Raw genomic sequence first — 271,665 nt, forward strand, 5'->3', positions numbered from 1 at the left:
GGGACCCCGAAAACCAATCACCACCTTCAGGTTTTCTAATGGTGTAAATTGTGCATTTTACTTCCGCACTACCTGTCACAGTTTCAGAGGCCCTGAAATTCCAAGATAGCACAAAACCCCCCAAATGACCCCATTTTGCAAAGTAGACACTCCAAGCTATTTGCTGAGAGGCATGGTGAGTACATGGAATATTTTATATTTTGCCACAAGTTCCGGGAAAATTATTATTTTTTTTTTTTTTTTTTACACAAAGTTGTCACAAAATGATATATTGCTCACACATGCCCTTAAGTTGGTGGGAACCAACCACCAAACCAGATTCCGCCTTACTCTTGGGGGAAGGAACATTGGGCAAACCAAGGCTTGGACTTTCTTTCAAGCCAAAAGAATACTGTTCTGAAACAGTCTGGAGTGGAACTGTGCTTAACGAATCGCCTCGAAGGGGGACACCATTTTGCCTAGCAACCTCATGCACAGCCGTATGGAGGGAAACTTTTTCCCCCTTACGAACCGAGCTAGCTTCTTTAGAGCTAGAACCTTCTCTGATGAAAATCTTTGCCTGAGCGGTGTCTAAAACCAGACCTAGATATTCCAGGACCTGAACAGGCCTTAAGGCCAACTTTTCCCTGTTGATAATCCAACCCAGACTTTCTAAGAACTGGATTGTAAGAGAAACATCTTGTGTCAGACCTGGGTTTGAATGGTTCTTGAGCAGCAGGTCGTCCAGGTATCCTATTACTGAGATGCCTTGAGCCCTTAGAAAGGCCAATACTGGTGAACACTTGAGGAGCTGTAGCAAGGCCAAAGGGCAGAGCCATAAACTGGAAACTGGAAATGGCACTGCCCCACTGCAAAATGCAGAAACTTTTGATGGGACCTAAAGATTGGCAAATGAAGGTTTGCATCCCTGATATCTATGGAGGCCATAAAGATTCCTCTTCCTAGAGAGGCTACTAACCAGCGGATTGATTCCATGTGAAAAGACTGGTCAAATATTGATTTAGAGCCTTGAGATCCAGAATGGGTCTCACCACGCCATTTGGTTTTGGCACTGTAAAAAGGTTTGAATAAAACCCTGTGAATCTTTCACTGACTGGAACCTCCACAATTATACCCTGGATCCACAGGTGCTCTAGGGGCTGGAACAGGGACCTCCTTTTTTCTGGGCATGAATATTTGAGCCCAGAAACCGATAGGGAGGAAGTTCTCGAAGCTATCATGTAGCCCCGAGCCACAGTGGATAAGACTCATTTGTCTTGAACCACTTGTTCCCATGTATTTGAAAACTGTAAAAGTCTTCCCCCCCACCCGAGTGAGTGGGGGCAACCCTTCATAAGGCAGGCTTTAGGACCCAAGACTTCTTTTGACCTTGAGGCTTTGTGAAACCTGACGGCTGAGGCCGTCAAAACTGCTTCGATGATGCTACATTGGTAGGGACAGTGACACTACTCGGAACCTTAAAAGACCATTTTTTCTCCTTCCCTTAACAGGCAATAATGCACTACCCCCCAAGATTTTCTGGATATATTTATCCAGATCCTCCCCAAAAAGACGCTTCCCATGAAAGGGGAAAGCTGTCAACAATTTTTTACAAGGCATTTCTGCCGACCAATCTTTCAGCCACAGAACTCATATAAACGCATATGAACAGAGAGGAAGGCCACCCGGGATACTTGTTAGATAGAATCCTTAAGCACGTCAATTGAAAACAGCAAAGCACGAGAAATCTCTACTAAATCATCCGCAGATTCACTACGAATAGATAGATCCTTAGATAGCCTCTTAAAACAGTCCTTCCAAGGACTGACAGACCCCCTATAGCTACAATAGCTAGTTGAACAGCAGAACCAGCAACAGCAAAGGAAGCCTTAAATAAGGATTCCAGTTTCTTATCTGCTGAATCCTTAAACACTTGGGCATTATCAACTGGACAGGTTAAATTCTTATTCACAGAAGAGATAGCTGTGTCAACAGACGGCATAGCCCACTTGTTCTTGAAACCCTCCTCCATAGGATATAGCAAAGAAAATCTCTTTGGAGGAATTAACAACCTGTCAGGATAATCCCAATTCACATACACCAACTGCTGCAGCAGGGGGTGAAAAGGAAAGGGCTGAGGGTGTAAAGAACCTAGCGAGGAATAGGAGACCTCAGATAGAGCTCAGATACCTCCGAAGGAGGCAATTTGAACCCAACCTGCACCATTTCAGTGAGGGATTGAGAGGCTGTAAATGGTTCCTCAGACTCAGAATCCTCTGAAGAGGAAATATGATCAGCCTGTGACTCCATGTCACCAATGGCTACCTTCTCATCATCTTCATTTGCCCAATCTGGTTCTGGGGCCAGAAGCCCCCTTAGGACCTAGGGCTATAGACCCCACCTCTACGCAGGAGAAGGGGATCTAACCCTTTTCTTCCCACCTTGAGAAACAGAAGAAATCATCTCAGCTGTTTAACCCTCTAGGCTAGCCAGGGCAGATGCCAAGCCATCCTTAGTAACATAGGGAGAAACAGAAGCATCAGAGGTAGCAACAATACCCGATAGACGTAAAGGCTCGGATTGGCCAGTAGCTTCAGGTCTTTCTGGGGAAGAAAAAGCAGTGGGAACTGGACTAGGAGAATTTACTCCTGGTGCGGAGGTAGTTGACCCTTTCCTTACTGCGCCCCCACTTCTTTTTCTGGAAGACATTACTTTAAACATAAAGAAGACCCAGAATTAAAAGTTTTCACTAAGGTAAATCTTACTGCGATCCAGCAATAACAGTTATCACAGAGAAAAACAACCACCCTTTTCCTTCACCATGTACTCGAACACATGCCCAAACAGAAATGTTTAAACCTGCACTGCTTACACCTATCAGCCGACCATCCGGCCAGAGATCCTGGGCTTCCCTGCTTTAGCGGGGTTTAGATGAAAACAGCTTGGCGTTTCCTTGTGCTGGCCTGTGACGTCATTCACGTGCACCCTCTGCACATGGATTTAAGCTGACCGATCTGCAATGCAGAAAAAAAAACCTGCCGAACAACACCATCTTGTGGCAGAAAAACAGTACTGCGGCCAAGAAAATTTTCAGTGCTTTTATGCCTTTCTCTTGCAAACGGAAAGGAATGCTTACAAGTCTCGCTGCAGGATCCTGAATAGGACCCAGGCTTCACCCATCACGGCGGGCTCCATCTATGACTATCAAGGACCGGGTCCCCCTGTTATACGGGGTCCACTCCCTTGGACCTGTAGAGCACCCTACTGGAATCACCTTGGGCAAGAAAGAAATGTAACCAGGGTTATATTTCCCAGAGTCCAGCACCCAGAGGGTCACATTAGAGGCTGAACCTCGGGTCTTCGGCTGCTGAGGCTCAGGTACCATCCTTTTAGCTTTTAGCCGTTTGAATGGATCCAATTATATTGCCCCCCTTTTCTGGGACAACACAAAACTTGGAGAACTTTACCAGCCATGACCACCACCTTTAAGACATTGGCGAAAAAACAGATGTTCTTCCTCTATGGAAGGGTTTATATAGGAGGAACTTCTTGTCTATTGGATGCCAGTGTCCATTCATCTATAGGTGGCGTATAACCCAATTCGTTATTATTACCAGCTCTGTGTCCCGTGATGTACGATAAAGAAATGTAATTTTTTGAAATTTTCAGTTTTTTTTTGTTTAGATCACAAAAAATAAAAACCGCAGGGGTGATTAAATACCACCAAAATAAAGCTCTATTTGTGGGGGAAAAAAGACAAATTTAATTTGGGTACAGCATTGAATGACCGCACAATTGTCAGCTAAATGTATGCAGTGCCAAATTGCAAAAAATGGCCTGGTCATTAAGGGGGTAAATCCTTCCGGTCCAGAAGTGGTTAAGCGAGTTGAGTTTACAATTCACTGAACCTGTAATATTTACAGGTCAAAAATTCCCATGGTGGGATGTTTTGCATGCAAGCTGCGGTTTCACTTCAGCTGTGTTGAATTTAAAAAGTGCAAGCGTGTGCAAATCCAAAAAGAAATTCTATTGTCACTCTCCATGTGTGTGTATATGTGTATATATATATATATATATATATATATATATATATATATATACAAAAGGAGATAAATATAAAAAAAGGTTATACATTACTCAATAAAATTAAAGGAACACTTTTTAGCATCAAGTCAATAAAACTCCTGGGATACTGATCTGGTCAGTAAAGTAGCAGAGAGGGATGGGGGGGGGGGTCAATCAGTTTCAGATGCTTTGGTGTTAATGAAATTAACAGGTGCACTAGATGGGCAACACAGACTACCTCCAAAACAGGAATGATTTACAGGTTGAGACTACTGACATTTGTTTCCCTATTTCTTTCCTGTTTTTCACTAGTTTTGCATTTAGCTAGGGTCAGTGTCACTACTGGTAGCATGAGGCGATACCTGGACCCTATAGAAGTTGTACAGGCAGTCCAACTCCTCCACAATGGCACATCATCAACACATGCCATTACCAGAAGGTTAGCTGTGTCTTCCAGCACAGTCTCAAAAGCATGGAGGAGATTCCAGGAGACAGGCAGTTACTATAGGAGAGCTGGACAGGACCGCAGACAGTCCTTCACCCATTAGCAGGATCAGCTCCTTTGTGCGAGGAGGAACAGGATGAGCACTACCAGAGCCCTAGAAAATGACCTCAAGCAGGCCACTGGTGTGAATGTCTCTAGTCCAGGGCTTCCCAAACTTTTTTGGGCCGAGACCCACTTCTGAATACAGTTATTTTTCGTGACCCACTTCCTTGTAATTTAATTTTGTAAAGCGCTACAGAATTTGTTGGCACTATATAAATGCAAATAATAATAATAATGCATATTTTAAAGTGAGGGGGGTGTTAAATTAAAAATAGAAGCTGCCATGAACTCCTGACACCGCCAGGCCACCTGGTCCCCTTATGACCCCATGGCTGCCTTCTCTGCCCGCTATAGCTGAGAGAATCCCACCGGCAGTGTGGGTGGGGTCCTGAATCCATCGCGATTTGACTGCTCTGGCTCTCTGTAATTTGCGGGTCAGTGCGACCCACTCAAACGCAGGTTTGGGAACTCCTGCTCTAGTCAAACCATCAGAAACAGACTTCACAAAGGTGTCCTGACGTCCTCTAGGGGGGCCCTGTGCTCACTGCCCTGTGGAATTCGATTGGTATTTGCCATTGAACACCAGAATTGGCAGATCTGCCACTGGTTCCCTGTGCTTTTCACAGATGAGAGCAGTTTAACCCTGAGCAGATGTGAAAAGGTCTGGAGAATGTTATGCTGCCTGTAAAATCATTTACCATGTCCAGTTTGGTGGTGGGACAGTCATGGTCTGGGGTGGCATATTTATGGAGGGACACACAGACCTCTACAGGCTAGACAATGACACCCTACCATTAGGTATCAGGGTGAAATCCTTGGACCCATTGTCAGACCCTACGCTGGTGCAGCAGGTCCTTGGTTCCTCCTGAAGCATGACAACGCCCGGCCTCATGTGGCGAGAGGATTGATATCATTGAATGGCCCCCACACGCGCCTGACCTAAATAAAATAGAACACCTCTGGGACATTATGTTGCGGTCCATCCAACACCACCAGGTTGCGCCTCATTCTGTATAGGAGCTCAGTGATGCCCTGGTCCAGATCTGGGAGGAAACAACCCAGGACACCATCCATCGTCTTAGAAGGAGCATGCCCCGACGTTATCAGGCATGCATACAAACTACTGAGTACCATTTTGAGTTGCTGCAATGAAACTAGCTCTCTCACTGTGAACCATCTAGTTCATATCTCATTGTAGGTCCTTTGACTGGATGGGAACTAGATTTCCTACTGTGAGCTGGCTAGTTCCTGTCCTTTAACAGGACCTGACCGCTATGGAGAAAAAGGTCCTTTCACTGGATAGGAACTGGCTGTCTCACTGGGAACCATCTATTTCCTATCCCTATCAAGGACAATTCTTAGCTGGAGGGATAAAGGTCCTTGGAGTGGATGGGAACTAGATTTCTCACTGAGCTGGCTCGCTCCTATCCTTTAACGACCTGACCACTATGGAGAAAAAAAGTCCTTTTGCAGGATAGGAATTAGCTCTCTCACTGTGAGCTGGATAGTTTCTATCCCTATACAGGACCTGACCACTAGGGGCCTAAAAGGTCCTGTACCTGGATAGAAAATGGCTCTCACACTAAGCAAGCTAGTTCCTATCCAGTAAAAGGACCATGTCCTTTCTTAGGGTAGGAAATAGTTGCGACCGAGTACAACCCAGCCTTGCAATAACATCAGCTGCTGTTTTCTGACTATTGGACCGCAGTGAATCGTCCCCATTTGTTCATTGGACAAGCGGGCAAACTATCAGCCTATCATAGAAACAGCCCCCGCATTAGTCATGTTGCTAGAGGCTACAAGAGAATGACTGACTGCCAGCTCGTCCAATACGCAGATTTAGTTATGGCAATAGGATTTCCTTCCGCTCGGTGGGAGGACTCGTGGACTATAAGGCTGTCTGTTGCCAGAAGTGTTCCCAGGAAACAGCAGAGCAGACACCGGAGAAGAAAATAAGAGTCCTTACTGCAGTGGTGGTCATAGAATGCTCTGCACTGCAGTGCCCACCAGCTGGACAGAGCCCCATCCAGTCTTTGCCTCCTGGTGAGCATCATACCCCCTAAGCATAACTAATACATAAAGTTCCACACTAAAAACAAATACAACTAGGGATGCTCTGATGCCAAGCATTTGCGCAAGTATTGGTACTCGCCCAAATGGTCCCAATACTTTGCGATGCGATTTGCGTCAATACTAAATGAAATAAAGAGTAAAATCAGTTGTGTGTACCCCATGCTACCGACAAAGACTTCCCTGTAAGTGTGTGTGAGGGGGCTGCAGACAGTGAATTGTGTTCCCACATTCAAATTATATATATATATATATATATATGTATATATATATAGTACAGACCAAAAGTTTGGACACACCTTCTCATTCAGAGTTTTCTTTATTTTCATGACTATGAAATTTGTAGAGTCACACTTCAAGGAGGTAGTCGCCTGAATTGGTTTTCACTTCACTTCACAGGTGTGCCCTGTCAGGTTTAATAAGTATGATTTCTTGCCTTATAAATGGTGTTGGGATCATCAGTTGTGTTGTGCACTGAATAGTCCTACTGAATAGAGTGTTCGAATTTGTATTATGGCAAGAAAAAAGCAGCTAAGTACAGGAAAACAAGTGGCCATCATTACTTTAAGAAATGAAGGTCAGTCAGTCCGAAAAATTGGGAAGACTTTGAAAGTGTCCCCAAGTGCAGTCACAAAAACCATCAAGCGCTACAAAGAAACTGGCTCACATGCAGACCGCCCCAGGAAAGGAAGGCCAAGAGTCACCTCTGCTGTGGAGGATAAGTTCATCCGAGTCACCAGCCTCAGAAATCGCAGGTTAACAGCAGCTCAGATTAGAGACCAGGTCAATGGCACACGGAGTTCTAGCAGCAGACACATCTCTAGAACAACTGTTAATAGGAGACTGTGTGAATCAGGCCTTCATGGTAGAATATCTGCCAGGAAACCACTGCTAAAGAAAGGCAACAAGCAGAAGAGACTTGCTTGACCTAAAGAACACAAGGAATGGACATTAAACCAGTGGAAATCTGTGCTTTGGTCTGATGAGTCCAAATTTGAGATCTTTGGTTCCAACCACTGTGTCTTTGTGCGACGCAGAAAAGGTGAACGGATGGACTCTACATGCCTGGTTCCCACCGTGAAGCATGGAGGTGGTGGTGTGATGGTGTGGGGGTGCTTTGCTGGTGACACTGTTTATTCAAAATTGAAGGCATACTGAACCAACATGGCTACCACAGCCACATCTTGCAGCGGCATGCTATTCCATCCAGTTTGCGTTTAGTTGGACCATTTATTTTTCAACAGGACAATGACCCCAAACACACCTCCAGGCTGTGTAAGGGGTATTTGACCAAGAAGGAGAGTGATGGGGTGCTGCGCCAGATGACCTGGCCTCCACAGTCACTGGACCTGAACCCAATCGAGATGGTTTGGGGTGAGCTGGACCGCAGAGTGAAGGCAAAAGGGCCAACAAGTGCTAAGCATCTCTGGGAACTCCTTCAAGACTGTTGGAAGACCATTTCAGGTGACTACCTCTTGAAGTGCAACTCTACAATTTTCATAGTCATGAAAATAAAGAAAACTCTTTGAATGAGGTGTGTCCAAACTTTTGGTCTGTACTGTTTATATATATATATATATATATATATAAAGAACCCTGTTGCGCCTCCCTATATTTGTGAATGATAGACCTAAACTAACAAAATAGGTATCACATATAAAGCGCATACAGTGCCATTAAGAGCCCATTCACACTAGCACGACTTGTGAGGCGACTTGTGTCGCCCCAGGTCGCTTGACATAACAAAAGCAATGTTAATCAATCAGTGCCGTCTTAATTGGCATTACTGAAGTCGCTCCGACTTCAGAAAAGGGTCCTGTACTACTTTGAGGTGACCTGTGATCCGACTTGTCCCATATACTTCAATGGGAGTCGCCTTCTTATCTTAATTGAAGAGACTTGTTATCAGACTTTCCAGGAAGAAGAAAGCGATTAGCCAGGCATTCGCCTGTCTCTTCAAAATAGTGCACAAGTCTCTTTCAAGTCTCTAAACAAGTCTCTTCAAAGTCACGGGGCGACTTTCTGGTCGCGGTAGTGTGAACCGGCTCTTATTCATATCCTTCAATTATATGCGTAAAAAGCAAATAAAAATAATCAAGTCCTCTCCAATGGTGTAAAAACTCTCTACTTATGTACAATAAACAAACATATTGTGACTAGTTCATCCAGTGTCAATATCTTACAATGAGATCTTACATAAATGGTAGTATTAAGCCACAGTGCTCTAGTGATTCCCACCACCGTTTCTGCAATGTGCTCACCTCCCAAGTTGGACCTGCTAACAGCAAGGTCTAAAAACGCCTTCCCCCTCTGGCAGGGGGTCCCTTAACAATGCTGCTCCAATTTGGGATACTCACACGCTTCTTTCCTCCTCCTTTGGATGTTCACATATAGAGGGTGCATGTTCCTTTAAAATTACATGCATCCATCCCATTCTAAATGAATAGGCACAAATCACACTTGAAAGGAACTCAGGTGATTTGAACAGGAATCGTATGCAAATTCCTCCATCACTCCTGTGTGTATATAGAAAGGGATTAAAAGCTCCATCTAGTGGGCAGTTTAAAAAAAAATGTGAATTTACAGTAATTATCTGGCTACATGCAAAATAATCTACTACATAGGTGACCCAGTCTGCCAATGATAGCAAATTAGGGTCCCTGGAGGTGATGTAGAGGCAATCTGATTGCCCCCAAGCGGACTTTACTTTCCCCCCCATACCCAGGGGGTCCTGGAACTATTCCTCCAGCCCTGTGAGCACCGCCAGAGACCCAGATTTGCTATCATCGGCAGAAAGGGAGACCTACATAGATTATTTTGCATTTGCCCAGATGTGTACTTATTGTGAGTTCTAACTTTTAACCACTTAAGGACCGGAGGATTTGGCTGCTCAATGACCAGGCCCTATTTTGCGATCTGGCACTGCGTTACTTTAACGGACAATTGCACGGTCGTGCGACGCTGTACTCAAACAAAATTGACATTTTTTTTCCCCCACAAATAGAGCTTTCTTTTGGTGGTTATTTGATCACCTGTGCGATTTTTATTTTTTGAGCTATAAACAAAAAAAGAGCGACAATTTTGAAACAAATTACAATATTTTTCACATTCTTTTATATGAAATTCTCAAAAAAAATAAATAAAAAGGTCAAAATCAAAATTTAACATTTTAAGCCGGTTTGTTTTCTGCTACATATTTTTGGTAAAAGAAAAAAATCGCAATAAGCATTTTTGGATTGGTTTGCGCAAAAGTTATTGCGTTTACTAACTACGGGAAAGATTTATGTAATTTTTTTTTTTTTTAACTAGAAATGGCGGCGATCTTCGATTATTTTTGCGGGACTGGGACATTGCGGCGGACAGATTGGACCCCTGACATTGACACTTTTGGGAGTACCAGTGACATTACTACAGTAATCAGTGCTATAAATATGCACTGTTACTGTAAAAATGACACTGGCAGGGAAGGGGTTAACTTTATTAGTGATCAGTGTGTTAAATGTATCCCTAGGGGCGTGATTCTAACTGTGGGGGGGGGGCGTGGCTTGTGATGTAACCACAGAGACATACAATCCTACATAGCAGGATCGTATAGTCTCTGCACTTACATCAGGGAGAATGACAGACGGCTGTGTTTACATAAGCAGTCTGCCTTTCTCCCTTTCCTGCGGGAGATTGTGAAGGGCCGGCAGACATCGGAGCCGCCGGTCACATGCACGGGGATGCCTGTGAACGAGCGGGGGCGCGCGCAACGTAGTACTATGCCACTTTGCCCAGGAGCAGCTGACTGCTGAAGTAAATATACTTGCGCCGGTCGGCAGTGGTTAAGACAGCACTGAACTCCTGGACCAGTATACGTCTGTTTATTTTTTTCTTACACAAGCCAGTAGCTACTCTTTTTAGGCCCCATGTACACCTGAGTGATTTTCTGCTTGAAGATCTAAAACACCCAAGGCAAATCCCATTCACTGTCCCCTGTTCCAGAGTTCTGTGGCCTGTAGCAAAATGCCTGTTGCTCAAAAAAGTACATAAGCTTCTAATTTAGCAGACTTGAGACCGACTTGGCCCCATAGACTTCAATGGGAATGCCTGAAAACTCACAACATGAGCGTTTTACAAGCGGTTTGTAACACATTCTCTGCTCAAACAGCAGCTCCTCCCCCTAGTGCTTTTTATAAGCTAAACAAACACAACTGAAGCTTTAAACTGCTTGTAAAACACATATAAAACCGCCTCTCAGGTGTAAATGTAGCCTTAGGGACGGACCTCGTATAAAAGACAAGGTCATGTAAGGCTCTCTCCCACTCAAGGTTCAAGAAGGAGCAATAACAGGTCCAATTCAATACTAGGCATCTCAATTCTAGAAGCTCAGACAAACCGTTATATTCCCAAAGCGGCAGTAGGACACAGGCGCACCCTCCAGCCCAGCTTTCAGTAGCCTGTAAAACTATAGAGTCTGACAGCTGCGGTGGCTGGATGGAGCTAGGCAGTGCACCTATTGGTATTTACATTTAGGGCAGTATGCATACCGTATTCATAAATTATGTCCAGTGAATAGGCATTGCTGTGTCACACATTTCACATATCCTGCCTTCTAAACTACAGAGGTGCTGAGAGTAGGAGTTTCAGGAAGTGGACTCAGTAAAGAAATAACAGCTTGCAGGCAGCAAGGTACCATGGGACATGTAAAAGGAAAAAGTGCACTTGCTTTTCCTTGTCAGTTAATCCATACGGGGAACATGGGTGCTTGAAATAGGTTCCCATCCACCTTCACGCCCAAGCTTTGAAATCCTACATAAGTAGATGTAAACAATATCTTAGGCTTGGTTGTCACATGGGAGTAAGAAAATTTCCTGCTATTGATGGCAACAATTGGTACTATTCCTCCTACTGACCACACAGGATGTAACGTGCCCAAACGTTGGTGTCATTGGCAGGAATAGTGCCCAATCAGTGTCAGTGGAAGAAATGATGCTTCATCATTGGGATCAGTGCCCCAAGGCCTGGATAAAGAACTGCAAATGGCCGCAATTTGGAGACTACTGGCTTAAACTGAAAGTTTTAGGCTGCTAAAAGCCCTCCTTTGAAGACGCTTAAACACTTGCCGACCGCTCACTGAGCTGGTACTGCGGCAAAGTGGCTTGTTATCGTCCAGCGGCGTTGACCTACGTCGCTGGACTCCTCCCCTTCTAGGTGGCGCGCGCGCACCGCCAGAGGCTTGCTCCCGCTGTATTCAGACACAGCGGGAGTCGGGCCAGGGGAGGAGAGGCGGTGATCACCGCCGCTCTTCCCCGATCGTCGGGGATCGAGTGAGGAAATCTGCCCGCTTGTGTAAACAAAGCGGGCGGATCTCCTATGTGACAGACAGGGACAGATTACAGGATTCAGCATAGCTGAACCTGCGATCTGTGCCTGTGTCATACAATCCCCTCCCCCACACACGTCAGTAAGCACCAGGCATACATTTAACCCCTTGATCACCAATAAAGTTAACCCCTTCCCTGCCAGTGTCATTATTACAGTAACAGTACATATTTTTAGCACTGATTACTGTAGTAATGTCACTGGTACCCCCCAAAAGTGTCAAAAATGTCAGTTAGGGGTCCGATCTGTCTGCCGCAATGTCGCAGTCCTGCAAAAAAAAAAAAAAAAAAAAATCGCAGATCGCCGCCATTACTAGTTAAAAAAAAACAAAAAACAAAAATGACATAAATCTTTCCCGTAGTTAGTACCTGCAATAACTTTTTCGCAAACCAATCAAAATACGCTTAATGCGATATTTTTTACCAAAAATATGTAGCAGAAAACAAATTGGCCTAAAATGTTAAAAAATTTTGATTTTTACATTTTGGGGGGGGGGATTTCATATAAAAAAAATGTGAAAAATATTGTTACTTTTTCAAAATTATCGCTCTTTTTTGTTTATAGCGCAAAAAGTAAAAATCGCACAGGTGATCAAATACCACCAAAAAAAAGCTCTATGGGGAAAAAAAGGACAAATGTAATTTGGGTACACCACGCAATTGTCGGTTAAAGTAACGCAGTGCCGAATCGCAAAATATGGCCTGGTCAGGAATGGGGTAAAATCTTCCGGTCTTAAAGCAGTTAAAAATATGCTCATTGAGAATTTTTTTCTCAAAGACATGTAGCTAAATACATTTTGGCCTAAATATATGACAAAAATTGAATATTTTTTAACTGTCCAAGTAGAAAATGTCAATTTTTTCGCTCTTTTTTTTATTAAATATCGCAAAAAATGAAAAGCGCAGAGGTGATCAAATACCACCAAAAGAAAGCTCTGTTTGTGGGAAAAAAAGGATGCAAATTCCATTTGGGTACGGCGTTGCATGACCGCGCAATTGTCAGTTAAAGTCGCACAGTGCCAAGTTGCAAAAAGTGGCCTGGACGTAAAGCAGGAAAATCCTCCGGTGGTAAAGTGGTTAAGAACTCCATCTTTGAGTGGCTGAGTAAAAATGGACCTGCATTTAGGTCCTGAGAAACTGAAAAGAACACAGTGCTTGACTTGACAAACATGAAGGTAAATAGATGTAAATGGACTCCAGGGCTGTTTACATCTGCCTGCCCATCGACTTACATAGAGCTTCCGATTAGGTCCGCCTCAAAAACCAACAGTTGGCCTTGATTTGAATGCCTGTGTAAAAAGGACCCTTAGGCTGGCCATACATAGGTTCGAATTTCGAAAGAACTAAAGACAATTCAATTTGGATAGACTACGGAAGGGAATAAAACACTTGTCAGCTTTTTTTTTTTTTTTTCTTTTTTGCCATCTGTGTCCCATTGGTGATATTTCCCTTCACTTCCTGCCCCGTGTCAAAAACAGGAAGTGAGAGGAAATCACCATAAAGTGAGAGAATACCTGATTATCACCAGAAATGGCTTCCCCATCAAAAGATTTTCCTTCTATTACTGTACTGGGGATAACCCATAATTTGGGATTTTCTAACACTTTCAGGAAAAAATCTCTCTAATTGTGGCTCAGACAGCAATAAAAAAAACATGTCAGGCGCCCTCCACTGTCTAATATTAGAGGAAAAAAAAAAAAAAAAAAAAAAAATCGGGTTTTTGTCTTACCGTAGAAATCCATTTCTCTGATGTTCATTGACGGACACAGCTCTTCAACTTCTTGACCGTAGGTTTATACTGCCCCCTACAGAAGTAGGACACTAGGCAGAGAAAAAGCTTGAACACGCCTATGAGGCAGTCCCTGGGGGTATACTCCCACTTCCTCCTATAGGTATTCAGCTTTGTAACAAGCAGTGTCAGAAGGAAAAACCCAACTCCATAGAGGGGTGGGTGCTGTGTCCTTCAATGATCATCAGAGAAATAGATTTTACGGTAGGACAAAAATCCCATTTTCTCTTTCATTCATTGACTGACAGCTCTTCATCTTCTTGACCGTAGGGACGTCCCAAAGCAGTGTCAAATGTGAGGGGTGTGAACAGCAGAAAAAGTAAACTTCCCCAAGGCTAAACATAGCCAACCAGGTAACTTGGAGCTCAACTGTCAAACAACTGAAGCTCACCTGAAGAAAAAAACACCCTCAAAGGAGGACAAGTCCTCTAAACAGCAGCCTGCCAAACTTTGCGGCCAAAAGAAGCATCCGCAGATGCCAACACATCCACTGTATAAAACTTTGTGAATGTGTGTACAGATGACCAGGTAGCCACCTGAAAACCTGCATCACTGATGCGGATAGGCCCAGGAGGCACTAAGCGCCTGAGCAGAGTGCGCCTTGACAGGGAAAGAAGGAACCTGACCCTTAAAAAAAAATAAGCCTGAACCACATTCTGTCTGATCCATCTGGAAATAGTCGAAGCAGAAGCAACCAGCCCCTTGCGAGGTCCATCCGTGAGGACAAATAGTGAGTCTGATTTCCTAAAAGACTCCGTAGCTGCAAGATACACCCTTATTGCCCAAACCACATCCAGGGAGTTCAAGGCAACTTCCTTAGCATGCTTAGGCTTGGGACACAGGGAGGACAACGCAATGTCTTCATTCAGATGAAAGTCAGAGACGACCTTCGGAAGGAACGACGGACATGGACAAAGAACCACTTTATCCCTGTGAACCACCAGGTAAGGTTAACGACAAGACAACGGCGCCGGTTAAGATACCCTGCGTGCCAAAGTAATTGCCACAGCAGCAAAGGAGACCACACTGGAATGTACCAAGTGGCCCATGCCCTGGAGAAAAGTATGCACCAAGGAGTGTGTGACCAATAGGCGTTGAAGAAAAAAAATAAAACACACCAAGGCCGAGACCTGGCCCTCAGGAAGGCCAAGATTCGAGCCACCGAAAAGGAACGAGGGTGAACCCGGAGGGATTCACACCACACAATGTAAGTCCTCAATAGCTTTAAACGTCAAAACAGTAAGGCAGGATGGAAGATTAGCCCTTGGGACAGCAGATCTTCCCTGAGAGGGAGTCTCCAAAGAGCTTCGGCGACCAGCCTTATCAGATCGGCGTACCTAGCGGCTCCAGACTGGCAAGGCCAGTCTGAAGCAATTAGGATGACCGGAATCCTTTCTGCCTCAATCCTGTGTAGTAGTCTTGGCAGAAGCTAAAAAGGAGGAAAGCGTTAAACGATACTTACTCCAAGGAGCCACTAAAGTGTCTATAGCAACGACTAGAGGATCCCAAGACTGTGCCACAAACCTCTGAACCTTTGTACTGAGGCGAGAGGCCAACAGATCCACCTCTGGAGTACCCCACCAGAGACACAACTGATGAAACCCCTCCAGATGAAGAGACCATTCTCCCTGGTCTAACACCTGTCGACTGAGATAGTCCTTAGAATACAGGCTACTTCCCAAGCCACCAGGATACTTCTTTTGTCCACTTGGTGATTGACATAGGCCACAAACGTGGCATTGTCTGATTGAATCCGCACTGGACACCCCTGGAGACGACTTGTCCAATGATTCAGACAGTCCGATCGCTCCAAACTCCAGTACATTGATCAGTAGTCTGGACTCTTCCGGAGACCAGACCCCCTGAGCACAATCTGTGCTATGGACACTCCCCCACCCAAACAGATGCATGCAAGTCCGAAGAGACGACTGTCTGCTGGTCAGCAAAAGCCAAACTGCCTCCTGCAACTTTTGAAGTTTCTAGCGAGGAAGAAACACTCTGGCTGAGGACGAGTCCAGAGTCAGACCCAGGTAGACTAGGCTTGTGGATGGAACCAGGGCAGACTTCTGAATATTCAGAATCCAACCGAACTCCCACAGCATTTGCAGAGTAATCTCCAAGTTGTCCAACAAGGTGGATGAAGACTCTGCTCGTAAAAGCAGATCGTCCAGTTACCCCAGTTCTAGCAGTTAATGCTAGAACACAAATTGATAATGCTCCTCGCCCATGGCACGGCAGAGGAAATGCCAATGGGCAACACATATTAGGATTTGAAGGTAGGCATCCTTGATGTCGATGAAGGCAAGGAAATCCCCCTGATGTAGGGACGACACCATTGTGCACATGGACTCCATGCCGAACTTCTGCACCTGCACAAAGTGGTTTAGCGCCTTGAGGTCCAGTATTGGGTGCACCTTGCCCTCCTTCCGGGAACTGTAAACAGGTTTGAGTAAAAACCTTGAAAACGTTCCGACTTTGGAGCCAGAACAATTACCCTGAAGTACCCAATTACCCTGCACTGCCCCATAGAGGTCCTTTTGGCAATCTGGGGATAAGTGCAGGTTGGAAGGGAAGAACCTTTCTGGAGGATATGATCAAAACTAGATCTTGTAGCAGGAGTGAATGACTTTGTGGACCCACTTGCCCTGGATCAGGGAGGTCCATGGATCTGGAAAGCAGCGAAGATGTCTCTCCACCCCAGATACGATTGAGGGCACCCCTTCATGCGGAGGAATTTTTGTCCGCAGGTCTGGCAGCACCTTCTCTTGGTCTGCCCGACCAAGACTTTTTGGAACCCCCAGCGAAAGGCCCGAAAGGGCTTTGACCCTTGGTCTTGAGACCCTGAGGGACGAAAAAGTCGCTTGAGAGCTGAAAATGATGGGACCCGTCTGGGACAGGACTCTTTACCCCTGGAAGCCTAAGGAAGAAGAGTACTCTTTCCCTCTGTGAGACCCTTGATGATGTCATCCAAGGAAGCCACAAACAGGCAATCCCCCACGAATGGAAGATCAGACCAGGTTTTTTTTTTTTTTTAGAAGCCTGGTCCCCAGACCAGCATTTCAGCCAGATAATGCATTGCAGGACCACTGCTGGGACAGAGTCTAGAAAGCAGGTGAGCGACATCCAAAGAGGCGTCACAGATAAACTGTAGCCCTTGGACCAACTGATCCACCAGCTCCACCAAGGCAGGGGGGCGCTGCTTCTCCTCCAGGTCCCAGCATAAAAGCTTAGCCCACTCGGTCAGTTTGCGACACCAGGGCAATAGTAATTACCGGCCTAATCGCCAAACCAGCCACAGATGGTAGGCCAGAGCCTCCGCCCGGAATGAAGGTAGCTCAATTTGACCTGGAAACCGGTGAGTCCATACAGATGGAACCATCCACTTGTAATGCAGTTAATCCTCATAAGGATACCGCCAGCAAACACGCTTCTCAACCACTGCGTTTTGGACAACCCCACTGTTTTGGACAACCCCACTGTTTTGGGACTATGTTGTCAAGATAAGCGGAAAGAGGAACACCCTTGCCGCTTTGGAGGGTCTGTGGGTGCCAAAAAGAACCGGTGCCTCCGACGCGGCATCACCTGTAACCTCCATTTTTAAAGTTTCACGCACTGACACAAGCAGTGCATGCACCAATGCCTATTTAAGCGTGGCTAGAGGAGCAGAGGAACCATCCTCACTATCTGAGCACTCAGGGTGCATGGAAGTAGACCCAGTAGGGACGCTCTATACTAAGTTCACCCCGAAAAAAAATAGGGGAGGCCGCCGAATGCGATCCTGCAAAGGGGACACCAGCCAAGGGCCCACAATGGACCATCTATCGGACCCCGCTAAAAACAAGGGGGTCGCCCTCCAAAGACTACATAGGACATAGCCCCCCTAAAAGGGTGCCGCGGAAGCGCAGGCAGGGTACCCTAACTAAAACAGGGCAGGTGTTCCCACACAAGGCTCTCATTAAAAAATAAATAAATAAATAAATAAATGAGCGCCCCCACAGCATTACCCTTTCCAAGGGAGGTGCCAAGCTGAACACATGGCCAAGCAGGCCGCAAGCCGCAGCCTACATTTTTGTGGAGGCCCAGCCGCAATTGCATGGATCCTCAGCCCGGCAGGTGCCCAAAAGAGGAGAGGGTGCTTCAGCTACACACACACACACACTGAGGCCGCCCCTAGACTCAGCTGCATGGCCTAGTAGGCCGCAAATCGCGGCCTAAATTTTTTAAAGCGCCCAGCCACCAGCCCAAGCGGAGCTGGCCCACCAGCAGATGGGAAGGTGGGTGCCCAAACAAACGGCAGTGGCATCAGCGAACCTCACAGGGGCTGCCTCACAGTTTCCAACGAGTTGGCCACTCCCCTTGCCCAACAGCTGCCGCAAGAAACCCAGAGGACATCCCTGCCATAGACACCAACCCCCCGGGGGGCAAGGAACCCTGCTCAACCCCCCCAATGCGCCCCAGGAAAACCCAGTCAGCAGCAACTTTCACCAGCCCTCTTTAAGAGCATGTGGCAACAGCCAGCTCATAACCCGGGGAGGGGGGGGGGGGGGATTAAAATTTTTAGAGGGGCTTAGGGGAGGGGAGGATGGGAACCCGGAGGTCCGACCATCTCCAGGGGTAGTGGGGGGACTGCTACTTACCAAGAACAGGGTGGGCACCACTCCGGACAGGACAACGCTCCATCATAATGTGGGTGCTGTTGGCAAGAAGGAAATGCTGCGACTCAGGCTGAAGTCAGTTCATATGCATCCTCGTGAAACGTTTAACTCGCAGGCCAGCCCCCGTCCAGTGGGGCTATGTCGCAGTCTGCATGCGCTCTCTGGCCGGACCCTAAGAATCTATATTATCCATTTCATCGCTCAGTCCAGCACTTGATTGTAGCTCTCACAGCAACAAAATAATAAAAAGAGGAAAAAAATTCCATGTAAAAAGAAAAAATTCCATGTAAACACAAAAGATGGCCAGGACCAGAGATCCCAGCAAGGAACTAGGTCCTTACTCTTGACTAGGCAGGAAAAAAAAAAAAAAAAAACGGAATACCTATAGCAGGAAGTGGGAGAATACCCCCAGGGACTGCCCCATGGGCGTTTTCAATCTTTTTCTCTGCCTAGTGTCCTACTCCTGTAAGGGGCAGTATAACCCTATGGTCAAGATGATGAAGAGCTGTGTCCATCAATGAACGAAAGAAAAAGGTTTTGCTTTTAGTTCTACGTTAGGAGAGCATGTGTAAAATATTAAAATAGGTTTTAAAAACATCATGTATTCAAGCATTTTGCACAGGCTTGTGATTCTGGTGGAGGCACCAGAGAGGCTGCAAATGTAAAAGAATCAAGCAAGAAAGAATCAAAATGGATTAACAGCTAGTTCTCTTTTCCCCGTATTTAGGGTGTAACAGGTTACTGTGCATTTCTCCCCAAATTTCCCCACTGTGACAGCAAGCGGGAGACCCACTCTCCACACCCAGTCTCACAATTTAAAAACAGCATGGCTGCATTGGCAGAGCCCAGCACAGCCACGTCACTTGTTCACACAGATCTGTAAAAAATACGAAGAGATTAAATAATGTTTTTTTTTTTTTTACAAAGTCTATCATTTAAAAAAGTTATTTCTTACACACAATATAGGCATGCTTACAATTATACCCCTAAACACATTTTGCTACTCCTCCTAAGTATGGGGATACCACATGTGAGACTTTTTAAAAGTTTGTACAGATTATGTGTTGGACAATGTATCTTGTGTATCACAAAAAACAATTGTTTGTAACAAAACCAATGTATTGCAATGGTCGCCTCTGTACAAGTGGTCAACATAGTTTAGTTTAGCATCATCTATAGCAGTCCCCATTCCTACAAGCCAAGCAAGCCTAGACCACCGTTATGTAACTGTCCACAGGTATCCCATGTTCACTGGCCAGGAAGCTCAGGAGGGTGAAGAAAGGAACAAGAGTTGTTGTGGTTCCAGGAACACAGTTGTCTGCAGAGGATGGCTGGGGCTGAGGTCTCCCAGGAACATAGTCAGTAGGATGTGCAGGGTCAGTTGAGGCTGCAGGCAGATACATAGTCAGCACACAGGCAAAGGATTGGTCCAGACAGCAAGCAGAAACAGTCAATAAATAGACCAGGGTCAGTACAGGCAGCAGGCAGAGGCAACACTGGTATGGTGGTGATCAGGAAACACTGTTGCTGGCTGTACTGGCTCTGGTGACACTGTATTGATATGGTGGCAATCAGGAACACTGTGGCTGGCTACTCTGGTGACATTTAACTGGCGTGGCAGCGCACAGGATCACTGTTTATTGACTACACTGGTCTAGCGACACCAAGGACAGTAATCAGAGTGGCAGTAATCAGGGACACTGTTGCTTACACTGGTCGGATGAGATTAGAGTAGTGGTGATCAGGATCACTGTCCTGGCAGTGATCAGGGACGCTGTTGTTGGCTTAAACAGGTCTGGTGACACTGGCACTGGTGTGGCAGTGATCAGGAACACTATATCGGACATACACTGCTCTGGAGAGACTGGGACTTGTGTGACAGTGATTAAGAACAGTGTACCCGATTACTACCACGCCAAACCAGTGCAGCCATAAACATTTTCTAGCTATACTGGTTTGGCGACTCTGACTGGCTGCACTATTAGGGCTTGTTCACACTTGAGGTTAGAGGACGGTAAAACCTTGCTGTTAAGCCATGATTTTACTACCAACTCAATTGCTACCCTGTTTAGCTGCAGAGGCAGTGGCCAGGAGTGTGCACATGCCACGGCTGTGATACTTTGCTTCGCAGCCATGGCAGGCATTATACCCCACCTGTCACTTTCAATCACAACCCATTTAAGTAGAAAAGGGGTGCTTGTGCGGAGTCCAAGGGGTTAAAGCAGGTGGTGAGGAGATATGTCTCCTCAAAGGCTCTCTGAAGAGTGATTTTAAGACGACTAGCACTTCAGAGAGCACCACACATGTGAATGATGCTTTACTGAGGGGATGCTGTGACTGAAATAAAACCAGAATAAAACAAAAATCAGGAAGATCGAGAATAAAAGTCATTGTGTCAGATGAATGGACATTTTAAACTTGCTCATGTATGTATCTGATGTGAAAAAATGATTCCATAGTAGCTGAGTAACACCACTTCCCACACACACGAAGCAGAAGAAGCAATAGCATGTTTTTACAAACATGATTTTGTTAAAGGAAACATGAGAAAACACAGTCTGCTAATACTGACCTGGCCAACTGAAAATACTAAATAGTGGGCTCTCATGCTAATCCAACGGTTTCAACACGGAGTCACTGATCTGGAACAACTATATGGATCACAGGTTACGAACTCACTCTGCCTTTCTAATCTGCATTTTTGGTTGGGGTCAGTGACTCAAAGCAGCCAGAGAAAGTCAGTAAGAATTCAAGATCAGCAATGAAAGCCCCTGTATTTCTCTCATTACACGTGTGCCTTAAATGTGAAAAAAAACAGTTCACAAGGTTTTTTTTTTTTATCCTTAATTACTACACTAGAGGGACTATTTAACACATATGGACCCCACGGGGGAAAACAATTTGTGTGTTTTTTAAAAATCCATTGAAAATTCACAACAGGTAAAATATTGTGCTGTTTTATTGGTGTAAAAATCACACATTGCTAGTTCTGATTCTGCTGAGATACATCCGTGCAGTTTAACATCTAGGATCCCACAGCCAGAATAAGCTATTAAATACAATAATTGCTGTTAGTCAGCTTCCAATGCAAATTTACATATGAGATCAAAAGGTGTTTATCATACAATATAGAACAAAACTATTACAGTACATCAACCTGAAGCGCAGTATACACTCAGGGAGATTGCTGCTATTAGTAAAGCCTTTCTATAGGTCAGAGGAGTAAGGCCTTCAGGCAAGCTGGAAAATAAACCCAGAAATTTTAACACGCTGCTTTGGAAAAGTATAAACTGTCCTGATTAACATTGACAGTTAAGGGTAAAAAACACTTCTCCATATCCAATGGATGAAGAACTTTCTGAAGTTAATAAACAGCTCAGACGTGCAAATACTCAAGAACACATTTTAGTATTTTATCAATAAGCTTATGGCAGTGATTGTCAATCACCATTATACATATTACTTTTTCGTCGAAAGGCTACAGTGCTTTTGGGTACTTTCCTGAATTGCAGATTTCATATGCTAATAAATCAAAAACATGGTCATGTACAAAAGAGATGTGTATCATGATGATTGTTAAATTAAGCTACATAGTGCAAACAATGTTCTGTAGCCCACAGAGGTTATGTTTATTTTGGTTAGTCTAACTTGAAAGTAGACTTCTTAAAGCTAACATACGATTGATTGCTGTGGGCTACCTCACATGTGCTCTTTGCACTACCTCATTAAATAGGCCTTGGAGAATCCATACATGAAGTGTAGGCATGTCCATGCTTACAAAATATCAAGCTTGGGGGGAAAAGGGAGGGGGATTGGGAAGAGTTTATAGATAGTCTTGTGCAGGGTAATATGAATATGGGAGAACAGAGGCACATCATAGTGACGTTCAATCACGCGGAGCTAGAAATCCGGGTCTATTTTAGGGCAGGCCTTTTTTCATAGATAGCAGTTGCGGCATTAAAGGTGAGAAAATGGCCGTAGCTGTTCCAGTTGAACTTCCAACGATATCCTTTCTTCAAGAACATCCTGAAAAAAATAAAAAAGAATTATCTGATATCACAGCTATTGAGAAGATTTTTAGCACTAAAATGGATGGATGAATAGTGCTGTACAGCTATTTTGTCCAAAAATGTTGCGTTAGTAACCTGTCAAATAAGCACCACCACATCACCTTCATGTTTCTGAAAGTCTGAAAGAAACATGAACCACCATCCTACTTAAAGCCCCACTCCACAATTTATTTTTCTTCAGTGTCCCCCTTCCACTTCCTGTAACCTACTTTTTTTTTCACCCCTATACCTGGTCAAAGTATATATACCTAAGTACCCCGTCCAGGTCCCTCACTGCCATTGGTTCCAGGGCAGGGGACTGCTGATCCAGCACTGTGATGTGCCCAAGACCTCTGGCCCCTTGCAATGACTCTCGTCACCTGAGAGGTCCCCGCCAGCAAATCATAGGCAGTAATATGGACACCCAAAAATAACTCTTCCAGGAAGTAAACAGAATAGTAGAAGACTTCAGAGTGAGATGTCACATGGTTGTGGCTTCAGGCAAGTTAAAATAGGGATTCAACTTGTTTTTGTTTACTAATGAGATCAGCTAGAGGGGGTTGACGTGAAAGGTTTACTGGAGTGGGGTTTTGAACTTACAGAAGCTCTTAGAAACACATACTGTAGGTTCTAGGTCTAGGAATAAATTAGTCAAAATTACAATATTTATTAAAAATAAAGTCGGCCATAGACGGTTCGAATCTCAGCCGGGACCAGTCGAGATTTGAACCATATATGGAGCAGGTTGAATGTACCCAAGTTGATTGATCAGCTTGGTTGCAACCAGCCTGCAGGAGTTTACATGCAATTATTGCTAGCGGCTATTAAAGCCACTAGTAGTAATCATTGTGTTCTCCCGGCGGGGACAGTTTCCCCCACACCCCTTGCCGGGAGAACACAATGACTCAGTGTTGATGGGGGAATCAAGTGATTTTATTTTCTGCAACCCATGGTTACAGGAAAGAAAACCGCTCCATCTATGGTTGCCTTAAGAAAGTCAATTGAAAACAACACACCCTTTGAGCCATTTTATAATTGTAAATGTGGCTGTATGCGCAAACTGTGGTGATAAACAATGTCATGGTCCACTGTTGTGGGCTCATACTGCCATGCACACATTAAGAACAAGGTGCATCCTATAATTAAAGGGGAACCACACTACGTCTGAGCACCACAAATGCTAAATCAATATTTTAAGCAAACTCTCCCATTCATCCATGTCTCCATATTTTATTTTGAGAAATTACTCTGAAAAACGACCCCTAACATTTTTGGCCGTGGAAATTTTCAGTAAGGGTAGATAATTAATGTAGCATTTACTTCCGGGAATCCACCAGCCCTTAGGCATGCATGCAAAAGAATGTGCTTAGCTGTGAAAAACCCTCCTCCCCTCCTGAAGACTCCTGGGATGTATGAGAGGAAGTAACTGAAGAAACGTTAAAAAAAAAACAGTTTAAATATGATATACTGTCCTAACCATTTCCAAATGCTAACAGCATAAGCATTAAAGTCAATGTTGATTGAGAGAGTGAAGTTCCATTTTAACATTTGATCATTCTATCATATATAGATATGTTCATATATATATATATATATATATATATATATATATATATATATATATATATATATAATATAATATAATATAATATAATATAAGACACTACATGCAACAAAAGGTTAAATGTTACCTTTAACTGTTGTTGTAATTCGCTATTTAGCCGGGCAAGAACTGTGTTTGTTTCTTTATTGCGTCGAATAGAAGCCTGAATGGCTTTTTTGTCTTTACCAGCAGACCTGAAGCATAAAAGTAATTTTATTAATTAATTTCATGTTATTTGAGGGACACAGGATTTGGGTTATAATGCTACCTACAGGAGGATTTAGACACTGTCGAACAAAAAAAACAGTGACCAGTCTTTTATAACCACTCCAAATCCCAGCATACCTGTTTTGTGCGAGGTTCCCAAGAGAATGGATATATTTTATCTAGTGGCAAAGCTTTACCTTATTTCATAGCAATCTTTACTGCTTTCAAGATAAGACAGGATAAATGTTTACAGATACTTGCTATAATCTTGTTTTCACTGACAGGCCCTGCATTCCAACCTGCCATGGCAAAGCTTTTGGTTGAAATGTTCAAGAGTAACTAAATAAAAAACATTTTTTTCCATTTTGGATAGTGTTATGCAGGCCATACAGTAGCCAAAAAATCGTTTGAAAATCTGTAATTTGGACCATGCGTTCGTTTTTTGCCCAAATAATGGGCATAAATAGAAAATTGGTTTAAACTTTTCAGAGCCAAAAAAAAAAAAAAATCGAGGAAACAGGTTGGGAAATTCTGAACAATAAATTGAAAAATGAATGTGCTTCTCGCCCAAACTGTTTGCACTACGCATGTGTGACAAAACAAACGAAAAACTGATTCATTTACAGTGGATGTAAAAAGTCTACACGCCCCTATTAAAATGTCAGGTTTCTGTGATGTAAACAAATGAGACAAAGAGAAATAATTTCAAAATGTTTTCCACCTTTAATGTGACCTATAAACTGTACAACTCAGTTGAACAACAAAACTGAAATCTTTTAGGTGGAGGGAAGTAAAAATAAAAAAAATAAAATAATATGGTTGCATAAGTGTGCACACCCTTAAACTAATACTTTGTTAAAGCACCTTTTGATTTTATTACAGCCCCAGTACCCTTTTTGGGTATGAATCTATCAGCATGGCACATCTTGACTTGGAAATATTTGCTCCCTCTTCTTTGCAAAAACACTCCAAATCTTGTCAGATTGCATCTCCTGTGCACAGCCCTCTTCAGATCACCCTACAGATTTTCAATCGGATTCAGGTCTGGGCTCTGGCTGGGCCATTCCAAAACTTTAATCTTCTTCATGTGAAGCCATTTCTTTGTAGATTTGGTTGGGTCGTTGTTTTTTCTGAAAGAGGACATTCCTCTTCATGTTCTGCTTTCTAGCAGAAGTCTGAAGGTTTTGTGCCAATATTGATTGGTATTTGGAACTGTTCATAATTCCCTCTACTTTGACCAAGGCCCCTGTTCCAGCAGAAGAAAAACAGCCCCAAAGCATGCTACCACCACCGTGCTTTACTGTGGGTATGGTGTTCTTTTGGTGATGTGCAGTGTTGTTTTTGTGCCAAACATACCTTTTGTAATTATGGCCAAAAAGTTCAACTTTGGTTTCATCAGACCATAACACATTTTCCCCACATGCTTTTGGGAGACTTCAGATGTGTTTTTGCAAAATTTAGCCAGGCTTGGATGTTTTTCTTGGTAAGAAAATGCTTATGTCTAGCCACTCTACCCCATAGCCCAGACATATGAAGAATACGGGAGATTGTTGTACAACCAGTACTTGCCAGATATTCCTGCAGCTCCTTAAATGTTGATGTAGGCCTCTTGGCAGCTTCCCTGACCAGTTTTCTTCTCGCCTTTTCATCAATTTTGAAGGGACGTCCAATTCTTGGTAATGTCACTGTTTGTGCTGTATTTTCTCCACTTGATGATGAATGTCTTCATTGTGTTTCATGGTATATCTAATGCCTTAGAAATTCTTTTGTACACTTCTTCGGACTAATAACTTTTAACAATGAGATCCCTCTGATGCTTTGGAAGCTCTATGCAGGCCATGGCTTTTGCTGTAGGATGCGACTAAGAAAATGTCAGGAAAGACCTACTAGAACAGCTGAACTTCATTTGGGGTTAATCAGAGGCACTTTAAATGAGGGCAGGTGTTTACTAACTCCTATTTAACACGAGTCTGAATGTGACTGCTTAATTCTGAACACAGCTACATCCCCAGTTATAAGAGGGTGTGAGCACTTATGAACCCCCCCGCCCTAAAAAAAAGTTTGTTTTTCAATTGATCTTATTAGGTCACATTAAAGGTGGAAAAAGTTCTGAAATTATTTATCTTTGTCTCATTTTTTTTACATCACAGAAAACTGCAATTTTAACAGGGGTGTGTAGACTTTTTATATCCACTGTATGTCCATTGAAAACTTACATGATGGCAAAATCGTTTGCTCTCACGGCCGAATGTGTTCATTGTTCGAAAACAAGTTAAAACTATTTTTTGTATAGTGTATGGCCAGCATTTACATTATAGTTTTTTTTCTTTTTGGCATCTGTGTCCAATTGGGGAGATTTCCCTTCACTTTCTGTCCCACAGCCAAAACAAGAAGTGAGGGAATCCTGGTGTGCCACCAGAACTAGTGTGCTAATTGAAGATTTCCCCTTTTTTACTGCTCTGGTGTCAACCCAAAATTTGAGATTATTTCTTTTGACTTAATTTTTTATAATGGTAAACAGGACAAACAGAGAGGGTGAATCTCCCTAACGGGGTCACAGACCGCACTAAAACCTAATAAAACCTGACTAAAGGTCTTTTATTACCTCTCCACTTTATCCAAAACTAGAAAAAAAAAAAAAAAGGGACTTACCGTAAAATCCATTTCTCAGAGTTCATTGACGGGACACAGCGCTCCAGTATTCTGAACCATTGGGTTATATTGCCCCCTATAGGAGTAGGACACTAGGCAGAAAAAAAACCTGGCTATGCCTATGGGCGGTCCTAGGTGGTATACTCCACCTCACTGTTATAGGTCGTCAGTTTTGTAACAAGCAGTGTCAGAAGTAATACAACTCCATAGAGGGGTGGGTGCTGTGTTCGTCAGTGAACGAAAGAGAAAATGGGATTTTTGACTTACCGTAAAATCCATTTCTCTGAAGTTCATTGACGGACGCAGTCTGTTATTCATAAAAGTAGTACAGTAGGGTTATACTGCCCCCTACAGGAGTAGGACACTAGGCAGAAAAAAAAGTTCTGGCTACGCCTATGGGGGTATACACTCTCTCCATGCTATAGGATGTCAGTTTTAATCTGCCTAGTCAGTCCTGGCAAAAGTTGTTTTTTTCTAGATAGGTTTTTCTAGCTAGTTTTTTCACAGGATTTTTTTTCCTGGGAGATCTACAAGCAACTATGCCGGATCTGGGAGACAGGCTGGATATATAGATCCAGTGGTCACCCCAGCCGGCCAGCGAGCACACGCAGACCCCAGCTCTGCGCTAGTCCCACTGGACGGGGACTGGCCCTGCGAGTTAAACATTTCGCAAGGTCACATACGACCGGGCTTAGGCCCGAGTCACAGCGTTCCTATTGGCCGACAACCCCCCACTTCGGCGGAGAGAGCGGTTTTGTCAGGAGATGGCGTCCGCCTGTTCCAGGTATGGTAAGTAAATGTTCCCCCATCTCCCCCTGGTGGGTTTTTGCGGTGGACACGAGCCCCTCCTTGGGACGGTCGGACCCTCATCTTCCCGGGTTCCCCTCTGTCCTGTCACGCACCCCCCCTTTACCTGCCCCCCCCTCTTCCTCACCACTGGGGCTATGGGGCGATTGGAGCTACTCCTGGGGGCTGGGACCAGGCGCAGGGCCGGGGGGGGTTCACGTTTTCCTGTCGATCCCATGCATGATAGGAATTGTAGTCCCTGAACAACTGGAGGGCCATAGTTTGAAGACCCCTGCTCTAAACAGCAGCCTAAAGGAAGCATTGCAGATGCCAAACACATCCACTTAACAGAATTTAGCGAAAGTGTGCACCGTTACCCAGGTGGCCGCCTTGCAAACCTGCGCGACTGACGTCTGATGGCCCAAGAAGCACTAAGCGCCTGAGTAGAGTGTGCCATTACAGGGAAAGGAAGAACCTGACCACTGATCGAATAGGCCCAAGTCACCGTCTGTCTGATCCATCGGGAACCAAGTTCAGACTCCGGTGGAGTCAGATGTCGAACCCCTTAAACAAAGGTACGCCCCAGAGTGCCTAAGGGTCGCTGAAAGAAGACCACCGAAGCCTACACTTTGCCCTTGGCTAATTTCTGCTCAACACCCTGTTGAAGGAAGATCAAAATTTCAACAACTGAAAAAATTGGATTTTTGACTTATCATAAAATCCATTTCTCTGATGTTCACTGAACATCAGAGAAATGGATTTTACGGTAAGTCAAAAATCTAATTTTGCCTTTCGTTCATTGACAGACACAGCTCCTGATCTTCTTGACCATTGGGACGTCCAAAAAATTCCCAAGGCTATACCGTAGCCAACCAGGTAACATGGAGATCAACCATAAAGAACTGGAGCTCACACGAAAAGGCAATACACACTCAAAGAGGACCAGGTCCTCTAAACAGCACCCTGCAAAACCTTGCAGCCAAAAGAAGCATCCAAAGATGCCAACACATCCACCTTATAAAACTTTGTGAAAGTGTGCACAGATTTTGCAAACCTGCATCACTGATGCCTGATGACGGAAGGCCCAGGAAGCACTAAGCGCCCGAGTAGAATTCGCCTTAAGAGGGAAAGGAGGAACCTGACCCTTAATTGAATAGGCCTGAATCACTGCCTGTCTGAACCAATCTGGAAATGGTCGCCACAGAAGCAACCAACCCTTTTCGAGGTACATCCATAAGTACAAATAGTGAGTCTGAGTTCCTAAAAGACTCCGTAGCTGCCAGGTACACCCTGATTGCCCCGAACCACATCCAAGGAACGCAAGGCAAATTTCCATAGGATGTTTAGGCCTGGGACATAAGGAAGGCAACACAATGTCCTCATTCAAATGGAAATCAGAGATGACCTTTGGAAGAGGCGACCTTTGAAAGGAACAACGGACATGGGCAAAAAAACACCAGGTAAGGTGAACGACAAGACAATACCGCCAGCTCCGACACCCTGCGCCCAGAAGTAATAGCCACCAAAAAGGCCACTTTCTGGGACAACGTAAGCAGGGGAACCTACCGAAGACTTTCGAAAGGAGGTTTCTGAAAAACTGACAGTACCAAATTGAGGTCCCACAGCAACGGCAATGGAGACTTCACTAGAGAAGCCAAGTGTCAAACTCCCTGCAGAAAGGTACGCACCAAGGAATGTGTGGCCAATGGACGTTGAAGGAAAACGGGTCGGGCTAAAACCTGGCCCTTGATGGTACTCCAGGCCAGGCGCTGGTCAACTTCCCCGTTAGAGGAAAGCCAATATCCGAGCCACCGAAAATGAGCGAGGGTGAACCCCAGCAGGAATAGGGGCCCTGGCAGGAGTCGTTCCCCCCCCCCCCCAGGTACAGCCCCCTCCCAAAAGTTGATCGTCCATTCGCCGGTGGCGTGCTCCCCCCTCCACCCCCATCACCAGCTCGACACCCTTGACCGACCTAAAAGATATGGTCACCCCATGGGAGGGGGGTGTGGGCAGATTGGGGGTAACAAGTCCACAGAGGACCACGTGAAAAAAGAGGGGGGGGACACTGCAGGGCAACCCGGGGGTCCGACCGTCCTGGGGGAGGGGAACCCGGGGATCTGACCGTCCCGGGGGAGGGGAACCCGGGTATCCGACCGTCCTGGGGGAGGGGGGGTCAACCCGCTCTGACAGACCATGGCTCCATCGGAATGGGGGGCTGTTGGACAGAAGTAACACTGCAACTAAGGCGGAGGCCAGGTCGTATGCGCCCTCGCTTAACTCGCAGGCCAGCCTCCGTTTAGCGTGGAGCAGAGGCCTGCACGCGCACTCGTTCACTGTCCTGACTGGGAGGACCCGCTGGATCTAGATTATCCAGTTCATCGCCTAGTCTGGCAGTTGATTGTAGACTCTCAAAGGGACAACATAACAAAGGAAAAAAGTTCTACCTTAAAGGAAAAAAAATCTGCCAGGACCAGAGATCCCAGCAAGGGACTAGGTCCTTACTCCTGACTAGACAGTGCCTATAGCTGGAAGTGGGAGTATAACCCCTGGGACTGCCCCAAGGGCGTAGTCAAGCTTTTTCCTGCCTAGTGTCCTACTCCTGTAGGGGGCAGTATAACCCAATGTTCAAGAAGATAATGAGCTGTGTCCATCAATGAACAAAATAGAAGAGAAAATAACGAGGGTGAACACCAATCAACTCACACCACAAAATGTACGCTTTCCACGTATGATGATAGATCTTCCTAGAGGTAAACTTTCTAGCCTTTAGTGTTGGAATCACTGACCCAGGGAAACCTTTATCTTTCAGCACCAGGCTTTCAACAGCTAGGCCGTCAAAGTCAGTGACTGTAAAGCAGGATGGAAGATTGGCCCCTGGGACAAGAGATCCTCTCCCTAAGAGGCAGTCTTCAAGGGATGTTCACGACCAGCTGCTCCAGGTCGGTGTACCAAGTCCAACGAGGCCAGTCCGGGGCCACTAGAATGACTGGAATCCCTTCGGCTGTGGCAGAAGTTTGAGAGGAGGGAAGACTTAAATCAGACGATACTGGCCCCACGGGGCCACCAGAGCGTCTGTGGCATCCGCCAGAGGATCCCATGACCTTGCCACAAACCTTGGTACCTTTCTGTTAAGCCGGGACAACAGATACACCTCAGAGGTGCCCCACTGGAGACATATCTGATGAAACACATCAGAATTAAGGGACCACTCCCCTTGGTCCAATGCCTGCTGACTGAAATAGTCCGCCTGCCAGTTTTCCACTCCTGGAATGTGTACGACGGACACTTGCTCCACACATGGGACATCCAAAGGGAAAGAGAAAAACCAGGGAGTTAGCACCAGGGGACAAAGAATAACTCCTACAGACAAGATCACTGCCCAGAGGCTCCTCCTGTCATGGCCCCTGCACAATTAGCATGATGGACCAACGAAAAAATGGCTACCGGCTACACAAACATGGCCGCCCCGGCCATTAAAACACAGGCTACAACAAAATGTCCACTGCTCGCGGAACCACGAGGCTCCCAGGAGGGATCCCTGGAGTCCAGGCTGTAATCACAAGGAAAGGAGCGACCGGGCACAGGGCCCCCATAGCAAGCAGTGTCCCCCAGCTGATAGCCCAGGCGCCGGCAACATCCCCCACCAACCGCAGTACACCAGCCCCAGACACTATCCCAAACCACCACGATACCCCAGATGAGAGGGGGTTTCTGATCGTTCCAGGGAGGGGTCTGCATCCACCCCAAAACCATCTAGGGGGAGAGGGGGGGACAGCTACTCACCACACCAGGAACCAGGCAGGCACTGCTCCAAACAGAACCTCCTCACCATCTAAATAGGGAGAGGGTAAGGGGTGATGGGCTGTTGGCAACTCAGGCCAAGGATTCCGCAATGTCCTCACCCAAGCTGATTCTTCAATCGGCTTGGAGTGCAGGCACCGGCATCTGTAGTAAGGGAAACGCAAGAGAAGCCTTGTGGCTACACAACCTGTTTCCTACTGCGCAGCACGAATCAGGCTGCACCTTGTCAATATGTCCCAGAAAACTGCGGGGAAAGGGCAGAGCAGAACTTCCGGCACAGTTCATTTTCAGGGTCACACTCACATCAGGACCTCACTAAGGGCTCTTGCACACAGATGCCAAAAATGCCATGTTTTTAGGCAGACTTTTTTTTTTTTTTTACTGATCGGAAGTCCCTTGCTTTCAATGGGCCTGTATGCATAAACGTGTAAATATCAGTAAACTAGTACCACATTTTAACCGCTTGCTGACCGCCGCGCGACTATTTACTGCGGCGGTCAACCCCTTACAGGCGGCTTTTTGCGATTTTTTTTTACCAAACATATGTAGCATAAAACAATTTGGCCGAAAATGTTAAAAAAATTTAGATTTTTACATTTTTTTGGGGAATTTCATATAAAAAAATGTGAAAAATATTGTTATTTTTGCAAAATTGACACTTTTTTTGTTTATAGCGCATGATCAAAAAAATCGCACAGGTGATCAAATACCACCAAAAGAAAGCTCTGTTTGTGGGGAAAAAAAGGACGTCAAATTAGTTTAGGTACAGCGTCGCATGACCGCGCAATTGTCCGTTAAATTCACGCAGTGCCGAATCGCAAAATAGGCCAGTGGTCAGGAAGGGGGTAAAATCTTTCGGGGCTTAAGTGGTTAAACCATCAAAAAAAAAAAAAATCTGCGTTATTGGTTATTTTTCTCCCATTCCCACATAAAATCACACTGCCCTCTACAATATTAGATTATAATATTTGAATTCTTGGAGCTAGAATTGTTATGCATGTATACCTGCATAAACAAATACACCACATGGACCATACCCACATTTTCTGCCCAGGATGTTTCTGGCAGGAAGAGTCCGTGTTCATTCATCAGTACTGTGTGCAAGAGCCCTAAAAGGCAGACTTGCCACTGCTTTGATTTAGTACCGCTCAATCCTCTTCCTGACTATTTATTCTTGTCATAAAAAAAAAAAAATCAAATATGTACTCTAAACCTTAGTGCTTCCTACAACATCTCTATGCATACTAAACTTAATCACCCAGATTCAAAGTTCCTAATTTTACTCGGTTTTATTATACCCTATCATCCTAATTGTTATCATGATAATTGATAATTGTTACAGTTCACTCCAAAGCCCTTGTGTCGATGAATATAGTTATTTTTCTTTTGGCGCTTAAAGAGCTATGCAAGTTATCTTATACTTCATATACGTATATGTATTGGCCTATGGTTTGTTACCCTATTTTTTGGATACAATAAACTGAGATTGAACTAATTTGGTACCTCTCCAGCTTAACGTATAACAGTTCTGTCAGCTTTGTGTTAAAAAGTCCTGTATTGCTTCACAGTCAGTGACAGGCACACTCTCTGATATTTAGACTGTAATGTAGGTACTTTCTCTCCCATCTTTTGCTATCAGGGGATAATCTTTTACTCTGGCGAAACATGGCTGACAATCCACAGCCAGTGACCGGTACACTCCAGATGGATTACTTTTAATTGAACATATGTTCTTCATTGCTCTCTATATCTATCTCTCTATAATCATGACTCTACTAAAAAAAAGAGAGCTTGTGAAAGAGAAAAAATGTTTTAATAGATCGTAGGCGAGTAAGCCTATTGAACATCACTAACTGAACAGGTTGTATTTTACACTTAGCAAGGACCAGTATTTGGTGGTACCTGGGAATAGATGGCTGGGATGCCAGGACAGCTATTGTATTTTGCTTCTGACTGGAATCTTCAGCTTCAGATCGAAGCTCATCTTCTGATTTTAACCGTCTACGAACAGGCTTAGGAGGAGGAGCAAGTGGTGCTCCAACCTTGCCCTAAAGTGATAATTTGAAGAAAATATGGTAAAAAATTTACAAAGAAATTAAAAAAAAGAAAACGGAAATATATATCCTTAATACACACATACATACATACCGGATTTGAAGGAGCTGCAGTAACCTGTTTATCTTCAACCCGTCCATTGAGCTTGGCAGCCCGAATTCCATCAGCAGGTGGCTTTTCCACCTAAAAATATAAATTACAGTAAAGTCATGAGAAAATAAAATGTATATATTTTTTCTTTTTAATGTACCTGTGTAATTTTTTTCTTGGAGTACAGTACAGGACACCGGTGTTAAATAATGAATGGGTTTTATGCTGCCCCTTCAGGTGAATACACACTAGCAAAGCTGCTCAAAGTTTTACACATTCCTTCATATAGCATAAGCACTCCTACCATGTGATCCTCAGTTTTGAAACAAGAAATGAAGGACCAACAGAAAAGAGTAGAGGGTCCTGTGCCCTGTAGTACTCATGAAAAGGATTTTACAGGTACATAAAATGATGGGATTTTTGACGTACCCTAAAATCAATGTCTCTGTTCATTGACTGACACCGCTCCGGTCATTCTTGACCATTAGGTTATACTGCCCCTACATGAGTAAGACATTAGGCGGAAAAAAACTTCTGGCTACACCCATAGACAGTCCCAGGGGGTATACTCCCTCTCTCTGCTATAGTCACTCAGTTTTGTTACAAGCAGTGTCAGGAGAATTATAACTCCAGAGGGGTGGGGGCTGTGTCCGTCAAATATCAGAGAAATGGATTTTACGGTAAGTCAAAAAAATTGGAGTCAGACGGATGGGTAATAAGCCCCTCCCACTAGGAGTGACCAGGTAGAGCCAAAGGCTTTGACACGCCCGGGGGGGGGGGGGGTTCCTGGGTTATTATCCCTGGCCTCATTGTTGCATCTTGAGTTTAGTTGCAAGCAGTGAATAAAAACCAAAACCCAACTCTTCAGGGAAAAGAGGGGTGGGAGCTACGTCCGTCCCATTTTCTCTTTTGTCCACCGACGGACGTAGCTGCTGCTTTAAATCATAGATGGATGGGACGTCCAAAAGCAGTAACCACTGAGGGATGGGGAAAGGACAAACTTAAAGCGGTAGTATACTCAAAAAAAAAAGCAAGACAAAGGCATAATGAGCTAGTATGCATCGCATACTAGCTCATTATGAAATACCTTAAAACGAAGCCCAACACGGACCCCCGGACACCGCTGTGGGAGCTGACATGATCCCTTGGCGTCTCTTCCAGGTTCGGCGGCTCCGGCGCTGTGAGTGGCCGGAGCCGCGATGCGCGGGGTTTTAACTTTCCGGCAAGGAACTCTGAAGGTCCGCCGGACCTTCAGAGCGCATGCGCCGCTAGCGTCAGTGGCTGCATGCAGTGCAAATATCTCCTAAACCGTGCAGGTTTAGGAGATATTAATTGTACCTACAGGTAGGCCTTATTATAAGCTTACCTGTAGGTAAAAGTCACAAAAATCGGTATATTACCACTTTAAGAGAATGCAATTCCCACGGCTAACATAGCCAACTATATAACATGGAGCCCAACAAACAACTGGGGCTCAATTGTAGCAAAACCATAAAGGAGAAGGAAAAGTAGACTGCTCCTTAAATGGCAGCCTGCAAAACCTTGCGGCCAAAGGACGCATCAGAGGATGCTAACACATCCACTCTGTAAAACTTGGTGAACGTATCTACAGACGACTAAGTGGCCCCCTTGCAAACCTGCATCCACTGATGCCTGATTGCAGAAAGCCCAAGAGGCACTCAACGCCCACGTAGAGTGAACCGTGACAGGGAAAGGAGGAACCTTGCCCCTAAGAGAATACGCCTTCACCACCGTCTGTCTCATCCATCGAGAGATGGACGCAGCCTGACCCTTACAGGGTTCATCCGTATTTACAAACAGAGAGTCTGACTTACGAAAGGACTCAGTAGTCTCCAGATACACCCGTATCGCCCGAACCACATCCAACCAATACAGGGCAATTTCCTCAGGATGTGAAGGTTTCGGACAGTGTGACGGAAGCACTATGTCTTCGTTCAGATGGAAGTCTGAAACTACCTTCGGAAGAAACGACGGATTAGGCCGTAACACTACCTTATCCCTGTGTATTACCAGATAAGGAGAGCGGAAAAATAGCACTGCTAGTTCAAAAACCCTGCACGCAAAGGTGATAGCCACCAAAAAGGCAACTTTCTGCGACAAGGCGAGCAAGGAAATGTGTCTTATGTTCTCGAAAGGAGATTTCTGAAGAACCGATAGAACCAAATTAAGGTCCCAAGAAGGCCTGGGGGGAGCCAAATGGCAACCCCCTGAAGAAACGTACGAATCAAAGAGTGCTTAGCCAAAGGGTATTGGAAATACACAGCCAAGGTAGAGATCTGACACTTAAGAGTGCTCAACACCAAACTTTATTCAACCCCTTTCTGTAGAAAGGTCCTGCAGATAGCAAAGGATGTAGGATGCAGCTCCAGCGATTCGCACCAAGCAATGTACGCTTTCCACGTATGATGATAAATCTTCAGAGAAGTTGACTTCCTAGCCTTTAGTAAGGTAGGGATCACAGAATCAGACAGACCCCTGTCCTTTAACACCTTGCTCTGTAAAGCAGGATGGAAAATTGGACCCTGAGATAGAAGATCGTCCCGCACAGGAAGTGTCCATGGACCCGTGACCTTCAGCCGAATCATTCCGACGTACCAGGATCTCCCGACGACAATCGGGAGCCACCAGAATTACCGAAATCCCCTCCAACGTGACCCTGCGTAGCAGGCGAGATAAAAGTTTCAGCGGAGGAAACGCATAAATTAGCCCGTACTGGCTCCAGGGAGCCACCAGGGCATCTACTGCGTTTGCCAGAGGATCTCTGGACCGAGCTACAAACTTTGAAACTTTCCTGTTTTGTCTGGAGGCGAACAGGTCCACATCCGCGGTCCCCCACCGGAGACACAGCTGGTGGAACACCTGTGGATCCAGGGACCACTCTCCCTGATTCAGGGTTTGACGACTCAGGTAGTCCGTCTGCCAATTGTCTATGCTGGGAATGTACACGGCGGATAGGGCTGGGACATAGTCCTCTGCCCAGCGCAGGATCTCTGCTACCTCCAGAGCCTCCAGGGCATTTCCGGTGCCCCCTTGACAATTGACATATGCCATGGCCGTGACATTGTTGGACTGGACTCGGACAGAACACCCCTTGAGATTGTCCGTCTAGTGGAACAGGCTCAACTTGATTGCTCTCAGTTCCAGAACGTTGATCGGGAGCTTGGACTCTTCCAGGTCCCTTGAACATTCAGGGTGCCCAGCACTCCCCCCCCCCCCCAACTGGTCAGACAGGCATCTGTTGTCACCACCGTCCAGAATACTGGAAGGAAGGATTTCCCTTGGAGAAGATTCAGAGAGCTGAGCCACCAAGTCAGGGAGTCCTTGGATCTCCGACTCAAACGAATTAGACTGTCCAGGGATAAAGGGTCCTTGTCCCATTTGACAAGGATCTCCTGTTGCAAAAGTCTTGTGTGGGCCTGAGCATATGGTACGACCTCGAAGGAGGACACCATCAGGCTCAGCACCTGCATAGATGACCTGAGAGACACCAGGTCGCAGGCCAGCAGCGACAGAATCGCTTCCCTTAACTTCTGTAACTTCACAGGAGGTAGAAATACCTTTGCCGAAGCTGAATCTAGGATCATCCCTAGATACTCCAGTCTGGTTGTTGGAACCAGGGCAGATTTCTGAAGGTTGAGATTCCAACCGAACTGCTTTAGTGTGAATGGTCACCTTCAAATTCCATTCCAATGTCACAGACGAGTCTGCTCGGAGAAGAAGATCGTCCAGGTACCCCAAAATCGCTATTCCTCTCTGTCGTAGCAGAGCCAGAATAGGTGCTAACACCGTGGTGAAGACCCTGGGAGCAGAGGCGAGACCAAATGTTAACGCCACAATTTGAAAATGGTCCTTGCCCACCGCGAAGCGGAGGATTCGTTGAAGACCCTGGCAAATAGGGACATGGAGATAGGCATCCTTGATATCGATCGAGGCCAGCAGGTCCCCCTGATGCAAGAACGCCATCACTGACCGTAGGAACTCCATGCAAAATTTCTGGACGTGCACAAAGCGGTTCAGAGTTTTAAGGTCCAAGATTGGACACAATTTGCCCTCCTTCCGTGGAACGGTTAACAGGTTCGAATAGAACCCTCAAAAGCGTTCCTGATGAGGAACTGGTACAATCACCCCTTGTGACAGCATATCCCAAATCGTTTCCTGCAGCCCCGCAAGGCGGTCTGGGGACAACTGAAGATTGGAGGGAAAAAAGCTGTCTGGCGAACAGGAACGAAACTAACTTGTATCCGGATCAAATTACCTCGTGGACCCACCTGTCGTGCAACAGTGAGGTCCAAGGATCCGGGAAGAAACGGAGACGTCCCCCCACCCCTGAAGTTGGTGGGGCGCCCCTTCAGGCAGAAGGGGTCTTCTTGGAGGTACTTGGGGCAGAGGATTTTGGTTTACCAGCCCACTGTTTCCCGGATCCTTTTCCGCCCAAAGTCCGTTTGGTTTTCTGCAACACGGTCGCACGAAAAAGACGCTTCTGGGCCGTAAAGGAAGGACCTCGCTTACGCGAGTGAGACTTACCCTTAGTCAAGTGAGGAAGGAGAGTGCTCTTTCCCCCCAGTGAACATCTTGATCAAGTCATCCAAGGAGGAACCAAAAAGGCCATCACCCCGAAAGGGAAGGCCTCTCGATGGATGAGACAGACGGTGGTGAAGGCGTATTCTCTTAGGGGCAAGGTTCCTCCTTTCCCTGTCACGGTTCACTCTACGTGGGCGTTGAGTGCCTCTTGGGCTTTCTGCAATCAGGCATCAGTGGATGCAGGTTTGCAAGGGGGCCACTTAGTCGTCTGTAGATACGTTCACCAAGTTTTACAGAGTGGATGTGTTAGCATCCTCTGATGCGTCCTTTGGCCGCAAGGTTTTGCAGGCTGCCATTTAAGGAGCAGTCTACTTTTCCTTCTCCTTTATGGTTTTGCTACAATTGAGCCCCAGTTGTTTGTTGGGCTCCATGTTATATAGTTGGCTATGTTAGCCGTGGGAATTGCATTCTCTTAAAGTGGTAATATACCGATTTTTGTGACTTTTACCTACAGGTAAGCTTATAATAAGGCCTACCTGTAGGTACAATTAATATCTCCTAAACCTGCACGGTTTAGGAGATATTTGCACTGCATGCAGCCACTGACGCTAGCGGCGCATGCGCTCTGAAGGTCCGGCGGACCTTCAGAGTTCCTTGCCGGAAAGTTAAAACCCCGCGCATCGCGGCTCCGGCCACTCACAGCGCCGGAGCCGCCGAACCTGGAAGAGACGCCAAGGGATCATGTCAGCTCCCACAGCGGTTTCCCCTTGAGATTGTCCGTCTAGTGGAACAGGCTCAACTTGATTGCTCTCAGTTCCAGAACGTTGATCGGGAGCTTGGACTCTTCCAGGTCCCTTGAACATTCAGGGTGCCCAGCACTCCCCCCCCCCCCCAACTGGTCAGACAGGCATCTGTTGTCACCACCGTCCAGAATACTGGAAGGAAGGATTTCCCTTGGAGAAGATTCAGAGAGCTGAGCCACCAAGTCAGGGAGTCCTTGGATCTCCGACTCAAACGAATTAGACTGTCCAGGGATAAAGGGTCCTTGTCCCATTTGACAAGGATCTCCTGTTGCAAAAGTCTTGTGTGGGCCTGAGCATATGGTACGACCTCGAAGGAGGACACCATCAGGCTCAGCACCTGCATAGATGACCTGAGAGACACCAGGTCGCAGGCCAGCAGCGACAGAATCGCTTCCCTTAACTTCTGTAACTTCACAGGAGGTAGAAATACCTTTGCCGAAGCTGAATCTAGGATCATCCCTAGATACTCCAGTCTGGTTGTTGGAACCAGGGCAGATTTCTGAAGGTTGAGATTCCAACCGAACTGCTTTAGTGTGAATGGTCACCTTCAAATTCCATTCCAATGTCACAGACGAGTCTGCTCGGAGAAGAAGATCGTCCAGGTACCCCAAAATCGCTATTCCTCTCTGTCGTAGCAGAGCCAGAATAGGTGCTAACACCGTGGTGAAGACCCTGGGAGCAGAGGCGAGACCAAATGTTAACGCCACAATTTGAAAATGGTCCTTGCCCACCGCGAAGCGGAGGATTCGTTGAAGACCCTGGCAAATAGGGACATGGAGATAGGCATCCTTGATATCGATCGAGGCCAGCAGGTCCCCCTGATGCAAGAACGCCATCACTGACCGTAGGAACTCCATGCAAAATTTCTGGACGTGCACAAAGCGGTTCAGAGTTTTAAGGTCCAAGATTGGACACAATTTGCCCTCCTTCCGTGGAACGGTTAACAGGTTCGAATAGAACCCTCAAAAGCGTTCCTGATGAGGAACTGGTACAATCACCCCTTGTGACAGCATATCCCAAATCGTTTCCTGCAGCCCCGCAAGGCGGTCTGGGGACAACTGAAGATTGGAGGGAAAAAAGCTGTCTGGCGAACAGGAACGAAACTAACTTGTATCCGGATCAAATTACCTCGTGGACCCACCTGTCGTGCAACAGTGAGGTCCAAGGATCCGGGAAGAAACGGAGACGTCCCCCCACCCCTGAAGTTGGTGGGGCGCCCCTTCAGGCAGAAGGGGTCTTCTTGGAGGTACTTGGGGCAGAGGATTTTGGTTTACCAGCCCACTGTTTCCCGGATCCTTTTCCGCCCAAAGTCCGTTTGGTTTTCTGCAACACGGTCGCACGAAAAAGACGCTTCTGGGCCGTAAAGGAAGGACCTCGCTTACGCGAGTGAGACTTACCCTTAGTCAAGTGAGGAAGGAGAGTGCTCTTTCCCCCCAGTGAACATCTTGATCAAGTCATCCAAGGAGGAACCAAAAAGGCCATCACCCCGAAAGGGAAGGTCTGCCAAAAGCTTTTTAGACAATGGTTTGGTGGTGAATTGGCGCAAGAAGAGGTCTCAAAAAAAAAAAAAGTCTGGTCCTGGGGACCCGGGGGAGGGGGGGAAGGGAGAAGGGAAACACCAGGGGTGGGGGGACCCCCAAACAGTTCAGGGGGTAGCTGTCCACTGTAGCGGCTGCCGGCGGAAGAGACAGAAGAGATCTCTGGGGGGAGACAAGAGGGAAGACAGCGCAGCGCCTTCTAAGTGCAGCAAGACATTTATTGAAGTATGTGCAGCAGTATTACACTCACATTTAGTCGGTGAATAAGATGCAGTTAGTCAAGTAAGGTTGATCATCAGGAGCATCACTGGAGCGGGTCCTGGTGGTGGAGGCAGTGGATCCCGGTGAGAGCAGCAGGGGGTTCCTCCGTGTGTACAGGGATGGCCTCGGTGGTGTCCGTGGGCTCCTCGTCAACTGGTGGAACGCTGGCACTCGTGGGTCCTGGGATCCTGAAGTCACTCCTGGCGATGCGGGATGCTACGGCATGAAACCCTGCCCCCCGCAAGGCAGCGGTATGAGGTGCAACCATGAACCCCCCTCTGAGGCCTCCCCCCCACTGTCCACTACCCAGTATAGCACCTGAGACTTACATAGGGACCCCCCACTAACAGTGTCCCGGGGGTCCGGAGCCCAGGGTAGGGAGAGGTCAGGGTAGGAGGGGGAAGGAGACCCCTCATAGTGGAGGAGGGTGGTAGGAGGTATGGGTACCAGAGGGTCCTACTCACCAATGGAGGAGCCCACGTCCGTCCCAGGCCCGCTAACCAGACCGGGGGACTGTACTTACCGGACCATGCTGCTGAGGGTGGACTTCCATACTGACAGACTGCCTCTGCACCGCAGTGAGGGTGCTGTCGGCCAAGGGGCACGCTGCGGCACTGGCATGCCAGGTGTGTGCGTCCCGACGGGGTGTTTCACCCGCAGGCCAGTTCTCGTTCTATAGTCTATAGTCGCTATGGAGACCCAGCGCGGAGCTACGGTCTGCAAGCGCTCACTGGCACAAACTGGGAGACCGTAAGGCTCTCATATAAACCCAGCCGGCATTCCACAGGAACTGAAGTCAGCAGCAACAAAAAATAAAATAAAAAAGGTTCCCTTTAAGACGTTTAAAACAGAGCTAGGACAAAAAGGTCCCAGCAGGGAGCTGTTTGGCCACTCCTAAGACCAGGCAGCTAAAAGTGAAGATGCAACGGTGAGGCCAGGGGTAATAATCCAGGGACCCCACCCTCCTGGGCGTGTCAAAGCCTTTAGCTCTACCTCTTCACTCCTAGTGGGAGGGGCTTATTATCCATCCGTCTATGATTTAAAGCAGCAGCTACGTCCTGTGTATCTGTGGACGAAGAGAGAAAAGCACAAAGTTTTGGAAAGTAGGAAGAAACCTGATGTCGGTTGGAATCTGCTTTAAGAAATAAGACAGAGGGTGCACCAGCCTAGTGCATTATCCTCAAAGTAAAAATGGTTTTATTGTATAAAAAATATATATGCTCACAAACGCTTGACAAAGGCATATCGCATCAATAATGGCTGCAATGTCCAAAGTATCACACCCTAGATGTAAAGTCCACGATATTGGCTAGCACGTTTCGATGTCCTGCCTCCTCTTCAGAGCCTCTGAAGGACCTTGAAACGCGTTAGCCAATATTGTGGATAGTACATCTAGGATGTGATACTTTGGACATTGTAGCCATTATTGATGTGATATGCCTTTGTCAAGTGTTTGTGAGTATATATTTTTTAAATACAATAAAACCGTTTTTACTTTGAGGATAATGCATTAGGCAGGTGCGCCCTCGGTCTATTTCTTTATTCTATTATATCCAGACATCCCCAGTCTATAGCAAGGTGGCATTTATCCGAAATTATTTGGATGAAGAATCTATTTAGAGTAAAACCATTCCGCGGCCTATCTTTGAGCGCAGCAGAGTTGTGTGTTTTATATATGTTAGACTACACTTTGCCTGCCCCTAAGGAGTACCCATGCCTTCCGGGATAGGTTGCAGGTTTGCATAGCGTTAAGTCCCCAGTGGGTAAAAAACTGTCTGCGATACCTGGTGTTTGCCATCTCCAAAACATAACAACTGGTTCTCCTTGTGAACATGCACCGAATCTCCAGATGAGGCGGTTTGTCCATTGTGTGGAGAAAACCAATTTGCATTAAACAAATCCTAACATTTGCTACAGGTGAGGTAACCTTATGTGACAATTTTACATCAAAATAATTTTAATTAATCATAAAACAAATACATGAAAAAAATAATCTTATGTTGCTGATCTATACATGCAACACACTATGACATTCACCCCAGATACCCCGGAAATCATAATTTAGTGCTTAAACTTTCCTGTGGTCTTTCCTAGTAAAAGAAGCTTCACTTATTTTGGGGTATCAAATTACAGTAGTATATGTTAGGATTTTTTGATGCGAGTTGAAGGATGTGGTACCCATTTAATTAAATACAAAAGTAGTTTAGCTGCCCCATGCTTTAATAAGCTACAGTATGTGAGTAGAAAACCAGGAGTCTGTATAAGCTGCTGGTTTGGGCACCTGGATGACCAAAATGCAGTCGGCACATGCATGGTAGCTGCTAATATAGCAATCACGCATGTGCAATACAATTCAAGATGGCGGTTGTAGAATCGCAGAGATGGCACCCACACATATGCAATGAGGAGACAATGAGGTGCAAGATAGCGATGGTGCCTGGATTTTTTCCAGTCAGGCAGTTTGTAAAAAGATGGTTCAGTGCAGCAACAACAGAGCACATATCACTGCCCTGGTAGCTTACTCATCCCAGGCCTGCTGATAGGCAGCTGGGTAAGAGGAGGAGAATAAAGACCCTAAGTCTCCCATGGGCTGCACCAAAATGGTTTTTAAAAAGCCGGCATCCGCTTACCAACCCTTCAGAGTGGTCCCGGAGGACCCATAGGAAAACTTTACCCACTGTGGTCAGGCTTATTACCAATCCCCCAATAATTCCCTAATGTCAGAATATAGTGATCTGTGCTACAGACTACAGTGCTAATTGAGCGTAAATTTTCTAACCGACTGGCTGAGCATAACTCGATCGTTAGATCTTCTTTTGTTCAACCACAGTGCCCATACATGTATCAATTTCCAGCCATTTCAGGCAGGGACCAGCTGTATTTCAATTCATGTATGGCCAGCTTTAATGTGTGATATTTTCATAGCTTGGGAGACATTTCACTAATTTATAAAAGGGATTAAACTTTGCTATTATCAACACAAATCCCTGACACGAATTGTCAGGTTTTATGAAGTACAGTATGTAGAAGAGCAGATGTTGGTGGAGATGAAATAAAGATTCCACATCAATTCCAAATTTATAAAAGTGTAAAAAAATTTTGAATGAGAAATAGTGAATGTAGGTAAAACAACATACAACTATCTTAGTGAACTGACCAAATTGATAGTTATTAGGACAGAGATAAAGGTTAGGTTCACCTTTTGGAACATGTTTCACCTGTTTTATGTGTGGAACATGTAACATGTTTCAGCTTCAGCTGCCAGTTCCCCTGATCCCCCCCCCCCCCCCCCCAGTGTGACAGTGGGCAAAAATTTTTTTCCCGCATTCACTTTTTGAAAGGAGGGCGGCCGTGTGATGCTCTGCCTCTCACAAGGCTCGTCAGTTTGCCGATTACATAAGTTTCTTCCATTATGTAAACTTGCCTGCCACCTGATATTGAATGGTGTGATTGACATACTATCGCCTACTTGGACTGTGTGAATACTACCCCTTGGGGCTTACGAATATATACCCTTATGGACTTCGTCCATTTGATTACCCTCTTTGTGGTGGCGATTCCTCTCCTTTACTGAGACCTTGACACATTCCTCATACATACTACATCTGTGGCCACAGAGCGTTATCCTCTTCTTATATGAGCACAGTATTTCTCTGATGATCCCCAGCTTTCACTTGAGTGAAAAGGAAGAATAAAAAACACTGAAAAGTGGATCCTGAAGAAGCCATTAGGGCAAAACGCATTGATCCATATACTCTTCGCTCCTCTCTGCTGCACAGATGGTTTTTATATATACCCACATTTATGAAATACTATCTTTTATGGAGCTTTCACTCCGCTTTTCAACTTTGTATAAATAAACTTGTTGTAATTTTATGTGTTGTGTTATTCAGATTTTTTTGTGGCACTTCAATTTTCCAATTCCCCAGTCTACCCATGTGGAGAGACAAGGGGATTTCTTCTTTATGAGTAATGAACTATAAGTAACATCATCCACTATAGCTGATGGCTTGATGTTCTGCATGCATTGGGAGGGAACTGATGAGCACTCCCACAGTTCATTCACAAGCCGTGCAGCTTTCAAACACACAGCCCATATGAAGCTACGGGCAGAAAGCTGCAGGACTTGTCTGCAGAAGCCTGACATTGCACCCCTGGTCCACTAATCATGGGTAAAATGTTTACCAGGCTCCTGCAGGAAAAAAAAAAAAAAAAAAATAATAAATGCCCATTTTTCTGCAAAATCATATGCACTTAGGATTTTTTTCTAGAAAGGTGAACTTATCCTTTACAAGAGGTCAATTAGGCAGGCTTTGGAGGTTAATTATTTTTTCAGTTTCAGGCACTGCAGGAGTATACAAGTGGAATTGAAATTCAAGATCTTTAAAGGCTAAGTTCACCTTTTGCAGCATGTTAAATGTTAGACCCATATTTTGGGTGTAACATGCTCCAGCTCCTACCCCCAACAACCAATCCCCCAATCCTACAGCCGCTTCATTTGTTCACAGGAATCTGAAGAAACTACAACACAGATCGTAGTTCTTAATAAACTGTGGGGCCGCTGAGAGCTCTTGTAGTTCACTGACACTTCCTATTAAAAAGCCTGTATGGAGGTACGTAAAGAAAACTGGAGTATGTGATCGAGGATGTGCCAGACATTGCACCGATTGCCCACTGATCACAGATGCAATGCTTTTTAGCCTCCTGGTGGAAATATGTGCACATTTGTTTCTGAAAAATGATGTGCATGTATTATTTTTATTCTCCAAAGGTGAACGTAGCCTTCAAAGTAGACATTTTTTAAGGAACCAGGGGAAATGTTCTTTTACTGACAAACCCTGGAAAAACGTATTACCAACTGTCTTTTGTGCCTTTTGGCATTTCTCCAGGCTATTGTTTTTACATGCTATACAGAGGTATTTTACACAAACAATCCCAAGTCATAAATAAGCAGCAAAAGCATTGGTATTTTTACTCCCCCCCTCACTTGTACTATAACACTTAAATTGCAAACCTGGGCGGCTTCAGGATGTTTCTCTGAGTCCTCTGCTTGTTGCTCACAAGATGCAAATGCGTCAAACTGGCTAAAGTCTGCAAAATTTGGTTGCTCTGGAATTTGCTGAGGAGAAGTACTGGGAAGAGATATAATGCCCTCTGCTTCCATAGAGCGGTGCACATGTGTTCCTGAAGTCTACAAAAAACACAATCAAGACATTTTAATAGTAAATAATTGCTGCTACTGCCAACATCACACACACAATCGTGATCACCTGTCAGCATTGCAGTAATATTGTACCTGTGTGGGCAGAGGACGAGGCGGAACAGCAGGAGGGTGGGTAACTGCTGCAGTTTGTGGCTGTCCTATTAAAAAAAAGTGATCATTAACTTTGCTATACAGAGGTATATTACACTACAACAATGTTACACAGTATTCGCTTATCTTACAAAACCAATAATTAAATGTCATGTATTACAAAACAAAATGCTTTTTACATCTTAAAGTTAACAAAGTGCTGATACTAAATGCAGCAATACAGGATAATTCAATTGCTGAAAACAATTTACTAGGTTGTTTTCCCAGGTCTGACATGTTTCTGACATTATAGCAATGTTTACAGCATACTACCAAAACCACTTGCTTGTGTGTTTTGAAGTGCCATGGTATATTTGAGGATTCTATGTGTCTCCTGTACTAGTTAATCAAAACTACATATTAACTTTATTTTACAAGCTCTTTAAATATGTCATATCTAGATGTGACCTGAACACAGTTTACAAGTAGTAAAAGCAATTCATAAATGGAAACACAAAAATAGGTTTCTATTACAAGACACAGAACTCTTTCCTTAAAAATATCAATATCTAAAAAGACATTAGACGCAATTTTCAAACAGTAACATAAAAAATAGGCTTTTGTGACATGTGACTTGAACAGTAACAGATAACAAAATAAAGCATTAAGCTGTTATCTTACATGTAAATCATTTCACATGTGTTATTGCAGTGTGATAGAGCTGATAATCACCCCCCTCCCATACACACTAACCTCACTCATACTAATTCACAAAGTGTGAGAAAAGTACTGAAACTTTACTGCACATAAATCTAAAACTAAAATAAAAAAACAACAAAGCACCAAACACTAAAAATGGAACAAACAACAGAACCAACTGATAGCATTAGGACAGTAGGAGGGCAAATTTACCAAACAAGAGCAGACCGAATCTGGTTATTGAGCACAGCTACTCCAGTTTCCAGCTTCAGCTTGCTCAGTTAAGCTTTGAAAATTAAAGTTAGAAGCTGAATGGTGACAATGTACAGCGGCTACAGATTTTGGCTGCTCAAAGTGCTTTAATAGAAAAAAAAAAAAAACAAAAACAAAACATAAGCTGCCACCTTACTATAATTTTTTTTTTTAAATAGGAATTTTAGTCAAAAGGATGACTGTTAAGAGAATATAGTAAACAGTCTTCTCACCTGTAGTGCTTGTAAATGTTCTGTTCATGTCTAAGGATGAGGAGCGCGAATGTGAAGCATTAGGTCTTGGTGGAGGGGGTGGCGGTGCTGTATTCTCTGGAGATGTACTTGAATGGGACCTGTAATAAAAACATACTACTTTAAAATGATGAAAAGCTTGCTCAGTAATGCATTTGTAACTCACCGTTCAAATTAGCTCTTTACTTTCTACATTCTTGTTATGCCAACACATTCAAAATGTTAAATCTTCACGCAAGCGAGTCAGGAAACCAATCCACTGACCCCTTGTAAATAGTAAGACTGCAGAAATGAAAGTGGACTGACACATTTACAAACTGCAGCTGACTCCGTATCACATAAGTCATCTAGATAAACTACAAAGCAGGTAAACCAGCCTTTAAAAGAGCCAAGTTGCCAGGGAAACAAGTGTATAATAGGGCGTTGGTTAAAAAATCAGATAGGACACACGTCGGGAAATTATTTCAACATCTGAATCTACGGCAACACCTATGTTTACCAACTACAAATGGAAGATTTTTGTTAAACCTTCTTATATGATCATAAACAACTAGTGCAGTTTGATTGTATGTACATTTACAACAACCCCTAACATACTCTGACTACAGACAATAGTAGATCAAGAACCACGTCCCTCCGTTAAAAGGTTAAGAAAAGACACATGAACAAGGTCAACAAAGGATACAAACAAGTAAATGATAAAGTGTAAAAGGAAATTTTTGTACCATTTGACTGTAAGAAGTGTGGAAGTGTGTTCATGCCAAATATGGGAAAAGGGATTCTGTCAGGATAGAAATATGGGAGCCATTAGCAATTAATTGATTTCTAGAAGTGCATACCCTGAAATCATCCTCACCTTTCTCTCATTAATTAGTGAATTACCAACTGGACCAAACCTGGTATGAGGTCTTCAGACATTTATTATGTTGGTTCCGGGTACCAAGCAGTGATGGATAAAGCTGTCAGTTCCAGAGCTTGCACTTTAAAACAGCACAGCAACAACAGCTCCTATATTTCTATCCAGCATGATTTCTATTAAATCTCTGGCTACAACATTGCAAGCTGTAAACTCTTTAGAACATACCTCTGTCTGGTGACCACATTTCCAATCTCTTCAGGATCAGAGTTGAAGGAGTCTGAACTGCTATATCCATCAGCTGCAAAATTTAACACGTAATCAAACAGATCTTTAATTCATAGTAGGGAAGTACAACACAGTGCGTTTTTATTATTGTTTAAAAAAAAAAAAAAAAAAAAAAAATGATTTCTGAAAGTTACATTTTTTTTTCATAACTGAATGCTTAAGGGCTCTTTCACACGGGCGATCCGATCAGATCTGCCTGTCAGTTTTTTTTAGGCGGATCTGATCGGATCCTCCATGCAGCTCTATGGGGCAGCGGATGTCAGCGGAGACACCTCCGCTGACACCCGCTGACATCCGTATCCGATCCTGTCCGTGAAATCCGGACGGATGGAAACCCTATTTTTCCATCCTTTCAGGGATCGGATCGGATGAGAGCGGACAGACGGTCCGCTCTCATCCGATCCCCCATAGAGAGCAGCGGGAGCTGCGACACCTCCCTCTCCACACTGCAAGCAGAGACGGAGCTGTCATCCGCCGGCTCAGCGGATCGATCCCCGCTGAGCAGCACGGAGACCGTGTGAAAAAGCCCTATGTTTGAAAAAGTTTAAATATATTTGTTTTTGATGGCAGTTGTTACATACATTATTTAACAGTGCATGTATTCAAGAACTGTGCATAATCAAACAACATTTTTGTTGTAAATGGTCACGGTGAATATATATTTATTTTAAAATGTAAACAATCTAAATGCACATTATTAGATATAGCATCCACATGCAAATACAAAATACAACTGAAAAATACTGTATATACACAGATACATGTGCTTTTACTTACAAGCAGGATTCCCAGAAACAAATTTACCAGAGCTCTCTTCTGGGAGTTCTTGTGGATTTATGTGCAAAGGGCTTGTGGGATTGGTTGTATCTGAAAAAAAGTATATGTATATAAAATAATTTACACTGTAAGCTGCAATCATCAATCTATCATCTTAACACTGGACTTTGGTAAACGCAAAAAACAAAAAAAAACAAAAAAGGTACACTGCAAAATAAATATAGATTATTAAATGCTCTAGTTTTGCCTTAATTCCAGTCACTTTTATATGCAGTCATATGTCTACCTCTTCCCTATAAACATGTTGTAGGTCACATTGCAGTCAGTCAGCACATGACTATTATGCACAAGGCCAATCTCTTTTTTTTTTAAAGCAAAGGAAAGCTAAAAAGCATGTAGATGGGGCAGGGCGTTTAACTATATTTTGGGTAATTCAGTTTTAATACACATTCTGTATGAACCAACACCTGTATATACAGTATATGCAACAGGTATTAACAATAGTCAAAACTTTGTAATCTTTTTGGTTTTAAACTCCTTCACTACTGTCGGGATTATTGGGGGTGATTGATTCAAATGAAATAGGTAAAAAGAAAAATGATTTTAAAAGCCATGTATATTTCATATTATGCATACGAGATTCTGAACAGGATGGCTTCCATCTTGTTTTTAGGGTGAAATAAAGTTAATTTACAAAATGTCTCTTACAAGCTTACAAAGCAGAATAGAATTTAAAACAGAGGTCTTGGTATCTATGTAATCGTAAATAAGATCCCTTTTGACATCTCTATCAGATAAGACTCAGTCAGTCTGGCGCTATGTTAAGGGGGTGATATCTCAGTCTGTCTATAAGTATATAACAATAGACAATACCCCAGTATACTCGACATTTAAAGATGAAATATATATGTTTTTATAGATACATTATTATATGTGAGAAGATATTAGCCATAATTATGTCATTATATTGTGTAAGGCATATACATATATATTTTGGAATGTTATATTACCTTTTGGGTTTATATTCTTATAGTAGTAATCTTACTTAGACTTAAAGACTAGAGTGAATACCAATTACTTCATTTTAAGGTATGTGGTAGGAGTGTTTATATAAGCGTTGCTTTAGAATAGACTAAGTAATAAATTCTTCCAAACCTAGACTATGTCTGACAGCCCTATGGCATGGTCAAATAAGTAATAGCTTTTCACTAGCCGACAGGTCAGAGGTCATTAGATAACAAAATGCTTTAATTATTGTTAACATACAAAATCTAATGAACGGTACGATACTGCCCTCTATAGACGAAATACCAGATGCAGTCTTGAGATAATTTGAGATATTCCCATATAAAAATATTATATTGTGTTAAAAAATATAATTATTGAAATGGCATTACTTGCCAAGGTGAATGATGGAGATACAGATGGACATTTATGTATGTACTGGGAGTCTGGACAAAGTTTTATAAGTTGTTTTATGATTACTCTTACATATAGAGAAATCATCCTTTAATTTTATTATACCAAGTATTGGGTTAATTATCAAAAGAGGTGCGTCTCTGACCTCACCAGTTTAGGTATAGAATATCCCGACCAATTGGGATAATGTTTCATCCCTCTGGGTTTTACTTATGGTAATTTTTATAGCTCTTTGTTCTTACTGTATAAAAGAACAGCCCAGATGAGAAATGGGACACACATTAGACTTTACACTACTGACAACACACCTCACACTTACACCACACACGCTATTACATTACTCGATAGACTCATCCAGACATACTCTATTTGTCCATCATTCATCTGAAACTTGAAGAGAATCCACCATCTTAAGACTGGCATCCATCTTAGGACTCTGGTAACGCCCATTTGAAGCTAGCGGCCATCTTAAGTGTGGTAATTATGCCTTGCTATGTTATTTGATTTTATTCAACAATTGTTTATTTCCTTCCTTATATGTTTTATATTGCATATTTAAGGGTAATAAGATTACAATCCCAGCTGTATAAACCATGGTAGATTTTTCTCTAAAAAGCTGATTTTTGTTTTTATACATTTTTATTAATATCAGATTCAGTGCATTATTTACAATTTTAAGTCTTCCGTTTTGCATGGCTTATTCTCATTCCATCTGCAGTGGAATGACTTTGGGATATGTGATTATGCAGACCATTGTAGTCTGTTTATATAGAACATTAATTTATGGCTTGTGCTATACCTGGGAAGAAATGGTAATCTTGCTTTCGTTTTGCTTTCACTTGGTTTTACTTTCACTTTCATTATTGAGCTAAACATCACATTGCATTAATTGTTTGAAGTTAGTATATTTTATTTAGAGTTATTTGTTTTGTGTCATTTCTTGTTTGATCATATATTGTGATTTACATGTCTTGAGAATAAATATTTTTATATATATATATATATATTCCATACTGTAGACTGTACTCACTAAGATTGGTATATGCTTTTAAAAAGAAATTAATCAATTAAAAAGAATTCACGACATTGATTTATGGCATAAGAGGAGATTCTCCTTCCGCACAGATCTTTGCTCATTAACCATAAATAAATACACTGCTATATTCAGAGCAGTATAAATATTCTGACATAATCAAGTACGAGCGCGAGAATATTTATTATTAAATATTCTTACACTACTAAGCGCCATTTGCATCTGAACTAGCCACATAGCAGAACATCAATGCAAATAATGCAGAGAAAAATGCACCCTGTTTAAAAGAACTACTAAAAACTAATACTGCTCCAACTTTTATTAGTGCTATGACTACTTTCTGTACTACTGTATGAAAGCAAAAACAGAAAACACTCAGAACAATTAACAAAAGGAAAATACACATGGGCAGGGCAGAGTAATACACAGTAAAATACAAACATTTTCCAGCACACTATCCAGCTAATCAGCACAAAAAATGTTAAACTGGTTCAACATTTTAGTTAAATAAAAAGTATTTGTTGACTACATTTGCAAATACATGAGCTACTTACTGCATATGTCTCAACTTGGTAGTTCAGATATTTCACCATTAGGGACATAGGGAACATAAGAAGCCTTGATATGACAGTGTGGCTGCACATACATTTATAAATGCTTCTGTTATTACCAAATCCCTTTGCCTTTTTTGCAACATTTTATTTAAGAGATGTTAGCCCCATGCTCTCAGGATTATTTGACCATGCAACACTTAATAGCACATGGGCCCCTCCAATACACTTATAACAGTATGTGAATTATTGGGCGCTCTCCTTCCTGTGCTTCAAAAAATATATGATGCAGTTGTGAGGGTGGGCACAGCTTGGCTCCAATTCAAATAAAAGTGCCACAAATGCAGACACATTATTTTGGGTGTCCTAATTCCCATATTAACTAATCATTATGTATATAGACATGCTGTAGAATAATAGAAAGGTATTAACAGTGTAAAGCAATCGAGTGTTACAATGTTGCTCACTGGACTCCTTGGGCCACTATAAGGTTCGGGGACTGCGATGTGGTGCCTGGTCCTCCCCTCTCCCCGCCCCTACTAGGTATGCGGGGGGGGGGGTGGGGCGGATCCCGCCGCCCTGCATCGGCGCCATGCTATCGTGTCGTACGTGTGACGCCATCACTTGGCGCTGCTACGTCGTCACGCGAGTATCCATCAGCGCTCACATATTTAGGAGGGTATGGACGCCGCTATCTTGGAGGACCTACAGTCACCAATGACGCAGTTCTCTCTCCTCCCTGCGAGCAGCACATGGCATTAGAGATCGATCCTGTGTTTTCATCGGGTATATATCTATCTATATAGTTCACTCTAACCTTACCTTATTTTATTTTATTTCCCCATCTTATACACTCACTTTCACGTTTCCCTTCCCTGTGATATAATCTCACTTTAAGTATCATTATATCACTTTGGGGCTTCTTGGTCATTCTGTGTTTATCCTTGCACTCATTTCACTTAGTTTTTTCTTTGACATCACCTTTTTCACTGCATACTTTAGGTGTATCTTGTCTTCCTGGTCATAGGTCCTCTGGATCAATTCTACCCATCTATATTTCACTCTAGCACCAGCTTAATTCATTTCCAATAATTATCAACCCCTTTTACATGATATACTTTGTCTACAGAATTTTCTGGTGGTATTCTCCTGAGATCTTCAACAATCTGTTTAGTTCTTATGCCCTGGTGGTCATGGACTCGGGTTTCTTCAGTTCCCGACCAAGATGTTCCCCAGGGATCTCTGGTTTCTTCAACATGTAATGCTGACATTAGGCTTGACTGTGAGTACACTGTCGGAGACATCCCAGGCTAGGGATAACCATATCCCTTCCCTATGACTTTATAATTATTATTATTATTTTACATGCTGCTTTAAAAGGATTCTTTCTTTTCTACAGAAATGTGATGTACCTGCTCCTGAGGAAGTGGAACGTATTCCACGTAACGCGTAGAGCTTGTTTGTGGTGCATCCTATACTTTTATACCCTTGGATCCTTTATGTTCATGGATTACAGTGCTCCATTTCCGTTTACAACCAGTCAACCTCTATATATTTATGTACTTGGTCTGTCATTACACCACTTATCTATTGTCTTTTTTACAGTTATTCCATAATGTCATTCTATGTATTTTTGATCTTACAATTAAATTGCTGTTGTACTATTATGTTAGACCCGCCTCAAATTATTTTTATTGATTTGTATGTTTATGCATCATTATATCTGCACACCTCATCTAAAGTCCCAAATGTCCCCCCCTATACCCTGATCTACTTTCATGCAACAGCTGGCTTAATAATCTATTAAATATAATATTTTTTAATATATATATACTGTATTCTTTTCTGATCTATATGAGTGTACCCATATTATATATATATGCCAGTTGTTCTATAGTATTTGCATATATCTCCTTATTCCCCTCCCCCCTTTTTTCTTATTCATAGGGATGGAAGCACTCTTTCCTATATTGGACAGTCCTTCATTTAAAGTCCCAATACTTTTAATTGATTGTCCTTTCATCAATCAATTTTTTATAACAAGTGTAAAGCAATTGCGAAAGCTATTTTTTTTTTTTTTTTTAAGCAAAAGGCTCCGGATAAAAAAAAAAAAAAAAAAAAATGAAATGCTTCAAAATTAGTAAGTTTATAGCCATAAATCATTAAACACCGTACATAAATCAAGCCACACAATAGCATTTCAAAGGCAAAATTACAAACAGCCTGTGGACATTACTGCAACTAATGGTTCACTTGTATACAAAGTACACTTATTTAAATACAGTTTTATAAACATCAATAAAGCAAAGATCACTAACCACTTCCAGTTCTTTTTAGTTCCATTTCCTGCATATGAATTTTACTTGGAGTCATTCTAATTGGGACTGGGTGGACTATAGCTGTATCCTGTAAATAAAGGGAGAATCTTTAAAATATTTAAAAAATTCACAACAAATAAGAATTAGAAAATTAGGATCGTTTTAAGCAATTTTGTACCAATTTGGGTACAAGCAAAATTGTAATCAGGGCCAAAATGGACCCGTTTAAACTTTTCAACATATATTTTTGTTCTCCTTGGCATAGCAATCATTCTATTTTAGAACTCTAGCTAACACAAAAAAGTGAATGTTTATGGATATTAAAGCAGAACTTTACCCATAACAACCTGATAAAATTAATGTTTTTAGAAAGGAACATACAATCCACATTAATAATTATGCTACCAAAAGGAGTGTGCGCTGTAAAATGCTTCCAGTATGGTTTCTGTTTGTTCTTACTGGAGGTTGCCATTTTGCTGAAGCCCAGAGCCCTTGAGCAGCAGTAAATCTTTGGGCTATCAGCAGGTCAGCCTCTAATGGCTTGGAAAGCAACTGAGCATGGGCAGAGCAGGGTGAGTCAGTGTATTACTAGATTTGAAACCAGACACTTATTTTTAATGTTTTACATAGGTATACCTGCAAAAGGAGCCAACCTGAAATGATCTAGCAGGACTTAATTTTCTGACTAAAGTTCCACTTTAAGGATGAGAGAGAACTGTTCAACCTACTTCGCTCAAAGTATTAGGAATATCTGTTTTCTCCACATCTACAGTTGATACAACTCCTATTTATCAGTTATTTAGTTTATTAACTATTCAGTTTATCTGTTATTCCAGCAGCAGAAACTCCTATGATGTTGGGATAACCATGCCATAGTTCTAGGAAAAAAAAAAGCACATTTCCTCACAACTAATTTGCTTGTGCAATCACCATAAAATGACCATAAAATCCATTTCTCTGATGTTCATTGACGGACACTCCTGATATCCATAACTATTGGGTTATACTGCCCCCTACAGGATCTGGGTACACCCATGGGCAGTCCTACAGGGTATACTCCCTCTCTCTGCTATAGCCATTCCATTTTGTTACAGTGTCCGAAGAATTGTAACTCCACAGAGAGGTGTGGTGCTGTGTCCGTCAATGAACATCAGAGAAATGGATTTTACGGTAAGTCAAAAATCCCATTTTCTCTTTCACTTATTGACAGACACAGCTCCTGATATCCATAACCATTGGGACGTCCCAACAACAAAAAAAATTCCCAAGGTTAAACATTAGCCAACCAGGCAACAGGAACTCAACCAAACAACTGGAGCCCACCTGAAAAAACAACACACCTTCAAAGAGGATCAGGTCCTCTTAAACAGCAGCCTACAAAACCTTGCGGCCAAAAGAAGCATCCGCAGATGGCAACACATCCCTTCTAAAACTTTGTAAAAGTGTGCAGACGACCAGGTGGCCACCTTGCAAACCTGCGTCACTGACGCCTGATGACAGAAAGCCCAGGAGGCACTAAGTGCCCTAGTAGAGTGTGCCTTGAAAGGGAAAAGAGGAACCTGACCCCTGATGGAATAGGTCTGAACCACAGTCTGTCTGATCGATCTGGAAATGGTCGCAGAGGAAGCGGACAACTCTTTTCGAGGTCCATCCGTGAGCACAAAAAGAGAGTCTGACTTCCTGAAAGACTCCATAGCTGCCAGGTACACCCTAATTGCCCCTGGACACAGGGAAGGCAACACAATGTCTTCATTCAAATGAAAATCAGAGACAACCTTTGGAAGAACGACGGACAGGGGCGAAGAACAACATTATCCCTGTTAATCACCAGTTAAGGAGGACAGGATAACGCCGCCAGTTCCGACAGCCTGTGCACAGAGGTGATAGCCACTAAAAAGGCCACCTTCTAGGACTGCCTAAGCAGGGGAATCTCCCAGATATTTTCAAAGGGAGGCTTCCGTAGAGCTGAAAGCACCAAATAAGGACCCAGGGCAGCAATGGAGCCCGCACTGAAGGAACCAAATGTCGGACACCCTGAAGGAAGGTCAAGATCTGAGCCACCGAGGAGAGGGGAAGAACCCCAAGAGACTCACACCATGCAATGTATGTCTTCCATGTACAATGGTAGACTTCCTAGAGGTAGATTTCCTAGCTTTCAACAGTGAAGAAATCACCGACTCAGATAAACCCCTATCCTTTAGCACACCAACAGCCAAGACGTCAAAGCCAGCAGGATGGAGGATCAGTCCTTGGGACAGCAGATCCTCCCTGAGAGGAAGCTGCCAAGGAACGACGGCGACCAACCGCACCAAATTGGCGTACCAAGCCAAGTGAGGCCAGTCTGAAGCCACTAAGATGACCAAAATCCCTTCTAACTCGATACTGGGCAGAAGCTTGAGGGCAGAGAAGGCGTAAAATCAGATGATACTAACCCCACGGGCCACCAACGCATTTGTGGAGTCCGCCAGAAGATCCCTTGACCGAGCCACAAACCTCTGCACCTTTCTGTTGAGCCGAGACGCCAACAGATCCAACTCAGGTTGTGCCCCACCGGGGAGACAGCTGATGAAACCTCTCAGGATGAAGGGACCACTCCCCGTGGTCCAACGCCTGCCAACTGAGGTAATCCACCTGCCATTTTCCCACCCCGGAAATGCGTACGGCAGAGAGGGCTGGAACGAACCATTCTGCCCACCTTAGAATGCCGGCTACCTCTAGAGCAGCCAGGACACTTCTTGTGCCCCCTTGGTGATTGACGTAAGCCATGGCCGTGGCATTGTGCAATTGAATGCGCACTCAACAACCCCGAAGATGAGTCGTCTCATGATACAGACACAGTGATTGCTCGAAGTTCCAAGACATTGATCGGGAGTCTGGACTCTTCCAGCATCCAGATTCCCTGAGCAGAATGCTTGCCGAGGACGCCTCCCCAGTCAGAAAGGCGGACATCCGTGGTGACCACTGTCCAAATTCAAAAGGGGAGGAAGGATTTTCGCAGCCGAAACGCTAGAGAACAAAGCCACCATATCAGGGACTCCGTGCCCCCACTCAGCCGGATCTGATTGCCCAGTGATTGTGGAGTCTTTTCCCATTTGATCAGAATCTCCCTTTGCAGAAACCTCCTATGGAACTGTGCAAACGGAACCACCACGAAAGTAGACACCATCAGGCCCAGCAACCGCATACAAGTCCGGAGGTATGACCATTTGCTGGACAGCAGGAGTCAAATTGCAGCCTGCAATTTCTGGAGTTTGCCCAGAGTCCAGAGTCAGGCACATAGTCCAGCTTTGTGGACGGAAACCAGAGTAGACTTCTGAAAATTCAGAATTCAGCCGAACTTCGCAGAGTACGTATTGTCATCTCCAGTTTCTCCAACAGGCAGAGGGAGACTCTGCTCACTGAAGGAGATCATCCAAGTAGCCCAGTACCGCGATCCCCCATTGGCATAGCAAAGCTAGGACCGGGGATAACACTTTTGTGAAGACCCGAGGAGCAGATGCAAAACCAAAGGGTGAAGGAGAATGACAGGACCTCTCTCTAGTTGCTGGCAACCATTTTCTAATGCTTGACCTGTGTCACACCATTTTAAATGTAGCTTTGACTTATAATGACTTATTTCAGTTTAAGGTTACTTTAAGTCTTTAGTTAACACGAACAATGACCTAAGTAAATCATCCGATTGTTCTGACACTTCAAGATAAAGATACATCCCAATTTCCTTTGTACATCACACCTTCTGCTTCCTCTTTAAACTACTTTGAGTTGTAGGGTCTAGACAAGGCGTATTTTGCAATTTCTAACGAACATTCTGTATTAACCCATTGTTTAACTTTTGTGAGAACTCGACTCTTCCTGAGAGTATTCACTCCCCCTCCCAACTGTATTTCCTGTTCAATTCTGTGTATAATAGTTACCCCGCTTTGCTGAATAAACTTAAGAATGTTTTAGACTGATCACGGTTTGGACGTGTTTTCTTTAGCAGGATAAAACATTCTCCAGAGCTCTGCTTTATTTGCATAGAACAGACTAGACGTTGCTATTAAGTCAGGGACTTAACTTTTGAGGATACATTTAAGGTATCTAGGGTGAATATAAAGAGAAATCACCTTCAAAGGGTAAGGCCACAAACTGATAATGTTCCTCTCCCACAGCAAAGCGGAGAAAACGCTGGTGACTGGCACATATTGGAAAGTGAAGGTAGGCATCCTTGATGTCGGTAGAGGCAAGGAAATCCCCCTGACGCAGGGATGCCACCACCGTTCCAATAGACTCCATTCTGAACTTTTGTACCCGCACAAAGCAGTTTAGCGCCTTGAGGTCCAGGATTGGACGCACTTTGCCTTCCTTCCTGGGAACTGTGAACAGGTTTGAGTAAAAACCCTGAAAACATTCTAAGGTCAGAACCGGGACAATCACCCACTGAAGGACCAGGTCTTGTATTGCCCCAGACAGGCCCTGTAAGCGGTCTGGGGACAGTTGGAAGGAAAAAAATCTTGCCGGGGGAAAAGAGCAAAACTTGATCTTGTAGCCGGACCGAATGACTTTGTGCATCCATTTGTCTTGCACCCGGGATGTCCATGGGTCCGAAAACCAGTGAAGACGCCCCCCCCCCCGCCATATGGATGAGGGCACAGCTTCATGCAGAAGGAGTCTGGTCGAAGGATCTGGAGAAGTCTGATCTTGGCTAGCCAGACCAGGTTCGAAGAGGCCCTGAAAGGCTTCGAGCCCTTGTCAGTCCACCCTGAGGGACGAAAAAACTACTTAGGAGTTGAGAAGGCAGGCCAACGTCTACAAGAGGTTCCTTGCCCTTAGTAGCCTGCAGAAGAAAAATACTCTTCCCCCCTGTGATATCTTTAATGATGTCATCCAGGGTAGCTCCAAACAGGCGATCTCCTTGAAAAGGAAGGTGATTAGTCAAGGCCTTTTTTGAAGTATGATCCGCAGACCCGCACTTGAGCCAAAAGGACCACTGCCAAAACACTGCTAGGGGGGGTTTGCTAGCCCGTCGCCCGAAAGCTACCTCCGCTCAGGACACAAGGAACTCCGCCAGTGCATGGATGAATGCTTGGGACCCTGGGGGCCCCGCAGCCTCAGAAAGGGGATCAGGTGGGGAAACGTGCTCCAAAGACTCCATGAGTCACTAGGGGGATCCCACAAAAAGTGTAAAACATTGCTAAGGGACAACCCCCAGCGCTCTGGCAGCACCACTTGGTCACCAGGCACAAAAGGATCCTCAGCAGGTGAGGGAGAGGATCCTACCAGACTCACCACCCACAGAAACAGGCACCTGCAGCCACCAAGGGAATCTGCACTATACGTGCAGCAATCAGGAAGTAAAATGATCCAGGAGTCAGCAGGAGGGGCTCCAAGATCGCCCAATGGCAACCCACAACATAATGGCCGCCGGACTACACAAACATGGCCGTCGTGTATAGAAACACAGGCTACAAGAAAATTGCGGCACCACGAGGCTTATAGGGGCCCAGGAGAGAGACCAGTCCTCAAGAACAGATCAAGGCAGGGCAGGGGGCCCTAGCAGGAGCCCTCATCAGGTACAACTCCCCCCCCGCACAGTCAATTGTCCGGTCCCTGGCAGTGCACCCCCCCCGGTCCCCATCGCCACTTAGTGCCCTGCCCCATCCCAGGAAAGTGGTCAGACCACCCAAACAGCCCCAGCGTGGAGGGGGGAAGGATGAAAGACTTGGAAAGGGGGGTGCATGTGGAAAGGAGGGGAACCCGGGGGTCCGACTTTCCCAAGGAGGTGCCCACATCCACCCCAAAACCCTCCAGGGGTAGAGGGGGGACAGCTACTCACCATACCAGGAACCAGGCAGGCACTGCTCCAGACAGAACCCCTCTCTATCAAAATAGGGGGCTGTCTGCCAGGAGGAACACTGCGACTCAAGCCGAGACCTGGTCATATGCAACCTCGTGAGGCGTTTAACTCACAGGCCAGCCCCTGTTCAGTGGGGCTATGTAGCGGATGACCTAGCGCTGGGATGAGGTCTGTGCTCTCTCGCTGGCCAGACTGGGGTGACCACTGGATCTAGATTATACAGCCCGTGACCCAGTCCGGCAGTTGATAGTAGATCTCACAGGAAAAATCCAGGAGAAAAAAAAATCTATCTAAAAAAGAATAAATTGCCAGGACCAAAGATCCCAGCAAGGAACTAGGGCCTTACTCCTGACCAGGCACAAAAAGTAGCTATAACAAAGAGGGAGTATACCCCCTGGGACTACCCACAGGTGTACCCAGAATTATTTTCTGCCTAGTGTTCTACTCCTGTAGGGGGCAGTATAACCCAATGGTTATGGATATCAGGAGCTGTGTCCGTCAATGAACAAAAGAAAAAATACAATTTCATATTTGCTTGCTAGGAACACAATTCACGTTATATGCACCCAAATAAAGGATTCCTGTCTTTCTGCGAATACAGATTTTCTTTAGCTAATACAGACCAATCAGCCAAAACATTATGACCACCCACCTAATATTGAGCTGGTCCCCATTTTGCCACTCAAACTGCCCTGACCCGTAGAAGCATGGAATCCGAAGTAAACATCCACATAAATGGTGGGTCCTAAAGTTTCCCAGCATAACATTGCCAAAAACATCACACTGCCTCTGCCGGCTTGCCTTCCAATATTGCATCCTGTTGCCATCTCTTCCCCAGGTAAGTAACGCACACTCACCCAAACATCCAATTGATGTAAAAAGAAAACTTGATTCATCACACCAAGCCACCTTCTTCCATTGCTCTGTGGTCCAGTTCTGGTACACACATGCCCAGTGTAGGCACTTCTGGCTGTGGATATCGGTCAGAAAAGGCATCCTGACTGTTGAGCGGCTATATAGAACACACAGTGCATCTCAGTTTGTTGCGTATGGAACTAACACCTATCAGATTCAGCATTCACTTTCTTGGCAATCTGAGCTACAGTGGCTCTTCTATCGGATTGGACTACACAGGCCAGCCTTCGCTCCCAAAGTGCATCAATGAACCTTGGCCTCCCATGACTCCCATCTCAGATTTTCATTCCTTGGACCACTTTTTGTAGGTTGAGACTGGGAACATCTCACAAGAGCTGCATTTCTGGAGTGCCTTTAAACAGTCGATTAGCCATTACAATTTGGCCATTGTCAAAATTAATCAAATTCTTAAGCTTGCCCATTTTTCCTGATTTCAGTACATCAACTTCATGTACAACATGTTCACTTGTTGCCTAATATATACCCCACCCACTTTCAGATGTCACTGTAAAGGAGATAATCAATATTATTCACATTGCCTGTCGGTGGTTATAAAGTTATGGCTGATTGGGGAAAGAATAATTATATGACTCGATGGGGGTTGATTTACTAAAACTGGAAAGTGAAAAATTTGGTGCAGCTCTGCATAGAAACCAGTTCGCTTCCAGCTATTGTTGTTGAACGACCTGAAGCTAGAAGTGTTTTGGCTACCATGCACAGCTGCACTCTCCAGTTAATCAACCTCAAGGTGTTTTGTTTTTTTTAGAGCAGAACTGAAAAGACAGCCCATTATCAGTTGCTATGGTTTTAAACTATTTTAACAAAGACCTATTTTTTGTACAAATAAGCCCCACCACAAGCAGTGTGTAGAAGAGCAAATGCAGATGAAAGCTTGTGACCTCATCTGCTTGCCTTTTCACCTTGACCATTAGGGCTTATTTACATGTGTGTTGTTTTTAAGAACAAAGCAATGCTCGTTAACATGCCTATAGCATTTATGCCGTGTTTATGACATGTTTCGTTGCGTTTATGAAGCATTGAAAAGGATGCATCAAAAATGCTTCATAAATGCCCATGGAAGAGCTGCTTTTCCAGTGGGAAGTGCTTAAAGGGGGAAGTGATGTAGAGGAAATGATCTGCTTTAAGATGTGGTTAGGTTGTGGTGTATTGGCATACATTTTTGTGAATTCTCTGCAAGATTCCTATACTTTAATTTCTTTGACATTTGGCTTGGACCAGCTCAGCTTGCTGAAACAAAACCATTTGCCACTGGCAATAATGCTCAATGCTTTGCCCACAAAGCGAAGCAAATAGTGTTACCACACAGCTGTCCTAGCGCTCTATTTTTCAGTGTATTCTGGGATACAGGAACCTTGACGGCCTCAACCACAATACTCAGCTAACACTTTATAAATGTTTCACTAACACACCAATGCTATAGGTGCTGGTAAAGTGTGGTTATAGAGCATTACCATTTAAAAGAATGGAAGCGGCTGACAAGTGTCGATGCCTCATGAAAGCGATATGCTGCTTAATTTTTAACACGACATAACACAATGCTACGGCTTCTGTGTGAACAGCACTGTGTGGTGCCATTTTAACATTAATGGCAGGCATTGAAGGACGGTTATGAGGATTTAAAAATGCTGAATAAATGTTGCATAAAAATAGGGTATTGATGCATGGGTGGACAAGTCCTTAGAGAATGCTTTCCTTTAGATTTACCACAAGAATGCTTGTGGTAAATCTAAAGGAAAAAAATCTAAAGAAAATTGTATAGTGTGTATCCAGCTTTAGACACTTAGTACTGGCTTGTGATGCTTGTGTGTGAAAATCAGCACAAGCATCACAGGCAGGTAATTTCCAGGATCACTAAATTATGGACAAAGGGTCTGGAGTGGATTGGTGCAGTATAGCAAAGCCTGGTTGAAAAACAGAAACTGGACTACAGTTTTGCTTAATAAAGCCGTATTTATTCTTAAAATACGAATGCTGAACTCCAGTCAAATAGCTAAATACACATTTAAAACCTATACTGTATATAGGAAGTGTTTTTACCTTAAATCAAACTATTTGTATTTTTGTCCATCAATTCCTGAGCTATACAAACCGATCTAAGCAAAAGCCAGGTTGACCTGACTTTTCTCAGCTGCAGTTAAAGTAGAATTTCACCCTAAAACATGTAAATCTACTTGCATCCACAGTCTAAGACTGACCTATCTAGCCCTGTAAAGAAGAAAATCGCTATACATACCTTTTCTGAAGCCGACCTGGTCTGGTCCCATGCTGAGCCAGCAGCAGCAGATTCTCTGTGGAGGCGGTTGAAGAGGAGGCAGCTGACAACTGAAGCCCCATAATAGGTCAATGGTTGACTTCACTTCCCAATAATTTTACAGCCGTTGTCGGCTGTCTTCTGCACAGAGCTTCTGCTGCTGGAGACCAGACTGGATCGGCTTCAGAAAAGGTATGTATAGCGATTTCTTCTTTATAGGGCTAGATAGGTCAGTCTTAGACTGTGGATGCAAGTAGATATACAGGTTTTAGTTTTAGGGTGAAATTTTACTTTAACTGCAGCAGAGAAAAAAGTCAGGTCACCAACCTGGCTCTTTTGCTTAGATGAACTTCTACTTTAAATAACAAATGCTTGATCACCTCCCCTGTCCCCAGATTCAGACTGGACAATAAAGAAGCACAAGATGACTGTTGAGCTCATTTCACTCTCTTCTCAGCATGTGTGTACTGCAGTACATCTGACTGGTTCCTGTTACTTTCCCATCCTAACCCAGTCAGAGCTCTAATATACAGGGTATGACAGACCGCTTACATGAAAAAGAAAAACAGAAACCAGGGACTTGCTGTACTACTTTCATTTAGAAATACAATGATTTTGTTTTAATTAATACACAATAGCACTATTGTGTTTTCTTATATCTACTTTTAGCTCACCTTTAGGTTGCCTGCAAACAGCTAAAAACTTTTTAGTTATTATTAAGTCTTATATTAGGATTGCATGACACACTTACCTCACAGGATCCTTACATTCATTTTGATTACCCTATGAAAATATGCGATCCTACAGATCGGTCATTGAAAAATGAATGCTATACCTAAACTAAATGCAGTAAGATAATTTCCAGCACATACGGTTTCATTTTTTACATAACAAAAACTCTGGCATTTGGACTATGCTGCATTAACCTCTAGAAGGTATAAATTGCACTTTAAAATGAACAGATTACAAGGTCCAAAAACCATGGTGTGTGTGTGGGGGGCTCTCTTACAGTGATGTGACAATAGTTCTAATATATATATATTGATTGAAAAGCCGGTGTTATTGTAGCAACCAGCTTTTTAAGGACTAAAATAGTGAAATGAGCATGATTGCAATAACCTTCACCAGATGCAGGATTATACAACTAAGGATTTTCTGCCTTTGGAAGCAGTCATTAAATCATGCAGAAAAGAATTACAGAAAACAGTGTTAATACAATGATTAATTTCAAACAAGCAAGCTATGTGATTGACTTACAGGATCAGCTGGTGCAATGTTAGAATCAAATTGGGTCAGAGTTTGTGAGCTTGAAGAGCGTTCGCTAAATGTCTCCCACTGCTGAACAGACAGAGGAGACACAAGTCAGCATGATAAAAGAGAGGAAAAGATCCAAGCAGAAGTAATCCCACATTCAAGTTGCAATGCAAGTGGCACCAGTTTTTCATGGAGTAAAATGCTCATAATGGTGACTTTTAGTCAAATGAGTAATATTGAAAATCTATTTATTTTTATTTTTTTACGGACTCTTGAGATTTTCACCTATTCTAATTTTATTTTTTTCTCCAAAATAGTAAACACTAGTCATTGCAACCTGCTGCATAGAAATTAAATTGGCTGATACTTTATTAAATATCGAGATAGGTAAATAAGAGCAAAAAATTAGCATCCATATGTAAAGTCACATTTCTAAAGTCTATTTTTCATAATGCACAGCTCTACTGATGAGCATCTGAAAGACTCAGCACTCCCAGGCAAGCAAGCCAGGACAGAATGTCCATATCATGCAATAAGGATGCCTTAGGGCTCATTCCTATCAACATACATGGCTTTACCCGCGTTGCGTTGACGTGAGTTACCATGCAGTGTGTTTCTGAAAATAACAGATTTAAATGACAAACTGTAGGTCAATGCTCAAAAAAAAAAAAAAAAAAAAATCCACTGCAAATGGTGGGGAAAGATGATTAAATACAATGGATTTTCTGATCTCCATGTAATTTGCTTCCCATGCAAAATGTATGACAACGCGTCTGGTGGAAACGAGCCCTTAGCCTAGCTTTTCAATAAGTACATAGCGAAAAAAATTCACATGCTTGTCAATTATATAGTATTCATTCACAGATAAAACACATTAAGTTGCCCTTATTGTTGGTCTAACCAAGCTATGTATATGTAATGCTGCAGTCACAACCAGGGCAAAGTGTCAGCATCATCTACAAAACAGCACTGCAGAACAGGCAAGGGGCTCAGAGTAGAATACTTTTAAATTGTGCAATAAATATTCTAAGCAATCAAATAATTGTATTGATGAATGTACTGTAACTATTCATTGTAGTATAAAAAAAAAAGCTGCGATCAGGCATACAGTTTATATTTAGGAATGCTTATATATTATAAAAACACAAAATTACACATTACCAATCAAGGCTTTTAGAGCTGAATTTAATTTCTGAGCATTTTATCCAGTTATGTATAAAGTTAAGATACATGTGCAGTATGGTGTTTTGAACCATTTGTCATGCAGGCAATGATTAAACAACATGACTGTAGGACAAAAAATAAAGTTTATGGAAACTAAGTAAAAGCACAGAGAATGGATCAGTGCACTATACAGTATGTATGATATATCAAGTTCTGAGACGAGCAGAGAGATTTGCTGTCAAAAAATATTCTTTAGATAGGACAGGTCTACCATCTGAAGTTAAAGTGTACCTAAGCTCAAGAACAATTTGCACTCACCGTATAATCTTTTTCATGAAATCCACCGGAAGTCATTCACTTTTGGGTATCCTGTGGTCCACAGGAGGACTGGAAACTGGCAAGCAAAAAACTGTAGGATAGTTTAGGATAACCCCCTCCTACCAGACAGGTCTCAGTTTTGTTGCAAAGTAATCCTGACAGCATGATCATAATCACAGAATAGTGCGATCTGCATGCCTCAATGAATTCCAAGAAAAGGATTCTACGGCGAGCACAAAAACCCTATTTTCCTTATCACCTATTGAGGACCACAGAAGTCATTCATCTCTGGGTCATCCAAGAGCAGTCCAATCAAGGGGTGGGCAACACAGCAAACAAACACTAAGGCCTCATGCACACTGGGCGTTTTTACAGCCGCTTTTAGAAGCGTCAGGCGTTCTTCTTGCAGCTTAAAAATGCCCCCCCAAGTTATTCTATGGCTTCATGCACACATCGTAAGTGGCATATGTGTTTTTAAGCTGTAAAAAAACCCAGGGCCAGCGCATTTTGGAGCAGCAGCGTTAAGCTGTAGTAGTTGGATTTGAGGTTGGAAAATAGGAGGGGGCAGAGAAAAGCGGCTAAACGTGGCTAAAAATGTGCATTAATGCCAATACAAGACACTTCTAAACAGCTGCTTTTTCCTGGCATCAGAACTGGCTTTGCAGCTCGTTTTTTTAAATGCCCTGTGAGCATTAGGCCTAACAGTCCAAAGAAAAAAATAAATTAACTGAAGCTCAATAACCCCTGAAGAACTTGATGCTGGTATCAGGCTTGAGCATCTACCTGTTGGAACATTGAGAATGTACAAACAAAGAGGACCAAGTGGCAACTTTGAAAATCTGGGAAACTGTTCATTTAAGCTTGGATAATGGTCTGTCTGAGCCACCTAGAGATAGTGAAAGGAGAAGCTGGTGCATCCTTTTGGGACCATCCAGGATGATAAAAAGCGCATCAGTCTTCCTAAGAGGAGCACTTCTTCAGAGACAGACTCTTACTACCCAACCACATCAGAGAATGAAGGGAAATGTCCTTCTGGTAAACTGCAGCCAGACAGGCAAAAGTACAATGTCCTGGTTGGAGGTGAAAGGCAGAAATGGCCAAAGGCAAGAAAGAAGTCCTAGAAAGGTAATAGCTACCAGGAATACCGCCTTTTCGGTCAGAGTAGAGAGGAATATCTGTAATGAGTTCAAATAGCAGTATTTAAAATACAACCAGATTCAGATCCCTCAACGTCCCAGGGGAGAAAACAGGAGCCGTACATGGGAGACTTCCTGTACAAAGGTCTTAATTAGGTGATGAGAGGCCATCAGTCTCTGAAAGAAGATAGCAAGAGCAAAATCCTAACTTTTTTTGTGCTGAGAGAAAAATGCTAGTCCAGACCCATCTGTAGGAAGGAGAGGATTCGTCCCATGGGGTATCTCCTAAACCCCTGAGATTCACACAAAGTGAAGCATATCTACCACATCCCATGATGGACCTTGCAAGAGTAAACTTCCTAACTTTAAAGCTGAACTCCGGGCAATTATTTTTCTTGTTTAGTGGGGCTGTACCTGCACTGCACAGGTTAACTGTTCCTTTTATTCTTGAGGAGAGGGCAGCGGAAACCTATTTACTTGATCCTCCCTGCACAAGACAGGTCCAGCACCCCCGTGCTTCAGCAGTCTTGAAAATGGACTGTTCCTGACGTTTGCACACCCAGAGCACACTCCAAAGACAATACATCGCTGGGCCGTGGAGGGGAGTGGTTTTCCAGAGGATCGAAGGATCAGGCGAGTATAAACTTTGCGCTCACCCCTAGAAAAAAAAAAAACGAATGGTTGACCCATGCAGTGCAAGCACAGCCCAGAGTTGAGCTTTAAACACCGTGGGATTCACGGATTCAAAGATTCTAACAGCTCTATTGAGCCAGTCTGGGACTTTACCAATACAGGTACCAATACATAACGTTCAATTTATTATATATTCCATAAAAAGAAAATGGGATTTTTGACTTACCGTAAAATCCATTTCTTTGATGTTCACCGACGGACACAGCTTCAGATCTTCATAACCATTGGGTTACACTGTCCCCTACAGGAGTAGGACACTAGGCAGAAAAATAATCAGGCTACACCTATGGGCAGTCCCAGGGGGTATATTCCCTCTCCTTGCTATAGATACTCAGTTTTGTTAGTGTCAGAAGAATTACAACTCCACAGTGGGGTGGGTGTGGTATCCATCAATGAACATCAGAGAAATAGATTTTACGGTAAGTCAAAAATTGCATTCTACCTTTCGTTCATTGACGGACACAGCTCCTGATCTTCATATCCATTGGGACGTCCCAAAGCAGTGTTAAACATGAGGGGTGGGAACAGCATAAACAGGAGCTCAACCAAACAAACAACTGGAGCCCTCCTGTAAAAAAAAATACACCCTCAAAGACTATCAAGTCCTCTAAAACAGCAGGCTGCAAAACCTTGCGGCCAAAAGAAGCATCCACAGATGCCAACACATCTACTTTATAGAACTTTGTGAAAGTGTGCACTGATGACTAGGTGGCCGCTTGCAAACCTGCGTCACTGTGTCCAATGACGGAAGGCTCAGGAGGCACTAAGTGCTTGAGTAGAGTGCGCCTTGACAAAGAAAGGAGGAACTTGACCCTTGATGGAATAGGCCTGAACCACCGTCTGTCTGATCTATCTGGAAATAGTCGCAGAGGAAGCGGACAACACTTTCCGAGGCCCATCCGTGAGCACACATAGTGAGTCTGACTTCCTAAAAAAGAGTCCGTAGTTGCCAGGAACACCCCAATTGCCTGGACCACATCTAAGGCATGCAAGGCAATTTCCTTCGGGTGTTTCGGCCTAGGACACAGGGACGACAACACAATGTCTTATTGTCTTCACTCAAACGAAAATCAGAGACAACCTTTTGGAGGAACGACAGAAAAAGGCGAAGAACCACCAAGTAAGGTGAATGACAGGATAACGACGCCCAGTCCGACCCTCTGCGCGCAGAGGCAACAGCCACCAAAAATGCGACCTTCTGAGACACTGTAAGCAAGGGAATCTCAAGAAGGTTCTCAAAAGGAGGCTTCTGGAGGGCCAAAAGCACCAAATTGAGGTCCCAAGGTGGTAATGGGAACTGCACTGGAGGAACCAAATGTCAGACACCCTGAAGAAATGTACGCACCAGGGAGTGTGTGGCCAAAGGTCATTGGAAGAAGACCGCCAAAGCTGACATCTGGCCCTTGATGTTACTCAAAGCCATGGAATTCAACAGTCAAGCCGTCAAAGCCAGGAACTGTAAAGCAGGATGGAAGACTGGTCCTTGGGACAGCAGATTGTCCCTGAGAGAAAGCTGCACCAGATCGGCGTACCAAGCCCGGTAAGGTCGGTCCAGAGCCACTAAGATGACCGGAACCCCTTCTGCCTCGATCCTGCGAAGAAGTCTTGGCAGAAGCTTGAGAGGAGGGAAGGCGTAAATCAGACGATACTGACCCCACAGGGCCACCAGTGCATCTGTGGTGTCTTCCAGAGGATTCCTTGACTGAGCCACAAACCTCTGCACCTTTGTGTTGAGCTGAGATGCCAACAGGATGAAGGGACCACTCCCCTTGGTCCAGTGCCTGTCGACTGAGGTAAACCGCCAGCTAGTTTTCCACCCCCAGAATGTATGAAGCAGAGAGGGCTGGAACGAACAGTTCTGCCCACCTTAGAATGCTGGCTACCTCCCGAGCGGCCAGGACACTTTGTGCCCCCTTGGTGATCGACATATGCCGCGGGCCATGGCATTGTCTGATTGAATGCACACTAGACATTCCAGTCTGATCGCTCAGAGTTCCAAGACATTGATCGGGAGTCTGGACTCTTCCAGTGTCCAGATCCTGAGTAGAATTTTTGCCAAGGATGCCTCCCCAGCTGGACAGGCTGGCATCGGTGGTGACCACTGTTCAATACAGGGGAGGAAGGATTTGCCCAGCCGAAGTGCCGGAGAACGAAGCCACCGCATCAGGGACTCCTTCCTTTCCCGGCTCTGCCGGATCGGATTGTCCAGAAACTGCGGACAAACGGACCCTGTAAACAGTCCAGGGATAGGCGGAAATTGGAAGAAAAAAAAACATTGCCGGGGGTCAAGAGTAGCTGGACCGAACAACTTTGTGGACCTACTGGTCTTGTACCAGAGAAGTCCACGGGTCTGGAAATCAGCAAAGATTCTCCAGAGGAGGCCCTGAAAGGCTTTGGAGCCCTTGTCAGTCAACCCTGATGGATGAAAAAACTTCTTATGAGCCGAGGAGGGCCCGCGCCCACAACGAGGTCTCCTGCTTTTCCTGTGAGACATTTAATGTCATCCAGGGTAGTTCCAAACAGGCAATCCCCTTGAAAGGGGAAATCAGTCAAGGCCTTTTTAGAAGTCTGATCCGCAGACCAGCATTTAGGCCAAAAGACATGCCAAAGGATCACTGCTGAAACAGGCAGGGGGTAGCTGTTCTCTCTCTAGGTCAGGGCGTAAAGGGTTAGCTTACTTGGTCAGAGTTTGTGACACCAGGGCAATGGTGAATACCCGCCTCAGTGCTAAACCAGCCAGAGTGTGCATATTGCGGGCCACAGCCTCCGCCTTCCCGACAGCCGGATCTTTAAAGGCTGGGGACTCTTGAACCGGAATCATGGTTGCCTTGCTCAACCTGGAAAACGGAGGGTCCACCACCGGTGGAACAGTCCACTTCTTTATAAGGGACTCCTCATAGGGGTAACGCCTAGTAAATTGCTTAGGGACCCCAAGGGGACGCTTTGGTCATCTCCACTCTTTAGCAACTATTCTGTCAAAATAGACGGGGAAAGGAAACACATTTGCTGCTCTGGATGGCTTGTGAGTGCCAAAAGGGAACCTGCGCCTCCGTCGCAGCTGCGTCCATCTTCAAGGTCTCACGCACAGAGACAATCAGTGCGTCCACCAGCGCCTTTGCGCAACGGTTGCAGATGTGGAGGAACCATCCCCACTATCTGAGGATTCTGGGCACATGGTCGCAGACCCAGCAGGATGACCAACGTCCACGGCGGCCAAATCAGATTCAGGAGCTGATGGGACAGATGAGGCAAGGGAAGGCGGGGGGCGCTTTTTGCTAGACTGTTCCCCAAAAAGCACCCTCAACCCGGGACACAAAGGACTCCAGGACCGTTGCCAGTGTATCAATGCATAAGTAAACATATCTGGTGAACATAGAAGTTGAATATCTCCAGAATGCTTCCTTATTAGTAATGCAGGGAAAGAAAGGACAGATTTTTCTCGTGCTTTATGGAAAATCCATTAAGATGTGTAATGCAACGGAGTCACAATGAAGTGCAAATTGTGGAGGTATAAAAAAGGAAGGGTGGGTTTTCCATTGTGCTGGAGAAAGGTGTCTGTGCCCTGAGATAACTTTATATATCAGTTGGTCAGACAAGGTACAGTGCATTTGGAAAGTATTCACAGCGCTTCACTTTTTCCACATTTTATTATGTTACAGCCTTGTTCCAAAATTGATTAAATTCATTAATTTTCCTCAAAATTCTACAAACACCCCCATAATGACAACGTGAAAGAAGTTTGTTTGAAATCTTTGCAAATTTATTCAAAATAAAAAAAACATATGTACATAAGTATTAACCGCCTTTGCGCAATACTTTGTTGAAGCACCTTTGGCGCTAATTACAGCCTCAAGTCTTTTTGAGTATGATGCTACAAGCTTGGTACACCTATTTTTGAGAAGTTCCTCCCAATCTTCTTTGCATGACCTCTAAAGCTCCCACATGACGGATGGGAAGCGTTGGCGCACAGCCATTTTCAGATCTCTCCAGAGATGTTCAATCGGGTTCAAGTCTGGGCTCTGGCTGGGCCACTCAAGGACATTCACAGAGTGGTTTTCCTTTGTTATCTTGGCTGTGTGCCTAGGGTCGTTGTCCTGTTCGAAGATAAACCTTCGCCTCAGTCTGAGGTCCAGACGGCGCTCTAGAGAAGGTTATCATCAAGGATTTCTCTGTACATTGCAGCATTCATCTTCCCCTTGATCCCAACTAGTCTCCCAGTTCCTGCCACTCAAAAACTTCACAGGATTATGCTGCTATCACCATGCTTCACTGCAAGTATGGTATTGGTCAGGTGATGAGCACTGCCTGGTTTCCGCTAGACATGACGCTTGCCATTTAAGCCAAAGAGTTCAATCTGTTTCATTAGACCAGAGAATTTTGTTTCTCATGGTCAGAGCCCTTCAGGTGCCTTTTGGCAAATTTCAGAATGGCTTGCATGTGCCTTTTACTGAGAAGTTGCTTCTGCCTGGCCACTCTACCATACAGGCCTGATTGGTGGAGTGCTGTTCTTCTGGAAGGTTCTCCTCTCTCCACAGAGAAACACTAGAGCTCTGTCAGAGTGACCATTGGTCACCTCCCTGACTGCTCAGTTTGGCCAGGCAGCCTGCTCTAGGAAGAGTCCCGTTGGTTCCAAACTTCTTCTATTTACAGATGATGGAGGCCACTGTGCTCATTGGGACCTTCAATGTTGCAGAAACTTTTCTGCCCCCTTCCCCAGATCTGTGCCTCGATACAATCCTTTCTCAGAGAACTACAGACAATTTTTTGGACTTCATGGCTTGGTTTGTGCTCTAACATGCACAGTTAACTGTGGGACCTTTTAAAGACAGGTGTGTGCCTTTGCAAATCATGTCCAATCGACCGAATTTACTCCAATCAAGTTGTAGAAATATCTCAAAGATCAGTGGAAACAGGATGCAGATGAGCTCAATTGTGAGTTTCATGGCAAAGGCTGTAAATACTTCTGTACATGTGATTTTTTTTATTTTTGATTTGTAAAAAATTTGCAAAGATTACAAATTGTCATTATTTGTAGAATTGAAAAAAATAATAATGAATTGAATCTATTCTGGAATGGAGGCTGTAAAACATAACAAAACGTGGAAAATGTGAAGCACTGTGAATACTTTCCAAATGCATTCTATGCCTCAGAAGAAAAACATTGCTGATTATATTGTTGGTGTTGTAGTTAACTGATCATACCAACAACCTAGGTAGCGAAGATTATGCTTCTGTTCATACATTGCCACTCAGAAAAGACCCAAAACCGAGCGATCAAAGATTGTTGAGCGCTCAGTTCTCGGGTCCATTCTAAGTGGCAATGTATAAACAGAAGCATAATCTTAAGCCTCGTACACACGCACCGATTGTTGGCCGACCGTTCGGCCATCTTTTGTCCAGTGTTGTTGTGTTGGTTGAAATGTGCTCTAGACTGCACACTAATTTTGTTGGCCAACAACAACCAACTGCAGAAGTGATGTCATGTTCTGGTTTACTTTTCGTGTGTTTTTTCTTCTCTGAGCATGCCCAGTCTTGCTCATCACATTTTTGTCTGCCGAAATCTGTACTGACTGAAGAACAATTGGCCGTTCTGGTGACGGCCAACAAAAATTTTATAGGATGCGCACCAGATTTTGTTCGGCCGAAAAGTCACAGTCGGTTGTCGGAAGCATCATACTAACAAGCCGTCAATCGGCCGATCGGACGTTGGCTGAAAATTCACGGCCAACAATCGTTGCGTATGTACGAGGCTTTAGCTACCTAGGTTGTTAGTATGTCAGTCTTGGTGTAGAGCCAGCAGGGGGGACCGATGCTGAAGCCATCTAGATAAGCATGAATGTTTCTTTTTTGCAAACCAGCATTTAAGGAGGGGCACAGACAGATTCATATTGGGGGTTGACTACTGTACAAAATCCTCCCTAAAAAAGGTACAAGGTTAGTCTAGAAGGTACTTTTATTAAGGTTTTTCCAATCTCTGTGGAGAAAAAGTAAGTGCCGTGGAAAAGCTCTTGCAGTCTGACTGGAAAACAGGTAAAGCTTCTGTAACTATGAAACCTTGAGAGTTGGTAGCAGATAAGGGTCAGACGGCAGAAGGTGGCAAGATTAATTGAAGGGAGGCAACAGAAACAGACCAGGACAGGGCAAGTGCTGAGGGAATGCCAGCAGCTCTGGACTGGACTTACTTTCACCAGAACAGAGTCTGGAAGGCGGCTAAGCGAAACCCATTGCTCAATAGTCATTTTCAGGCTATCCTAGACTTAACATCCAGTCAAGGGTCTGGATGTGGCACTCCAAAGGAAAGGCTGAGAACAGCCATCTTGGATGGCTGCAAATGCAGAGATCAACTCTGTGAAGAGAAGTTTTGACCGAAGAGAAAGAGAAAGAAAAAGAAGGAAAAAAGATACTAGCAAAAACAGGCTGTTTTTTTCCACAGCAGAGCTGAAAAAGTCCACCCTGCTAGGACACTAGCAAAAAATGGTGGCATTGTGGTAGTAGGAAGAGTTATTGTGTGCTGGCCTACAGTTTTTTTTTTTTTTTTTCCAACCGACAAGGCCTTTGATGGAATTACTTTTTCAGGTTTTTTGCCTTTCTTTTCTAGTGATCCTGGAGGAGCAGCGTTGCTACTGTTAGGACAGGATGTACAGTGGTGATCGAAAGTTTGGGCCATTTTTTTTTCTGTTATTTTGAAAGTGTAAATGATGGAAATAAAATCTAACTTTTGTTGACATATTATAAGAATGTCTAATCTGTAATTTGATGCATTTTGGAGATTTTTCTATCTTTCCTTGGCTTCTTTATGCACATTAATACAAATTTTTACCTGGGGTGCCCAAACTTTCGATCACCACTGTATGTTAGGACTGGTCTTCCATAGCAAAGGTGTTCTGTAGTCAACAGAGAGCTGGAAACAATGTTAATCAAAAACAGGAGAGGCAGAGAGCGCATGAAGTTTTTAGCCCACAATCAGGCAGGATCAATAGATTATTATTTTTTTGTATTTATTGAACAGATGGCAATCTGTGTTGCTGTATGACCATGTGTTTCACCATGACTAGTCAATCACAAAATTCAAACTAAAATGGTGTTACTGTGTACTATAACAAATATTCCTCTTGCCTGCATCATTCCATTTCCTCTCTCCCTGACACAGGTAAAATAGTTTAAATGTAATATTTATAATTTTTTTTTTGTCCGACCCAGATTCCTGGTATGGTGGTCAGTAACTGGTAGATATCATACCGGAGGAGGACAGCAATGCATCTATGAGCCTAACAATCTGCATGCCAGGCAGACCCCCTAGATCTTATTGCCAAATAAAGGCCAAGCAAAAAAAAACATAAAAGCATTTTATGTTAACTCAAGGCTCTTTAAAAAAACCCACACAACAAACATGGGTCTCCCAATTAGAAGTATTTGTTGAAAGTGTGAGGTGCTTTTTGGAGGCTGTGTAATCAGGATAAGGAGGAGAAAATATTTTGCTTTGTTTTAAAAAAAAAAAAAAAAAAGTCAAGAAAAAAAAAAAAAAAAAAAAAAAAAGTGTTTCAGTTCAATGAAATGTTGCCCTTTTGTCAGCTTTAAGAAAATGCATGCAGAAAAAAAAATAAAAAAAACATCCTGAAAGTGGGGTGTAAATATTAAAACCAACTAGAGAGTAAAGCCCCGTACACACATACTGATCGTCGGCCGAACGATCGGCCGTCTTTTGTGCAGGGCTGTCGTGTCTGTTAAAAACTGCAAAAGACTGCACACGAATTTTGTCGGCCAACAACAGCCGACTGCAGAAGTGATGTCATGTGATGGTTAACTTTCCTTGTCTTTTTTCTTTTCTGAGCATGCCCAGTCTTGCTAATCTGCTGTCTGTCGGCCGAAATCTGTACTGACTGGCGAACAATCGGCCGTTCTGGTGACGGCCAACAAATATTTTAAAGTCTGCACGACAGATTGTGTTCGGCCGAAAATGCGCTGTCGGAAGCATCATACTAACAAGCCTACAATCGGCCGATCGGTCGGCGGCCGAATATTTACGGCCGACAATCGGTACGCGTGTACGGGGCTTTACTGTTAAAAAATGACAAATATCAAAAACTGCAAACTTTAGGAAAAAAAGTTGCAAAAAGTGGAGATTTATAATGATGTGATATGACTAATATAAGATAAACCTCTAACATATTGCATCTTACAGGTCCAAATCAGCACAGGGTTGGGTAAGAAAGCCAAGGAAACAAGTGTCCAATGAACATGTTTTCTGTAACCACCCAGCAATGGAGCTGGCACTGTATTAGCTGATCAATTCTTTGAGGGCTGGTTCCCACCAGATGCAGTCCAATGCATTTTTATTCTGCATCAAAAATGCATGGACAGTGTTGAACATGGATTCCAATGACCCTAGTTCACACCAGTGCAGTGTGTTTCAGTGCAGTCAGCAAAAGTAGAACATGCTGCATTTTTTTTTACCGCATGGAATACATCAAAAACGTACTGGAATGCACATCCTTAAAGGAGATGAAAAAATAGCACCAGAAAGCATCAAAAACGCACTGGAATGCATAAAAAAATACAAATGCAAGAACCCATCCAGAACACAGAAATTGTGGTGTGAACCGGCCCTTACGTTGGGGGGCAGCCTAACTTCAATTGCAAGTGGTAACCTCATTTCTACAACAGAGGGTAGGATAAAATGCTCCACTGCAGAAAAAAAAAAAAAAAAATCTTGGACCCGCAGATATAAAGAACACAAGTAGAATTTACCTCATTCAGATCTTAAGCCGTTTTCATGTTTCAAATCACATGCTTTTCTTAAAGTAATACAGGTAGAGTGTAATTTTAAAGTGGTTGTAAAGGCTAAAGGTTTTTTACCTTAACCACTTAAGGACCAGGCCTATTTCTGACACTTGTTGTTTACAAATAAGATGGAGATCGTTGCAATACTTTATGTCACACCGTATTTGCGCAACAGTCTTACAAACGCAATTTTTTGGAAAAAATTCACTTTTTTGAATTAAAGAAAACTGTAAAGTTAGCCCAATTTCTGTCTAGAATATGAAAGATAATATTATGTCGAGTAGATTGATACCCAACATGTCATGTTCAAAATTGCGCATGCTCACTGGAATGGCGCAAACATTGGTACTTAAAAATCTCCATAGGCGATGTTTTTAAAATTTCTACAGGTTACCAGTTTAGAGTTACAGAGGAGGTCTAGGGCTATAATTATTGCTCTTACTCTAACGATCGTATAGATACTTCACATGTGTGGTTTGAACACCGTTTACATATGTGGGTGCGTTTTGCGCATGCGTTTGCTTCTGCGTGCGAGCTCGAAGGGACGGGGCACTTTAATTTTTTTTTTCTTATTTTACCTTTTATTTAATTTTTACACTGTCCCTGTACATTTTGATCACTTTTATTCCTATTACAGGGAATGTAAACATCCCTTGTAATAGAAAAAGGCAGGACAGGTCCTCTTTAATGTAACATCTGGGGGTTATAAAGAACTCAGATCTGACATCTACCCTTAAAAAAAAAAAAAAAAAAAAAAAAAAGTGCCCTTTAAGGCCGTTGGGAGGAAAGGATGCATAACATTGCTCCAGTCCTACAGGGCCATAGAGTCGAGTTGATCTTGCCCTTACTCAACTTCCTGCCTGGGACATGGACGGAGTAGATTGTTTTCCCAGCTATCGATGGCTCTGGTAAGCAGGAAAAAAGGACCGGGGAGGGGGGGCACCTCTCCCGCGGCGAATCAACCGTTGGGACCACTTTTATGTGAAAGAGGATCATGGGCCCTGCCAGAAAATACTGGGGTTATGGCAGCTAGCGGTCCGGAAGTGGTTAAAGCAGATTTCCTTCTATTCTTTACCGACTGCTGCAGTGTCTCTAAGCGCTGTATAAACCGTATGTAGCTTTAGCTGCATACAGTACACAGTGCTGGGTTCTGGCTGGGAGACAGAAACTTCCCATCTCTTGGCCAAGTCAAAAGGGGCAGGCTGGTGACATCATTCACAGAATACGAAGCTGCCTATGAATGGCTAAGTGCTGCTCAGACTCTGCATTGTTTCGGGTCTGAGAAAGAAAGTTTCTGTCCACACAGCTGGAACCCAGCACTGCGCACTGTATGCAGCTGAAGCTACATGCAGTTTATACGTTGCTAAGATACACTGCAGCAGTTAGTGAAGGAAATAGTTAATTTGGACCAACCTGGTCCAGACAAACTATAGTAACAGGAAACATGAAAATCTGCTTTAACCACTTAAGCCCCGGAAGATTTTACCCCCTTCCTGACCAGGGCCCTATTTTGCAATTCGGCACTGCGTGACGTTAACGGACAATGGCACGGTCGTGCAACGCTGTACCCAAATGAAATTGACGTCCTTTTTTCCCCACAAACAGAGCTTTCTTTTGGTGGTATTTGATCACCTGTGCGATTTTTTGATCATGCGCTATAAACAAAAAAAAGAGCGTAAATTTTGCAAAAACAACAATATTTTTCACATTTTTTTTATATGAAATTCCCCCAAAAAAAATGTAAAAAAAAAAATTTGTTTTATGCTACATATTTTTGGTAAAAAAAAAAAAATAATTGCAAAAAGCGTATTTTGATTGGTTTGCGCAAAGGTTATTGCCTTTACTAAGGGAAAGATTTTTGTCATTTTTGTTGTTTTTTTTTTTAACGCGTAATGGCGGCGATCTGCGATTTTTTTGCGGCGGACAGATCGGACCCTTGACTGACTTTTTTCACACTTTTGGGGTTACCAGTGACATTACTACAGTAATCAGTGCTATACATATGCACTGTTACTGTAAAATGACACTGGCAGTGAAGGGGTTAACTTTTTTTGAGAGGGAGGGGTCAAGTGTGTCCCAAAGGGCGTGCTTCTAACTGATTGGCTGTGGCTTGAGGTGTAGGAACAGTGATCAACGGTCCTACATAGTAGAACCGTATGATCACTATTCTTACACAGGGGAGAATGACAGGCGGCTTGTTTACATCAGCCACCTGCCTTTCTCCCGCTCTAACGGACGATTGTGAGTGCCCGGCGGACATCGGGTCCGCCGGGCACACGTGGGGGGGGGGGTCCGTGACCGAGCATCCGGCGGCGTGCGCTAGCTCCCCAGAGCCTCACAGGCTAGTGATGTACCCATACGTCACTTTGCCTGTGAGGGGCTGACCGCCGCAGTATATGTACTTGCGGCAGTCGGCAAGTGGTCAAGTGGTTAAAGTGATTGTAAAGGTACATTTTAAAATAATTTTTTTTTTTTAACAACATACATGTCCAAAATTACTTGCTGTGCAATGGAATTGCACAGATCGGCTGTGAACCTCCTCTTTTCAGGTCCCCCCCCCCCCGGTGCTCCTGGCCCCTCCCTTCTGTTCAGTGCCCCCATGGGAAGCCGCTTCCCATGGAGGCACTCGTGCGTGCTTGAACCCGAGCTGCGTCCTTTGACACAGACAGTGGGACTAAGCCCCATCCCCTGCTCCCTCGTCACTGGCTTTGATTGACAGCACTGGGAGTCAAAGGCTCCCTGTGCCCCAGCAAAGCCAACGAGACCCAGAAATGAGGGGAGAGAAGAGCTTAAGACGTGCATGGCACTGAATCAAATGAGGGCTGAGGGGGGATTCTGACACCTAAACCTTAATGCAAGAAATTAATTAAGGTAAAAACAATTTTAGGCTTTACAACCCCTTGAATGTATTCTCTGCATTAAGACAAGACAATCTCTCATGTGCAGCTCCCCTCCCTGCCCTCGCATAAATACTTACCTGAGCCCGCTCTCGATCAAGCACTGCGCTTGCGCTCTCTCTCTCTACATCTTTAGGACACACAAGTTGAAGATCTACATTTTTTTTAATTTAGAATTTATGTATTTGAAGATTTTTAGCAAGCATGAAACAAATGCTACTCCAAATACCCTTAAAGGCTTTTTTTTTTAATGCTACCTTTAGGTTTCAGTGACGGAACAACCAATAGATAAAAACATTTAAAATAATTCTAGTCAACTGGAATAAAAGAGAATATATCACCGTATCTACACAGACTTTATGGAAATGGACTTCTGAAAGTAAACTCGGTTTAAACAGATGCAATCTAGGAATAACTAGGGATTTGTGACAGGAGAGAAAGAGCAATAAAGAGCTTACATTAACCTCTATGCACAGGTAGTTAGATGGGATATCAAGGGTCACTTTAGGCCAGTCTTCATTAGACTAAAGGAGATTACTTGGGGAGGATCCAAAATGTACCCTTTTAGCTAAACTAGAAACTACTAGTGGAGTCAAAACGTTAAGAACCGATTCACACATCTGCCGGTGGGGAACGCACGCAAAATCGTGCAGGTTCCGAACACACAGAAACGCGCTGCACTTTAGCAGATGTGTGGGGATGCCATTAATTCTTAAATGAACCCCCACGCATCAGAAACCGTGCCACAGCACCATGCATGAAATTTGGAAAAAAAAAAAAAAAAGGAGTTGGGGATCTTTCCCGCGTTTCTGCAGAAAGGCCAGTCCACTAAAATTAATGGGCTGCCTACATGCAGAACACAGCTTGCAGTGATGTGAACAGAGCCATACATTGTTTAGAAAAAACATTTGGGGAAGGGGAGGGGAGTCATATTAAAGCCTCTTACCTCACTACTTTGATTCATTTCAGGCCATGTCTGATTCAAAGATGGCATTGAGGGAGATTTACTAGGAGGTGGTTCTGCAGGAGAACTTGAAAATCCTACATCACTGGACTGATCTCCAGCTAAGGAAAAAAAAACACAGCACTTAATCCAATCTTTGATACAGTCATCATTGCCCTTTAAATACATCCTTTACTATGTTTAGAGAATGTATTCCATAAACCCTGGTCCTTGGGGTTTTTTTTAATCCTTTCACAGACACAAGTGAAAGAGCAAGCATAGGATGCAGCTGTGAGATCTGGAAATGTGTATAGCATGACTTGTGTTTCCTAAGATCAGTTTGAGAAAAACTGCATTAAATCGACAAGCACAAAAAAACAACCTATTAAAGGTTTACCTGCACTGGGAGAAATAAGGATGCAATTGTTTAACTTTTTAAAAAATTATTTTTTGTTAATTTAATGGCGGTACTCTGAATGACTAAAGATGAACAACAGGCAAAACATTTTATCGTTTTATTTTGGATAGAGTAATTTTGCTTTTAGTTGCACTTTAACCTACAACAAATATGGAATGTTTTACTTTAGTTAGGATCAGTGATATAGTATCAAAGCTGCTGGATTGGAAGCACAGCTAGGCAAGTATCTTTTGATGTGGATGTCAACAGTAGGAAACCCTATTCTGCTGTGCAAAGCCCAAGCACATTCTGAGTGTGTGCGTCCACAAGATACTACTCTTCACAAAGACTGCATTGCATATATGTATGTGTCCATACAGTACAAAATATGGACATTTACCCAATGTTGTCATTTGGAACTTCTTGACACATGTTAAAACTTAGCCCCCTTTAAATATAAAAATGTTGACGCTGCATGAGAAAAACTGTGGTGGCACTGTGCCTTATAACCACTGATGGCCAATGAGTGATTAGGTTGGTGGTTTTAAAGGTTCAGTTCCTCCCAATGCCGTGGGATTTTTTAAATGGGATTTATTGTGCCAGCAACCAATGATGAGGAAGTGTGTTTTTTTGTAAAATAGCACTGACCACCAAATGTTGTGGGATTGGGGGAGGTAAAGTGCCACTGACCACCAATGATGGAGGTGGGGGTGCGCAAAATGGTACCAGACATCCTACCACTATTAGGAGTGAGGATGTCCCTTCATTGTTAAGCATGCTTTGGAAAAGGTTTGCAGCTGAAGCCTGGTTAGATCAGGCAGATGCTCTGCCTTTGGAAGAGCTAGGGTTTCCTGTGGAGGGTGGTTGTGGGACATTCCCCTGTTGAAGTAAAACCTTCCCACCTCTTTAATGAATAGTTTAAGTGCTTCACTAAACAGACACCTTCCTTGGAAGGCCATACATGTGAGGCATTTTTGCAAGTTTTTAGCAATAAGACTGTGCATGTCAAGGGAGATTGGAGCCATAATGGAAATTTGTCTCATTACATGTTCTAATCTAGGGCATCCACATAAAAAAGTAAACTACAAGGCAAATGCTCTAAATGCTCTGAAAAAGAACCGTTCTAAAATACAGGGTCAGGCTGGTTGTTCATTGTCCTAGTCCAGTTAGCTGCAGTTTGAAATACTGAAATTGCAGCGAGAGCTGGTTGCACAGCTGGGCCTGCAAAAATAAATAAGACCTTTTGGAGGGTCTCAAATTTCCTACCTGCAGAATCTTTGAAAGGAAGAAGGAACATCTTTAATAGGTACAATGAGATGTTTAAGACAGACGGCAGGATCAATCATAGGAATAGCCAACCTAATTGAAAACTTCTTTCACTGGATAGTTCGGCAATGGTTTTGAGGGGAGAGAAAATCTTCAGAAGTGGCCCAATGTTCAAAAAACCGAACGTTCATGAACAGATGTAGGTTTTTGCAGGTCTCTGTGTTTAAAGAGGCAGGGTGAGAAAGAGTATAGTCAAGTTGTGCAACGCCAAGGCTTTTGGGGACAGAGGAAATGAGCTTTTCAACATTAACAAGCATGTTGCGTGATGCACCTTGCTCAATATAGGGACAATGTGAGGGAGGAAGAGAAATCTTCCAAAGCTTTCTTCAATAATGCATATCTTCTTCATTCCCTTTTATGAGTCTTCGCCCTTTAGGACCACCCTAACAGGTTCAGAGGTTGTGAAACAGAAGTAGAAAAAGAAGCAGAATTATTTCTGAGCCATGGACAAAGGTGGAAGTTTTAAGGCTGTAATCTGTCCGAGGAAATGCGACGGGTGTAAAAAATTCAGCTTTAATAAAATAGGCCTGCTTGCTTAAATGTAAACTAGAATTGGATGCAGACACCAGTGTTCGAACCATTTCTTGCTCCGGTGCAAGGACACATGGTCATTGAGGTTGAGTGTTGTGCGGGGTCTTTGGAAGAAATGTTTGCTCGCTGTTTTTGCGTTAGCTCCCTTTTGTCGGTTGCCCCCATAGCTACACATGAGGGTATTCTCCTGTGGGGTACTCATGGAGTAAAAATGTGGGAGATGGGTTAAGCATGTCTGTAAGGAGTACGCAGTAACTCAGGTGTAGACTGTCTTGAAATGAATCCATATGGCAAAAGGGCAGGAGGAAGTCTCAAAGGGATCTTCAGGGACAGAGTTCCATATCAACGGAAGGGTCCGAAGACACATGCCTACACAACCCATGGGGTACAAATAGGTTTGCCTGTGTCTTGCACTGTAGGATTATAGTAGGAATTTTAAAATGTTCGTAGAAGTATCTATACGCTAAACCTTTTTTGCTGTAGTTTAACCCTCCTCTTGTGTTAGGGTCAAAACTGACCCGTTTTCAGGTTTTGAATGTCTATAAGTATCACATAAATTTGTTTATTGCATCAAGATTTTTTTACTTTGTCAGGAACCTCTATTTAAACAATGTAATAGAAAAATAATCCTTTTCACTAAATTATAAAATACTGTGGTGAAAATTAAGACGTTCATGGTGTTAGGGTCAATTCTGACCCAGTTATAATATAGGATTTTAGGACCCTAATAAGTGCCAAAACTGAAATCATAAACACTCTCTCTGCTTAGTAAAAGTGACAGCCAATCCCCTCTCAACCCTGTGAGCTGTAGTTAGGGAGGGGCATATCCCTTTTCCTGCTTGTCTGCTTCTCTAAATAAAGTGAAGAAACATAGGACAAATTCATTTCAGAGTTGCTGACTTTATTTTACCATTTTTTCAATTTGACAATGAGAGGTATGCCATCAAAAGAAAGGTCTAGGGGTCACACCAAAAATATTAAAACCAATCTTTTCAAGGATAAAGAAGCCTAACAAGGTAACCAAGAGGTAAGAAACAAATTTGATGATAAATAATTATTCAGAGGGTATTTTATGGCTGATTTAAAACACGGGTCAAAACTGACCCTAACATCATGGATAGTAACTGAATTCTAACATAAGAGGAGGGTTAAAAACATACTGTTGAATGCACTGTAGACAGGCGGTAAGTAATCAAGGCAGAGTTTAAATTGGTCTGAACATCGCCAGCTCTCAAAACTCAAGAAAAAAAAAAAAAATCAAAAAGTTAAAAAGGCAAAGGTTTCTTTTTTCCCTGAAAACACATTTTTAAAAAAGTACAGTTATCCTGTACAAGTCACTAAACCCAGCAAACAAGATGCAATATACAACCGATGTATTCAAAGAACTTTGAGTTAATTTTTTTTAAAGTATTTGTGCAATAATGTAACTACAGATGTAACCGGCTGCATTATCATCTACTTAGCGGATTACAATTTATTCAATATTGACAATTATAGGTCAGGGAGAGGCTAACATTCTTTAAAGCGGTAGTAAACTCAGCCAACGCAAATGGAAAGAAACATAAGGGCAGTAGATTAAGTGATAATGCACATCGCTATATTATATAAAGAAAAATATTGTACTAAAAGTATTTTCTCCCTTACTGTCACTTCTGCCTCGCTCAGCCAAAGCCTGCACCATCTTGGGACCCCTCCTCCACTCCCTCTCTATGAGATAGGCCGCAATCTCACGCGTGCGCAATACCAATTTAGCCAAGCCTCGATTTCATTCTTCGTTTCTATGGGAACATAGCCCTGATTACTCAATTCGAGCTGTACCTACTTTACTTTACACCCCCTTGTGACGTAGCAAGTCACATGGTGTGTTTAGGGGTGTACACTCGCAGGATAGCAATGCAATGCCGCCAAGAGTGTAGAATGTGGTCACGGCATGGACTGATGGCACAGAAAATATGCCGTGAATCCGGCATTAATGCACATGTGCTGGTGACATCATTAGAATGAAGATCGCTCAATTTGTGTAGAATGGCACAGGATAGACAGATTGTAAAGAGAACACCTGGTACATTGTTTATTACCCATTTCAAGGGATGAAAGAAGAAAAATCCTGAGTTTACTCCCACTTTAAAGTGTATGCCCATACACTTAACGGCAGTGTTAATTTTGGAATCGAATTTTGATTTAGTTATAGTCTTGACTAAAATGACATTTTTGTTTTAGTCCCATTTTAGTCATCTACAATTGTTTGAGTCCTATTTTAGTCAACTAAAAACTCCAGTACATTTAAGTAAAAAAAAATAATTCAATCAAAATGTGTTTAGGTAAATTATAATGCATTATTTAAGCATTTCTAACTTTTTATATACTCCTGGAGTAAAAAAATCTAATATTTATGGTATTAAGGTTTGAACAAACTTACAGATACAGATTTAGCCCCGTCTGACGGTCTAAGGAGGCCTGTATAGCTGCACAGTGCTCTGGATGGTGGTCTGAGGAGCCCTGTAATGCTGCACAGTTCTCTGGATGTTGGTCTGAGGAGGCCTGTAAAAGCTGCACAGTGCTCTGGATGGTGGTCTGAGGAAGCCTGTAACGCATACAGTGCTCTGGGTGGTGGTCTGAGGAAGCCTGTAATGCACACAGTGCTCAGGACGGTGGCTGTAATGCTACACAGTGCTCTGGACGGTGGTCTGAGGAGGCCTGGAATGCTGAACAGTTCTCTGGATGTTGGTCTGAGGAGGCTTATAATGCACACAGTGCTCTGGCCGGTGGTCTGAGGAGGCCTGTAATGCTGTACAGTTCTCTGGATGGTGGTTTGAGGAGGCCTGTAATGCACACAGTGCTCTGGACATGGACAATCTGAAGAGGAGGCCTGTAATGCATTGCACACAGTGCTCTGGATGGTGGTCTGAGGAAGCCTGTAATGCACACAGTGCTCTGGACGGTGGCTGTAATGCTACACAATGCTCTGGACGGTGGTCTGAGGAGGCCTGGAATGCTGCACAGTGCTGTGGATGGTGGTCTGAGTAATTCAGTGCTCTGGAATGGTGGTCTGACTCTAAAAGGCCTATAATGCTGCATAGTGCTGGATGATGGTGGGAGGGATGGTCTGTAATACACAGTGCTCTGGATGCCAGTGGTTACTTGTCACAGTGGTCAGAGGAGGCTGTAATGCTGCATAGTGCTGGATCGTGATCCCAGGTCTGAGGGATGGCCTATAATGCACAGTGCCCTGGATGCCGGTGGTCAGAGGAGGCCTGCAGTGCACACACAGTTCTCTGGATGGATAGTAGTCTGATGGGAGGCCTCGGGCCTGTAATTGTAATGTACACACTCACAGTGCTCTAGTCTGCTCTGGATGGTCATCGTGACTGAATCGGGAGTAGGACTGAGACTCTCGTCCGGAGGCTGCATTGCTCTGGATGGTTGTCTGAGGACCGAAGGTGGCCTGTAATGCTGGATGCACGCTATGGACTCGACGCGCTTTTTTTTTTTAACCACTTACCCACCAGGCTTATTTTTGACACTTGGTGTTTACAAGCTAAAATCATTTTTTTTTTTTGCTAGAAAACTACTTCAAACCCCCAAACATTATATATTTTTTTTAGCAGAGACCCTAGAGAATAAAATCGAGATTATTGCAATATTTTTTTATCACACCGTATTGTGCAGCAGTCTTCCAATCGCAGTTTTTTTGGAAAAAATTACACTTTTTTTAATTAAAAAATAAGAAACCAGTAAAGTTAGCCCAATTTCTTTCCATTGTGTGAAAGATAATGTTACGTCGAGTAAATAGATACCAAACATGTCATGCTTCGAAATTGCGCACGCTCACAGAATGGCGACAAACTTTGGTACTTAAAAATCCCCATAGGCGACACTTTAAAAATTTCTACAGGTTGCCATCTTAGAGTTACAGAGGAGATCTAGGGCTCAAATTATTGCTCTCGCTCTAACGATCGCGGTGATACTTCACGTGTGGTTTGAACACCCTTTACATATGTGGACGGGGTTTCCGTATGCGTTCGCTTCTGCGCGCGAGCTGACGGGGACAGGGCGCTTTCATTTTTTTTTTTTTTTTTTACTATTTTATTTATTTTTACACCATTTAAAAAAAAAAAAATTTGATAATTTTTATTCCTATTACAAGGAATGTAAACATTCCTTGTAAAAGAAATAGGCACGACAGGACCTCTTTTTGTGAGATCTGGGGTCAAAAAGTCCTCAGATCTCACAAGTACACTAAAAGATGAAAAAAAAAAAAAAGGGACCTTTAAACCGGTTTGATATGCAATGACGTTTGCCGTCGCTCCGGTCCTCTAAGACCATAGCGTCGAGTGAGGGCAAGCTTGTCCTCACTCGACATCCTGTGTGCGGATCCGGGGCCGGCGGGACCGGTAAGCAGGAAAAAGTACCGGGACGCGGAGGGAGGGGGGCACCTCTTCCGCCGCCCCACCCGTATCGGAAAGCCGACCACCCTTAAAAAAATACCAGGGTTATGGCAGCTATCTGCTACCATAACACCGGTATTTAGGTTTAAACGGCCGATGTATATAGTCGTTGGGCGGTTGGTAAGTGGTTCATTAAAATTATTTATTTTTCATCATCTCCCTGCCATACTACAGCCACACAGCCAAAGGCCCCTTTCACATGGGCTGTCTGATCAGTTTTTCAGGCAGACCCAATCGGACCCTTCAGTCTCCTCTATAGAGCAGCGGATGTCCGCCGACAACTGTCGCCATCCGATCCTGTCCGCCAAAAACAGACGGATCGTGGTCCTATTTTCCATCTGTCTGGCAGAACGAATCAGATGGTGTCAGATGGAAATTGAGCATCCATCCGATCCATTTCCATTCGATTTCCCCATAGAGGAGAGCGGGACTTTGTCAGTGTTCGCTCTGCATAGCGAAGTGGACAAGACCTGTCATCCGCCTGCTCAGCTGGGATTAGCAGAGAAATCCCCGCTAAGCAAGCAGATTCCGCTTAGCTGAAGTCCCTGTATGAAAGGAGCCTAAGGTGGCATGAGTTACTATTGCCCCCACCTTGCTGCACTGTCCTTCCCTAGTGAGCTACTGTCCATCACACCGTCAAGCCAAGTATACAAGGGCCAAATGCTGGGCAACATCAGCCAGTTAGAAAAAAAAAAAAAACTGGCCCACATTTAGCCCGTGTGTATGGCAGTCGGTCCAACAGAAGCCGGCCATTCGGCATGCATGAAAAACAAAATGGCTCATAACTTTTTCAGCTGGCTCCTAGATTCCAAACAAATTTGTCAAGCCCTGCTGTAGGATATTTTGATAAATGGCAAGTGGTCCAGGCCCTGAGGCAGTGAAGCAAGCCCAAATCATGATGTTCCCTCCACCATACTTTACCGTTGGAATGATGTTTGAAGTTGGTAAGCTGCGCCATACATAGTGCTGATATCTTTCCCAAACAATTCAACTTTTGTTTCATCAGTCCACAAAACATTTTCCCAGTAGTGTTACGGTTTGCCAAGGTGCTCTTTGGCAAACTTCAGATGCACAACAATGTTTTTTTTTTTCTGGAGCGCAGTAGCTTCCCACGTGTTCTGCCAAGGACAACCTGTCTGTACAAAGACTTACGTATGGTAGACTCATGAATAGGGATATTTGCCAGATCCAATGATGTCTTTAGGCACTCGGCTGTTACTCATGGGTTCTGATTTACCTCATTGAGGATCCTGCATTGTGCTTTGGGAGGCCTTTTGGCTGGGTGCCAACTTCTGTGAAGGGTAGCCACAGTACTAAACTGTCTCAATTTATAGACAGTTTGTCCAACTGTCAATGGATGGATGCCTTAAAACTTTGAGATTGCTTTGTATCTCTTTCCTGCCTTATGTAGCTCAGCTACTCTTGATTGTATGTCTTTAGAAGGGAGCTCCTTTTTGCAAGCCATGGTTCATATATCAGCTGATGCTACTTATGAACAGAAATCTTAAAAAGTTTTAAAGTTTTATCAAAAGCTCTAAACCATGCCGCAAAACTCATTTCATTAACTGGACCTCTAGGTGTGCAAACTACTGACTCCAATTAGTTTTTGTTGAAGTAATTATTCTATGGTTTCACATATACCACCCCCCCCCCCCCCCCCCAGTACTATGAATTTTTAATGGCTGTGCCCAATAAAGACACAAAAAAGTAGCATTGTTTGTATGTTATCAGCTTAAGCACATTGTGTTGTCTATTGTTGTAACATAGATGAAGAGCAGATTACATTTTAAGGCAAAATGCTGCAAAAAAACATGTAATTCCAGGGGTTTCACATACTTTTTCTTGCCCCTTTAATACCCAATTTTATGTACATAATAAAAGATGAGGTTGCATTGAGTAAAAAGATACCAAGCATATCAAGACTCAAAAATATGCCCGTCCATGAAATAGTGACATTTTCATCAGTGACTCTTTAAATGCCTTTACAGGTTATCAACGTTAACAGCAAATTATGGCCCAAGAATTATTGCTCTCTCTCCAACATTTGGAGCAATTCCTCATGTGTGATACACTTGCTGTTTATGTACAGAAGCAGAACCTAAGCACATATTTGTATTTGAGTGTGTTTTAATTTTTTATTATTTAATTTTTTTTTTTGCACTTTATTTTTTTTCTTTTAACTTTATTGCTACTACATGGGGGTTAACAAGCCTCCTAATGAGATTGCAAAGACAGATGACAAGTTCTCTTTATGGGGACATCAGGGGTCTAATAGATTCCTGCAGCTAATCAAGCACAGTTCATGCTTGATCAGCTGCAACCTTGGCTTTAGTAGCTGAGGTAGGACAGCTCTGAAACTGAAGAGACAATTTTACTGTCACTTCTGGGTTCATTAGTCACAGAGGAGATCAGGGAATGGATGTAGCAACAACTTTTTATTCTACCTTTTCTTGCAGAGAATATATAGTTTGAGGGTTTTTAACAAACTTTGAAATGAAATATGTAAAAAAATAAATATATAAATATATATATATATATATATATATATATATATGCAAAAATTATCTGGCCACTTGTGTTTAAATTGGAGCACAGGGCCTGGCAGAAAAATGGTTATGCATTCTTGTGCATAATGTTATGAGCGCTTTACCCCAGTGCAGCCGAGATAAGATTTTTATACATGTTTCTGAAATACTAATAGTCATCTTCTGTTTATATTTACTCGGCTAAGTTAATAGTTTCAGTGGACTCCTTGAACACAAACCAAAAAAAACACAAAAAACACAGAAAGGAAATAGGATTTACCTGCAGAGTCCTCTAAATCTATAAGTTTAGGCATTAGGCTTTCAGGCAATTTTTCTGGCAAATCATATCCATTTTTTCTAGCCACTACAAGATGAAAAGCAGCACAGAATTCATCCAAAGTCAATGCTCCATCTTTATCAAAATCTGACAATTCCCTGTTAAAAAACAAAATATGTTGAAAATGATTTCCTAAATGCATTATCTATATAGATTCCTTTTTAAATTGGTTTAAAAAAATTTCTTCTCATACAGCTTAGGCATAAACAAATAAATAAAACACTTACCATATATGAGAAAGTTCTGGAATAGGCAGTTTAGATTTTGTAAAGAATTCTTTTGCAGCAGATCCTAAAATTGAAGATAGGCACAGTTTCTATCTATATACCACATGCATAACATTTCTTAAAACAAAACAAAAATAGAAAAAAAAAATGGAAAAAACTGCACGAAGAGTTTCTCTATCATCAGCAATAAAATAAAGACAATTTCTAATTCGTGTCATAATATATGCATATTTGCTTCCTGTGTCTTTTGGATTCCTTCCGAAAACCGCCATGGCTCGCGACTGTAGTATTGAAAGTGGACTGTAAGCTCTTTAGGTTCTGAGGCAATGCAAGTAGTTCACTGTTTTCTTTATAGCAGGAAACACACTACAAGCTGACTTCACAATCTATTATCTATTATGATCCTAGCAATGCTTTAGGCCCCCGTTCACACCTGAGCATATTGAAATGGCAGGCAAAATCATGTGATTCTGCCTGTGATTCCAGAATCACAGCAAAATGCGGGATGTGGTTGCGGTGCCATTATTTCTTAATGGCACCCCAAATGCGATGTGATTTTGCCGCGATTTTCGTGCTTGTCGCACAATTGTGGCAAAATGCACTGTATTTGGCTCCATCCATCTTCCCATCAACTCTGACCAGCTTCCCAGTCACTGCTGACGCAACCCCCACAACATGACGCTGCCACCATGTTTGACGATAGGGATGGTGTGTTCAGGGTGATGTGCAGTGTTCGTTTTCTGCCACACAGTTTTGCTTTTAAGCCTAAAAGTTACATTTTGGTCTCAACTGACCAGAGCCCCTTCTTCCACATGTTTGCTGTATCCCCATATGGCTTCTCGCAAACTGCAAACGGGACTTCTTAAGGCTGTCAACAATAGCTTTCTTCTTGCCACTCTTCCATAAAAGGCCAGATTTGTGGAGTGCATGACCAATAGTTGTCCCGTGGACAGATTCTCCCACCTGAGCTGTGGATCTCTGCAGCTCCTCCAGAGTTACCATGCCATGGGCCTCTTGACGACTAGAGTTAGCGATCGGACACCTGGTCTGCACTGCAAGAGGGGTCTTGTCCCTGTGTGCCCCCTTAGGGTTGCGCAGACTAAGATGGTAATGGTAAGTGGACAGGGAGAGTGGGGCGGTTGGTTGGAACAGCCTCAATTCTATTCACACCCTCACAAAAGATGGAAACAGATTATTTTTTTTCAATAAAATGATTTTATTATTTTTTATCATCTCTCTGCCATGCCACAGCCACACAGCCAAGGCCCCTTTCACATGGCTGTCTGATCAGGTCCGCCTGTCAGTTTTCCAGGCGGACCTGATCAGACCCTTCAGTCCCCTCTATGGAGCGGCTGATGTCCATCCAATCCTGTCCGCCAAAAACAGACGGATGGTGGTCCTATTTTCCATGTGTCCGGTGGATTGAATCAGATGGCATTGGAAGGGAATGAACAGGCAGTCCATTTCCATCGGACTGCCCCATAGGGGAGAGCAAGGACTGGGTCAGTGTTCGCTCTTCATAGCGAAGAGGACAGGACCTTTCATCCGCCTGCTCAGGTGGGATTAGCAGAGAAATCCCCGCTGAGCAAGCGGATTTCGCTTAGTGGAGGTGCCCGTATGAAAAGGGGCTAAGGGTGGCATGGGTTACTGGATCACCTATTGCCCCCACTTTGCTGCACTGTCCTTCCCTAGTGAGCCACTGCCCATCACACCAAGTCAAGTACACAGGGGCCAAAACACCAGGCAATAAAAAGTGGCCGCCATTTGGCTCGTGTGTATGGCAGCCGGTCTGACAGAAGCCGGCCATTCGGCATGCGAGAAAAAAAAAAAAAAACAATTTTTTAGCTGGCTCCTAGATTGCAAGCAAATTTGTCAAGCCCTGGTCTATCACAAAATCCCAATAAAATACATTTACCTTTTTGGTTGTAACATGACAAAATGTAGAAAACTTCAAAGGGTATGAATACTTTTCCAAGGAACTGTATATGGCAATGTCTCCGATTGGCAGACACGGAACGTGGAAACCCAACAAGAATTCACACTCTAAAGTTTGTGGCACTAGAAAGAGTTCATGCCAACACTAGAGGCGGAGATTGGGATTGTCTAATTTGCTAAGGGAAGCCAGGTTTAACCACTTCCATACCAGGCCTATTTCGGACACTTTGTGTTTACAAGTTAAAACCAGTATTTTTTCCTAGAAAACTACTTAGAACCCCCAAACATTATATATATTTTTTTAGCAAAGACTCTTGAGAATAAAATGGCGGTCATTGCAATATTTTTTGTCACGCGGTATTTGCGCAGCGGTCTTTAAAACGCCATTTTTTTGGGAAAAATTACATTTCACTGCATTTAAAAAATACTAAACAGTAAAGTTAGCCCATTTTTTTTGTATATTGTGAAAGATGATGTCATGCCGAGTAAATAGATACCCAACATGTTACGGTTTAAAATTGCGCCCCCCTGTGGGATGGCGACAAACTACGGTCAATAGAGATCTCAATAGGCGACATTTTAAATTTATTTAACGGTTACCAGTTTAGAGTTAGAGTGTAGCTCTTTTTTTAAAATTATTGCTCACGCTCTGGCAATCGCGGCGATACCTCACATGTGTAGTTTGAACAGCGATTTCATTCGCGGCTCGACTTCCGTATACGTTTTTTTTGTGCGCGAGCTAACGGTGATCGGGGCGGCTAAATTTTTTTTTTTTTTTTCCCCATTTATTTTATTTATTTTTTTAACTTTATTACAGTTTTAAAAAAAAAATAAAAAATCTGATCACTTTTATTGCTGTCACAAGCAATGTAAACATCCCTTGTGACAGCAATATGCAGTGACAGGTACACTTTATGGAGGGATCGAGGGTCTAAAAGACCCTCGACCCCTCCACTACACTTCCCTGTATGCAAAACGCCGAAAACGGCGTTTTTGCATACAGCCGTTTTTCAAATTTGGCGCCGTTTTGCAGCACACTAACCCGGAAGTGACGTCATGGACGCCGCCTCCGGGTTACGTCATCGGAGACCCGATCGATGCCGTTTCCGGCATTCATCGGGACTCCATCCAGCCGGCGGACGCGCCGGCTGGGTGCTCGGGGCTCCCGGTGGGACGGGAGCCCCGGTAAAAGCCGCGGAAGGCGGCGGGAGGGGGGTATACCCCCGCAAAGTTTACGACATCATATGACGTCGTCCTAGGGGGAAGTGGTTAAATGCTATAAGCTATAAACTTTCTCTTTAAAGGAAATTTTTTCCCCCTCTCTCTCATATGTATTATGTATATATTGTGATTGGATGTGATATGACAATGTGATATTGTCTTGTTAAGTGTTACCGTTGCCCATAATTTTGTAAGGAGGGTTCAAGATAGAAAGGCCATTGATAATTGAAATGAAGGGTATGCATTTCTTTTTTTTTTTTTTTGCCTCTCCTTTTGATGTTCTGGGCTGGATGTGGGATAGTTGCATTTTAAGCCTCAGAGGACAGATGGCATTGTTGCAGTTTGCTTTTGCCTCTGTGGCTGATTTCGGGATGCCCACTTTTATGTGGACTTACGGTGCTGGCCGTGGTGTCCCCAATGGAGATGCCCCTAGAGGAACTGGGCGTGCTGGCTCTCTCGTTCCTGGTGTGCAGTGAGGTCGGATTGATGCATGTGCATCAGCAGCCAAGATGGAAGCCCAACGTCATACAATCAGGGAACGTGGCGACGACACCGACAGACACCGCAATACATACAGGGAAAACAATCGGGGGAAGGACAGCGGAAACAGTAATGAGCATGTGCAGAGGCCTAATGCGCTAAAACTGGCCCTGATGTTTATATTAGGAGCCAGAAATTTGGCCCTCTATGCATTCTTTCCCAAGCTTACCCTGGAGGTCCTACCTGACCCCCATTGCAAAACATTGCCATCTGAGGACTGCATATTCAGGAATGCTGTGGATGCAGGTGCCATACTTTTTGGAGGTAAATTTGACAACTCTTACTATATTCCTTTAACTTTGGGGACCTTTCTGATCTGGGATTGGACATGTGGACTGGGGGTCTTAATAGGGAATAAAAAATTTAGGTTCCTTATGGGCTCCAATTCATATGCTACAGTTAATGCTTTACCTATCTACTGCTTTTGACCATAACTCAATAGGGGATCATTTGATCAATTTATTTTCAATGCGGGAAGCAATGGTGTGGTTGGAAAGCTTTTGGCCCGTTAATATAATATGATGAACATGGTAACCATTGGTTTACCTTTTGGGGAATAGCCCTTAATGGCATCATGATTCACGTAAACGGGACTGAATGGGAAAAATTCCTATATTATATACACACCCATTTGGGACACAGATGCTATTCTTTTTATGTCCCCCTTTTTTACCTCCAGTATGCCATCAAGATGTTCATCTTTTGAGATACCAGACCCCTAAATCATGTTTTATTGGCCTTTGATCTTTTCCTTTTCACGAGGATGCAATCAGAAGAAGTCGTATAACTTTTTTTTAAATGTACTTTTCCTTTGATTTTCCATATACAAAAAGGTTAATAAACATTACATATATCTTTTAATTACACTTTCAAATATAATCCTCTTAATTCCCCTTTCCCACTCCCCAGTCCACCGTTTCCCTAATTTTTTAATTCCTCTCTCTTTTCTCTACTTCTCCTCTTCCTCCCTCCCTTCTTCCCTCGTATCCTGTTTCACTATATATCTCCACATATTTCCTTGTTCTCTTAAATTCTCCCCATGTTTCCCATACAATGAAAAAAATTTCTGTCTGGTCTTCTCCACTGCTTCGCAGATATTCCATTTTATGAATATATTTTATTGTTTTAAAAAATTCCTTCATCGTAGGACATTCAGGGTGTAGCCACTTTTTTGGTATTGCCCCTTTTGCTGCATCTATTAGATAAGGCACTACTGTATTCTTATATAGTTTTATTGCACTTTTTGTATTATGGAATAGACAAATCCACGGATCATCTACTAGGTTTAGGTCTGTAATTTCCTTTATATATTGCCTTACATTCTGCCAGTAATCCAGCATCTTTGGGCACTCCCACCCCATATGCGCCACAGTACCCTCCAAATCTCAAGTTCGCCAACACATTGAAGATTTCTCTGGCTGATATTTTTGGGCTTTAACCGGCGTTCTATACCACCTAGCTAAACATTTATAGTTCATCTCAACTGTATTTATATCTACTGCTGTGGTATGAACTGCACTCAGAACGATATTTTTTTTTTTTTTTTTTGTTCCTCTAAACGTAATCCCAACTCTTTCCCATTAATTGATAAATGGTGGTATTCTCGGCTCTGTAACCTCTGAGTATTTGATAAATTTGTAATAAGTTTCAAATTTGTCTGGGAATTACACAGGTGTTCAATTGAAGAAAAGTATTTTTCTAATCTAATGGGCTGAGGTAATGTTGACACAAAGTGTCTTAACTGAGAATACCGCCCTTAATTCAATATCATTAATTCTTTCTTGTGCTACAATTCCTGATATGAACATATCTTCCCTTTGTTCACTATAGCCTAAAGCTGTGCGTTTTTATCTATTATCCACTCTGCGAATTGTGTCCCGTTCCCAGGGGGAATACAATTCGTCCTTGTGAGTGAAATTAAAAGAGAATTATATTCCCTTTTTTTGTTTATGTATTGAATCCCAAACTCTGAAGCACATTCTTAGTCAGTTTGTGCGTGTCTACATCTAATACTCTATATTGTTGTGGTACCCAATTATTATTACTTAACTGTGGGTTGTTGTGTTTTTTCTATTTTTACCCATTTTTACTACTTCTTATTTTTGTCCACACCACCATTTGTGATAATACCGCAGCATTATAGTATCTTTTTATATCCAGTGTAGCCAAACCCCCTTGTGATCTCCTATTACTTAGTTTTATTCTTAATTTTTTGTTGTGCCAAATATACTTTGTTATCAATGTATTTAGTGTTTTTAACCACTTTACCACTAGAGCATTTTGCTGTCTTACGTCTGGGCCACTTTTTGCGATTCGGCGCTGTGCGACTTTAACTGACAATTGCGCGGTCGTGCGACACTATACCCAAACGAAATTTACGTCCTTTTTTTCCCACAAACAGAGCTTTCTTTTGGTGGTATTTGATCACCTGTGCGATTTTTACTTTTTGCGCTATAAACAAAAAAAAGAGCATAAATTTTGAAAAAACAACAATATTTTTCACATTTTTTTATTATGAAATTCCCCCCAAAAAAATGTAAAAATCAAAATTTTTTAAAATTTTTGGCCAATTTGTTTTCTGCTACCTATGTTTGGTAAAAAAATTCACAATAAGCGTATTTTGATTGGTTTGCGCAAAAGTTATTGCGTTTACTAACAAAGAGAAAGATTTCTGTCATTTTTGGTGTTTTTTTTAACGCGCAATGGCGGCGATCTGCGATTTTTTTGGCGGGACTGCGACATTGCGGCGGACAGATCGGACCCTTGACTGACATTTTTGACACTTTTGGGGGTACCAGTGACATTACTGCAGTAATCAGTGCTATAAATATGCACTGTGACTGTAAAAATGACACTGGCAGGGAAGGGGTTAATTTTATTGGAGAGGGAGGGGTTAATGTATGCCTGGTGCTTACTGACGTGTGGGGGGGGGGGGGAGGTGACTGAGTGACACAAGGACAGATCACGGGTTCAGGTATGCTGAACCCTGCAATCTGACCCTGCCTGTCACTTGGGAGATCCGCCCGCTTGTGTTTACACAAGCAGGCGGATCTCCACACTAGATCCCCGACGATCGGGGAAGAGCGTCGGCGATCGCCGCTGCTCCTCCCCTGGCCCGACTCCCGCTGTGACTGAATACAGCGGGAGCGCGCCGCCGAGAAGGGGGAGTGTCTGACGACGTAGGTCTACGTCGTCAGACGATAACGAGCCACTTTGACGCAGTAGTACTACGGTACTCAGTGGTAAAGTGGTTAAATAAGCCTGCGGTAAGTGTATTGGTAGCATCTGAAACTTATAAAGAATTTTCAGCACTTTCGCCATTTTTACCACATTTATTCATCCTATCTAATAAAGCGTCTAGTTGTTACCTTTTTGGATTTCCATTTTAACTTCATTCAATAATAGGATATAGTTTTCTTGGTATAGGTTCCTTGAAGATGGTGTTAAATTTATTTCAAGGTATTTTAGATTCCCCCCCCCCCAAGAGAATGGGAATTCTTTTTATAAAGCCATCTCTTCTTTCTTGTTCATATTTATGTTTAAAACTTCAGATTTCACAGGGTTGATCTTTAAATTTGAAAGTTCTTCATAGCTTTTAATTTCTTTTATTAAATTTGGTAGTGTTAGCCTCGGATTAGAAACATAGAACAGAATGTCATCAGCATATGCCGCTACTTTGTGTTCTTCGTGTTCATCAGCCCCCCTATATCCCCGTTATTTCGTATAGCTGCCAGTAGTGGTTCCAATAACAACAGAAATAGGAGGGGAGAGAGCGGACACCCCTGTCTTGTCCCATTGTGCATTTTAAATGTGGAAAGCATCCCATTCACCTTAACTGATGCTGTGGAATGGCTATATGTTTTAATCCATTGGACCATCATTGGACCTATTTCCACAGCCTCTATTGTATTCATCATGAATCCCCAGTCTACAATGTCAAATGCCTTTTCAGCATTGATTGACAGGAGTAGCACTGGGGGTCCTACACTTCTCATCTTTTGCATTAGGAACAAGGTTCTAATCCAATTACCTAGGACAAATCCTGTTTGGTCTGCATGGAACCAATCAGGCATCCACTCCTTTAGTCTGGTAGCCAAAATGTTTGCATGGCGCAGACGGGGCAGGCGCAGACACCATGTCTCATTCACGAGTGTTGCACAGTTTCACCACCGCAGTTATGAACTCTGATCAGGTCTTCTCTGCTTTATTACAGGTAATTGTCTCCTGCTTCTGCTATCCATATGTACAACCCGCTCTGCCTATGATACAGCTCTCCTTATAATTTTATTGGTAATTTTCTCCTGCTTCTGCTATCCATATGTACATCCCGCTCTGCCTATGATACGGCTCTCCTTATAATTTTCTTGGCAATTGTCTCTTGCCTCTGCTATCCATATGTACAACCCGCTCTGCCTATGATACAGCTCTCCTTATAATTTTCTTGGTAATTGTCTCCTGCAATCCATATCTCAACTTTCATATGTAATGCTAGTGCTTTTTAAAAAAAAATGAGCAACACATCTGGTGACTGATTCAACTCTACTTAGCTTGAGTGATCAAGAGACTTAATTACCTTTTACAACTCTTGCCTGTGTCTGGATTTATCCATCTCTCCTCCCATATTCATGTGTCTCAAATCAGATCCTATATTGATCAATTGACAAATGCTTGCCTACTCAATCTCAGTATAAATTTAAAGCAGTCTATGGGGTAGGCGCAGACACCATGTCTCATCCCTGAGTGTCTCACAGTTTCACCACCGCAGGATAACTAAAGCTGCATGAAGATATAACAAGAACTCTTTGGAAAGACTGCAAGTAAACCAGCACTCGACATTTAATTTAATCTATTTGAAGTCAGATTCCCACTTTCTATCCACAAACATGCTCCTTCTACTCTTCTTTCTCACATCTGTGTCTTCTATCTTCAAAATATCCTTACACTACCCCTCTTCTCCACCCCACAGCATACACATTGCACCCTCACTCCTACCCTCTCCCTACCACTATACCTATCACCTCCTTCAGTTGCTGAGCCCACATGCTAACCTAAACACCAGGGCAATTAGACATGTGCGCTCATACACATCCCACTCCCATCTTGCCTTTCTCACCCTCCTTCTTCTAGCCTCAGGGGACATTTCCCCAAATCCTGGCCCTCCATTTTCTTACTGCAAACCACATATCCGACACCCCTCCTCCTCTGACAACAGCCACAATCTACTCCCGTTTAATTTCTGTCCCCCTGCTTCCTAAAAACAGCCCCTCAATCTCATGTGCCCTTTGGAATGCTCGCTCCATCTGTAACAAGCTCACATCTGTGCATGATCTTTTAATCTCTCATAGCTTTAACATCCTAGCCATAACTGAAACCTGGCTTCAAAATTTTGACTGCTTCTCCTGCTGTCCTCTCCTATGGTGGCCTCCACTGGACTCACTCCCCCAGGCCCAACGGACAAAGGAGGTTGAGTTGGATTCCTTTTATCCCCGCAAAGCACCTACAAAGTCCTTCCAAACCCTCCCTCTCTGTCCCTCTCTTCTTTTGAGATGCACTGTATTCGTCTGTTTTCTCCCATTTCTCTAAAGATTGCAGCAATTTATCGGCCCCCTGGACCAGCATCACGCTTTTTTGATGACTTTGCTGCCTGGCTACCCTATTTACTCTCCTCTGAAATACCCACTATCATTCTTGGTGACTTCAACATCCCTGTCAATGTTAACAGCCCAGCTACAACTCAACTTCTCAACGTCACCTCTTCTTTTGACCTAACCCAATGGACACACACTTCTACCCACTCCAATGGTAATACCCTTGACCTTATATTCTCCTATCTCTGCTTTGCCGACAACCTCACAAACACTCCCTTTCCTCTCTCTAATCACAACCTCATCAGTTTCACTGTATCCTTGCCTCAAAATCACCCATCCCCCAAAGCAGCAAACAATTACCTGTAGGAACCTTAGTCACTTTAAGCCCTCTCTCCTCTGTTCTGCTACTGACCACCTACATAATCTCTCCCCTGTCCTGTCCTGGCCACCTCTGTTTACAAAAGCTCACTCTCATCATCACTTGATGCACTTGCTCCTCTAACTACAGGCAGAATCAAGCCCCGACCATAGCAACCCTGGCAAACTGACAAGAGTAGAAATCTCAAGAGACACTGCCGTGCTTTTGAACGACGGTGGCGCAAAACCAAATGCCTGCAGGACTTCACCCTATATAAATCTTCCCTCCAAACATACAATTCATGCCTCCATGCTGCCAAACAAGCCTACTTTGTCTCTCTTATTACTACCCTGTCATTCAGTCCCCATCGGCTCTTCTCGACTTTTAACTCTGCTTCGTCCCCCACCCCCTCTACTGACTAACTCAATCACTGCCCAAGAGATTGCCAATCACTTCAAAGATAAGGTTGATGCAATACGCGAGGACACCGCCACTGTGCACACATCTTCCCCACTCAACATACCTTGCCTAACAGTACAGTCAACACTCTCCTCCTTTGAACTGGCTACTAATGAAGAGGTTAAAAACATTTTCTCAGATGCCGCCTAACCACCGGTTCCCTGGATCCTGTTCCCTCACAACTACTACAGACACCCTCTTATTCTATCCTATGCTCCCTTACTCACATCTTTAATCTCTCCCTCTCTAGTGGCACCTTCCCCTCCCCTCTAAAACATGCGCAGATCACTCCCATACTTAAAAAGCCCTCACTGGACCCCACCAACCTGAACAACTTAAGACCCATCTCACTGCTCCCATTCATGTCTAAACGTCTGGAACGCTTAGTCTACAACCGTCTCAGTTCCTACCTCAGTGAAAATAACCTTCTTGATCCCTTACAATCTGGCTTTCGCTCACAGCACTCCACAGAAACTGCCTTACTAAAACTCACCAATGATCTACTAACTGCCAAAACCAATGGCCACTACTCCATACTCTTACTACTTGACCTCTCTGTGGCCTTTGACACTGTTGACCACCCGCTCCTTAATAAACTCTGTTCCCTTGGCCTCCAAGATTCTGCTCTATCTTGGTTCTCCTCCTACCTATCGCAGCGCTCCTTCAGTGTTACCCACAACTCTACCTCCTCCTCCCCATTGCCCCTTTCTGTGGGGATTCCGCAAGGCTCTGTTCTTGGACCCCTCCTCTTCTCTATCTACACCGCCTCCCTTTTTTACTTGATAACCGCCCACGGTTTCCAATACCATCTCTATGCCGATGACACTCAAATCTATCTGTCTCCTCTCAAAAAAAAAAAAAAAATCCTAGACTCTGACCTGTCCTTTCAGCCCCAAATCCAATCATTGTCAAAAACTTGTAGACTTCACCTCCCAAACATCTCAAAAATTCGCCCCTTTTTAACAACTGAAACCACCAAGCTACTCATTCACTCCCTTGTTATTTCTTGCCTCGACTACTGCAACTCCCTTCTCTTAGGCCTACCACTTCATAGGCTATCCCCTCTTCAGTCCATCATGAATGCTGCTGCCAGGCTTATCCACCTTACCAAACGCTCAGTGTCTGCCTCCCCTCTCTGCCAATCCCTACACTGGCTCCCGATTGCTCAGCGAATTAAATTCAAAATACTAACCATAACATACAAAGCCATTCACAACTCTGCCCCGAGCTACATCACCAAATATCACCCAAACCATTCCTCTCCGCTTCTCTCAAGACCTCCTACTCTCAAGCTCCCTTGTCTCCTCCTCTCATGCTCGTCTCCAGGGCCTCTCCCATCCTCTGGAACGCTCTACCTCAACATGTACGGCTATCTCCTATTCTAGCTGCTTTCAGGCGATCCCTGAAAACTCATCTCTTCAGGGAAGCCTATCACACCTCCAACTAATCTTCCAACAGCTCATTCCCAACCTCTTGTACCACCTGCCCCACCCTATTAGATTGTAAGCTTTTCTGAGCAGGGCCCTCTTAATCTTCTTGTATTTTATTGTATTGTAACTGTATTGTCTCCCTCTAACATTGTAAAGCGCTGCGTAAACTGCTGGCGCTATAGAAATAATATTATTATTAATAATAATAATAATAATAATAATATAGCTTTGGGTCTACATTAACCAGTGCTACTGGTCTATAACTAGAGCACAAGGTGGTATCTTTCCCTTATTTAGGTATTACTGGGATATGGGCCTCCAATGATGCCTTCCTCATCTCCTTCCCATCCCCTAGTCCATTCATGCATGTACATAATTTTTGTTCTTTAAATCTTCTACAGTATCGAAGTGTAAACCCATCTGGCCCTGGACTCTTTCCTGAAGCTGTGTTTTTTAATGCTACTTCGATTTCTTCTTGTGTTAAGTCCCCTAATATTTGTAAGTTTTCAGCTGGTACTCTAGGAAGGTTTGCTTCTTTAATATATTCTTGTATTATCTGCGTTCTTTTAAATTCTGCTTTCGGTGACCCTTTTTGTCTCACAGAGTATAGGGACCTATAATAACTTTGAAATACATCTGCTATTTTCAATGTCAAGTGTACCATCTCCCCCTGATTATTTTTCATCTTTCCAAGAAAACCCACTGATTTTTTGTTGAATATTTTTGCTAAATATTTCCCAGGTTTGTTAACCCATTGTTTAATATTTTTGCTAAATATTTCCCAGGTTTGTTAATATTTTTGCTAAATATTTCCCAGGTTTGTTAGCCCATTGGTACCTATCTTTGGCCACTCTGTTCAATACCCTTCTTGTGTTCTGTTCCAATAAATCTTTCAGTTCTTTTTTTAATGTATTGGTGTGTTGTACTTCTAAGTCTACTGTCCTTTTATGTATTTGCTCTAACTCGTATTTTTCTATTATTAATGCTTTCATGCTACTTATCCTTTACCTTTTCTTTTGACCTCGGAAATTCCTTGGGTTTTATTAAGCTGAAAATATTGCTGTAACTCTTTTTATTCTACCTTCAACTTCCTTATCTTGTATCAGCTCCTCATTCAACCTCCAGGTGCTAATTCTATTCTGTTGATCTCCTATTTTCATCTTTATTGTTACAGGGGCGTGATCTGACAAGGATATTATTTCTACAGTTTTAACTACTGAGTCCAGCCAACTGTGGTCAACAATGATATAGTCCAGTCTAGAGTACCTCCCACGCACTGAGGAATAGAATGTATAATCCTTTACCCCTGGATGTTGTACTCTCCACACGTCTACTATCTGGGATTAATATTTTTTTTTTTTCCAGGTACTTAGATAGCGCCGTCAATTTACTCAGCACTTTACATATACATTGTACATTCACGTCAGTCCCTTCCCTCAAGGAGCTTACAATCTAAGGTCCCTAACTCACATTCATACATAAACATATAAGGGCCAATTTACCTACCAGCAGGTCTTTGGAGTGTGGAAGAAAACCGGAGTACCCGGAGGAAACCCACGCAGGTACAGGGAGCACCTGCAAACTCCAGGCAGGTAGTGTTGTGGTTGGGATTCGAACCAGCGACCATTTTGCTGCTAGGCAAAAGTGCTAACTACACCATTGTGCAGCCCCCTTATTATATATACCATAGTGATATAATTTTTTTCTTGACCAGCCTAAGTTGGCTATTTTCCTTTCCCAATGCATTTGACGTACTAGCTACCATTGGATCCATGCAGAAATTAAATTGATTGACTAGGCCTGAATCACTGTCTGATCCATCTGGAAATGGTCACAGAGGAATCGGACAAAACTTTCCTAGGTCCATCCGTGAGAACAAATAGTGAGTCTGACTTCCTAAAAAGACTGCATAGCTGCCAGGTACACCCGAATTGCCAGGACCATATCCAAGGCATGTAAAAGCAATTTCCTTCAGATGTTTTGGCCTAGGACACAGGGAAGGCAACACAATGTATTCATTCAGATGAAAATCAGAGACAACCTTTGGAAGGAACAATGGACAGAGACAAAGAACCACCTTATCTCTGTGTAAGGTGAGGTGAACGACAGGATAATGCCGCCATTTCTAACACCCTGTGCACATAGGTAATAGCCACCAAGGTGGCCACCTTCTGGGAAAGTGTAAGCAGGGGAATCTCCTGAAGATTCTCAAAATGAGGTTTCTGGGGACTGAGCACCAAATTGAAGTCCCAAGGCAGCAACAGAAACGCATTGGAGGGGCCAAGTGCCTAACTCCCTGAAGAAAAGAACGCACCAGGGAGTATGTGGTCAACGGGTGTTGCAAAAACATTGCCAAGGTTGGCACCTAACCCTTGATAGTACTCAAGGCTAGGTTCTGCTCAACCCCCCGTTGAAGGAAGGTCAAGATCCAAGCCACCCTAAGAATCACACCACGCAATGTATGACTTTCACGTACGATGGTAGATCTTCCTAGAAGTAGATTACCTAGCTTTTAACAGTGTTTGAGTCACTGACTCAGACAAACTATCCATCAACCCCTAGCATTCAACTACTAAGCCATCAAAGCCATTAACTGTAAAGCAGGATGGACGATTGGTCCTTGGGACAGCAGGTCCTCCCTGAGAGGAAGCTTCCAAGGAACGTCGGCGACCAGCCGCACCAGATCAGCGTACCAAGCCCAGGGAGGCCAGTCCGGGGTCACTTAGATGATGGGAATCCCTTCTGTGTAGAAGTCTTGGCAAAAGTTTGAGAGGAGGGTAAGCATAAGTCAGAAGATAGCGACCCCCCACAGGGCCACCAGCGCGTCTTTGGCGTCTGCCAGAGGATCCCGTTACTTAGCCATAAACCTCTGTACCTGTGTTGTGCCGAGACACCAACGGATCCACCTCAGAGATGCCCCACCGGAGACACAACTGATGAAACACCTCCAAATGAAGGGACCACTCCCCTTGGTCCAACACCTTCCGACTGAGGTAATCTGCCTACCAGTTTTCCACCCTGGGGATGTGTACGGGGGAGAGGGCTGGAACAAACCGTTTTGCCCACCTCCGAATGCCAGCTACCGCCAGAGCCGCCAGGACACTTGTGCCCCCCTGGTGATTGATACTGAATATGCACTGGACATCCCTGAAGACGATCCGTCCAATGGTCCAGGCACAGTCTGATTGCTCGGAATTCCAAAACATTGATCAGTAGTCTGGACTCTTCCAGCGTCCAGCTCCCTTGAGCAGAATTTTTGCTGAGGATGCATCCCCAGCTGGACAGGATGGCATTGGTGATGACCACTGTCCAAAATAAGGGGAAGAAGGATTTGCCCAGCCGAAATGCCGGAGAAGGAAGCCACCATATCAGGAACTCTTTCATTCCCCGGCTCAGCCGGATCCGATTGCCCAGAGACTGCAGAGTCTTGTCCCATTTGGCCAGAATCTCTCTTGCAGGGGCCTCGTATGGAACTATGCAAACGGAACCGCCTCGAAGGAAGGTCATCAGGCCCAATACCCGCATGCAAGTCTGGAAGGATGACCATCTGCTGGACAGCAGGAGATGAATTGAAGCCTGCGATTTCTAGAGTTTGTCTAGAGGAAGGAGCACTCTGGCTAACACCCCTTGAAGTAACAGGTCTGGAGTGTTGGAGTTGGAAGGAAAGAACCTTGCCGGGGGGACAAGAGCGAAACAATCTTCTAGCCGGACCGAATGACTTTGTGTACCCGCTTGTCTTGTACCAGGGAAATCCACAGGTCCGGGAACCAGCGAAGATGTCCCCCCACCCTACATATATGCTGAAGGAGCCATGTTGGCGGGTCTGGAGAAGCCTGCTCTCGGCTTGCCAGACCAGGTTTGTTTGGAATATCCAGTGGAGGCCCTGAAAGACTTTGAGCCCTTGTCAGTCGAGGCACGAAAAAACTTCTTCTGAGCCGAGAAGGAGGGCCCACGTATACGACAAAGGTCCTTGTCCTTAGTAGCCTGCGTACGGAAGGTATGCTTTCCCCCTGTGAGACCTTTATTGATGTAATCCAGGGTAGTTCCAAACAGGCAATCTCCTTGAAAGGGAAGATCAGTCAAGGCCTTTCTAGAAGTCCGATTCGCAGACCAGCATTTGAGCCAAAAGACACGCCGAAGAACCTGCGCCTTCATCTTCAAGGTCTCACGCACAGATACAATCAGTGCATCCACTAACAATTTTTTGTGCGCGGTTGCAGATGTGGAGGAATCATCCTCCCTATCTGAGGACTCCAGGCGCGTGGTCATAGACCCAGCAGGGCGGCCGAATCAGATTCAGGGTGGGGGGCGTTTTCTGCTAGCCCATCGCCTGAAGGCCACCCCCACCCAGGACTTCAGGACCGCCATCAGTGCATCGATGAATGGTTGGGACCCGGAGGACTGCGCAGTCTCAGAGAGGGGATCAGGTGGGGAGATGTGTTTCAAGGACTCCACGAGTCACCAGAGGGACCTCCCAAAAACCGTAAAACACTGCAAAGGAACAACCCCCACCGTGCTGGCAGCAGCACCTGGTCGCCAGGCACAAGCACCAAGTGATCCTCAGCAGAGAGGGAGAGGATCCCAACAGATTCACCACCCACAAAAACAGGCACCAGCAGCCACCAGGATAATCAGCTTTCCATGTGCGGCGATTAGGAAGTGAAAAGATCAAGGAGTCAGCAACACAGGATGAGAAGGAACTCCCACCACCAAAATCGCCGCCCACAGGGCTCCACTGTCATGGCTGCCGCTACTTTCAACGGCAAACCACCGCAAAATGGCCACTGGCCTACACAAATATGGCCGCCGTGCATTGAGCACATCGGCTACAAGAAAACGGCGGCTACGTGCAGCCCCGCAAGGCTCCCAGGGACCCAGGAGGGATCCCTAGGCCTCAAGGACAGGTCCAAGCAAAACGGGGGGGCCCTGGCAGGAGCCCTCACCAGGTACAGCACCCACCCCCCATAGCTGATCAGCTTGTCGCCAGTAGCGTGCCCCCCCCCCCCCCGGCACCCTGCTCCAACCCAGGAGGTGGACAGACAACCCCAGCTAAAGTTGGGGGGGGGGTAGGATGGGGGGGAAAGGTAAAGGGGGGTGCCTGACCAGAAGGAGGGGAACCCGGGGATCCGACTGTCCCACGTCCACCCCAAAACCCTCCAAAGGAAGAAGGTGGACAACTACTCACCATGCCAGGAACCAGGTGGTCACCGCTCCAGACAGAACGCCTCGCCATCGAAATAGGGGGCAGTCGGGCAGGAGGAACGCAGAGACTCGGGCCGAGACCAGATCGTATGAGCCCTGACGAGGCGTTTAACTCGCAGGCCAGCCTTCGTCCGGTGAGGCTATGTTGTGGCCAAACTAGCGTGGAGCTGAGGTCTGTGCGCGTTCGCTGGCCAGACTGGGGTGACCACTGGATCTAGATTATGCAGCCAGTCATCTAGTCCGGCAGTTCATTGTAGATCTTAGAGGGAAAAATCCAGGAAGAAAACCTGATGGAGTCTGCAAAAGACCTGAGACTGGGACGGAGATTTGTCTTCCAACAAATTTCAGTCTCTCGATGTGCAAAACTGATAGAGACATACCCCAAGCGACTTACAGCTGTAATCGCAGCAATAGGTGGCGCTACAAAGTATTAACTTAAGGGGGCTGAATAAATTTGCAAGCCCAATTTTTCAGTTTTTTATTTGTTAAAAAAGTTTGAAATATCCAATAAATTTCGTTCCACTTGTTGATTCTTCACAAAAAATTACAGATTTATATCTTTATGTTTGAAGCCTGAAATGTGGTAAAAGGTTGCAAAGTTCAAGGGGGCCTTATACTTTCGCAAGGCTCTGTATAACAAAGGAGAATTAAATGTTTTTAAGCTCAATACAGGTACTTTTGGGCATGAAACCTGCCATTTAGGATTACTCACTTACAAAATCTGTCTGTCTTCGGAATGGGTTAAATGCAATGCCAAATAAATAAAAAATTCTAAATTAATTACCATCATGATATAAAACACTGCCCACGGCTTCCTAATGAAACACAATTATTCTAATAAGATAAACACTGCAAAGCAGTAGGAAGTATGCGCTCCTTACCTGGGATAAATCCATTAAGGTCAGGCTGAATGTTTTTAAATTGATTTACATAGTACTGCCTTTGTTCATCTGTGATCTTCCAGGGATCATCATAACTACTGGATTGTCTACGAATTTCATTTGCAGTGGTGGCAGATGCCACAGTGCGCACAGTTGTCTGGTCCTAGAATTAGATATTAATGCTTTTGTCAGTCCAAAACTGCTAAATGCAGATTCTTAAAAAAGTAATTAAATCTTGTGAATGCAATGCCTTGGAAGAGAAACATACAAAGTATATCAACTGCCATTAATTCCGAACTAAGAATATTACAAAAGTTTAAAGTGATAAAAAAAAAAAAAGATTTATTTTTAACAAACATGTCATACATACCTGCTTTGTGCAATGGTTTTGCACAAAGCAGTCCCGATCCTCCTCTTCTTGGGAAGCCCCCCCTCGTGCCGAGTGCCCCCCATAGCAAGCAGCTTGCTATGGGGGCATCCAAGTAGGCTCACTCCCAAGCCGCTGCTCTGCATGTCCATTCACACACAGAGTGTCTCAGCCTCATCCCCGCTCTCCCCTCATTGGCTCACGGGCTGTGATTGACTGTAGCTGAAGCCAATGGCTCCCACGGCTGTCTCAGCCAATGAGTAAGAAGAGACCCGGGCGAGCCGCTGCTCTTTTGCACAATGCTGGATCGAGATGGGGTTTGGGTAAGTATTAGGGGAGGCTGAGGAGGGAGCTGCACGCAGAAGGCGTTTTCCATTCATGCATAAACGTAAAAAACCTTGAGCCTTTACAACCCTTCTAAACATCAATATATAGAACTACTCCTAAACATTTGCCTGCAGAGCCACCTGTCTACAGATCGACCATGTCAAAACAATCTTACAGGCACAGCACGACAAACATTTTACCAGGTAAAACATTTTTCCTAATGTGCATCAGGAGTTTCTGCCACATACAGTGCCTTGAAAAACTGAATTTTTGTAAAATCTTACCTGTAAAATTCCTCTCTCTGAGTCCTCCGACAGTCGCCGCCTCCTCCAAGTCATCACTGTTGGGTATTGACTTCCGCTCCGCAGGAGTAGCTAGGCATATAGACTTAGTCAAAAACAAAAGGCGTTTGCATATACACACCCATGGGGGCTGTCCCATCTGGTCAATACACCCCTGCAGTGACCACTCCCAACTTGGTAGCATAGCAGTAGGTAATAAGAACCCCAAAAGAGGGGTGGGGGCGGCGACTGTCGGAGGACTCAGAAAAAGGAATTTTACAGGTAAGATTTTACAAAAATTCAGTTCACTCTTACGTCCTCCGACAGTCGCCGCCTCCTCTAAGTCATCACTGTTGGGATGTCCCAAAGCAGTATAGACATGAGGGGTGGGAGACGCAACCGTAGAAAAGGCAACGCAGTACCCACATCAGAGAAAGGAATCTTACATGCACCGTAAGAGAACCTACTGGGCAACAGAAAAAAACAATGCTCAACAGGAGCAACAGCCCAGGAAAGCAAATACCAACAGCCAGGGACCCAGAAAAAACTCAAGGGTCCTTCATGGCACTGCCGCACTGAGAACCTTGCGGCCAAAGGAAGCATCAGCTGATGCCAGAACATCTACTTTGTAGAATTTGGAAAAAGTGTGCACCGACAACCAAGTCGCAGCCTTGCACACCTGGGCCACCGAGGCCCGATGCCAACAGGCCCAGGACGTACTCACAGATCTGGTAGAGTGCGCCTTAACAGGGAAGGGTGGAACCCGTTCCTTCAAAGCATAAGCCTGCTCAATGGTCCGTCTGATCCATTTGGCAATGGTTGCTGCAGACGCAGCCATGCCCTTCCGAGATCCCTCAGGAAGGACAAAGAGGGAATACGTCTTCCGAAAGGATTCCGTAGACGACAGGTAAACCCTGATCGCCCTTACAACATCCAAGGAATGCAAGGCAATCTCCTTAGGATGCTTAGGCTTCGTACAAAGTGAAGGCAGGACAATGTCCTCATTAAGGTGGAACTCCGAGATCACCTTAGGAAGAAAGGACGGGGGTGGTCGCAAAACCACCTTATCCTTGGGAATGATCAAGTAAGGAGAGCGGCAAGACAACACCGCCAGATCCGACACTCTGTAAGCCGAAGTGATCGCCACTAAAAATGCAACCTTCTTAGACAGCAGAGGCAACGATATCTCCCGGATGTTTTCAAAGGGAGCACGCTGCAACACGGACAGAACCAAGTTCAAGTCTCATGGAGGTAAAGGCTCCTTCCTGGGAGGAGTCAAATGTCACACACCTTGAATGAAGGTGCGAATCAAGGACTGAGACACCACAGGGCGTTGGAAAAGTATAGCCAGTGCAGATACCTGGCCCTTTATCGTGGCCAGCGCCAGGCGCTGGTCCACCCCAGACTGAAGGAAAGCCAACACTCTTGACACAGAGTACGAGCGAGGGGAGAACCCCCTGGACTCACACCAGGCGAAATAGGCTTTCCAGATACGGTAATAAATCTTACCAGAGGAGGTTTTCCTAGCCTTGATTAGAGTAGGGATAACCTCAGGGGTCTCAACAGTCAGGCCGTCAAAGCCGGCGGCTGTAAAGCAGGATGGAAAATCGGTCCCTGAGACAGTAGATCTTCTCGCATCGGCAGTCGCCACAGAGGCGCCACTGCCAGGTGAACGTCGGCGTACCAGGACCGGCGAGGCCAGTCCGGCGCCACCAGCATCATCAGGTGCGGTTCCGAGGTTAACCTGCGGAGGAACCTGGACAACAACTGAATCGGAGGAAAGGCATACATCAGACGATACTGATGCCAAGGGACCACTAACGCATCCGAGGCGTCCGCCAGTGGATCGCGCGTTCTTGCCACGAACCTTTCCACCTTTCGGTTTAGCCGAGATGCGAACAGATCCACGTCCGGGGATCCCCACTTCGCACACAGCATTTGGAAGACCTCTGGGTGCAGGGACCATTCCCCCTAGTCCAGGGTCTGGCGGCTCAGATAGTCGGCTTGCCAATTCTCCACACCCGGAATGTGAACTGCTGAAATCGCCGGGACATGAGTCTCGGCCCAAGACAGAATGTCGGTCACCTCCCGGGCCGCCCGCGCACTCCTGGTGCCTCCTTGGTGGTTGATGTAAGCCACCGCGTAGCATTATCCGTCTGTACCCGGACAGGACGACCCCGAAGATGGTCCGACCACTGGAAGAGAGAGTTTTATCGCTCGCAATTCCAGCACATTTATCGAGAGGGATGATTCCTACTCCGACCAAGTGCCCTGGGCAGACAGGTTGCCCAGGACCCCACCCTAGCCCGACAGGCTGGCATCCATGGTAATCACCGTCCACACCAACGGACGGAAGGACTTGCCCTCCGCCACCGACAGGGACTGGAGCCACCACAGAAGAGCCAATCTGGTCTGATGACTCAATGAGACACTCAGATCCAGAGACTGAGGCAGTCCGTCCCACCTGGCCAGGATCTCCGCCTGGAGAGCCCGCGTGTGAAACTGAGCAAAGGGTATCGCCTCGAAGGCAGACACCATTAACCCCAGGCCCCGCATACAGGTCCTGAGTGACGAGGACTGATTGTCCGAGGGACCTGAGCTCGTCCTGCAAGGTCCGGAGCTTTTCCTCCGGCAAGAACATCTTTGCCTGAGCAGAGTCCAGAATCATTCCCAGATAGGGAAGACGAACCGATGGAGACAACGTCGATTTCTAAACGTTGATGGTCCATCCGAACTCATGGAGCGTCTGTACCGTAGTGGACAGATCGCGCACTAGGTCCTGGCTGACACTCGATCTCAGAAGTAGATTGTCCAAGTAACCCAAGACCGCAGTGCCCTATGCCCTTAGCAGGCCCAGAACCGGCGCCAACACTTTGGTAAAAACCCTTGGAGCCATTGCGAGACCGAAAGGTAACGCCACAAACTGGTAGTGGTCCTCTGCGATAGCAAACCGAAGGTACCGCTAATGACCCTCGAAAATGGGGATGTGCAGGTACGCATCCTTGAGATCTATCGAGGCCAGGAATTCCCCTGGGCTCAGGGAGGCCACCACCGAGCGGAGAGACTCCATACGGAATTTCCGAACGCGCACAAAGCGGTTCAGCGCTTTCAGGTCCAAAATAGGGACGCACTTTGCCCTCCTTTCTGGGCACAGTGAACAGATTTGAATAAAACCCCCGAAACCTGTCCCGATGAGGCACCGGGACAATCACCCCCTGAGCAAGAAGATCCTGAACCGCTAGGTGCAGGTCCTGCAGACGCCCCGGAGGCAAATGAAGATTTGAGGGAAAGAATCTGTCCACCGGCCAGGGAAGGAATTCGATCTTGTACCCCGATCGAATGATTTCCTGAACCCACCTGTCCGATATCCGGAGCAGCCAAGGTTGGAGGAAACCGCGCAAACGTCCTCTCACCCCTGAAACGGGTGAGGGCGCCCCTTCAGGTAGAGGCGGACTGACCCGCCCAGCCGGCATTGCTAGACTTCTGCTTGCCCGCCCAGGGCTTCTTCTGGCCGCCCTGGGCCTTGAAGGGCTTGCCCTTGGATTGGTTCCGAAAGGCACGAAAGGATCCCTGATTGGATCTAGGCGCAGAACCCCGCTTGCCTCGAAAGGGCTTGTTCTTCGGGTACTGGGGCAGCATGGTGCTGTTGCCCCCCATGACGCCTTTCACCAGGGTATCCAAAGCCTTGCCAAAAAGACGAGAACCAGCATATGGAAAATCAGCAACTGTTTTCCGCGAGGACTGGTCAGCCGACCAGCTCTTCAGCCATATCAGTCGCTGGTTAAGTACCGAGACACTAGACAGGCGTGCTACTAAGGGGGCCTCATTTAAGATACATGATTCCTTGGTGGATTTGATCCACCATTTCCAGCCGGGCAGGCGGAACATTATCAGACACGAGGTTGCTCCTAAGCACCTTGGTCCAATCAGCCACCGCCTGAGCCACCAAAACGGACGCGAAAACGGGTTTGAGGAGCGAGCCCACCACCGTATAGGAATGGCGGGTTAGAGACTCCAACTGCCGGTCCGTGGGTTCCTGGAAAACTGGCGAATCCTCCGTAGGAATCAAGGTAGCCTTGTTTAACACGGCCACAGTGTGATCCACCTGTGGGGGCACACACCATCGTGATTCCGTAGCCGGTGCAAAGGGATAAAGCAATTTGAACCGACTAGGCACCAGGAATGGTCGTTTTAAAGTGCGCCACATCTCATTAACAGTGTAATGAAACTCAGCCGGGCAGTGAAAAACCTGCGCCGACTTGCGGGTCCTGTGCGTCCCAAATGAGGACACAACGCCCGGAGGACTGGGCTCATCCTCCAAATGTAGTGTTTCCTTAACAGAAACAATTAATTCATCCATGGTCGCCTGCTCCTCAGGGGACCCCGGGGAGGAGGTATCAACCCCCTCCACCTCTGCCTCCCCCTCAGACCCCAGCGGGTCCAAGGATGAGCGGGACCCTGAAAAGGGCTGGCTCGCAGCAGCCATATCACCATCTGAATCAGAGGAGAGAGACCATCTAGGCCTCTTTCTTGCAGCACATTCAGCCATCAGCATTTCCATATTTGACACCAAGGTCGCCACTACAGCGGCCAAATCAGGTCTCAGAGGGGCAACAGGAGAACTGGGGACCCCCACTAGAGCTGGGGGGAATTTCCTGTCCTGAGAATCCATTGCCCAATGTGACAAAAATAACAGTGCAAGAAGTTTGTACTGTCCCTTTAAGATCGCTGCGGAGTGCGTAGCCCACCGCTACAGTGACAAAGACCCCCAAACAGGATAAGAAAAAAACTGAGCCAGAAGCGGCAATACAGAAAGATATCGAGAGCGATAACCTGCAGAGCTTCCGCAGAGTGTTGCCACCGCTGTCCTGCATCAGAGGAAAAGGAAGTGCTGCTAAAGTAGGCTGAACTTATAAGCTGCATGACCCAGGGAAAATGGCTACGCCATAGGATTTGCATGGAAGGCTCTGCCAAAATGGCCGCCGAACATGTGGTCGGAACGATCGTTCTGCTACCGCAAAATGGCGGCGGATGGCGCCAAAACCAGCATGTAGTTTGCCCATAGAGAAGCCAAACATGCCTGCCCATATTTAAAATGGCGGACCGTGCAGATTCGCCCGCTGCAGTCGCCACACACTCAGTCTGCACCCCCACAAACACCGAAGTGACACAGGGAAGGGGACCCCCAAAAACACACAGCACCGCATGTCCAAGCGATCCCCGCAGAGCCCGCATCAGGGAGTCACACAGGCACGGGGAACACACAGCAACATAGACTGCCACCCCAGACAGAGGCCCCACACAGAAGTACTTACCTGTACCAGATGGCGTGGGGAGCCTCTCAGAAACGGAAAGCCGCTGTCCTCATCTGACAGGGAATGCCGTTAGCCAGGGACATTGCACTGCAGTATTGCAGATGCGTCCTGTGAGGTAGCCACCTCACGGCTACATCCCTGCTGCGAACAGGGATGGGTCGTTCATAATGCCAGGGCGAACCATAGCTGAACGCTCGATGGCGGGCTGGGGGCCCATCTGACCCTCTGCCCTGGAAACCCAGGGCGGCCAGTCCGAATCCCAGCACCGCATGAATCCATCTTCTTCCGAAGAGTCGATTAAAACTAAAGCTGACAAAATAAACAGCTAATAAAGTAAGAAAAACTGACATTTTCAAAGAAAATCAAATAAAAGATTAGATAGGCTGAGACTGTAGCCCCAGCACAGGGAAGCCTAACTACTCCTGACTCTAGGCAGATTAAAACTGAATTGGGAGTGGTCACTGCAGGGGGGTATTGACCAGATGGGACAGCCCCCATGGGTGTGTATATGCAAATGCCTTTTGTTTTTGACTAAGTCTATATGCCTAGCTACTCCTGCGGAGCGGAAGTCAATACCCAACAGTGATGACTTAGAGGAGGCGGCGACTGTCGGAGGACGTAAGAGAAAAGTATTCATACCCCTTGAAATTTTCCACATTTTGTCATGTTAAAAACAAAAAAGTAAATGTATTTTATTGGGATTTTATGTCATAGACCAACACAGATTGGAACATAATTGTGAAGTGGAAGGAAAATAAAACATTTTTTATAAATAAATAGGTGAAAAATGTGGCGTGCATTTATAATCAGCCCCCATTACTCTGATATCCCTAACTAAAATCTAGTGAAACCAATTGCCTTCAGAAGTCACCTAATTAGTAAATAGAGTCCACCTTTGTGTAATTTAATCTCAGCATAAATACAGCCGTTCTGTGAAGCCCTCAGAGGTTTGTTAGAGAACCTTAGTAAACAAACAGCATCATGAAGACCAAAAGGAAGACACCAGACAAGTCAGGGATAAAGTTGTGGAGAAGTTTAACTGCTTCAGCTTTGGAAAACCCCCTTAATGACCAGGCCATTGTTTGCGATACAGCACTGCGTTGTTTTAACTAACTGCCTGGTCGTGCGCTGCTGTACCCAAATAAAATTGAGGTCTTTTCCCCCCAACAAATATAGCTTTCTTTTGGTTGTATTTGATCATCTCTGAGGTTTTTATTTTTTGGGCTATAAAAAAAAAAAAAGACCGACAATTTTGAAAAAAAAATTCTAATTTTGTTTTATTGTCTGCTATAAAACATTCCCAATAAATTTATTTTTTAAAAATCAAACTTTTTCATCAATTTAGGCCAATGTGTATTTTGTTACGTATTTTTGGTCAAAAAAAATCCTAAAAGTGTATTTTGCAAATTGTGTCTTCTACAAACAATGGGATAGATGACATTTTTATTTTTTTGTTTTTACTAGCAATGGCGGCGATCAGCGATTTTTAGTGGGACTGCAACATTGCAGCAGGCAAATCTGACACTAAGTGACACTTTTAGGGGACCAATACAGTGATCAGTGCTAAAAAAAAAAATGTGGTGATCAAGGGGTTAAGTGTGCTCCTAGGGAATGCTTTCTAATTATGTGGAGGGGGGAAGTGCTACACCAAAAGAGAGATCTGTGTTTCAGCTTAGCTGAAACACAAGATCTCACTCTTCCTCTGTGACAGAACAGCCTTGTTTACATAGGCAGATGGCCGTTCTGCCATTCTCCTGCATGATGGCGGGTAGCTGGCGGCCATCGTGGCCACCGATTGTCTCCCGCTGTGTCTACTCACAGCGGGAGTGGCGCACGCGCCACCGAGAATCCCTGCACAAAATCAGGTACCTTAACGTGATTTTGCGCAGGCGGGCCGCCCTACCGCAATACATATACAGTGGGTGGTCTGGAAGTGGTTAAAGCAGGGTTAGATTAATAAAAAAAATAATAAATATCCCAAGCTTTGAACATCTCAGAGCACTGTTCAATCCATCATCCGAAAATGGAAAAAGAGTATGGCACAACTGCAAACCTACCAAGACATGGCTGTCCACCTAAACTGACAGGCTGGGAAAGTAGAGCAATAATCAGCTCAGGTGGGAGAATCTGTCCACAGGACAACTATTAGTCGTGCACTCCATAAATCTGGTCTTTATAGAAGAGTGGAAGAAAGCAGCCATTGTTGAAAGAAAGCCATAAGAAGCCCCTTTTTGCAGTTTACGAGAAGCCATGTCAGGGACACAGCAAACATGTGGAAGAAGGCGCTCTGGTTAGAGGAGACCAAGATTGAACTATTTGGCCTAAAAGCAAAATGCTATATGTGGCAGAAAACTATCACAGCACATCCCTCTAAACACACCATCCTCTATGTGAAATATGGTGTTGCCAGCATTGTGCTGTGCATATGCTTTTCTTCAGCAGGGACAGGGAAGCTGGTCAGAGTTGATGACAAAAATGGTTGGAGCCAAATACAGGGCAACCTAAGAAGAAAACCTGTTAGAATCCGCAAAAAACTTGAGACTGGGGAAGAGGCTCACCTTACAGTGGGGCAACAACCCTAAACATACTGCCAGAGCTACAATGGAATAGTTTAGATCAAAGCACATTCAAGTGTTAGAATGACCCAGTCAAAGTCCAGACCAAAATCCAATTGAGAATCTGTAGCAAGACTTGAACATTGCTGTTTACAGATGATGTTCATCCAATCTGACAGAGCTTGAGCTATTTTGCAAAAAAGAATGGGCAAAAATGTTACTCTCTATGTGTGCAAAGCTGGTAGAGACATGCCCAAAAAAAGTCTTGCAGCTCTAATTGCAGAGAAAGGTGGTTCTACAAAGTAATGACTCAGGGGGGCTGAATAAATGCGCGCCGCACTTTTCACATATTTGTAAAAAATGTTGAAAACCATTTATCATTTTCCTTCCACTTCACAATTATATGTCACTTTGTGTATCACATAAAATCACAATAAAATGCATTAACGTTTTTGGTTGTAACATGACAATGTGGAAAATTTCAAGGGGTATGAATACTTTTTCAAGACACTTTTTTTTTTTTTTTTTTTTAAGCCCGTAGCGTGTGCAACACACTCAAAAGACTACCCGGTGCATAAAAAAGTGCACACACACAAGGTGAGAACACAAAAAAGCACAGGGTGTGCGAAATCGTATGGTCTTCCCTCCGAAGAGGTAGGACCCGAAACCTCGATCCCCCGGGGCGCAAGACTCCTGACAGGGATTTAAGGTACTTGTGGTCAGTCGGCCGAAACCAAACTGACCCCGTTCTTCAGGGGGACTGCCGAAACAGCCCACCCCAAGTACTAAGTGGAGCTCCCACGAAGGGAGACCCCATGGGAGAGGGCAAACTAAGCCAAAAGGCCATATCCACCCCCTCCCAACACTCAAGGCTGGGCCCGAGGACCCACACACTCCAGTCGTGCAAATAAAGAAAAAAAGGTGAAAGTGCAGTGACAAACTCCAAAGAAAAGGACAAACAAAGAAGTGGGGGAAAGGGAAGTGGGGAAAGTGCAATGGTGCCATGTGAGGAACCAAGGCAGGCCTTCCAGCCGGAATAAAAAATTCCTCTGGTGCAAGCCAAAAGGCCTGTCCCAAGAGGCAGGTGTGAAAAAGGTGTGCATAGTGCAGTGACCAAGGTGCTAAAAAAAACTCACAGCGAGCTGCCCCTCACCAGTGAGAAATTAAGGCACCCCTGGGCTGCCACCCCAGGGGCACTTACACTACGGGCTTTTTCAATCTCAGCCCCCGGCCAGACCGAGTGTAGCCTATCCCCACCAGCAGACGTCAGAACCTGGACAGCTTAGAGAGAGCTCGCCTCCCCTGGGGACAGGCCCGTTAGCCAGCCAGAACAAAACCCAGGAGAGAAAACCCTCCCCTCGCCATCCTGTTCCTCAGCCCATTACATCCAGGAGCAGTTCCACCGGGCTCACCCTCCAGACCGGCTTTCCTGCTCCCTTCAACTGGTTAGGACAGTTCAACCCATTCAAATCAGAAGGCGGCGGGCCCCACATGCTTTCCCAGATGACCTACTCCCCATACCTCAATACTCTGAGCGCTCCGGGTTTCGGTCATACTGGTACTAGCTAAGGCCCATACCAACTGATAGAAACAGATACTACACTTGATCTTAGCCAAAAGGCTACACTATACAAGACACTGTATAGTAGGAGACAGTGTAATAATTTCCAACTTTCACAATAACAAATCTCCTCTACAGATCTGATGATATACTGTAAACACACAGGTACACTCGCTGTTAACGTGGTTTCCTAGAGTCTCTATGACAGCCACCCACCTGAAAGCGACAGAAATGGACAAATATAAAATTTAGACTCCTCCCCTAAGACCCCAGTGTGCAATATAAGTACACAGAAACGGAAGGAGGAGACATGGGAGGTAAATTTTGTGCGGTCATGGAGACATGTAGAAAAGGTGGTTACTGCGAGTATAACTGGAGTTAACCAAACCCCAGATAAGTCCCAAAAAGGAAAGAAAAAAAAATCCATCTAAATCTGCTGGTCTAACACTGCCCTCTCCCCAGATTGAAAACGTAGTCCAAAAGGTGTCTGCTGTCATACTTCCTTAAGAATGCAGACACCATAAGACAGGAAGTGTGTTACTGCCAAGATCACCAGATGAAACAAAGGGGGGAAAAAAGAAAAAAAACAAAACACTACCTCCAATGATTGGTAAGCAGCAATATAGTACATTTTTTTTTTGGGGGGGGGGCTTAATGCTTTCATTGTGATTGGTCCAGAGACGTTGTGTAATGCTCTGCCAAGCCCAGATAGTGGCTGGGGATGCTATAAATGTGTTTTATTCTGCCGGATACTATTATCAGCCATGAGCTTTAGCAGTTTAGACCTAACAGGTTCACTTTAGTCCATTCATGGTCTTGTATTCTTTTCACTGAACACGTGGTGTTCTGTGAATGGATAAGAGAAAAGCTGTGTAAACTAAAAGAATCTCTCTTCACCCGTTCACAAAATTAACTGAAAAGTTAAAAAGCATACAAAATGTTTTGTGAATGGTTAAAGTAGAGAGCGAACAACCCACCATCATCACTGTACAAGAATTGGAACTGTAAGTGAGTGACTGAAGCACATGTCTGACACTAGAAACCACCAGAATAAAACATTTTTAGCATTCCCAGCTGACATCCAAGCAAGGTTGGAAAAGCTCAAAGTTCCACTTTGAGCGTTTGCATTCAGCACCTAGATGAGATTTCAAGGAGGGTAAAAACTTAAGTAAAATAAAAAGCCTTCATCTACTGTTTTCAGAAATCCGATGACCCTTGGATGAAAAGCCAGCCTATAATCAAAGAGCGAGCTCAAGGCTGCAACTTGTACTCTTAAATGTTTTTGGTTTCAGAACTTCCGTTTAGGCTGGCTTGTAGAAAGTCCAGAACTTTAGAAACATCTGGAGGTTTAGGGATCAGTATTGTTTGCAAAAATTCTGAAAGTCCTCCAGGTACCACGTCAATTTAGTGTGTACATTATAGAGATGAAGAGAAGACAGAAACAAAGAAAAAAGGAGTGAGAAGGCAGAGGTAGGTAGAGAGAGGGAGGGGAGTAGAGTCTTTCCATTTGGTGAGATCTCAATCCAATTTATTTGTCTACTAAAAATTCTAAGAAAGAGAATATGGTTACCAATAAAAGGTATAGATATTTGGATTACAACCAAATCAGTTTTGCACTAAAAAGATCTGACATTCCTATTCAGAAGACATAATCTGTACATATTGAGGGGTGGACTTGAATGTTAGCCAACATGTCCATATTTTAGTGGAGGTTTGAGCATTGTGCATTTTAAAAGTAAGGTCTTCCATTGCCCAGGTTTAACCACTAATTTTAAGGGTAATTCCACTTTTGTGGAAAAAGAAATAGCAAAGAAAAAATATATCGTATACAATTGCCACACAAGTCATATTGTAATTGAATATTAAAAATGACCTTTCCTTTTCAATCTGAAGCTCACTAATTTTCTGAAAATGCCATGCAAATGGCTACATGGAGGTGTTCTGTACACAATATGTACAGAATGCCCCTCGGAAACATTTCCTGCTTGTGCGATTAGCACAACAATTTTCCCAGAAGTCTGCCCTAAAATACAAGTCAGATTTCAGGCATCCCCTGCGACAAAAATTTTATTTTTGGTGCGATACAGCCAATAGGAAATCACATCTAAAAAGGGATGCAGGCCCAGCAGCTTTCCTCATAAAGAGTCCTGCAGGTGCACAACTAATTGATTATTAGAAAACCACTACCATTAGACTCACTTTCCCACATGGATACAAACACACAGGTATTTCTTCAGAATAACAAAGGTAGGAATCTGTAAGAAAGTTTGTTAAAATCATTGTAATTTACATAGATCATCCAGAGGAGAAGGTTTTTTTTTTTTCTCAACAAAAGTGGAGTTACGCTTTAAAGACGGTTTGACCTGCAGGGAAATGGAAAAAAAAAAAAAAAGGGTCCACACTTCTTATGCCTATCCCATCTATGCAAAATCTGGTTCTGCAGAGGTGAAAGTGGGCCCAGTGAACAGCAGGGGTAAAAGCTGACATGAAGTCTAGTAAGAACATAGCTTGTATCAAGGATAAATGAGGGAAGACAAGGAAATGACCTTAAGTAATCTGTCAGGAGGTAGGAAACACATTTTTCTTTCTTTGAATAATTCCCAAAAAAATAAATTGAGCTGGCTTTTTTAATTATCCAACCTAATGTAGTAAAAAATGTACCTACATTTGCATTCGACTGGAATTTAGCTTTAAAGTAATATTACACAAACCACGGTTCAATGGCATTAATCATTATGACAATGTGTATAAAAATGAATAGCAGTGAACCACTGCAAAAAAATAAAAATAAAAAAATAAAAACACATGTAAATACCCTTTTACCTGTTTATTCTGCATAGGTCAAATCATGATCTCTTCTAAGGTCAGGGGAGAACGTTGTCTGGAAGTGTGGAGGAGAAACTTCATTTAACTCATCTGTATCCCTGACAGATCACCTGAAGTACCCAGGGAATTCAAAGTGCTTTACGGCCAAAACTCTACTAAAGGTGCAAGTCTTTGGCTAGGAGATGCTACCACTGCTTCAATGCCTGATTCACTTAATCCGATTTTTGGTTTTCTATTTTACCGTTAGCCTCACATTTGAAGTAGTATTTGGATTGGATAAGATTTGGTATATTATGCATCCTTTTTGGTGCGAGCCACACACTTGGACACACAAGCTGTATGTGTTTAGTTGATTTAACTTTTGTTAGTTTGGCACTATGTGCCACACCTTTTTTTCTTTTGCTGGCTAGTGCTCCCCTGCGTGACCAAAGAGTGTTCTTTTTGTACTCTCCATTTTAAAACTTTAACAAAGATTAAAAAAAAAAAAAAAAGATGCAAGTCTTCACCCAACTGGATTGTTAAAGTCATGTTTTTGGAGCAAAATAAGGGGTGTCTTGCTAGGGTTTACGATTAATCCTCTCTTTTTTTCCCCTGAAAAGCCCTTCTGGTCTGCTTTTTCTTTGTTTAGCACTGAATATGTCATTTCAATTTAGGGGCACCCCACCATGCTATAAACCAAATGGACCTTTTGGCAGCGTTGGATAAAAGTTTTAGTTTTTCCCTCTTCCTGGACCGCATCAGCCAGACGTCAAAGATGTAATCAACTGCCTTTAAAGAAAAAAAATGGGAGGAAAGTCGGAATGTCATCTTAAGGAGTATCTCAAATTAGAAGGTGCTAAAGTGGTTTCATCCAGATGTGTATGACCTTTGCTACTGCTGTAGTGGGTATGTTCAGTCTAAATGCCATTGTTGCAGACTACAGCTTTTTTCCAAGATGCCTTCCTGTCCATGGGATCTTTATTGATACCATATAATCAAAAGGCAAGTAGGACTTATTGGTTATCTTTGATATAATCGAATGCCAGTGTTGGGGGGCCTTCTCCAACAACTTTGTATTCTTCACAGAAAAATGGGTACGACATTTATGATTTAGTCATAAACCATTTCCTATCTAGTACTTTCTATTCCTTAGTGATTAGAAATTACCAATTAAGGACAAGCGTTCCTTTAATTTGGAAGAAAAACAGGAAACTTTATGTAGTAAAATCGCTAAACGTTTTTTTATTCATGGTAAAATCTATCATTTTAAGCAAATTGTTTTTTTTCTGCTAAAAAAGTGATATTTTCTCATCCTAAAAAAAAAAATCCAAAAACGTACACCAATTCACCTGAGGAGAAAGAATCAATTTCTTCATGTTGTTACGAGTCTGAAAGAGTTCAGAGCTGCTTCTGCTTTCACGGAGGATTGAATCTCCATGGTGGCATAGAAGGGGTTTCTTTGCTTACAATCTTTTGGGTGCAGTTTACACAGAATTTTCTCTAATAACAATCAAGAGTTTAATGATGCACCAGACTTTCTAGTGGCTTTCCAAGGAGGTAACCAAAAGGAAATATATTTAGGATAAAGCAGCATATTTGACCCTGATCAACACTGCCTAAATAGAGGTGGATTGCACTGCCACATAGTGCCCTGCTCAGATCCCTTTTCCAGCATAGGCCCCACGAGAAACATCTGTGTGGTCCAGAAACAATGTTGGAATGCACACTGTGTTCTGCATACTAGTGTAATATGCAAAAGATTTCTTTGCCACATTTATGCATAGCAGTGCCTGCCAAGGAATTGCCGGGAGTTGGGACCTGTGTACAATAGGGATAACAGAGTGCAAGTACCTGGGTATACAGCCCATGGCAAAATAGCATACCCAGCAGAGTGACCTCAAAATGGCCTGGGGGAGCTTGCACACGCAAGGCTTATCCCTGGTTACTGCAGGCAAAGACACAGCCAACCACCTGAACCAAGTAATGTGTACCCCTACCCGGCTCTCACAGAGGACACCCTATCTGGGGCTCACAGAGGACACCCTATCTGGGGCTCCAAGGTAAGAGAGTAAGGGAAGTCTGCAGTTTCGGCAGTTTTTTGGCACACAAGCCAATCTGACTTTGTGTCAATCTCTCCTGGCATGAGAGGGACAGGAAACTACTGGGTTCTTAGAGAAGGAGCAAAAATCTATATTTGTCTTTTCCTGTCCCCTTTAGGTAGGCGAGTACCTTTAATGTACTGTGCCGTCATGGAGCAAAGAGAAAAAATGAAAAATGTCAAATGCAAAAATAAAACAAGCACAATGATACAAGCACAATATGAAAACATAGCAGCAAACGTAACAATTGACAACATATTTGATATAGTTCTACTTTTATAGAAGTTTATCTTCGGGAACATGTTACATGTTCTACACACTTTTAAGGTGGAACATGTAACATGTTCCCACACCTGCAGCTCTCCCCCTCAAAACCCCCCCTTCCCTTTGACAGTGGGTCAGGGATCTTCTCCCCGCACCCACTGTCATAATTTGAAAAAAAGAGTGTGGCTGTGCAGGGCTCCGCCCACACTGCTGCATCATTTATTCAGATTTCTCTGAATGAATAGACTGCAAGTACTGACAGTATTTGCGGCTGACATCGTGTAGTTCTCAATGAACTATGAGGGTGCTGGTGAGAATCCTTGCAGTTCATGGATTCTTCTTGGACTGAAGTAACTGCCTGCCTGTATTGGAGGTGTGGTCAGACAACTACAATGAGAGTCTGCAGGAGCTCGACACTGCACCCATGCTCTGCGGATCACAGATGCAATGCTTTCCGGGTTCCTAAGAATAAAACAAATAAATAGCAAACTCACTTTTTTTTTTTCGCCTAAAATATGTGTTTATTTTTATTTTTAAGGTAAATAATTCCTTTAAGCTGTTATTAGCATCTCAATTGAGCAAAGTATAGTGTTCACTATGCCCATCAATTTCTGCTCTAGAAGGATCCTGGTGGGCTGGAACACTTACCACTCTGCTTGATGCCCTAGGAACTGTGGAAGTGAGTTGTTCATACTCCATTCCATTTTTTTAATTTTATTCTAGAAAGCTTGCAGCAGCCATTACATGGCTATTTACAGAGAATGCATTAAGGTGAAGTGAGACTTGAGACACAAACAACCTTTTCATACATTATGGGTTATAAGCTTGTACCTTCTGGTGATTGGACACTGACAAGTTCTTGAGGGTATCTCTACTGGGGCACCTCCCCTAGAATAATACCAACCCTATGAGCCCTTTGCTTTACTACCAAGCAATGCAGTATAACAAGGAGAGTTTAGGAAGGATGGCCTGTGTTCTGTACTGTACAACAAGATATGGAATTTCCAGGTAGATCAAAATTCCTCTCATCTTAATTGTACTGTACAAGAGACTTACTTCTACACAATGGGGCATTCCCTAGCAAAAAATACACCAGGGGGGAAACAACTAGCAAACATAACTGTGCCAAAAGGCCCAAAAACAACACAGGGGTCAAGGACCCAAGTTCAGAGTGCTAGAACCTTACCGTCAAAAGCATCTCCAGACGACTGGACCCCTACCTGGTAAAACGTTGAGAAAGTATGAACAGTATGAACTTTCTTGTGTTATGCTGCAAGGGAGGGCCTAACATGAGAAACACATCAAATAAAGGTTTAAAAAAAAAAAAAAAAAAAAAAAAAAAAAAAGGATTGCAAAACTAGAAGCCTTTGGGAAATGATTGTTCCTGCTGATACTTGCCCATTTACAGTGATGAGAGCTAGATTTTGGTCATGACGTTTGCCGAAAAGCTAGAATGCAAGGCAACCACTGGGGCTGAATTGACTAGGCTCACACTAGAAACTCAGAAATTCCTCTAACCTTTAAAGTGGTAGAAAAATGCCTTTTATGTTTTACCTACAGGTAGGCCTATAATAAGGCTTACCTGTAGGTACCAAAAATGTGCACTGTTCAGGAGAAATTTACTTGTGAAGCCACTGGTAATGTCACCAGCACATGCCCTTTGAAGAAACAGCATATCCGTACCATTACTTCAGAGCCCTGGGACGTAAACCTTGACTCCCATGTACATGCGCAGGAGTGATGTTATCGCAGCTCATCCATTCAAAGGACCGGAGCCTGTGAACCCAGAAGGAAGACTGAGTGAAGATGGACGCACTGACAGAGTGCTGCTGGAGGGCTTCGTTTTGAGGCAAATTTCACATAATGTTCTAGTATGTGGTGCATACTAGCACATTATACCATTGCCTTGCAGCTAAAGAGCTCTATATTCCCACAGAGCTGGCCCAAATGAACTATGTCCCCCCATTAACCTGTAAGGTCACTGGATGTGAGGTATAAATTGTATGTAGCTGCGGCTACATACAGCATACTGTACTGTGTTGTGGGTGCGAGCCAAGACTTCCAGTCTCATACCTGAAAAAAAGGAAGAGTATCACAGCAGCGCTCAGTGCAAGCAATGTATTCTAGAAACAAATATGAAGCTTCCTCCGATAGGCCGAGTCAGAGGTGAGCTGATGTCACAACCTCTGACTCAGCCTTTCAAAGGAAGCTTTGTGCTAGAATTCACTGCTTGCTCTAAGCGTTGACGTGGTAGACTCCTCTGTGTTCCGGGTATGACTCAGGAAGTCTCGGCTCTCAACCGGCACACAGTGTGGTATGCTGTATGTTGCTACATAAAAGTAGTTACCACATCATGCAGTACCTAGATGAAGGTGGCCATCGTCCCCAATGAAATAGAACATGGAAAAATCCCCCCAAGGGTATGGGACTATGTAGGTGACCAAACATCCAAACACAAGGTATCAAATATAAACAATACAGACATTCTAAAAACTGTGTACATAGACAGTCCAGTTTTGTTTGTACAGTCAGGTCCATAAATATTGGAACATCAACACAATTCTAATCTTTTTGGCTCTATACACCAGCACAACGGATTTGAAATAAAACAAAGAAGAAGTGCTTTAACTGCAGACTTTCAGCTTTAATTTGAGGGTATTTACATCCAAATCAGGTGAGTGGTGTAGGAATTACAACAGTTTTTTATGTGCCTCCAACTTTTTAAGGGATCAAAAGTAATGGGACAGATTAACAATCATAAATCAAGCTTTCACTTTTTAATACTCAATTACAGCCTGAAGTCTGGAATGCATAGACATCACCAGACGCTAGGTTTCATCCCTGGTGATGCTCTGCCAGGCCTCTACTGCAACTGTCTTCAGTTCCTGCTTGTTCTTGGGGCATTTTCCCTTCAGTTTTGTCTTCAGCAAGTGAAATGCATGCTCAATCGAATTCAGGTCAGGTGATTGACTTGGCCACTCCATAACATTCCACTTCTTTCCCTTAAAAAAACTCTTTGGTTGCTTTTGCAGTATCCTTCGGGTCATTGTCCATCTGCACTGTGAAGCGCTGTCCAACGAGTTCTGAAGCATTTGGCTGAATATGAGCAGATAATATTGCCCGAAACACTTCAGAATTCATCCTGCTGCTTTAGTCAGCAGTCACATCATCAATAAATACAAGAGAAGCAGTTCCATTGGCAGCCATACATGCCCACGCCATGACACTACCACCACCATGCTTCACTGATGAAGTATGAGGTGGTATGCTTTGGATCATGAGCAGTTCCTTTCCTTCTCCATACTCTTCTCTTCCCATCACTCTGGTACAAGTTAATCTTGGTCTCATCGGTCCATAGGATGTTGTTCCAGAACTGTGAAGGCTTTTTTAGATGTTGTCTGGCAAACTATAATCTGGCCTGTTTTTGAGGCTCACCAATGGTTTAAATCTTGTGGTGAACCCTCTGTATTCACTCTGGTAAAGTCTTCTCTGGATTGTTGACTTTGACACACATACACCTACCTCCTGGAGAGTGTTCTTGATCTGGCCAACTGTTGTGAATGGTGTTTTATTCACTAGGGAAATAATTCTTCGGTCATCCACCACAGTTGTTTTCCTTGGCTTTCTGGGTCTTTTGGTGTTGCTGAGTTCACCGGTGTGTTCTCTCTTTTTAAGGATGTTCCAAATAGTTGATTTGGCCACACCTAATGTTTTTGCTATCTCTCTGATGGGTTTGTTTTGTTTTTTTCAGCCTAATGATGGCTTGCTTCACTGATAGTGACAGCTCTTTGGATCTCATATTGAGAGTTGACAGCAACAGATTCCAAATGCAAATAGCACACTTGAAATGAACTCTGGACCTTTTATATGCTCCTTGTAAATGGGATAACAGGGGATTAACACACCTGGCCATGGAACAGCTGAGGAGCCAATTGTCCCATTACTTTTGGTCCCTTAAAACTTTGGAGGCACATATACAAACTGTTGTAATTCCTACACCTTTCACCTGCTTTGGATGCATATATCCTAAAATTAAAGCTGAAAGTCTGCAGTTAAAGCACATCTTGTTTGTTTCATTTCAAATCCATTATAGAGCCAAAAGATTAGAATTGTGTCAATGTCCCTATATTTATAGACGCTGACTGTATATATACACTATAGGACATTCAGTCTTTGCAATTGATTTTTTTCATCAACAACATTAATGCTTAAACATTGTGGATTTTCCTATCATTGGACCCGTGTCATTGCCTAATGTAGTTTATCTTATTGGATACATATTTAATTAAAATAGAGATTTACTATACTCAGTGGCGTAGCGTGGGTTGTCAGCACCCGGGGCAAGGCAAGTAATTTGCGCCCCCTAACCCGTGGGATTTTAGCACTCGAGTCTCTTCCACTAGATTAGTTAAAGAAACCCTTACCCCCTAAGCACATGTATTGTTTGTTATGAAAATACGGATGTAATTAAAGTAAAATGCATCTAAATACAAGTCTGAATGACCAGCGTGCCCCCTTTCAAAAGTAAAATGCATCTAAATACAAGTTTCAATGACCAGCGTACCCCCTTTCAATGCAGAGAGACCAGCATGCCCCCTTTCAATGCAGAGAGACCAGCATGCCCCCTTTCAATGCAGAATGACCAGCGTGCCCCCTTTCAATGCAGAATGACCAGCGTGCCCCCTTTCAATGCAGAGAGACCAGCTTGCCCCCATTCAATGCAGAGAGACCAGCGCGCCCCCTTTCAATGCAGAATGACCAGCGTGCCCCCTTTCAATGCAGAATGACCAGCGTGCCCCCTTTCAATGCAGAATGACCAGCGTGCCCCCATTCAATGCAGAGACCAGCGCGCCCCCATTCAATGCAGAATGACCAGCGTGCCCCCATTCAATGCAGAGAGAACTGCGTGCCCCCTTTCAATGCAGAATGACCAGCGTGCCCCCATTCAATGCAGAGAGACCAGCGTGCCCCCTTTCAATGCAGAATGACCAGAGTGCCCCCTTTCAATGCAGAGTGACCAGCGTGCCCCCTTTCAATGCAGAATGACCAGTGTGCCCCCTTTCAATGCAGAATGAACAGTGTGCCCCCTTTCAATGCAGAGAGACCAGCGTGCCCCTTTTCAATGCAGAGAGACCAGCGTGCCCCCTTTCAATGCAGAATGACCAGTGTGCCCCCTTTCAATGCAGAGTGAACAGCATGCTCCCTTTCAATGCAGACAGACCAGCGTGCCCCCTTCAATGCAAAGAGACTTCCCTGCAGTGGCGGCTTCTCCTCAGTTCCCCGCATTTCCTCGAGTCCTCCCGCCTCCTCCTTTCGGCCAATCAGGAACGGGTCCTGGACCCGCTTCCTGATTGGCCAGGAAGAGGATCCATGTGACAATAGCGAATTTTCATTCGCTATTGTCACACAATGGGTAGGCTCGGGCGCACTGCTCTGGCCCCGGGTCCACCCTTTTTTGAAGCCTATTAGAGCCTCTGGCTCTAATCAGGTGATTTAAAAAAAAAAAAAAAAACCACTCTGTGACATTGCCAGGCTGCTGACTCACTCACTGCTAAACTGACTGAGCAGTGAGGAGAGGCGGCATATGCAGGGCTTGGTTTGCAATGCCACCCCACCCTACACCAATGGACAGGTGAGGCACAGTCCAGCCCCTCCCCGCCATTTTCAGCCATAGGGCGGCCGCGCTGGACATCTCCCAGCCTAAAGATGGAGGCAGCCACAGACAGTGTGTGAACTGTGTATGTCATAGTCAGACAGAGTGACACTGCGGATGCGCCCCCCAGATTTTGCGCCCGGTGCGGCCCGCCCCCCCTACGCTACGCCACTGACTATACTTACCCTGTCCATATAGGCTATGTACTAATATTGTGCCCATAATAAATACATTTCTTTATACATTTCCTATTTTTCCTCCACGAATAGATCAGTTGATGTTTTGGAGACATAGGGAACATCTGGAAGATACTCACTTTGACTTCCTTGTTGTTCGCTTGATTTTCACCGAAGGTATATTTTCTTTCATAACTTTGACATTCCATTAACAATAAATCCACCACTGTATACATTTATCCAAAAATATTACAGGGACGCCTCTCCTGACCTTGGCAGGGATCCTTGAGGGACATGCCAGGTCACCATGCAACAGCATCCACTTCTCTAGCATCTGCTCTGAGTTCCTGACATGTCATGATCCTGGCATCTCTATAATACTCTGGTGTGCGATATTTGTTTTTAACCTATGGCTCCTTGGTCCATACAGGTGATATATGTGGTATGTAATGCTATATTTATTACCTAAACTATTCAAAGAAATGGAACTAAACATAGATACTAATATGACTATATAAAAATGAAGTTTAATTATAACAAATTCTCTTACTTCCTAACCTATATAGGGAGGTGCTTAGCTCCCAATCAACAGACCCCTGAAGAAGGGTATTTTTACCTGAAACACAATGGGTCCAGTTGGAACACATGCCCTGTCTTATCACCATTTGTATACAGGACCCATTATTGTGAGCCGTGCTATTCTACTTTTTAATTTTTGTACGATATTTTCAGATGGTTTGTCTATGTACACATTTTTAGAATGTCTGTATAATAAAATGTACTTTATTGATTATATTTGATACCTTGTGTTTGGATGTTTGGTTGCCTACATAGTCCCATACCCTAGGGGGATTTTTCCATGTTCTACATAAAGTTTGTATCACACATCCAGTGGCCTCACATGTTATAGTGAGGGACATAGTTTTGTTTGGGCCAGCTTGTAAAGTCTGTTGAAAGATGGAGCTCTACTTTAAGGCTAGAATCACATCTATGAATTAGTAAGCTGCAATATAATAAAATGTTTGCTTTTGGGTTTAATACCACTTTAAACTGCAGTAGCCAAGATACAAATGTAATGACACACTAAACTAGATAACCAGAACAAGAGGTCTCTGCCATAAAGCAGAACTAGACCCTTCTATTCTTTACAGCCAAAAGGAAGTGGCCATCTTAGCCTTTGTTTGATCAGCAGTTGCCGTGGTACTACACACGTGATCAGGTAAGACACCAGCCATTTGCTGGTTTGACAGTTTGGTTGGGAGCATAAGCAATAGTAACAGTTACCATTCATGGTATGCCTTGAATGTAACAGTTTTTCCCACAAGGTCACAAAAAAAAAAAATTGTTCTTTATGTGCCCTTAACACCACAACACAGGTATCACGTGTGGATTTTGTATGCAGTTTTCTGCGAGGGGAAAAAGACTGATAACACTGAAATAGCCCCCTAAAAGGGGCTGCCCGCCGGGACGCGGAGGCAGGGTACCCTGATGGTCCCGCAGCCCTAAAGGGGCAGGTGCCCCACACAATAATGGCGGCAAGGCTGTCGTTTACATATGAAGAGCTCCTACAGCGCCACACCTTCAAAGGAAGGCGCCAAGCTGACCAAATGGCCTAGTAGGCCAAGGTCTAAATTTTTGTGGAGGCCCAGCCGCAAGTGCACGGATCCTCAGCCCAGCAGATAACCAAAGAAAGAGCAGGGGCTTCAGCTATATGCACTGTGGCCGCCCCCCCAATGGAGGTGCCCGACTCAGCTGCATGGGCTAGTAGGTAGCAAAGTCGCTGCCTAAATTTTTGTGGGCACCCAGTTGCTTGGACATTAGCAGCAACTTTTCTGGCTCTGAGGAAGGGGGCTCGCCCCTGAAACGCGTCAGCCCAGCCACAGCAGCCCCATACGGCACACTGCATGCCGTTCAGTTTCGTGTGGGACCTTGGCTACCTTGGAGATTTTATGTACATTATGTTGGTGTGCTTATTCACACCTGCTTTGCGAGTATATAACATACTTTTTATATTTTAATAAATGGTTTTAGTGGTAATGCACTAGGTCGGTGCGCCCCTTTTCTTTTGTCTTTTTCTCACTTGGACACATGAGCCCCAGTGGAGCCGTCCACCCAGGGGAAGCGAAGGGAAAGGCGAATGCCCAAACGGGAGGCAGTGGTCTCAGCCACCCTCACAGGGGTCACCTCACAAAGTTTCCAATGAGTAGGCTGTAAAGCCGCAGCCTGAATTTTCGGCCGTATCCGCCGGCATGAGGAGCGTACCTGTGGATGTTAAACCATCCGCTCCCCCAGCCCAACAACCGCCAAAAAGGAGCCCAGAGGACATCCCTGCCCTAGTCACCAAACCCCAGGATGGCAGGGAACCCTGCTCAACCCCCCGTTGCGCACCAGGAAAACCTGGTCAGCAGAAACTCCAAGCAGCCCCCCTTAAGAGCATGTGGCAAAAGCCAGCTCATAACCTCACCCAGGGAGAGGGGCTGAAAGACCCACAGTGACCACTCAAATTTTAGAGGGGCGGCGGGGGGGGGGGGGGGAATCCGGGGGTCCCACTGTCCCAGGGAGGGGCCCATGTCCACCCCAAAACCCTCCAGGAGTAGAGGGGGGACAGCTACCTACCACACCAGCAACAGGGTGGGCACCACTCTGGACAGGACACTGCTCCATCATAATGTGGGTGCTGTCAAGCCAGGAGAAACAAGGCTGAAGCCAGTTCGTATTCACCCTCGCAAGATGTATAACTCGCAGACAAGCCCCCCCTGTCCAGTGACACTTGACTGTAGATCACAGGAACAAAATAAAAAAGGAGGAAAAATTTTCATTTAAAAATAAAAAAACTGCTAGGACCAGAGATCCCAGCAAGGAACTGGGTAGGTCCTTACTCTTGACCAGGTAGAAAAAAAACTGAGTGCCTATAGCGGAGAATGGGTGTGTATACCCCCTGGGACTGCTCATAGGTGTAGTCATACTTTTTCCTGCCTCCTGTCTTACTCCTGTAGGGGCAGTAAAACACAATGGTTAAGAAGAATCTGGAGCTGTGTCCGTCAAAGAACGAAGGAGAAAACTGGATTTTTGTCTTACCGTAAAATCCTTTTCTCTTTCGTTCATTTACGGACACAGCTCCATATCTTCTTGACCCTTGGGTTTATGCTGCCCCTAAAGGAGTAGGACACTAGGCGGGAAAAAGCTTGACTATACCTATAGGGCAGTCCCAGGGGGTATACTCCCCCTTCCTGCTATAGGCCCTCAGTTTTGTAACAAGCAGTGTCAGAAGAACATATAACCCAACTCAATAGAGGGGCGGGTGCTGTGTCCGTCAATGAACATCAGAGAAAAGGATTTTATGGTAAGGCAAAAATCCAGTTTTCACTTTCGTTTCGTTTCTTGACCCTTGGGACGCTCACTGCACCACTGACTCCTGAAGACGGAAGGCCCAAGAGGTACTAAGAGCCCTTGAAGAATGCGGCTCAACAAGGAAAGGAGGTTCCTGGCCCCTAATAGAATAAGCCTGCACCACTGTCTGCCCAATCCATCTGTAAATGGTCACAGCAAACACGGCCAGCCCCTTACAGGGTCCATCCTTAAGGACAAATAGGGAATTCAATTTTCGAAACGACTTAGTCGCCGCCAAGTACACCCTGATTGCCTTAAATTCTTTGGATGTTGTTCAAACAATCTCTTTAGGGTGCTTAGGCCACAAGGAAGGCAACACAATGCCATTATTTAACTAAAAACCAGAGACGACCTTAGGAAGGAACGATGCACCACTTTACCTTCGTGACCCACCAAGTAAGGTGAACAGCAAATCAAGCTGCCAGCTCCGACACCCTACGTGCGGAAGAGAAAGCCACCAAGAATGCTACCTTTGGGGAAATAGTAAAAAGAGGAATCTCACAAATATTTTCCAATGGAGGTTACTGAAGGACTGACAGCACCAAGTTGAGATCCCACAAGGGCAATAAAGACCGCACTGGGGGAGCCAAGTGATGAACCCCCTGAACAAAGGTGAAAATCACAGAAACCGTAGCCATTGGACGATTAAAGAAAACCGCCAAGGCCGAACCTGGCCCTTGATAGTACCCGAGGCCAGACGCTTCTCAACACCTCGTTGGAGGAAAGCCAAACTCCAAGTCATCGAAAAAGGAGCGGGGGGGAACCCAAAGAGATTCACAAACCTGCAAAGTACGCTCAAACACGATGGTAAATCTACCTAGGAAGTAGATTTACTAGCTAGCAGCGTGGGAATCAGCGACTCAAACAACCCTCTAGCCTTCAGCACCTGGCTTCCGACAGCCAAGCCGTTAAAGCCAGCGACTGTAAAGCAAGATGGATGAGCCCTGGAGGCAAAAGATCTCCTCTAAGAGGAAGTCTCCAAGGAGCATCGATGACCAACCGTATCAGATCTGCGTACCAAGACCGGCAAGTCTGGAGCCACTAGGATGGCCGTAATCCCTTCTGCCTTGAGCCTATGCAGGAGTCTTGGCAGAAGTTCTAGAAGAGGAAAGACAATACCGGCCCCAAAAGGAGCCACCAGTGCATTTGGGGAGTCGACCAGAGGATCCCGAGACCGTGCCACAAACCCAAGCACCTTCCTGTTGAGACGAGAGGCCAACAGGACCACCTCTGGTGTTCCCCACGGGAGACACAACTGATGAAACCCCTATGGAGGAAAATGTCCAGACCCTCTGAGCAAAATTCATGCCAAAAAAACGCCACCCCACTCAGACAGGTTGGCATCCGTGGTGACCACCGTCCAGTACAGGGGGAAGGAAGATTTATCCTGTATAAGCGCCAGAAAGCGAAACCACTGAAATCAGGGACCTTCTCATACTCTGGCTCAACAGGATCAGATTGTCTAGAGACTGTGGATTCCTTCCCCACATGGCAAGAATCTCTCTTTGCAGAGGTCTCATGTGAGCAGATTTTGGAACTCATCAAATGGGAGGAACATTCTGGCCGAGGCCAAGTCCAGACCAGATCCAGATAGTCCAACTAGGTGGATGGAACCAGAGCCAATACCTGGAAATTTAATTTCCAACCTAACTCCTGCAGAGTCGACACAGTAATCTCCCGGTTGTCCTTCAGAGCAGTTGGTGACACTGCTCGTAGAAAATAAACCAGGTACTCCAGTACCGCAATCCCCCACTGGCGCAACAATGCCAACACAGGGGCCAACACTTGTGAAATCCCAAAGGGTTGAGGGGAGACCCCTTGAGAATGCTCCTCGCCCACAACAAGCACAGGAAGCGCAGATGACCGACATATGTTGGAAGATGAAGGTAAGTGTCCTTGATATCGATAGAGGCCAGAAGATCCCCCTGATGAAGGGATGCCACTATCGTACGAATGGAGTCAATTTGAAACATCTGTGCCCCCAGAAAACGGTTCAGAGCTTGAGCTCCAAGACTGGACGTACCTCACTTTCCTTCCTGGGACCTGCAAACATGTTTCAATAAAACCCATGAAACAAACGTTAGAGACCGGAACAATCACCCCTAGTAGTAGCAACTCTTACACTGCCCCGAAGAGTCCTTGCAGGCGGTCTGGGAAAAAACCTCTGGAGAAGACCGAAAACTCGATCTTGTAGCTGGACCAAATCAGCTCGTGGACCCACTTATCTTGAATCAGGGAGATCCACGTGTCTGAAAAGAAGCAAACACGTGGGTGAGGGCGTCCCCTTCTGGCGGTAGAAGTGTTTGTCTGCAGGTCTGGAAGGACCCGCTCTCGGCATACCAGACCAGGTCTTCATGGAACCTCCAGAGAAGGCCTTTCCAGGGAGGCTCCGAACAGGTGATTCCCCACAAAGGGAAGATCACATAAGACCTTCTGGAAAGTCTGGTGCGCAGACCAGCATTTTAGCAATATCATGCACCGAAGGATCATTGCTGTCACAAGGGAGCTGTATCCAGAGAGGCATCACAGATGAACTGCAACCCCTGGACCAACTAGTCTGCCAGCTCCGCAAAGGCAGCAAAAAGCTGTTCCCCATCCGGATCCTGGTGCAAAAGCTTTGCCCACACGGGAAAGTCAGGGACACCAATGCTATGGTGAACACTGGTCTAAGGACCTAACCGGCCACAGTAAACAGTCTCGACTCTCCTGTCAAAAGGATCTTTTAAAACCGGAGACTCCTCCACCGTGATTAGATTTATTCAGCCTGGAGACCCAAGAGTCCACCACAGGTGGGACTGCCCACATACTTAACTATTCAAGAGACTCCTCAAGAGATACCGTCTATAGAAACACTTAGGCACCGCCATATTGCGTTTAGAACTCCACTAACTCGTGACAATTTTGTCACAGTAGGCGGGAAAAAGGGAATACCTTTGCCGCTTTAGAGGATCTGCGGGCCCCAAAGGGATCGGCGTGCCTCTGACGCAGCAGCAGCTGTATCCCCCATGTTTAAAATTTCCTGCACGGATACAATCAGTGCATCCACCAACGCCTTTTCATGTGCATAGGCAGTAAAAGAGGAATCATCCTCACTCAAAGTGCATGGACACAACCCCAGTAGGGTCGCTATATGCTAAGCTCACCCTGAAAACATAAGCAGAGGAGGCCGCTGACCTCAGTCCCACAAGGAGACGCCAGCCAAAGGTCCAAAAAAGGACCATCTATTAGACCCTGCAAAATATCAAAAAGGGTCATCTTCCATAGAGGACATAGCCCCCTTCAGGGATGGGTCGGCGCCCGCCATGACGCAGACGCGCGGGCAGAGTACCCTCGCCTACACAATGGCTGCTGCATTTCACTAAAAAGTAAGTGCCCCCCCCCCCCCCACGGCGCCACCCGGTTCAAGGGAGGCGCCAAGCTGACCATATGTCCCAACAGGTCACAGGCCCACCATGACTGTTTAGAGGGGCTGGGGGGGATGAAAGGGAAACCTGAGGGTCCGACTATCCCAGGGGAGGGGCCCACATCCACCCCGCAAGACCACCAAGGGAGAAACGGACATGACTTACCACACCAGGGAACAGGGTGGGCACCATGTCAGGCAGACCACCGCACCATCTTGGAAGTGGGAGTATACCCCCTGGGACTACCCTATAGGCGTAGTCAAGCTTTTATCCGCCTCGTGTCCTGCTCCTGTAGGGGGCAGCATAAACCCAAGGGTCAAGAAGATATGGAGCTGTGTCTGTCGATGAACGAAAGAGAAATCCCATTTTCTCTTTCGAGACACAGCTCCTGATTTTCTTGACCATTGGTGTCTCCCAAAGCTGTGTCAAACAAGAGGGGTGGGAACAGCAAAATAAATTCCTGAGGCTAAACCTTAGCCAACCAAGTAACAGGAGCTCAACCTAAACTGGAGCCCACCTGAAAAACATTACACTCCCAAAGAGGGAACAAGCCCCCTAAACAGCAGCCTGCAAAACCTTGTAGCCAAAAGAGGCTTCAGCAGATGCCAACACATCCACTGTATAACATTGTGAAAGTGTGCACCGACGACCAAGTAGCCGCCTTGCACACCTGCATTACTATGATAGTAATAAAATGGGAGCAGCGACAAAATTAAATACATACAGTGGGTACGGAAAGTATTCAGACCCCCTTAAATTTTTCACTCTTTGTTATATTGCAGCCATTTGCTAAAATTATTTAAGTTCATTCTTTTTCCTCATGAATGTACACATAGCACCCCATACTGACAGAAAAACACAGAATTGTTGACATTGTTGCAGATTTATTAAAAAAGAAAAACTGAAATATCACATGGTCCTAAGTATTCAGACCCTTTGCTCAGTATTTAGTAGAAGCCCCCTTTTGATCTAATACAGCCAGGAGTCTCTTTGGGAAAGATGCAACAAGTCTTTCACACCTGGATTTGGGGATCCTCTGCCATTCCTCCTTGCAGATCCTCTCCAGTTCTGTCAGGTTGGATGGTAAACGTTGGTGGACAGCCATTTTTAGGTCTCTCCAGAGATGCTCAATTGGGTTTAAGTCAGGGCTCTGGCTGGGCCATTCAAGAACAGTCACGGAGTTGTTGTGAAGCCACTCCTTCGTTATTTTAGCTGTGTGCTTAGGGTCATTGTCTTGTTGGAAGGTAAACCTTCGGCCCAGTCTGAGGTCCAGAGCACTCTGGAGAAGGTTTTTGTCCAGGATATCCCTGTACTTGGCCGCATTCATCTTTCGCTCGATTGCAACCAGTTGTCCTGTCCCTGCAGCTGAAAAACACCCCCACAGCATGATGCTGCCACCACCATGCTTCACTGTTGGGACTGTATTGGACAGGTGATGAGCAGTGCCTGGTTTTCTCCACATACCGCTTAGAATTAAGGCCAAAAAGTTCTATTTTGGTCTCATCAGACCAGAGAATCTTATTGCTCACCATCCTGGAGTCCTTCAGGTGTTTTTTTTAGCAAACTCCATGCGGGCTTTCATGTGTCTTACACTAAGGAGAGGATTCCGTCGGGCCACTCTGCCATAAAGCCCCAACTGGTGGAGGGCTGCAGTGATGGTTGACTTTCTACAACTTTCTCCCATCTCCTGACTGCATCTCTGGAGCTCAGCCACAGTGATCTTTGGGTTCTTCTTTACCTCTCTCACCAAGGCTCTTTTCCCCCGATAGCTCAGTTTGGCCGGACGGCCAGCTCTAGGAAGGGTTCTGGTCGTCCCAAACGTCTTCCATTTGAGGATTATGGAGGCCACTGTGCTCTTAGGAACCTTAAGTGCAGCAGAAATCTTTTTGTAACCTTGGCCAGATCTGTGCCTTGCCACAATTCTGTCTCTGAGCTCTTCAGGCAGTTCCTTTGACCTCATGATTCTCATTTTCTCTGACATGCATTGTGATCTGGAAGGTCTTATATAGACAGGTGTGTGGCTTTCCTAATCAAGTCCAATCAGTATAATCAAACACAGCTGGACTCAAATGAAGGTGTAGAACCATCTCAAGGATGATCAAAAGAAATGGAAAGCACCTGAGTTAAATATGTGAGTGTCACAGCAAAGGGTCTGAATACTTAGGACCATGTGATATTTCAGTTTTTCTTTTTTAATAAATCTGCAACAATGTCAACAATTCTGTGTTTTTCTGTCAGTATGGGGTGCTATGTGTACATTCATGAGGAAGAAGAATGAACCTAAATGATTTTAGCAAATGGCTGCAATATAACAAAGAGTGAAAAATTTAAGGGGGTCTGAATACTTTCCGTACCCACTGTATATAAAAAATATGCAAATATACAAAAAACAGTATAGACAAAAGTCCCAAAGTCTTAGATGGAGTTGACGGAGGAGAGGGAGGAAACCAGTCCAGATCATCTAATCACCAGTGTGTAGTGGGGAAAACGTATGATCATCCAAAAGTGATAGTCAAATCTGCTTACCAGAGAGTTTGACCCTCCTGTTACAGAGCGGTCAAAAAGCGCCAAAGCATTCCAGAAGCACTTGACATAAAAGAATCCCTCAGAGTTCCTCCGGTCTGTGATGACACCCAAACTCTCCACTCACAGGACAATGCAGAAGGACAACACCAACCTGAACCACTTTGAAAGCTCCAACCAGAAAGGTAATACATGGATGTAGATTCAAACAACATGTGAATAAAAACAGCGGTATAAATAGAGCGTGCTGCACATCAGAGTGCCCGGTCCGCCTTACGAGTATCGTCATACACTGGACATCAGTACTTGAGTTACTATCGCCTAAAGACAAAAGGCCCAAGAAGAACTGAGCGCCTGCGTAGAGTGCGCCTCCACAGGGAAAGGAGGAACCGGACCCTTAATAGAAAAGGCCTGAGTCACCGACCGATCCATCTAGAAATGGTCGCAGAAGAAGCGGGGAGTCATTTTCATGGCCCAAATAGGGAGTCTAACCTCTTAAAAAGAAACTCAGTAGCTGCCTGATAACCCTGAACAGCCCGAACCACATCAAAGGAATGCAACGCAATTTCAAATTAAGAGGTTTTGGCCTGGGACACAGGGAAGGCAACAAAATGTCCTCATTCAGATGGAAATCAGAGACCACCTTTGGAAGGAACGACGGACAGAGGCTAAGAACCACCTTATCCTTGTGGACCACCAAATAAGGGGAACGACAAGACGCCGCTGCCAAATCTGACCAAAAAGGCTAACTTCTGGGATAGCGTAAGCAGGGAAATTTTCCGAATATTTTCAAAGGGTGGCATCTGTAGACCTGAAAGCACCAAGTTAAGATACCAAGGCGGTAGTGGGGATCGCATTGGTGGAGTCTAATGTTGAACCCCCTAACTAAAAAGTACGCACCAGGGAGTGCGTGGCCAAGAGAGTCATTGAAAGAAGACTGCCAAGGTCGCCACTTGCCCCCTGATGGTACTCAAGGCCAATTTCTGCTCAACTCCCTATTGAAGGAAGGTCAAGACCCGAGCCACCGAAAAAGAGTGAGGGTGAACAGCAAGCGACTCAACCGCAAAATGTATGCTTTCCACGTACGATGGTAGATCTTCCTAGAAGTAGACTTCCCAGCCTTCAGTAGTGTGAGAATCACCAACCCAGACAAACTTCTATCCTTCAGCACCTGGCTTTCAACAGCCAAGCCTTCAAAGCCAGCGATTAAAGCAGGATGGAAGATTGGCCCTTGGGACAGCAGATCCTCCCTGAAAGGAAGTCTGCAAGGGGCGTCGGCGACTAGCCGCACCAGGTCGATGTACCAAGACCGGCGAGGAGAGGAGGGAAAGCCTAAATTAGACGATACTGGCCCCAGGGGGCCATCGGCGCATCTGTGGCATCAAACGGATCCCGCGACCATGCCACAAACCTGTGCACCTTCCTGTTGAGCCGAGACGCCAACAGATCCACCTCGGAGGTGCCCCACAGAGACACAGCTGTTGAAACACTCCCCTTGGTCCAACATCTGCCGACTGAGATAATCCGCCTGCCTGTTTTCCACCCCAGGAATGTGTACAGCGGAGAGGGCCGGAACACAATTTTCTGCCCATCGAAAAATGCTGGCTACCTCCAGAACTCCCAATACACCCTCTGTTCCACCCCGGAGATTGACATAAACCATGGCTGTGGTGTTGTCCGATGGGATTCACAACGAACTCCCCTGAAGGCGATCCGTCCAGTAATTCAGGCACAGCCTGATTGCTCTGAGTTCCAGGACATTGATCGCGAGTCTGAACTCTTTCAGTGTCCAAACGCCCAGAGCGGAGTGTAGACCCACCCGGACAGACTGGCATTCATGGTGACCACTGTCCAATACAGGGGGAGAAAAGATTTGCCCTGGCGAAGAACTTGAGAGCGAAGCCACCAGATCAGAGACCCTTTTGTTTTTCAGCTAAGCCAGATATGATTGTCCAGAGACTTCGGACACTTGCCCCATTTGGACAAGATCTCCCTTTGCAGGGACCTCGTACGGAACTGTGCAACTGGGACCGACTTGAAGGTAGAAAGCATCAGGCCCAGCACCCTCATGCAAGTCCAGAGGGACGACCACCTGCTGGACAGCAAGAGATGAATCACAGCATGCAACTTCTGAAGTTTGTCAAGAGGAAGGAAAGAGCAGAGTCCAGATTCAGACCCAGATAGTCCAGTTTTGTGGAAGGAACCAGAGCAGACTTCGGACAATTCAGAAGCCAGTCAAACTCCCTCATAGTCCATATAGTGATGTCCACGCTGCCCATCAGAGCAGTAGGAGACTCTGCTCGCAAGAGAAGGTCGTCCAGGTAGCACAGCACCGGAGCCAATACCTTTGTGAAGACCCGAGAAGCCGAAGCGAGACCAAAAGGTTAACGGCACATACTGATAATGTGACCGACACATATTGGAATGTGAAAGTAAGTGTCCTTGATGTCGACAGAGGCAAGGAAATTTCCCTAATGCAAGGATGCCACCACCGTGCGAATGGACTCCATTCTGAACTTCTGTACCTGCACAAAGCAGTTCAGGGCCTTGAGATCCAGAATTGGGCGCATATTGCCTTCTTTCTTTAGGACCATGAACAGGTTTGAATAAAACCCCCAAAAAACGTTCTGGAGTTATAAAACCGAAACAATTACCCCTTGAAGTAAAAGGTCAGGCACCGCCCCGAAGAGGGCTTGCAATCTGTCCAGGGACAGACGGACATTGGAAGGAAGGAAAATCCTTGGAGGGTAAGCAAGAAACTCGATCTTGTAGCCGGACCGTATTGCTTTGTGGACACATTTGACTTGCACCAAGGAGGTCCACGGGTCCGGAAACCAGCGAAGACATCTCCCCATCCCAGGCATGGGTAAGGGTGCACCTTCAAGCAGAAGGAGCATTGTCTGCGGGTGAGCAGAGAAAGACGGGCCACATCTGCCACGAGGTACCTTACCCTTACTAGCCTGCAGAAGAAAGGCGCTATTCCCCCCTGTGAGACACTTAATGTCATCCAGGGTAGCTCCAAACAGGCGATCTCCTTGAAAAGAAAGATCAGTTAAGGCTTTTTTTAGAGGTCTGGTCCACAGACCAACATTTGAGCCACAAAACACCCACTGCCAAAACAGTCTAGAATTTAGGGGAGCCGCATCCAAAGAGGCATCACAGATAAAAAACAGCAGCCCCTGCAAAGGCAGGGGGGAGCTACTCACCCTCTGATCAGGGCATAAATACTTAAGTCACTCGGTCAGAGTTTGTGACAACAGAGCAATGCTGAAAACCAGTCTGAGTGTCGAGCTGGCCACAGTGAACATACTGCGGGCCACAGCCTCCGCCCTTCTGGCAGCCGGATCCTTAAAAGCTGGCAATTATTCTACCAGAATCATAGTTGCCTTATTCAACCTGGAAACTGGGGGATCCAAATTGGTACCTCATTGCGAATCGCTTAGGACCACAAAAACGGACATTTTGGACTTTCCCACTCTTGTGACAAATCTGTCAAAACAGGAAGGAAACAAAAAACACCTTTGCTGCTCTAGACGGCTTGAAAAAAGGAAATAATGCCTCCGCCTGAGCTGCGTCCTCCATTTTTAAAGTCTCACGCACAAACACAATCAGTGTGTCCACCAGCGCCTTTTCGTGCGCGGCCACAGGAGTGGAGGAATCATCCTCCTGATCTGAAAACTCAGGGCGCAAGACTGCAGACCCCCCAGGGTGGACCCCATCCACGGCAGCCAGATCAGATTCAGAATTTGAGAAGACAGATGAAGCAGGGGAAGACGTGGGGCGCTTTTTACTACCCAAAAAGACACCTCCACCCGGGACACAAAGGACTCCAGGACTGTCGTTAAGGCATCAATGGATGGTTGGGACCCGGAGCGCCCCGCAGGCTCTGGAAGGGGGTCAGATGGGGAAATGTGCTCCAAGGACTACATGAGGAATAAGGGTACCCCGCAAAAGAGCAAAAAAAAAAAAAAAAACTGAAACACTAAGGGACACCCCCACCGCGCTGATAACACCACCGGGTCGCCAGCCACGGGGCACCCCCTGATCCTGCAGCAGAGAAAGGGAGAGGACCCCAACAGGCCATCACCGGCAGCACCAGGATCAAAGCACTCTACGTGTGGAGTCCAGGAAGAAAGAGGCCCAGAAGTCAACACCAGGGGATAAGGAGGGGGCTTCCACAGCTAAAATGGAGGCCCAGAAGACTCCACAGTATCAGCCGCTTATCAATTCAATGCCGGACTAATGCAAAATGGCCACCGCGGCTACACAAACATGGAAACCAGCCTATACAGAAAATAAGATACAAAAAAATGGCGACCCAGGAAGGATCCCTGGGCCCAGGCAAGACACAGAGCAAGAAGGGAAGGTCGTGGCAGGAGCCCCCCACCAGGTACAGCCCCCTCCCCACAGCCTATCACCTGTTGCCGGTGGCGCCCCCCCCCCACCCTGCCCCAGCACAAGGAGGTAGCCAGACAACCATACAACCCCAGTATAGGTGGATGGTGGGGGGGGGGGCAGAGAGAGGGGGATAGATGACCCACAGAACCATCAGACTCAAGAGGGGTCTAACGGAAAGGAGGGGAATCCGGGGGTCCGGCTGTTTCAGGGAGGGGCCCATGTCCACCCCAAAACCCTTCAGGAGGGGGATAGCGAATCACCATACCAGGAGGGCACAGCTCCAGACACAACCTCCTCGCCATCGAAATGGGGGGGGGGGGGGGCTGTCAGCTGTCGTGGAACGCTGCGACACAAGCAAAGTCAATCGTCACCTTAAAAATAAAACGTTTCCCTTGGTTCCACCCGCTTTTCCACGACTGGGGACTGTTCCCTTACTTTTGCAAAGGTTTTTTATTTTTATTTTAGTGCTGCGACCCAGCAGTTCCTCCTTTCTCGCCTAGGCAAGAATGACAAAGCATCCCTCGCTGCCTCCTGGGATGTCTACATTATACACCTCAGGAGGTAGTGTTCTCAAGAGGGGCATGTTCCCATTACAAGGTACACATGCCAAAACTATAATCGCACATGAAAAAAAAAAAAAAAAAAATGGCAGCACAGAAAAGAGGCTGAACTACAGTATCACAGCAATGACGTTCCTCTTTAAACCAGGCTGCTTTTTGTTAAAGTTGATCTCCAGGTTTTAATGAACCTTAACCACTAGACCTCCAGAAGATTTACCTCCCTTCACATCCCCGCTGACAAGGAGGAGCTATACATTGTTTACATATGCAAAACTCCATCCAGTTTATCTCCTCACTGATCAGCAGGTGACGGCAATCAATTGACTGACAACCGCTGATTGGCTTCTGCTGTGAATAGTCACAGTCTTCAGTGCAGAGTTACATATATGTATGTGTGACTCTGCACAGAACGGCCGCTCTGTAGCAGTAAAGCTACTATAGGTGCGGTTGGCAACTGGTTAAAGTGTTACTAAACCCACAACTGAAAAAATCAATCTGTATATGCAGTAAAGCATGCTTGTTATACTCATTGTGGAACCCAAGGGGTTATTCCTCCGCATTGTAAAAAAAAAAAAAAAAAAAAAAGTATCTTTGATCCTTTCTTCTCTGATCCTCTCCTTCCACAGTCCCCAATCCATCGCCTGATATAACAGAGCATTGGGGGCACTCTGCACATGCTCAGTTTGGTGTGTATCGCTAGAGAGTTTTTTTATTTTTCTTGGGAGGGTGCATGTGATCAGCATAGGGAAATCAGCACTGTCCAGAGGGTCAGGGATCCTGCAGCCTCAACAGGACAGTCAGAGTAGAATGAAAAAACTCCTCCTACAAGCTTTAACCAGACACTGATAGAAATGATAAAACGGCTATATACTGCTGATAAAGTTTAGCAGTTCATATTTACTAAAATAATCACATTTCCTTGTCCTGTGTACTGTGCGAGACCAGATATAGTGAATGCAGGGTCCTGGGTTTGGGAACACTTTAAAGCAGAACTAAACTACAGTGGGGAACAATCGGATTTTTGTAAGATCTTACCGTAAAATCCTTTTCTCTTAAGCTCATTGACAGACGTAGTCTTCTTGATTCTAAAGAGCTGGGTTATGTTGTCTCCGCAGGAGTAGGACTAGGCAGAAAGACAAAACGTTCTGGCTCCACCTTAGGGGCAGTCCCTGAGGGTATATCCTCCCTCTCTCTGCTACAGGGAATCAGTTCTGTTCTAAAGCAGTAACAGAGAATTTAACCCAACCCAACTCAATGATAGAGGGGCGGGTACTACGTCTGTCAATGAGCTTAAGAGAAAAGGATTTTACGGTAAGATCTTACAAAAATCCGATTTTCTCTATCGCTCATTGACAGACGTAGTCTTCTTGATTCTCAAGAGCTGGGACATCCAGAAGCAGTGCCACAAATGAGGGGTGGGATTGACAAAAATCAAAATCCAATCTAGAAGGCCCAACCGGAGCCAACCAGAAGTATCAAAGGACTCATCGAGTAAACAGATGAGACCTACCCCACAAATCCTCGAGGTAGACCAACAGTCTCCTCAAACAGTGGCCTGCAGGAACCTTGCGGCCAGAAGAGGCATCCGAAGATGCCATCACATAAACCTTATACAATCTTAAAGACCACAACATACAGGGGTATACAATGTACGGTTAAAAGCAAACACACACACATAGGTTGAACTGGATGGACTTGTGTCTTTTTTCAGCCTCACTAACTATGTAACTATGTAACTATGTAACTTGTAAAGGTATGAACCGACGACTAAACAGTCGCCTTGAAAACCTGAACCACTGACGCCTGATGGCGGAAGGTCCAGGAAACTCTAAGCGCCCGAGTAGAATGCGCCTTAACAGGGAACGGGGGATCCCGACCCTTAGATAAAATAAGCCTATACCACCGTCTGTCTGATCCATCTAAAGATGGTCGCAGCAGAACAGGCAACCCCTTCTTAGGGCCATCCGTGATCACAAACAGTGAATCCGTCTTACAAATTGAATCCGTAGTATTCAAATATATCCTGATCGCCCGAACTACATCCAAGGAATGCCATGCAAATTCTCGAGGATGATTGGGCTAAGGACATAGGAAGAACAATACACTGTCCTCATTCAATGAAACTTTGAAACCACCTTAGGAAGGAAGGATGGATTCGGATGAAGAACAACCTTATCCCTATGAACCACCAGATCTGGGGAACAACAGGATAATGCAGCCAGTTCTGACACCCTGCGTGCAGAAGTGATAGCCACCAAGAAGGCCACCTTCTGGGATAAAGTAAGCAAGGGAATCTCCCTGATATTTTCAAAGGGAGGTGTCTGAAGAACCGACAGCACCAAATTAAGATCCCAGGATGGTAACGGCGCGTGCACTGGCGGAGCCAGGTGTCGCACCCCCTGGATGAAATTCCGCACCAAGGAATGAGTAGCCAAAGGCTTCTGAAAGAAGATAGCAAATGCTGAAACCAGACCCTTGATAACACTCAAGGCCAGCTTCTGCTCAACTCCCTGTTGCAGAAAAGCCAATATTCGGGCTACCGAATAAAGATGTAGATGGAACCCAAGGGATTCACACCACACAATATAAGACTTCCATGTACGATGATCATCTTTCTGGAAGTCGCTTTCCTTGTTTTAACTAGAGTAGGAATAACTGAAGCGGACAATCCCTTGTCCTTCAGCACCTGGGTCTCAATAACCAGGCCGTTTAAAACCAGCGATAGTAAAGCAGAATGGAAGATCGGTCCCCGAGACAGTAGATCCTCCCTGAGAGGAAGTCTCCACGGGACGTCCGCCACCAATCTGACCAAGTCGGCGCATCAAGCTCGACGAGGCCAGTCCGGAGCTACCAGGATTACTGGAATTCCTTCCTCCTCTATCCTGCGAAGAAGTCTTGGCAGTAACCCAAGAGGAGGGAAGGCATACATTAGCTGGTATTGCCCCCACGGGGTGACCAGTGCGTCTGCGGTCTCTGCTAGAGGATCGCGGGAGCGAGCCACGAATCTCTGTACTTTTCTGTTGAATCGTGATGCCAACAGATCCACATCCGGGGTGCCCCAACGTAGGCACAACTGGTGGAAAACTTCTGGATGGAGGGACCATTCCCCCTGATCCGGAGTCTGACGGCTGAGATAATCTGCCTGCCAATTTTCCACCCCCGGAATGAACACCGCAGAGATAGCTGGAACAAATCATTCCGCCCAGCGAAGAATGCAAGCCACTTCCTTGGCCGCTCGGACACTCTTGGTGCCCCCCTGGTGATTGACATAAGCCACGGCCGTGGCGTTGTCCAACTGGATCCGAACCGGGCTGCCCTGGAGCTGCTCGGTCCAGTGAATCAGACAAAGTCTGATCGCTCTCAGTTCCAACACATTTATCGGTAACCTGGATTCTTCCGGGGACCAAAGTCCCTGAACGGATAACAGACCGAGAATTCCTCCCTATCCGGATAGGCTGGCATCCGTGGTCACTATCGTCCAATATATTGGCAGAAATGACTTGCCCTGGCTGAGTATCGGAGACTGAAGCCACCAGACCAGAGACTCTCTGGTCTGTTTGCTCAATCGGATCCGATAGTCCAGAGATTCCGGATTCCGATTCCATCTGAGAAGAATCTCTTGCTGAAGAATTCGGGTATGGGACTGGGCAAATGGGACTGCTTCGAAGGAAGCCACCATCAACCCCAGAACCCTCATGCAAGTCCGAAGGGAAGACCAGCTGTTGGATAGTAACAACTGGACTGCTGATTGAATCTTCCGGAGTTTCCCTACCGGAAGGAAAACTCTTGTCCTGAACGTGTCTAGAATTAGACCCAGATATTCGAGCCTCTGGGTGGGAACCAGAAATGACTTTTGCTGGTTCACCAGCTACCCGAATTCCTGTAAAGAAATTATAGTAATTTCTAGATTTTGTAGCAGGGTCTGAGGAGACTCTGCATGAAGCAGGAGATCGTCTAGGTAACCTAGAATCGATATGCCTCTTTGGCGCAGTAGTGCCAACATTGGGGCCAACACTTTCGTGAAGACCCGAGGAGCCGTGGCAAGACCGAAAGGTAACGCCACAAACTGATAGTGGTTCTCTTCTACGGAAAAGCGTAGAAACCGCTGATGTCCTGCGAAAATGGGAATGTGCAGATAGGCGTCCTTGATGTCTATGGACGCTAGGACATCCCCTGAATGCAGGAAGGCTGCTACTGTGCGAATGGATTCCATTTTGAATTATCTTATGTTGAGAAAGGAATTGAGTGCCCTTAAGTCCAGAATTGGACGCACTTTGCCCTCTTTCCTGAGTATTGAAAATAGGTTTAAATAAAACCCTTGAAAAAAACGTTCTGTCCAAGGAACGTGGACTACCACTCCTTGATGTAGTAAATCCGTGACTGCTCTCCGCAGATCTTCTAAACGATCCGGGGATAGTCGGATATTGGAAGGGAAGAATCGTGCCGGTGGGAGAGATCGAAACTCGATCTTGTACCCTGATCTTATGATTTCGCAAACCCACTTGTCCGGGATTCTGGAAAGCCATGGATCCGGGAACCGGCGAAGACGTCCCCCCACCCCAATTATGGGTGGGGGCGCACATACAGGCTTTGGTCGACTTATCTTCAGGTCTGGAGGGGGCGGGCTTTTGCTTGCCCGACCAACGTCCCCTGAAGCCTCCTGAAGGAGCTTTGGAGTACTTAATTTTTTCCACCCGCGGGGCGAAAAAACTTTTTGTGAGCAGAGAAAGAAGGCCCTCGTTTTTGACGAGTTCCTTTACCCTTAACATTTTGCGGTAAAAAGGTGCTCTTTCCACCCGTGAGATCCTTAATGATCTCATCTAAGTTGGCTCCAAAAAGACGCTCTCCTAAAAAACGGAATTTTTGTAAAATCTTACCTGTAAAATTCCTTTCTCTGAGTCCTCCGACAGTCGCCGCCCACTTCATATTCATCACCAATGGGGTTATGTCCTTTATTCCGTAGGAGTAGCTAGGCAATAGAATATGTTAATACAAAGATTTTTAACATATCCCACCCCCAGGGGGTGGTCCCCTCAGTACATAACCCTCCACTTCCTGTATCCAACTCAGTTTCAGTGGAATAGCAGTAGAGAGTACATCAAAACCCCAAAAGAGGGGCGGGGGCGGCGACTGTCGGAGGACTCAGAGAAAGGAATTTTACAGGTAAGATTTTACAAAAATTCCGTTTTCTCTTACGTCCTCCGACAGTCGCCGCCCACTTCATATTCATCACCAATGGGGAAGTCCCAAAGCAGTGTAAACATGAGGGGTGGGAAGAACACAGCCGCGCCCAAGGCAACGCCGTCTCCCCATCAGAGAAAGGAACCTTACCAAAGGAAGGAAACCAGTTGGGCATAAGAACAAAACACTCGCTCAACAGGAGCAAGAGAACCCAGGGAAAAAACAAAAATCCCAAAAAGCCAAAGAACCCGTAACAAGGGCTCTAGGGAACTGCCGCACTAAGAACCTTGCGGCCAAAGGAAGCATCAGCCGATGCCTGAACATCTACTCTGTAGAATATCGTGAAAGTGTGTACGGTCGACCAAGTCGCCGCCTCACACACCTGGGCCACAGAGGCCCCATGACGACAGGCCCAAGACGTACTCAGAGATCTGGTAGAGTGCGCCTTCACAGGTACAGGGGAAACTTTTCCCCTCAAAGCATAGGCCTGATCAATGGTCTGTCTGATCCATTTGGCGATTGTAGAAGCCGACGCCGCCATGCCCTTCCGAGGACCTCCCGGAAGGACAAACAAGGCATCCGACTTGCGAGAAGACTCAGTCGATGTGAAATAGACTCTAATCGCCCGGACAACATCCAAGGAGTGAAGCAACACCTCCGTCGGATGCTTCGGCTTCGCGCAAAGCGAAGGTTTGACAATGTCCACATTGAGATGAAAGCCCGAAACCCTTTTTGGAAGAAAAGAAGGGTTAGGTCGCAAGACCACCTTGTCCAAATGCACAACCAGACACGGAGACTTGTAGGACAAGGCTGCCAGCCCCGACACTCGTCGAGTCGAGGTGATAGCCACCAAAAAGGCGACCTACCTGGACAACAAAGACAGCGAGATCTCCCTGAACCTTTCAAAAAGGAGCACGCTGCAATACTGACAGAACTAGATTCAAGTCCCAAGGGGTAAGAGGTTCCCTCCTAGGAGGGATCAGATGACGTACCCCCCGCACAAAAGTGCTAACCAAAGAATCAGATGCCACAGGCCGCCGAAAAAGAACGGCCAAGCAGACACCTGACCCTTGATCGTGGCCAGCGCCAGACGCTGGTCAACACCCGTCTGAAGGAAGGGCAACACCCTAGACACCGAATAAAGTGTCAGGAGAGAAACCCCTGGATACGCACCAGGCAAAATACGCCTTCCAAGTACGGTAATAAACCTTCCGAGGAAGACTCCCTCGCATTTATTAAGGTGTAAATGAACTCAGGGGAAAGACCCCTGTTCTTCAGGACCTCGGTTTTAACCGCCATGCCGTCAAGGCCAGCGACTGTAAAGCAAGATGAAAGATCGGTCCTTGCGACAGAAGATCTTCTCGAAAAGGCAGACGCCACGGGCCGTCGATTGCCAGATTTACGAAGTCTGCGTCCCAGGACCGGCGAGGACAGTCCGGTGTCACAAGAATCACCGTGGTCGGTTCCGCGAAGGAACCTGGACAGCAATTGAATCGGTGGGAACGCATACATCAGATGGTACTGATGCCACGGGGCAACCAACGCGTCCGACGCGTCTGCCCGAGGATCGCACTCCTTGCCACGAACCGTGGTACTTTGTAGTTCAGACGAGACGCGAACAGGTCTACCTCCGGAAGACCCCACCTCGCGCACAACATCTGGAAGACAGCCGGGTGAAAGGACCATTCTCCCTGGTCCAGGGTTCGACGGCTCAGAAAAAACCGCCTGCCAAATTTTCACCCCCGGAATGTGACCTGCCGATATTGCCGGGACATGCGTCTCGGCCCAAGACCGAATCGCGGCCACTTCTCGAGCCGCCCGGGCACTCCTGGTGCCCCCTTGGTGATTGATGTAAGTCACCGCCGTGGCATTGACCGTCTGCACCCGAACCGGGTTCCAACGACGAAGACAGAGGAGTATCGCTCGCAGTTCCAGAACGTTGATCGGAAGGGAGGATTCCTCCGTCGACCAAACACCCTGGGCGGGCAGAACGCCCAGAACACCACCCCAGCCCGACAGGCTGGCGTCCGTGGCGATCATCGTCCACGAAAGGGGACGAAAAGACTTGCCCCCCGATACTGAGTGGGATAGAAGCCACCACAGAAGATCCCTTCTGGTCTGAGAACTCAATGACATCTGGAGATCCAGAGACTGCGGACGCCCGTCCCACCTGGACAATATCTCCGCTTGGAGATCCCGCGTGTGAAACTGGGCGAAGGGAAATCGCCTCGAAAGCCGAGACCATCAATCCCAGACACCGCATGCACGTCCGAAAGGACGAAGATGGAACGTCCCTGAGGGACCTGACTGCCTCCTAAAGAGCTGCGAGTTTTTCTTCCGGCAGGAAGACCTACGCCTGGACAGAGTCCAGAATCATACCCAGGTAAGAAAACCGAACCGATGGGCACAATGTCGACTTTGGAAAATTGATCGTCCAACCAAACTCCTGCAGAGTCTGTAACGTGAAGGACAGATCCTCCTCCAGACCCTGGCTGGTCGCAGACACCAGATATCCCAGGACCGAGATGCCCTGGGCTCTCAACAAAGCCAGAACAGGCGCCAGCACCTTGGTGAACACCCGCGGAGCCGAGGCGAGGCCAAAAGGCAATGCCACAAACTGGGCATGATCTTCCGCTATGGCGAATCGAAGGTACCTCTGGTGCCCCTCGAAAATCGGGATGTGAAGATACGCATCCTTCAAGTTGATGGAGGCCATGAACTCCCCTGGAATCAGGGCAGCCACCACCGACCGCAGAGATTCCATGCGAAACTTGCGCACCCGCACAAAGCGGTTCAGAGCTTTCAAGTCCAGAATCGGACGTACCTTGCTCTCCTTCCTGGGCACGGTGAACAGATTGGAATAGAACCCCCGAAATCTGTCCCGATGAGGCACCGGGACCACCACTCCCCGAGCCCTCAGGTTCTGCACCGCTAGATGCAGGTCCCGCAAACGCTCCGGGGATAGCAGAAGATTTGAGGGAAAAAATCTGCTCTCCGGCCGAGAGAGAAACTCGATCTTGTACCCAGATCGAACGATTTTCTGAACCCACCTGTCCCGAACCCGGGACAGCCATGGCTGAGCGAAAACCGAACAAGCGTCCCCCCACCCCTGAGTCGGGTGAGGGCGCCCCTTCAGGCCGTACTGTTGTGGGCCGCGGAACCGGTGTGTTAGCCTCGACCTTTGGACGGCTTGCCCCTATAGTGTGACCGAAAGACACGAAAAAAGACCCCTGAGGGGGCCGAAAGGAGACATGCTTCTTACCAGGAGCCGTCTTAGTCTTGTGGGATCGAGGCAAGAGCGTGCTCTTACCACCCGTGACCCCCTAAATTAGGGCCTCAAGGGATTCACCAAGAAGGCGAGAACCACCAAAAGGCAGAGTAGCTAAGGTCTTACGCGAAGATTGGCCACCGACCAACACTTCAACCAAACCAGGCGGCGAGACAACACCGCCAAACCATGTACACGTGCAGCCAACGGAACCATATCCAGGTCCGAATCACACAAATACATGACACCCTGGTGGATTTGATCCACCATATCCCAAGTCGCCTGGAGGGCAGAATCAGCCACCAGGACACGTCTAATCACCTGCGTCCAGCTCGCGACCACCTGGGCCGCCATAAGTGAAGCAATAAGGCTTTAAACATAGAACCCATAATAGAATAGGTATGACAGGCAAGGGACTCCATCCTCTTGTCCGTGGCATCCCGGAACACCGGGGTGTCTTCAGCAGGAATCGCAGTGGACTTGTTCAAAACTGCTATCGCGTGGTCCACCGGAGGGGGGACACACCAACGCTCATCAGTAGCGGTCGTAAAAGGATAGCGTAGCTTAAACCTACTCGGTACAGCAAAAGGTTTGCGTATATTACGCCAATGTTCATTCACAGCGCGTTAAAAACATCAGTGCAGGGAAACACCTGCGACATTTTGCGCCTTTTCTGCGTCCCATAAGCCACCAAGGCAGCAGGGGGACATTGTTCATCCTCTAAACGCAGTGTTTGCTTGATAGAAGCAACCAATACATCCATGAGTGCAAGCTCTTCAGACGAGCCAGGGGAAGAATTATCAACCCCCTCTACCTCAGCCTCCACCTCTGACCCTACAAGGTCCAGGGAGGAACGGGACCCCGATAGGGAGACCCCAGTCACAGCAGCCCCATCACCATCCCCCTCCGAACCAGAGGAAATTAAAACTCTGGGCCATGTGTGGATTGAGCAGCCACCAGCAGGTGCACTTGAGCAGCAAGATTAGCCACAAACGCAGCCAAAACCCCCCCCCTGGAGGGGGGGGGGGGGAGAGAGACAGCAGTCCCTTGTGAGCCCACCAAGGTGGCAGGAATTTTGCTTTCCTGAGAATCCATTGCCCCCAGAGCAGATCGGAAAAGAAAGGGTTAACAGCCCCCACAACAAGCGCGGCGAGCGCTGCCCACCGCACACACACACTTAGCCCAATATGAGACCCCCACAGGGAGAAAAGGCTAAACTTAGGTAATGACACAGAGATAAATAAAACCTGTAAGGTCCAATGCTGCTGCTGCTGCTCCGATCGGTGCGCCCAGGGATGTGATGCAATACAGGGCGCTTCTGTGTAAGCCTATGCAAGGCTACAAGAAAATGGCCGCCAGCAGTGTTACCATGCGGCCGGAGCGAGCGCTGACAAAATGGCGTCGTTTGGCGCCGAAAACTCCGCTCCCTCACACAGTGAAAAGCACAGTAAACATGGCGGACCGCCGCAGCGGTCTTAGAAATGTGCCCCAACACGATACATGCATGTTATACAGCACACAGTCTGACACACAGATCCAGTCTGACACAGAAGTGCAGCACAGCCCCCCTCCTTGCAGCCCACAGCATGCACCAGAGAGATAGGGAACATTTACAGTGTGACAGAGGCAGGGTAACACAGTCCCAGACTGACAGCCCTCAGACAGACAGGTCCCCACATAGATTTACACTTACCTCATAGGTGGCGTGGGGAACCCGCACAGGCGAACAAGCCGCTGTACATGAGACAGGGAGAGTCGCATCCAGGACGCAGCAACGGTGGGTTGAGAAACCGCACAGCGTCCAGTGAGGTAGCCACCTCACCATAGCATCCCTGCACCGAACAGGGATGGGTCGTTCAGAAACTTCAGGAGCGGTACCTGACTGAACGCTCGATGGCGGGCTGAGAAACCACTGACCCACAACCTGCGACCAGGGGGGTCAGCCCGAGACGCAACCCGCATGATCCTCTTCATCAGAAGAACTAAACTAATGCTGGTAAAAATAACAGCTAAGTAAAGAAAGAGAAAAAAACTCAAATAAAATCAAAAGAAAAGAAAAGGCTGAGACAAAAGTCCTAGCATAGAGACATGCAGCCACTCCTGACAAGCTAGACATTGAAACTGAGTTGGATACAGGAAGTGGAGGGTTATGTACTGAGGGGACCACCCCCTGGGGGTGGGATATGTTAAAAATCTTTGTATTAACATATTCTATTGCCTAGCTACTCCTACGGAATAAAGGACATAACCCCATTGGTGATGAATATGAAGTGGGCGGCGACTGTCGGAGGACGTAAGAGAAAGGGGATATTAGCCAATGCTTTTTTGGAACCTTGGTCGGCTAACCAACCTTTTAGCCACAGTGTACGCCTGAGAACTACTGCTGAGACTGATGCTCGCGCCAATAATGGAGTGGCGTCTAACGCCGCATCACACACAAACTGTAACCCCTGTATCATTTGTTCCAACAAATCTGATACCGCCTGAGGGACCTCTTCTAAGTCCCGGCGTAACCACTTGGTCCATTCAGTTACAGTCTGCGAAACCAGACCAATAGCAATTATTGGTCTGAAAGCTGATCCAATCAAGGTAAACATGGTGCGAGACATAGCTTCTATCTTGCGATCCACTGGATCTTTAAAAGACGGAGCGTCTTCTAGAGGAATAACCGTGGCTTTATTCAATCTAGCAATTGGTGAATCCACCACAGGTGGTTCTGTTCATTTCTTAATGAGGGTTTCCTCAAACGGATAACTGTTAATGCATTTAGAAATAGCAGAAGTGCGTTTTGGCAGACGCCATTCTTCTTCGATTGGATTGCCAAAACATTTGGGCAATGGAAAAACCTTCGCCACTTTGATGCGTTTTTTAGTCCCAAAAGGGATTTCAGTTTCAGCTATTTCCGACGGAATACCCTGTAATCTTGAGTGCGTTTACCAACGCTTCCTCTCGGGCTATGGCTGATGCCGAAACATCCTCCTCACTGTCTGAAGAGACAGTACACGAGACACCAATCCCAGATGAAGTACCTGCAACTGCAGAAATAGGCACAGAGTCTGAATCCGAGGTTTCAGATAATAAGGGGTTAGGCGGGGGTCGCTTTCTTGCGCCCTGTCCCTGACAAGCCACTTCCACCCGGGACACAAAAGTTTCCATAATAGCTGACAATGATTCAATCGTCAGTGGGGTGCTGGAGGATCCTGCAGACACCTCGAGGGGATCCGGAGGAGATACATGAGTGGCAGGGTCCATGTTAATTCAGGACACCTTTGCCAGAAAAAACAAAAAAAAAAAAACTTTTCTTTTTTTTTTAAATCAAAAAAACAAAAAAATACCTCTTTTTTTTTTATGTGTCTCCCCCTAGCGCAATAGCGCCCCTCAGAGTATCTGCTTCTCGATCCCCACAGAGAGAGAGAGGGACCCCCAAGGCTCACCAACCGATGCAGTGAAATTTCCAATCAACTGCAGTCAGCGTCTGTCTTTTACAGACTGGAAGGAGCTGTGTTGCTTTTTCCCGGGTAGAAGGACGTGGCTCCGCCCCCTGTGTACGCCTTCCGGCGTTCCCAGCTCTCCACGAGGTAGCTGGGCTCATGAAACATGGCCGCCCCCATACAAGAGACAATAGACTCCAAAAACATGGCGGCCGGCGTGACCTGAGGACATACATGCACCTGGTCTACGGCAAAAATGGCGAAATCGTTTTTCCCAGCACATCCACCTGCATCTCTGCTAAGTGGCGGTTTATTGATCTGCAGGAGATACACTACAATTAAGGTAGGATTATACCTCCTATGTCTGCTGTAATGCTACAGTCTGCTGGGTAGAGTGTTAGCTCTCAAACCAAGTCCACTTCCCACCAAACACATACTGTATTTACAAGGGGGACTTTTAGTGTCAGATATATACTGACCATGTATGGAGGGGCCCATAATTCATACTGCCTCATAACGAGGAAAAAAGGGAACGTTTACTCACCATACCGAACCGACAGGCACCCTCTCTTCACAATACCCTTTCCACCGGGGTGGGGGGTTGTGGACCACTCCGGACGCCTCGACTCTCTGGTTCCTGGCGTCCAAGCGAGACTTTTAACTCGCAAGGTCAGTCCCTCCAATGGGACTCCGTCGCGGCCGACCCAGCGCGGAGCTCTGGTCTGCACGCGCTCGTAGTCAGAAACCGGGGTGACCACTGGATCTCAACACCCAGCCCGTCGCCCGGCCCCGCATACTTACTTGAATGTGTCGCGGCCGACCAAGCGCAATGCAATGGTCTGCGCGCGCTCGTAGGCCGGCTGGGGTGACCACTAGTGTCGCCCAGTCCGGCGTATTTGCTTGAAGATCTCACAGGAAAAAAACACTGGAGAAAAACTGCCTAAAAAAATTTTTTTTTTTTTTTTAAAGAAAAAATCTTGCCAGGACCCAAAAGATCCCAGCAAGGAACTTAGGTCCTTACTCCTGACTAGACAGAAAAAAACCCAATTCCCTGTAGCAGAGAGAGGGAGGATATACCCTCAGGGACTGCCCCTAAGGTGGAGCCAGAACGTTTTGTCTTTCTGCCTAGTCCTACTCCTGCGGAGACAACATAACCCAGCTCTTGAGAATCAAGAAGACTACGTCTGTCAATGAGCGATAGAGAAACAAATATTTGATCCCTTGTAGATTTTGTAAGTTTGCCCACTTGCAAAGAAATAAAAAGGTCTACAATTTTTTTTTTTTTTTTAAAGGCGTATTTTAAATGATAGACACAGAATATCAACCAAAAATCCCCCAAAAAAAAAACAAACACAACACAAATGTTATAAACAGAGTTGCAAAATTAAGTATTTGATCCCCAAGCAAAATATGGCTTAGAAACCTTTGTAGGCAAGCACATAGGAAAGACGTTTCTTGTAGATGCTTGTCAGGTTTGCACACATCTCAGGAGGGATTTTGGTCCACTCATCTTTACACATCTTCTCTAAATCCTTAAGGGTGCTTGGTTGTCACTTGGCAACTCAAAGTTTCAGCTCCCTCCATACATTTTCTACAGAATTAGGGTCTGGAGACTGGCTTGGCCACTCCATGACCTTAATGTGCTTTATCGTGAGTTTTCCTTTGTTGCCGTGGTGGTATGTTTTGAGCATGGTCATGCTGGAAGGCCCATCCATGACCCATCTTAAGTGTTCTGGCTAAGGAAAGAAAGCTCTCACCCAAGATTTTACAATACATAGCCCAGTCCATTGGCCCCTCAATGCGGCAAAGTCAGCCTGTATCTTTAGCAGAGAAGCAGCCCCAAAGCAAAACATTTCCTCCTACATGTTTGACAGTAGGGGTTGTGTTCTTAGGGTCATAGTCAGAATTTTCCTTTCTCCAAACACGGCGAGTAGAGTTCATGCCAAAGAGCTCAATTTTGGTCTCTGACTACAGCACTTTCTACCAATCCTTCTCTGAATCATTCAGATGTTCATTGGCAAACATCAGACGAGCCTTTACATGTGCTTTCTTGAGGAGGGGGACCTTGTGGACGCTGTGGGATTTCAATCTATGGCAGCTTATTTTGTTACCAATGGTTTGTTTGGTGACTGTGGTCCCAACTGCCTTGATGTTGTTCCTGTGTAGTTCTGGGCTGATACCTCATTTTTCTCATAATCATCCTTACCCCATGAGGCGAAATCTTACACAGAGCTCTAGACAGAGCGATTGATAGTTATTATGGATTTCTTCCATTTGCGAATAATCGCTCCAACCGTTGTCCGCTTCTCGCCAAGCTTCTTGCTGATGGTCTTGTAGCCCATTCCAGCCTTGTGCAGGTCTACAATCTTGTCCCGGACTTCCTTTGACAGCTCTTTGGTCTTGCCCATGATGGTGAGGTTTGAATGGAAGAAAGATTCTGCGGACAGGTGTCTTATACACATATGAAAATTACAGATCCATGAATTCTTTGTAAGTGGGTAAACTTACAAAATCTGAAGGGGATCACATTATTTTCACCACTGTTTATCTGAGCACCACAAAATGAAAATGCTACCGTATATACTCGAGTATAAGCCGACCCGAGTATAAGCCGAGACCCCTACTTTTACCACAAAAAGATGGGAAAAATCATTGACTCGAGTATAAGCCTAGGGTGAGAATGCAGGGCGGCGGGCATGGTACAGGAGAATTCAGGGTGACTGGCATGGTGCAGGAGAATGCAGGGTACTGGCATGATACAGGAGAATGCAGGGTGACTGGCATGGTGCAGGAGAATGCAGGGCGGCGGGCATGGTGCAGGAGAATGCAGGGTACTGGCATGGTACAGGAGAATGCAGGGTGACTGGCATGGTGCAGGAGAATGCAGGGTGACTGGCATGGTGCAGGAGAATGCAGGGTGACTGGCATGGTGCAGGAGAATGCAGGGTGACTGGCATGGTGCAGGAGAATGCAGGGTGACTGGCATGGTGCAGGAGAATGCAGGGTGACTGGCATGGTGCAGGAGATTGCAGGGTACTGGCATGGTGCAGGATATTGCAGGGTACTGGCATGGTGCAGGAGAATGCAGGGCACTGGCATGGTGCAGGAGATGGCAGGGTACTGGCATGGTACAAGAGGATCTGGGGTTGTGGGCATACTACAGGAGATGCAGTGCTGTGGGCATGGTACATGTGGACCATGCCCGCAGCACTGCATCCCTTGTAGTGTGCCCGCAGCCCATGGCAGGTAGAAAAACTGTTTCACTTACCTGTTCCAGAGGCGCCTTCATTTTAAAAATGGCGCCGCCACGTCATTGCGCACGCGCCGCCGCCGCTCGTATACTTTCGGCTATTCCCGGCCTCTCCCGAGCGGCGCCGGGAATAGCCGAAATTACACGAGCGGCGGCGGCGCGTGCGCGGTGACATTTTTGCGACGGGCGGCGCCATTTTTAAACCTTAAACCCGTCGGAGCGGAGAGAAAATTTTTTTTTTTCCTTGACTCGAGTATAAGCCGAGGGGGACGATTTCAGCACAAAAAAATGTGCTGAAAAACTCGGCTTATACTCGAGTATATACGGTATTTATTTTTAATATGCAAAGCAAACTCACCCATCCACCCATATTTCCATGCTTTATTTTGTTGGAAAATCACTTTCAAAAACACCCCCCTAACATGTCTAGCTGCAGCCATTTTGAGTAAGGACAGATGTTTCATGTTGCATTTACTTCCTGGAATCCATCTGCCATTAGCTCAAGCATGTAGGCTGGAGGGTGTGCTTAGCTGAGAAAGCGCCTTCTCCCTCCTGAAGACACATGGGATGTATAACATAATTTTGGCCTAGGCCAGAAATCAGGAAGCAACTGAAGAAATGTAAAAATAAAAGTTAAAACAAGTAAATATAATATACATTAACGATTTACTAATGCGAATGGCATAAGTATTTAAAAAGTTGTCAGAGAGTTTAGTTCGGCGTTAATTCATCAAGCTGATCCAATATACTTCACTAATACATGCAGCAGCTGTGAGCACTATTAAAATATGAACTGTATGTAGTTTCAGCTACATACAGTTTATACTACCATATTCCGTTAGTGGGGCAGAGCGTTCCATCCCACTCCTGGAACAAAACAGCCTCGGGTGGAGTGCTGCTCAGTCATTCACAGGGAACTTTGTTTTCTATAAATGCCTACAAAGCTTCTTCTCATTGGCTGAGACAGAGGTGGACAGACGTGGTCATGGTCTACACTACAGCCAATCAGAGGAAGCTTTGTAGTTATTCATAGAATACAAAGCTCCCTGTGAATAACTGAGCAGTGCACAGCCTGAATTGATGTTGTTCCGGAAACAGGATAGGAAACAGTGCTGTATAATGTATGTAGCGGATGCTATACATAGTTTATACAGTGCTCACAGCTGCTGCGTCTGTTAGTGAAACAAATGGTTCATTGGGACCAGCTTGGTCCAAATGAACCATTTAAAGTTCACTGAAACCTAGAGTTGTAATTTAAGCTAAATCTTTGCAGCAGTTTTACACTGTATTTGCAACCTCTGTATTCCTGGGCAGCCAACTGTGAGAAGATTTAGAATGTTTTGGGATAGATTTCTAACTTAAGACAAAGGTTCACTCTAAACAAAAAAGTTTGGAAATGGTCCATTTTTATTTTGTTGCAGTGCTTCCTTAGAGCCCATTTACACCAGATGATGTGGGATACATGTTTCACTCCACTCCAACTGCATAGACAGTCCAAAATCCAGGTTATATCTTAGGAGTATAGTTCACACTATTGCAGTGCAATGAAAAAAGTACAGCAATCTGCATTTTCCTGCACTGCAATTGCACAGAGAGAAATGCACACAAAGGCATGTCAATGCACTGCAATGCACATAAAAGGCCAAAGAATAAAGAAGGTGGACATGACCTCAAAGAAAATGGAGCTTATGAAAAATACATGTGAATGGGGCCTTATAGCAGGAAATTAAGGAATTTATAAATCATATTGCAACACTGTAGTAAATCGCTCTAGCAATGCCTTTCTTTGTAGTAGAATTGATAACTGCCCCACTGTTGGGGGAGACACTGCATTTAATTTGGTCACATCATAAAACTAAAAAAGGTAAAGAGCGTTTACTAGAACCCTCCTTCGACGAATAAGCTTTTAGCTACTGTGCACATCTTGTCTGACTGCATGTTTTTCTGTCATGATATTCATAAACAGCAATTAACAACGAGAACTGCAGCAAAATCAAACTAGGCACGTTGTAACAACTTCCAGTTTCAGTATTACACTCTGAAGCCACTTGGTTCAGGTCTTGAGCCTCAAAAAAGAGGTCATCAGCATTTTCTTCTGAAGATGCAGGCAGTCAGGGTAGGGTGGATCTATCTTAGTCTGTTCCTTCTATCAGCAGAACACTGGTAATGGTGATTAATTTCTAGTAGTTATTTTGGTCATCGCCTCCCTTCAGATAACACTAGCATACTTTCACATATCAATCACTGTGTGATAAAAAAAAAAAAAAACACCCCAATTTATGCTGTCCGCCTAAAAGTCCTGATCTTATGCCAACAACACAAAAGTTTGAATTAATTTGTGATGCCATATAGTAATCTTCTCTGCTCCTAGCAGATGGTCTCCAAATTTCTATATCTAATATAATACAAGTATATTGAAGGGCAAACATGTATTAGCTAAATCAGGTTTTGGTAAACACTGCAAAATTGTGCTTACTTAAAATTCACTATAGTTTCCCTTAACATGAGACAACCAAAAAGTGATTAAAAGGAAAACAAACACTGAATATTTTCATCTGAAATGCATAAAACAAGCTAAAAAAAATGAGCAGAATGAAAAAACGAAAAATCCGTGAGAAAAAAAGCCATTCCAATGAAGCAAATTAATAAAAATGAATGTGCAACTAAATAAAATGCCACACCTGGACAGATGCGGGATGCATGGATAAAAGAGTACTGCTTGGTGGAGTATCTGCAAAACTGACCCAATTTTCCTGATGTGGAAGAGGTGAGTGTGCTGGCCATGCTCCTTCTCCAGACGAACCAACTGCAACAGAGATCATACATTAAAGTTAAATTTAGAATATTAGTCAACCTAACGGAAGCAGAGTCGAATAGTGTTTATTTATTTTTTTTTAGATCTATTTATTTTTCAAAGACAGTACATATTAAACCAAATAGGAGGGCACCATTGAAACCCTCTAAAGGGCTGTATCTCTGAGTTTATGACAGAAATAAATCTTCAGACCAAAAAGGAGGGTGACAGCATTTAGATAAGTGGTATGGCTCCTTACAGCTGTCGCAGTGGTAAGAGAATTAGGCAATTCTAAAACAAATACTGTACAGAAATATGGCACTAGAACTGTGCAACCAATAGAATAAACATACTGATATAGGACTTAAGAACTCATGACTGAAGCTGTGGAGGGTTCTGTCGGCCGTTTGGCCCATATCTGTCAGGGCAACCTCGGTTAGTAGAAGTGTCTTCATGGAATGGCAAGCTATTATCGACCAGTTGCTTCCAAAATGAATGTGTGGGAGGGGTGGGTTTTTTCAGATGTAGAGCGATGGCTTTTCTGGCGTAAAATATTGTTAAGTTCACTAGCGTCCGCTCCGCCACTGTGGGCAGAAGGTCCTCCACCAGTCCAAGCAGACATTGATGGCTGCAGGGTGGGTAGAGATGGAGTTTAACAAGGCCACTGCCTCCTCCCAGAATCTGACGAGCAGACAGGTCCAGAATATGTGCGAGAAGTCCCCCAGGGATTGCTCCACACCGCCAACACTCAAGGGCACAAGTGGAATTCATCTTGTGGAACCTTTACGGGATGAAGTAGGCTTGATGAACTAATTTGAATTGGATTAAGTGATCCCTCGATTAAACCAAAGATCTGAAGGGAAAATCCCACACATTATCCCAATCATTGTTCTCTAGATCTTGTTTATCCTACAACAATCTAGCTCTGAGGCCCTCCAACACCAGCAGAGAAACCAAAATGAAATGGGAGTATAAACGAGAGGTGGGTTTCTCAGAACAGTCAGACTGGAGTACTGTTTCCAGAATAAATTGTTTAGTCAGTGGATTCGGCTAGTGTAGTGTTTTAGTATCACTATACTGTATTTAGACACTCTACTAGTTTAAAGCTTTACCATCTTGCACTAGAGTACTGAGAATTGCTGAGAACCTTTATGGGTCTGAAAAGAAACTTTACATCAGAAGGTCTCTGGCTCAGAACTTTAAAAAAAGGCATAATTTGCTCTCAATGTACACCCCAGCCCCTTACTTAAAGCTGTTTCCTGGAAAATTAAAAAGCCAACACTAAGCTTGTTCCATCCAAGCTCATAACTTACATTTTTGTCCTGGTTTGGGAACAGAGCTTTTGGTTATGCAAGCATACATGCTGAACTTCGTTCTAAATGTTTGGTCTCCTAAAAGCTAAAGCCGGTGTTCCGTGAGAATTACCTACCCGTGAGAAAAACCTACCCCTCGTCACTTCCGGTACTCCGCACTGTATGTAATGCAGCGGGTACATTAAAACAGCTGTGCTGAAATACGAGTGATCTCCGCTCCTGTCCCGGTCACTTCCCTGCTCTCGGATAGTAAATATAAAAGCGGCGGCGGCTGTATGAAAACATAAATCACTGAGCAGAAAGCCGCTTTTATATTTACTTGCCGAGAGCAGGGAAGTGACCAGGACAGGAGCGGGGATGACTCGTATGTCAGCACAGCTGTTTTAGGTAAGCGCCGCGTCGGTAGGTTTTTTTCATGGTACACCGTGATCGTTTTATACTAGTGCGCATGCGCAATAGTAAGCTCCTCTGTTCTGCCATTAGATATCCGGGGCTCTGAGCATGCGCACTGCTGCGCTGCTCAGATGCTTCTGGCCGGAAGTGACGAGGGGTAGGTAATTCTCACAGGGTAGGTAATTCTCACGTTACACCGGCCATAGATGGAACGAATCTCTGCTAGTTCAGTAGAGACTGGCCGAGAGCTGATCTATGAGCAGGATAAATGTACCCAAGTCAATCCATCTATTGACTTGGCTACAATCAGCATATCGGATTTTTAGCATGCGATTATTGCCAGTGGCTGTAGCCGTTGGCAGTAATCATTTTGTCTTTCCGTCAGGGAGTGGTTGCAGGAAAGAAAATTGCACAATCTATGGCCTGCCTAAGTGTGCTATAGATTGGGTGCATTGCTAAGCATTCTCTTAAGATACCTGTTCACTGCACTCGGTTATGAGTCTTATTGAGCTGGATTTTAGCACATAAATCTGAAGCTCAAAATTAAACTCTGAAAGAAAGATGTTAAAACTAGGGGAACTTGCCACAAAAACTCAAGCTCTGCAAGTGGAAAAATTATATTATCGCTTATTTGTGCACATGTTCATTGTTCTTCTGGCTCCTGTAATATACTGGGGATAGTAAATGTAGCAGTAACAAAAATTAGAACTTTGCAAATCAACATCTTATGGTGTACCAAACAACACTATCACACAGTGTTAGAACTCACTTTGGATATGCAATAAAACAGTCAAGCAATTATTTACAAACGGAGACCGGGACTCCATTAAATAAAGAAACTGGACTGATAAAAGTTTCATCTTTCTATGTAATAGCTCATCAAACATTTACAGAATATTAAAACTGTTTTCAAAGGCATACATAGTGCATTTCGCATGCGAGGTATTGTGCTTTAGCTAAGACACTAAGAAAAACTAGTAAATAGTGTCTGATATGAAACCTGGGAGTTTAAAATCCCACCTGCTTGTGCTTCATTGTAGGGGGGCCAAAATGGACCAGCTACCGTCACAGGCCGATCACCGTTTCCTCCACTGGCATGTCGGACGTGCTTTCTCCAAGAGTGTGGAGACGAAGGTGGTGACTGCTGGGGAGATACTACAGGTGATGTTGATTCCTTGAAAAACAGGAAAAAAAAAGAAGGTTAAATCTATGCTCCTGCATATGAACTAAAATATTACCATGCCATTATTGACTAAAATGTATATTTCCTTGCACAATAAAGCCAGGAAGGTTTTTTTCTAAAGTCATCTATTTGGGAATATGCATAGACAAAATCCACATCAATTAGGAAAACTGTAACTGGAGGCAAAAATTAACCAGAGCACTGTGAGTTAAGCCTGGTACACACTATTCGGTTTTTTCCATTCAACCCAGCGTATTGAACGGATAAAAAAAAAAAAAAAAAACCGACAGCTCCGGTCGGAGTTCTTATAGCGATCTCCCCTGCTGAGTTATTGCGGGCGGGCGTCAGTCAGCTGCTGGTTTTCCAGCATGCATGTCTGATAGAAGCTGACTTCTGTCAGACAGACCGACATACACAAAGGCCAAATGTAGGCCGTTTTTTTTTTTTGAACTGGCAAATGTCTCGACATTCGGCCCGTGTGTACCCAGCTTTTAGGTAAAGAGGCAGGTCAGCAAAAATAACGGAATTTTTGTAAAATCTTACCGTAAAATTCCTTTCTCTGAGTCCTCCGACAGTCGCCGCCCCCTCCAATTCTTCACCAATGGGTATTGACCTTTGCTCCGTAGGAGTAGCTAGGCAACAAGAATTGTTAATACAAAAGCTTTTAGCATAGACACACCCCTAGGGGCTGTCCCCTCAGTCAATACCTCCCTGCACCAGCACCCCCAACTCAGTTTAGGTAGCATAGCAGTAAGAGTACAGAAAAACCCCCAAAAGAGGGGCAGGGGGCGGCGACTGTCGGAGGACTCAGAGAAAGGAATTTTACGGTAAGATTTTACAAAAATTCCGTTTTCTCTTACGTCCTCCGACAGTCGCCGCCCCCTCCAATTCTTCACCAATGGGACGTCCCAAAGCAGTGTAGAAATGAGGGGTGGGAGACGCAACCGTAGAAAAAGGCAACGCAGTACCCACAGCAGAGAAAGGAACCTTACCACAGTAAGAGAACCAACTGGGCAACAAGAAAAAACGTGCTCAACAGGAGAAACAACCCAGGAAAACAAGTAACCCAGGGGTAAAACACCCCAATAACCAAAGGCCCCCAAAAAACAAGGGTCCCTAAGAAACTGCCGCACTGAGAACTTTACGGCCAAAGGAGGCATCAGCCGATGCCTGAACATCCACCTTATAGAATTTTGAGAAGGTGTGAACGGACGACCAAGTCGCCCCCTTACACACCTGGGCCACAGAAGCCTGATGACGGTAAGCCCAAGACGTACTCAAAGATCTGGTAGAGTGCGCCTTCACAGGGAAAGGAGGAACCTTCCCCTTCAAGGCATAGGCTTGCTCAATGATCTGTCTGATCCATTTGGCGATGGTCGCAGCCGACGCCGCCATGCCCTTCCGAGGCCCCTCAGGAAGGACAAAGAGGGAATCCGACTTGCGAAAGGATTTCGTGGACGACAGGTAAACCCTGATCGCCCGGACAACATCCAAGGAATGTAAGGCAACCTCCTTCGGATGCTTAGGCTTCGCGCAGAGCGAAGGCAAGACAATGTCTTCATTAAGATGAAAATCCGAGATCCTTTTCGGAAGAAAAGATGGGTTAGGTCGCAGGACCACCTTATCCTTGTGAATCACCAGGTAGGGAGAGCTGCAGGACAAAGCCGCCAGCTCCGACACCCTGCGAGCCGAAGTGATCGCCACCAAAAAGGCAACCTTCTTGGACAACAGAGACAACGAGATCTCCCTGATCTTTTCAAAAGGAGCATGCTGTAACACTGACAGAACCAAGTTCAAGTCCCACGGGGGCAAAGGGTCCCTCCTAGGAGGGGCCAAATGTCGCACCCCCTGAACAAAGGTGCTAACCAATGAATTAGCCACTACAGGGCGTTGAAAGAGAACGGCCAGCGCAGAAATCTGACCCTTAATCGTGGCCAACGCCAAACGCTGGTCCACTCCAGTTTGGAAAAAAGCCAACACTCTTGACACCGAGTATGAGCGAGGGGAATACCCCCTGGACTCACACCAGGCAAAATACGCTTTCCAAGTACGGTAGTAAATTTTACCCGAAGAGGCTTTTCTAGCCTTGATCAAAGTGGGAATGACCTCAGGGGAGAGACCCCTATCCTTCAGGACCTGGCTTTCAACAGCCAGGCCGTTAAAGCCAGCGACTGTAAAGCAGGATGGAATATCGGCCCTTGAGACAGGAGGTCTTCTCGAAGCGGCAGACGCCACGGAGCGTCGACTGCCAGATTTACGAGGTCTGCGTACCAAGACCGGCGAGGCCAGTCCGGTGCCACCAGAATCACTGTGTGCGGTTCCGAGGCCAACCTGCGAAGGAGCCTGGACAGCAGCTGAATCGGCGGAAAGGCATACATCAGACGATACTAATTCCAGGGCGCCACTAACGCGTCTGAGGCGTCTGCCCGAGGGTCGCGCGTCCTTGCCACGAATCTTTCCACCTTGTTGTTCAGACGAGACGCGAACAGGTCCACATCTGGGGAACCCCACTTCTCGCACAACATCTGGAAGACATCCGGGTGAAGGGACCATTCTCCCTGGTCCAGGGACTGGCGACTCAGATAGTCCGCCTGCCAATTCTCCACCCCCGGAATGTGAACTGCCGTTATCGCCGGGACGTGCGTCTCGGCCCAAGACAGAATGTCGGCCACTTCTCGAGCCGCTCGAGCACTCCTGGTGCCCCCTTGATGGTTGACGTAGGCCACCGAGGTGGCATTGTCCGTCTGAACCCGAATTGGACGGCCGCGAAGCCGGTCCGTCCATCGTAGAAGGCAAAGCTTTATCGCCCTCAATTGCAGAATGTTGATCGGAAGGGAGGACTCCTCCTCCGACCAAGTCCCCTGGGCGGACAAAATGCCCAGAACACCACCCCAGCCCGACAGGCTGGCATCCGTGGTGATCACCGACCATAATAACGGACGAAAAGACTTGCCCCCCGACACCGCCGGGGACTGGAGCCACCACAGAAGATCCCTGAGCAAGGAATGACAGGACAAGAAGGCAAAAACCTGGAGAGAGCACAACAGACTGCTGCCACCGATCGCTGTTCCCAGGGAAAGAGGAAGTGATGCAATGCTGGCTGACTGAAATAGCCTATTGAAGGCTTCGGTAAAATGGCCGCTCGGCTGGGGAAGAAGGCTACAGGAAGATGGCGCCAACATGTGCTCAGACGAGCACCGCCCGCCAAAACACGGCGCTGTACAGGGACAGGGCCGGTCACAGCATGCAGGCAAAGAAAATGGCGGATCGCCGCAGCGATCGCCGCACACACACATGTCTGCACACAAAACTGCATCCAGAGCATAATGCACAGCAGAGCAGGATGGCCCCCCCCTCGCAGCCCACAGGCAGTGCAGCCACACAGGGATCTGACAGGGAGCCCGCAATTACACAGACATGGGGGGTACTACACAGCCACAGACTGACACCCACACAGAAGGTCCCCACACAGCAGGTGCTTACCGTACCAGATGGCGTGGGGAGCCGTCTCCAGCGACAAACCGCTATCAAGGCAGACAGGGAGTGCCACAGCCAGGACGTTGGTGAACTGCAGCCATAGACCGCAGTATGGCGTCCAGTGAGGTAGCCACCTCACAGGCAGCATCCCTGCAGCGAACAGGGATGGGTCGTTCAATGTGCCAGGGCAAACCTAAGCTGAACGCTCGATGGCAGGCTGGGGATCCATCTGGCTCTCAGCCCTGGGATCCAGAGCGGCCAGTCCGAGACCCAGCTCCGCATGACGATTCTTCATCCGAAGATCCCTAAAACTAAAGCTGACAAAATAACAGCTAGTAAAGAAAAGAAAAAAATACTTGAAATAAAATCAAAAAAGGGTAGAAGGCTGAGACTGAGCCCCAGCACAGGAAAGCCAGCTACTCCTAAGCTAGGCAAAAAGAAACTGAGTTGGGGATGCTGGTGCAGGGAGGTATTGACTGAGGGGACAGCCCCTAGGGGTGTGTCTATGCTATAAGCTTTTGTATTAACAATTCTTGTTGCCTAGCTACTCCTACGGAGCAAAGGTCAATACCCATTGGTGAAGAATTGGAGGGGGCGGCGACTGTCGGAGGACTTAAGAGAAAGCTTGTCTTTTGTCACTGCTTTATCCTCCTGAAAACATCTGACTGAGCTACCTTCAATGATTCATTGGTGGGAACCAGACCATTGTCCCTTGTTCAATGATTCATTGTGCATTTAAATACTAGCTACAGATCCTTGTAAGTTTCCACATGAAAGCGAGCCTTAAATGGATGTAAACCATACAGGGATTTTTGGTTTACCTGTAAAATCCTTTCTTTCTTGTAGTACATCATGATAAACAGGGTATCTTCATCTTTGTTACAATGGGGATGTCCCAAAGCACTAATTATGAAAAGAGGGCAACATGGCAACAAGCTGACAGGCTCCAAACAGTTTAAAAAAAAAAGAACCGGTTAGAACCCCACAGCAACAGCATGCAAAACTCGTCGAACAAGGTTGCATTCTTAGAGGCTCTAACATCCACATGTTAAAACATCATAAGTGTGAACTGAAGACCAGATAGCAAACTTTACAAAATTGTGATACTAAAGCCAGATGAGCGGTTACCGAAAAAGTTGGAACGCTTCCTCTTAAACCATAAGCCGATGGATTTGTCTAGAGAAGGTAGATTTGGAAGCGGTGTAGCCATTTCTTGTGTCTTCAGGAAACTGCAGCAGTCGACTTCAAGTAACACCTGATAGCACGAACCACATCCAAGGTGTGTAGAGCCTTGTCCCAGAGTCTGAGGCTTAGCGCAGGACGGAAACACAAAGTCCTGGTTGAGATGGAATGAAGAAACCACCTTGGATAAAAAGGACAGATGAGGCTGTAAAATCACCTTGTCATGACGATGCACCAGGAACAGTTCCTTACAGGAGAGGGTGACCAATTTCAAAACTCTCAGAGCTGAAGTAATAGCAACCAGAAAAATAACTGAGCTTGAACTCTGAAATATTAATTTAGTCCTAAGAGAAATTTCTGTAATGCAGAGTACAAGTACAGAGTACCCAGCTGAGGTTCCATGGAATCCACACCAAAGAATGTGAAGCAATCGATCTCTGAAAAAGGACGACTAAGGCTAAAATTTGATCTTTGATCATACTCAAGGCCAGTCCCAAGTTAACTCCAGTTGGGAGAAATGCCAAGATGCAGTCAACTACATACGAGGATCAAAACGGACACACAAAAAAAATTAGGACTTCAAAGTCTGATTGTAAATCTTCGTAACTCTTAGTCTTTAGCATAGAAATAATGACGAAATCAGAGACTCCCCTGTCCCTTAGAATCCTGGTTTCAATAGCCATGCCATTAGGTTAGGGAGAACTGTTCCCAGTGTGTCACCACAGCATCCATCACAAATGCTTAGCGAATTCCTGGACCTGGAAACAAACCTGTCCAGCTTCGCACTGAACCTGGACCTTAGGAGATACACGTCCATGATTCCCCACCATCGGCAGAGCTCATTTAACACATCTTGGTGAAGAGCCCCCTCCTGTAGGAGACGGTCGACAGCTAACAAAATCCATCTGCAATTTTCCATGCCTGGAATGTGGACAATAAGAGAGCATGAAGTTCGGCCCACGACAAGAGGAGATAACATTTCTGGGCTGCACAACTTGTACTGCCTCCTTAATTTCTATACACCACCACTGTGGCATTGTGAAACTGAGCACTCAGAGGGAGACCCTTGAGCTGCACTGACCAATGTAGCAGGGCAAGGGGAAAGGAGTTTAATTTAAGGATGTTGTTGGACAACACCTCTCTCTTTTGTGGTGACCTAGTTTCTTGGATCAGAAGATTGTAAAGAAAACTCCACCCAAGGCTGCCAGGCTGGCATCCAACAACAGGATCCCCGAAGACAGAAAAGGAAACAAAATCTTTCCATCTCCAGCCACAGGCTGGGGAGTAATGGCATCAGGGAATCCAACAACTGCATCCTCCTGTCCCATACCACAAAGACATTCCATGGAGGGGCCAGGATTGAAACTAGGCAAAAGGGTATTGCCCCAAAAGGAGGCTACCTCTCCTCCCAGAAATTCTAATGCAAAGGCGAATCGAGGGATTTGTCACTGTCTTGAGCAAGTCCACTTGAGTCCTCAGCATTCCTCAGGGCACACTAACAGGCCAGGTTTGGAAGAAAACTGAAATACATCACAGGTGATATCATTTGCTGCTCAGTGATTGCAGCATTCTAGTCTGCATCTCCCCAAGGTAATACTTTAATATCTGGCCTGTTAGTGTGCCCTGAGGACCGGAGTTGAGAAACACTGGTCTAGAGGGAGGATTGATCTTACTGGGATGTTATCCAGGGTCATGCCCAGATAACTGAACCTCTGATCTGGGATTCAGAAGCCATCCAAACTTCTTCAGAATGTGCACCTTGTGAGACTCATTGGTCTCCAGAAGTGAAGTAGATTTAACAGGGATACTCTGGGTATGCAAGGGCAACAAAATGATAGTGGTGGTCCTCCTCCACAAAATGCAGAAACCTTTGGTGAGGAGGAAAGATAGAACAGTGTAGGTAAGCATCTTTCATAACTAATAGTATCAGAAAATCTCTGTGTTGGAGACAGGCCAACAGTGACCCTACTGATTTCGGAACTTCAGCACCTGTAGAAATATCGAGTTTCTTGAGGTTCAAATGGGCAAAACATCTGGAACTGGAATGATCACTCCTTGAGATAGGAAATGATCCAGGGCTTGCAACAGCACAAACCTTATTTGTTGATTTAAAAATACATTTGAAAGGGTAAAGTGTGAATGGGGAAAATTCCAGCTTGTAGCTGAGAGCCACTATGTTGCAGACCCACTTCTCCACAATCTCCCCCTACCACACCTCTGTATGTCTGCAAACATCCCCCCACTCGTGCGAGTGCCACTTCATTGTGAAGAAAACGTGTCACCTGGCTTAGAGTTCTTTGGAGTCTATGGTTTCTTGGGTTTGGGCTTAGAACCCAAGGCCTAAGACTGGCAAAACAAATGCTTCTTGGAAGTAGGAGTTGCGGTTTTTTTAAATCAAGGCTTTGCCTTCTTTTAAAACAGTAACCGAGTACTCTTAGTCACCTTCTGGATGTATTCATCCAAAGCAGGACCAAACGTATAGCCCCTTGAAAAAGTAAACGCTCCATATGCTTTTTGCAACCCTAGTCCTGCTGGCCAACACTTCGTAAGATCCTGGGCATGTGTACAGATAAGACCCCTAGCCGTTGTTACTGTAGGGAGTTCTTTAAAGGTAAAGATTGAAAGTTAAGATTGTGTGGAAAATCTTCCAGGTTTCTGCTCCTTTTTTTCTGCGCCATAACCCCCAAGATCCTTTTCTCTGATGATGCGAAGAGCCCAGACCTTAAGGCTTTGACACAACAGCAGTAAATGCTGGTTTCAAAGCTTCCCCCCCAACATCGCAAATGAGGCTTTAACCACTTGCCGACCGTCAGCTGAAGTCCTGGACCAAGTGAAGATATCTGAATGATGCCTGCCGCTACACTCTTTGTGCCCCCTTGATTATTGACAAATGCCACATCCGTAGCATTGTCCGATTGTATCCGCACAGAGCGCCCCTGCAGACAATCCGTCCATTGAGACAAAGTCTGATCGCCCGAATTTTCAGGATGTTGATCGGCAACCTGGACTCCTCCCAAGTCCAGACACCTTGGGCCAAACACACTCCCAAGACACCTCCCCATCTGGACAGACTGGCATCCGTGGTGATTCAAGTCCAATACAGGGTAAGAAAAGATTTTCCCGGACATAGGGCCGGGGAACAGAGCCACCATAGGGGAGACTCACTCGAACCCCGACTCAACAGAATCAGATTGTCCAATGACCATCAGTCCCAGTACTTGCATGCAAATACTGAGAGACTGTCGATGGTTGGACAACATCCTCCTGTAGCTTTAGTAGTTTTGTCTGAGGAAGAGATACCCGGGATGACACTGAATCCAGCGTCAAATAGTCCAGCTTTACGGACGAAGACAGTGCCGATTTCTGAAAACACAGTGTCCACCCAAACTCCTGCAGGGTTTGCATTGTAACTTCCAAGTCAGCTTCTAGAGCTGAAGAAGACTCTGTACAGATAAGACCCCAAGCCGTTGTTGCTGTAGGGAGTTCTTTAAGGTCCACCGGCAGTAGAACCGTCAGTTTCTTCAGAAGAGACTCCTAAAAAGGGATATCTTCTAGCAAAACGCTTTGTTATACCAACTATGCGTTTGGGGGAACCCCAATATGACTAGTAACAATCTCGTCAATATAGGCAGGAAAGGGAAAAACCTTATTCACCCTGGAAGATTTGCGGGTACCAAATTGCACCAGCATCACCGACTCCGCAGTAGCTGAGTCCTCCAACTTTAAAGTTTCCCGCACTAATACAATCAGGGCCTCCACCAGCACTTTTTAATGCGTGGCTGCAGAGGACGACTCCTCCTCACTATTAGAGCACTCAGCATGCATTGTCCGAGGCAGCCAAATCCACCTCAGAATCTGAGGAAGAAGAGACTGCAGGGCTCCAGTCATGGCTGGCAGGGCAGACTGAGACCCAGAGGGTCCCGCAGCTTACAGGAGTGGGGATCAGGTGCTGAAACAAGCTCCCCAGGCTCCATGACCATAATGGGGTTAAGCGGAACCGCTGCTCAGCAAAGAAAAAAAAAAACGGGAGGCTCCTCCCCCCTGTGCACCGCTGTGGCACTACAAGAAGCAGTGCAACCACAGCGCTGTATACTCGCCACCTGAGCTGGAAAGCGCAAAAAACAATCTGCCACACTGCTGGAAAGAGGCAGAGTAAAACGCTGACATGACACTAGAGGCCCCCACAGCTTCAGCACTGTCTCAGACTACATGAAAATGGCCGTCAATGAAAGTCTATGGGGGAAACCAAAAACATGGCCACCGAACTGGGAATCACAAAGACCACGGAAAAACGGCGGTACCACGCGGTGCAGCACAGGACCCTGGACCCCAGGGAAAAAATTGACGGACCCCAGGGAAAAAAATTGACGGACCCCAGGGAAAAAAATTGACAGACCCCAGGAGAGGACCCCCCCGCAGCACCCAGGAATGGACACCCCTAACCTCAACCAACAGCAGCATCACCCACTGCTCCTCCAGCCCAGCACCATGTGGCCACCCTACCCAATTTCACCCATGCCCCCAAACAGGGGCGGGGGGGGGGGGGCAGGGGACAGGTGAAGGCATCCAAATTTAAAGGAGGGGGAAGCACAAGAGGGAGGAAGGACACAGGGGGGCATACTATCCCCAGGGGGGGCCTGCGACCACCCCAACAATTCTGCAGGAGAGGAGGGGGGGACACTACTCACCATACCATGGTCACCAGGTGGGCGCCACTCCCAGCAGTCCACTGCACAATCTTGGAATGGGGGTGCTGCGGCCTTAGGTACGCTGCAACTCTGGTCGTGACTGCTGTTGTGATCAGTGCTATGCGACTTTGCGAGGTGTTTCACTCGCCAGTCAGCCCCCGTCCAGTGGGACTATGTCACGGCCAACTTAGCGTGGAGCTTGTACTTGGGTCGCGCTCGCAAGCCAGACTGGGAAGACAGTAAGGAACTAGAATATCCAGTGCCTCACCCAGTCCAACTGTTGTAGTTCACACATGAACCAAAAATAATAAAGACAAAGTAAAAAAATTCAATTAAAATAGGAAAAAATGCCAGGACCCCAGTTCCCAGCAGAGAGCCAGGTCTTTACTCCTGAACTAGGCAGGCAGAAAAAACGAAGTCATACAGCAGGAAGTGATGCCCCAGGGACGTACCCAAAAAGGTTTCCTGCCTAGTTCTACTCCTAGAGAGCAATAGCATAAGCCCAATGGTCTGAAGACTTGATGCTGTGTCTGTCATTGAACGAAATAGAAAAAACTGAATTTTTGTAAAATCTTACTGTAAAATTCCTTTCTCTGAGTCCTCCGACAGTCGCCGCCTCCTCCAAGTCATCACTATTGGGTATTGACTTCCGCTCCGCAGGAGTAGCTAGGCATAAGACTTAGTCAAAAGAACAAAAGCATTTAGCATAGACACACCCATGGGGGCTGTCCCACTGGTCAATACCCCCCTGCAGTGATCCATTCCAACTCAGTTTGGTAGAATAGCAGTAGGTTTACAAGAAAAATAAAAAACAAAAGCGGGGCGGCGACTGTCGGAGGACTCAGAGAAAGGCATTTTACGGTAAGATTTTACAAAAATTCAGTTTTCTCTTACGTCCTCCGACAGTCGCCGCCTCCTCGAAGTCATCACTATTGGGAAGTCCCAAAGCAGTGTAGACATGCGGGGTGGGAGACGCAACCACAGAAAAGGCAACGCAATACCCATATCAGAGAAAGGAACCTTACACGCACAGTAAGAGAACCTTCTGGGCAATAGAAAAAGCTCAACAGGAGCAACACCCCAGGAAAACAAATACCCAGGGGATAAACACCCCAACAGCCAGGGACCCACAAAAAAAACAAGGGTACCCTATGGCACTGCCGCACTGAGAACTTTTTGCGGCCAAAGGAGGCATCGGCTGATGCCAGAACATCCACCTTATAGAATTTGGAAAAGGTGTGCACCGACGACCAAGTCGCAGCCTTGCACACCTGGGCCACAGAGGCCTGATGCCGGTAGGCCCAGGACGTACTCAATGATCTGGTAGAGTGCGCCTTAACAGGGAAGGGAGCAAAGCATAGGCCTGTCCAATGGTCTGTCTGATCCATTTGCCAATGGTCGCTGCAGACGCGGCCATGCCCTTCCGAGGTCCCTCAGGAAGGACAAAGAGGGAATCCGATTTCCGAAATGACTCAGTGGACGACAGGTATACCCTGATCGCCCTGACAACATCCAAGGAATGCAATGCAACCTCCTTAGGATGCTTAGGCTTCGCACAGAGCGAAGGCAAAACAATGTCCTCATTAAGGTGAAAATCAGAGACCACCTTTGGAAGGAAGGACTGGTTGGGTCACAAGACCACCTTATCCCTATAAACCATCAGGTAAGGGGAGCGGCAAGACAAGGCCGCCAACTCCGACACTCTGCGTGCAGAAGTGATCGCTACCAGAAAAGCAACCTTTCGACAGAGGCAAAGAAATCTCCCGGATGTTTTCAAAGGGAGAACGTTGCAAAACGGACAGAACTAAGTTCAAGTCCCAAGGGGGTAGGGGCGCCCTCTGAGGAGGGGCCAAGTGACACCATGAATAAAGGTGCGAATCAAAGAGTTAGACGCCAATGGGCGCTGGAAAAGGACGGCCAGTGCAGACAACTGGCCCTTAACCGTGGACAACGCCAGGCGCTGGTCCACACCAGTTTGTAGGAAGGCTAACACCCTTGCCACCGAGTAGGAACGAGGAAGGAAGCCTCTGGATTCACACCAGGCAAAATAAGCCTTCCAGGTACGGTAATAGATCTTACCGGACGAGGCTTTCCTAGCCTTGAGCAAAGTAGGAATGACCTCAGAAGAGAGACCCCTGTCTCTCAGGACCTGGCTTTCAACAGCCATGCCGTTAAAGCCAGCGACTGTAAAGCAGGATGGAAGATCGGTCCCTGAGACAGTAGATCGTCTCGTAACGGTAGCCGCCACGGAGGCTCGACGGCCAGTTGAATGATGTCCGCGTACCAGGACCAGCGTGGCCAGTCCGGAGCCACCAGAATCACCAACTTCGGTTCCGAGACCAACCTGCGCAGGAACCTGGACAACAACTGAATCGGGGGAAAGGCAAACATCAGACGATACCGGTGCCAAGGCACCACCAGCGCATCCGAGGCGTCTGCCAGAGGATCGCGCGTTCTTGCCACAAAACTTCTTACCTTGTTGTTTAGCCGGGACACGAACAGATCCACATCCGGGGATCCCCATTTCGCACACAGCATTTGAAAAACCTCAAGGTGCAGGGACCATTCCCACTGGTCCAGGTTCTGGCAGCTCAGATAATCCGCCTGCCAGTTCTCCACACCCGGAATGTGAATTGCCAAAATCGCTGGGACGTGAGTCTCGGCCCAAGACAGAATGCTGGTCACTTCCTGAGCTGCCCGAGCACTCCTGGTGCCCCCTTGGTGATTGATGTCATCGCAGTGGCATTGTCCGTCTGCACCCGTACAGGGCGGCCCTGAAGACGATCCAACCAATGGAGCAGGCACAGCCTGATCGCTCTCAATTCCAAGATGTTTATTGGCAGGGATGATTCCGCCACCGACCAAGTGCCCTGGGCAGACAGGTTGCCCAGGACGCCACCCCAGCCCAACAGGCTGGCATCCGTGGTAATCACCGTCCACAGCAACGGCCGGAAGGATTTCCCCTACGCTACGGCCAGGGACTGAAGCCACCACAGAAGATCCACTCTGGTTTGGTGACTCAGAGACACCCTCAGTTTTAAAGGACTGAGGGAGTCTGTCCCACCTGGCCAGTATCTCCGCTTGGAGAGACCGCGTGTGAAACTGTGCAAACGGTATCGCCTCGAAGGCTGACACCATCAATCCCAGGGACCGCATACAGGTCTTGAGCGACGAGGACTCGTCCCTGAGGGACCTGACCTCGCTCTGCAGGGTCCGGAAGCTTGTCCTCCGGCAGAAACACCTTCGCTTGGGCGGAGTCGACAAAGTCGACTTCTGAACGTTGATGGTCCATCCGAACTCCTGGAGCGTCTGAACCGTAGTGGACAGATGGCGCAGCAGGCTCTGACTGGCACTCGATCTTAACAGGAGACCGTCCAGATAACCCAAGACCGCAATGCCCTGTGCCCGTAATAGGCCCAGAACAGGAGCCAGCACTTTGGTAAACACCCTTGGAGCCGAAGCGAGACCGAAAGGTATCGCCACAAACTGATAAGTGTTCCTCCGCGATAGCGAATCGGAGGTACCTCTGATGACCTTCAAATATGGGGATGTGTAAATGCGCATCCTTTAGGTCGATAGAAGCCAGGAAATCTCCCGGACTCAGGGAGGCCACCACTGAGCGGAGCGATTCCATGCGGAATTTTTGAACACGCACAAAGCGGTTCAGAGCTTTTAAGTCCAGAATTGGACGCACCTTGCCCTCATTTCTGGGCACAGTGAACAGATTCGAGTAAAACCCCCGAAATCTGTCCCGATGTGGCACCAGGACGATTACCCCCTGGGCGAGTAGATCCTGAACCGCCCGATGAAGATCTTGCAGCCGATCTGGGGTCAAATGAAGATTTGAGGGAAATAATCTGTCCCCTGGTCGCGAAAGGAATTCGATCTTGTAACCTGATCGAATGATTTACTGAACCCACTTGTCCGGAATCCGGAGCAGCCAAGGTTGGAGGAAACCGTGCAGACGTCCCCCCACCCCTGAAACAGGTGAGGGCGCCCCTTCAGGCAGTGGCGGACTGTGCCGCCGCACCAGCCTGGGCGGCTTTTGGCTTGCCCGCCCAGGGCTTTCTCTGGCCACCTTGGCCCTTGAAAGGTTTCCCCTTGTCCTGTGCCTTGAAGGCACGAAAGGACCCCTGATTTGGTTTAAAGGAAGGGCCAAGCTTACCGCAGAAAAACTTACCCCTAGGATTCTGGGGCAACAGAGTGCTCTTGCCCCCAGTGACACCTTTAAACCAATTCATCCAGGGATTCTAGAAAAAGACGAGACCCAGCATAAGGGATGTCAGACACCGTCTTCCTGGAAGTCTGGTCAGCCAACCAGCTTTTTAACCAAATCAAGCGGCGATTAAGTACTGCGACACTAGATAAGTGTGCAGCTAATGGGGCCTCATTCAAGGCCGCATCGCACAAATACATGACCCCTTGATAAATCTGGTCCACCATCCCCAAGCTAGTAGGGGGGGCAGAATCAGCCAAGAGGGTGCGTCTGAGCACCTTGGTCCAATCCGTCACGGCTTGAGCCACCATGACAGAGGCGAAAATAGGTTTCAGCATTTAACCCGCCACCATGTAGGAATGTCGGGCAAGAGATTCCAGCCTCCTATCCATAGGATCCTTAAACATCGGAGAGTCCTCGGTGGGTACCAGAGTGGCCCTGTTCAATCTGGCCACAGTGTGATCCACTTTGGGAGCCACAGACCAGCGCGAATCCGTAGGAGACGCAAAGGGGTAGAGGAGTTGAAACTTCTTTGGCACCACAAAAGTGTGCTTGAAGTTGCGACATTGTTCATTCACACAGTTTGGTGGAACTCAGCGGGGCAAGGAAATACCTATGCCACCTTACAGGATCTTACGGGTACCAAAAGAGGACCGTTTTCCCAGAGGATTGGGCTCATCCTCTAAATGTAGTGTTTCTTTAACGGCAATGATCAGCACATCCATAGCTGCGCGGTCCTCGGCCGTCCCAGGGGGGGGGGGGGGGGGGAATCATCCCCCTCCGCATCCTCCGCCTCCCCCTCAGACTGAGAAGAGCGAGAGCCTTCAAGGGGCACACTATCTATGGCAACCATGTCAGATTCAGAATCAGAAGAGAGAGAGAGCCTAGGCCTTTTTCTAGTATCCCGTTCAGTCATCAAAAGATCCACTTTGGACGCTAAAGTCGCAAGTGCGGCAGTCAAAGCAGGCAGAGCAGAAGATTCAGAGGAACCTGAATCATCCACCAAAGCTGGGGGAAATTTGCTGTCCTGGGACTCTATAATAAAAAACTTTTTTTTTTCCAAGGTACTGGCCCTTAAGCGCACCGCGATCCCCCGCAGTACACCGCTATGAAGGATTCTGAAAACAGACCCCCAAACAGGAATAAGCTGACAGCCAGAGGTATTCCCACAAAAAAACAGCAAAGACAGACCCCACAAGTGTTACCACACGCCTGCCGATCTCCTCTGTACATAAAGAGGAAGTGATGTCACCGCAGGAGGCTGAACTAGGACTTCAGACTAAGGAAACATGGTTGCCCATAGAAAGCAATGGGAGGCTCCGGGAAAATGGCCGCTGACATGTGCTCAGGAGAACACATTGCCACACACAAGATGGCGCCGTAAGGCGCCAAAATACACTACATACATCGCTGCAGAAGCACCCACAGTGAAGCTAGCAAGCTGCTCACAGCTAAAAATGGTGGACCGGCGGTTTTTAACCCCGCAGCAGTCGCCGCACGTGTCTGCACCTCCACACACACCATAAAGTGTCACATAGGAGAGGGACCCCCACAAACAACCCCACATAGTGAACTAGCTGAGTAAAGCCCCGTACACACGTACCGATCGTCGGCCAAAGGATCGGCCGTCTTTTGTCCCCGGGCTGTCGTGTCTGTTGAAAAGTGCAAAAGACTGCACAAGAATTTTGTCCGCCGACTACAGCCGACTGCAGAAGTGATGTCATGTGATGGTTCACTTTCCCTGTGTTTTTTCTTTTCTGAGCATGCCCAGTCTGGCAAATCTGCTGTCTGTCGGCCGAAATCTGTACTGACTGGCGAACAATCGGCCGTTCTGGTGTCGGCCTACAAAAATTTTAATGCTTGCATGACAGATTCTTTTCGGCCGAATGTGCGCTGTCGGCTGTCGGAGGCATCATACTAACAAGCCTACAATCGGCAGATCGGTCGTCGGCCGAAGCTTTTCGGCCGACGATCGGTACGTGTGTACGGGCCTTTAGAGTCCCCGCAGGGACCAGGAGAAAGGGAGCCCCAAAAATGCACAGACATTAGGGGATACCACAGACACACAGGACTGCCAGCCCCAGACAGAGGCCCCACACAGAATGTACTTACCGTATCCGATGGCGTGGGTGCCTCACATCGACGGGAAACCTCCCACCCCAGATGACGGGGTGCCGTTAGCCAAAAACGCAGGACGCTAGCAATGCAAGGAACCTTGGGAGAGACGTCCAGGCTTTCATCCCTGAGGACAGGGATGGGTCTTTTGCGAGGCCAGGGCGTACGCATAGCCTGCTAAACGCTCGATGGCGGGCTGGGATTCCATAAGGCCCTCTGTCCTGAGATACAAGGACGACCAGTGTGACTCCCAGCTCCGCGACGCCGTCATCCTCTTGAAGAAGTGACTAACTAGACACTGATAAATAAACAGCTAGTAATGCAAAGAAAAAAGCGCATTTGCAGAAATAAAATCATAAGAAATAGAAGAAGGCTGAGACTGTAGTCCCAGCACAGGGAGAGCCTAACTAGGCAGAAGACAAACTGAGTTGGGATGGCTAATAGCAGGGGTGTATTGGACCAGTGGGACAGCCCCCATAGGTGTGTCTATGTAAATTACTTTGTTTTTAACAAGTCTTATGCTTAACTCGCTCCTATTGATAAGAGGTCAATACCCATTGGTGAAGACTGTATGAGTGGGCGGCGACTGTCAGAGGACGTAAGAGAAATAAACATTTGAAAAACTGTTTCCATACATTTATGACTGGTATTATTAAAAACTGGAGCAATGTTAATAGTTATAGGCAGTGTTTTGTTAAGGCAGGATATCACCGGATCCACAGTGGGAACAGTCCACTTTAAACATGAAAAACCTCATCAAATGGCTATTGGTCTGAAAAGATTTAGGAGATGTAATTAACTTGTCAGACAGGTCTCAGTCGCAGCACAGAACAGGTGCAAGGAGTGTACTAGGAACATTTTGAACTTGGGCCCTTTCAGAGAGCTTAAGCTGGACAAAGGACTAGTGGAAGCTACAGGCTGCTCCATTTTTATTGTAACTCATACAGCCATACAACATCGATAAGAGCCGATATGGTATCTCTTAGCCTGGGAGCAGGCTTTGTGTACTGGTGCGAAGTCATGTTGAAACAGGAAGGGACAACCCCAAAACGTTCCCACAAAGTTGGGAGAATGAAATTGTCCAAAATGTGTTGGTATGCTGACACCCTAAGAGTTCACTTCACTGGAACTAAGGGGCCAAGCCCAACCCCCTGAAAAACAACCCCACACCATAATCCTTCCTTCACCAAATGATTTGGACCAGTGCACAATGCAAGGTCCAAAAAAAACATGGATGAGCGAGTTTGGGGTGGAGAAACTTGACTGGCCTGCCCTGGCCTAAACCCAATAGAACACCTTTGGGATGAATTAAAGTAGAGACCATGAGCCAGGCCCTCTCTCCATCATCAGTGCCTGAGACCTCACAAATGCGGTTCTGGAAGAATGGTCAAACATTCCCATAGCCACACTCCTGAACCTTGTAGACAGCCTTCCAGGAAGAGTTGAAGTGGTTATAGCTTCAAAGGGAGGACCAACTCAATGTTGAACCCTACGGACTAAGACTGGGATGCTATTAAAGTTCATACTTGAACATAGCTTAACAAGCCAAGAGAATAGCAATTTCCTTTTTGATCTCTTAGAATACCACTTGAATGTCTAATACATCACTAAACATCACATTACCTGCTGTTCTGCTGGACCGCGTGCCTGAATCACATCATGACTAATGGAGCCTTTTTTGACTTGTGTTCTTCCAGGGGGAGGTGGGATGACCCCTGAGTAAGAAGAGTTGTCTCCATCTAAACTGTGGGCAACTGGATGTCTTGAATCTTGCTCATTTTTGGACACCAGAAATCTTGGCAGGGGTAGATCTTTTACTACAGAAGACAGAGTTGTTCGAAAAAAAAAAAAACATTTGAACAAAGCACTTAGAATTACACATTCCAAATTAGTGTACAATTTAAAGCATACATTTACCTTTGAGAACATGTAACATGCTTCCAATGCTACAACCGCTGCCCGATTCCCCCCTCCTCCCTGTGACATCGGTACGGGGAGAAGTTCCCTGTACCAGCTGTCACATTTTGAAATTAGCGGAGTCATGCAGGGGCTCCGCCATAAGACCATGTCATTTATTCACACAACTGTGTGTGTGAATGAACTTAAAGTCCTGACATTTGTGGCTGTCGGCTTGTAGTTCTCAATGAGTTCATCGATTATTCCTGTCAGATTGTATCTGGTTGCCCATACAGGATGTCAAGCACACAGATACACTGACAGATCTGCAGGAGACCTGCATGGCACCAGCAATCCTTTACAGGCTCCAAAAAAATAAATAGCACTTTTTTTTTACCAGTAAAAAGATGCACATTTATTTTTTTCAAAAAAGTGACCTTTTAACAATTAGGCAAAAAACAAATGTGTTTGTTAGCACAGGGGTGAAAATGATATCTTAATACAGTAAGTAAAAGCCAAAAGAAATACATTTTAAATACATTAGACGCAGTTCATCATATGTTCTGTAAAATTTTAAAAAACACAAAAAAAAAACCAATGAAACCTTAAACCATCAGTCACTGCTAAAATTGTGAAGGCAAACAAACAGTACACAACAGGGATAAAAGCTTGCTATCTTTTAAACCATAATACGCGCTCAAAGCCGAGCTTTTCCACAGAGTAGGTGCTCAGGGTTTGGGAATATCTACTGTCTACTGTAGGGTGTGAATAGATCAAGTGTTTAGGAGAAACTCCTGCGGGCCTTTTCAGTTAGTTACACTTTCCATAACTTTTAAAACAATACATACATTTTATATTAAATCAGGTAGCTGAACATAGGATGTCTAAATATCCATGTCTACTTACCAGTGTTTAAACTCTCAACTCGCAGAGGTAAACCAGACTGTGCTACTGCCACAAGTTTCAATGCAATGTAAAACTGACTTCTTCCAAAATAACCAAGCCTTGTTGCTCCGCACAGTTCCATTATCTGAAAAACATACAAGATTTAATTCAAGTCTTGAACCAAGATGTTCATTCGATTTTATTCAGTAACAGAGCCAACCCCGGTATGGAAGTAGTGATATAGACAAGTGGACACAAAAGTAGTTAAGTCTACACTACAACATTTTTAAAGCAAAGCAATAGATATGCTTAAATGCCACGTACCACACCAGCACGTGTTCCTTTCCTTTTTGCTTAGCAGGAAACAAAAAAAAAAAAGGAATTTTTGTAAAATCTTACCTGTAAAATTCCTTTCTCTGAGTCCTCCGACAGTCGCCGCCTCTTCATATTCGTCACTAATGGGGTTATTGATCTTTTCTCCGTAGGAGTAGCTAGGCAACAGAATATATTAATATCAAAGCTTTTAGCATATCCCACCCCCAGGGGGTGGTCCCCTCAGTCAATACCTCCTTGCTTCCTGCTTACCAACTCAGTTTCAGTAGAATAGCAGTAGAGTACATAAACAAACCCCCAAAAGAGGGGCGGGGGCGGCGACTGTCGGAGGACTCAGAGAAAGGAATTTTACAGGTAAGATTTTACAAAAATTCAGTTTTCTCTTACGTCCTCCGACAGTCGCCGCCTCTTCATATTCGTCACTAATGGGGACGTCCCAAAGCAGTGTAGACATGAGGGGTGGGAAAAAACAGCAGCCGCGCCTAAAGCAACGCAATACCCACATCAGAGAAAGGAACCTTACCAAAGTAAGAGAACCAACTGGGCAACAGGAAAACGTGCTCAACAGGAGCAACAACCCAGGAAAAAACAAGTAACTCAGGGGTAAAAACACCCCAACAGCCAAGGTCCCAAATAAGGGACCCTAAGGCACCGCCGCACTAAGGACTTTACGGCCAAAAGAAGCATCTGCCGATGCCTGAACATCCACTTTGTAAAATTTGGAGAAGGTGTGAACGGACGACCAAGTCGCCGCCTTACACACCTGGACCACAGAAGCCTGATGATGACAGGCCCAAGACGTACTCCGAGATCTGGTAGAGTGCGCCTTCACAGGGACGGGAGGAACCTTCCCCCTCAAAGCATAGGCCTGCTCAATGGTCTGTCTGATCCATTTGGCGATGGTAGAAGCCGACGCCGCCATGCCCTTCCGAGGTCCCTCAGGAAGGACAAAGAGAATCCGACTTGCGAAAGGATTTAGTTGATGACAGGTAAACCCTGATCGCCCTAACAACATCCAAGGAATGTAAAGCCACCTCCTTCGGATGCTTAGGCTTCGCGCAAAGCGAAGGCAAGACAATGTCCTCATTGAGGTGAAAGTCAGAAATTCTCTTCGGAAGAAAAGACGGGTTAGGTCGCAAGACCACCTTATCCAAGTGAAGCACCAAATAAGGAGACTGGCAGGACAAGGCCGCCAGCTCCGACACCCTGCGAGCCAAAGTAATCGCCACTAAGAAGGCAACCTTCTTGGACAACAAAGACAACGAGATCTCCCTGATATTTTCAAAAGGAGCATGTTGCAACACGGACAGAACAAGGTTCAAATCCCATGGAGGCAAAGGCTCCCTCCTAGGAGGGACCAAATGACGCACCCCTTGAACAAAGGTGCGACCAGAGAGTTAGACGCCACAGGACAGAAATCTGACCCTTAAGCGTGGCCAAAGCCAAACGCTGGTCCACGCCCGTTTGAAGGAAAGCCAACACTCTCGACACCAAGTATGAGCGAGGGGAATACCCCCTGGACTCACACCAGGCAAAATACGCCTTCCAAGTACGGTAGTAAATCTTCCCTGAAGAGGCCTTCCTGGCCTTGATCAAAGTGGGAATGACCTCAGGGGAGAGACCCCTATCCTTCAAGACCTGGCTTTCAACAGCCAGGCCGTTAAAGCCAGCGACTGTAAAGCAGGATGGAATATAGGTCCTTGAGACAAAAGGTCTGCTCGAAGAGGCAGACGCCACGGAGCGTCGACCGCCAGATTCACGAGGTCTGCGTACCAAGACCGGCGAGGCCAGTCCGGTGCCACCAGAATCACCGTTTTCGGGTCCGAGGCCAACCTGCGAAGGAACCTGGACAGCAGCTGAATCGGTGGAAAGGCATACATCAGACGATACTGATGCCAGGGCGTCACTAACGCGTCCGAGGCGTCTGCCCGAGGATCGCGCGTCCTTGCCACGAACCTTACCACCTTGTGATTTAGACGAGACGCGAACAGGTCCACATCTGGGGACCCCCACTTCACGCACAACATCTGGAAGACATCCGGGTGAAGGGACCATTCCCCCTGGTCCAGGGTCTGGCGGCTCAGATAATCCGCCTGCCAGTTTTCCACCCCCGGAATGTGAACTGCAGAGATCGCCGGGACGTGCGTCTCGGCCCAAGACAGAATGTCGGCTACTTCCCGAGCCGCCCGGGCACTCCTGGTGCCCCCTTGGTGGTTGATGTAGGCCACCGCTGTGGCATTGTCCGTCTGCACCCGAACTGGACGGCCCTGAAGCCTGTCCGTCCAACGCAGAAGACAGAGATTTATCGCTCGCAATTCCAGAATGTTGATCGGAAGGGAAGCTTCCTCCTCCGAACACCACCCCAGCCTGACAGGCTGGCATCCGTGGTGATCACCGTCCACGACAAGGGACGAAAGGACTTGCCCCGCGACACCGCCGGGGACTGGAGCCACCACAAAAGACCCCTTCGGGTGTGGCGGCTCAACGAAATCCGCATATCCAGAGATTGCGGACGCCCGTCCCACACGGCCAGGACCTCCGCCTGAAGCTCTCGTGTGTGAAACTGGGCGAAGGGAATCGCCTCGAAGGCCGAAACCATCAATCCCAGACACCTCATACACGTCCGGAGGGACGAGCACTGATCGTCCCTGAGGGACCTGACTTCACACTGAAGTGTCCGAAGCTTGTCTTCCGGCAGGAAGACCTTCGCCTGAACAGAGTCCAGAATCATCACCAGGTAGGGAAGACGAACCGACGGACACAACGTCGATTTTGGAAAATTTATCGTCCAGCCGAATTCCTGCAGAGTCTGCATCGTGATGGACAGGTCGTTCACCAGACCCCGATTGGTCGCGGACCGAATCAGGATATCGTCCAGATACCCCAGGACAGAAATGCCCTGGGCCCTCAGTAAAGCCAGAACCGGCGCAAGCACCTTGGTGAAAACCCGAGTAGCAGAAGAGAGACCGAAGGGCAACGCCACGAATTGATAATGATCCTCCGCAATGGCAAATCGAAGGAACCTCTGGTGACCCTCGAAAATGGGGATGTGTAGGTACGCATCCTTCAAGGCGATGGAGGCCATGAATTCCCCCGGAACCAGGGCAGCCACCACCGAGCGCAGGGATTCCATGCGAAACTTGCGAACCCGCACAAAGCGGTTCAGAGCTTTCAAGTCCAGAATCGGACGTACTTTGCCCTCCTTTCTGGGCACAGTGAACAGATTGGAATAGAACCCCCGAAATCTGTCCCGATGAGGCACCGGAACCACCACTCCCTGGACCCGCAGGTCCCGCACCGCCAGGTGCAGATCCTGAAAGCGCTCGAGTCAGCTGAAGGTTTGAGGGGAAAAATCTGCCTGCCGGCCGAGAGAGAAGCTCGATCTTGTATCCAGATCGAACGATTTACTGAACCCACCTGTCCCGAACGCGGTCCAACCAGGGTTGAAGAAAACCGAGCAAACGTCCCCCCACCCCAGAAACGGGTGAGGGCGCCCCTTCAGGCCGCTGTGTTACGGGCAGCGGATCCGGACTGGCCGGACTTCTGCTTACCCACCCACGGCTTCTTCTGGGAGCCTTGGCCTTTGAAGGGCTTGCCCTTATAGTGCGACCGAAAGGCACGAAAGGACCCCTGAGAGGGCCTAAACGAAGCATTCTTCTTACCACAAACAAACTTATTCTTGTGAGATTGGGGCAAGAGAGTGCTCTTACCCCCAGAAATACCCTTTATCAGAGTATCCAAAGATTCGCCAAAAAGGCGGGATCCCGCGTAGAGGCAAATTTGCCAGAGTCTTGCGAGAAGATTGGTCAACCGACCAACATTTCAACCAAATCAGGCGAGGGTTCAACACCGCCACACTAGAAAGGCGCGCCGCCAAAGTGACTAAATCCAAGTCCGCATCACACCCTGATGAATCTGATCCACCATAGCCAAAGTTGTCGGCGGGGCAGAATCAGCCACCAGAGTGCGCCTGAGCACCTGCGTCCAATCCGCAATAGCCTGGGCTGCCATAATGGAAGCAAAAATAGGCTTCAGCATAGAACCAGCAGCCGTATAGGCATGACGGGCCAGAGATTCCAATCTCCTGTCCGTAGGGTCCCGGAACACCGGGGTATCCTCAGCAGGGATCGCAGTTGATTTATTCAAAATCGCCACCGCGTGATCCACCTGAGGCGGTACACACAAACGCTCATCAGTAGCCGGTGTAAAGGGATAACGCAGCTTGAACCTACTCGGCACAGCAAAAGGCTTTTTTAAATTGCGCCTTTGCTCATCAACCGCGTGCTGAAATTCCGTAGAGCAAGGAAAAACCTGCGATGTTTTGCGTTTCCTCTGCGTCCCATAAGAGGACAACAAAGCAGGAGGACATGGTTCATCCTGCAAATGCAGCGTTTGCTTGATAGAAGCAACCAACTCATCCATGAGTGCAAGCTCTTCAGACGAGCCAGGGGGAGAATTATCAACCCCTTCCACCTTAGCCTCCTCGTCAGACCCCACAAGGTCCAGGGATGAGTGAGACCCTGAGAAGGGCACTCCAGCCATAGCAGCCCCATCTCCCTCTGAATCAGAGGAAATAGACACCCTGGGCCGTTTTGTGGATCGATCAGCCACCAGCATCTGCACCTGAGCAGCCAAGTTTGCCACAATAGTGGCCAGATCAGCCCCCTCGGGGGAAGCAGCAGCCCCTTGGCCCCCCACCAGGGTGGGAGGAAACTTGCAATCCTGAGAATCCATGCCCCAGCAAAAAAATTAATAAAGGGTACAGCCCCTTTAAGATCGCGGCGAGCGCTGCCCCCCGCACCCACTGAACACACTGACCCCCACAGGTATAAGAAACTGGGCAAGGAATACAGGAAAAAAGGAGATATAAAACCTGGAGAGCTCACACAGGCTGCTGCACCGATCGCTGTCCCAGAGGAAAAGGAAGTGATGCAAGACTGACCGCCCCTATGAAGCCTCTGTAAGGCTACATAAACATGGCCGCTGGCTGAGGACAAAACCCTGGGCAAAGAGAACATGGCGCTGACATGTGGGATCGATCGCCGCTCAAAATGGGGGCGTTTGGCGCCAAAAACGTGTGCAGTACCTCACAGGACCTGCCACCATAATTTTTGCCCCAGAAAAAAATGGCGGATCGCCGCACAGCATGTCTAAAATCTTACTGCTTCACATGACACCCAGCAGAGCGGGAGAGCCCCCCCCTCACAGCCCACACACAGGCAGAAAGTGCACACAGGAGCTGACAGGGAGCACAGCAGCCACACAGACATGCAGGGTCACACAGTCCCAGACTGACACCCAAAAAAGACAGGTCCCCACATAGAGATACACTTACCAGTCCGGATGGCGTGGGGAGCCCGCTCCAGCGACCAAACCGCAGTACTGAGGACAGGGAGTGTCGCAAGCATGACGCAGTGGAGTTGCGGTGCGAATCCGCAATGGCGTCCAGTGAGGTAGCCACCTCACCGATAGCATCCCTGCAGCGAACAGGGATGGGTCGTTCAATGTGCCAGGGCAAAACCTAAGCTGAACGCTCGATGGCAGGCTGGGAAGCCCCTGGCCCTGAGCCCTGGGATCCAGGGTGGCCAGACTGAGACCCAGCTCTGCACGATCATCTTCATCAGAAGAACTAATGCTGGAAATAAACAGCTAAGTAAAAGAAAGAGAAAAAACTTCAAATAAAACCAAAAAAGAGAAAAGTGGCTGACACTAAGAGCCCCAGCACAGGAACAGCCTGCGTACTCCTGAGCTAGGCATGTGAAACTGAGTTGGTAAGCAGGAAGCAAGGAGGTATTGACTGAGGGGACCACCCCCTGGGGGTGGGATATGCTAAAAGCTTTGATATTAATATATTCTGTTGCCACCTACTCCTACGGAGCAAAGGTCAATAACCCCATTAGTGAAGAATATGAAGAGGCGGCGACTGTCGGAGGACGTAAGAGAAAACAAAATCATGGTATTTTGTAGCAAGGAAGAGCATGTGAACATTGGGGCTTGGCATAGTATTACACGTGAGTAGGAGAATCCTCAGAGATGCACTCCCAGTAGAGCCATTTAAGATTTTATACATAGACGTCTTTCTGACATACACATATAATGGAATAATGGAATGGTCTCATTAAACAAAATTGTAATTGTTTTGAGGCCACGTTTTGCAGATATACAGCTAAACCCACTTGTATTCTTTTTACAATGGAAATCAAACATTGTTTGTAAAATTCTTCTTCACAGTAGAAAAATGTGTTGCCCCCAACTGTGTTGAACTTGTAAATGGCTTTGCTTTTTACCCTTCTTTCCTGGTTAATCCCAACTAACCACACAATCTGGAGACTTTGCTTGTCATTTTATGATTTTAAGCCCAATCTTGTTCTCATTTTATAAAGTATGACCACTGTTAAGCTGTTGTCCACGGAGATGCCGTTCATGTAAGCGGTTGTCCATTGAAGCTTGTCTCCTGACTCTGTCATATAGGCTAGAGCTCATCATTGTGGTGAGGCTTCTTTTCTGTCCACTCTAGAGTGGACTAAAAATGACCTGGAGCTTGCAGTGGGGAAAAACAAGGTCACGCTTCTTGGATATGCTGTTTTACAGATACGAATTACAAAGGCTTTAAAAGGTAAACCTATTTGGTTTGTTTTTTGCCCTGAATTTGCTACAGCTTTTTACAAAACAAAATTATTGTATTAAAGTTGTATTGTATTCCAAGAAATGAAATGGATGCAACTGCCTCCAATTGGTTGGTCATAAGACATGTCGTCCGTACACCCATCTCCCCCACCCCTCCTCGTCTTCTGTACTGAAAGCAATAATGTAGTCCTTGGCAGCATTTTTGTCAAACTTACTGCTAAGTGGAAGAATTGGTCTTTGGGCCTGTTCACACTTCTCTCACATTAAACTGCAGCGGTTTAATGTGCAGCAGCTGCCCCTTCTGGCTGCAGTGAGCTGACAGTAGGAAGCAGTGTGATGTGCATTTAAGCGCATCTCAAATTCACTTTTTTGTGTCAACTTTATTTGAAGAATATTTGAAGGTAAAATGTCTCAGTGAGATGTAAATAATGCTATTTATTGAATTAGAAACTACACTCAAGAGCTTTGTGCAATGTACCACACCTTGGCTGCTGCAAGATTCAAAAGTGCATTTCTGGACTGGTTGGCTTACGGAGGTCACATGATTCAGTTCCGTGCAATTCACACAATGGTAAAGAAGCTACATGGAAAATAGGTTGAGAACGATTCCAATGGGGGAGAAATCGCTCTTCTAACTTAAGCAAAAGATTTTTGAATGTTCGGGTGTACTCGAAATAATGATCTGTAATAAAATTACTACACCGGAATTTATGCGTATGACAAAAGTAGTTTATTTGCTCTGTAATGCCTTAAAACACAGGGTTTCACGCACTGGAGTTCTGTAGCGTAAAAACTGCAATGCTATGCCTGCTTTCAGGGAGCTGCAGTGCTACAGCTGTTGATAGCGTAAAAGGCTGTACACGACCAGCTTCTTGTGAACATCTATGTCTTCTGCATCGTGTACATTTGCATGTGCATATAGTGCATTTCAATAAGTGTGAAAATACTATAAAAGCAAGCTCAGCTAAATCAGGGCTTGACAAATCCCAGGCACCAGGTCACTATGGCGAAAATAAATTGCGTCCAGGGCTTTTGTCAGCCTAATCACTGTTTGCACTATTAAAACCCTCCTTTCAGCCTCCTCATTTCTGACGTCACCTGTGCACTTATCTGTCTTGTGTAACATCATCTGTACACTTGAAACATCTGTACACAGCCCTCTGGAAGCAGTGTACAAGTATATTCTCTCTTTTGTCTAAGAAAGAGGAGACTCATTGGTCAGTGCTGTCACATGACCATGCTAAACAATGGCCGGAAGCCCTTGTAAAGATAAAGAAATGCCTTTAGCTCTGCTGCTTACACCAGCACAAAACTGAGGCATGATGGTTTTGGACAGGGTTATTCTGGTCTAGCCAATGGCTTTCTTCTTGCCAGTGTAGTATAACTTGACAGTCTTAGAATTACAGCCCATTCAGACTGGCGCGACACGACTTTGTGGGGCGACCTGTGAAGTCGCGGTGCACAGCGTGCACCACGACTTCAGGCGCGACTTGCACGGACTTCATATAATTGAAGTCAATGCAAGTCGCCTCCAGGTCGCCCCAAAGTAGTACAGGACCCTTTTTCTAAGTCGGAGCGACTGGTGTCGCTCCTATTAGAACGGGTCCTGTACTACTCAATGGCGAGCTACCGACCGCGACTTGTCGCCTGACAAGTCGCGCTAGTCTGAATGGACTCTTAGTTTGTCCTTCAATGGATGAGAAAAGTTTTGACTATACATAAACTTTAAACAGTGGAATTTTTGAGTTTGTTTCCAGGTCTGCACAATGACATGGTACAAGATGAAAACTGCTTTTTTTTTGTTTTTTTATTTCACTTAATAGAGAAGACAACAACAGGTCTCCATGATTATATTTGAGAAAAAAAAAAAAAGAAAACAAGAAAAACAGTGGGTAACTTTGTCCACCAGACTCCATTTTTAACTCAAAAATGACTTTTGGGTGCTGACCTCCCATTTTCCTGACAGAGGACACCCAATCAGATAGTTATTCATGGACACCACTTCCCCATGATATCCTCCTGTGAAAGTGGTTTATTAACCCAACATGAGCCCACATCTGCTAGGCCTCTTTGCAGAATTCTCATATTGCACTATAACCCCCTGACCCCAACCACTCTAGCCACACAACCTGAAGGGGAGGGATGGATAATTGGTGGGAAGCATACAACAAAGAATCCCTCATCATAGGTGAGCAAGCCAGGAAGGTCTCATTGTCAGCTATATAAAAGAACAGAATAAATAGAATATAATACATTATCATGTTTGTAGTCTTTAGAATGTGGTTACACATTTATTGTACCTGCCAGGATTAACAACAAATAATTTATGCTGTTAGTCATGATAGCTACTATGCTATAAACAGTGCTACTAGAAGCAACCAGGCAAGTTTCTCCACTTGATATGCCTTAGCGTCACTCCACCTAAAACAACATACTTAACTGATGTACTCATATAATCCTTGCCCATTATTAATGCCAAAAGTGTTTTGGCCAGGGATATTTTAATTCTAAGTGACATCAAAATGTGAAAATTGCTCAGACATCACCTGAGAAAACACATAAATCAATATATAACTCATAAAGTTAGGTGGGGGGGGGGGGGGGATACAAACATGAAGATTTTTGTACTGTGCCTTTTAGAGTCATTTTATAGAACATACATTTTTTTACATGCTTGCTGTACCATAATTTCAGTTCAATTTTTTTTCTTCTTGTTACTGTAGAACAGTTGTACAAATTTGAAGGTTTATATATTTCAGTGCCTTTAGTCATAATCCATTATGATCGGATGAGTTAAAATCTTAGCAACTTAAAAGGAGAAGTAGAGCTAAAGCTCGTTTGGCTGTACTTCTCCAATGGATCACAGGAGCGCAGTTCGTTTTGCACTCCTGCGACACGTTTTCAGCAGAGAGCGAACTGAGGTCCGCTCTGTTTGAAGTCACAGAAGTCGGTCCAGGTTCCATGTCATGACCACGGAGTCGGGATCCTGCAGATCCCTGGGCAGACAACCGCCTCGGCCTCAGTGAGCCGCTGAGAGGCTGAGCTGGCCGTTCCATCCCCTCCACAGCCCAGTGCTCCAGTGAGCGGTGAGGGGGCAGAGGGGGTTAACGGAGCTGTGAAAACTGAGAGATTGTGGTGTTTGACCGCTTGGTTCTCAGTGTAGAGGCATCAGGGGGCAGATGTAGCCTCGGACCAATGCTGCATCCACCTAGGCAAGTTTGATTCTGGAAAAAAAACAGAAACCTATACTTCTATTTTAAAATGTTACTAAACCCGCAACAGTAAAATCAGTCTGTATATGCAGTAAAGCATGCTTGTTATACTCACTGTGGAACCTTAAAGGTTAATCCTTTGCATTGTGTAAAACGGCTTTTTGATCCTGTATGCACAGATCCTCCTCTTCTTTCACTGACTCCAGAACATGTCTGGATAAGACAGAGCCTTGAAGTCAGGCTGCGCATGCTCAATTTGGTGTGTATTGCTAGAGAGTTTTTTTTTTTTCTTCTTGGGAGAGTGCATGTGATCAGCACAGGGCCAATCAGCACTGTCCAGACAGAGGGTCAGGGGTCCTGCATCCATATAGGACAGCTCAGTGCAGTATTAAAACTCCTCCAACAAGCTTTAACTAGTGCTCAACTGACCCGACTGCTATATATTGCTGATGGAAAAAAAAAAAAAAAAAAAAAAAAAACATATTCCAGGCCTCCCAAGTCGGTTTGTATTTTTCTCGATACTGATTAGCTGTCGAAATCAAGTCTTCCATCTTATTTATCTCTTCTACTTTAATTATCCATTCTTTTTTCCATTTCCTCGGAATACAGGCCCTCGCGGCATTTAATAAATGGCTCACTATCGAGTTCTTATATTTACTAGTTGAGGCATCTGTTAATTGTAGAAGGAACATAGGATCATCTACCATCTCTATTTTCAGCTTCTGGTATTCTTAACTACTGGGTTATACTGCACCCTACAGGAGTAGGACACGAGGCAGAAAGAAAAATTCTGGCCACACCCATGGGCAGTCCCAGGGGGTATACTCCCTCTCTATGCTATATCCACTCACTCAGTTTTGTTACAAGCAATGTCAGGAGAATTATAACTCCACAGAGGGGTGGGTGCTGTGTCCTTCAATGAACATCAGAGAAATGGATTTTACGGTAAGTCAAAAATCCCATTTTCTCTTTTGTTCATTGATGGACACAGCTTCTGGTATTCTTAATCATTGGGACGTCCCAAAGCAGTGTTAACCACTTGCCGACCGCCCGCCGCAGATATACTGTGGCAGTCTGGCTTAGCTGCGCAAATTGTTGTACCTGTACGGCAATCCGCGGGTGCGATCCTGGGGGCGTGTGCCCCCATTAGGCAAGCAGAAAAGCTGATTCACAGGGCCGGCGGCCGCGATTGCCACCGGGCACCCGCAATCACTCCCCGTGGAGAGAGTGGTCTGCTGCTGTTCTCTCAGGAATCATCACAGAGCGCCTGTGATCCTCCTATTTAGGATCACAGGTCTCGTTGATTCCATAAGCCCTTCCCCCTCACATTTAGAGAACACCCCCTAGACATACACTTAACCCTTTGATCGCCCCTGAGTTAACCTCTTCCCTGCCAGTGTTATTATAGTAACAGTGCATATTTTTAGCACTGATTACTGTAGTAATGTCCGTAGCAATGTCGCAGTCTCACTAAAAATCACTGATTGCCGCCATTACTATTAAAACAAATTAATAAACAAACAAAACAAACAATGAACTAAATAGTTCCCCTAGTTTGTAGACACGATAACTTTTGCGCAAAATACGTTTATTGGGATTTTTGTTTACCAAAAATATATAGTAAAATACAAATTGGCCTAAAAATTATGAAAAAATTTGATTTTCACGTTTTCTTTTTTGGGGGGGGGGGGATATTATATAGCAGAATGTAAAAAATATATTTTTTCTTTTTTCAGAATTGCGCTCTTCTTTTGTTTATAGCGTAAAAAATAAAAGTTGCACAGGTGATCAAATACCATCAAGAGAAAACTATTTGTGGGAAAAAAAAGGACATCAATTTTGAGTACAGCGTCGCACGACCGTGCAATTGTCCGCTAAAGTAACGCAGTACCGAACCTCAAAAAATGGCCTGGTCATTAAGGGGGGGTAAAACCTTCCGGTCCAGAAGTGGTTAAACATAAGGGGTGGGAAACAGCAAAAATATCCCAGGGCTAAACATTAGCCAACCAGGCAAGAGGGGCTCAAACAACTGGAGCTCATCTGAAAAAAAAAAAAACACATACACCCTCAAAGAAGATCCGGTCCTCTTAAACAACAGCCTGCAAAACCTTGTGGCCAAGGGAAGCACCTGCAGATGCCAAACACATCCAGTTTATAAAACTTTGTAAAAATGTGCACCGACGACCAGGTGGCCACCCTGCAAACCTGCATCACTGATGCAAGAAGGCAAAGGGAGGCACTAAGCACCCTAGTGGAGTGGGCATGGACAGGGAAAGAAGGAACCTGACCGCTGATGGAATAGGCCTGAACCACCGTCTCTCTGAGCCATCTAAAAATGGACCACATCTAAGGCATGCAAGGCAATTTCCTTCAGATATTTAGGCCTAGGACACAGGGAAGGCAAGACAATGTCTAGATTTAAATGAAAATCAGAGATTACCTTAGGAAGGAATGACGGACAGGAGCGAAGCCCCACCTTATGTCTGTGAATCACCAGGTAAGGTGAACGACAGAGGAACGCCGCCAGGTCCAACACCCTGCGCGCAGAGGTGATAGCCACCAAAAAGGCCACTGTCTGGGACAGCATATTATGCAGGGGAAACTCCCGAAGGTTCTCTAAAAGGACACTTCCGGAGAACCGAAAGTACCAAATTGAGGTCCCAAGGCGACAAAGGAGACAACACCAGAGGGACCAAGTGCCGAACACCCTGAAGAGAGGTACGCACCAGAGATGTAGCCAAGTGTCATTGGAAGAAAAAACCGCCAAGGCCGAAACAGGGCCCTTGATAGTACTCAAGGCTAACTTCTGTTCAACCCACCATTGAAGGACGGTCAAGATCCGAGCCACTGAAAAAGAGCGAGGAGGAACCTCAAGGGACTCACACCTTGCAATGTACCTCTTCCATGTACAATGGTAGAGCTTCCAAGAAGTAGATTTCCTAGCTTTTAACAGCATAGAAATCACTGATTAAGACAATCCCCTATATCCTTCAGCACCTGGCTTTCAACAGCCAAACCGTTAAAGCCAGCGACTGTAAATCAGGCTGGAAGATTGGCCCTTGGAACAGCAGATCCTCCCTGAGAGGAAGCCTCCAAGGAAACGTCGACAACCAGCCGCACGAGGTCGGTGTACCAGGCCCGCGAGGTAATGACTGGAATCCCTTCTGCCTCAAGCCTGTAGAAGTCTTGGCAGAAGCTTGAGAGGAGGGAACACGAAAAATCAGACGATACTGACCCCGTGTCTGAGCCCAGAACTTATGTACCTTACAGTTGAGCCGAGGCGCCAACAAATCCACCTCGGGATGCCCCACTGGAGACATAATGGAGGAAATACTTCGGATGAAGGGACCATTCACCTTAATCTAACACCTGCCGACTGAGGTAATCCTCCTGCCAATGTTCCACTCCAGGAAAGTGAACGGCAGGGAGAATGCCGGTTAATCACCAGAGCCGCCAGTATACTTCTTGTGGAACCTTGGAGATTGACATTACCAACAGCTGTGGCATTGAATGATAGAATGCGCATGGACAGCCTTGTAGACAATCCATCCAATGTTACAGGAACAGCCTGATCGCACGTAACTCAGGATATAAAGCGGTAGTCTGGATTCTTCCAGGGTCCAGAGCCCCTGAGCAGAACTTCTGCCCAGGATGCCTCCCCACCCAGACAGTGAGTGATGAGAGTTTCCCGTTGAAAGGACCCCGCATGGAACTGCGCAAACCAGACCACCTCTAAGGTTTACACCATCAGGCCCAGTACACGCATAGAAGTCCAGAATGAGGACCATCTTCTGGTCAGCAGGAGACGAACTGCAACCTGCAGTGTCTTAGGTTTGTCCAGAGGAAGAAATACTCTGGCTAAAGCCAAGTCCATAGTCAGCCTCAGATAGTCTAGTTTCGTAGAAGGAACCAAGGCTCCAAGGCTGACTTCCAAAGATTCAGAATCCAGCTGAACTCGTTCAGAGTTCGTATGGCGATATCCAGGTTTTCTGCCAGCTCAGCAGAAGACTCTGCTCGCAGCAGATCTTATAAATAGCCCCCCTGCTGGCGTAATAATGCCAGTACTGGGGCCAACACTGTAGTGAAGACTTGGGGAGCAGAGGTAAGACCAAATGGTAATGCCCCAAACTGATAATGTTCCTCTCCCACTGCAAAGCGGGGGAAGCGTTGGTGACCGATACATATTGGTGAAGGTAGGCATTTTTCATGTCTATGGAGGCAAGAAAATCCCCCTGATGCAAGGAAGCCATTACTGTGCGAATGGACTCCATTCTGAACTTCTGCACCCACACAAAGCGGTTCAGCGCCTTGAGGTCCAGGATTGGACGCACCTTGCTCTCCTTCCTGGGAACTGTAAACAGGTTGAGTGAAAACCCCTGAAACTTTCCGCAAATCGAAACCAGGACAATCGCCCCTTGAATCAAAGATCTTGCACCTCCCCAAAGAGAGCCTGTAAGCGGATTGGGGACATTCGCATGTTGGAAGGAAAAAACCTTTCCGGAGGGCGAGCACGAAACTGTTGTACCAGATGACTTCGTTGACCCACTTGTCACGTACTTGGGAAGTCCACAAGTCTGGGAACAAGCGTAGATGTCCCTCCACCCTAGATAGGGGTGAGGGCGCACCTTTATGCAGAAGGAGCCTTGCCTGCGGGTCTGGAGAAGTCCGCCCTCGACTTGCCAGACCAAGTTTGCTTGGATCCATAAGGAAAAGGAGGGCCATGTCTGCGACGAGGGTCCTTGCCCTTAGTAGCCTGTGGAAGAAAGGTACTCTTCCCCCCTTTGAGACCCTTAATGATGTCATCCAGGGTAGCTCCAAACAGTTGATCTCCTTAAAAAAGGAAGAACAGCCAGGGCTTTTTTTTTTTTTTAATAAGTCTGATTCGCAGACCAGCATGTTAGCGCCAAGGATCACTGCCAAAACAGAGACGAGCCACTAGGGGAGCTGCATCCAAAAATGCAGCACAGACAAACTGCAGCCCCTGGACCAGCTGGACCGTCAGCTCAGCAAAGGCAGGTGGGAGCTGTTCTCCCTCCAGGTCACGGTGCAAAAGCTTAACCAACTCAGAGTTTGCAAAACCAGGGCAATGGCGAACAAGGGCCTCAATGCTGAGCCAGCCAAGGTGAACATATAGTGGGCCACAGCCTCCGCCTTTCTTGTCAGCCGGATCCTAAAAGGTCGGAGACTCTTCAACTAGAATCATGGTTGCTTTGTTTAACCTGGAAACCGGAGGGTCCACCACCGGTGGAACAGACCACTTCCTAATAAGGGACTCTTCATAGGCAAACCGCTTTGGGACCACATAGGGACGCTTCGTCATTCTCACTCTTTCACGACAATTCTGTCAAAATAGGCAGGAAAAGGGAAACCTCTTTTGCCGCTCTGGGTGGTTTGTGAGTGCCAAGAGAACCTGGGTCCTGCACCCTGTAGCAGCTGTGTCCCTCCTTTTACACACTGGACAAACCTGAAGACGATGCGTCCAATGATCCAGACACAGTCTGATCACTCAGACTTCCAGTGTCCAGATCCCCTGAGCAGAATGCTCTCCAAGGACGCTTCCCAAGCCGGACAGGCTGGCATCCGTGGTGACCACTGTCCAAGGGTAGTAAGGAATTTCCCAGCCGAAGCGCAGGAGAACGAAGCCACCAAATCATGGACTCCTTTGTGCTCGGACTCAGCCGGATCTGATTTGCAGAGACCTCGTATGGAACTGTGCAAATGGAACCACTTCGAAGGTAGACACCATGAGGCCCAGCACCTCTTGTTGGGACAGCAGGAGGCAAATTGTATCCTGCAGTTTCTGGAGTTTGTCCAGAGGAAGGAGCACTCTGGCTAAGGCCGAGTCCAGAGTCAGGCCCAGATAGTCTAACTTTGTGGACAGAACCAGAGCAGACTTCAGAAAATTCAGAATCCAGCCGAACTCCAGCAGAGTTAGTATTGTGATCGCCAGGTTCTCCACCAGAGCAGAGGGAGACTCCGCTCACAGAAGGAGATCGTCCAAGTAGCCCAGTACCGCAATCCCCCCTTGGCGTAGCAAAGCTAGCACCGGGGCTAACACTTTCTGTGAAGAGCCGAGGAGCAGATGTGAAACCAAAAGGTTAAAGCCACAAACTCATAATGCTCCTCTCCCACAGCAAAGCGGAGAAAACGCTGGTGACTGGGCACATAGTGGAATGTGAAAGTAGGCATCCTTGATATGGATAGAGGCGAGGAAATCCCCGTGATGCAGGGATGTCACCACCGTGTGAACTTCTGTACCCACACAAAGCAGTTTAGAGCCTTAAGGATCAGGATTGGACGTACTTTGCCTTCCTCCCTGAGAACTGGGAACAGGTTTGGGTAAAAACCCTGAAAACGTTCCAAGTTTGGAGTCGGACAATCACCCCTTGAAGGAACAGGTCTTGTACTCCCCAAACAGGCCCTGTAAGCGGTCTGGGGACAGGCGCAAGATGGAAGGAAAAAAACTTTGCCGGGGGGGGGGTGGAGAGCGAAACGCAATCTTGTAGCCGGACCAAATGACTCAGTAGAACCACTTGTCTTGCACCCGGGAAGTCTACGGGTCCGGAAACCAGTGAAGTTGTCCCCCCCCACCCCCGATACAGTTGAAGGCGCACCTTCATGCAGAAGGAGCCTTGTCCCCGGGTCTGGAGAAGCCTGATCTTGGCTTGCTAGACCAGGTTTGTTTGTATCCTCCAGAAGTGGCCCAGAAAGGCTATGAGCCCTTGCCAGTCGACCCTGAGGGGCGAAAAAAAAAAAAAAAAAAAAAAAAAAAAAAAACTTATGAGCTGAGAAAGAAGGCCCACGTCTACGACGAGGTTCCTTGCCCTTAGTAGCCTGTGTAAGAAAAGTACTCTTCCCCCCGTGAGACCTTTAATGATCTCATCCAGGGTAGCTCCAAAGAGCCGATCAGTCAAGGCTTTTTTTGAAGTCCGATTCACAGATGAGCACTTGAACCAAAAAACACGCTGAATGACCACTGCCAAAACAGAGGCGAGACATCAGTGGATCGGCATCCAAAGAGGCATCACAGATAAACTGCAGCCCCTGGACCAGCTGGTCCGCCAGCTCGGGCCAAGGCAGGGGGGAGCCATTCTCCCTCCAGGTCACGGTGTAGGAGCTTAGCCCACTCGGTCAGAGTTTGCGACACTAGAGCAATGGTGAATACTGGCCTCATTGCTGAATCAGCCAGGAAAGTACATAATGTGGGCCACAGGCTCCGCCTTTCTGGTCAGCCGGATCCTTAAATGCCGGGGACTCTTCAACCGCTTCATGGTTGCCTTGTTTAATCTGGAAACCGGAGGGCCCACCACCTGGGGCGCAGTCAACTTCTTAAGAAGGGACTCCTCATAGGGGTAACGCCCGCATCCCTCATGTACCGTAGAGAATGGTTTCCCCTGGTGTTGGGACTTTGAAGGCTTTTGGTGTTAGATCATGACAAGTAGAAAATTATATTTGGATAAAGCAAAATATTTATTAATCCCAAAAAAATGTAAAAAAAAAAATTGTTACATATACAAATAGAAATACAAAAAAAAAAAAAAAACACAAGATACATAGCAATGTGAATACAACACGATTGCAATAGACTGTGGATGCACCAATTGTAGATGCTGCAGTGAAAAAGTTGAAACTTCCTCTACCCAACGCTTTTCGGAGAGAAAACAACTCTCCTTCGTCATGGGTATGGAAGGTATTACTTCAAGTTAATCACATGGCATTGCACATAAATTTTGCACGTATCTTCATAAAAACAAAGTCTGGTATTTCTGCCTATCCACCCAATTCATGACACGCTATATAGAGAATCGTTTGGAAAGCAGACAGTGGCATAAAATGATTTAAAAAGAGGTTCCTTCGATTTCTCAGATTTTCAGTGGGAAAACCCCACATGTAGGAAACCGGTGAAACATTGATGATTATGTACCACATTTAGTACAATTGTTGGGATTCCTTGGAAACCAGTTGGTGTCAAAGTAGTATATGATGCAGTGTCATTTGTTAGGAGTCCAGGCTCCTTTCTCTTCGAAACGTGTTGGGTAAAGGAAGTTTAAATTTTTTCACTGCATCCTCTACAGTTGGTTCATCCACAGTCCATTGCAATCGTGTTGTAGCCACATTGCTATGCATCTTGCGTCTTTTTTGTATTTAGTTTTATCCAAATATAATTTTTTACTTGTCACACTCTAACACCACATGCCTTAAGAGTCCCAACACCATGGGGAAACCATTCTCTACAGATACAATCAGTGCTTTCACCAGCACCTTTTTGTGAGCGGCTGCAGACGTGGGAGGAATATCAGAGGATTCCAGAAGCGTGGTTGCAGACCCAGCAGGGTGACCCACATCCTCGGCAGCCGAATCAGATTCAGGATCTGATGAGACCGATGAGGCAGGGAAAGGCGGGGGTGCTTTTTGCTAGCCCGTCACCCGCAAGCCACCTCCACCCGGGACAAAAGGGACTCCAGGACCGCCGTCAGTGCATGGATGGATGGTTAGGACCTGAAGGGACCCACAGTCTCAGAGAGGGGGTCAGGTGGGGAGATGTGCTCCAAAGACTCCATGAGTCACCAGGGGGACCCCACAAAAAGTGTAAAACACTGCTAAGGGACAACCCGCACCGCGCTGGCAGCACCACCCGGTTGCCAGGCACAAAGCACCAAGCGATCCTCAGCAGAGTGGGAGAGGACCCCACCAGACTCACCACCCACAGAAAACAGGCACCCTCAGTCACCAGGAGAATCTGCACTACACATGCAGCGATGCAGGAGTCAGCACCAGAGGATGAGGAGGGGCTCCCACCGCTGAAATCCCTGCCCACAGGGCTCCACCGTCATGGCCAGCGCTAATTCCAATAGCAAACCACAAGAAAATGGCTGCCGGGCTACACAAATATGGCCGCCATGTATGGAAACACAGGCACCACTAGGTTTACAGGGACCCAGGATGGAGACGAGGCCTCAAGGACAGATCCAGGCAGAATGGGGGTCCTGGTAGGAGCCGACCACCAGGAACAAACCCCCCCCCCCGCACAATTGTCCGATCAACAGTGGAGCACCCCCCCCATCGCCAGTGAGCTCCCTGCCCTCATCCCAGGAAAGTGGCCAGACCACCCAAATAGCCCCAGTATTTAGCCCAAATAGCCCCAGGTGGGCAGGATCAGGGACTTGGCGAGGGGGGGTGCCTGCGGGAAGGAGGGGAACCCAGGGGGGTCTGACCATCCCAAGGAGGGGCCCACATCCACCCCAAAACCAAAGGCCTGGCACAGGGGATGGTACAGGCATGGCACAGGGGATGGTACAGGCATGGCACAGGGGATGGTACAGGCATGGCACAGGGGATGGTACAGGCATGGCACAGGGGATGCAGTGCTGCGGGCATGGTACAGGAGAATGTCCAGTACCATGCCCGCAGCACTGCATGAAGAAATGCAGGGGCTGAGGAGAGTTCTCACTTTCCTGTCGGTGAGGCGCCTTCGATTTAACAATTGGCGCCGCCTGGCGCCAACACGTCACTGTGCATGAGCCGCCAATGCTCGGGAAAGCTCGTACACGTTTGGCTATTCCCATGTTGGCGCCATTTTGAAAAAGTAAGTGAGCCAGTGACTCGAGAATAAGCCGAGGGGGGCTTTTTTAGCATGAAAAAACATGCTGAAAAACTCAGCTTATTTGGTATAATAAAATTATACACATTATATTATATATATATATATATATATATATATATATATATATATATATATATATACATACATACATACATATATACATACATACATACATACATACATACATACACACACACATAGTGGGGTTAGAAAGTTTGGGCACCCGTTTTACAGAAAACAGAAAAATGGCGTCTGCAAAAGTTTGGGCACCCTGCAGAATTTATAGCATGCACTGCCCCCTTTGCAAGGCTGAGACCTGCCAGTGTCATGGATTCTTCTCAATCATCATCTGGGAAGACCAGGTGATGTCAATCTCAAAGGTTTTAAATGCCCAGACTCATCTGACCTTGCCCCAACAATCAGCACCATGGGATCTTCTAAGCAGTGGTCTAGAAAAGTGAAACTGAAAATAGTTGACGCTCACAAAGCTGGAGAAGGCTATAAGAAGATAGCAAAGCATTTTCAGATGTCAATATCCTCTGTTCGGAATGTAATTAAGAAATGGCAGTCATCAGTAACAGTGGAAGTTAAAGCAAGATCTGGAAGACCAAGAAAAATATCAGACAGAACAACTCGCAGGATTGTGAGAAAAACAATTCAAAACCCACGTTTGACTGCACGATCCCTCCAGAAAGATCTGGCAGACACTGGAGTTGTGGTACACTATTCCACTATAAAGAGATACTTGTACAAATATGGTCTTCATGGAAGAGTCATCAGAAGAAAACCTCTTCTACATCCTCACCACAAAAATTAGCGTTTGAACTTTGCAAATGAACATATAGACAAATTATCAAAAAAATTATCAGCGCAAAAATGTGATGAATAATCTCTATGTGCTAAAACCTTAAATATATGTGCAATAAACCAACAGAGTGCACAGGTAAATCACATCCGGCTGCAAACACTAAGACCCCGTTCACACTGGGGCGACCTGGTCGCCTGACAGGTCGCCTGCCATAGAGTAGCTGTGGACCCGTTCTAATAGGAGCGACACAAGTCGCTCAGACTTAGAAAAAGGGTCCGGAGCTTCTTTGGGGCAACCTGGAGCGACCTGCATTGACTTCAATGATATGAAGTCTGTGCCAGCCACTCCGAGGTCGCGGTGCGAGCTGCGCACCGTGACCTGCGAGGTCGGCCCGGCAAGTAGCGTCGCCCCAGTGTGAACGGGGTCTAAAAGTGCTTACACCTTCACAATCAAACACCAATAAAAAACAGTGTTGCGCCAGAAAAAAAACTGTGATATAAGTGAAATTCATAAATCACAAACAACAACTGTGAAGAGGATAAAAGTAAATAGACTTTTAAAATGTAAATGACTAAACAAAATCATATATAGTGCAATATATGTGAATAAATGTCCATCAAATAAATCCCAGAATCCAAACAGGTGACACCTCAGTGAATGTGTATTCCTTCACCATACAAAGTGGCCTCTCACCTTGTTTCTAGACCTGAGTAATGCAGGTCAATCCAAGCATTTTTCCCTCAAACGGGAGATGTCAGTCTATAAACAGGGAGGCTGATCCTGGATTCCACTTCCGATCATAGATGGTCATACATGAAGATTAAAAAAGAAGAAATCTAGTGCTCTCTGCTTATTTAAACAGTAATTTAATGAATGAATAGCTGCACTTACATACATGGCACTCAGCAGTGCCTGCTTAAAACACAGTTCGTGGCAGATCAGGGAAAGATGTAACGTCGGGGATTTATTTGATGGACATTTATTCACATATTGTGCACTATATATGATTTTGTTTAGTCATTTACATTTTGAAAGTCTATTTACTTTTATCCCCTTTACAGTTGTCATTTGTGATTTATGAATTTCACTTATATCACAGTTTTTTTTCTGGCGCAACACTGTTTGTTTTTTTATTTTTATGAACATATAGACAAGCCTGATGCATTTTGGAAACAAGTTCTGTGGACCGATGAGGTTAAAATTTAACTTCTTGGCCGGAATGAGCAAAGGTACGTTTGGAGAAGAAGGGGCACAGAATTTAATGAAAAGAACCTCTGTCCAACTGTTAAGCATGGGGGTGGATCAATCATGCTTTGGGGTTGTATTGCAGCCAGTGGCACGGGGAACATCTCACGAGTAGAAGGAAAAATGGATTCAATAAAATTTCAGCAAATCTTGGATGGTGACTTGATGCCATCTGTGAAAAAGCTTAAGTTAAAGAGAGGATAGGATGGCTTCTACAAATGGATAATGATCCTAAACACACCTCGAAATCCACAGGGGGATTACATCAAGAGGCGTAAACTGAAGGTTTTGCCATGGCCTTCACAATCTCCTGACCTCAACATAATTGAAAATCTATGGATAGACCTTAAAAGAGCAGTGCGTGACAGACAGCCCAGAAATCTCAAAGAGCTGGAAGACTTTTGTAAGGAAGAATAGGCAAAGATACCTCAAACAAGAATTGAAAGACTCTTGGCTGGCTACAAAAAGCGTTTACAAGCTGTGATACTTGCCAAAGGGGGCAGTACAAGATATTAACTCTGCAGGGTGCCCAAACTTTTGCAGACGCCATTTTTTGGTTTTCTGTTATTTTGAAAGTGTCAATGACGGAAATAAAATCTTAACTTTTGTTGACATATTATACTAATGTCTAATCTGAAATTTGATGCCTTTTGCAGATTTTTCCATCTTTCCTTGGCTTCTTTATGCATATTAATACAAATTTTTTACCTGGGGTGCCCAAACTTTCGATCCCCACTGTAATAAATATAAATATATATACATACATACAGTATCTTACAAAAGTGAGATCAACCCTCGCATTTTTGTAAATATTTTATTATATCTTTTCATGTGACAACAAAGTAAAGTAGTGAATGTATAGCTTATATAAACAATGTAAATTTGTTGTCCCCTCAAAATAAGTCAACACACAGCCATTAATGTCCAAACTGCTGGCAACAAAAGTGAGTACACCCCTAAGAGAACATGTCCAAATTGGGCCAAAGTGTCAATATTTTCTGTGGCCACCATTATTTTCTAGCACTGCCTTAATCCTCTTGGGCACGGAGTTCACCAGAGCTTCACAGGTTGCCACTTGAGTCCTCTTCCACTCCTCCATGACAACATCACGGAGCTGGTGGATGTTAGAAACCTTGTGTTCCTCCACCTTCCATTTGAGGATGCCCCACAGATGCTCAACCACGTTTAGGTCTGGAGACATGCTTGGCCAGTCTATCACCCTTACCCTCAGCTTCTTTATCAAGGCGGTGGTCCTCAGAGGGGTGTTTGGGGTCGTTATGATGTTTGATACTGCCCTGCGGCCTAGTCCCTGATGGGAGGGGGATCATGCTCTGTTGCAGTATGTCACAGTACGTGTTCGCATTCATGGTTCCCTCAATGAACTGTAGCTCCCCAGTGCCAGCAGCAATCATGCAGCCCCAGACCACGACACTCCCACCACCATGCTTGACTGCAGGCAAGATACACTTGTCTTTGTACTCATCACCTGGTTAACGCCACACACGCTTGACACCATCTGAACCACATAAGTTAACTTGGTCTCCTCAGACCACAGGACATGGTTCCAGTAATCCATGTCCTTAGTCTGCTTGTCTTCAGCAAACTGTTTGTGGGCTCTCTTGTGCATCATATTTAGAAGAGGCTTTCTTCTGGGATGACAGCCATGCAGACTAATTTGATGTAGTGTGCGACGTGTGGTCTGAGCACTGACAGACTGACCTCCCACCCCTTCAACCTCTGCAGCAATGCTGGCAGCACTCACACGTCAATTTCCCAAAGACAACTTCTGGATATAACACTGTGCACTCAAATTCTTTGGTCGACCATGACAAGGCCTGTTCTGAGTGGAACCTGTCCGGTTAAACCGCTGTATGGTCTTGGACACCATGCTGCAGCTCAGTTTCAAGGCATTGGCAATCTTCTTAAAGCCTAGGCCATCTTTATATAGAGCAACAGGTATTTTTTTCAGATCCTCAGAGTTCTTTGCCATGAGGTGCCATGTTAAACTTCCAGTGACCAGTATGAAAGAGTGAGGGCGATAACACTAAATTTAACACACCTGCTCCACATTCACACCTGGGTCCTTGTAACACTAACAAGTCACATGACACCAGGGAGGGAAAAAGGCTAATTGGGCCCAATTTGGACATTTCACTTAGGGTTGTACTCACTTTTGTTGCCAGCGGTTTAGACATGAATGGCTGTGTGTTGACTTATTTTGAGGGGACAACAAATTTACACTGTTATAAAAGCTGCACACTTACTATTTTACATTGTAGCAAAGTGTCATTTCCTCAGAGTTGTTACATAAAAAGATATAATAAAATATAAAAAAAAAAAAATGTGAGGGGTGTACTCACTTTTGTGAGATGCTGTATACATACACACACACACACACACACTATATATATATATATATATATATATATATATATATATATATATATATATATATATATATATATATATATATATATATATATATATATATATATATATATTTATTTATTGGGGATGCACCGAAATTTTGGCCACCTAAATTATCGGCCGAAAATGAGCCTATCCCATTTTGGCCGTTAATGGGTTAACATCACCGAAATTAATATGGCCGCCGTGAGAAAGGAGGAGGGCGCAGCGCAGGGCAGGTTTTAAAAGTCCCGCCTCTGGCCGGCCACCCGCCTCTCAATGACGTCCCTACTACCATCTGTGCATGAATGAAGGGACATACCAGGCGGGAGGGCGGGGCGAGCGGCCGCTAATAGATATAACTATGTGATCCTTCCCTGTCAGCTCAGTGGTACTGTGTGTGAATGAGAACTGACCTGACACCGGGCGGGGGGAGCGGCCGCTAATAGATACAACTATGTGAGCCTTCACTGCACTTCCCTGTCAGGTATGTATCTCCTCTGACAGGGAAGTGAAGGCTCACATAGTTGTATCTATTAGCGGCCGCTCCCCCCGCCTGGTGTCAGGTCAGTTCTCATTCACACACAGTACCAATGAGCTGACAGGGAAGGATCACATAGTAATATCTATTAGCGGCTGCTCGCCCCGCCCTCCCGACCGGAGTGTCACTTCATTCATATACATCGTGCCGCTGACAGGGAATTGAAGAGAAGTGAAGCTCACATAGTGACAGCTATTAGCAGCCGCTCGCCCGCCGTGTCACTTCATTCATGGACAGATCGTAGTAGTAGTGACATCACCGGGAGGCGGGCAGCCGGCCAGAGGCGGGACTTTTGAATAATGGACACCGGAGGAGCTGAGTTAGTAGGAGAGGGACGCTGAGGCTGATGCGGGGGGAGGGGTGATAGCTAAGGCAGCTTACCATTGGTATTAGTATTAATTATGCAGCATGAGGGGGTTAATGTATTGTCACTGCTGCATTAGTAACCGACGAGTGGCAGTTAATTAACCCCTTTGTGCTGCATTAGTGCAACCAGTATCAGTGTTAATTAACACTGATACTGGTTGCACTAATGCAGCACAAAAGGGTTAATTAACTGCCACTGGTCGGTCACTAATATATGAGTGACCAGCAGTGACAATACATTAACCCCCTCATGCTGCATAATACAAATACCATTGGTATTTAAATTAACCTATTGCCAACCCATCACAGTACATATACTGTGACAGGGTGGCAGCGACAGGTGTATGTCGCTGCCTGTTTTTGGTGTATGCCCCTGTTCCATCTATTTTAAAATTATTTGGGGGAAAAAGTCATTTTCGGTTTTCGGCCAAGGGCATCCTGCATTTTCGGTTTTGGCCCAAATTTTTCATTTCGGTGCATCCCTAATTATATATATATATATATACTTTTTTTTTTTTTTATATTTAGTTGTATATTCCTTGCTTTTACCATACGTTACCACCAAACCATCTGGTCCGCTAAATCAACATAAGCGGCGGGGACCTGCTCACCCCCCCCCCCCCCCCCCCCCCGGCGCAAAAGCCTGGCCCATTCAGTTAGGGTCTGAGACACCAGGGCTGAGGCAAAGACTGGCCGCAATGCCGAACCAGCCACAGTAAACATGCTGCGTGCCACAGCCTCTGCTTTCTTGTAAGCCAGATCCTTGAAGGATGGGGATTCCTCTACTGGGATCATGGTTGCTTTATTCAACCTGGAAACTGGAAGAAGATCCACCACTGGTGGACTAGTCCACTTTTTTAAAAGTGACTCCTCAAAAAGGTAACGTACTGCAAAACGTTTGGGGACCACAAAAGGTAATTTTGGTTGTTCCCATTCCTTACAGGAAAACCTGTCAAAATAAGGCACATAAGGAAACACCTGTGGGAGTACGATGCGACTTGTGCATACCAAATTACACAGCCACGTTCGTGGCTACATCAGCCGCATCCTCCATCTTTAAAGCCTCACGCAATGCAGTGATAACTGTATCTACCAGTGGTTTTTCCATTCGCTGCTGCGACCATGGAGGAATCATCCTATCTGATGGATCTGGGGGTGTGATATTAAGTCCCCCTGGACGGGCCGCGTCCACGGCAACTTCAGGCTCCGAATCAGATGAGAGAGCCTGAGCAGGTGAAGGCGGGGGACACTTCCTCCTGGGCCTTTGCCCACATGCCACTTCCACCCAGGACACCAAGGACTGCAGGACCGCCATTAGTGCAACCATGCTGGGGTTCCGAGGGACCTGCCACCTCGATGAGGGGGTCAGTGGGGGAGATGTGACCCTGAGGCTTTATAAGGAAGGAAGACCCTGCAGCACAAAAAACGATCTTTTGGCACCACTAAAAGATCCCCTCAAGGCTCAGAGAGAGAGATAAATAACAGGGACCCCCAAAGACTCAACCTACCAAACGGACGAGCGCCGAGAATTCGAACCCAGCATCATCATGGACGCTATCCCTGTTCATATGTCCTGGGCATAGGAAGAGGAAACTAAGGAGGAAGAGCTTCGGCATCCCCACGAGGCTTCAGTTGTCTCAAGTCTCTCCCAGACTAAGAGAAAATGGCCCCCCTGACATCATCCGGCTACACAAACATGGCCGCCAACCGAAGACCAGCCAGACTAAGGGAAAATGGCCATCAGCTACAAACACTGAAGCATGTTGCCAGGATCTTTCCTGCACCCTCTGCAAGGGGACCCCCCCCTGAAAGTAGGACACACAGACTGCTATGCACTCTGCACCAGGACCCCCCTGCAAACAGCAGGGCATGCACCTAGGGGGGTCTCCTACACTGTGACCCCTCCAGACTATCAGGGCGGGACACACACACTATCCCAGGACCCTTACAGAGTGGGGATAGCGGGGGGGGGGGGGGTTGACCCCAGGAGTCTTTGCTGCATGTTTTCCCCTGGGACCCCCACCAGACTCTAGGTCCAGACAGGGGGGAAGCCCAGCTCAGTGAGAAATTTAAAGGATGGGAGGAGGGAACCTGCAGGCAAGTCCAGCCATCCCTGGAGGTTACCCGCGTCCACCCCAAAGAAAACCACCAAAAGGGGAGAGGGGGGACTGTACTTACACCTCCATGGTGCAGGTAAAGCTCCAGATAAAACCATGGCCATAAAGTTAGAGGGGCTTTTAAACTAGGTGATGGGGGGGGGGGGGGAGGGTACAGATTTAGAATTAGCCAGTGGGGAGCAAGATTCAGAGGGCACAATTGGGGACATTAGTGGTAGGGTGTTCAGAGCTCCTAAACCCATGGTGGATATGGGGGAAAAAAAAAAATATCACAAGAGCAGCCTAAAAACATAGAACGAGGATATATGCAACCGGTCAAAATTACGAGGTTTGTATACCAATGCCAGAAGCCTGGCCAACAAGATGGGAGAGCTCGAGCTACTGATGTTTGAGGAGGACTTAGATTATGTGGGGATAACAGAGACTTGGTTCGACAGCTCTCATGATTGGATGGCGACCATTCAGGGGAATTCCCTTCATCACAGGGATAGAGAAAGTAAAAAAAGGGGGAGGGGTATGTCTGTACATTAAGAACAGTGTACAGGTAAATATGAGGGATGATAATAATGGAGCTATGGACTAGGCAGAATCCCTATGGGTTTAACTTAAAAGGGAAGGCACTATGGGGAAGGTAATATTGGGCGTAGGCTATAGGCCCCCCAACCTGAGGGAGGAGGGGGAGGCGGACCTTCTTTTACAGATAGGATTGGCAGCAAGGATGGGTAATGTCTTTATAATGGGGGATGTTAATTATCCAGATATAGACTGGGCAGAAGGAACCGCGCACTCAGCCAAGGCTCGGCAGTTCCTAAATGTTTTGCAGGACAATTTTATGGGTCAGATGGTGAACGCACCGACAAGAAACAATGCGGTACTTGACCTACTGATTACCAACAATACTGACCTGATCACGGATATAGAAATATGGGGCAACTTAGGAAACAGTGACCATAGGTCAATTAGTTTCAGTATTAATTATAGTAATAGGAAACAAAAGGGCAATATAAGGACACTGAATTTCAAAAGAGCCAATTTCCCAAAACTGCGCTCTCTGCTAGAAAATATCAAATGGGATAGAACTCTGGGAACAAAGAACACGGGAGGAAAAATGGGAGTGCTTCAAGAGCATACTAAACAAAGGGATTGGCCAGTGCATTCCAAAGGTAAATACATTTAAAAGAGCAAAACTAAACCCTGGGTGGCTAAACTCCCAACATAAAAATGGATATTAATACTAAAGAAAAGGCCTTCAAAAAATACAAGGCTGAGGGGTCATTGGCAGCATTCAAGCAATAATAAGAAATGTAAAGACGAAATCAATGCGGCTAAAATAGAACACGAGAGACCTATAGCAGAAGAGAGTAAAAAGAACCCCAAGAAATTCTTTAAGTATATAAACAGTAAGAAAGCGAGGCCAGAACACATTGGGTCCATAAAAGACGACAAAGGAAATATGGCCACAGAGCACAGAGAAAAGGCGGAAGTGTTAAATAATTTCTTCTCTTCAGTCTTCACAAAAGAATCGGGGGGGGGGGGGGGGCTACACTAACTCAGCTTGTAAGGCTAAACTAAATAATACACCTCAGGAAGTACCGCCATGGCTAACAGAAGATAGACTTATGCCCCATAGACACGTGCAGATTATCTGAAGACTTTTGTCTTCAGATTTACCTTCTATGTAGTGCAAGGGCCTGCCGGATTGCATACAAATTGAAAGTGTTTAGGTTTGACCTCATATTATATGGTTTTGGTAAGTCTGCAGACAAAAGTCTTCAGATAATCTGCACGTGTGTATGGGGCATTAGAACTAAACTAGAGAAACTTAACATAAATAAATCACCGGGACCGGATGGCTTGCTACCGAGGGTTCTTAAAGAGCTCAGCCAGGTGATTGCCAGACCATTATTCTTGATCTTTAAGGATAGTCTACAGACGGGTATGGTGCCAGCTGGGAAAAAAAGCAAACGTGGTAACAATCTCGCAGAGGGGTGTGTGTGATTCCTGCGCTGTCCGGAGTGATCAGAGACTCCCCGATGCTGCACCACTGATACTACACAGTTGGACAGATATTGTTATAGCGCACCACCACCCCCATAACAAAAACGTGGTAACAATATTTAAAAAAAGGGCAGAGATATATCCCGGGTAACTTTAGGCCGATCAGCCTAACCTCAGTAGTCTGCAAGATTTTGGAGGGGATGCTAAGGGACTAGATACAAGACTTTAGTAACGAAAACGGTATTAGTAGTGATCAACATGCTTTCATGAAAAATCGTTCTTGCCAAACCAATCTATTAACCTTCTACGATGAAGTGAGCTGCCATCTAGATAAAGGTAAGCCTGTGGATGTGGTGTATCTGGACTTTGCAAAGGCCTTTGACACCGTTCCCCACAAACGCTTACTGTACAAACTAAGAAAGGTAGGTATGGACCATAGGGCGAGTACCTGGATAGAGAACTGGCTCCAGGGGAGAGTACAGAGGGTGTTGATTAATGGGGAGTACTTATATTGGGCGGGTGTGGAAAGTGGGGTCCCCCAAGGTTCTGTCCTGGGGCCAATCCGGTTTAACCTATTCGTAAATTATCTAGAGGAGGGGATATAGAGTACAATCTGCATATTTGCGGATGATACTAAATTAAGCATGCCAATATCTTCTATGCAAGATGTGGAAAACTTACAAGTGGATCTGAACAAAATAATGGGGTGGGCAACTACATGGAAGATGAGGTTTAATGTTGAAAAATGTAAAGTATTGCACCTGGGCGTCAGAAAAACGAAAGCAAGCTACTTACTGGGGGGGGGGAAACCTCTGGGTGAATCTAAGATGGAAAAGGACCTGGGGGTACTGGTAGACAACAGGCTTGGCAGTGGCATGCAATGCCAAGCCGCTCCAAGCAAAGTTAACAGAATACTGGCATGTATAAAAAAGGGGATTTACTCCAGAAATAAAGAGATTATTCTCCCACTCTACAAGACTCTGGTCCGGCCACATCTGGAGTATGCTGTCCAGTTCTGGACACCGGTCCTCAGGAAGGATGTGCTGGAACTGGAGAGAGTCCAGAGAAGGGCAACAAAAATAATTAGGGGAATGGAGGGCAATGGCTATGAGGAAAGACTACAAACACTGAACTTATTCTCTCTGGAGAAGAGACGATTGAGGGCGGATATGATATCAATGTACAAAATACTGTACTAGCGACCATAGCATAAAGAACAAACTTTTCAGAGTAAGGGAATACAATAAGACACGTGGCCACTCACTAAAACTTGAGGAAAAAGGGTTTAACCTTAAAATACGTAGGGGGTTCTTTTCTGTCAGAGTAGTAAGGATGTGGAATTCTCTTCCACAAGCAGTCGTATCAGCAGGGAGCATCGATAGTTTCAAAAAACTATTAGATGGGCACCTTAAAGACCACAACATACAGGGGTATGCAATGTACGGTTAACAGCAAATACACACACATCATAGGTTGAACTGGATGGACTGATGTCTTTTTTCGACCTCACAAACTATGTACTCGCCACTGAAGTAGGGAAGCTGTCGGCCAAGGGACCGCTGTGACTCTGACCCTAGCCTGGTCGTATGCGACCCTGCGAGACATTTAACTCGTGGGCCAGCCTCTGCCTGCCAGGCTATGTCGCGGCCGACCTAGCGCGTAGCTGTGGTCTGCACTGGCTCGCTGGATGGACTGGGGGAGACCACCGGATCTAGATTATCCAGCCCGTCGCCCAGCCCAACAGTTGATTGTAGCTCTCCCAAGAGAAAAAAAACAAAACATGATGTAAGGAAGGAGAAAATTGCTGATTACCTAGAGCAGAGAGGGGGGATTATATATCAGCTGAGGATGGCCCATGGGCGTAGCCAGGTGTTTTTTGTTCTGCCTAGTCCTACTCCTGGAGGAGGCAATATAACCCACTAGTTATGATTTATGGATTGCTGTGTCCGTCGATGAACGAAAGAGAAACAGGCTCACTGGCCAGATCACCAGATGAAAATATAACCAAAGAAAGCCTAACAAGAAAACGAATGCAGCCATCTCAACTAGGAAATGTTAAACTGCAATATAATAAATGTTTTCTTTTGGTTTTAATACCGCTTTAAAATGTACTGAGGTTCTTATAAAACAAAAGCTGGCCATAATAATGTTCTAGTTTCAGCTGGGTACTGATAAACCAGCTAAAAGTCACTGCACAAGCTGCCCTCTCCCATCCGACATACTGTGACTGAAAAATCGAAGGAGCTGGCTGGGAAACATGTTAAGTCAACTGTGACTGCATTCTATCAGATGCAAGTGCTGCCAGACTGATTTTCTCCATTTTTCTACGTTATATTAGTAGAGGCAGTTGAATAGGGTAGGCTGGTTTTTAATATTTTTCGGTTAGGGTAGTGGTGTTTATTATATATTTAATAATACCTATGCTGGAAAATAAAAAAGTAATCTCACATCCCCATCTCTAACAGTTTGAAAAAAAAAAAAAAAAAAAAAAAAAAAAAAAAAACACCCCAGGGTCTAATTCATGAAATTCAAAGAGACCCAGCACTATATCAAATAATAAATAAAATCAATTATGTGACCCACACATGCTCTTACTCAGCTAAATGAGTCTGGATGAAGAAACACATCAAGTGGAAGTAATATACACAGGAGACACCTGGAAGTACCGGGATCTGTATTCAAAAAGGGGCTGCGTGTTTTTGTTTTTTTAACCACTTGCCAACCTTCTAATGCACTTTTACTACGACAAGTCGGCTCCCCTGCATGAAATAACTTACCTGTTCGTCATTTCATGGAGGGGCTTTAGGGGGGCACGACCGTGTGCTATAGGGGGAGCCAATGTCCTCCGGCCACCCCCAAGAGATACAGAACGGCAGTCTACCTATGTAAACAAGGCAGATCGCCGTTCTGACAGGGAGGAAGAACGAGATCTTGGGTTTCTGCTAAGCAGGAACAACAATATTGATCTTCCACCAGTCAGATCAACACCCCCCACCCCACACTGTTATACATTCTGTACACTCACTAATTTACATTGTATCAAAGTGTGGTCACATGAAAAGATAGAAAATATTTACAAAAATGTGAGGGGTGTACTCACTTTTGTGTATATGTAATACACACGCGCACACATGCACATCTATCTATGTTCTGTCTGTTCTTAGAGTAGATTTGATCTTTTGTTCCCTCACCATAAAGCTACCAATTCTGGATGGACCCTCTGCACATTGCAACACCCTTTCCACTATGCAATGAAAACTATGCAATAAAAACAGGGATATTTAGTTCACATATAGTCCATCCAGAATTTGTAGTGTTAATATTAGGGATCGACTGATATCGGCTTTTCGTTGCCAATACCGATATTTTGGCCATCACATATCGGTATCGGCTGATATTTTGTACATTAAGTTTTGCAAAATAAACACAAATTTTGACACAAATCTGTTACTGAACATATGTTTATTAACTTTTAACATTAACTACATCCCATCCGCGCTACAGCCTATATACGGCTGCAGCGCGGACTCAAATTTTCGGGAGGCCGTTTTTAAACGGCCTCCCAGAAGCAGGCTCCCCGCGCGCTCCCACGAGCGCGCGGGGAGAATCTGTGTCGGCCGTGTCCCTTGGACACGGCCGATCACAGATTGTGGTGAATGGCCAATCACAGCGGCCATTCACCACGTGATCGGACCATCCAATGAGAGATGATCTCATATGTAAACATATGAGATCATCTCTCATCGCCGGCGCTCCTTCCTCACACGGAGCCTGCAGTGTGAGGAAGGAGGGGGAGCCTCACAGCGCTGGGGACACAGAGACATGTAATCAGGGCACTGATCACCAGTGCCCTGATTACTGCAAGGTAAAAAAACATACACACATTGCCCCCAACAGTGCCCACAGTGCCCGCCATCAGTGTCCCCCATCAGTGCCCACAATCAGTGCCCATAGTGCTGCCAGTCAGTGCCCATCAGTGCCTGCTCATCTAGGCACTGATGAGCACTGACTGGCAGCACTATGGGCACTGAGTGTGGGCACTGATGGTGCTGCCCACCAGTGCCGCCCAGTGCTCATCAGTGCCACCCGTCAGTGTCCATCAGTGCCATCCGCCAGTGCCCATCAGTCCTGCCTCTCAGTGCCCATCAGTGATGCCCGTCAGTGGCGCCTCTCAGTACCCAGCAGTGCCGCCTCTCAGTGCCCAGCGTGCCACCTCTCAGTGCCCAGCAGTGCCGCCTATCAGTGCCGCCTATCAGTGCCGCCTATCAGTGCTCATCAGTGCGGCATATTAGTACCTCCTCATCAGTGCCCATAAGTGCCACCTCATCAGTGCCACCTCATCAGTGCCCATCAGTGCCGCCTCATCAGCGCACATCAGTGAAGGAGAAAAATTTATTTTCAAAATTTACTCGCAGAAAATAAGAAAAACTTTTTTTTTTTTTTCAAAATTTTTTGTCTTTATTCTTTTTTTTGGTAAAAAATAAAAAACCCAGAGATGATTAAATACCACCAAAAGAAAGCTCTATTTGTGTGAAAAAAATGATAAAAATTTCATATGGGTACAGTGTAGCATGACCACGCAATTGTCATTCAAAGTGTGACAGCGCTGAAAGCTGAAAATTGGCCTGGATGGGAAGGGTGTTTAAGTGCACAGAAGGCAAGTGGTTAAAGGGCTTGTTCTTCACACCTTAACTGCATGAAAACTGATAGGAAAACTGCACTTGCAGGGACATCAGTTTCACATCATCTGATTGAGAACGATGCATAAACTGCTGCAGTAGTGCACTCACTCACTGCAATAATTTTATATCACTACTGAAGCAGGCAGTCAGTGGCAGCAAAACCGCTAGAAATAAGCTAGACAGATAGACAGTGGATTGTGTACAATAGTGCACTCACTGCAATGATTTTAATCACTACTGCAGTGAGTGCAAAACTGCTAGAACAAAATCTAGACAGTGGATTGGAGTGGACACTAGTACTACTACCCTTTTCAATACTCCCAGTTAAGTAGAACAATATTATACCGCAGAAAGCAGAACATTTCAGCATGTTCACCTGTCAAACGGGATCTGTTTTTTTTCATATAATGCTGCCACTTCATTAACATGCTCACTTGGTACAGGAGGAGAGGAGGACAGATGAGCAGAGAGAGAGAGAGAGAGAGAGAGAGAGAGGTATCTTCTAGCATGGGAAGCAAGTCTTTTGTAGCGTGCCTCATTTTTCTTTCCACCACTGAAGAAAATGAGCTCTTAGATGGGCCTAAAGAGTTGACGTTTTTATTTTATTTTTGCAGTAACTGATGCCATGCTTATATTGTTTGTGCATGTGTTGCACACTGCTGCTTTTCCTGGAGATGGTTGAGACGAGAAATAGTCCCAGACAACACTTTTACTTTTTCTGTCTTCGTCCATCTCCATTGCAATTTGAAAGAGAAAGGTTAAAAAAATGGCTGGCTGCTGGCACCCTACCCTGCTGTGGGTGGCTTACTGGCATCCCTGTTGTGGGTCAGTGGCTGACGCCTGGCAGTGTGGTTGGCTGGCTGGCATCCTGTTGTGGGTCGGTGGCTGACACCTGGCAGTGTGGGTGGCTGGCTGGCACCCTGTTGTGGGTCGGTGGCTGACAGCTGGCAGTGTGGGTGGCTGGCTGGCACCCTGTTGTGGGTCAGTGGCTGACAGCTGGCAGTGTGGGTGGCTTGCTAGCACCCTGCTGTGGGTGGCTGGCTTGCTGTAACCCTGTGGTGGGTGGCTGCCTTGGTGTCACCTTGTGGTGGGTAAATGGCTTGCTGGAACAATGTGGTGGGTGGCTGGCTTGGTGTCACCTTGCCGATAATCGGTCGATCCCAGTAAATATGTGATCACAACTCATTAGCACCCGATAGTTTAAATACATGTACAAGCTATTGGGATTTGAGCACAGGCATATCTTTTCTCCGTTGTAACGCAAGTCAGTGACCAGACCTGAACCTAGTAGCTCTCCCCCATCTTGTGTGTTTATGTCACACATTGGCATGATGTCTACCACAGCATTTGCATTGGCAAAGCAGTGTAGGACTGGCCATAAAAGCTGGTTATTTGCGTTTACCACTGCATTAAGGCTGCATTCACATGTCAGCGTTTGGATCGCGGGCAGAACCGCCGCAGTTCCGCCCGCGATCCGGAGATTATTGCAAATCGCGGGACGCCTAGCGTTGCCCGTTGATTTGCAATAGCCCCCCAAACGCCGAGCGATGTTGCCGCGATTTCCACCAGCCGAATCGCGGCAACATCGCGCAAACAAAATCGCGGGACGCAATACGCTCCAAAGAAGCTCTTGTACTTCTTTGGAGCGTATTGCGTCCCGCGATTTTGTTTGCGCGATGTTGCCGCGATTCGGCAGGCGGAAATCGCGGCAACATCGCTCGGCGTTTGGGGGGCTATTGCAAATCAACGGGCAAAGCTAGGCGTCCCGCGATTTGCAATATATCCCTGGATCGCGGGCGGAACCGCGGCAGTTCTGCCCACGATCCATACGCTCACATGTGAACGGAGCCTAAGATATTCAAGAATAAATTGTTTTGTTAAACTTACATAATAACTAAATTATACACCACACAGTTTTATTTTTTTTTATTTTACCCAAAACAATCAGCCAACGAATCGAAATCATAGGTGTAATGAAAAAAAAATAAATAAACAAAAATCCAGAAAAAAAAACATGATACAAATGTTATAAATTGAGTTGCAGCTCAGTGAGTAAAATAAGTATTTAATCCCTTACCAACCAACAATAATTCTGGCTCTCACAGACTGGCTACAGTATGTGCTCATGTGGTACACAGATTAGTCCTGTCAATGTAGCAAGGTGCTGCTAACGACAACTCGTTAGGTGTATAAAAAACACCTGTCAATAGAATCTCTTTCTTGACTGCAATACACATTAAATATCGCCGGGCACGGGGGGGTTTACAAGCAGGTACCTTTTTCATAGGTACCCGCTCCCACTTTGTTCGCCTAGGCGATCTGAGCAGAATTTCTTCTCTCTCTGAAGTCTTCAGGGACACATCATAGGTCCCAGAAGAATGTGGGCTCATTCACAAAGCGCAGCGCGGCTCGGGACCCCACACTTTGTAGAAATTCCAGCACTGTCAGTGGACTACCTACATCCAAGGAGCTCCCTGCACACCAGCTGTTAAAAAAAGCTTCCAGGTCCTAAGGTAAATGGCCCGCATTTAATTTTTCCTGCTACTAAGCAGTCTCGCCACAAAGTGATCTGAAAACCTCTTGCTTTTCAGCAACTCTTCCCCAGAAGCCAGATTGCGAGATTCCAATGCTCCACCTGAGGACAGGAAACTGGGCCCTGGAAAAGAAGGTCCTCCCGAACTGGTAGAATCCAGGGGGGGGTTCCACTGCCAGACTTTTCAGGACCAAAATTCAGTCTTTTGTGCCAATGTGGTGCTATGAGGATCAGGGTAGTGTCCTCCTGGAACTGCCTCAGAACATCTGGTATTAATACAGGCGGGGGGAGTCATAGCATCTGGAGAAATACCAACTCAGAGTACTCCCACTCTCAGCGCCTTGTTCCCCCCTGTTCAGGGAGAAGTAGAGCCACGTTTTCGTGTTTTGCTGAGAGGCAAACAGATCAACACACGGCACCCCCCCATCTCTGGGTGATCAACCTGAAGACATCCCAATTAGGGATCCTTATTTTCAGGGTAGGTCTCATCTGTAATGTGCCATCTTCTCACCCTCCCTGTCAGGAATCCCGTGTGAACCTAGTTTAGTGTTTCTAAAATCCTAGAATCCACTTTATTAGTGTTTTATACAATGTGCAGTGTGTGTTTCTGTAATAGAATAGTGTGAAATACCTTCACTAGCTGATGATCTGCTCTGCTGTCCTTTTCCTCTCATAGCCATCAGAGGGGTGATCTCAGCCCTTCCCCTCTGCAGTGTTCAGAGTGGGTCAAAGAAGCATAGATTATTAGATTAGAATTGTGTGAAATACCTTTGTTACAGCACTGCTCGGCACTCAGCTGATTTCCCGCTGCTGTCCTTCTCTTCTCTCCCGCTGACAGCTGGGGGTCACGGAAGCGCTGAGCGGCGCTGTAACAAAAGGTATTTCACACAATTCTAATCTAATACTCAGCGCTTCTGTGACCCGTTCTGAACACTGCAGAGGGGAGGAGCTGAGATTCCCCCTCTGACAGCTATGAGAGGAAAAGGACAGCAGAGCGGGAGATCAGCTCAGCGGCGCTGTACCAAAAGTATTTCACACTATTCTATTACAGAAACACACACTGGACATTATATAAAAACACTAAAAGTGGATTCTAGGATTTTAGAAACCCCAAACTAGGGCTCATTTTCGGGATAGGGCTTATATTGCAGCCTTCCCCGAAAATAACAGTAGGCTTTATTTTCAGTGTAGGGCTTATTTTCGGGGAAACACGGTAGATTTAACATGCCCTCTACCGTCCTTATGGCCCACCTGAGAAACTTCTGACACCCTTCCGATATGGGAATATGCAGGTAGGCGTCTTTCAGATCTATTGAGGCCATGAAGCAATCTGGAGGAAGGATAGCCTTTATCAAGGAGACTGAATACATCATGAATCTTTTGTAAGCAATCGAGATGTTTAAGGGCTTTAGGTTCAGGATAAGTCTGTACTTGCCTGACGGCACGACAAAAACGTGGTAATAGAACCCTCCGCCTAACTCCTTTGGTGGTACCTTCACCATGATCCTCTGTACCTCCAGCTCTTTCAGGGAGGAAAGTAGGGCAGACGCCCTTTCCGTGCATCTTGGTAATTTGGTGATGAACATCCTGCGCGGAGGGGGGCATGAAAATTCCAAATGATAACCCCTTCTTATGATCTCCAGAATGAACTGACTGGAGGTGACTGCTTCCCACTATGGGAGGAAGGTCCCCAAGTCTTCCTCCCACCGTGGTCAACTCCTCATTGGGTTTTCTTGGGCTGTTCAGGAGGGCGAAAAATCGGCCCCTGCCTCTTTGGCCCCAAAATTTCTTTTGCCCCTCAGACCTCCTCAGGGCAGAGAATTTTCTCAGAGGGTAAGACTTTTTCTTGAAAGGTTCCAACCGTCCACGCTTGACAGAAAAATATTTTCTCTTGTCCACTGTCCGATCCAGGACAGTTTCCAAGCCTGGTCCGAACAGGTGGTCCTCTGTAAAGGGAATTCCACACAGTTTAGCCTTGTACCCGCTATCGCCCTGCCAAGTCTTAAGTCAAAGAGCCCTCCTTGCTGAATTGACTAGGGCTGAAGATCTGGTGGACATGCGTACAGATTAAGCTGATGCGTCCGCAATTTTAACCCACCCCCTGTAGAAGCATAGGGAAAGATGACAAAAGAGTCTCCTTCAAGGTGCCAGCCTCAATGTGTGCTTTAATCTGGGTAAGCCAGTACTCCATATTGGGGCCCTGTCTGCCTTGAAACCCGAGAGAAGGCCGCGTCCCATTTCGGTGATTTGTGCCAACTAAACTAACGCGTCCTCCTCAGAAAAGGAAAATCTCCTTTTCAGCGCTCCGGAAAAGAAAGGCTCTCCCTCAGGATCTTGCCATTCCTTTTTAACTGCTTCCACCAGGACTTCATGTACCTGGAAGACCCTTCTTTTTTGCTCGCCTAGGCCCTGGTACATTTGATTGTGAAGAGATAACGTTTTCTTCACCTCCTAGATCCCTAAGGTGGTATGGATTGCTTCCCAAAGATCCTCTACCTCTTCCAGGGTTAATTTGTACATAGAAGCTTTAGTGGGCTCACCATCCACCCCTTCTCCTTCTGACTACCCCTGGGAGACGGAAGGTGTACTTTCAATGCTTCACCCTGTTTTTCAGTACCCCGCGGTGTTCCTCCACTCGTAGAGGGTACCACCGGTGGGGGTGGAGCAATCTCCTGCTGTGCTGGCTGAGGGGGGTTCTGGGGCTGAGGAATTTGTAGATTTGAAATTAAATTCTTAAAATGATTGAAAATGAAAGCTCTTTGACAGATGCAGTTCTATCAGTACACTGTTCTGCTGAATGTTCCCTAACTAGGCTCTCTACACACTCTTTACAAAGCACCTTGGTCCAGGATTCCCCCATAGTAGCTTTGCATGATGGGCATCTTCTCTTGGAGCTATGTGGCGATTTGGACTTGTATGAGGCCTTACTCTAACACACAAGAAAAAGCACACAGCTCAGCACCCATACTGGCCCCCCAGCACACATAAGCACAGCATTGTGCTTAAGTGACATCACCCATCATGTGGTGCAGCCAGAGCGACATGCTGGCCCAAAAGATGCGGGAGGACCGGCCGTACCTCCGCAGCGCTCTCCCCTAGCGTGAAGAGCAGACCCCCATTGAGAAGCTGGGGTGACGTTTTAGGCAGCCGAAAAAGGTACCCAGACCTTTAGCTGCCATTAGAGAGACCCTAGCCTCTCCCTTACAGAAAACACAGCCTCAGCCCCCTGTCCATTCAGCCGTTTGCTCCTGCCGATGTCTCCCCACCGGAGGAAACACCAGAACTGAAGGGCACCAGCTATCAGGGGGCTTAAATCTGTATGGATAGGGCGGTGTTTCCTAAGAAGGGAGGAGCCAAGGTCTCTCAAAATGTGGTTGTCCTGATGGACGACAGAAGGAAAAAAAAAAAAAACAACATGAAACTTTACAAATCACTTTAATTCCAATTAAAGTTTGTGCCCCAGATTCACAAAAATGTATCTTCAAAATGACACGTATACATTTCTAGATATTGTGTGCATTCTCTTGGCACAAATTGTTGGTCCACATATGCGCTTGTGACTCTTAACACCTGTAAAAAGATACAATATTTATCTTAACCCCTTGGCAACCAGCGTACGCAAATATGCGCCCCGGACTTTTTTTTTTTTCTCCATGGGGCCGCGTATTTGGACACCTCCCTTTTTGCTGGGAGCGCGGCGCACTTTGTGCTCCCAGCACAGAGATCGGGGTACAAAGTAGTTGTGATGTTAGGTATGCTTTTACGTACAAGACAAAGTTGCAAAATTGTGCTTAGGCATTAATATTGGCTTTATCCTTAGGGCTTTATCCTTAGGGGTTAAACATTAGAATCCTGCAAGTACAGCAGCTGATTGGTAATTGTAAAACCACTCTTGTACAGATTTATTCAGCCCATGGACAAAAACATCTATTTCTTCAGGATAACAAAAAAGGTAGGAATCTGCAAAAAAGTTTTTTTTTTTTAAATACCTGTAATGTACATACACTGTTAGTCCCCACACCATAATCCCCCCTCCCAAAAATTATTTGGACCTGTGCATAAAGCAAGGTTTATAAAGACGTGAATGAGCAAGTTTGGGTGGAGGATAATGGACAATAGTTGTCAACTATTTTTATAACCGATTAGTTGGCTTGCATACAGAATGCAGTATTTGTTTTCATATCAGGAAATACAGTGCAGCACACATACAGCTCAGTACACCTTCCATACATGTCAGAACAAACAGTGCAGCACACATACAGCTCAGTACACCGTCCATACATGTCAGAACAAACAGTGTAGCACACATACAGCTCAGTACACTGTCCATACATGTCAGTAAGTGCCTGAAAACTTGTTTAATGTGTGAGGAGCAATGCCTCATGGGACATGAAGCCCTGGGCAGGAAGTGACCGGTTCTAAAGGCAGAGGTTTTTTTTTTACTCTGAAGGCAGGAGGAGCCAGATGAGTCAGTGAGGGACCCCAGAAAAGGAGAGTCAGGGCTGCTCTGTGTAAAACCATTACACAGAGCAGGTAAGTATAACATGTTTGTGGTTTAAAAAAAAAATAAAAAAATCACTTTAAAGATCACTTTAAAAAAATCACTGGGCAGCGAAGATCAGCATCTGAACCCAGAGAAGGTGGAGGCTGACAGACTGGAGGTAATATAAGGCAATACAATTACATTTAAAGTAAACTTTTACCAGTATTGTGCATTATATTTAAAATGATCATATTTGAAAAAAGAAAAAATTCCAGCTTTTAGTACTACTTAAATATAAGTAGTATAAGTCATATAGCTTCATGTCTGATTCCTAGTTAAAAATCCTACTTCTGGGTGGGTATAATATATATATATTTTTTTTTTTTTTTTTTTTTTCTTCACTGTGTCACAGTGTAAATGAACCCCTTATAGTAGCCTTTATCTGCTCTTTGTGCACTATAAACAGCTAATTTTATTTTTTTTTACCCCATTATGACAGGTGATTAAAAAAATAAATAAATAAATAAAAACCACACAACATGCTGCTGCTACTAAATGTTTTAGACCTGGTTCACACCTATGCCTTTTTTTTTTTTGGTGATTTTTTCAGAAAGGCACTACAGTTCAATATCTCTGTCTCCTATTAGGCAGGTTCACATCTATGCTTTTTTTAAGCCGCTGCAAATTTGGAAAGGGTCAAGGACTTTTTTTCAATGCAAAACTGTGCTTTTTTTGGTTCACTAGACTTCGATTAAGAAGCTGCCTAAGGAGAAGGTGACAGCTAATCAGGTGTATAAAAATGACAAAACTATAAAATGTATAAATACATTCCAATGGTGATGGAATAAATATGAAGTGTATAAAATATATGGCTGTGACCATACAAATAATGAAATCAACTTACACCATAAATGAATATGTGAAAAATCACTAATAAAGTGACAATAATAAAGTGACTCTGTGCAAAGTGATGTGCAAATAAATGAAGGTTGAATGAAATGGCAGTGATTTATAAAGAACAATCATTTGCACCACAAAAGTAATAGGTAAATGCGTGGAAAATCACTCAAAGTGACAATAATAAAAGTGATTCTGTGCAAAGTGATGATCAGATAAATGAAAAAGGAGATAAATTTGGCAGTGATATACCATGTATCTTAAAAAGTGCTGAAATTAAGTGGCAATATATAAAACAATCAGGTAAAAAGATGCAATAAAAAGTCTGTGCCTAAAGTGGAGTTCCACCCTGGATTTTTATTTTTTTTTTAATACCCCCGGGACAGTCAGGGCAAGTACATTCCACAATGGCTAGCCTCTGATCTGTCCCGGGTTGCACTTACCTGTTAGGACAAATACTTACCTTGAAAACGTCTTGTCCAGCGCTGCCATCTCAGATGTGGGCAGCTTGAAGCCAGTGAGATCCCCTTCGGCGTCTTCTTGGGTCCCACGATGCTCTGCGCTGGCCCCGACGTCACTTCCGGGTCGTGCGCGTCATCCCTCTACAGCTTCTGGGCATGCCCAGAAGCTGTTTAGAAGGGGATTCAGCTCCCAGGAATCTTTGCAGAGCCAGGAAGTGACGACGGGCCGCGGCCGAGGAAGGAGGAAGTAAGGTAAGTATTTTTTCTTCGCTATGAGGTAAGTAAAAAAAAAAAAAAATATGCGATTATCCATTTCTTTTTCAGGTGACCCGGAGCGAGAAGATAGAGGTAAGTATTAAATTAGGGTGGAACTCCACTTTAAACATAGCTGTGCAATCAAATGGAAAATCCGCCTAGGTGTTCATCCCAGGTAGCGCTGAGTGGGATGGTGAGATAAAGAAGTGCCCGTGCTCCTTCTTACTCTAATATGCACTCACCAGAACAAATTACCCCTGCAGGGGTATCTCACCTTAATAAAGATCCGTCTTGGGTCCTCCTATGGGTGGCATACCCCAATACTTCAGTAGGATATCCTATAGTCAGGCTAGATCGCACGCACCAAGGGTCCTCAGGATGTAGAATGCTCCCCAAGTAAACACAAACAGGGAGGGACCATATAGTGAGAAATCAGTGGTAAAAGATTTTATTGATAAATAAATAGCGGTACCCACATAGCATAACAAGACAACAGGCACGATAAACAAAGTTGCCGGAACGCAATGCATTCCAAAGACTGGAACCGGAAGTGACATAATGGCGCTCTACGCGTTTCATCATCAGAAGCGTGCCACTACGTCCATTCCGCGGCTAGATATACGCTCTGGTAACCAGGCAATGGGGCATCAACACTAAAACCCGGAAGAGGCAGCAAAAGGGCCACTGAACGTAACCAAGCAACGGAGATCACTCATCTAGCGAACCAGGAAGCCCATGCCATATACAACTGTAATAAAACCCGGGAACAAATCACAAGGCTAAGTCAAAAATCATGCATGTCCCAATATAAAACAATGATAGACGATAATAGAGCCCATAGAAAAAATTGTGCGAGGTATTGAGACCCCCGTGCGTTGGCTACCATGCGGTAAAGACAGCAATTCATACAACGGTTCACAGTAAAAAATTATATTCTATAAAAAACTATATAGTAATATTATGACAAAATATTTTAATAAGATACATAATGATAGTGAATTAAATCTATATAAAAAAAAGGGAGAGAAATAAATATGTAAAATATATATGAAAAATATTAGGTATAGGCAAGCAATAAAATGGGAGGAGATATCTAAAAGCATATACACCCATTAATGTGCATGGAACCCAGATACACAAAATAAACTGTGCACTCAAAAGCACAAATAAACATATATAGAATATAATGTATGAAAAATAGGTATGGGACCAGAAGGTGCCAATGGAAAGAACTAAAAAAATATATCAGGCAAACAGGATAGGGATATGAAGGGATGCTAAAAAAAGTGGAAAAAAAAGGGTAATGATGCATATATCCCAAGGAAGCATAATATAAATGATATATTAGATAATGGTCTGGATAATGTAAAAATATAAGAAAACAATAAAAAGACAAACTAAATGGCCTAGCCTGGATAGAAAAGTATCATAAAAAATAGGGAGATAATTCTAATAGGACAAATGGGTTTAAGAATATAGAACCAGCAGGTGTTGCGGGGAAAATTAATATAGTGTATAGGCAGCATAAATACAGATGGTATATTAGATGATAGACTGGATAAGAAAATATAAATGTATAAAAAAGGCTAAACAGCCTATATAGAATAGAATACTGTAGTATAAATTGATATGTAAAAAAGGGGAATAATAATAATTGGACAAGTAGGTCAAAAATACTATACTAAAAAGGTACTATGGGGACAATTAGACCACAAGTAGATATCTGGGTCCATGCCGGTTACAGTATGTGGGGAGGACCACGAGACCCTTGTTTTTTTGAGAAAATCCGGGAACATATTAACAACAAAAAAGGGTTCCCCAAACATAGTCTCTGCAGACATTTTCTGGAAGTCCATAATAAAGACCCTAAGGGACTGATTTTCTATGGAATCGATACCATTAAAAGCCACTGGAGAGTGGACAATAAGAAGATTAAAGTATCCCGAGACAAAACAAGGTGGATTTATAAGCTGGGAATCGTTGCCTGGTTACCAGAGCGTATATCTAGCTGCGGCATGGACGTAGTGGCATGCTTCTGATGACGTCCGGTTCCGGTATTTGGAACGCATTGCGTTTCGGCAACTTTGTTTACCATGCCTGTTGTCTCGTTAGGTTATGCAATATGCGAGTACTGCTATCAATAAAATCCTTTACCACGGATTTACACTATATATTCCCTCCCTGTTTGTGTTTACTTGGGGCGCATTCTACGTCCTGAGGACCCTTGGTGCGTACGATCTAGCCAGACTAGATGATATCATATCCAAGTATAGGGGTGTACCACCCACAGGAGGACCCAAGACGGATCTTTATTAAGGTGAGATACCCCTGCAGGGGTCATTTGTTCTTGTGAGTGCATTATTATAGTAAGAAGGAGCACGGGCACTTCTTTGTCTCACCATCCCACCCAGCGCTGCCTGGGATCAACACCTTGACGGATTTTCCATTCGATTGCACAGCTATGTTTAAGCAAGGATTTTTTATTGCATCTTTTTACCGGATTGTTTTATATATTGCCACTTCTTTCAGCACTTTAAGATATTTGATATATCACTGCCAATTTATCTCCTTTTAATTTATCGGATCATCACTTTGCACAGAATCACTTTATTATTATCATCAATTCATGAGTGATGTTCCACGCATTTATCTATTACTTTTGTGGTGCAAATTATTGTTCTTTATATATCACTGCCATTTCATTCAACCTTCATTTATTTGCACATCACTATTATTGTCACTTCATGAGTGATTTTTCACATATTTATTAATTTATAGTGTAAGTTATTGATTTCATTATCTGTTATTTGTATGGTCACAGCCATATGTTTTATACATGAATAAAACCAAATTAAAAATTTTTTCACAGAATAACATATCACTACTGTGTAGCGCGGGTTTAAATTTGTTTTTTCATTCATATGTTTTATACACTTCATATTTATTCCATCACCATTGGAATTAATTTATTCATTTATAGTTTTGTCATTTTTATACACCTGATTAGTTGTCACCTTCTCCTTAGGCAGCGCCAATATCCCTCCCCCCCCTCCCCCCTTTATCTGTTTATGTGTATAGCCTTTGGGGATATTTGAGGGAGGTCACAGCCATCATTCATTCATCCAATCTTTTCTCTTTTTTTTTCAATTAAGAAGCTGCAGAAAAGCATGTACAAACCCAATTCCAAAAAAGTTGGGACACTGTACAAATTGTGAATAAAAACAGAATGCAATGATGTGGAAGTTTCAAATTTCCATATTTTATTCAGAATACACCATAGATTACATATCAAATGTTTAAACTGAGAAAATGTATCATTTTAAAAAGGGAAAAATACATTAATTTTACATTTTATGGCATCAACACATCTCAAAAAAGTTGGGACAAGGCCATGTTTACCACTGTGTGGCATCCCATCTTTTTATAACAGTCTGCAAACGTCTGGGGACTGAGGAGACAAGTTGCTCAAGTTTAGGAATAGGAATGTTGTCCCATTCTTGTCTAATACAGGTTTTTAGTTGCTCAACTGTCTTAGGTCTTCTTTGTTGAATCTTCCTCTTTATGATGCGCCAAATTTTTCTTATGGGTGAAAGATCTGGACTGCAGGCTAACCATTTCAGTACCCGGATCCTTCCTCTACGCAGCCATGATGTTTTAATTGATGCAGTATTTGGTCTGGCATTGTCATGTTGGAAAATGCAAGGTTTTCCCTGAAAGAGACAATGTCTGGGTGGGAGCATATGGTGTTCTAGAACTTGGATATACCTTTCAGCATTGATGGTGCCTTTCCAGATGTGTAAGCTGCCCATGCCACACGCACTCATGCAACCCCATACCATCAGAGATGCAGGCTTCTGAACTGAGCGCTGATGAGAACTTGGGTTGTCCTTGTCCTCTTTAGTCCAGATGACATGGCGTCCCAGTTTTCCAAATAGAACTTCAAATTTTGATTCGTCTGACCACAGAACAGTTTTCCACTTTGCCACAGTCCATTTTAAATGAGCCTTGGCCCAGAGAACACCTGCGCTTCCGGATCATGTTTAGATTTGGCTTCTTTTTTGGCCTATCAAGTTTTAGATGGCAACGGCGAATGGCACGGTGGATTGTGTTCAGCGACAATGTTTTCTGGAAGTATTCCCGAGCCCATGTTGCGATTTCCATTACAGTAGCATTTCTGTATGTGATGCCGTGCCGTCTAAGGGCCCGAAGATCACGGGAATCCAGTATGGTTTTCCGGCCTTGACCCTTACGCACAGAGATTGTTCCAGATTCTCTGAATCTTTGGATAATATTATGCACTGTAGATGATGATAACTTCAAACTCTTTGCAATTTTTCTCTGAGAAACTCCTTTCTGATATTGCTCCACTATTTTTCGCCGCAGCATTGGTGGAATTGGTGATCCTCTGCCCATCTTAACTTCTGAGAGATGCTGCCACTCTGAAAGGCTCTTTTTATACCCAATAATGTTGCCAATTGACCGAATAAGTTGCAAATTGGTCCTCCAGCGGTTCCTTATATGTACATTTAACTTTTCCGGCCTCTTATTGCTACCTGTCCCAACTTTTTTGGAATGTGTAGCTCTCATGAAATCCAAAATGAGCCAATATTTGGCATGACATTTCAAAATGTCTCACTTTCAACATTTGACATGTTATCTATATTATATTGTGAATAAAATATAAGTTTGAGATTTGTAAATTAGTCCATTCCTTTTTTACTCACAATTTCTACAGTGTCCCAACTTTTTTGGATTTGGGTTTGTAGTTTGCATTTTTTAATCTGCCCAACAACATATTAGCCAAAAAAAAAAAATGCGATGCATACTAGCCCATTATGCCTTTGTCTTGCAGGTTTTTTTTTTCCCCTAGGGTTTTCAACCGCTTTAAATGTCATTACACGGCCTGAATTTCTTTTTTACTTGAGGTAAGAAGCTAACATTTGTTTCTGAAAAACAGAAAATTGCTACTCAAAGAAATTCTGTCAGTTCAGATGTAAGCATTGATGGTAAATTGGAAAGAATATTGTTACACAAAGAAACAAAACTATTTTAATCACCACAAGTTTATTTGAGGGTTTTAAAGCTACTCAAAGATGCACGACCATTTTCTGTCAGGTTGGGCAAGAATGTTTTTATTCTCTGGGTGGCTTCAGAAACAGCTGCCTGCTGATCATATTAGAAAACATTTAAATTGCACTCAAACACTACTAGATTGTTTTTCACGTGTGTGGGAAATGAGTAGTTTCAAATGTATTTTGTAAATCAATAGTCCCGTGTTCCCCAACATACAGCTGATGACAGGAGTGTGTGCTCAGTTTATAAACAAACAGTTTAAGAGAACTGGTGTGGATATTTATGCCAGTTTTACAGAACAGTTCAATAGTCAGATACTCCAACTGCCATGCACTGGTCATGTCTAGCCTATATAGACACACACAAAAAAAAAAAAAAAAAAAAAAAGTGAAATCAACACATCTGCATCCCAAAACAAAACTACTGAAGTTTATTTTTGTTTAAAGCCCAACACCAGCCAAAATGTTTTTATTTGTTTTGAATAGGATGGATGAAGATTAAAATCAGTCACTGCTTTGACCCCTTCAGGAAAAAGTCCCCTCACTTCCAGCCCTAATGACAGAAGGCAGAGGGACAAGATGTAAGGGGAAATCTCACAAACAGCAGCCCCTAAACTTTCCTCAATGTTATCTTATGTGTACACGGTACACTCAGTCATTTATAGTAGTTTAGCGGCAGTTAAAGTTACAGGCATTTTTTTTTAACCGCTTAAGCCCCGGAAGATTTTATCCCCTCCCTGACCAGGGCCTATTTTGCGATTCCGCACAGCGTGACTTTAACGGACAATTGCGCGGTTGTGCGGTGCTGTACCCAAATGAAATTGACTTCCTTTTTTCCCAGAGCTTTCTTTTGGTGGTATTTGATCACCTGTGCGATTTTTACCTTTTGCGCTATAAACAAAAAAAAGAGCGTAAATTTTGAAAAAATAACAATATTTTTCACATTTTTTTATATGAAATTCCCAAAAAAAAAAAAATGTAAAAATCTAAATTTTTAAACATTTTTGGCCAATTTGTTTTCTGCTACATATGTTTTTTTTTTTTTTTTTTTTAACCAAAATCGCAATAAGCGTATTTTGATTGGTTTGCGCAAAAGTTATTGCTTTTACTAAGGGAAAGATTTGTCATTTTTGGTGTTTTTTTTTTTAATGAGTAATGGCGGCGATCTGCGATTTTTTTTGCGGGACTGCGACATTGGGGGGGACAGATCGGACCCTTGACTGACATTTTTGGGGGTACCGGTGACATTACTACAGTAATCAGTGCTATACATATGCACTGTTACTGTAAAAATGACACTGGCAGGGAAGGGGTTAACTATTGGTGATGCAGGGGTTAAAGCGGAGTTCCACCCTAGTTATACATTCTTTTACAAAAATACCCCCGGGACAGTCAGGGCTAGCACATTCCACAATGGCTAGCCTCTGATCTGTCCCGGGTTGCACTTACCTTTCAGGAGAAATACTTACCTTGAAATTGTCTTCTCCAGCGCTGCCATCTCAGGTGTGGGCAGCTTGAAGCCAGCGCGATCCTCTTCCGCGATTATCCATTTGTTTTTCAGGTGACCGGGAGCGAGAAGATGGAGGTAAGTATAAATTTCGGGGGGGAACTCCGCTTTAAGTGTGTCCCTAGGGGCGTGATTCTTACTGTAAAGTGGTGTGGCTAGTGATATAACCAGAGAGACATACGATCCTACATAGCAGGATCGTGTGATCTCTGCAGTTACATCAGGGAGAATGACAGGCGGCTTTGTTTACATCAGCTGCCTGCCTTTCTCCCTCTCCACGGGGAGATCGGGTCCGCCAGTCATACGCGCAGACTTGTTAGGGAACAAGCGGCGGCGCGAGGCTCACAGGCTAGGGACGTAGTCCTACGTCACTTTGCCTGTACGGGGCTGACCGCCGCAGTAAATAGTCGTGCGGTGGTCGGCAAGCGGTTAAAGTAGAAAAATCGCATTAAGGACTGTAGTTTACCGGCATTTCAAATGCCAAATGCTTGTAACCACAGTAAACTGTTTATGCGCATTTGTTTTTATAAGTGTTTTTAAAAGGGGAAAACATTGATACTTTTTGAACATATAAAAATGTTGAAAAAACAAATTTCACCACATGCTGTTGCCTGCATCAATAGATGACGCCAGTAAGGATGAACTCTGGTCCTCTCACAATTTTCCACATCTTCGGAGCCTCAGGAACATTTCCTGACACATGCTCATGATGGGATTTATAGTGAAAACAAAAAATAAGACAGCTGTATACAAGCACAATGCTCCCGCTGTTACTGCTCTCTCTTCTCTTACAGAATGGCTGAAATAGTTAATTATGTACTTGTTTTTTATCTATTGTTGGCATGGAGGGTTTCCTGAGGTTATCTTTAAAAAAATGCTGCTAACCTCAAATGCTTACAACTGCTGCTAAACTTGCATAAACTCAGTATGTAAAACAGATGTTTTTTACCATTACTTTCCAACTGTCAAGTTTCCAGCGTTCAGAAAAGGTTTTTAACTGACCCGTGTACATGAGCCCTTATAACGTGGGGCAAAATATTAAAGTGATTGCATTATTTTTATTAACAAGCATACTTATCTGCTGGCTTGAACCTCCTCTTCTGGGGTTCCCTGCCAATGCCGTCAGCTCATCCACTTCTTGGTGCACCCAGACAGCAAGCTGCCTCATATGGGGGGCACACCTGTGGGCTCACTCCTGAGCTGGGCTGTGTGTATCCATTGCCACATGCAATGCGACTCTGCCCTACCCCCCTCTCCCTCTTCACAGCTTTGATTGACAGCAGCAGAAGTCTATGGCGCCACTGTCTCTAAGCCTGTTGGGGTGGGGGGTGAACCAACACTGATGCATACAGGCACACTGCTGGACTGATACAGGACTCAGTGTTTAGGGGGAGGGAGGAGCAACTAGTGGAAGATTTTTTTTTTTACCCTAATGCAGGTAGACACCATTCCCCTCAAGTCTAGCCCTGGTGGATGCCATTCCCCTCACGCCTAACCTTGGTGGCCGCCCGCCTCCCCCCCTTTCGGTCCCGGTGGCCGCCCGTCCCCCCCCACACCTGGTCCCGGTGGCCGCCCGTCCCCCCCCACACCTGGTCCCGGTGGCCGCCCGTCCCCCCCACAACTGGTCCCGGTGGCCGCCCGTCCCCCCCACGACTGGTCCCGGTGGCCGCCCGTCCCCCCCACGACTGGTCCCGGTGGCCGCCCGTCCCCCCCACAACTGGTCCCGGTGGCCGCCCGTCCCCCCCACAACTGGTCCCGGTGGCCGCCCGTCCCCCCCACAACTGGTCCCGGTTGCCGCCCGTCCCCCCCACAACTGGTCCCGGTTGCCGCCCGTCCCCCCCACAACTGGTCCCGGTTGCCGCCCGTCCCCCCCCACAACTGGTCCCGGTTGCCGCCCGTCCCCCCCACAACTGGTCCCGGTGGCCGCCCGTTCCCCCCACAACTGGTCCCGGTGGCCGCCCGTCCCCCCCACAACTGGTCCCGGTGGCCGCCCGTCCCCCCCACAACTGGTCCCGGTGGCCGCCCGTCCCCCCCACAACTGGTCCCGGTGGCCGCCCGTCCCCCCCACAACTGGTCCCGGTGGCCGCCCGTCCCCCCCACAACTGGTCCCGGTGGCCGCCCGTCCCCCCCACAACTGGTCCCGGTGGCCGCCCGTCCCCCCCACAACTGGTCCCGGTGGCCGCCCGTCCCCTCACACCTGGTCCCGGTGGCCGCCCGTCCCCCCCACAACTGGTGCCGGTGGCCGCCAGTCCCCTCACACCTGGTCCCGGTGGCCGCCAGTCCCCTCACACCTGGTCCCGGTGGCCGCCCGTCCCCCCCACGACTGGTCCCGGTGGCCGCCCGTCCCCCCCACAACTGGTCCCGGTGGCCGCCCGTCCCCCCCACAACTGGTCCCGGTGGCCGCCCGTCCCCCCCACAACTGGTCCCGGTGGCCGCCCGTCCCCCCCACAACTGGTCCCGGTTGCCGCCCGTCCCCCCCACAACTGGTCCCGGTTGCCGCCCGTCCCCCCCACAACTGGTCCCGGTTGCCGCCCGTCCCCCCCCACAACTGGTCCCGGTTGCCGCCCGTCCCCCCCACAACTGGTCCCGGTGGCCGCCCGTTCCCCCCACAACTGGTCCCGGTGGCCGCCCGTCCCCCCCACAACTGGTCCCGGTGGCCGCCCGTCCCCCCCACAACTGGTCCCGGTGGCCGCCCGTCCCCCCCACAACTGGTCCCGGTGGCCGCCCGTCCCCCCCACAACTGGTCCCGGTGGCCGCCCGTCCCCCCCACAACTGGTCCCGGTGGCCGCCCGTCCCCTCACACCTGGTCCCGGTGGCCGCCCGTCCCCCCCACAACTGGTGCCGGTGGCCGCCAGTCCCCTCACACCTGGTCCCGGTGGCCGCCAGTCCCCTCACACCTGGTCCCGGTGGCCGCCAGTCCCCTCACACCTGGTCCCGGTGGCCGCCAGTCCCCTCACACCTGGTCCCGGTGGCCACCAGTCCCCTCACACCTGGTCCCGGTGGCCGCCAGTCCCCTCACACCTGGTCCCGGTGGCCGCCAGTCCCCTCACACCTGGTCCCGGTGGCCGCCAGTCCCCTCACACCTGGTCCTGGTGGCCGCCAGTCCCCTCACACCTGGTCCTGGTGGCCGCCAGTCCCCTCACACCTGGTCCTGGTGGCCGCCAGTCCCCTCACACCTGGTCCTGGTGGCCGCCAGTCCCCTCACTTCTTGTTCTGGTGCCATAGAGCAAAATGTGACAAAAGACCCTCCCAGTGGAGTCACACGCAGCAATAAAAACTTGACAGAAGCTCTACTCCATCTCAGGATCCAATACAAAAACGTTTGACAGGACAGGATAAGGTGTCAACACAAGGCTTAAAATGATATACGTGTTTACATGATTTTTGTTTACCTGCAAAGACACCTCACTAGGGAGCTGTGCTGCCCTGAAAAGCTCCAACACCCGTCCATTGGACGCCACTTTCTTGGTGCTGTCAGTGTCACAGTAGGCAAACAGATCAGAGTAGTATTTCTGCTCAGCATCACTCAGGGACAGTCCTTCCATGCTTCACAGTAGACCTTATCTTTTGCAAGGATTCACAACACCCCTCAGGCCACAAGTTCCCCCAATAGAAAGAAGAAGGGGGCTGCAGGTGTGTTGGTTTAAGTAGGTGATCGCACATGTGAGTTACCAGATGGCATAAAACATCAGGAAAAGGGTGGTCCTGAGGTGGGTGCAGGAGGAGAGCTCAGGCAGCATGGGCTACCCCCATATGTCCAGGGCCCAGAGGCAGAGGAGAAGATGCTGATGGCAGTTGTGTCCACATGGAATCCCAGGGAAGGGAAGCTTTCTCAGTCACTGGGTGTGGGAGCAGCAGGTGGGGAGCTGAAGTTAAGAATAGCCAGTACCGCCCCTCTCTTCTCACACTCTCTCTGTGGCTATGAACTTCCTTCACCACATGGGGGGCTGCTCCCAGCTTCCGCCCCTCTACATGTCCCGCTTTCCTCCGTGCGCGCTCCCGGAAACTTTTCCCAGGTGTGACGAGCCTGAGGCGGGAGCGCGGGGAGGGCTTGGTGCGCTGCGTTCCCGGTGCCTCGGATGCTCCTGTCGCCCAGAGAGCCGCTCCTCTTACTGGCTGCGGCCGCGGGACTCCAGCGGAGCTCTCCGCCTCTGCCGGCCGCCTAGGTTTCTTCCAGTCGGCACACACAGGCTCCTGGTGTCGCGCCCCCGGGGTGACGTCGTCACATACACAAGTCCGAAAAAAGACGTGAACTGGGGAGCCGGATGTAGAGACGGACACCCTTCACTCTCCGGGTTAATGGATCTGAGGGAGGGACGCTGTGACAGTAGCGACCCCTTGCGGTGAGGAGGGCGGGATGACACAGAGAGGAGCACGGCTCGTGCTGCAGCCCCACACAAGAGCGCGCACGCAGGCTCCTGACGCAGCAGAGTTTAGGAAACTTTCATTGAGAGACGATGGACGCTGCTATTGCTGCAGCGCCACCTTGTGGTGTTAGACAGCATTTCTTTCTACAGTATTATACACCAGTGTTAATTTTTGCAGCAAATTTCAATTTAGTTTTAGTCTTAGGACTAAAATGGCATTTTAGTTTTAGTCCCATTTTAGTCTTCTGCAAGTGTTTTAGTTTTAGTCGTATTTAGTCGACTAAAACTCCAGTATATTTTAGTCGACTAAAACTCCAGTACATTTTAGTCGACTAAAACTCCAGTACATTTTAGTCGACTAAAACTCCAGTACATTTTAGTCGACTAAAACTAATTTTAGTCATCTATAATCAAATTGGTGTAGTTCAATTGTAATTTGTAATGCATTATTTAAGCATTTCTCTACAATTTCTAAACTCATTATATACTACTGCTGGTCCTGGAGTGAAAAATCTAATATGCTATTATTTATGGTATTAAGCTTTGAGCATGCACCAGTGTTAATTTTGGCAGCAAATTTCGATTTAGTTTTAGTTATAGTCTTTTGTCTAAAATGCCATTTTAGTTTTAGTCGTATTTTAGCCTTAAGACTAAAATGCCATTTTAGTTTTAGTCGTATTTTAGTCATCTGAATTGTTTTAGTTTTAGTCGTATTTTAGTCTACTAAAATTGTGTTCATTTAGTCGACTAAAACGTTTTGGTCGACGAAAATTAACACTGTTATACACACAGTATAAAACTAAAGTACACAACTTTCTCTTTTGTTCATTAACTGACAGTTTGCACAGGATCGGATCGCACAATTGTGAACCACTGTGCGATCCGATCCTGATGCGGCTGGAAAAAAGGGTCATGTGCATGTTTGGTGCGAATACAATGCGAATTCAGCCATACAGAGTGTATAGCTGAATTTGCATCCGCACCTCTGATCGCATGTAATGAAGGAGCAGTGCGCTCCGAATTACATGCGATCGGCGCACTCGCAGAAGTGTGAACCGGCCCTAACAGACACAGTTCCTCAGCTTCATGACTTTATGGGTGTCTTACACCTGTAGGGGGCATTATAATCTATATAGTCATGAAGATGTGGAGCTGTGTCCGTCAATGAACGAAAGAGAAAAACTGGTTTTGTGTCTTAGGCCCTTTTAACACAGGCGATCCGATTCGCCTTTCAGTTTTTCAGCCGGACCGGATTGGATGCTCCATGCATCCCTACAGGGCAGCGGATGTCATCTCTGCTGACACCCGCTGCTATCCGATTACGATCCTGTCCGTGAAATCCAGACGGATGGAAACCCTATTTTCCATCCGTCTGGCAGGTCGGATCGGATGAGAACGAACAGGCGGTCCATTCTCATCCGATCTCCCCATAGAGGACAGCGGGGATCTGACAGCTCCGTCTCCACACACCCTTTTTTTGTGTCTTCCCTCCTCTTCTTGATTTTCCTTCCCTTTTCTAGAATAGCATTGCCATTGCCCAAAACCACACTAAGCACGCATCCCTATACTACTTTAGGTGCCCAAATCACTATAGTCATGCTGAAAATGTTACTACATATCGTATAAAGGAACTTAAAGCCTAAATTTAGTTACCCCAGGTTTTCACCAGCCCTAGAGGGGGTCTATACTACTTTAGGTGCTCAAATCACTATAGTCATGCTGAAAATGTTACTACATATCGTATAAAGGAACTTAAAGCCTAAATTTAGTTATATAATTAAAAAACAAAAAAACACTTACATTCAATGCGAAGTGTACCTTGTACTGCTCGCTGCTCTCAGTTGAAATCTGAAGTTCTCTGCCTCCCATACACCTCTTCTCCATATAGAGGGCACATTTCATTGATGGAAGCAATAGTAAAGCTTCTATGAATGGAGGACAAGGTGGAAGGGGTGGACGTAATCTTGATGAGTGCCTTTGACAGGTCCAGCCAATCGCATTAACCACAACAGCACTGGAAGATTACAGCTGTGGCAGTATGGGGGAGGGGGTAGAAGTAGAGGACTTTGCATTTTAATTAGAAAGTAGCCAGAAGCACAACAGGCACCTCAAATTTACTAAGAGAAAACAGAGGCGCCTCTAAGTGTAGACTTTTTTACACATTTATTAATAAAATTATGCACTCACATCTGTAACAAGGTGCTCGTGAAAAAAAACCCATTCCGATGGTTCCGAGATGTGGTGGGTGGCTGCACAGATTGGATGATCACGTCTACCACCCACCTCATCTCGGAACCATCGGAATGTTTTTTTCGCACAAGCACCTTGTTACAGATGTGGGTGCATAATTTTATTAATAAATATGTAAAAAAGTCTACACTTAGAGGCGCCTCTGTTTTCTCTTTGTGTGTAGCCCTGTGGAACCCCTGGCTTTGGTTTCTTGAAGGCTGCCCTAAATTGGTGGACTTTTTCCCTCCTATCCCACTCAGTGACTGTACTTGATCCATATGGACTTTGGCCTATTGTGTGACCCATGCGCCTGTTACATGTTTGATACCTCAAATTTACTGTAAGTACCATCCCTTGTGCTGATTTAAAAAAAAAAAAAAAACTAAACTTAGGCTTTAACACAAAAAAAGTACTTTCTAGTGCTCATGCTATCTATTTTTTCTCATCTGCTTTGATCCAGCTTCCTGTTAGAGGGTGGCTACATTTGTTCCACATAGTCCCACTGTATTTAGAAATGCAGCTACCCTCTCTTGCTCATGAACTGGACTATGGCCTATGGGAATTGTAGTGTGTATAGAGTGGTGCACATGACCACAACTAACATGCACTGCTCAGTTCAAACAAGTGATTTCATGAAAAATAGGTTATAGGGCCATTAAGTGGCAAATCTATATCAACTATTTTTGGAGAATAAGGATATTGTTTAGTGTCCGTTTTGGAATACATACTTGAATATAATTTTTTTAAAACCAGAGTTTAGTCCCACTGTAATTGACCTGGAGAACACTTCATCCAAAAGAGAAATAATGCACATACTTATCCTCATACATCTACCTACACACATACCGTGACCTTCCTATCCTGTTATCCCCAGAGATAGCTTATTTTGCCACATCAGACCATGCACCCTCTCAATGTTTGAATTACTGTAGTAGGTAAGATACCAGAAAAGGTATGGAACTGGCAACTAAATTAGTCTCTGGTCTATTACCTTAAATGCAAATCCCAAATACAGCCTCCCTTTTGCCACAAAAGCCAATAAGAAATAATTTCCACTAAATGTTTGGGAAACGCACAAATGTTTCCTGAGGGGAACGTTTATAAAACTAGCTAATCAAAAATAAAAATTTCACTGTACCAATTGACTCACTGACTGAAATCCAGAAACCTAAAACAAGTCGCAAAAAGACTGCTTTGAGAAACTGAAAAAAAAAATCTGTAAGAGAGAAATTTTATGTCATCTTAATAGACAAGGCCAAAGCACAAATAGTATGATGCTGGAGAGCATTCTATGAATTCAGTAACAAAACACAGTAGAATGCTGGCAAGAGCTCCTAAAGGTATCAGAGCCAGGAAATGCATATCTCAAATTAAAGAGGACAAAGGAGAGTTTGTTCGCAGCTTCTCAGAGATATCATGAGTTTTGAAATCATACTCCTCTTTGTATATATCTCTCTCCCAACTCTAAAATTACAATTTGGCACAAGGGTAAACTCAGTTTAGACTCTATGCATGACTCTATCATTGTATGCATAAATGTAGAAAAACCTTCAGTGTGCAGTTCCCCCCTCATGTGCACGAGAGCTGAGGCTCTCCCCGGTCTCTCCCTCCTGACTGGCTCAGATGCAGCAACAGGAGCCACTGGCTCCTGGTGATGTCAATCACAGCCAGTGAGGCAGGGCTGAGCCATGCTTTATGTGTCTTATGGATGCAGAGAGCATGTACTAGTGCTTCCACAGCAAGTGGCTTGCTATAGGGGCTCTCGGCAAGGCGGAGGGACTCAGAGCGCCAGCATAGGACCCGAGAAGAGGAGGATCGAGGCTGCTCTGTGCAAAACCACTGCACATAGCACGTACTGTGATTCCGGAAAGTATTCACGGCGCTTCACTTTTTCCACATTTTGTTATCCTACAGCCTTATTCCAAAACAGATTACATTCATTATTTTTCTCAACATTCTACAAACAATACCCTATTATGACAATGTGAAAGAAGTTTGTTTGAAATATTTGCAAATTTATTAAAAATAAAAAACTAAAAAAAATCACCACCCACACTGCCAGGCGTCAGCCACCGACCGACCCACAACAGGGTGCCAGCAAGCCATTTTTTTTTACTTTTTTGTGTCTTTCAAATTGTAATGAAGATGGATGAGGAGAGAAAAAGTAAAAGTGTGGTCTGGGACTATTTCTCGTCTCAACCTTCTCCAGGAAAAGCAGCAGTGTGCAACACATGCACAAACAATATAAGCATGGGATCAGTAACTGCAAAAAACAAAAATACGTCAAATCTTTGAGCCCATCTAAGAGTTCATCATATATAAATATATCATGCAGCACAGAAAAAACAAAATGAATATCAATGTGATTTTGAAATACCTCCTCCACTATCCCAGGAAACAATAACAGATATGTTTCTGAAAAATAAGAGGTCTCACTGTCTAGAATCAGATAGAAGATCCCAACTGCTGGACAGAGTAATCACAGAGATGATTGTAACTGATAACCAGCCATTTGCAATGGTGTCTGACTCAGGATTTAAGCGGTTGATGTCCATACTTGAGCCAAGCTACACACTGAAGAGTGAGAAGTATTATCCAACAGAAATGCTGGGAAAGATTCACCAAAAGATCATTGACAAAGTAAAGGCTATGCTGCAACCAGAGAATGCTGGCAACTCGCTCTCATTCACGACTGACTGCTGGTCAGGACAAACAGTCAGACAAGTCACTAATGATTCTTACATGCAACTTCATTGACAGCGGATGGACAAAAAGGCAATTGGTATTGAATAAAAAAGTGATGTAAGGATCCCACACTGAGTACAGTAGAGAATTTTTTTTAGGCATGCTTGAAGACTGGGGAATCAACAAAGACCAAGTGATGCTTGTGCTACTTCGAGACAGTGGATTAAACCTGCGGAAAGGAATGAGGCTTGCTGATATGTCATACCTCAGTGTCATGGCACACAACACCCTCCAACTTTCAAATGATGGTCTATCAAGCCAAAGAGCTTTGATTGATATACGATTTGAGAAGCATGAACAGATTAAAAATGTTGTGCTTGCAAGTCTTTTGAATCCTTGATACAAGAACAATGCTTTCTCTTCTAAAGATGTATTGGCAAAGGCAAAACAATGGCTGACAGAAGATATTCAACAGGAGGTGCAGGAGGTTCCTGCAGAAAAGACAAGTCCAGATCACTATTTTTATAATGTGAAAGAGCAGCAGGCTGCAAAAACAGAAAAATGTCTAAAAATAAGTCAACGAACAGAAGAGAATCTTCTTCATCATGGTCGAATTGATTATGACATTTTCAGTGTTTTTTTGGGGCCTCATGCTGAGGATCCAATTTCTTGTGAATCTGCAATAATGAGCCTGGATGATGAACTTCATTTCTATTTGATGAAACCAGTAATTGACAGAAGAAGTCATCTTCTTCAGTGGTGGAAAGAAAATGAGGCACGCTACAAAATACTTGCTTCCCATGCTAGAATATACCTCTCTCTCACTGCTCCTCTGTCCTTCTCTCCTCCTGAGCATGTTTATGAAGAAGTGGCAGCATTATATGAACAAAACAGTAGCCCTTTAACAGGTGACCATGGAAATGCTGAAATGTTGTGCTTTCTGCAGTATAATATTGTTATACTTAACTGGGAGTATTGAAAGAGTAGTGTCCACTCAAATCCACTGTCTAGCTGTTGCCTAGCATTTTTTCTAGCAGTTTTGCACTGACTGCACTGCAGTGGTGATTTAAAATGATTGCAGTGAGTAAATGCTCTACTGCAGCAGTTTATTATGCATTAATACACAAACAGAATGATGTGAAACTAAATGTCCCTGCAATTGAAGTTTTTCTAACAGTTCTCATGCAGTTAAGGTGTGAAGAACGAGCCCTTAATGTTAAAAATGTTAATAAATAAAGTTTTACATGTTCAGTAACAGATTTGTGTTGAAATTTGTGTTTATTTTGCAAAATTTTAAATGTACAAAAATATCAGCCAATATCGGCCGATACCGATATGCATTGACCAAAATATCAGTAGTTGCAGTGAGTGCCCTACTGCATAGGTAGTCAACTGACTCCAATCCAATCCACTGTCTAGCTGTTGCCTAGCTTTTTTTCTAGCAGTTTTGCACTGACTGCAGTAGTTGCAGTGAGTGCCCTACTGCAGAGGTAGTCCACTGACTCCAATCCAGTCCACTGTCTTGCTGTTGTCTAGATTTTTTTTCTAGCAGTTTTGCACTGACTGCAGTAGTTGCAGTGAGTGCCCTACTGCAGAGGTAGTCCACTGACTCCAATCCAATCCACTGTCTAGCTGTTGCCTAGCTTTTTTCTAGCAGTTTTGCACTGACTGCTGTAGTTGCAGTCAGTGCCCTAATGCAGAGGTAGTCCACTGACTTCAATCCACTGTCTAGCTGTTGCCTAGCTTTTTTTCTAGCAGTTTTGCACTGACTGCAGTAGTTGCAGTGAGTGCCCTACTCCAGAGGTAGTCCCCTGACTCCAATCCAATCCACTGCCTAGCTTTTGCCTAGCTTTTTTTCTTGCAGTTTTGCACTGACTGCACTGCAGTTGTGATTTAAATTATTGCAGTGAGTAAATCCACTACTGCAGCAGTTTATTAGGCATTAATGCACAATCAGATGATGTAAAACTAAATGTCCCTGCAATTGAAGTTTTCCTATCAGTTCTCATGCAGTTAAGGTGTGAAGAACAACCCCTAATATTAAAAATGCTAATAAATAAAGTTTTACGTGTTCTGTAACAGATTTGTGTCGAAATTTGTGTTTATTTAGCAAAATTTTAAAAGTACAAAAATATCAGCCAATATCGGCCGATACCAATATGCATTGGCTAAAATGTCGGTATAGGTATCTGCAACGAAAAACCAATATCGGACGATCACTACTTCTGTGACCTGCTCTGAACACTGCAGAGGGGAGGGGCTGAGATCCCCCACTGACAGCTATGGAGAAGAGCAGAGCGGGAGATCAGCTGAGCACCGAGCGGCGCTGTACTGAAGATATTTCACACAATTAGATTACAGAAACACACTGGACATTATATAATACAGTAATAGAGTGGATGCTAGGATTTTACAAACACTAAACTAGGGCTTATTGGGGGCGGCGCTCAGTGATGTTGCCATGGGCAGAGGTGACTCCCTAAATTGCCCAGCAGGCGCCACAGATCCCCCTCCCGCTTGCTTTCCCCGCCGGCACGAGAAGGAGAAACTGTGCTGCCTGCCCCCACTGGAGCCACCGCTGTATGTTTCCTGCCTGTTCTCCCTCCCTCCTTCTGTCAGCAGCGGGGAGTATAAACAGTAGGAAATTGGAGCACTGTGTGGAGAGAGAGCATCTGTGGGCTTTTCGTTCCCTCTCCCTCTTCCTGCTGCTGTACTAGGGAACAGCCGCCAATGTTTCTACCCTTTCCTACCTATAAGCCAGGAAACAAAAATGTAAAAGGAGCAGAGATGATCATGGATGGGACATGTAGTCCCTAAGAACTGGGGGAAACTGCAGCCCCCAGCATGCCCAGCTAAAGGGGAGAGAGACAGGCTTTAGGTGAAGTGGAACACTGCAGGCTGCGGGTGGCAAGTGACAAACTGCATCGGGTGGCAAGTGGCACACTGCATCTGGTGACAGGCAATGGTGACACGCTGTATCTGGTGACAGGCAATAGTGACACGCTGCATCTGGTGATAGGCAATGGTGACATGCTGCATCTGGTGGCAGGCGACAGGGGCAAGTGACACGCTGCATCTGGTGGCAATCGACAGTGGCAAGCTGCATCTGGTAGCAGGCGATGGTGACAAGTGACAAGCTGCATCTTCTGGCAGGCAATGGTGACACACTGCATCTGGTGATAATAAATACCAAGCTGCATCTGGTGACAAGTGACACGCTGCATCTGGTGGCAAGTAACAAGCTGCCTCTGGTGACAAGTGACACGCTGCATCTGCTGGCAGGCGACGGTGGCACGCTGCATCTGGTGGCAAGTGACAGGCTCAGGGCTCCCATTGATTCTGCATTATGGTGAGTTGAACTATTTTATTATATATTACAAGGTAATAATAAAAATAATGTGATTCAATCATCCTGACACTATATAAAGCATGGTATCGGGATAGTTTAAGTGCTAACACCAGCCATTCGCCTGGCACCACCGCCAAATTCCCCGTCAACCCCAAGACTACATTCCCTTTCTCCAGTCCTTGGCAAAATTTTCTTCCACTAAGCCGGTCCCCTATGCCAAAAAGGTTGGGGATCGCTGCTCTAAGATGACATCACTTCCTACTAGCGCTCAATGTAATAGATAGCCACGCAGGAGAGAAAGGAGAGATGCCATGGTAAGCAAAAGTTTTGAAATCATCTTTTTTGGGAAAGGGGGGGGGGTGGGTCCCTGAATGGCAGTTTAGAAATGTGGTCACCTTAAGCTGATGGGCGGGCGTGGGGTCTTATGTCTAAGTTTTTTGCCGTAGATACGGGCAGGGCAAAGGGGGTGGAGTCTTGGGCGGAGCCAATGGGGCGGCAAAATGAAGTTTCCCCTAGGGTGTCAAAAATCCTTGCACCAGCCCTGGATACCACTATACAGTATCTCAAAAAAGTGAGTAAACCTCTCACATTTTTGTAAATATTTTATTATATTTATTATATTTATTTCAAATGACAACACTGAAGAAATTACACTTTGCTACAATGTAAAGTAGTGAGTGTACAGCTTGCATAACAGTGTAAATTTGCTGTCCCCTCAAAATCTCAATCTCAACACACAGCCAATAATGTCTAAACCGCTGGCAACAAAAGTGAGTACACCCCAAAGTGAAAATGTCCAAATTGGGCCCAATTAGCCATTTTCCCTCCCTTGTGTCATGTGACTCGTTAGTGTTACAAGTTCTCAGGTGTGAATGGGGAGCAGGTGGGTTAAATTTGGTGTTATCGCTCTCACTCTCTTTATACTGGTCACTGGAAGTTTAACATGGTACCTCATGGTAAAGAACTCTCTTAGGATCTGAAAAAAGAATTGTTGCTCTACATCAGTGGTTTTCATCTCCTGTCCTCAGGACCCACTGACAGGCCAGGTTTGCAAAATAACTGAAATACATCGCAGGTGCTATAATTTGCTACTCAGTGATTGCAGTATTCTAGTCTGCATCTCCACAAGGTAATACCTAAAATCTGGCCTGTTAGTGGGTCCTGAGGACCGGAGTTGAGAACCACTGCTCTACATAAAGATGGCCTAGGCTTTAAGAAGATTGCCAAGACCCTGAAACTGAGTTGAAGCACAGTGGCCAAGACCATAAAGAAGTTTAACAGAACAGGTTCCACTCAGAACAGGCCTCGCCATGGTCGACCCAAGGAGTTGAGTGCACGTGCTCAGCGTCATATCCGGAGGTTGTCTTTGGGAAATAGACGTATACCGTATTTTCCGGACTATAAGGCGCACTGAAAATCCTAAAATTTTATCAAAAACCAGCAGTGCGCCTTATAACCCGGTGCGCCTTATATATGAACCTTGAGTATTGAAGGGATCTCAAAACAGTTACGGAGGATGAAGAGTTTGAAGGTTTCATGGAAGATGAATAGAGCCGACTGTAAAATAAAGCTGTTTAAAAGTTTAATAAAAGTGAGTGATTTTTCTTTGTATTTTTTTTTAGTGTTTTGATTATTTTTAGGCTGCGTTTAAAGGCTATGCCAAACCATGAAAAATGTTTGCAAATTGAGCACCTGCCAGTAAACCCCGTGCGGATCAACGTTGCATAAAAAAAGTGCGCCTTATAATCCGGTGCGCCTTATATATGAAAATAGTTTGAAAATTTACTGTTAACTGATACTGCGCCTTATAATCCGGTGCGCCTTATGGTCCGAAAAATACGGTACTTCTAAAGATGATGCATAAGAAAGCCCACAAACAGTTTGCTCAAGACAAGCAAGCTCAGGACATGGATTACTAGAACCATGTCCTGTGGCCTGATGAGACAAGGATAAAAGTATTTGGTTTAGATGGTGTCAAGCGAGTGTGACAGCAAACAGGTGAGGAGTACAAAGACAAGTGCGTCTTGCCTGCAGTCAAGCATTGTGGTGGGAGTGTCATTGTCTGGGGCTGTATGAGTGCTACCGGCACTGGAGAGCTACAGTTCATTGAGGGAACCATGAATGCCAACATGTACTGTGACATACTGAAGCAGAGCATGATCCCTTCCCTTTGGAGACTGGCCTGCACGGCAGTGTTCCAACATGATAACAACCCCAAACACACCTCCAAGAGGACCACTGCCTTGCTGAAGAAGCAGAGTGTAAAGGTGATGGACTGGCCAAGCATGTCTCCAGACCTAAACCCTATTGAGCATCTGTGGGGCATCCTCAAAAGGAAGGTGGAAGAGCGCAAGGTCTCTAACATCCACCAGCTCCGGAATGTCATCATGGAGGAATGGAAGAGGACTCCAGTGGCAACCTGTGAAGCTCTGGTGAACTCAACCCCAAGAGGGTTAAGGCAGTGCTGGAAAATAATGGTGGCCACACAAAATTTTGAAACTTTGGGCCCAATTTGGACATTTTCACTTAGGGGTGTACTCACTTTTGTTGCCAGTGGTTTAGACATTAATGGCTGTATGTTGAATTATTTTGAGGGGACAACAAATTTACACTGTTATGCAAGCTGTACACTCACTACTTTACATTGTAGCAAAGTGTCATTTCTTCAGTTTTGTCACATGAAAAGATATAATAAAATATTTACAAAAATGTGAGGGGTGTTGTCACTTTTGTGAGATACTGTATAATCTATCTGTGCTACCCACCCCTCCAAAAAAACTTTTTTTTTTTTTTTTCTAGAAAGGCAATATAAAAAAGTATTCTTTATTGAGGTAAGTCTATTCTGATCTACAGAATCCTATGATAGTTCCTTTTGGCACTTGCTGCTTGAACAAGCTAAAAACATTGGTGAGACCATTGATTATCATTCATCAATTACATGTCACAATAGGTTGACATCACGCTTGTATTTCCATCATGTTTCGCCATTCATGGCTTCCTCTGTTGCATAAAATTAATAATAAAAAGGAAAAATAAAAGAAAAGCCAATATGTTTACACAGGAGACCTTACGCACAGGATCAGTGCAAGTACGCTTATCAGTTTGTTAATAGTCTACAAAAGCTTTTTGTATTTTTAAGAGATAAGGTTAGATTAGGTTTCAATTTGTTAACACAAAATACAACTTATATGCCTAACTAGCAAGTGACGTCAGTGGTGGCTGTGTGCTTAAGAGTCCCGAATGTCATCTTCTATTTTTTCATGAGATTGCAGCTGGAGAAAGGAACGATTTAAGGGAGAACTCTATGTATATAATAAAATGAAATAGAATCTCTAAAGCATCATCCTAAGTGAAGGAGTTAACTTTATTGGAGAGGGAGGGGTTAAGTGTGTCCCTAGGGGCGTGTTTCTAACTGTGATTGGCTGTGGCTACTAGTGTAAAAACAGAGATCAACGGTCCTACATAGTAGAACCGTGTGATCTCCATTCTTACACAGGGAAGAATGATAGGTGGCTTTGTTTACATTAGCTGCCTGCCTTTCTTCCGGTGTAACGGAAGATCGCGAGTGCGCGGGGGGGTCTGTGACCGCGCGGGAGCACGCCTCCGGCGGCGCGCACTCGCTCCCTAGAGCCTCACAGGCTAGCGACATAGCCCTACGTCGCTTTGCCTGTGAGGGGCTGATCGCCACAGTAAATAGTCGTGCGACGGTCGGCAAGCGGTTAAGCTGTAGTAAACCGTATTAAAAAAAAAAAATTGTCACCAGGCAGTTTAAGTCATAATGTGCTAGTATGTATCGCATGCTAGCACATTATGACAGACTTAGCTGAAAACGAACCCCTCCAGCTGTGCGCTGTCACTGCTGAAAGCATTTCCATCTTCCCCCGCTCTCCTTCCCAGGTTGGCGGAATGAATGGCTGTTCCTTCAGAGAGCATTCACCAGTGACGTCACTGGTTGCATTTGAAGTAAATATCTATAAGTAGGCCTTTTTATAGGCTTACCGATAGGCCTAATTTACTCCCACTTTAACTCATAATAATCAGGGATTTCTGTGTTTGTATTGTGTCTCCAAGTGCAGCACTCATAATCTTCTGTTATTTCACAAATACCAGTAAGTGCTGCTCTTATAAACTCAATAGCTAACTCATGAAGAGTGCTCTATTTGTGTATATGTCCTAAAGGGTACTTATGGTAAGGTTGGCCTGAAAAAAGAAACATCGGAGAAACCCCAAAGAAGAAAAAAGGAGGGGAACTCCGAAAAAGTCGTTGTAAAGGAGGACCAACAACGGTGTAAAAATGCAAAAATTACAAACCTTTATTGAAAAAATATATAGAACACAAATCCGCAGGAACTGTCAAAACCCAGACACCCAAAGTTAAAAACACCCAAGCAGCAAAAACACAGAAGGCACATACCCCAGGGCCCCTTTCACACCATGATGGTTGCGAGACGGGCCAGAAATTTAAAAGATACCCTGGTACAATCTGAATTTCAGAGGACTACCAATAAAAACTGGCTCACGGACCTCCCAGATCTGAAGTGGATGTTTGCCTGCGGTCACTGTAATAAATGTGTGGATTTGTGGACAGATCTAATACATTCTCTGGCTCTGCTGGGCAAAAGAGATTTAAGCTAAAACAATTTATCAACTGTGCTACTTCATGGGTACTCTACATTCTGGTGTGCCCCTGTAAGAAAATGTATATTGGCAAAACGAAGCATCAGTTATGTGTGCCCTGGTGGAGTTTGTACGTCAACGTCACTTCCGGTCTTTGCAGTTGGTAGCCGTGGAACGCGGAAGCATCCCCAGCGCCCGGCATCTGCATCGCTTACTGAAATTGATCAGCCTGAAATGTGAGTTTTGCTACACTTGCTTTTCATTCATTTGTATATACTACACCATGGGGCTTTTTCTGTCTTGAGCCCCCAGATTGGACCTGCATCCGGAAGATCCCCCTGAGGTTTGCACATCAAAAAGATTGCACCCTGAGCCTTTACCTGCTGTGTTTGTGGAGACTATTACAGCCTGTATTCAATACCCTGTGCTCAGGAGGGAAAAAGGGTGAGTGCGACACCTAGTGCTTTTTCTTAAGCATAGCACTTCTCGGCAATAGCCTCAGTGATTCCACTACCTTTTCCTTTTTTCACTAGCACTGCTTTTTGCACAGTATTGATTAAAGTCCTAATTTTATATGTTTACGGACAACACTTCATATTTTTTTGTTATCTTTTAAATACCCGCACTATTATTGCACTTTTGGAATAAATAAATCAGCACTTTTGATGTTTCACATTTATTTCTAGCACCTAAGCACTTTCTGGGCACATATACATTCTCAGCCCAAATATAGATCCTGTCAATTGGCACTTGCACTTTATGATCACTTGGAATTTACTCTCACTTGGTTTTTAATTGTATTTATCACCAATATACACACACGGGATCCAGTGCAATACATTTTTAAAACAGGTTAACGCCGTTACCAATCCTTCCATACCCTTCATCAACAGAGGGTGGATCTCCCCTATGCTTATCGGGCATACCCAAGCTCAAAAACAACCAGTAACAAAACTAAGGGGGAAAAAAAAACACACAAGATAAGAAAACAACCCCATGTGTCGGTACACACATATATTTATGATGGCACATTGGATAATGTAGGGAACATTTCAGCATTCAGGGCTATGTTTGAAGAAATGAACAACCTGGTTATTCATATCCTGGGTGTCAGAGAGATTTGCCATCATTCAGAGCACACCTGAGGGGCCTTAGTACATTACAGCTAACTAACAGTGCACACAATGTCTATTCGTCTACATTGTCCGCATTTGTAGAGAAGGCCTCAATCCATATATCCTAAACCTTATGGAATTTCTTGACACAACCTCTAGATAGATAAGTGGTTTTGTCAAGTGGGAGGGCAGAGTTAGTTAAATTCTTCCAGTAGTTTATTGATGGGGCCTTGGAGGCCTTCCAGTGGAGGACAATAGCCTTGCGTGCATAATATAGGAGCAGGCCCAGGAGGGTTTTTACCGCACGGCCTTGAGCCAAGGTGTCCATGAGCCCCAACAAGCACACTTCTACTGTCAGAGGTACAGGGACAGTGGTGACCACTAATATAAATGTTGTGACTTCAGACCAGAATTTCTTAATCTGATGGCATGTCCAAAACACATATATAAAGTCTGCCGAAGGAAAAGCACATTTCCAGCAGGAGTCCGGTACAGGTGGGAATATTTTATGTAGGCGAACAGGGGTAAAATAAATCCTGTGCAGGATTTTTAATTTAATTAGTCTATCCCTGGAGGAGACCAGACATGAGAGAGGGTATCCCCAAATATCTTCCTAGTCCTCCCCCTCCAGTGATGGAAAGTCAGATATCCACTTTGTCCTGAGAGTTTCCATCGCAACATGTAAATTGGGCAAAAGGTTTTTGTAAATATGAGATAAAGGCTTAACTAAGGATTCACCCCTTAGCAAGTCCTCGAGGCGCGACATATAGAAGCCCACTCGGGAGTCCTCAAACTGAGAGCCGAAAGTATGTCAGAGTTGTAAAAATCTAAATAGGAATCTGTTAGGAAGATCATATAATTCTTTTAACTCATTGAACGTCTGTAGCCCCCAGTGCATATTTGCTCCAAATATTTAATGCCCCTGATGCCCATACACTGGGATAAGGTACCGACATGAAGTCTCAGATGTTTGGGGACAGAGGGTGATGTGGCGAGACATGACCTGGGGGAGCTGGACGCAGTGAGCCAGCAGCAGACCATGCCCTCAACACTTTTGTGATAGCCTCCATTATAGGTAAAGGAGCAGCTGAGCCACGATAAAGGAGGTTCCTCAGCGCCTCATACGAACCTAGGCAAGCCGCCTCCAGAACCACCGCTGCATTGGACTCATCTGAATTTAGCCAGTTATGAGCATGTGTTAGTAGAGCTGCCAGATAATAATTATTTAAATCAGGGCAGGTGAGACCACCTTCCCCCCATGGCCTTTGCAATACAGTTAATTAGAATCTAGGCGAGCAGTGCCCCAGATAAATGAAAGAAGGCTTGTATTAATCAGGCAAAAAACTCTTTTAGGTATCCAAATTGGAGAGTGTCTAAGGACATAAAGGACTGCTGGTAAGAATTTAATTTTAAACAAATTAATTAGTCAGATGAGGGACAGAGGGAGGTGTGCCCATGCCTTTATCCTAGCCTTCATTGTTTGTATGAGGGTCTCTAAATTCAAGGAGTAATAGTCCGACGTGGTTGAGGATATATATATATTCCAAGATATTTAGTTTTGTCGGTCCATACCAAGGGAAGATCGGAATCCATAAGAGATCATGCTGCATTATCGATTGGCAGTATTTGGGATTTATCCCAGTTTACTTTGAGTCCTGAACAGGAGGTGAAACAAGAGAGAATGCCCAGGGCTGCCCTAAGGGAGGGACTCGGATCTCCCAGGAAAAGGATGAGATCATCAACATACAAGGCCAGCTTTTCGTCTATGGGGCCCACTCTGATACCCTTAACTCAATCTGCCTGTCTAAGAGCAGTAGCAAGCGGCTCCATAACCAGGGAAAAAAGTGCTGGTGACAGCGACAACCTTGTCTCGTGCCCCTACCAATATGGAAAGGAGGTGAGAGGGCATCATCTAATTTAATCTGGGCAGTGATATCTATCCAGTTGCGGAATTGAGCTCCAAATAATATGATTTCATGAACCGAGGACATGTAGGACCAGGTCATCAAATCAAATGCTTTTTCAATGTCTAATGTCACCAACACCCTAGTGGACGTCTCATCAGCAGGCAGCTGTATATGCGTAAATACTCTGTCAAAATAAAATAAAAAAGCAAAACCAATAATAATAAAAAAAATAAAAATAGAATTCAAGCACCCCTGCCCCCCCGTGTTTGTGCACAAAGACCGCAAGCATCGGTCTGGTGTCATATGTAAACAGCAATTGCACCATGCTTGTGAGGTATCACCACGAACGTAAGATCAAGGGCAGTAATTCTTGCAGTAGACCTCCTCTGTAAATCCAAAGTGGAAACCTGTAAAGGCTTTTAAAAATGTACATAGTTTGTCGTCCGTGCACAGGCGTGCACCATTTAAAAGCATGTCATTTTTGCAACACCCACCATTTTATTCTGTAGGGCCTCTTCTTAAAAAAATATGTAATGTTTGGGGGTTCAAAGTAATTTTCTAGTAAAAAAATAATTTTTTCATGCAAATAAAAAGTGTCAGAAAAGCCTTGGTCTCTTTAAGTGGTTACAAGAATGGGTGATGTGTGGCATTGTAAGATCCTGGTACCTGCGGTACCCTTCCAGCCTATTATTTGTGCATTACGTTCCAACATATAGATAGGTGGAACGCATCTAGTACTTGTCCCTTTAAATTCCATGACCTCATCAGTGAGTGCCGCTCTGAGCGGCTATTTCAACCGCCGGCATTCACTCACATGTGTTCGTGCAAACCGCTTGCTACAGCATTACCTAACGCTGCCGAATCCACCAGCTATTCCCTAATACCTGGATTGACCGAAGACTTGCTACAACATCTTGTATCTCGCTACAAGATCATTACCTCACCGCCGGAACCCTCTCCTTACAAACCTACCAGTGATAAGTACCCCACAGGGGAATACCTTCCTAATCTACTTTCACTACTACTCTGCTTACTAAAGACTATTGCTACTCTAAGAACTATACTGTTACATCTAACATCTGCACCGCTACTTAGATTGCAAGCTCTTGAGCCTATTACCATCTTGTCACTGCACTAGCCTAGCATCTCCTGTACACTTCATCTGTTCTTCACTACCACCTGTTACCTGTACATGATTGCTATCCTAAGTGCTTACTGTCACCATCTGTTACCTCTTACCATTGCTATCACTATCCACGCCTGTCCCCTCAGTATCACCTCTATACTTTCACATATAAACATATCACTCCAGGAACATCTTTAATGAGTGTCTGTGTTTGTGTATGTGCTTGCTGAGACAGGCTGATGCACAATGATGAGTCTTGAGAGTTGGATATGGTAGTTCAACACATCTCTACATGACTACTGAGTGTAACTTCCGCAGCTGCAAATCCACACCACACAAATAAACGCCGGAGCGTTACAGGCATAAGCTTGTAATATTGGGCATAAAATGCCAGCACAGTTCAAACATCCTTCCCAAATGACCCCTTTTTGGAAAGTAGACACCCCAAGCTATTTGCTGAGAGGCATGTTGAGTCCATGGAAATTATTTTATTTTGCCACAAGGGAAAATTAAATTTTATTTATTTTTTTTACACAAATTTGTCACTAAATGATATATTTTCTCACTCATGCCATAGGTATATGTGGAATTACACCCCAAAATACATTCTTCTGCTTTATCTGAGTACAGGGATTCCACATGTATGAGACTTTTTGGGAGCCTAGCTTTGTACGGGACCCCGAAAACCAATCACTGCCTTCAGGTTTTCTAATGGCAAAAATTGTTGATTTCACTCCTCACTACCTATCACAGTTTCGGAGGCCCTGGAATGTCCAGATAGCACAAACCCCCCACAAATGACCCCATTTTGGAAAGTAGACACTCCAAGCTATTTGCTGAGAGGCATGTTGAGTTCATGGAATACTTTATATTTTGCCACAAGTTTTGGGAAAGTGACAAAAATGTTTTGTGTTTTTTTTTACACAAAGTTGTCACTTAAATGATATATTGCTTAAACATGCTTAAACATGCCATGGCTATATGTGAAATTACACCCCAAAATACATTCTGCTGCTTTTCCTGAATACGGAGATACCACAGGCGTGAGACTTTTTTGTCTAGCTGCGTACAGGACCCCGAAAACCAATCACCGCCTTCAGGCATTCTAATAGCAAAAATTGTTGATTTCACTCCTCACTACCTATCACAGATTCGGAGGCCATGAAATGCCAAGATAGCACAAAACTCCCCCAAATTATCCCGTTTCAGAAAGTAGACACCCCAAGGTATTTGCCAAGAGGCATGGTAAGTATTTTGCAGTTCTCATTTGTTTTGGAAAATTAAGAAAGAAAAGGAAAGAAAAGGAAAATGTAAATTTTCAAAACTTTGTGACAAAATAATCAACATGCCTCTCAGCAGATAGCTTAGGGTGTCTACTTCCCGAAAAGGGGTCATTTGTGGGGGTTTTGTGCTGTCTTGGAATTTCATGGCCAACGAAACGGATATGTAGTGAGGAGTGAAATCAAACAATTTACGCCCTTAGAAAGCCTGAAGGTGGTGATTGTTTTTTGGGATCCTGTATGCGGCTAGACTGCCAAAGAGTCTCACACATGTGGTACTCAGGAGAAACAACAGAAATGTGTTTTGGGGTGTCATTGCACATATACCCATGGCATGTGTGAGCAATATATAATTTCAATGACAACTTAGTGTAAAAAAAAAAAGATGATTATTATTATTTTTTGTCATTTTTCAAGCACCTGTGACAAAAAAATATAATATTCAATGAGCTCAACAAGCCTCTCAGGAAATTCCTTGGGGTGTCTACTTTCCAAAAAGGGGTAATTTAGGGGGGATTTGTACTGCCCTGCCATTCTAGCACTTCAAGAAATGAGATAGGCAGTCAGAAAGTAAAAGCTGCGTAAATTCCAGTATATACACCATAGTTTGTAGGCGCTATAACTTTTGCGCAAACGAATAAATATACACTTATTGAGATTTTCTTTTCATCAAAGACATGTAGCTAAATACATTATGGCCTAAATGTATGACAAAAGTTGAGTTTATTGGATATTTTTTATTAGAAAAAGTAGAAAATTTATTTTTTTCTCAAAATTTTTGGTATTTTTTGATTTATATTGCAAAAAATCAAAACCGCAGAGGTAATCAAATACCACTAAAAGAAAGCTCTATTTGTGGGGAAAAAAGGCGTAAATTTTGCTTGGGTACAGCACTGCATGATTGCGCAATTACCAGTTGAAGCCATGCAGTGCCAAATTGCAAAAAATGGCCTGGCCATTAAGGGCGTAAAACCTTCCGGTCCTTAAGTGGTTAAACCATTGGTCCTTGGCCATTTTTTGCCCCACTAAGTATTCCCTCCTTGTCACCACCCAGGGCCCCCAAGTGCTTCGGATGACCTTGATGCCAAGTGCGAACGTACGGACACCCATCGTGGCCTTGTTTGATAATTGGCATTTATAGCTGGCACCCTCGGTTGTTTTCACTTCATTTTAGCATCTTGAGCTGTAAGTATGCTTTACAACCATATTTGGCGATGTGTCACTAATGTTCCTTGGTCACTAATGTGTGTCACTAATGTTCCAGGGCACTTGCAGGAGATCTTTTCCAGCGATACCAACTGTGCCACTGGATGGATGGCCGGAAGATCCTTTTAATATGACCCACTCACAAATGGGTCTAGGTTGGAAGCACCAGATCGCCATCTTTCCATCTCTCCACATAGCCTTCAGTCCCTTCAGGAGGCATTGCCGGATGGATGCTGCATTGCCCGGGGCCTGCCGCTGCCCTTTTTGAACAGATATGGCGCATGTCCTGTGGCCTCCCTGCCACTTGGTGGTGTGAGTGTCTTTGCTTGCGCCACCCCTCCTTTTTCGGTTGCGGTGCGTCATGTGGTATGTAACATCCGTCACGATTCCGGACACCTGCGCATGCGCAGTGGCGCCTCCATGTCCGCATCCGGCCAGTGATGTCAGATGCCAGCCGGTTGGAGGGCACATAAAAGCTGGCATATCCAGCTTACACCTCGCTGGTATCCCGCGGGTGACCATCCAACTATACAAGGTAAAACAACTTTCCCAGTGTGCAAATAATGATTGTATCCCTTTTGTGTTTTTCTTCCCCTGTTTTTTGAGCCACTAATTATTTAGTGAACTTTCACTGGAGGTGTGAAATCACTGGAGGAAGAAGAAACACTAGAGGGAGATGAGGAAGAAAAAACACCGGAGGGAGCATAAAAATCAGAGGGAGAAGAGGAAGAAGAAACACCGGAGGAAGAAGACACAATTTCTAATAAAGGACGTGTCAAAAACCGTCGCTTGTGTTTTGCTACACTACACTTCTTTTTTTTTTGGTTAATGGGTAGGGGTACCCCATACTCATTCACATTGGGTGGGGGACTGGGATCTAGGGGTCCTCTTGTTAAAGGGGCTTCTAGATTTTGATAAGCCCCCTGCCCGCAGACCCCCACAACCACCGCCTAGGGTTGTCGGGAAGAGGCTCTTGTCCCCATCAAAATGGGGGATTCCCCCCCTCCCCAAAGCACCCCCATGTTGAGGGCATGCCTCCTGGTATGGTTCAGGAGGGGGGGGGGGGCAGCGCTCGCTCGTCCCCTCCCTTTCCTGACCTTCTGGGGGCATGCTCAGATAAGGGTCTAGTATGGATTTTGGGGGGACCCCATGCCATCTTTTTTTTTTATTGCGGTGTGGGGAGGGGGGGGGGGGGGGTTGTCCCTTCCAAATCAATACCCAACCTGATGGGCCTGGTATGGACCTGGGGGGGGACCCCACGCTGTTTTTGTTCACAATTTTTTTCTTTTACATTCAGCTGTCAGTGGGGAACCCCGCTGACAGCCGATGACCCATCGATTTTTAAATACACAGTGGCCAGCTTCCCCGGCCTGCTCTTTAGCAACCAGCTATTTACAGTGTTTAAAGCAAAAAAATTAAAAATGCAAAACACATCAAAAATCGCATCACAAACAAAACAAAAAAGTCCCCAACCCTTTCCAAAAACACATCGGCTGCAAAACGCATAGATGTGAACGTGTACCATAGGAAACCATGTTAAATGGACTGTAGTACGTTTCTGAAAACTGCAAAACGCAGTAAAAAATGCATAGGTGTGAACCTAGGGTTAGTACTCCTGACAGAAGGCAGAACATTCCCTTTTGATAGGAAAACAGGAAGGGGTAGTGAATAGAGATGGCCTTGCGGTTCGCCCGGCGGTCGGTTCTCGGCAAATTTTGCTTGTTCGCAAATTCGCAAAAAGTCAGACTTTTGCCGATGTTCGCGAATATGTCCGCGCCGCCATTTTCTTTTTCATTCAGAAGAACTTTGACGCATGACACAGCCGTCAGGTGGAACGGGATAGCCAATTGAAACATTCCAGCACATGGACAGTCCCCCTACCCTATAAATAGACCCGATCTGGCGGCCATTTCACATTCAGCTTTCTGCCAGTGTAGGGAGAGGTCTGCTGTGCTCATTAGGGAGAGTTTTCTAGACACATATAGCGCTGTGAAGATCCACAAAAGTCCTTTCCAGGGCTGGTATTTCGGTATAGGCCTTCTACAATCTCTTTTGAGGTTAGGGACAGGTATCCAGTGGTTGCTTTAGGGGCAGTTAGAGATCGGCTGCAGTCACAAATCGCTCTGTCAATGTCCACAAAAGTCCTTTCCAGGGCTGGTATTTCGGTATAGGTCTAGTATCTTTTGAGCTTAGGGAGAGGTATCCTGTGGTTGCTGTAGGGGCAGTTAGAGATCGGCTGCAGTCACACACAAATCGCTAATTTTGATCTCACACAAATCGCTATTTCAATGTCCACAAAAGTCATTTAAGGTGCTCCAATGTCGTTTTAGGGTCTATTACAGTGTCTTTACTATAGGGGCCAGGTATCCTGTGGTTGCTTTAGGGGCAGTTAGAGATCGGCTGCAGTCACACACAAATCGCTAATTTTGATCTCACGTAAATCTCTATGTCAATGTCCACAAAAGTCATTTAAGGTGCTCCAATGTTGTTTTAGGGTCTATTACAGTGTCTTTACTATAGGGGCCAGGTATCCTGTGGTTGCTGTAGGGGCAGTTAGAGATCGGCTGCAGTCAAACACAAATCGCTAATTTTGATCTCACACAAATCGCTATGTCAATGTCCACAAAAGTCATTTAAGGTGCTCCAATGTCGTTTTAGGGTCTATTACAGTCTTTTTACTATAGGGGAAGGTATCCAGTGGTTGTCACAGATGTGTGAATGGACCCTATATGTATTAGACAATGTATTTACCGGCTGCTGTCAGTTCTGGCTGATTTATGAAAAAAAAAATATATTTTTTGCTGTAAAAAAAATAATAAAACATTTAGGGCAACTTTTTCAATTGCAATACTTCTGTTATGACATTGTCCATGTGCAGGGACTATTTGTGCACAGCTAGTACGTCTTTTGTGGCTGCAAATATGACCTAAAGGTTTTTAAAGTTTGCCTCCCATTAAAGTCAATGGGGCCTGCCACAAATTCGTGGTTCGCAGACTTTTGAGAAAATTTGTGGCTGGCGTTCACGAACCGCCCCGGCCGCCGATGTTCGTCCATCACTAGTAGTGAACACTGAGAAGGAAAGCAGACAGGAATTTGGATGCTTATTGAGGATGTAAAGTTAAATGGGTACAAAAAAACCCACCAGTGATTTTTGACAGGAAACAAGAAAATATTATTTAGGACACTGTCACGGCAGCTACATTGTTTTTATGAGTATATTTATTTATTTTGTTCAGGACTCCTTTTTTTGTCAGGTAAAATGACGTTATACATTAATACATCATATTTACCTATTTTTAGCAAGAAAGTGGAGTTTTCCTTTCCACATATTTAACAGACTAATTTTTACCTTCTTTGTTAAAAAAAAAAAGCCTGTTGTTCACAGCTTAGTAACTCAAGCTTTAGGGCCTGTTTACACTTGACCAGGCGCCTGCCGCACACTAAACTGCAGCTGTCACGCACCTGGAATCTGTCTTTTCCGGTTACAGTGAGCTGGTAGTAGGGGCGGTGTAGTGTGCAATCCAGCGCATTGCACAGCTCCCTTTCTTCTTTTTTTTTTTCCTAGGAAACTTTATTTGAAGTGCACAAGTGTCACATTTCCTTCATGTCACTGACGTTGTGCTGCTGTACAGTGACATGCAGTCCTGTCCAGTGTGCTGCCATAATAAACAGCAAGCCTACATTTACCGAAGAGCAGCTCAGGGTTGCGTCTCAGTTTGAATAGGACCCACAGAAAACAATTGTTTTCTGTGTGTCCTAGTGGTGAATGACGCTCTTCCAATGCAGAAAACATCAGTGTGTGAATTGGCTCTAAATGAAGCCCTGCCACTACGAAAATGGTTGGAAAAGGGACACAGGGTTCGCATGTATGCAAAGTGCAGAACTCCAGAGTATCGGAGAAAACTGTTTTTACAGCTTTCTCTGAATTTCGTTATTTGGGGATTAGGCTTCACAGTTTGGAGAACTCAAAGCATCTTGGGAGAGAAGAAATCTCCAACCCAGTGTCCAGATCTTGTTGAAGACCAGCAGGGTGTGTATCCAGGTGCACACAGCCCATATAACGAAGGACTGGGAATATAAAAGAAAAGAGAAAGGAGGCGCAAACACCTAGTGCATTTCCCGTGGTCACTGTTTTTAAAATGTTTAATAAAATGCCAAATGCATACTCACGGACATGAAGATAATAAAATTGTGTTACAAGAATCCACCACACATGGACTGGAACATGTCCTTGAAGATAGGACCTCTGACACGTTTCGGGAGTCAAGCTCTGAAGAAGGGAGCTTGACTCCCGAAACGCGTCAGCGGTCCTATCTTCAAGGACATGTTCCAGTCCATGTGTGGTGGATTCTTGTAACACAATTTTATTATCTTCATGTCCGTGAGTATGCATTTGGCATTTTATTAAACATTTTACAAACAGCGACCACGGGTAATGCACTAGGTGTTTGCGCCTCCTTTCTCTTTTCTTTTATGTACCCATGTTGGAGTTCCCTGCCTGAGGAGAGCAGCACGCCAGTCTTCCCCTTCGGAGTGAGCGCTTGGCTGAATTGTTTGTAAGGACTTGGAATAGTTCAGAGCTCCCACCAGGACAGAGGTGTGCCCCTGTCTAAAGACAGGGGTAATCTACTCGAGAGACAGCACTCCATGTGGGAGAGATTCCATGCCCACTGGACAAAGAGAGCTGAGAGAGTGTGGGAGATTGAGAGATCTGAGGCAACTAGGAAAGAGTCCAAGGGACTGGAAGGAATCTGTAAGTCTCAGAGAAGTGAGAGAGCCCAGGGTGTCAGGAGAACCCCTACCTAGAGGCCAGGATTGGGACCGTGATGTAGTCGTGGCTACTTGAGCCAGATGGCTTGGTATTTTTTTTTTTTTTTTTTGTTACCTGTTTTTTTCTGTCTGAAACCAAAACCCCTGCATGGGCAAGTTTGTAGACTTTACTTTTTCTGCTTTAATAAAAATGGGCTACTAAGCCTTTAAAACACGGCTGGACTGGCATGGACTTCACTAAACACGCATCTACTGCATTGAGCTAACCAACCCCCATATCACACATCACTTTCTGGGTTATTTGCAGCGTGGGGAGATCAATGAATGGACATTTTCTGGTCTCCCTCCAACCGCCCTTTGACACCTGCCACTTGGGTCTGCGCCTTGCAGGTTGGCCAGTGGAGCTCAGGAAGTATGTTGTGGGCACACTCGTGGAGGTCAGAGAAAGCGATTAGAGGGCTTACAGCTACCCAATCGCTTTCATGAGAGAGTCAACAGTCTTAAATATACACAAACTCCCACCTGCTGTATATAAAACTCTCTACTGCTGATGACGTAAGCCTAGCTGGTGCCAGTAAAAGGGTTAAAGCCTAACTCCAGGTTTAAATTGTTTAAAATGTACAATATGAAGCCTCACAGCCCCATTGCAAGGGTTATTTTGTATTTGCTCAGAGTTAAGCTTTAAGCTAAAAACTGCTGAAGGGTTAATACTACTTTAAAGCTTTTTATTTGTTAGTTTTGTTCAGGGGTGCAAGGAAAAGCTATACTTACCCGATCCTTTGGAAAACAGCGATTCCCCACGTTCAGCGGTGGACTGTTCCTGCCGTCCTCGTGTCCAGAGCCAGTCTATGGGCGTGATGACATCAGAAGTCCATTCACAAGACCGCTAACATGCGGGGGAGAGGGGGGCAGGGGCTGCGGGGACCTTACTTGCATTCATCGGAGGATTAGGTAAGTATATTTCTGCTCACCCCTAGACGAAAACAAGCAGTTAACCCATTCAGTGCAGGCACAGCCCCACTGCATGGGGAAAAAAATGCCCTGAGTTCTTCTTTAAGTTAAGCTGTGATAGGAAAAATGCAAGTATGGTATAGTGCAGGTGTATTGAATTAAAATTTTGCAAAGGTCCAGGAAGTAAAATTTCCTTTCAGCAGTGGTCCAAATCATGGTTGATTCTTAATGGCACCTCCCCGCACCGGCAAACTCAGTGCATTTTTGTCCTGAGCCCCATGTGGTACAAAAGGCTCAGGAACTTTTTTCTCTGCGTGTATGGCAGCCCACTAAAATAAATAAGCTGCTCACATGCAGAACGCAGGTCGCAATGATGTGAACCTATTCTCAGATCCTACACATAACAATCACATTACACCATTGTTCTCAGGCCCCCTTCATATCACAGTCCTCCATTACACATCACAGCCCACCCCTTATATCACCCCCTCTTCATATTCCTTATCCTCAGCTCCCTTTATATCACCCCCTCTTCATATTCCTCATCCTCAGCCCCCTTTATATCACCCCCTCTTCATATCCCTCTCCTCCGCACATCTTTATATTACCCCCTCTTCATATCTCAATTTTCCGCACCCCTTTATATCACCCCCTCTTCATATTCTTATCCTCATCCCTCCTTTATATCACCCCCTTTTCATATTCCTATCCTCAGCCCTCCTTTATATCACCCCCTCTTCATATTCTTATCCTCAGCCCCCCTTTATATCACCCCCTCTTCATATTCTTATCCTCAGCCCCCCTTTATATCACCCCCTCTTCATATTCTTATCCTCATCCCTCCGTTATATCACCCCCTCTTCATATTCCTATCCTCAGCCCTCCTTTATATCACCCCCTCTTCATATTCCTCATCCTCAGCCCCCTTTATATCACCCCCTCTTCATATCCCTCTCCTCCGCACATCTTTATATTACCCCCTCTTCATATCTCAATTTTCCGCACCCCTTTATATCACCCCCTCTTCATATTCTTATCCTCATCCCTCCTTTATATCACCCCCTCTTCATATTCCTATCCTCAGCCCTCCTTTATATCACCCCCTCTTCATATTCCTATCCTCAGCCCTCCTTTATATCACCCCCTCTTCATATTCCTATCCTTAGCCCCCCTTTATATCACCCCCTCTTCATATTCCTATCCTCATCCCTCCTTTATATCACCCCCTCTTCATATTCTTATCCTCATCCCTCCTTTATATCACCCCCTCTTCATATTCTTATCCTCAGCCCCCCTTTATATCACCCCCTCTTCATATTCTTATCCTCAGCCCCCCTTTATATCACCCCCTCTTCATATTCTTATCCTCAGCCCCCCTTTATATCACCCCCTCTTCATATGCTTATCCTCTGCCCCTTTGTATCACCCCCTCTTCATATTCCTATCCTCAGCCCTCCTTTATATCACCCCCTCTTCATATTCTTATCCTCATCCCTCCTTTATATCACTCCCTCCTTATATTCCTATCCTCAGCCCTCCTTTATATCGCCCCCTCTTCATATTCCTATCCTCAGCCCTCCTTTATATCACCCCCTCTTCATATTCCTATCCTCAGCCCTCCTTTATATCGCCCCCTCTTCATATTCCTATCCTCAGCCCTCCTTTATATCACCCCCTCTTCATATTCTTATCCTCATCCCTCCTTTATATCACCCCCTCTTCATATTCTTATCCTCAGCCCCCCTTTATATCACCCCCTCTTCATATTCTTATCCTCAGCCCCCCTTTATATCACCCCCTCTTCATATGCTTATCCTCTGCCCCTTTGTATCACCCCCTCTTCATATTCCTATCCTCAGCCCTCCTTTATATCGCCCCCTCTTCATATTCCTATCCTCAGCCCTCCTTTATATCACCCCCTCTTCATATTCCTATCCTCAGCCCTCCTTTATATCGCCCCCTCTTCATATTCCTATCCTCAGCCCTCCTTTATATCACCCCCTCTTCATGTTCTTATCCTCATCCCTCCTTTATATCACCCCCTCTTCATATTCTTATCCTCAGCCCCCCTTTATATCACCCCCTCTTCATATTCCTATCCTCAGCCCCCCTTTATATCACCCCCCTCTTCATATTCTTATCCTCAGCCCCCCTTTATATCACCCCCTCTTCATATTCTTATCCTCAGCCCTCCTTTATATCACCCCCTCTTCATATTCTTATCCTCAGCCCCCCTTTATATCACCCCCTCTTCATATTCTTATCCTCAGCCCCCCTTTATATCACCCCCTCTTCATATTCTTATCCTCAGCCCCCTTTATATCACCCCCTCTTCATATGCTTATCCTCTGCCCCTTTGTATCACCCCCTCTTCATATCTCTATCCTTAGCTGCCCTATATATCACCCCCACTTCATATCTCTATCCTTAGCCCCCCTTTATATCACCCCCTCTTTACATCTCTATCCTTAGCTCCCCTATATATCACCCCCTCTTCATATCTCTGTCCTCAGCCCCCCTAATATCACCCCCTCTTCAAATCTCCATCCTTGGCCCCCTTTATATCACACCCCTCTTAATATCTCTATCCTCTGCACCTCTTTATATCACCCCCTCTTCAAATCTCCATCCTTAGCCCCCTTTATATCACACCCCTCTTAATATCTCGATCCTCTGCACCTCTTTATATCACCCCCTCTTCATATCTCTATCCTCAGCCACCTTTATATTACCCCCTCTTCATATCTCTATCCTCTGCACCTCTTTACATCACCCCCTCTTCATATCTGTATCCTCAGCCCCCCTTTATATCAAACCCTCTTCATATCTCTATCCTTAGCCCCCCTATATCACCCCCTCTTCATATCTCTATCCTTAGCCCCCTTTATATCACCCCCCTCTTCATATCTCTATCCTTAGCCCCCCTATATCACCCCCTCTTCATATCTCTATCCTCAGCCCCCCTATATCCCCCCTCTTCATATCTCTATCCTCAGCCCCCCTATATCACCCCCTCTTCATATCTCTACCCTCAGCCCCCCTATATCACTCCCTCTTCATATCTCTATCCTTAGCCCCCCCCCCATATCACCTCCTCTTTATATCTCTATCCTCAGCCCCCCCCATATCACCCCCTCTTCAAATCTCTATCCTCAGCCCCCCTATATCATCCCCTCTCCATATCTCTATCCTCAGCCCCCCCCCCATATCACCCCCTCTTCATATCTCTATCCTCAGCCCCCTTTATATCACCCCCTCTTCATATCCCTCTCCTCCACACATCTTTATATTACCCCCTCTTCATATCCCAATCTTCCGCACCCCTTTATATCACCCCCTCTTCATATTCCTATACTCAGCCCTCCTTTTTATCACCCCCTCTTCATATTCCTATCCTCAGCCCTCCTTTATATCACCCCCTCTTCATTATCCTATCCTCAGCCCTCCTTTATATCACCCCCTCTTCATATTCCTATCCTCAGCCCTCCTTTATATCACCCCCTCTTCATTATCCTATCCTCAGCCCTCCTTTATATCACTCCCTCTTCATATTCTTATCCTCATCCCTCCTTTATATCACCCCCTCTTCATATTCTTATCCTCAGCCCCCCTTTATATCACCCCCTCTTCATATTCTTATCCTTGGCCCCCTTTGTATCACCCCCTCTTCATATCACTATCCTTAGCACCCCTTGATATCACCCCCTCTTCATTTCTCTATCCTTAGCCCCCCTTTATATCACCCCCTCTTCATATCTCTATCCTTAGCTCCCCTATATATCATCCCCTCTTCATATCTCTGTCCTCAGCCCCCCTTATATCACCCCATCTTCATATCTCTATTCTTAGCCCCCCTTTATATCACCCCTCTTCATATCTCTATCCTTAGCCCCCCTTTATCACCCCCTCTTTATATCTCTATCCTCAGCCCCCCCATATCACCCCCTCTTCATATCTCTATCCTCAGCCCCCCTATATCACCCACTCTTCATATTTCTATCCTCAGCCCACTTTATATCACCCCCTCTTCATATCTCCATCCTTAGCCCCCTTTATATTACCCCCTCTTCATATTTCTATCCTCTGCACCTCTTTATATCACCCCCTCTTCATATCTCTATCCTCAGCTCCCCTTTATATCACCCCTCTTCATATCTCTATCCTTAGCCCCCCTTTATCACCCCCTCTTCATATCTCTATCCTCAGCCCCCCCATATCACCCCCTCTTTATATCTCTATCCTCAGCCCCCCCATATCACCCCCTCTTCATATCTCTATCCTCAGCCCCCTTTATATCACACCCTCTTCATATCCCTCTCCTCCACACATCTTTATATTACCCCCTCTTCATATCCCAATCTTCCGCACCCCTTTATATCACCCCCTCTTCATATTCTTATCCTCAGCCCTCCTTTTTATCACCCCCTCTTCATATTCCTATCCTCAGCCCTCCTTTTAATCACCCCCTCTTCATATTCCTATCCTCAGCCCTCCTTTATATCACCCCCTCTTCATATCTATATCCTTAGCCCCCCTTTATATCAGCCCCCTCTTCATATCTCTATCCTTAGCTCCCCTATATATCATCCCCTCTTCATATCTCTGTCCTCAGCCCCCCTTATATCACCCCATCTTCATATCTCTATTCTTAGCCCCCCTTTATATCACCCCTCTTCATATCTCTATCCTTAGCCCCCCTTTATCACCCCCCTCTTCATATCTCTATCCTCAGCCCTCCTTTATATCACCCCCTCTTCATTATCCTATCCTCAGCCCCCCTTTATATTACCCCCTCTTCATATTTCTATCCTCTGCACCTCTTTATATCACCCCCTCTTCATATCTCTATCCTCAGCTCCCCTTTATATCACCCCCTCTTCATATCTATATCCTTAGCCCCCTATATCACCCCCTCTTCATATCTCTATCCTTAGCCCCCTTTATATCACCCCCTCTTCATATCTCTATCCTTAGCCCCCCTTTATCACCCCCTCTTCATATCTCTATACTCAGCCCCCCCATATCACCCCCTCTTCATATCTCTATCCTCAGCCCCCCTATATCACCCCCTCTTCATATCTCTATCCTCAGCCCCCCTATATCACCACCTCTTCATATCTCTATCCTCAGTCTCCCTATATCACCCCCTCTTCATATCTCTATCCTCAGCCCCCCTATATCACCCCCTCTTCATATCTCTATCCTCAGCCCCCCTATATCACCACCTCTTCATATCTCTATCCTCCGCTCCCCCTATATCACCTCCTCTTCATATCTCTATCTTCAGCCCCCCCCCCTATATCACCGCCCTCTTCATTTCTCTATCCTCAGCCCCCCATATCACCTCCTATTCATATCTCTATCCTCAGCCCCCCCTATATCACCCCCTCTTCATATCTCTATCCTCAGCCCCCCCTTTATCACCCCTCTTCAGATCTCTATCCTCAGCCCCCCTATATCACCCCCTCTTCATATCTCTATCCTTAGTCCCCCTTTATCACCCCCTCTTCATATCTCTATCCTCAGCCCCCCATATCACCCCCTCTTCATATCTCTATCCTCAGCCCCCCTATATCACCCCCTCTTCATATCTCTATCCTCAGCCCCCCTATATCACCACCTCTTCATATCTCTATCCTCAGTCTCCCTATATCACCCCCTCTTCATATCTCTATCCTCAGCCCCCCTTTATCACCCCTTCTTCATATCTCTATCCTCAGACCCCCTATATCACCCCCTCTTCATATCTCTATCCACCGCCCCCCCCCATATCACCTCCTCTTCATATCTCTATCTTCAGCCCCCCCTATATCACCCCCCTCTTCATTTCTCTATCCTCAGCCCCCCATATCACCTCCTATTCATATCTCTATCCTCAGCCCCCCCTATATCACTCCCTCTTCATATCTATATCCTCAGCCCCCCCTTTATCACCCCCTCTTCAGATCTCTATCCTCAGCCCCCCTATATCACCCCCTCTTCCTATCTCTATCCTCAGCCCCCCTATATCACCCCCTCTTCATATCTCTATCCTCCGCCCCCCCCATATCACCTCCTATTTATATCTCTATCCTCAGCCCCCCCTATATCACCCCCCTCTTCATTTCTCTATCCTCAGCCCCCCCTATATCACCCCCTCTTCATATCTCTATTCTCAGCCCCCCTATATCACCCCCTCTTCATATCTCTATCCTCAGCCCCCCTTTATATCACCCCCTCTTCATATCTCTATCCTCACCCCCCCATATCACCTCCTCTTCATATCTCTATCCTCAGCCCCCCTATATCACCCCCTCTTCATATCTCTATCCTCAGCCCCCCCTCTATATCACCCCCTCTTCATATCTCTATCCTCAGCCCCCCTATATCACCCCCTCTTCATATCTCTATCCTCTGCCCCCCCCATATCACCTCCTATTCATATCTCTATCCTCAGCCCCCCCTATATCACCCCCTCTTCATATCTCTATCCTCAGCCCCCCCCCTATATCACCCCCTCTTCATATCTCTATCCTCAGCCCCCCTATATCACCCCCTCTTCATATCTCTATCTTCAGCCCCCCCCCTCTATATCATCTACTCTTCATATCTCTATCCTCAGCCCCCCTATATCACCCCTCTTCATATCTCTATCCTCACCCCCCCCTTCATATCTCTATCCTCAGCCCCCTATACCACCCCCTCTTCATATCTCTATCTTCAGCCCCCCCCCTCTATATCATCTCCTCTTCATATCTCTATCCTCAGCCCCCCCTATATCACCCCCTCTTCATATCTCTATCTTCAGCCCCCCCCCTCTATATCATCTCCTCTTCATATCTCTATCCTCAGCCCCCCCTATATCACCCCCCTCTTCATTTCTCTATCCTCAGCCCCCCCATATCACCTACCATTCATATCTCTATCCTCAGCCCCCCTATATCAACCCCTCTTCATATCTCTATCCTCAGCCCCCCTCATATCACCCCCTCTTCATATCTCTATCCTCAGCCCCCCTATATCACCCCCTCTTCATATCTCTATCCTCAGCCCCCCTTTATATCACCCCCTCTTCATATCTCTATCCTCACCCCCCATATCACCTCCTCTTCATATCTCTATCCTCAGCCCCCCTATATCACCCCCTCTTCATATCTCTATCCTCAGCCCCCCCCCTCTATATCATCTCCTCTTCATATCTCTATCCTCAGCCCCCCCTATATCACCCCCTCTTCATATCTCTATCCTCAGCCCCCCTATATCACCCCCTCTTCATATCTCTATCCTCTGCCCCCCCCCATATCACCTCCTATTCATATCTCTATCCTCACCCCCCCCCCATATCACCTCCTCTTCATATCTCTATTCTCAGCCCCCCTATATCACCCCCTCTTCATATCTCTATCCTCAGCCCCCCCCTCTATATCATCTCCTCTTCACATCTCTATCCTCAGCCCCCCCCCATATTACCCCCTCTTCATATCTCTATCCTCAGCCCCCCTATATCACCCCCTCTTCATATCTCTATCCTCTGCCCCCCCCCATATCACCTCCTATTCATATCTCTATCCTCAGCCCCCCTATATCATCCCCTCTTCGTATCTCTATCCTCAGCCCCCCTATATCACCACCTCTTCATATCTCTATCCTCAGTCTCCCTATATCACCCCCTCTTCATATCTCTATCCTCAGCCCCCCTTTATCACCCCTCTTCATATCTCTATCCTCAGACCCCCTATATCACCCCCTCTTCATATCTCTATCCTCCGCCCCCCCCCCCCATATCACCTCCTCTTCATATCTCTATCTTCAGCCCCCCCTATATCACCCCCCTCTTCATTTCTCTATCCTCAGCCCCCCATATCACCTCCTATTCATATCTCTATCCTCAGCCCCCCCCCATATCACTCCCTCTTCATATCTTTATCCTCAGCCCCCCCTTTATCACCCCCTCTACAGATCTCTATCCTCAGCCCCCCTATATCACCCCCTCTTCCTATCTCTATCCTCAGCCCCCCTATATCACCCCCTCTTCATATCTCTATCCTCCGCCCCCCCATATCACCTCCTATTCATATCTCTATCCTCAGCCCCCCCTCTTCATTTCTCTATCCTCAGCCCCCCCATATCACCTCCTATTCATATCTCTATCCTCAGCCCCCCTATATCAACCCCTCTTCATATCTCTATCCTCAGCCCCCCCCCCATATCACCTCCTATTCATATCTCTATCCTCAGCCACCCTATATCACCCCCTCTTCATATCTCTATCCTCAGCCCCCCCCCTCTATATCATCTCCTCTTCATATCTCTATCCTCAGCCCCCCCTATATCACCCCCTCTTCATATCTCTATCCTCAGCCCCCCTATATCACCCCCTCTTCATATCTCTATCCTCTGCCCCCCCCATATCACCTCCTATTCATATCTCTATCCTCAGCCCCCCCTATATCACCCCCTCTTCATATCTCTATCCTCAGCCCCCCCCTATATCACCCCCTCTTCATATCTCTATCCTCAGCCCCCCTATATCACCCCCTCTTCATATCTCTATCCTCAGCCCCCCTATATCACCCCTCTTCATATCTCTATCCTCACCCCCCCTTCATATCTCTATCCTTAGCCCCCCTATATCACCCCCTCTTCATATCTCTATCTTCAGCCCCCCCTCTATATCATCTCCTCTTCATATCTCTATCCTCAGCCCCCCTATATCACCCCTCTTCATATCTCTATCCTCACCCCCCCTTCATATCTCTATCCTCAGCCCCCCTATATCACCCCCTCTTCATATCTCTATCTTTAGCCCCCCCCCTCTATATCATCTCCTCTTCATATCTCTATCCTCAGCCCCCCCTATATCACCCCCTCTTCATATCTCTATCTTCAGCCCCCCCCCCTCTATATCATCTCCTCTTCATATCTCTATCCTCAGCCCCCCCTATATCACCCCCCTCTTCATTTCTCTATCCTCAGCCCCCCCATATCACCTCCTATCCATATCTCTATCCTCAGCCCCCCTATATCAACCCCTCTTCATATCTCTATCCTCAGCCCCCCCCTATATCACCCCCTCTTCATATCTCTATCCTCAGCCCCCCTATATCACCCCCTCTTCATATCTCTATCCCCAGCCCCCCTTTATATCACCCCCTCTTCATATCTCTATCCTCACCCCCCCCCCTATCACCTCCTCTTCACATCTCTATCCTCAGCCCCCTATATCACCCCCTCTTCATATCTCTATCCTCTGCCCCCCCCCATATCACCCCCTCTTCATACCTCTATCCTCAGCCCCCATATATCACCCCCTCTTCATATCTCTATCCTCAGCCCCCCTATATCACCCCTCTTCATATCTCTATCCTCACCCCCCCCCCTTCATATCTCTATCCTCAGCCCCCCTATATCACCCCCTCTTCAGATCTCTATCTTCAGCCCCCCCCCCCCCCTCTATATCATCTCCTCTTCATATCTCTATCCTCAGCCCCCCCTATATCACCCCCTCTTCATATCTCTATCTTCAGCCCCCCCCCCCCCTCTATATCATCTCCTCTTCATATCTCTATCCTCAGCCCCCCCTATATCACCCCCTCTTCATATCTCTATACTCAGCCCCCCTTTATCACCCCCTCTTCGTTTTCCTATCACCGCTTTTCATATTTTTCACCCCTTCACAGCAGTGGCACAGCCCACTTCCCTGCCACACCTTACACAGGGTGGAGGGCAGAAAGCTGAAGCAGATCTCCGGCTGACATCTGTGGGCAGCACAGTTCTGAAT

At 45.6% G+C, this 271,665-nt stretch overlaps 1 protein-coding gene across 4 annotated transcripts; it reads right to left on the bottom strand.

The window, feature by feature from the left end:
• Positions 1-21,409: 21,409 nt before the first annotated feature.
• REPS1 (RALBP1 associated Eps domain containing 1) lies at positions 21,410-236,623 on the bottom strand. 4 transcript variants are annotated; one of them, XM_082249439.1, is made up of 20 exons: positions 235,696-236,623; positions 183,178-183,301; positions 181,999-182,192; positions 164,535-164,688; positions 161,696-161,820; positions 108,207-108,369; positions 90,593-90,656; positions 90,309-90,463; positions 80,805-80,923; positions 64,873-64,950; positions 54,593-54,680; positions 49,272-49,361; positions 48,435-48,507; positions 47,333-47,451; positions 46,152-46,216; positions 45,870-46,046; positions 33,715-33,804; positions 33,469-33,614; positions 24,209-24,314; positions 21,410-22,494 (listed from the first exon to the last, which is right to left on the bottom strand). In XM_082249439.1, the coding sequence occupies exons 1-20, from the start codon at positions 235,846-235,848 to the stop codon at positions 22,426-22,428; spliced, it is 2,352 nt and encodes a 783-aa protein (XP_082105565.1). In that variant the 5' UTR covers positions 235,849-236,623; the 3' UTR covers positions 21,410-22,425. The 4 variants fall into 4 exon arrangements, with proteins under 4 accessions (XP_082105565.1, XP_082105564.1, XP_082105566.1 ...); XM_082249438.1 differs by having other exon boundaries at positions 64,873-64,953; positions 235,696-236,622; XM_082249440.1 differs by having other exon boundaries at positions 64,873-64,953; positions 161,759-161,820; positions 235,696-236,621.
• Positions 236,624-271,665: the final 35,042 nt, after the last annotated feature.

This window comes from Pelophylax lessonae, assembly GCF_965119305.1.
Source record: "Pelophylax lessonae genome assembly, chromosome: 3".
Taxonomy (NCBI): domain Eukaryota; kingdom Metazoa; phylum Chordata; class Amphibia; order Anura; family Ranidae; genus Pelophylax; species Pelophylax lessonae.

Coding starts and splice junctions, on each gene's coding strand:
- REPS1 (XM_082249438.1), bottom strand. CDS start 235,848: ATGGAAGGACTGTCCCTGAGTGATGCTGAGCAGAAATACTACTCTGAT. Junction 182,193..183,177: donor AGTTGAGAGTTTAAACACTG/GTAAGTAGACAT, acceptor TGTCTTCTGTAG/TAAAAGATCTACCCCTGCCA. Junction 24,315..33,468: donor TCCCAGCCATCTATTCCCAG/GTACCACCAAAT, acceptor TTTATGCTTCAG/GTCTGCTGGTAAAGACAAAA.